General features: G+C 35.8%; 10 protein-coding genes and 4 long non-coding RNA genes across 18 annotated transcripts; 7 read left to right on the top strand and 7 right to left on the bottom strand.

Annotated features, from left to right (window-relative positions):
- The first annotated feature begins 14,847 nt into the window (after window positions 1–14,847).
- LOC149921177 (uncharacterized protein F54H12.2-like) lies at window positions 14,848–15,681 on the top strand. The gene has a single exon (XM_090162123.1). The coding sequence runs from the start codon at window positions 14,848–14,850 to the stop codon at window positions 15,679–15,681; it is 834 nt and encodes a 277-aa protein (XP_090018249.1).
- A 6,846-nt stretch (window positions 15,682–22,527) lies between these two features.
- LOC149921176 (uncharacterized) lies at window positions 22,528–24,858 on the top strand. Its single transcript, XM_090162122.1, has 8 exons — window positions 22,528–22,610; window positions 23,081–23,093; window positions 23,155–23,296; window positions 23,357–23,672; window positions 23,735–24,144; window positions 24,206–24,328; window positions 24,400–24,594; window positions 24,674–24,858. The coding sequence occupies exons 1-8, from the start codon at window positions 22,528–22,530 to the stop codon at window positions 24,856–24,858; spliced, it is 1,467 nt and encodes a 488-aa protein (XP_090018248.1).
- A 260-nt stretch (window positions 24,859–25,118) lies between these two features.
- Window positions 25,119–26,046, top strand: LOC149921175 (uncharacterized). Its single transcript, XM_090162121.1, has 3 exons — window positions 25,119–25,176; window positions 25,235–25,516; window positions 25,577–26,046. The coding sequence occupies exons 1-3, from the start codon at window positions 25,119–25,121 to the stop codon at window positions 26,044–26,046; spliced, it is 810 nt and encodes a 269-aa protein (XP_090018247.1).
- Window positions 26,047–26,754: 708 nt separating this feature from the next.
- LOC149921174 (uncharacterized protein F54H12.2-like) lies at window positions 26,755–27,885 on the bottom strand. Its single transcript, XM_090162120.1, has one exon. The coding sequence runs from the start codon at window positions 27,883–27,885 to the stop codon at window positions 26,755–26,757; it is 1,131 nt and encodes a 376-aa protein (XP_090018246.1).
- Window positions 27,886–51,035: 23,150 nt separating this feature from the next.
- Window positions 51,036–54,655, bottom strand: LOC149921173 (uncharacterized). The gene is made up of 3 exons (XR_016477335.1): window positions 54,479–54,655; window positions 53,287–53,417; window positions 51,036–51,167 (listed from the first exon to the last, which is right to left on the bottom strand). It is a non-coding gene; the product is annotated as an uncharacterized LOC149921173 (long non-coding RNA).
- A 243-nt stretch (window positions 54,656–54,898) lies between these two features.
- LOC149921172 (uncharacterized) lies at window positions 54,899–56,359 on the top strand. Its single transcript, XR_016477334.1, has 5 exons — window positions 54,899–55,468; window positions 55,588–55,774; window positions 55,867–56,045; window positions 56,109–56,263; window positions 56,342–56,359. It is a non-coding gene; the product is annotated as an uncharacterized LOC149921172 (long non-coding RNA).
- A 2,576-nt stretch (window positions 56,360–58,935) lies between these two features.
- Window positions 58,936–60,205, top strand: mRpL1 (mitochondrial ribosomal protein L1). Its single transcript, XM_090162995.1, has one exon. The coding sequence runs from the start codon at window positions 58,946–58,948 to the stop codon at window positions 60,146–60,148; it is 1,203 nt and encodes a 400-aa protein (XP_090019121.1). The 5' UTR covers window positions 58,936–58,945; the 3' UTR covers window positions 60,149–60,205.
- Window positions 60,206–70,386: 10,181 nt separating this feature from the next.
- Window positions 70,387–77,902, bottom strand: LOC149921170 (sn-1-specific diacylglycerol lipase ABHD11-like). Its single transcript, XM_090164169.1, has 3 exons — window positions 77,863–77,902; window positions 75,079–75,266; window positions 70,387–70,738 (listed from the first exon to the last, which is right to left on the bottom strand). Exons 2-3 carry the CDS (start codon window positions 75,255–75,257, stop codon window positions 70,594–70,596), a joined length of 324 nt encoding a protein of 107 aa, XP_090020295.1. The 5' UTR covers window positions 75,258–75,266; window positions 77,863–77,902; the 3' UTR covers window positions 70,387–70,593.
- A 2,068-nt stretch (window positions 77,903–79,970) lies between these two features.
- On the bottom strand, window positions 79,971–84,024 carry LOC149921169 (sn-1-specific diacylglycerol lipase ABHD11-like). Its single transcript, XM_090162119.1, has 3 exons — window positions 83,923–84,024; window positions 81,418–81,574; window positions 79,971–80,156 (listed from the first exon to the last, which is right to left on the bottom strand). Exons 1-3 carry the CDS (start codon window positions 83,964–83,966, stop codon window positions 79,971–79,973), a joined length of 387 nt encoding a protein of 128 aa, XP_090018245.1. The 5' UTR covers window positions 83,967–84,024.
- A 6,691-nt stretch (window positions 84,025–90,715) lies between these two features.
- On the bottom strand, window positions 90,716–91,348 carry LOC149921168 (uncharacterized). The gene is made up of 2 exons (XR_016477382.1): window positions 91,043–91,348; window positions 90,716–90,979 (listed from the first exon to the last, which is right to left on the bottom strand). It is a non-coding gene; the product is annotated as an uncharacterized LOC149921168 (long non-coding RNA).
- Window positions 91,349–131,567: 40,219 nt separating this feature from the next.
- On the top strand, window positions 131,568–277,774 carry Mef2 (myocyte enhancer factor 2). Of its 2 annotated transcripts, XM_090163857.1 has the most exons (11): window positions 131,568–131,672; window positions 172,138–172,230; window positions 218,126–218,218; window positions 266,551–266,785; window positions 267,724–267,927; window positions 270,220–270,384; window positions 270,460–270,595; window positions 270,747–270,940; window positions 271,557–271,656; window positions 271,827–271,953; window positions 274,356–277,774. In XM_090163857.1, the coding sequence occupies exons 4-11, from the start codon at window positions 266,732–266,734 to the stop codon at window positions 274,642–274,644; spliced, it is 1,269 nt and encodes a 422-aa protein (XP_090019983.1). In that variant the 5' UTR covers window positions 131,568–131,672; window positions 172,138–172,230; window positions 218,126–218,218; window positions 266,551–266,731; the 3' UTR covers window positions 274,645–277,774. The 2 variants fall into 2 exon arrangements, with proteins under 2 accessions (XP_090019983.1, XP_090019984.1); XM_090163858.1 differs by lacking the exons at window positions 131,568–131,672; window positions 172,138–172,230; window positions 218,126–218,218 and adding an exon at window positions 254,222–254,652.
- LOC149921167 (uncharacterized) lies at window positions 192,589–198,423 on the bottom strand. 3 transcript variants are annotated; one of them, XR_016477208.1, is made up of 3 exons: window positions 197,466–198,423; window positions 197,154–197,413; window positions 192,590–193,395 (listed from the first exon to the last, which is right to left on the bottom strand). It is a non-coding gene; the product is annotated as an uncharacterized LOC149921167 (long non-coding RNA). The 3 variants fall into 3 exon arrangements; XR_016477207.1 differs by having other exon boundaries at window positions 192,589–193,395; window positions 197,154–198,423; XR_016477209.1 differs by lacking the exon at window positions 192,590–193,395 and adding an exon at window positions 194,675–195,183 and having other exon boundaries at window positions 197,154–198,423.
- Window positions 277,775–277,897: 123 nt separating the features above from the next.
- Window positions 277,898–280,719, top strand: LOC149921165 (katanin p60 ATPase-containing subunit A-like 2). 2 transcript variants are annotated; one of them, XM_090162536.1, is made up of 15 exons: window positions 277,898–278,045; window positions 278,114–278,187; window positions 278,240–278,403; window positions 278,464–278,521; window positions 278,588–278,756; window positions 278,818–278,907; window positions 278,969–279,064; window positions 279,129–279,227; window positions 279,286–279,349; window positions 279,419–279,537; window positions 279,610–279,704; window positions 279,785–279,892; window positions 280,107–280,281; window positions 280,352–280,454; window positions 280,515–280,719. In XM_090162536.1, exons 1-15 carry the CDS (start codon window positions 278,001–278,003, stop codon window positions 280,649–280,651), a joined length of 1,596 nt encoding a protein of 531 aa, XP_090018662.1. In that variant the 5' UTR covers window positions 277,898–278,000; the 3' UTR covers window positions 280,652–280,719. The 2 variants fall into 2 exon arrangements, with proteins under 2 accessions (XP_090018662.1, XP_090018663.1); XM_090162537.1 differs by having other exon boundaries at window positions 278,034–278,045; window positions 278,114–278,239; window positions 278,323–278,403.
- Window positions 280,448–281,419, bottom strand: mRpS10 (mitochondrial ribosomal protein S10). Its single transcript, XM_090162538.1, has one exon. The coding sequence runs from the start codon at window positions 281,329–281,331 to the stop codon at window positions 280,816–280,818; it is 516 nt and encodes a 171-aa protein (XP_090018664.1). The 5' UTR covers window positions 281,332–281,419; the 3' UTR covers window positions 280,448–280,815.
- Between the last annotated feature and the right edge of the window lie 6,939 nt (window positions 281,420–288,358).

Raw genomic sequence — 288,358 nt, 5'->3', positions numbered from 1 at the left:
CGGGCCCCCGACGCCCCTTAAGTTTCTTTTCATTGAGAGCCACTGGCCCAAGCGGGGGGGATTAGGGGAAAAATTTTAAAATTAGGTAGGGAAAATAGGAAAATAAAAATTGGTTACGTTACTTACATAACATTTATTAACTTTAAAACAAGCAAGTATATTATAATATCACACATAATTATTTGTAACGCTAGATCCCGCTCTCGTATAGGGCGTACAAATCAATATGTTCCAGAAATTTCCGTAAAATGTTTAATAAATATTTTTTAATTAAATTGAGAGCCCCGGTGGCCCGCAACCCCCGTTCGAATGATTTATTTTAAGAGCCCACTGATTTTTATTAAGAGCCATTGGCCCCAAGACTCCCGCTAATTCCAAGTCTGGTCGAAACGTTTGCCGCGGAAGTTATCGAATTTTCGCAACGTGGCAGTTAAATTTTGCTTGGCACTCGTTTGAGTGTCACTTTCGCAGTTATTCTTCCGGAGTTTGGGTGCCTCATTTCGTAATAATTATTACGTTTATTGAAGTTAATTTACTTGATTTAAATGATTTAGTTAATAGTTATTCGTCAACATAATAAGTCAACACGTCCAAGCTAACAATGTAAGTAAACTAAAGTTTTCAATATAAGGCGTTAGGCGTCATAGCCCGGAGCTTAGCCGAGTTTGTTATACATTTTTCAGTTTATCTCGCGTTCTCGAGTTTCTCTCGAGTTTTCGTTCAGTTTCATTGAGAGAGACTGGCATCAAAAATCTACTCATCATCTACTGTTATAATCTTTTACGCTTAAACTCCTTGCAAAAACTACCTTCCTTCATAATACTCGGTGTGTATTTATTTACGGTACGGGGGCATATAAATCCAAAGTGCGTGTTAGACCAAAGATAATCTAGACTACGTAACCGGAGCTAATTTATAAGAAAGTAGAGGAACGGAATGGAATTGGAGCAAATTTCCGAAAAATCGTTGTAACGGAACGGGATCGGAGCAAAATTCCGAAAAATCGTTGTAACGGAACGGGATCGGAGCAAATTTCCGAAAAATCATTGTAACGGAACGGGATCGGAGAAAAATTCCGTAAAATCGTTGTAACGGAACGGGATCGGATCAAATTTCCGAACAATCGTTGTAACGGAACGGGATCGGAGCAATTTCCGAAAAATCGTTATAACGGAACGGGTTCGGAGCAAATTTCCGAAAAATCGTTGTAACGGAACGGGATCGGAGCAAATTTCCGAAAGATCGTTGTAACGGAACGGGATCGGAGCAAATTTCCGAAAAATCGTTGTAACGGAACGGGATCGAAGCAAATTCCGAAAAATCGTTGTAACGGAACGGGATCGGAGCAAAATTCCGAAAAATCGTTGTAACGGAACGGGATCGGAGCAAAATTCCGAAAAATCGTTGTAACGGAATGGGATCGGAGCAAATTTCCGAAAAATCGTTGTAACGGAACGGGATCGGAGCAAATTTCCGAAAAATCGTTGTACCGGAACGGGTTCGGAGCAAATTTCCGAAAAATCGTTGTAACGGAACGGGTTCGGAGCAAATTTCCGAAAAATCGTTGTAACGGAACGGGATCGGAGCAAATTTCCGAAAAATCGTTGTAACGGAACGGGATCGGAGCAAATTTCCGAAAAATCGTTGTAACGGAACGGGATCGGAGCAAATTTCCGAAAAATCGTTGTAACGGAACGGGATCGGAGCAAATTTCCGAAAAATCGTTGTAACGGAACGGGATCGGAGCAAATTTCCGAAAAATCGTTGTAACGGAACGGGATCGGAGCAAAATTCCGAAAAATCGTTGTAACGGAACGGGATCGGAGCAAATTTCCGAAAAATCGTTGTAACGGAACGGGATCGGAGCAAATTTCCGAAAAATCGTTGTAACGGAACGGGATCGGAGCAAATTTCCGAAAAATCGTTGTAACGGAACGGGTTCGGAGCAAATTTCCGAAAAATCGTTGTAACGGAACGGGATCGGAGCAAATTTCCGAAAAATCGTTGTAACGGAACGGGTTCGGAGCAAATTTCCGAAAAATCGTTGTAACGGAACGGGATCGGAGCAAATTTCCGAAAAATCGTTGTAACGGAACGGGATCGGAGCAAATTTCCGAAAAATCGTTGTAACGGAACGGGATCGGAGCAAATTTCCGAAAAATCGTTGTAACGGAACGGGATCAGAGCAAATTTCCGAAAAATCGTTGTAACGGAACGGGATCGGAGCAAATTTCCGAAAAATCGTTGTAACGGAACGGGATCGGAGCAAAATTCCGAAAAATCGTTGTAACGGAACGGGATCGGAGCAAAATTCCGAAAAATCGTTGTAACGGAACGGGATCGGAGCAAATTTCCGAAAAATCGTTGTAACGGAACGGGATCGGAGCAAATTTCCGAAAAATCGTTGTAACGGAACGGGATCGGAGCAAATTTCCGAAAAATCGTTGTAACGGAACGGGATCGGAGCAAATTTCCGAAAAATCGTTGTAACGGAACGGGATCGGAGCAAATTTCCGAAAAATCGTTGTAACGGAACGGGATCGGAGCAAATTTCCGAAAAATCGTTGTAACGGAACGGGATCGGAGCAAAATTCCGAAAAATCGTTGTAACGGAACGGGATCGGAGCAAAATTCCGAAAAATCGTTGTAACGGAACGGGATCGGAGCAAATTTCCGAAAAATCGTTGTAACGGAACGGGATCGGAGCAAATTTCCGAAAAATCGTTGTAACGGAACGGGATCGGAGCAAAATTCCGAAAAATCGTTGTAACGGAACGGGATCGGAGCAAAATTCCGAAAAATCGTTGTAACGGAACGGGATCGGAGCAAATTTCCGAAAAATCGTTGTAACGGAACGGGATCGGAGCAAATTTCCGAAAAATCGTTGTACCGGAACGGGATCGGAGCAAATTTCCGAAAAATCGTTGTAACGGAACGGGATCGGAGCAAATTTCGAAAAAAAAGTCGTATATTGAAGGCTTCGGATTCCGAAAATGGGGTAAATTTAAGCTTCGTTGTTCTCCAACGAGCTGGCTCGGACGGGGACGGTTTCAAGAAAAGGGGGAAGCGGTTCTTTTTCATTTATCTCTTGGCTGCTGATCAAAGACTATATAACGCTTCGCTTACTAGACAGGCGTGTTCTATGGCTCAACTTGCATACCGATTGTGGCTCCATCTCGACGCTGGCCCAAAATTTACCCTACCTTGAGCTGTGTTACTAGTGGCGCCTCTAGCCGCGGGTCCAAATAATACCCCAGCTTTTACAGTGCTACAGAGGTGTTAACAGGTTTTTCCTAGGAACACGCCTGTCTAGTGAGCGAAGCGTTATATTGCTGCTGATTGGGTCTCCCACTTTCCCAGACAGTGAGATCATAATCCCCCTTTTGCCCATCCCTCTTTCTACCGGCTCGTGTGAAACATAACTGCAACTGAAGCCTTTTTCTCTACGACTACGTTGCGTACATCAATGCGAAGTATCTCAAAAGGTACAAAGGCCGTTTAGCGAAAAGGGAGAATAAATTGGCGAGGTGCTTGCGGTAAAGTTTTAGTTTTACATTCAATTCAATAGAAATAATAATTGTTTCTGTAAATTTCTGTATTCAGGAAAATAAAATAATTTTTCCTAATTTTTCAAGACTATAGACTCGGTGCCTCCGATATTATTAGAGGCCGGCGCGCGCTTGATCGTGAGAGGGGTAAATTTTCAAGTCATAGTTCAAATATACCCCGAGATGTGGCGCTGCTTCTCGTAAAGTTTTGGGCTACCAGTTTGACGGCGTTTTAGCGCAATTTGGCGATTTTGCAGCGCAATTGGGCTTTCATCGTTATTCACCGGCGCAAATTTGAAAACAATGTTTTCACTAGCTACATTTTTGGTGATTAGCCATCTTTATAATGGTTATTTTATTACACCGATTGAAATCGTGCTTATTTTAAGCAGTAGGCATATTAATTCAAAAAACGTTTTGAGATTAAAAACTATCTATAGGAATTTATTTGACTGTACTACACTTTTTTAAAAATTGATTTTATCACGCTGGGAAAGCTCAGTTATAAAATTTGAAAAATTTTAGTTTTGAAGTTTTTACTGAAAATCTAGAAATATGTTGTAGCATTTAAAATATAGTCTTGAAACTTAGATTTAAAATATTGAATATTTAACATTTGTAAGGGTCATAATACTTTTCTTTAAACTTTTAGTGCTTTACGTGATAATGGCTTTTTACGAATTTTGTTTACATATTAAAGTAAACCGATAGGTTTACTGTTTATTCTTACCCTCGACTCCTGCCTTCCACTCCATCCCCGTTTAGCTGTTTATCCCGTACCCTATCGTGTAGCATTGCGCTATATTCGATCGCTACACTTCAAATTTGCAAAAACATCGCATTTCGACACTTTTGTATACAGTACGGTCTAGAGAACAAACTACTTATCGTAGGTGAAATCGGAAAACACCATTCGATTTCTGACATTTCAATCCTCAGACTTTGCTATATTTCAAGTCAATTCCAGTTAATTTTAGTTAGTAAATCATCGAATACAAATTCAGTTAATAATTTATAAGCTCTAAAAACAACCGGCTAGAGATAGAGCGAGCTTTTCGGGACGGGAGAAAGGGGAAGACGCGGGGGTGGAATACTTGTCTAAGAGGGAAAAAGGGCCGTGATTGGCCCTTTCGCTTTTAGCACGCCAGTCGCAGAGTTGCCATAAGTGATTATTTAGTTTTTAAATCTGATAGTGCAACGTTCAAGGTATTTATAATTATATTTATTTTCCAAAAATTACTTTGGTATGTTAAGCCTTGGTACAATTATTACATAATTAAAAAGGCTTCAGTAAAATTGCAAATAAATAAAATAGGAGTCGAGATGGAATTTTTTTTTTGATACCGTGATTTCCGTAAATTCTACCCTACATAGCGCTTATTTTTTAGAACTGACAAGGAAACGGTAAAGTAGGACTCTTGAATGAGCTTATATTGGTAGTTAGACTATAGTATATATATTATTTTAAATATTTTGAAAACGACTACCGCAAACTGCGTAAATTACTTGGTATACGTTTATGCTTAGACTATACTAAATATAAATTACTTGGTATACGTTTATGCTTAGACTATACTAAATATAAATTACGTGGTATACGTTTATGCTTAGACTATACTAAATATAAATTACTTGGTATACGTTTATGCTTAGACTATACTAAATATAAATTACTTGGTATACGTTTATGCTTAGACTATACTAAATATAAATTACTTGGTATACGTTTATGCTTAGACTATACTAAATATAAATTACTTGGTATACGTTTATGCTTAGACTATACTAAATATAAATTACTTGGTATACGTTTATGCTTAGACTATACTAAATATAAATTACTTGGTATACGTTTATGCTTAGACTATACTAAATATCATGTTAATCCAAATCTGAGATTAATAAAAACGAAGTTGAATTATGATTATTTCATTACGTAACTTCGAATTAATCAATTACTTAAACAAATAGTCGACATTAATATCAAAATTTTAGCACAATGAAAAAGGGACATATATTATACAAAAACAGTTCTCTGAACTGAAAAAAACCGTGTTTATTCTTGTAAATGTTACGGCTAAGAAGGGACAGATATTGAAAGTTCACATCTTGTAAATGTTACGGCTAAGAAGGGACAGATATTGAAAGTTCACAACAGCGTTTCAAGTTCTGTTTAATTTTCCCAAGTGACTTACGCTGGAATAGCCCTTTAAGGGTATTCCTAAGGGCTACTCCAGCGTTTAAGTTTATTTCCTACCGACTGAAATAATCCGGGACCGCAATGCGCATGCGTGTTAGCTGAAAATTCATCGGTGTTCCGTAAGTCACTTGGGAAAATTAAACAGAACTTGAAACGCTGTTGTGAACTTTCAATATCTGTCCCTTCTTAGCCGTAACATTTACAAGATGTGAACTTTCAATATCTGTCCCTTCTTAGCCGTAGCATGATTGTTCAATAGAGGTCTCAAATATTTTTCTAGCAATATTTTGGGAAGTTTCTCATTATTGCATTTACATTTTAAGGGGGTGCTAAAATAAGGAAGGATCACTTCCATGTAAGCTTGAAGTACCTTATTTCGGGGGAATAATTTAAGAGAGTATTCAACAAAATCTGTTACTAAAACTAAAATAGAAATTAATAGACGTGAAGGATATTTGAGACCTCCACGATCTTGTTCTCTAATGAGCGCATGTATTGGGGAGTTTGACAATGGTTGCACCAATTTCTCAAGGCAGTCCCAGCAATCGGTGTTTTCTTCGGTAATCTTTAAAATATGACCCACCAATCATAGCTACAGAAAGACTTTTAATTGATACACCAGTGTTATCTATATTAAAAGGGGAAAATATTAAAATTACCATTATTAACTTGTACACTAAAAAGTGAAGCGGGTATTTTAACTTTCTGGACACTTTGAATTTGCAAATGCGGACCCAGATCAGTATTATTATCATTCAAAACTGTGAATAAAATAATGAAAAGCTTAAATTTAAACTCCAAGGCCATATTATTACTAGTTTATATTTACATTCTAGGTTTGATTTAGACCCACTGCTGCAGTTTTATGAAGTAGATGCTTTGAAGATACCAATTCTGAGGGTGTGTTCCAGGCTCAAAACACATGAACGTACATTAATTTGGTCATTAAACCCTCCAGAGTGTCTCATGTGAAAGATTGTTTGTTCAATAGCATCACTAGAAAACTTTCTAGTAAAAACATAGTGAAATCCATTATTAAGCAAGTATTTGACTAGAGCCACCGTTGATTTTGTGGTCACATTTAACGCTTCAAACGTTTCATCTGTAAACCGTTCTTCTTTGATGGTGGCATTTACTTGGATGACTTCAATAAATGGTAAAAACTCATTAATCAGCCAGTCAAGCCTTTCATCGTTGATATTTACAAATGGAAGTTTGCTTGGGTTTCTTAAATGAATTCCGTACGTCTTATTGTGAACATCGTGGATTTCAAACCAAGCTCTGATCATCTCCATAAAATATATTGTGCCATCCAAGTCCTCTACTTCTTCTTTACTGCACATGTTAAGTCTTGAAATAGTTCTCAAGGCTGCAGTCACAGGTTCGGAAAATAGTTGTATAGCTCTCAAAACGTTCATTTTCTCAAAGCTTGTTGGAAATAAGTGCTTATGAGTTAAAAATCTTACTAGTTTGAAATCTGATTTTATAACAAGCCCAATGTAAACCAAATATCTAGCAAGAAATTGCGATCTCAAATTTTTGATTATGTGACTTTGGTCAAAGGCGATGGAAAGTTTGCGACTAGTGTCTGAAGGATGAAATACTTCGGGCAACAATTCCCCATTACCCAGGGTTGGCAGACTGGATTAAACAACCCTGGTTTAAGCCGGATTTAACCACCAAATAAAATCCATGGTTAAAACCACTTTTTTATAAAAAAAATTGAGAAATGAATTAGAAACATTGACAAAACTTAACCTTCACTTTTTGTCGCGAGTAATGAGAGCTAACATATAAGCAATTAGGGTATCTTAATATTAATTTTGCGCGTGAAAATACGCTGCCATGTTAGGGTATAAAAGCTATACCTCACAATGTAAAGGTACTGTCACGCGCAAAAACTTAATTTTGAAATCGGGCAATTTGAGCAATGAGGGCTTGATATAAGCAATTTGATCATTTTTTATTAATGGTTTTATCCGGTTTAAACCACCGGTTACAGCCGGATTTAACCATACTGGATTTTTCAATTTTTAAAAAAGCCGGTTTTTTGCCAACCCTGCCATTACCAAATTTGCTTATTTTGATTGGACAAGGGAGAAAGAGGCAACCTCTTTGAGCTTTCTTTTCCTTCTTTCAACTTTTTGATTTGGCTACCTTTAATAACATTATAGCCTGGTAGATATTCATTAGATAAGACTGGTACTGCATGGTTCAACAACGTCGTTCTCTTGGTTGAATTACTGAAGTCCGAGGTATCAAAGTGGTTACTACATATTAATGCTTCTCCTTTGTCATATCATCAGGAAAAATTGCTTTAATCCAAAGATTTTTTTCCCGCGTCTCTTGGAAACTTATGAAAACTAACATTCGCAGGGTTGGCAAAAAACCGGCTTTTTTACAAATTGAAAAATCCAGTATAGTTAAATCCGGTTGTATCCGGTGGTTTAAATCGGTTAAAACCATTAATAAAAAATGATCAAATTGCTTATATCAAGCCCTCATTGCTCAAATTGCCCGATTTCAAAATAAAGTTTTTGCGCGTGACAGTACCTTTACATTGTGAGGTATAGGAGACTTATTTACCCGCTTTTATACCCTAACATGGCAGCGTATTTTCACGCGCAAAATTAATATTAAGATACCCTAATTGCTTATATGTTAGCTCTCATTACTTGCGACAAAAAGTGAAAGTAGGGTCAGAATACCGATTCAAAAAGGTCCTGCCTCCGGGGGAAGGAAATGCAGAGCCAAAGGCAGGGGAGGCTGGGGGATGCAGGGAGGCAGGGGGAAGGAAATGCAGAGCCAAAGGCAGGGGAGGCTGGGGGATGCAGGGAGGCAGAGGGAAGGAAATGCAGAGCCAAAGGCATGGGAGGCTGGGGGATGCAGGGAGGCCGGGAGGCAGAGGGAAAGAAATGCAGAGCCAAAGGCAGGGGATGCAGAGAGGCAGGGAGGCAGGGGGAAGGAAATGCAGAGGCAAAGGCAGGGGAGGCTGGGGAAAGCGAAGAGGCAGGTTGATAAAATAGAGGTTTTGTATAGTGAAAATTATTATGACGTGTTAGTATATATAGACGGACACCAGGGTAAAAATTAATTAACACTCAACGGATCAACAAAATACGAAACTATCAAACGCAATGTAGGTATACGGCTTATTGAAGATATCCTCTAAATATTCTCTAATCACATTTCTTATACAAAAGGCCATGGCAAAAATGTCAGATGAATCGTCTTACACTGTAAAGAATAAAAAATCCATAGTTATAGATTTCGAATTCCTCGATGGGAAGATGGGTTCTGTGAAAATAGTAAAGGAACTATCTGCCACATCGGCTACGGCTTCCCCGCGAGTGGCTTCATGGGTGTTTCTACCTCCGTATGAAGAATTGGAAATTCCATTACGTAGTCGACAGCAAAACGGGTGGGTTATCCGACGTATTCACGGACTACCTTGGGACTATGGTTTCACACCATACAGCAAGTTAAATGACTGTATATCAATGGCAGTGCAAGGTTACGATCGTGTCTTTTGCAAAGGACTTGAAAAATGTTTATTTCTGTTGAAAATAATCAACCGTGAAGTCATTGATTTAAACAGTGTGGGGTGTCCAAAAGTGTCAGAACTGGGTGGCGAAGGGACAATGTTTTCTTGTTTATATGAACATAGAACTAATTGTGTAAATAAAAATTATTCATGTTCGTTAGAAAAATCTATACAGTTCTCTGAGTGGAAGTAGGGTCTTCGAGCCGGTCCCAGGGAGTATACAGTGGAAGGCCTCCACCCGTCCCACCCGTCCCACCCGTCCCGCCCGCACCGCCCGCGAGTACCGTGGTGGTGAACAGCCAAAGGTAGGGTGGTGCTGGTGGTGAATTGTAGAAGGCAGGGTGGCGCTGGTGGTGAATTAATAAAGTGACACCATCGAGCGGTGTGGGTGGTGAACTAGCAATGTTACATCTCCACCGTAATGTTATAGTATAAATATAGGTGGGATCTTGGTAAAAGAACATTCTACGGAACAAGTATCAACACGAAATCATCTATGTAAGTATATTAGTTTTTTTACTTAGTAAATATTTTGTGTATGTTCCTAACATATAAATTTTCATAGCATGTTTGCCCAAGTTTTGTTCGCCGTCTCGTCAGAGAAATTCATCGAGGTTACGTCTACACTAGATGTGCGTCTGGGACTCCGAGATAGTGCTACGGGAATCACCTTAGACGAAGCCGATTTTCATGAGTTATACCAAAAGAAGGATGAAATACTAGCTTTCTTCGAGAAGGATGACGCCCCAGGATCATCGTGCTTTTTCAGCGGTTCCGAGACGAAACGTGTTGAACTAAGAACGTATCAGAATCGAAAAATTTTGGATATCCGGGAGATGGTTCCGGGGTACGGTGAATTGTACGGCAAGTTTTTCCCAACCAAGAAGGGTTTCGCCATTGGTTACGCTCTCACCAAAGTGCTAATGGATATGTATAAAGACGTTGTAACATACCTAAATGAAGCAAATAGGATATATGACCTTTTAAAGGACACTATTTTGGAACAGTTGCGTGTTAATATCCGCCAGTGTTGCTACGGATGTACCGTGGACCATCCGTCACAGACTCAACACAACTGTCTAGAAGACTGGGATATGCGTGTTGAAATGAACTACGACACTGCGATAAGAAATCTTGACTACATTGAGATTTATAAAATTTTTACTTTAAAAACCTTTTTAAATGAAGAATTTTGTAAATGCATGGTCGCCAGAATAGTCTGTAACGCTAAACAACTTTTGTGAATAAAACTATTTGATTTGAGAAAAATGTGTCATTCTTTAAAATGGATTTCAGGTTGCAACATCCTTTTAACGGTCTGATCGCGGGTGCGACTCAGTCTGGGAAATCCTTTTTCGTGGCTAGTCTTATCAAATATAAAGATACGTGTATTTCACCCCCACCAGAGAGAATTATATGGTGCTATACGGAATATCAACCCAAACTGTTTAATTCGGTATTAGATGATACACCCACCGTTGAATTTCACGAAGGGTTATTAGACGTTAAAATTTTAGACCCAAATGTCAAGAATTTTGTTATTCTTGATGATTTACTTTGTGAAATATCAAATAACAAGGATGTCACGAATTTGTTTATAAGAGGTTCTCATCATAAAAACACGTCGGTTTTTGTACTTATGCAAAATTTGTATTATCCTGGGAAGGAAATTAGAACGTTGAATTTAAACGCGCACTATCTGATAATTTTCAAGACACCACGTGACAAATCGGCGATATTTCATTTGGCTAGACAGATTTCCCCAACTAACAGTAAACACGTCATCGACGCCTTTCATCAAGCAATCGCTAGAGACTTTGGGTATTTATGGGTGGATTTGAAACCAACTACGTCAGACGATCACAGACTACGAACCGGACTTATACCAGGAGAAGAGGCTGCCGTTTTTATCCCAAAATGAAGAGAATTCATAATCATAAGGGGTTTTTAAAATATCTGTCTAAGTGTAATTCGTGTCAAAGAAATGCCGCCATCAAATATGCTAATAACGACGCGATTAAAGCTATTGTGGAATGCTGTATAAATGTTCTGCGTGGCAATGTAAAACTGTCAGATGATCATAAGAAGCGATTGAAGCGACATTGTCATATTTTGCGGAAGATATCTAAACCCACTACAATCGCAAAACGGAAAAAGATTCTAATACAGAAGGGAGGTTTTTTACCGTTACTCTTAGCACCACTTCTTTCAATTGTGAGCAGTGCTGCAGGCGCGGCTATAAGTAGAGCTATCAAAAATGGCTAGGAAGATGATCTTAGTCCCCGAAGACGTTTATCGACGACTCAATTCGCAACCAAAACTTGACGAAAACTTGGATACGAAAACGGTTTTAAATAATCAAAATCTTAATCAATCACAAAAAGTAGAGTTGTACAACCATTTATTACAACTCAACAAAAGAACTAAGAAAGCGAAACTCGTTGAAGAACCGAAAAGAAAGAAAGACTGGTATTCGGAAATAGCTATCGCGATACCAGATTCACATCTAAAACCCGTCATTGCTTTGTACAAGTGGATTGAAAGAAACAGTAAAATTGAATGGTCCACCAGTGGTGAACTTATTTATAAAGGACGTCCTATAGTTAGATCTAATATCATGGATATTTTACACGAATCAGTTAAAGGATACAAAACCAAACCAAAACATGAAATTGTTGGATTAGATAACTTTTATAAATTGTTGGCCAAGGAAAATGTACCCAAATACTTGTAAAAAATAAATTCCCCTTTGAATCCCCTATTGAAAATGTACCTATTATTTCTAACGATTCACCAGAAAAGGTGTACGATGATTCAGATTATTTACCTCCAAGTCCCGAATCAATTTATGGCAATGGATTATTGAGTTGGATAAATTTGAAATAAAGAATATAATAATATATCAGGTTTCAGTTCTTTCATTCACGAATTATACCTCAACATGGAAGGTGGCACCGATCCTACTCCGTCTGGGTTGATAACCTCTTTATCGATATCATACTTGAAATCACCCAAAGTTATTACGGCGTTTTTGTTATTATTTATTATTATCGTTTTTGAACTATTTGATTTCGCGTACTGGTATCACGAACGGAAAATGAACTGTACGATGAATGGATAAGTTAGAAGAAATATACTTCAATGTAAAGGACGCCGGTAGTTACGGAGGCATTCGTGGTCTCTATCGGGCTGCCAGAGAGAGGGGAATTAAAGTTAACATAAACGACGTGAGAGAATTTTTAAAACGCCAAGATACGTACACGTTACACCGACCAGTGAGACACAATTTTCGAAGAAACAAGACGATAGTGTATGGGATAGACGAACAATGGCAACTTGATCTGGCAGACATGCAAGATATAAAAAATCACAATAGTGGATACCGATATATCTTATGTTGTATAGATGTATTTAGCAAATACGCATTCGCTGTGGCTACCAAGGATAAGAAAGGATCAACTATGGTAAAGTCATTCAAATCTATTTTAGAATCAGGTCGACAGCCGAAGGTTGTACAGACTGATCACGGTAACGAGTTTCTATGCAAAGAAGTTCAAGGTGAATTAAAACGTAGAGGAATCAAGTTTTTCGCAACGCACTCCGAAGTAAAATCTAGTATTATAGAACGATTCAATCGAACATTGAAGTCTCGAATGTACAGATATTTTACGGAGAAAGATACGCACAAATATATCGACGTTTTACCAGATTTATTGGAAGCTTATAATAACAACTACCACAAATCTATTAAATGCAAACCCGTTGAAGTGAAGAATGAAAATTCTAAACAAGTGTGGCAGAACCTATATGGGAAAGTTAATTTTTCACCCCCAGTCTCGTTCCCTTTTGAAATAGGTGACTTGGTTCGTATAAGCAAGAATAAAACTACGTTCGAAAAGGGTTACAAAGCCAATTATACCGAGGAAATATTCAAAGTAGCGCAGTGCATACCAAGAGACCCTCCGGTATATAAACTGGAGGATTTGAAAACTGAGCTCATTTCAGGAGTGTTCTACAAGGATGAAATACAGAAAATCGGGAAAGACCTTGATAACTGTTTGTTTAAAATAGATAAAGTTTTGAGAAAAAGAACTAAACCCGACGGAACGAAAGAACTTTTAGTACGTTGGCGTGGTTACAGTTCAGATTTTGACTCTTGGGTGCAAGAAATCGTAGTACTATGAGTTTCTATATAACGCTACCCTCGGACTCTTCTATACGTTATTTCAAAAACAACACTATAAGCAAGTTCAGGACGTATTTACCCGAACCCATTAAACTTGATGGAGCGTACGAAGTTGGTCTAGCCGAAATAAGTTATCCTAGAACGTGGAATAACGTTAATGAAGAATGTTTAGTTCGAATTTGGAATACTGTAGAAGATACTATAGACTCCTTGGAAGAACCTATAACTAAGAAGTCTAAAAAACAGTCAATCAAGAAGACGGAAAAGAACCCCGAAAATTTTGTGAAGAGAGATCTCAAAGATGAAATGCGTGATATAAGCATTCTTATACCTCCCGGATATTATGGCTCTACCGAAGAATTACTAGAGATTATGTCACTCGATGATGACGGACAAAAAATTAACTCAAGGGTCGAGTTTTATTACAATAAACCTAATCGGCGGGTGGTTATCGAAATTAAAGGAATGAATCAAGTTTACATACCACATGAAATCGCCATTATATTAGGATTCACGAGAATTCCAGGCAAAGATGTAACTGTAGTTACTTCAATGACAGCTCCTTTTAGTTGTGATATGGACGCTGGGTTACATTCTCTGTTCATATACTCCGATATCATACAAAGTCGATCGGTTGGAGATTCAGACGTTCCCTTATTACGTATTATAAGTATTCAAGGAAAAGACGGAGACACTGTTGAGAAGGAGTTTTCTAGACCTCATTATATGCCTATTGCGCATAACAATTTTCAAACCATTGAAATTAATATTATGAGTGAAATGGGTCAGCCTGTACATTTCGAAAGAGGAAAAGTTCACGTCACTCTACATTTTAGACCTCGAAGGACATGGACTTCTCTATAAAATCAGGTGTAAAAACTTTCTTCCGTTCATTTGTGGTTAACGTGTCAAAGGAGAAACATGTCTCCGCGTAATTTAGACCACGTTTCCGTAAACGATTATAATAACTATTATTTAAATCAAATTGGGCACGGATCAATTCCGGTATACCGTGGAGTAGCCGTGCAAAGAGGATATGGTCTTGGAAATATATTAGCCTCGGCATTTCGGTCAGCCATGCCTTTACTCAAAAAAGGTGCCACATTCCTTGGTCGAAAATTTTTAAATACCGGAGCAAAAATTGCTTCCGACGTCTCGAGTGGTGTGTCTATTAAAGACGCGTTAAAATCTCGGGGGAAAGAGGCGGGGAAAGAAACCTTAAGAAGAGCCGCCGAAGCAGTGAGTAAACTTAGTGGAAATGGACGTAAAAGGAAACGTAAAACGTCTCCCATCATCAGTTCAGTTCGAACCAGGAAGAAGAAAAGACGTTCTCTGCTTCAGTCTGATATATTCTCGTAATCATTGAACAATGTCGTTAGCCCACCCCAGTTCGCAGAACAGCATTAGCTCGGAACTTGATTTATTTCACGTACCTTATACTCAAACTGATATAATAGGAAGTCAATGGGTTGAATATATTCCAACATCGAACATAAATGAAAACCAAGCAATTATCTTTAATATCGCTGGAAACTCGGAGACTTACATTGATTTGAAAAATACTTTACTTCAAGTTCAAGTGAAAATTGTGAAAGCAGATGGAACTCTACCAAAACCCGATATTCACGACGCTGTATCTAAAACCACAACTCCTGCGGACAAAGTTGGCCCAGAAAATTTGTTTTTACACAGTCTCTTTGGCGAAGTTCACGTATCATTGGGTGACAGATCAGTTACGTCATGCCCTCAACAGTATCCTTACAAGAGTATGATTCAAACGCTCTTGACATATGGTGGGCCAGCCAAGGAAAGTTTCTTAACCGCGTCTCTATTCTATAAAGACAAAGCTGGGAAATTTGACGAGTTTTTCAATAACGACGGATTTACGAAACGCGCAAAATTTGCCCAAGAAGGTGTGATTGACATGATAGGAGTTGTACGAGCCGATATTTGTCAACAAAATCGATTTATTCCTAACCTGATAGACTTAAATTTCAAGTTTATCAAAAGCTCAAACGAGTTTTGTTTACACACAGACGGTGAAAAATGCAAAGTCATTTTCACACACGCATCAATGTTTGTCAGAAAAGTTAGATTGACGCCAGAGATTATGTTATCCCACGCTAAAACTTTGGAATTGGCAACAATGAAATATCCCATCACCACAAGGGAACAAAATATGCGTCAAAGACAACTTATATAATGGTCAAATACCGAGTAAGGTGGTGATCGGATTTGTGGACCAGAATGCGTATTTGGGAGACTACAAAATGTCACCTTTTAACTTTAAAAATTTTTCGTTAACTCAAATCGCCCTATACCTTGATGGTAGTAGTGTCCCGGCAAAACCATTAAACCCAAATTTCAAAGATAAGTTGTTTATGCGATCCTACGCTAATCTCTTTCTTCAAACTGGTCAATGGAATATTGATGAAGGAAATTTTATCGACCGTGATGAATTCGCCAATGGAAACGCACTATTCGTATTCGATTTAACTCCCGACCTCAATGGAAGTTCAACTGACTGTTTCAACCTGGTAAAGAACGGGAGCGTTCGTCTCGAATTAATATTCGGAGAATCATTGCCGTCAACAGTTAGCGTGATTTACTATTCCGAATATCAATCTTTGGTCGAGATCGACAAGAACAGAGCAGTTTTATATGATCAAAGTTCATAATGGACTCGCAACAACTTGAAATCATACTCAAGAATGACCCGTATACCAAATATTTGTTCAGAGGAGTCTTCCCTGCCGACAAACTTCCCAAGAATGTGAAAACGTATCCTTCACTTTACATCGTGAACACTGATACGTCCAATGGGGTAGGAGAACATTGGTGTTTGATATATCTCTCAAGGTCACTCAATTGTACATTCTTCGAGAGTTTCGGGAACAGCCCTGATTTGTTTAAATTTAACTATTTTATAGATAAAAACAGCTTAACTGTCACGTATAATTCTGTTCAATTGCAAGGAAATTCTAGTAAAGCTTGCGGTGGTTACTGTATATATTTTGCAATTAATTTGTGTCAGGGAATAAAAATGTTTAGTATATTGGAAAGATTTTCAAAAAACAAAAATGTTAATGATCGTATGATTGTAGAATTTATGTATAAGAAATACTCAATAAATTTGGTATAAAAATATTTTATTGTTTCGTTTTATAATGTCCGTGCGCGAGCGTTGATATACCATCGTCTAAAATATAACGTTTATCATCGCACGGGTTTAAACACAATTTGTTTTGTCGCACAGTCGTCACAATATGCTTATTACTCACTATGCGCTTCATCTCCGCGATAGTTAACTTACGGTTCAGAAGACACTCGCGATATTCCGCGTGACGGACGCGCTTCTGCACAACGCGTTTACACACACCCTTGCAAGTCTTTTTCTCGCCTTTAGATGACAATATAGAGTACATTTTGGGTCTAAGTCCGCAAAATTCTTCAATCGGTGTGCCGTCCATCTCATCCTTAAATTTGCCTAACCTCTTTTTGTTGGTTTCGTCGAACAGAGTGTGATTTTTGGGGTATCCAGAAAAATCATACATTTCCTTCTGTTGGGCGAAATCCTCGTATAAATCCGGTGTTTGGATTTCATACGTGAGGCTGTCTGTAAATTACAAATAATCATTAGAAATGAGCTATACTATATACAAGAGGGTATACGTACCAGTATCGGTGAAAAGAAGTTTGACCTTTTCTCCGTACTGCGGCTTTATGACGTCATAGTGAAATCTATACATTAAAAGTTTCGATAGATCCAAAATGGCGAAACCTGTATAGATGGGTCGGTTTAGAATAAGCTTTTTCTTGGCGGAATGAATTCCAACAAGGTCGTTTTGGAAGATGGTGAACTTTTCGAACGCGGGCGAGCTAGCTTTTTTAACAGCCTTTTCTGGCGTCGTAACCAATTTAAAATCCTTACGTAAACGTAAGTTTTCCATGGTTTTACCTGCAAAAAAAAAATAATATTAATTTTTAATTTTAATTTTTAATTTTAATTTTTAATTTTAATTTTTAATTTTAATTTTTAATATTAATTTTTAATTTTAATTTTTAATATTAATTTTTAATTTTAATTTTTAATTTTAATTTTTAATTACTTACCGAAGACAGCGTTGTTCATTAATTTGAAAAAGTCCTTTTCAAAATCATTGGCGGCCATCTTCCTTTTATCTGTATTAAAGTCAATATATGACTTTAACCAGGCACCTTGTTCGAATTTCATAATTCGGTGGATTTTCGTGATTTTTAGCCCTTTTTTCACGTAATACTTGAGATTGCGATAGTGTACAACGTATCGCTCTTTGTTGTTTAGGTTGGGCACCAGTTTCGGTAGACTCTCTTTAACAGGGATTTTCAGTTCAGTCATCTGGGTTTTGGAATACTCGGAAAGCATTTCCGGTTTAATTGACATGGACTCTGGAGCTAACGGGTAGCAGTTATGCTCGTCGTGTAATGCGTCCGGATATTCCAAATCCACTTCCAAAATAAATCCCTCAGAGGCGTCGTCGGGGCAGCTTAGAATTTCGCGTTGACAGTCAGGGGTGGGTTCAATCCACTCAAAACCTTTCATTGGTAACGCGTCGCACATGACAGTACCATACAAATTGTTACAATCTGTTTAAAATAACATCGTTAAAACTTTTTTTTTAAATAAATTTTTTTTAAATATTTTTTAAATATTTTTTTAAATATTTTTTAAAATATTTTTTTTAATAAATTTTTTAAAATATATATATATATTTTTTTTTTTATAAAATAAAAAAAAAACGTTATACAATTTTTAAAATATATATATATATATATATATATATATATATATATATATATATTTTAAAAATTGTATAATGTTTTTTATATATATATATATATATATTTAAATATATTTTTTAAATTTATTATAATATTTTTTTTTGTATAATTAAATTTATTAATAAAATTTTGTTCATTCTCACCGAGATAACAGATGTAACTATCTGGTTTGGAACGGTCGTGTGTTTCCAGGTACTTGTTATTACCCTGTGCGAGACGATGGCTGATCATTGAAACTCCACCTCGTATCCCTTTTTCTATGAAAAGATGCATGTCCTCATCCAGAAAAAGGTCAAGACGCACCTTAGTCATACATAGGGCCGCCTGCCACGCGAAACCCGGACCTGTGTACGAATGTGCGGGGTCTAGTCGGTAATACGTCATGCACATACGACGGAAACTTTGAAAGACGTCTGCCAGAAGTAATGTGTCAGACAAGACATAAATGTCGTGATACCGTCCTTTAAAAATAAAATTTTCAATTAAAGATTATACATATTTATTATTTTAATAGTGTTCATACCCAAATTTCCGATGTGGAAAGTTTTCCAGACGTTTTGCGCATGTACGTAGTCGGCTTCACTCAGAGGCTCATCGGTTAAATCGTTGAAGAAACACTCGATAGGTGGTAGTTGTGTTTCTTTAAAACGATCTTCCGAATCCATATATGAATACGGATAAACTCCTTTTCGCAGAAGTAAATTAACCTCTTCCGACGTGAAAACCGAGTTTAAGAGCGGAAACTTGTCAGCTCCACCTTTCGATAAATTTCCAACGAGGGTCTCGAGAGAAGCTGGCAAGAATCGGATGCTGTCAACAAACCGTAGTTTACCCAAGGTGAAAGAAATGTATGTTTCGCTGTTGGTAGCGATACAGTCTATATTCTTATTTTTGATCTTTGCAATTTGTTGCATAATGAGGTGGGCGTCATATCTACAAATGCTTTATATCATAAGTAAAAATACCTTTAAAAATATAGACAATTAATTTACCTGCTCAGATTATGAAGGAAAACCGGGATGAATTTTGGCGCCTTCATTTTCAAATTGCAGTTCTGACACGCACAGCCCCTATACGCTCCTGTATAATGGTCATGGTCACGTGTTTTAATTGAAGTTTTCGTGAATGTTTCTTCGCAGACGTAACAATGTGTTGCGGTTTGGTAGGATGTTTCTTCAGCTTCGGAAAGTTGCATAGGGATGTTTTCCTTCAACGCTTCCGATATAGCCGTAGACTCGTCCAAAAGCATATTCAAAAACTTCAACGCACCGTCTTGGCCCCTGTAGGTCTCGTGCTTTACGAGATTTCCTACATAGTAAATAAATATTAGATAAAGAATTAAAAGAATTTCAAGTGATCAAACGTACCAGTGGGATTGACAATTGCGTATGAAAATCCACACGTGACATGTACGGCTAGGGTCGTGGTCGATGACAATGTTGCGTCTGGCAAACATGTCGCTATTTTTGACATTATCGACTCGAAATCGGCGAAAATGGTGTAAGGAACCTATATGAAACAAATAAATAAATATTTCGAATTTAAAAGAAGTATTAAATTATTTACCATTTGACTCCAACCAAAATTTTTGAATTTTAAAATTGGTTCTTTGGTTGGCATCTCCACGCGTTGTGGTTGGTGAACATTACAGTCGCGCATATGAACTTTGATAATTTCCTCTGAATTGCTCCTTTTTAGACATCGGCGACAATAAAACGTCTTATGATCACGTTTGGTGAATCCACTGAACAAACGACTTAGGTGGCGGATCAAGACGTAATGTTTATTTTTACCGTTTGTCACCAAAAGTAAATCAATTTCCCTACACTCGGGTACACGTTTTTCACTTACATATCGCGGGAAATAACCCTTTTCGTATGCGAAAATGTTAATTGATAGGTTATTCACCTCTTCGAACTTTTTAAGTTTTTAAGCATCCAGTTCGAATGGGAATGTAATACCGCACAAATCAAGTTCGTTCTCGTAACGCTTATAATTATAAATACGGCTAGGGTGGTCTTGGGTTGGGTGTAGTTTAGCCAAGATTGACCACAAGAAACATTTATTGTCACTTGGGTCATCAGGGTTCACATTTACCGTAGCCCGTTTATTTTCAATCACGGGCGATAATTGAAAATATGTACCACCTACGAGAGGCAAATATTGTATAATGTTTATTTGTAAATACAAAATTTTATCTAAAACCCAACCACTTCCTAGTCCTTCGTAATTGTTCATGCTGTCGGCAATTTTGTCTCGACTTGAGTTTATTTGTTCGGGTATTACCTCGGGTGACAGCGTCGCGTGTGTAAATCCCCTGAAATACGGCATTGCCTCAACGTCCGTACCAGTGTTGCCAAGTTCACGGGTATATCGTATACCACTTGATACCTTTATTGGTACTCAGTTTGTTTTGAAGATATGTTTCTACCTTAGCAAGGTGTTCATTTATAAATAACACAGGACCAGTAACACCATCTGGTGCCGTTATCCTAGCCGAAAAAATTGCGTCACCAAGCGCGTTAACCTCCTCTATTTGAAATGGATGGATGGCTGGTAGCACGGCTGGTTGTTGACCAACTGGAAGGGTAACGGGTAAGTTAACGGGAGAGTTAGTGGATGGGTTAGCAGGTGGGTTAGTGGATGGGCTAGTGGGTGGGTTAGGAGTGTCGGCGGCTTGCTGGTCAACAACGGCTGAACCAACTGCGATTGGTTGTTGGTGTTGGGCTTGAATATTATCCCAATGCTCACCAAGCCACTCGTCATCCGCTTGAGACTCTAATAGATTGTTTAAGGGATCCGATTGTTGAATCACTTTGTCTTCTTGACCATTTATAGAAAAAAAAACTTTATGTAACAAATAATAAAATTTTCTTACCATTTTTAACTCGTTTACGATAAAAAGAGTCTGGTGATGAGACCCTTTTTACAGGCGAGTTTGGTGGTGGTAATTCATGTGGTGCGCCTGAACGAGTTAATGGTGGGCTGGCAACGATACGAGGTGTCAGATCGGACCGTAAAAACGTATCTAGCTTCGGGGGCGGCTCGAGCCGGGAAAACGTTTCGGATCTCGGGGACGGTTGAGTCCTCGAAGACGGTCCGGGTTGGAGAAACGTCATCGGCGGCGGTGGATGCGGAGAATTCGGTACCGTAACGGCGACCGCCCCGTGATTAAAATTACGTTGGTGACGTTTAAGGGCATCGCATCTCGAAAATGACTTATCACACACGGGACATTTTAACCTGGTATTACCATGAACTGATATCATATGACGGTTGATTTTGCCCTTTTGGGAGAAAACGGTTGAACAGATACTACACGAATACATCTTGAATATACCTTTTTCACCTCGTACCAGGACTTTTTATACCCTTTTTAGATTTGAAACTTCACCCTCACCCCGCCTTTGCGCGTTCACCACCAGTTCGCCACCAAGATTCTCATTGGTTAAAAATGACGTATACCTAAACGGTGTCCGAGAGGGCGGTGAATTCTATGTTTACCCCAAACACAATATTGAGCAATTTTTGAGGAGCATCTCTCTTTTTCCCTATTGGCTGAAAGTGACGTATTCCAAATTAAGGTGACCAGTTAGGATAATGGGTTTCTTCCAGACACTTTGGGACTCTCTATAGCTTTACACGTTCACCACCTCTGATGTCTTATCTTTACTCGTTCTCCACCCAACGAAAAGCGGGGACTGTCAATCAGGATTAAAACCCTTCTTTTCGGTAGGAATTCATTAATACAGAGAAAGGCTGCTACCTTCTATAAACCTTTCATTTTAGCGGGGTACAGTCTGTACGTTTTCTTATGCACCACTCTCTATAGCGTTACAAGTTCACCACCCAACGGAAGCGGGGTCTGTCAGTCAGGATTATAACCCTTCTTTTCGACGAGGGGGTAAAGGGATGAGCGTCAACCATTAATACACAAAAGGCTGCTGCCTTTACACGTTCACCACTCAACTGTAGCTTTGGCTGTTCACTGCCGACACCGCTCTGCCTTTGTACGTTCACCACCTAAGTATTGCGTCACTCTTTCGTTAAACATAACTTTGCTAGTTCACCACCTGTAACACCCCTGCCTTTGTACGTTCACCACCTAAGTATTACGTCACTCTTTCGTTAAACATAACTTTGCTAGTTCACCCTACCTTTGGCTGTTCACCACCACGGTACTCGCGGGCGGTGCGGGCGGGACGGCGGTGCGGGAGGAATTGGAGGAATGGGGGGAGCAGGAGGAATTGGAGGAATAGGAGGAATGGGAGGAATGGGAGGAATGGGAGGAATGGGTGGTGGCCCTTCACTGTACTGTTTTGGGACCGGCATGTTGACCCTACTAGTGGATATATAAAAATTTGTATTACGTAAATTCACAACTAGAAAATGTATAAAAAGCAAATTTAAAAATAAAAATGAACTTGAAACACTGTAAATTATTCTTTGAAAGAAGAAAGTTTAATAAAATCTAAAGTGGTATTTATTCTTGTATTATTCATGATTTTAGGGTAAAACCAAAGAGTGGAATTATTTGTCAAGTGTATTCTTGAGATAATCCATTTGAAAATCTTAAATATATGAGAGACAACTAGAGAGTCTTTTGATAGTCTATTTTTAATTAATCAATACGAAATATTTTCCCAAACATTAAGTATAAGAAGGGTGCGATTGATTTTTATGGTCACATTTGCTCTCGAAATGTTTCCCTGTTCAAATTGTTCGACTGTCTACACCCACAAAGAAAGCCTTGTCCGCCACATAAATACTAAAAATTTCAGTTGGCATCAAATGGTATATTTATATTTGTTTGAATTTAATCGTGAATGAAATAACATTTAAATTTTAAATATAGGTTCCGTATGTCATCATTGCGGACTTTGAGTCATTGCAATCTCATTTTTCTACATGTCTGCCAGATTCATCACTCTCTTCAACGACTACGTTAGCCTTACACGTAACGTGTGGGTTTTCGTACGCAATAATAGGAACGGACGGTGAGATCATATCAATTTTTTTTTACGTATAATATGTTACTTAATTATTTTTGTCTATAGGAAACCTTGTTAACCACATAACATATCGAGGGGTTGATGGAGCTTTAAAGTTTTTAAAGCTTCTTTTGAATGAAGCGGATGCTATTTCCGAAAAGCTTAAGAGTAACACCCCTATGGCTCTGACGGGTGCCGAGGAAGCCGCGTTCCACTCGGCCACTCATTGTTACGTATGCGAGGAGAAATTTACTGCCTTATCGATAAAAACTAGAGACCACGATCACTACACGGGTGCATACAGGGGTAGTGCTTGTCAAAGATGCAATCTCCAGTTAAAAGCCCCAAGCTTCATACCTGTTATACTACATAATCTTTCACGGTTAGTTTTTTTTTAGTTTATTAATATGCAAACGATATATTTATCATATTATTCACCCGTAGATACGACGCCCACCTCATTATGCAACAAATCGATAAAATTAAAAATAATAACATTGATTGTATTCCGACTAACAGTGAAACGTATATTTCATTCACCCTGGGAAAGTTACGATTTATCGATAGTCTACGATTTCTACCAGCATCGTTGGAAACGCTTGTTGGAAATTTAGCTAAAGGGGGTCCGGAAAAATTTACCATCATGAACTCGGTTTTTAAACCCGAAGAAATCGAGTTACTTTTAAGGAAGGGAGTGTACCCATATGACTATATGGACAGTGTAGAACGTTTTGATGAAACGCAGCTGCCACCTATTGGGTGTTTTTACAACTCTCTCAGTGAAGAACCTTTAAGCCAAGTTGATTACGATCACGCGCAACGCGTTTGGCAATTTTTCAATATTAGAAATCTCGGTAAGAGTTTATTATTAACTAGTTCAAGGATAAACTTTAATTTTATTTTCCTTTTTAAAAGGGGAATATCACGACTTATATGTCTTGTCAGACACGCTTCTTCTGGCCGATGTTTTCCAGAATTGTAGAAAAATTTGTATGAATTACTACCGACTAGACCCTGCTCACGCATACACCGGTCCAGGTAAAAATAAATTAGAAGTAATAATAATAATAAAAATACCAACTAGGCTAATACTCGAGTTACTACCAAAGGTTTTGCATGGCAAGCGGCCCTTTGTATGACCAAGGTACACCTGAATCTTCTTCTCGATGAAAACATGCACCTTTTTATCGAGAAGGGAATCCGTGGGGGAGTGTCCATGATTAGTCATCGTTTCGCCGAAGCAAACAATAAGTACCTAGAGACGTACGACCCGACCAAACCAGATAGTCATATCTGCTATCTCGGTAAGATATTTTTAAATAAAATAAAATAAATTAAGTTTAATTTTAATTTTAATGTTAATGTTAATGTTAATGTTAATAGACTGTAACAACCTCTATGGTGCCGTTATGTGCGATGTACTGCCAATGAAAGGGTTTAGATGGCTCGAACCAGGGGTAAATAGTCAAAACGAAATCCTGAACTGTCCAGACAATGACCCCGAAGGATTTATTGTCGAAGTCGATTTGACGTACCCTAGTGACCTACACGACGCTCATAACTGCTAGCCACTAGCACCAGAGTCAACTACCATAAAACCGAAGGAACTTTCGCGGTATTCAAAGGACCAAATGACGGAACTAAATATCCCAATTAAAGAAAGCCTGCCGAAACTAGTCCCAAACCTAAACAACAAAGAACGATACGTAGTACACTATCGTAATCTTAAGCGAAAGGGCTCAGAATCACAAAAATCCATCGAATTTTGACGTTTCAACAAGGCGCTTGGCTGAAACCATACATAGAATTTAATACAGAAAAAAGAAAGATGGCCACCAATGAGTTTGAAAAAGACTATTTCAAATTAATGAACAATGCAGTCTTTGGTAATTAAATTAATTAATTAAAATTAATTAATTAAAATTAAAATTTTTTTTTGTTTAGGAAAAACTATGGAAAACCTAAGAAATCGTATTGATTTCAAACTGGTTACGACAGCTGAAAAGGCTATCAAAAAAGCTAGTTCACCCACATTCCAAAAATTTACGTTGTTCCAAAATGATTTGGTTGGAATCCATTCAGTGAAAAAGAAGTTGGTTTTAAACCGACCCATATATACAGGATTCACCATTTTAGACCTCTCAAAATTGCTAATGTACGAATTCCATTACGATGTGATAAGGCGTCAGTATGGAGAAAAAGTTAAACTTTTATTCACTGATACTGGTTAGTATACCTTTATCCATATCCTATGTTTTTTTTTTCTAACGTGTTTCCACATTACAGACAGTCTGACATATCACATCGAAACACAGGATTTGTACAAGGACTTCGCTGAAAAGAGTGACAAATATGACTTTTCAGGGTACCCCAAAGAACACTTTTTGTATGATGAAACAAACAAAAAGAAACTAGGAAAGTTTAAAGATGAACTTGACGGAACTCCAATTCAAGAGTTTTGTGGGCTTCGGCCGAAAATGTATTCCATCTTATCGTCAAAGGGTGAAAAGAAAACTTGCAAAGGAATCTGCAAGCGCGTGGTGAAAAAACGCGTTCGGCATGCTGAATATCGCGACTGTCTATTAAACCGCAAAGTGACTGTTGCGGAAATGAAAAGAATCGTCAGCAACAAACACGTTGTTACGACAATACGCCAAAACAAACTCTGTCTCAACCCGTGCGACGATAAAAGATACATTTTAGACGATGGTGTTTCTACTTTTGCCCATGGTCACTATAAAATCAATGACAAATAAAATGTTTTACGACAAATTTATTGAATATTTTTTATACATAAATTCTTCAATCATACGATCATTTTTATTTCTGTTTACAGAAAATCTTTCCAATATTTCAAACATTTTTATTCCCCGACACATATTAATAGCAAAGTATATACAATATCCACCACAAGTCTTACTAGAATTTCCTTGCAATTGATAAGAATTGAACGTAACAGTTAAGCTGTTTCTTTCTATAAAATAGTTAAATTTGAACAAGTCCGGTGAATTTCCGAAGCTTTCGAAAAAGGTTGTATTGTGCTTCCTTGAAATGTATATTACACACCTAAATTAATTAGTTTAGTTAATTTACATTTATTTTAACATGATATTAACACGCACCAATGGACTCCTTCTCCTTTAGAAGTATCAGTGTTCACGATGAATAGAGACGGGAACGTTTTGGCAATGTTTGGTAATTTGTCCGCGGGATAGACCCCTCTGAACAGATATTTAGTGAAGGGATCATTCTTGAGTATTTTTTCGATTTGTCGAGAGTCCATTATGAACTATGCTCAAATACAACCGCCCTGTGTTTATCAATTTCAATCAAGGATTGGTATTCGGAGTAGTAAATGACGCTAACTGTTGTTGGTAATGATTCACCGAATATTAATTCGAGTCTAACGTTTCCGTTCTTTATAAGGTTGAAACATTCGGTGGTACTTCCGTTAAGATCCGGTGTTAAGTCAAATACGAAAAGAGCGTTTCCGTTGGCGAATTACCCTCGTCGATATTCCATTGTCCAGTTTGAAGAAAGAGGTTAACGTACGAACGCATGTACATGTTATCTTTGAAGTTTGGATTTAACGGCTTATAAGGTACGCTGCTTCCGTCGACATACAAGGCAATTTGATTTAGCGAGAAGTTTTTAAAGTTGAACGGCGACATCTTGTAATCACCCAAAAAGGCATTCTGGTCAGCAAGTCCAATAACCACTTTACTAGGTAGTTTCCCGCTAAATAAATTGTCTTTTACGCATATCTTGTTTCCTTGAGATATGGAAAATGAATTGCATTGCGTACGAGTAATTGGATATTTCATCGTGGCCAATTCCAAGGTTTTGGCATGCGATATCATAATTTCCGGCGTTAATTTAATCTTCCTAACGAACATTGATACGTGGGAGAATACCACTTTACATTTCATTCCATCCGTATGTAAACAAAATTCGTTGGAGCTTTTGATAAACTTGAAATTCACGTCGATCAGGTTAGGGATAAACCGTGATTGTTGACAGATATCAGCGCGTACAACGCCAATCATGTCGATAACCCCTTCTTGGGCAAATTTAGCTCGTTTCTTGAAACCATCGTTGTCAAAGAAATCGTCGAATTTTCCAGCTTGGTCTTTATAGAAAAGCGATGATGTTAGGAAACTCTCTTTAGCGGGACCACCAAACGTCAAGAGAGTTTGTATCATGCTTTTGTAGGGGTATTGTTGAGGACATGACGTAACCGATTTATCACCCAATGATACGTGAACCTCCCCGAAAAGACTGTTTAAAAATAGGTTTTCCGGTGCGACCTTATCCGCGGGTGTTGTTACCGCGTTGGCCGTAGTCGCGGCTTTAGGTAAAGTCCCATCGGGTTTTACTATCTTCACTTGAACTTGTAGTAGAGTATTCTTCAAATCAATGTACGTTTCCGAGTTACCAGCGATGGAGAATATAATCGCTTGATTTTCATTAACGTTCGATGTCGGGTTATATTCAACCCATTGACTTCCTATTATTCCAGTTTGCGTATAAGGTACGTGAAATAAATCAAGTTCCGAACTAATACTATTTTGAGAGTTGGGATGTGCGAGGGACATTATGAAAAAATATCGGAGCGCTGAGGGATCGAACTTCTCTTCTTCTTGGTTCGAACCGAACTGATGATGGGTGACGTTTTACGTCGTCTTTTACGTCCGTTTCCAGTTAGTTTAGTCACTTTTTCGGCTGCACTTCTCAAAGCTTCTTTCCCCGCCTCTGTACCTCTGGTTTTTAACGCTTCTCTAAGAGATACACCACTCGAGACATCTGATGCAATTTTAGCTCCGGCGTTTAAAAATTTTCGTCCTAGGAACGAAGCACCCCTTTTAAACATGGGCATGGCCGATCGAAATGCGGAAGCCAATATATTTCCAAATCCATAACCTGGTAATAATAATTATTAGGTAACAATTCAAAGATATATACCGTATTTCTCTGTATTACCTCTTTGTACGGAAATTCCTCTATACACAGGAATGGATCCGTGTCCAATTTGATTCAAGTAATAGTTTTGATAGTCGCTAACGGAAACACGGTCTAAACTATGTGGAGACATGTTGCGCCTTTGACACTCTCGTCGTAAATGAAGTGGGATTTGATCCTCCCACTATGTTTTATAGTGGAGTCCAAGTTCTTCGAGGTCTAAAGTGGAGTGTGACGTGCGCTTTTCCTCTTTCAAAATGTACCGGATGTCCCATTTCACTCATGATATTAATTTCAATAGTTTGGAAGTTGTTATTCGCGACAGGCATATAATGAGGTCTCGAAAACTCTTTTTCAACAGTATCTCCGTCTTTTCCATGAATACTTATAATTCTTAAAAGCGGAACATCCGAGTCTCCAACCGACCGGCTCTGTATTATATCCGAGTATATGAAGAGGGAATGTAATCCGGCATCCATATCACAGCTAAACGGAGCTGTCATTGAAGTAACCACTGTAATGTCCCTTCCCGGTGTTCTCGTAAAACCTAATATTATGGCAATTTCGTGCGGGATATAAAGTTGGTTTCCACCTTTCATTTCAACTACCACACGACGATTAGGTTTGTTATAATAAAGAACAACTCTAGAATCAAAATTTTGCCGGTCATCATCGATTGACATTATTTGGATTAAATCTTCCGCAGATCCATAGTATCCAGGAGGTATAATTATGTTAATATCATGATTGCTATCGCTCAAGTCTCTTTTATCAATGTTCTTTCCCCGTTCACTGATGGGTGTGGCGCGAGGAACAATTATAGAAATATCTCGCTCTTGATCTTTGTGATCTATCTTAACCAAGTTTTCGGGTTTTTCCTCATGTTTTTTGATTTTATCCGTAATTTTCGGCTTCTTTTTCTTGGGTCTAGGATCTGTCTCAGTTACAAATGTAGTGTCCCAAATTCGTACAATACATTCTTCTTTAATATTATTCCAAGTCCTTGGATAACTGATTTCAGCGAGGCCAACTTCATAAGCCCCATGAAGTTTTATAGGTTCCGGTAAATACGTTCGGAACTTGCTTATGGTATTGTTTTTGAAGTATCTCATAGATGAGTCCGACGGTAAAGTAATGTAGAAACTCATTATAAATCGATTTCTTGTACCCAAGAATCAAAGTCTGAACTGTATCCTTTCCAACGAACTAGTAGCTCTTTACTTCCGTTAGGTTTCGTTCTCTTTTTTAACACTTTTTCGATTTTAAATTTACAATTTTCAAGGTCCTTCCCGACTTTCTGTATTTCCTCTTTGTAGAACACACCCAAAATGGGCTCCGAGCTCAAATCCTCGAGTTTATATACCGGCGGGTCTCTCGGTATTTGCTGAACGACTTTGAATAACTCCTCGGTGTAGTTGGCTTTGTACCCCTTTTCAAAGGTTAATTTATTCTTACTCATTCGAACCAAGTCACCTATCTCAAAGGGGAATGAAACTGGGGGTGAAAAATTCACTTTCCCGTATAAATTATTCCATATTTCTTTAGAATTTTCGTTCGTGACTTCAGTGGGTTTGCATTTAATAGATCTGTGATAATTGTTGTTATATGAATCTAATAAATCTGGTAATACGTCGATATATCTATGCGTATCAGATTGTGTAAAATAGCGAAACATCCGTGATTTTAGAGAGCGGTTAAACCTTTCAATGATACTGCTTTTCACTTCCGAATGCGTCGCGAAAAACTTGATTCCACTTCGTTTCAATTCTCTTTGAAACTCTGTGCATAAAAACTCTTTCCCGTGATCTGTTTGTATAATCTTCGGCTTTCGACCAGATTCGAGAATAGATTTAAACGCCGTAACCATCGTTGGTCCTTTCTTGTCCTTGGTAGCCACAGCGAAAGCGTATTTGCTAAATAAGTCGATGCAACATAGTCATTGTGACGTTTTAAGTCCTGCAGGTCTGCCAGATCAAGCTGCCATTGTTCATCTTTTCCATAAACTATAGTCTTGTTCCTTTGGAAATTGCGTGTCACTGGTTTGTGAAGTGTATACGTATCTTGACGATTTAGAAATTCTTGAACGTCTTTTAAGGATACCTTAACTCCCTTTGCTCTGGCCGCCCGATAAAGTCCTCGTACACCTCCGAAACTTCCGGGGTCCTTTACATTGAAATATATTCCTTCCAGTTTATCCATTTCTCGTACAGTTCATATTTCGTTCCCGATACCAGTGCGCGAAATCAAATAGTTCAATAACGATAATAATAAATAATAAAAAAATGCCGTGATAACTTTGGGTGACTTCATATATGACACGGTTAATGTGGTTAACAACCCAGTGGGGGTAGGGTCGTTGCAACCTTCCATAGTGAAGTTTGAAACGTAAATGAAATAAAATGACTCGTGTTATTAGTTTTTATTCTTTATTTCAACGAAAGCCTACTCATTACCCCGCGTCCATCATTGATAGATTCGGGACTTGGTGGAAAATAATCTAATTGTTTGGGGTTCACATTTGGTGATTCATTTGGTATATCAGTATGGGTTACAGTGTCAATATTGTGTTCAAAAGGGAATTTATTTTTTATGAGAGACTTGGGAACATTTTCTTTGGTAAGCAATTCGTAAAAGAGATCTATACCGACAGCATTTTGTTTTGGTTTCTTTTTATAGTCTTTAACAGTATCATGTAAAATGTCCATAATATTAGAACCGACAACTGGACGTTCTTTATACATCAGTTCACCATTTGATGACCATTCAATCTTGCTATTATTTTGAATCCACTTATACAATGCGATGGCGGGTTTAAGATGCGAATTTGGTACAGCAATTGCTATTTCAGAATACCAGTCCTTTTTCGGTTGAATTGCAGTTTCATTCTTTTTAGTTCGTTTATTAATAGTACGTTGCAATAAGTGGTTATATAAATCCACTTTTTGAGAGGGATTAAGCTTCTGGTTATTCAAAACTGTGTAGGTATTCAAGTTCTCATCAACTTTTGTTGGCGAGTTCATCCGGCGGTAAACTTCTTCGGAGACCAAGATCATCTTTCTAGCCATTTTTATTGATCGCTCTACTAATAGCCGCGCCTGCGCCACTACTCACAATAGATAGAAGAGGCGCTAAGAGTAAAGGGAGAAATCCACCCTTTTGAATTAGAATCTTTTTTCGTTTTGCTAGGGTATTGGTTTTAGATAGCTTCCGTAAGCTTTGACGGTGTTTCTTCAGTCGTTTCTTCTGATCATCTGACAGTTTCACATTCCCACGTAGAACATTTATACAACATTCTACAATTGCCTTGATCGCGTCACCCTTAGCATATTTGATAGCCGCATTTCTCTGACACGAATTACACTTAGTCAGATACTTTAAAAACTCTTTATGGTTGTGAACTCTTTTCATTTTGGCACAAAAACCGCAGCTTCTTCCCCTGGTATAAGTCCGGTTCGTAGTCTGTGATCATCTGACGTGGTTGGTTTTAAATCCACCCATAAATACCCAAAATCTCTAGCGATAGCTTGATGGAAGGCATCAATGACGTATTTACTATTGGTGGGAGAAATCTGTCTAGCCAAATGAAATATCGCGGATTTGTCACGAGGTGATTTGAATATAATCAAATAATGCGCGTTTAAATTTAATGTCCTAATTTCTTTCCCAGGATAATACAAATTTTGCATGAGAATAAAGACAGACGTGTTTTTATGATGGGATCCGCGTATAAACAAATTCGTTATGTCCTTGTTATTTGATATTTCGCAAAGTAGATCGTCTAATATGACAAAGTTCTTGACGTTAGGGTCCAATATTTTCACGTCTATTAAACCTTCATGAAATTCAACTGTGGGAGTATGATCCAATACCGAATTAAATAGATTGTTTTGGTACTCGGTATAGCACCATATTATTCTATCTGGTGGGGGTGAAATACATATATCTTTATATTTGATGAGATTAGCCACCCAGTAACTTTTACCAGACTGCGTAGCGCCCGCGACTAAACCATTAAAAGGGTGTTGTAAGCTGAACTCCATTTTACAGAATGACACATTTTATTCAAATCACGGTGCATTTATATACAAATATTGTTTAGCGTTGCAAACGACGCGTGCAACTAAGCACTTACAAAATTCATCACTTAAAAATGTTTTTAATGTAAAAATTTTATAAATCTCGATATAATCTAAATTTCTTATCGCGGTATCATAGTTCATGTCAACACGCATTTCCCAGTCTGCCAGACAGTTGTGTTGGGTCTGCGAGGGATGGGCTACACTACATCCGTAACAACATTTACGTATACCATCGGTCAATTGTCCAATAATACCGTCTTTTATCAGAGTGTGTACCCGTCTCGCTTCATTAAGATACGTTTCAACGTCATCATGCAAATCCATCAGAGTTTTGGAGAGATTGTATCCAATGGCGATACCCTTTTTAGTGGGTAAGAGCTTTCCATACATCTCCCCATAGCCAGGTATCATTTCCCGGATGTCTAAAATCTTACAGTCCTGATACGTTCGCAGTTCAATACGTTGCGTCTCGGAGCCCGTGAAAAACCACGATGAACCTGGGGTGTCGTCTTTCTCGAAGAACGCTAAAATGTCGTGCCTCTTTCGGTATAGCTCGTGGAAGTTAGCTTCGGATAAAATAATCCCCGTAGTAACGTCTCTGTGACCCAGTCGTACATCTAGCTTCGGAGTAATTTCGACGAATTTCTCCGACGAAATAGCAAACAATAGATCGGCAGTCATTCTGTATAAGAAATGTGATTAGAGAATATTTAGAGGATATCTTCAATAAGCCGTATACCTACATTGCGTTTGATGGTTTCTTATTTTTACTTGTTGATCCGTTGAGTTTGAATTAATTTGTACCCTGGTGTCCGTCTATATATACTAACAGAATTCTACGTCATTAAAATTTTCACTATACAAAACCTCTATTTTATCAACCTGCCTCTTCGCTTTCCCCAGCCTCCCCTGCCTTTGCCTCTGCATTTCCTTCCCCCTGCCTCCCTGCATCCCCCAGCCTCCCCTGCCTTTGGCTCTGCATTTTTTTCCCTCTGCCTCCCGGCCTCCCTGCATCCCCCAGCCTCCCATGCCTTTGGCTCTGCATTTCCTTCCCTCTGCCTCCCTGCATCCCCCAGCCTCCCCTGCCTTTGGCTCTGCATTTCCTTCCCCCTGCCTCCCTGCATCCCCCAGCCTCCCCTGCCTTTGGCTCTGCATTTCCTTCCCCCGGAGGCAGGACCTTTTTGAATCGGTATTCTGACCCTACTAGTGAAGGTTAAGTTTTGTCAATGTTTCTAATTAATTTCTCAATTTTTTTTATAAAAAAAGTGGTTTTAACCATGGATTTTATTTGGTGGTTAAATCCGGCTTAAACCAGGGTGGTTTAATCCAGTCTGGCTGGCTCTTGCCAACCCTGAACATTCGTCCCTAATAATTGCTCCTTTTCTGTTTTTTTCCCTTTCCTTGAGCGATCAGTTTCAAAACAGTTGGGTTCTAAGCAAATAACCATATTTGTATTTATGTTATGAAGTGTCTTCCTTCCTAAAATTAATAATTATTATAATTTTAAATTAATCAGTAATATAAACCAAAGGCCTAATAAGTCTACAACTCTACGTCTCAGATTAGGCCTAACATAAAGTACAACTTTTATTAAATCTGCGACGTAAAATATAACATTTATATAATAATATCGGAGGCACCGCTAGACTCTTAAACGTGCCTTCCCAATCGACCGCCATTACCAGACCATACAGTCTACGGGGAGGGTGATGAAAAAACCGGTTTTGGGCGGATGAAATTTCTGCGGTAGAGGGCTGGCTCGTTGGTTGTCTGTACGATAATGGCGGCGCCCAGTAAACTTTTCTAAAAAGAGTGTATAATCACGTAGCCTCAACAGTTTTTGTATTAGTTTGCCTACCTTTGTCTACTAAGGGTGTATGGGTATGACCACTCGAATACACTGATGTGGAACTAATATTACGGCCTGGGCCGACTTGTTGAATATAAAGGCGTTGTTTTAACCAGTCTTAATTTCGGTAAATGTAAATTTTTATTTTTAATTTTCAGAATATTCGAAGACTACCAATATAAAGAACATACAACTAATCACTAGACATGCCATTTGCCGACAATGTCAAAGAATTGGGGTCATTTTTAGCAACAGCGATAAAAATAGGCGACGATGATAGAGTTCGATCGTTGTTGATTGTCGTAAATGGCACCGTGTGCAATGGCCAAACGCTCCTCTTTTACGCAGTTTCAAATAATCAATTGCAAATTTGCCAGACGCTTTTGCAAAAGGGCGCAAGCGTGAATGCTCCAAGACCGGATGACAGTGTGTCTCTTTTGATGATGGCGCTTGGAAATGGTAATCTAGAAATTGTGAAGCTCTTGTTGGCCAATGGTGTTAATGCCGATTTGCAAGGGATGGATGGTTGGACCCCGCTGATGTGGGCGTCTAAGGATGGCAACTTGGAGATTACGTCGGAGTTGGTCAAACACTCGGATGTGAATAAACGTTCCGAAACCGGAATGACGGCCTTGAAGGTGGCATCGGTTCACGGTCACGGAGAGATGGTGGCCTTGTTGTTACGGAATCAAGCGGACGTCAATGTAACTGATCAAACGGGATCCGCCCCCCCCCCTCTTCGCATCGGCCCTACTAGGTCACCTTGACGTGGTTCAACTACTACTGCGTAATGGAGCCCTGGTGAATTTAGCTATGAGTGATGGAGAAAATCCTCTCCACGTAGCGTTGCGGGAAGGACACGAAGATATTGTCAAGCTCTTGTTGGCCAATGGTGCTAATGCCGATGCACCCGCGAAGGACGGAGCGACTCCACTTTTAATAGCGTCTAGGAAAAACAACGTGAAAATGGCGTCGGAGATGCTTAAAAAAGCGGATGTGAATAAACCTTCCGAAAAAGGAATTACTCCCCTGATGGTCGCGTCGTGTCTCGGCCACAGAGAGATCGTGGCCTTGTTGCTAAGAAATAAAGCGGACGTCAATTTAACGGATGAAACAGGCAGCACCGCTCTTTTAGCATCCTCCATACAAGGTCACCTTGACGTGGCTCGGCTTCTGCTGAGTAACGGAGCTCTGGTCAATTTAGCCAGTATCGGAGGAGAAACTCCGCTTCATATAGCGTCGCTGAATGGCCGCGACAATATTGTGTCGCTTTTGCTGGAGAATAACGCCGAAGTAAATCTGGTCAATGCTGTTGGACATACTTCGCTTCATATCGCCTCGGCCGCTGGCCATCTTAAAATTTCGAAGATTCTCTTAGAAAACGGAGCTGATGTGAACTCCGCGAATATTTTTAAGGCTACGGCCCTTTACATAGCGGCCTGCGAGTGTTTCGTGGAGGTAGTAGCGGCCTCACTTTGCCACGGAGCGAATCCCAATTTGGTGGATGTCCAAGATTTCAGTCCCTTACATATAGCGACTCTAAAAGACAGAGCTGATATTGTGAAGATGTTGTTGCGAAAAGGTGCCAACGTGAACGCCTCAAATAACAAAGGCTTTACTTCGCTACATTACGCCTCGCAATGTGGACACCTCGAAATTGTAACGATTCTTTTGAATCACGGAGCTGAGGTGAATTCGGTGAACAACGAAAGGGCTACCGCGCTTTACTTGGCGACCTCGAATGGTTTTAAGGAAGTAGTGGACAAGCTTCTATTAAAAGAAGCCGATCCAAATTTGACCGATAAAGATAATAATAATTGTCCCCTACACGTAGCGATTGCCAGAAACCGAATTGATATCGTGGACATGTTATTACTATATTTTGCCGACGTTAACGCACTCGATTCGGAAGGACGCTCTCCTTTATTCCTGGCTTGTACAGGCGGATATAGGCTAATGGTTAGGCTACTGCTCGGTTATGGAGCCAATACGGAGGTGACCCATCAAGGCTTAAAGCCTTTGGATGTGGTGTGGTCTCTCGGACGCCGTGATATCGTAAATACAATCAATAAACACAAAAGTAAAGCGTACAACAGTTTCGGAAAATAAATCTCAGCCAAAGGAGCTAAGAGCGGCCGAATCAGAAGATGATTTGAAACCGGATAAAACCAAGTCAAAGAATGAAATGAAACCGGATAAAACCAAGTCAAAGGATGGAATTAAACCGGATAAAACCAAGTCAAAGGATGGGATTAAACCGGATAAAACCAAGTCAAAGGATGGAATTCAACCGGATAAAACCAAGTCAAAGGATGGAATTCAACCGGATAAAACCAAGTCAAAGGATGGAATTCAACCGGATAAAACCAAGTCAAAGGATGGAATTCAACCAGATAAAACCAAGTCAAAGGATGGAATTCAACCGGTTAAAACCAAGTCAAAGGATGGAATTCAACTGGATAAAACCAAGTCAAAGGATGGAATTAAACCGGATAAAACCAAGTCAAAGGATGGGATTAAACCGGATAAAACCAAGTCAAAGGATGGAATTCAACCGGATAAAACCAAGTCAAAGGATGGAATTCAACCGGATAAAACCAAGTCAAAGGATGGAATTCAACCGGATAAAACCAAGTCAAAGGATGGAATTCAACCAGATAAAACCAAGTCAAAGGATGGAATTCAACCGGTTAAAACCAAGTCAAAGGATGGAATTCAACTGGATAAAACCAAGTCAAAGGATGAAATTCAACCGGATAAAACCAAGTCAAAGGATGAAATTCAACCGGATAAAACCAAGTCAAAGGATGGAATTCAACCGGATAAAACCAAGTCAAAGGATGGAATGAAACCGGATAAAACCAAGTCAAAGGATGGAATTAAACCGGATAAAACCAAGTCAAAGAATGAAATGAAACCGGATAAAACCAAGGCAAAGGAAGGAATTAAACCGGATAAAACCAAGTCAAAGGATGGAATGCAACCGGATAAAACCAAGTCAAAGGATGGAATTCAACCGGATAAAACCAAGTCAAAGGATGGAATTCAACCGGATAAAACCAAGTCAAAGGATGGAATGAAACCGGATAAAACCAAGTCAAAGGATGGAATTAAACCGGATAAAACCAAGTCAAAGAATGAAATGAAACCGGATAAAACCAAGGCAAAGGAAGGAATTAAACCGGATAAAACCAAGTCAAAGGATGGAATGCAACAGGAAGGAACAATGTCGATGGATGAAATGAAACAGGGTAATACCGAGTCAAAGGATAGAATAAAACCAGAAGCAGCAGTGCCAATGGATGAAATGAAACAGGAAAGAGAAATGTTGATGGACGAAGTAAAACCGGATGAAACTAAGCTAGAGGATGAAATGAAACAAAAGGGGAACAAGTCAGATTGTGAATTGAAACCGGAATGTGGCGTGGTAGAGGATGAAATGGACCCGGATGGAAGCAAGTCAGAGAATGAAATGAAACCGGAAGGAAGAAAGTCAGAGAATGAAATGAAACTGGAAGGAAGAAAGTCAGAGAATGAAATGAAACCGGAAGGAAGAAAGTCAGAGAATGAAATGAAACCGGATAAAACCAAGTCAAAGGATGGAATTAAACCGGATAAAACCAAGTCAAAGGATAGAATTAAAGCGGATAAAACCAAGTCAAATAATGAAATGAAACCGGATAAAACCAAGTCAAAGGATGGAATTAAACCGGATAAAACCAAGTCAAAGGATGGAATTAAACCGGATAAAACCAAGTCAAAGGAAGGAATCAAACCGGATAAAACCAAGTCAAATAATGAAATGGAACCGGATAAAACCAAGTCAAAGAATGAAATGAAACCGGATAAAACCAAGTCAAAGGATGGAATGCAACAGGAAGGAACAATGTCGATGGATGAAATGAAACAGGGTAAAACCGAGTCAAAGGATAGATTAAAACCAGAAGCATCAGTGTCGATGGATGAAATGAAACAGGAAAGAGAAATGTTGATGGACGAAGTAAAACCGGATGAAACTAAGCTAGAGGATGAAATGAAACCAAAGGGGAACAAGTCGGAATGTGGCGTGGTAGAGGAAGAAATGGACCCGGATGGAAGCAAGTCAGAGAATGAAATGAAACCGGAAGGAAGCAAGTCAGAGAATGAAATGAAACCGGAAGGAAGCAAGTCAGAGAATGAAATGAAACCGGAGGAAGCAAGTCAGAGAATGAAATGAAACCGGAAGGAAGCAAGTCAGAGAATGAAATGAAACCGGAAGGAAGCAAATCAGAGAATGAATTGAAACCGGAAGGAAGAAAGTCAGAGAATGAAATTAAACTGGAAGGAAGCAAGTCAGAGAATGAAATGAAACCGGAAGGAAGAAAGTCAGAGAATGAAATGAAACTGGAAGGAAGAAAGTCAGAGAATGAAATGAAACCGGAAGGAAGAAAGTCAGAGAATGAAATGAAACCGGATAAAACCAAGTCAAAGGATGGAATTAAACCGGATAAAACCAAGTCAAAGGATGGAATTAAAGCGGATAAAACCAAGTCAAATAATGAAATGAAACCGGATAAAACCAAGTCAAAGGATGGAATTAAACCGGATAAAACCAAGTCAAAGGATGGAATTAAACCGGATAAAACCAAGTCAAAGGAAGGAATCAAACCGGATAAAACCAAGTCAAATAATGAAATGGAACCGGATAAAACCAAGTCAAAGGATGGAATTAAACCGGATAAAACCAAGTCAAAGGAAGGAATCAAACCGGATAAAACCAAGTCAAATAATGAAATGGAACCGGATAAAACCAAGTCAAAGAATGAAATGAAACCGGAAGGAAGCAAGTCAGAGAATGAAATGAAACCGGAAGGAAGCAAATCAGAGAATGAATTGAAACCGGAAGGAAGAAAGTCAGAGAATGAAATTAAACTGGAAGGAAGCAAGTCAGAGAATGAAATGAAACCGGAAGGAAGAAAGTCAGAGAATGAAATGAAACTGGAAGGAAGAAAGTCAGAGAATGAAATGAAACCGGAAGGAAGAAAGTCAGAGAATGAAATGAAACCGGATAAAACCAAGTCAAAGGATGGAATTAAACCGGATAAAACCAAGTCAAAGGATGGAATTAAAGCGGATAAAACCAAGTCAAATAATGAAATGAAACCGGATAAAACCAAGTCAAAGGATGGAATTAAACCGGATAAAACCAAGTCAAAGGATGGAATTAAACCGGATAAAACCAAGTCAAAGGAAGGAATCAAACCGGATAAAACCAAGTCAAATAATGAAATGGAACCGGATAAAACCAAGTCAAAGGATGGAATTAAACCGGATAAAACCAAGTCAAAGGAAGGAATCAAACCGGATAAAACCAAGTCAAATAATGAAATGGAACCGGATAAAACCAAGTCAAAGAATGAAATGAAACCGGATAAAACCAAGTCAAAGGATGGAATGCAACAGGAAGGAACAATGTCGATGGATGAAATGAAACAGGGTAATACCGAGTCAAAGGATATAATAAAACCAGAAGCGTCAGTGTCGATGGATGAAATGAAACAGGAAAGATAAATGTTGATGGACGAAGTAAAACCGGATGAAATGAAACCAAATGGGAACAAGTCGGAATGTGGCGTGGTAGAGGATGAAATGGACCCGGATGGAAGCAAGTCAGAGAATGAAATGAAACCGGAAGGAAGCAAGTCAGAGAATGAAATGAAACCGGAAGGAAGCAAGTCAGAGAATGAAATGAAACCGGAGGAAGCAATTCAGAGGATGAAATGAAACAGGAAGGAAGCAATTCAGAGGATGAAATGAAACAGGAAGGAAGCAAGTCAGAGAATGAAATGAAACCGGAAGGAAGCAAGTCAGAGAATGAATTGAAACCGGAAGGAAGAAAGTCAGAGAATGAAATGAAACTGGAAGGAAGAAAGTCAGAGAATGAAATGAAACCGGAAGGAAGCAAGTCAGAGAATGAAATGAAACCGGAAGGAAGCAAGTCAGAGAATGAAATGAAACCGGAAGGAAGCAAGTCAGAGAATGAAATGAAACAGGAAGGAAGCAATTCAGAGGATGAAATGAAACAGGAAGGAAGCAAGTCAGAGAATGAAATGAAACCGGAAGGAAGCAAGTCAGAGAATGAATTGAAACCGGAAGGAAGAAAGTCAGAGAATGAAATGACACTGGAAGGAAGAAAGTCAGAGAATGAAATGAAACCGGAAGGAAGCAAGTCAGAGAATGAAATGAAACTGGAAGGAAGCAAGTCAGAGAATGAAATGAAACCGGAAGGAAGAAAGTCAGAGAATGAAATGAAACTGGAAGGAAGAAAGTCAGAGAATGAAATGAAACCGGATAAAACCAAGTCAAAGGATGGAATTAAACCGGATAAAACCAAGTCAAAGGAAGGAATCAAACCGGATAAAACCAAGTCAAATAATGAAATGGAACCGGATAAAACCAAGTCAAAGAATGAAATGAAACCGGATAAAACCAAGTCAAAGGATGGAATGCAACAGGAAGGAACAATGTCGATGGATGAAATGAAACAGGGTAATACCGAGTCAAAGGATAGAATAAAACCAGAAGCATCAGTGTCGATGGATGAAATGAAACAGGAAAGATAAATGTTGATGGACGAAGTAAAACCGGATGAAAGTAAGCTAGAGGATGAAATGAAACCAAAGGGGAACAAGTCGGAATGTGGCGTGGTAGAGGATGAAATGGACCCGGATGGAAGCAAGTCAGAGAATGAAATGAAACCGGAAGGAAGCAAGTCAGAGAATGAAATGAAACCGGAAGGAAGCAAGTCAGAGAATGAAATGAAACCGGAGGAAGCAATTCAGAGGATGAAATGAAACAGGAAGGAAGCAATTCAGAGGATGAAATGAAACAGGAAGGAAGCAAGTCAGAGAATGAAATGAAACCGGAAGGAAGCAAGTCAGAGAATGAATTGAAACCGGAAGGAAGAAAGTCAGAGAATGAAATGAAACTGGAAGGAAGAAAGTCAGAGAATGAAATGAAACCGGAAGGAAGCAAGTCAGAGAATGAAATGAAACCGGAGGAAGCAATTCAGAGGATGAAATGAAACAGGAAGGAAGCAAGTCAGAGAATGAATTGAAACCAGAAGGAAGTAAGTCAGAGAATGAAATGAAACCGGAAGGAAGTAAGTCAGAGAATGAAATGAAACCGGAGGAAGCAATTCAGAGGATGAAATGAAACAGGAAGGAAGCAAGTCAGAGAATGAAATGAAACCGGAAGGAAGTAAGTCAGAGAATGAAATGAAACCGGAAGGAAGCAATTCAGAGGATGAAATGAAACCGGAGGAAGCAATTCAGAGGATGAAATGAAACAGGAAGGAAGCAAGTCAGAGAATGAAATGAAACCGGATGGAAGCAAGTCAGAGAATGAAATGAAACCGGAAGGAAGCAAGTCAGAGAATTAATTGAAACCGGAAGGAAGGAAGTCAGAGAATGAAATGAAACCGGAAGGAAGCAAGTCTGAGAATGAAATGAAACCGGAAGGAAGCAAGTCAGAGAATGAATTGAAACCGGAAGGAAGTAAGTCAGAGAATGAAATGAAACCGGAAGGAAGCAATTCAGAGGATGAAATGAAACAGGAAGGAAGCAAGTCAGAGAATGAATTGAAACCGGAAGGAAGTAAGTCAGAGAATGAAATGAAACCGGAAGGAAGTAAGTCAGAGAATGAAATGAAACAGGAAGGAAGCAAGTCAAAGAATGAAATGAAACCGGAAGGAAGCAAGTCAGAGAATGAAATGAAACCGGAAGGAAGCAAGTCAGAGAATGAATTGAAACCGGAAGAAAGTAAGTCAGAGAATGAAATGAAACCGGAAGGAAGCAAGTCAGAGGATGAAATGAAACCGGAAGGAAGCAAGTCAGAGGATGAAATGAATCCTAAAAACGTAAATTCAAAGGCTGCTTTAAATTCGAAAGAAGCAAAGTCAAAAGTGGAAGTGAAACTGCAAAGAGGAGGGGAGATGGTATCGGATGGCGCCACAGACTTGGAGATTCGTCTGGTATATGCCAGAAAGATGCAGCGAGATATGGCGTCTCTTCGAGATAAATTGGACCTTTGCGACAACAAAGAGGATCAGAGAGAATTATCTCAAAAGTTGGACGAATTGAGGAACGCATTTAGCCAAGAAACAGACGCAATCTTTTACGCGGGCATCAAAAAATGCAGGAATGCATCGACGCTCTTGGTATTTAGTTCCGTATTATTATATTATACCCTATTTCACGTTGTATAAAAAACTTTTGTATAACTATTTTGTATTTTTCAGAAGACAATAAATAACTGTAGACAACTTTAGTAGAGCATTAAATGATTTAACCAAATACGGCGAGGTTTAAACATTTGGACGAAATAGCAATTTCTATCAAATTATCATGCCAAATTGTAATTATCGTTGCTGAGGAAATTCAGGGTATTTGGAATTGCTCTCACTGGGCATTATTTTCAGAAACTGCAAGAGATAGAGTATTATTTCTAGTGTGGGATTGCTTGAAATCCTTAATTTCTGAAAAATTTGAAATAATTTCGGGTTTTTGTAAAAATATTTTTTCACCAGTAGGTGCTAGAAAAAACGATTCATGGGGAAAGTTGTAGAGTGCTGTCAAAAATGTACAAAGAAATTGGTTTCATTGGAAAAGAACACTTTCACGAAGAGCTGATGAAAAAACAAGCTGTTCATAGGAGCCAATAGCCTTCGCATTTTTGTACGTAAATGAAAGAAATGTCTGAAAGATTTAATTTAACATTTTATTCGAATAAACATAAGAAATTTACAAGTGAGGTTATATGACACCTCCGTTTGCCGCGATACATGTTTGGGCACGATGACGCATGTTTTGAAACGAGCGTCTGATCATATCAGGAGTGACAAGTTCGAAGGCTGCAAAGATTCGGTGACGCAAATCTTCGATGTTCTCAACGGGCGTCACATAAACTTGTGCTTTGATGAACCCCCACAAATAAAAGTCCATCGGAATTAGGTCCGGAGACCTCACAGGCCATCGAACGTGACCGTTCCTGCCAACCCAACGCTGAGGGAACTCGTTAAGATGCTCCACTACACCTCTAGGAACGTGGGGTGGTGCGCCGTCACGTTGGTACCACATCTGTCTGTAAGCTTCCAGCGGAATATCTTCTATTTCGTTCTGCAAAAGCGCCAAGTAGCTTTGTCCATTAAGACGAGCTGGGAGGAAAAATGTGCCAATAACTCGATCCCCGAGTAAACCCGCCCAAACATTCAGTCGGAGTTGTTGTTGATGATGGTGAGGAAAACCCCAGTGAGGATTTTCGTCACACCACATGCCACATTTGAGTGTTTTGGGGGTTGAAAGGCCCATCTCTCCGAAAGGAACACTCCTCGGTCACCAGCATTTGATTGGTGAAATTTGGGTTCTCATCAGACATAGTTATTAGCCAGTTGCAGAAATCAAATCCACGTTCCATATCTAATTCGTGCGGAGCTTGGTGGAGGGTCGCTCGATGGAAGTTGTGATTGTGAAGAGTGGTCCACACGTAGTTGGTCGATAATCCGAGAGCGTCGCTTGCACCTCCGACGCTTGCTCGAGGAACGGTGTCTTCCATGTTGATGTTTTGACGACCTAGCTGGTCCACGAAATCGGGATTGACATTTCCGTAAGTCTGAAAGTCACGAACAGCTACAAGAACGGTGTTGTGGCTTGGTCTTCTATCTGGATGTCGAACGGTGAACAATTCACTAACCCTATGCGCGTTACGATTGGCTTCACCATAAAATCACGCTGATCACGAGAATAATTTATTGCCATTTCGCAACTCTATCTCTTACAGTTTCTGAAAAAAAAATGCCCAGTCAAAGAAAATCAAAACACCCGGTATAAATTTACAACCTCATTAATACTTTTCAATAGCCCAATGATTATAATATATTGCATTTTTGGTTTCCGCTAAATAAAGTGATCTATGTGAAATATTATTCATTTGAGTTAGGTCAAATTTCTTATTAGCCACTATACGAAGTATACGAGCTTGATACCTTGAAAGGGCTTGTAAAAACCATAGTATTTTCATAAAAATATTTTGACACTTAAAAATTTAATTTCAAGTACCTCAAATACCATCATTAGTAATAACATCCGCTTCTACTTTAAAAGATCATGGTAGCCCTGTTTTAAAAGATTTTGCAACTAAGGACTAACGATTGGACAGATAACAGCTAATTTTTATACTTAAATTACCACGATGTTTTTTCCGCGCGAGCCCGAGTGCAAAGTCCGTAAGTTGCGAGATTATTTTTACTTGTGTTTGCTTTATTTAAAGGAAAAGTCCAGGTTGGGTAAAACTTGGTCTATTTGAAAGATCATGTTTAAATAAACTCAAAAATATCAGTCGTAAAATTGTATCTTTTTTTAATGACGAGAAATTAATTTTTAAACGAGCGAAATTACCCACCAAGCAAGCTGCCATTTTCTTTCACCTTCCCTCCTAGGCCAGTGCAATTAGAGTTTTATACGGGGAATTTTAGGTAAAAGTTGGATTTTGGCATATAAATAGAACTTACCATAAAAAAATATACTGAAAGTCCCAAGCTGAAGGACGCTTGCGTTCCAAGATGGCCGACGCGCGATTTACTATATTGCCTATAACTTCGGCTCTAATTGTTACAAGGATTCGTACTATATATCAATTAAAAGCTACAACCATGCACTATATTTCATAAGATATAATGTTATTAGCTATCTGTAGCCATGTCTTAAATTCCACGTTTTTAAATTGACCCACCCACTTTTCTTTTGACAATTTTGAATATTATTCAAAACCCACATACAAATATCATTCATTCGCACACAGCAGTGGGATTAAGAGTGGATGCTATAGCAACTCCAGCCGACACCGTACCTACGTAGGTAAAGAGTCAAACCCTTTGGAGAGAGCTCCTAAAGGGGATTTACGGGCACACAGCGTTCCACATAACCCTGCACAGCAGGCACCGGAGATCCCAGTGGGCTCCAAAAGGTCGGAAAACAGGACCACTGCGCCTCATACGGAGACCCGCCGCCCCACAGCAGGCTACCCAATCCGCCGAGGCGGCCAGTTTGCCTGGACCCTCTCCGTTCAGTATCCAGCCCAAACCTGGCCGAAGTCGGAGGTGGAGATAGGACCATTTGATCAGAGCTAACATCTCCAGGTGCACCACCACCCTTATGGGTTACAAGAGCCGGACCCCGACTCCCCGGTAAAGCCACCAGTTAACCCATTTAGGGCCAGACTATGGTGACAGGAATTTTTTTTTTTGCACTTCTCTAATTGCAGTAACCACAATAAGTTAGTCGGCGTTCTCTTGCTCCACCCCCCTTTCGATGGCCGTTAAATTTAAATGAGGTTCTGAGCGCCAGACGTCACTAGCGTGCCGGGAAGACGTCACGAAAATCTACCCATTTTAAAATTAATTCCCCTTAAAAATCGCAAAACCTTGGTAAAAGATACCCAGCTAGGTAACCAATAGTGAAAAAGGCGTCGAAAAAATCATTCGATAGTAATTTTGCAGCAAAAATTGTATTTTTAGCGACTTTCGCTGCCTAAATATAAGTGTAAATTAGCGTCCATATTGGAAAATGGTGACGACTCGAACTAGAACGCTAAAGACTTAACATAAATGTATAAATTTTTGCATTTATTTCGTCATTGTTATCTCTATTAGGATTAATTCGTTATTTAATTAATCAACCGGCTTTATTTATTCTGGTCTTGACCAGCTTGTTTTTGAAATTTCGAAAAATGATATTTCAAATATCTTTCCTCCTGTTAGTTGTATTTTCTTCCACAATATCTCGAATGAAAGATATGTACTAATTATATTTGTCAATGGACACAAATATTTTAATTTGTATGTGGGTTTTGTATAATATTCAAAATTGTCAAAAGAAAAGTGGGTGGGTCAATTTAAAATAACAGTTCGGTAAATAAAATATAGTGTATGATTGTAGCTTTCAATTGATGTATAGTACGAACCATTCCGACAATTAAAACCGAAGTTATAGGCAATAAAGTAAATCGCGCGTCGGCCATCTTGAATGGCCGCCATCTTGGAACGCAAGCGTCCTTCAGCTTGGGACTTTCAGTATATTGTTTCTAATGGTAAGTACTAGTTCTACTCCAAAATCCAGCTTTTATCTAAAATTCCCCGTATACGGCCCATTTTTATTTTATCTGTCCTGGCCTATCCGCAGACAGCAAGCGCGCGCAGGGCACAGAGTGCTGTGATAGCGCGAACAGCGCGTGATTAAGGTCCTAAAAAAATAATTATTGAACTAGCAGAAGTGTGCTAAATCCTACAATGATTTTATTAATGCCAATTTCCATTATTTCAAAGAATTGAGTTTAATCCATACTGTTAAACATGATCAGAAATTTTGTAAATAAGCAACTTTTACGAGGCGAATGCCAATTTTAAGTATTTTCCCCGATAGATGCAGCTGGGATGGTGCTTCTGAATTTGGAAAGAGCACAAGAGTAAAATATACGAGTATTAAGAAAACGGAAAGGTACGTTTACGGTTGAAGACACGGAATGGTACTAGCGAATGCCTACAATTGCTTCCAGTTAGCAATCATGTGTTTGTTAATGGTGAAACGATCGGAAAATGACCATAACTGATGTCATTAATAGGCTTGAGTATTAAGTGTCCTATAATGCATCTAATAACACTTTTTAAAAATCGACATAAATGTAAATTACTTAGAATTGAAGTTACAAATGAAAATTTCTGTTTTATTTAAAACGTTACAAAAATTGTTCCAAATGGCCACCGAGCCCTCTAATACTGGTACGAGGTCGTCGTACAAACGATTCTCGAACTCTTTCAAAGATTCCAACTGTATAGCGGATAGTTTCACTGCCATCAATTATTCGTTGTAGCTGGTCGTCAACGTCCAAAACTTCTGTCTTGTAATTTGTAAAGTAAGTCTTTTAGATAGCCCCAGTGGGAAATGTCGCCTGGGTTTAAATCGGGAGATCGTGCTGGCGTCGTAACTGGTCCACTACGACCTATCCACCTTAAAGGAAACGTCGCGTCGAAATGAGTCATTACGTCGCTGCTTAAACCACACGCGCCTTCTCGTTTCTAACTGCACGTCTTCAAGTAGCTCGGATAAATTATCTTGCAGAAATTGCTAGTATGCCTGACCATTTAACCTCGGCGAAAGGAAAGAACGGACCAACAAAAGGGCCACCAAACATTTAGGCTAGACTGCACTTGATGAGATCTAACACTGTCCCGTGAGTGTGTGTTGTTCCAGTTGAGTATACCGTCACGGGAAAAATTGGTTTCATCAGCTGTTAACATAATACTCGAGAACTGATAGTCACGACCTACTTGGTCAAAACAAAACTGAGAAAAGTCAACTCGCCTAGGATGGTCTGCGTCGTTCAGAGCTTGAACTTTTTGAAGGTGATACGGGTGAAATTGATGACCATTCGCCAAACTATAACGTGATTTACACCCAATGGTCTCCCAAGTCGCCGGTAATTGTTCCAGGATCGTTTTCGACCATGGTAAGAAGAATTATAGTTTAAATCCACTTTGGTAAAGTAATTTACTTAATTAAAAGGTAAGACGAATCATATCGAATAACATGTCTTCAGGGCCGGATTAACCAATAGGCCGAATAGGCCTGGGCCTAGGGCACCAAGCCTACAAGGGGCACCTAGAGGGTTCGAAAAAAAATAAAAGTACAAAACTTTAATAATTTGCTTTTCACAAAATATTTTCCGGAGTAATTTTAGTAAATGCGTCCACCCCTATGAACCAAAAACGTGTGATTGTCACATTCTCTGACGGACTGCCGGCTAGCCCCTGACGACATACTAAATCTGGCAGCAAAATTAATTTTCCTTCCGTTTCTCAATTATAAATTGAGGAAGCGTCTAGCTCGCTTCGCTCGCTATTGAAAGGGGGCACCAAAATTAACTTGGGCCTAGAGCCCCATAAAGTCTTAATACGGCCCTGCATGTTTTTATCAGAAACTAGTGGAATAATATTGGTGTAAACAAGTTGGTTAAGACCAAATTTACTTTATAGTTTTCTAAAATTTCTGACCAGTGTCGACTAAACTCGATTCTTTGAAATAATCAAACTTGCCTTTAATAAAATCATTTTAGGATTTAGCACACTTCTAAAACACTGAAACAAAGCATTTTAGAACGCAATGTTCATAGGATATTTTTGGCTGATTAGGACCCAAAGAACACGCAATAAAATCTATGACATACACCTCCGTAACACCCTGTATATTATTAAATCAAACTAACGCGCGTGAAAAGATTTGTACGTTTCAAAAATAAACCGAATTTCTTTTGCGTCGACCGAAGCTCGCCATCGCGCCATTTTTGCAGTTTGAAGGATTAAAATTAGGACAATGTTGAATCTAGTTGGCTTCAGTATGAATAAGCTAGTTTCAATAATAATGATGAAAAAATACGCGAAAAAGTAGATTAGTCCATAATAATAATATCTGACACATGCGCAGTTAGACGAAAAAGCAGACGAGGGTGGTACTTTAGCGTAATATCTCTGCGAAAACTTGGTCACTTATGACGTCAGATTATGCAAGTATCATCCTAATAGTTATTTTTATAACCGATAGGTGGCGGTGCGTATCCAGCAACCGAAAATATTTTGTCTTAAACCCGTTCTTCGCCTATGGCCAGAAATATCGTTGTTTATTTATCTACTTTCATTAAAGCAAGTGGCGGCTGCTGTCTAGTTGCATTCGCTCGCACTAGATGTCGTTAACGTATTAATAAAAAAAGGTTTAGTAGGCATCAAAATTTAGCCTAAAAGGTGTGGCAAATTGGGAGCTTCTCGCGTTGATTGGCTTTTCGGAATTACGTGATTAACTTATTAAAAGGAATATAACCTGCAAAGCAATCTTTATGGAAGACACCTTCAATTTTTCAAATTACCCTGTACAGTGGCGCCAAACATTTCTAAAGCCAAAGGCAAGAGCGGCCAGAGCTGCAAACGTTGGTGTTCCAACCTACGCATTGTAACCCGGCCACCTGAACTAATTAATGGCTTTAAAAGTCGCTTGATGACTTAGGCCTAAGGTGGTGCCTTTGGTATTAGCCTAGCTAATTATTATTATTATTATTATTATACCTGAGGTTATATTCCCTTTAAACACGTGGTTTCGGGAAGCCAATAGATGGCAATCAACTCGCCTTTCGCTTCGAGTCCACGGAAGGTGCTGCCACATAGAAACGCTTTTAGAAGCATTTTTGCTTAACTTTTTAAATTTTTTTTATTTAAATAATAAATTAGTAGTTTGATTGGGGACTTCATTTAGGGAATAGAGAGCCATATTCTTCAGTGAACCAAACCACAAAATTATTTGTGGCATTTATTTATTTCTTACAATACAGGGTGTGCACTAAAAAATGAACCAGGGCGAATATCTCAATATTTCCTAACAGAGCATATGACTTAGCTTTTTTATTTTGTTTTTGAATACAATAGGTTACCACAGCACATTGGGTAGTCAAATAATTTTGTTACATTAATTAATTTCGAAATGAGTAATAGATAATTTTTATTCGGATTATAGATATTTCACACATTTTAAAATAATTTGCTTAACGCAAATTAAAATCACATATTCTTAAGAAACAAAACCATAATTAAAAATTATATTAATCATAATTAAACTCCATAACCTTTCCACAATAATTAATTGTAACCCGGCCACCGGAATTAATGGCTTCAAAAGTCGCATGATGACTTATTCCTAAGGTGATGCCTTGGGTATTAGCCCACCTGATTATTATTATTATTTATTATAAATGAAAAAACAATAGTTAACAAGTTAACAATTGTACTGAGATCTTGTGTTCTGTACTTACACTGATAAGAACGTAAAGTACACTCTCCTCTAGTGTTTTAAATAATTTTTACCATTTTTAATTTAATATTCAATTATGTCAAATTAACTAATCATTTCATTGTTACAGAAAAAAGAATTGAGTAAAACCAGGGCCCCCACTCGAATCTTAAAAATTTTTATAGGAAAAATAGGATTATATTTCTAAAATTATAGGACTTTATAGGACTATTTTTACAAAATTATAGGATTTTATAGGACTATTTATGCTATTTTATTTACTAACTTTATGCATTTAAAAACAAAAACTATATTTAGAGAAATAAATCTTTGATTTTCACTTAAAAAATAGACACGATTAAACCATTTTATCACAAAAATATACTAGTAGCTAACCGTGTTAACAATAACAAAAGTATAGACTAGAATGACTTGGTATACGAATTTATCCTATAGCTAAATCTAGCAATTTAACTGCGTGGTTGGATTTGAAATGGGCAAAATATCAAAATTATAGGATTTTATAGGACTTTTGGGAGATTTTGCTATAAATAGGACATTTTTGAAAATATAGGATTTTATAGGAATTTTAGGACCTCTGGGAGCCCTGGTAAAACTAGAAAGCCCTTTTTATAAAACCCTTTCGCCTACAGGGTTGTAGGGCCTGATGTTTAGTTTACAAGATTTTTCTTTTCAGAATAATTATAATTTCTACAGGATAATTTATTATAAGCCAAGTTCAATTGATTAACGAAGGTTTGCATGCCAAGATCAATTGAGGAATCGGAAATATATGAAACTTTGTTCCGAGGTTCGTATTATTTCAGGTTCAGTTGAGATGTTGCTTAAAAATCACGCTATCTCAACTGAACCTGGCTGGACGTTTGAAATTTCGTCATGCCAGGTTCAGTTGAGATATCGGAATTTTTAACACTTCGTTGCGAAGGTTCCGGGTTGCGTCATGCCAGGTTCCGTGTTGTGTCATGCCAGGTTCTGTTGTGTCATGCCAGGTTCTATTGAATCATGTCAATTTTTGACACTTTTCTTGGCTAGTTGTATTTTGCGTCATGCCAGGTTCAGTTGAGACATCGGAATTTTTAAATAGGTTCTTTCTGTCTCAAAATCACCTGAGGGAAGAGTTTTAAAAATAATTATTATTCAAATGGCTTAGCCTAAACCTTCTATTTGCCAGTTTTAATTTTGATCACGCAACATTTTCTACCTTCATACTTTCCCATATGACAACTGTAACTCCAAATTTCATTCCCGAAATTGTAATTTCGCCATAGTCTTAGTTGATAGCTACGCCGCAAAATTTTCGTTTTGAAAACGAAAACATTTGAGAGAGTTGGCCGTTTTCGGTCTATCGAAATCTGGCAGCCTTGCCTGCCTTCCGGCCTGTATCTCCATACCGAAAATGGCCGACGATTACGCCGCCGAAAATATTTTACTTAACTGATCGGCGGCGTTTTTGACCGTTATTTTGAATTATCGACTAAGACTATGGGCCCAGTAAAATTATCGAAAAGCACGAAATTTGTAGTGAAATAAATGTTATGGAAATTTCTGAGGTAAACTTTATTGTGGATAAACGTGACAATTTTATTTTCGTTAGTCCATTGGAAGATTTCTTAGTCCATGAATCCAGTTTTACCCCGGGGAAGGTATACCTTACTCTGGATTGTGACTTCAGGGGAATTCTTTAGTAACTTTGACAACGGAAAATGAAGTAAAGTAAAACTTATGAAGATGTGTTTTATTTACTAGACAGCACTATGGCTGAATTCTTAAAGCAACTGTCGGCTCTATCATTGCCACCTGTATTATGAAAAGGCCCCTGTTATTAGAGATGGCCATGAATCTATCCGAATCTTCGATAATTACTTTCGTGGAGAGCGTGGCGCCATCTATTAATGGGAACGGAAGCTTAAATTCAAAATAGCGAAACAATAACGTTGTCAGAGCCGTTATCGAGTATTATATTTAGACCACTTTTACTCTACTTAGTGAACTTTAACCTACATTATATATCACATATAAAATATATTGTAAACAATAACTAATTGAAGTTATTGACAAATTTACAAACGACTCAATCATCGCGAAGCATACTTTTATGTCCCGCTTTTTAGGTCAAAATGTAGCTTCAGTATCTTGTTTTGATTTTGACGCTAGCGACATCTGTTGAAAAAAGAGCTACTTCACCTAGAGCCGACACTTGCTTTAAAATAAATGCCCAAAATTAAAGGAAATATAAACTCTTGTCTTTGGTGTGAAACACCAACGTTTGCAACTCTGACCGCTCTTGGATTTGGCTTTTAATATGTTTGGCACAACTGTGCAGGGAAATTTAAAAAATTGAAGGGGTCTTCCGTAAAGATTGCTTTGCAGGTTATATTCCCTTTAACAATAGATCCCAGTGTGTGTGTGTTTTTTTTTAATTTTGCCCCAAAGTATGTAAAATGAAGTGCTGAACACGATGCAATTTTTTGGCGGAAATAAATATTTAATTTTATTTAATTAAAAACTAATTAACACTTAACGCTACCAAATGTGACTTCAGATAACCAACAATCATAAACTAAAAATTGTAAGTATTGACGCCTAACGGTGCCGCATGTTCGCAACGCTCTCTTATATTACATCGTTGGGCCATCTGCAATCGAAACTAGTGACCACGTGTCCATACTTCCAAAGCTACCCATAAGCCTTAAAATACTAAAATTAATTTTAATAAATAATTATTATCATTATTAATAATACTTTTAGAGGTTAAGCCAGCACCAGAAAACGTGTAGGGGAAACTGGTAGAAGGTGCAGTCTGTATATACAAAGGTACGTCTACAACCCTACAAGTCCCCCCTACACGTTTTCGGCCAGTGGCTTAATCTCTTATAATATTCAGTTCCACCGTGTTATTCCACTACTATTATTTTTATATTACAGTATATGTAAAATATTAACGGGAGCTATTATTAGATTTGACCAAATAAATATGTATTTAGCCCATAGTATTGTCTAATAAATAAAATACATCTTCAGTAGTTCTACGTTACTTCATTTTATATTAGATTTAAGTTTTAAGGAACCAATGAGATACTGGACTGATTGATTTCAAGGGATTGGGATACAAAATTGTCTCAACTTAGTAATTCTTCCCAAGTTAAAATACACGCTTATAGAGTTCTCTTTACAAATTTTTATTGTACGATAACTTATTTCTGTATCTAAAAAAGTTGAAATCACCTTTCATGGCCATGACGTAACGAAGTCCACCTTAGTTTCTTCGACTATAGAAAATGTTCTGTCACTCTTCTGTTCTTCCCAGCAAAGTTTCTTCGAGAAAATATCTTAGGAATATCCTTGGTAATTTGGTCCTATTTGAAAACATACAATGTATCCGGTTTACAATAGCAAGTCATAAAAATTTACTTAAGTTTTGAAAATGGCGCCTAAAAGGGGATAGAAGTTAGATGTCGCTAGTTGCCTTTTCCTAATTTGAACAAAGCTAAGTTAATTTTTTTCTGATTTTAAAAATCTTAACTCGGTAAAATAAATTTCTTAAATTACGGAAAATACGTAAAAGTTTAGATTTTAGGTACTGTTCATAGTTTGAAATAGCACTCGGAGATGGCGACAGTGTTTCTATAAACGTTGGTTCGTATTCAAGGTTGCTGAAGACGCTAATACGGTTACTCGCTTCCGTCTAAGGCTCTGACTGACTATGATCAATCTTAATTTTATATTGATTGTTAAAATTTTAGTATTTTACAACCATAATGCAGAATAGCCGATTCATTTTTCCAGAGTCACATAGCGGTTGACACGAGAAGTTTTAACATTTTTGTTGGATTTCCACATGTAAAATTAAATGACACCTTTTTGCAGGGTTGTTTTTTAAATCGAAAAAAACTATTTATTTGATTTAAATTGGGTTTTTATTAATGCTAATTGGTATATCTTATTGATTTTGAAACATTTTGCCTTTTTTTGAAAATGGAATAATAATTTTAACTAACTTATTAACTTAATTTTTTTCGTTAACATGCAAATTTTTAATTATCTCAATTACTACTTGTCACGTAATTTGATCTGAATTGGCATGGCTAGAGATACTACTTTTTAAGATTCTCATAAATATATTGTGAATCATTAAAAAGGTCTATTTAAATGGGAAACCTTTCTTTACAGGATAATGGGACCAAAAGTACTTTGATTGTACGCCTCGAAAACATGCACGTAACCAAATTTGTAAATTAATTAGAATACATTTATCCACTATAAAATAATTGTAACCGTCAATTGCGCTATGTAGATTTCTCAAAAGTAATTAAATTCTTTGGCCCCGATTTTATCAAAAGGTTGACAAATTTTGTACAAATTTAATTAGCATGCACCTTGCTAAATTGTTATATAATATAAAATTAAATGTATTTACCTAATATCAATGTTATTGTTCTTCTTTGAAAATTAATACAATCGCTCGCTTTTGACGCGTAACGACCAACGGGAACACTGTAAAATTTCTGTTGAAGCAAACGCTTTTTGTCGTCAGCCTTCAGACGTCACTTCAAATACAAATACAAACTCAAAGTAAAACATGAGAGCCAATGGAAGATCGTTTCGTTATCAGCTGGACCTAAACCACTCAAGAGCGTTGCGTTAAAATGAAGTTTGGGAAGCGGATTTTACACTTTCATTGTTGTACGTGCTGTTTAATTTATCATTTTATCTATTAATTTCCTTTGAAATATCTAGAAAGTCCTCTTCATTTTAGAGAATCGAAACATATAGAATACCTAACAAATAGGCGGATGGAAATAATACTAGTCATTCATATTCCTAGATGCAAGTAGGATATTTAAAATGTCGAATAGTTTGGTAGAATATTTTTTAATGGCAAACGGGGTCAGCTAACTGATCGAGCACCATTTCAAATTACACTTAATTTGAGATATTCGGCTTTACGGTTTTAGTTTAACCAAGAATTGATCTATTCATTTATGTAAATAGATCAATTCTTGGTTTAACTTTTGCGATTTAGGAAATTGACGGCTTTTAAAATTCATTTTGCGCGTGGAAATACGTCTACATGTTATGGTCAAAAGAGCACGCAAAGAAGGCTGTGTGCCCAAGACTGTACAAAGAAAATATATAGATATATATATTTTCTTTGGACTGTATCTGTAGTGTCGCGCGCTAAAACGTCATTTCAAAATCCGTCAATTCCTAAATATGCCAAGGCTCAATAAGAGCCCTAACAGCTGACTGAACATTTCTAATGATACTAAACTAATCAGTGACGTAGCCGGGGGGGGGGGTTCAATTATTATTTTTTTTAATTGTGGGCCACCCCCTCAAACCAAACCATTGTAAAATTAGTTGTGCAGCATTAAATTGTTTTTAAAAACTCAAAACTGCCCAAAAGGTAAACATTACATTATATATTGTTCTTGAAACATTGAAAAGATTGAAATGTTTTACTCAGTCAGGTTTAACATTTTGCTGTATGTAAATTCTAAAGATAATTCCTTATTTCTGATTCAGAACCTGCTTCGGAACTAGAAGCTGTATGCCTGTCATTTTGATCACAATCAATTTATGAATGTCTACAAAAATAGAGAATTTATTCACAATGCAATATCAACACTTTTCCAGAGGACTTAAGAAAAAATTAAAAATTTAAGGTTACCATCTGAAAATAACAAATTTTTCACATTTTAAACTAGCCCAGGTAATTAAAATTCTGATTATTTTCATGTTATCAATGATTTCTTATATTTTACGATGCTATGAGAATAATTTGGATTTCCACACACTCCGTAGAAATTCAAAACATCTCTTGAGCTCACCACTGTAGAAACCCTAAAAGCGTATCATATTACTCAATTTTAAATGAATCAATTCTCACTTTGAAATTCCGGAGAAACATTTAAAAGCTCTTTCCAGCTCAACTCCAATTAAAATAAACTATTTGGGGAATTTCAAATGATACGATGCAAGAGGTAGTAAAACGTAATTATTGCCTTTAAATGTACTTTATAATCTTTTTCATTTAAAATTTTTAGACTCAAGTCTATTAATAATAGCAGTATAAAATTTCTACAGAAATAACCTTAATTCTCAATGAAGTTTACAACTAGAGCCATCAGTTTCTACGAGAGTTAATTTGGACAAATCTCCATTAAACTCATCCAATGAACTGATTACACATCATATAACTGTAATTAGTGCTATTATTACATATATTAATGTTTAAATGGAACTTATATACTTAAATTATTTTAAATTTTTCAAACAGCTTTATACGGCTCAACTTTTTTTTTTTTTATAATAATAATCAGCTAGGCTAATACCCAAGGCACCACCTTAGGCCTAAGTCATCAAGCGACATTTGAAGCCTTTAATTCAGGTGGCCGGGTTACAATGCGTAGGAGGGTGGTGGCAAGCCCTGCATGCCACGCGTACGAGCCAACAGCTCCCTACACTAACTATTACCGTTAACCTCAACAAGCCTTTTGCGCAGAAAATATCCGAAATTTAGAAAATTGGAACAAAAATATGAAGAATTACTTAAACAAGAATTATCTAATAGAAAACAAGGCTCTCACCAGGTCCCTAAACCACCTTAAAATCGAAATTTGGCCCCTTAATCACCCTATTTTTAGTAAATTTGGTGAAAAGTACCATTGGCTTATAATATTGAACGATAATTGTATTGATTCACGTTTATAGCTATAATTTACTACATTAGATGGCGCCACGAGCTCGGCTAAATTGAAATATTCCGGAAAATTCATAATATCAGTCTTGCTAAACGTACGATAATATCGAACACGTCGATAATTTTTGGGACGAAAGATATTTTCAATGGCGTACTATATAATACGAATTTTTAGGTAATTCCAGCTCACTCGAACGATAATGTATGATAAATCATGGATAAATTTAGTCAGTTTTCACGCATACGATACGATAATTTTTTCGCTCTGGTAGGATAATTTCAGTTTCAGGAACTGGCAACGCGTCCCGGTCATAAAGTTGAACTATATAATTTTGAAGATAAGTCATTTTTGTAATAAAATATTTTTACAAATAAAACTAAGTCAGTTTTAGAAATATCCTATTTTAAAACTAATTTTTGTAAAAATTAAAGTTAAAATAAAGATATCATTTTTTATTTTTATGGTCCCTATTTGGTTTCTATTTCTAGCCTGAAAATCGCCTATTTCCCTATTTTTGGATTATTGTTCTTAGTAGTAAAAATTAAACACCTAAGAAATGGTTTGTGGCTTTATCCACCCAGGTGTGGGGGGGGGCATTTTGCACCTCCACCAATAATGGATATGCGTAAAATTACTACAACAGCCATAATCTTCATTATGTAATATGTCTTCAAGATTACTGTAACCTTATTTGTGGTAACTAAGTACTAATTTTATTGTGATATTTAATTTGATGTCATCCTCAATTATAAATTTTCTGAGGGGTCGTATATTTGGGAAAATCCTGTATTAAATTACTTAAAAATCCAAAATCTAAAAATTTCCCTCCCATAGACTTTAAATGACAAATCCACAAAAAATCCTATTTTGGATCTAATTACTTGAATACTTTCTATACATAGCAAACTGAAATTAATTTTGATCTCATGACAATTGTTTTCATGTTGTAGTTATGATATATTTAAATTAAAAACTATAATGAAGTGAAAAATACTGATTTAAACTTCATTATTTTTATAAAATATTTCTGTTTATTTTATTGTTATTAATAATTTTTAAAATAAAATTATTGTTCAGGATACTTATACTTGTGAAGTGGGCTGAGATTAATGAAAACATATAATTCCTGGACCTTCTAGACCCCCACTGTCGCCTAATAGATTCTGTTTTTAAATCATTGATTACAGTTTTAATACTACTAAACACGAAATCAATGTAACTTCTTGAGTTGCTTATATTTCTTACTCACCTCTGGTTAGAAACTGTTGTTTTAAGCTTTACTCTCTTTTTTTGTTCCTTGTTGTTCAAGATTGTATGGTCAATCAGTCAAAAGTTAGGGAAGGTATAAGCATAATGTAACTTGAAAATAGTGCTTAGAAATTAAATAATATTTAAGAGTTTATAAATCTCGTTAATTGTCATACTTATTGTTATTATGTTATAAGTAACATAATAACTATAAGTATGACAGTTCAGGAGATTTACAACCAAAGTGATTTTCATAGTTATTGCGTAATCAAGATGTTTTCTCATCACAGAGCCCTCTAGTGTCTAAAATATGCGAGACTTCCGATAGACCGATATATCTGGTTTCCGATAGATAGGCGCAATATTAGGCTAAAATTATAAAAATTAAAAACGTTTTTCTCGGCGCCACGAGCTCATGTTTTTTTTTACCACGAGTTATTCGCACGCGGGCTTCAAAACAAAGCCCCTCGGGACTCCAGAACGTGCTCTCCGATATTAGGCTTAAGTTTTATTAAAAAGTAGTCATCCAAAACGGTAAGTCGCGAGAGCATTAGTCACCGCTTGAAGAGAGTATCAGTGCCGAAAAAAGGTTCGGTTAGAAAATTAGCATTAAAGCAATAGGAAGTGTCATACGTATTGTTATTATGTTACTTATGGTAATATGTACCTTCTCCCAACCCAACTTTGGCGTTCGTCGCGTGTTCCACTACACTCATTGCCTTAAAGTAAAACATAGCTGTTATTTTATTTTTTAGCCAAACATTTAATAAACTGTAATTTCTCGCTCATTCTGTCTTTGACCTTTATTCGAATTTCGCGGCTGGTTTATTCAAAAATAGTTTTATCGTCAGCCGCTTGAGGGGTGGATTTTAAGGTCGTAACGCCATCTTCCGCATTTTGTTTTCGTTATACATTTATTGTTAGTTATCAAAATGGCGGCCTCCTTAGCGATCTCACTACGAAAATGCTTAATTTTTTCAGATAAATCACGACATTTAACTCCTGTAATGTACATGCAAGATCGTTTTGCGTCTCGTAAAGGTAAGCGTGCGGTGGTAATGGCTAAACACAAAGAATTAAAAGCCCAAAAGCTTGAAGAAATGGCAAAAAAAGGTGGCGCCAAAGCTCCTGGCTTTATGAAAATAAGCAAATCTACTGTAAACAAGGAGCTGCTTTCGAGGAGACGAGATGTGAGCACCTGGCTGAGAAGTCCACCGGTGGATGACGTATGGTTCGACAAATTCTTCAAGAAACAAGGGATTGAGCTTGAAAAAGCTATTGAGTACCACCGAGAAAGTCATCATCCCACAATGTACAATAAACCTGATGCGTTGTTATATGCTACTATCGAACTAAACTTAAAAACCCAGAAAAAGACTAAATTCATTCCCAAATTTAGTGGTACGATATGTTATCCAAACCGTTTTGATTATGGAGAAGAGAAGAGAGTGTTCGCTATTTGTAAGACCTTCGAAGATCAAGAAAAAGCAATTGCAGCCGGAGCGGCTCAGGCTGGTGGAATGAAAATTATTAAAGGGTTTCAGTCCGGAGAAATTAACCTCTCTGATTTAGATCACATTGTAGCTCATCCAGACATCCTTATGGAGTTAGCTAGCATCAGAGGTATTTTGAAGAAATACTTCCCAAATAAACAAACCGGTAATTTTGGAACTGATATGGCATTCTTGGTGGACAAGTTTAAGAATGGAGTGGAATTCACTATGAATAAAGATTCCTTTGATGAAGCATTTGGATGGGTGGATACTGTAATTGGTCAGTTGAACATGCCTTCCGATAAGATTAAAGAAAACCTTGTTAATCTGTTGGAGATGATAGACACGTACGCTGCTCCTAAGGTCGAGAACCCTTTCATAAATGATGTAATATTATGGTCCCCACCTTCGCTTGAGAAGTTTTACACCCAGTTTTGGAAATTATTACCAAAGTACAACACAGAGAATGTAGTTAAAAATTACACTATTATTGGACCTAATAACTATTCGATTGAACTTGATAAATCTGAAATCAATATACGTGCAATTGAAAATTCTGTTGAAAATATTGATGATGCAGTAACGGATGAAAAACCATTAGAAAAACGAAAGGAGCCTGATTTTTTTAGATATATCCCATAGTGTGAAAATTATTAATTTATCGTAGAATTGTTTGTCAAAAATAAAATTTATATTAAAGTCAATTTTTTTATTTTACTTTAACAAAATAGGTTTTGATCAAGCTCAATAAAAAGGGCGTTTTACAGGTATCAAAGCTAGTTTATTTGAATTGACTGAAACAGTTATTTCAAAACTAATATCAACAGTTTTTGTGATACATTTTATAGGGGTCACAGATCCACCTTTTCAGAAAAACCTTTTTACTTTGATTGGCTTAGGCACGGCCAACTTCGATCAAGCGTACCGCCCTTTAGCGGCCCCCTCAATCGCCTGAATTTACCGTGTATATATTTTCCCACCAGGGTTTCGCCATGGTTTCGCTACGACTAAAATTTAACGTTAGTCAGATAGGAAAAATCCACAAAAACAATTCTTTTTAAATAAATTTTAAAAAACATTGAATTAAACCGAATGCAGGTTAATATTTAACTAATAGTATAATATTTTTTTAATTATTCTAATTTTTTAACGGTGTTTATAAATTATAAAAGAGTTAAACAAAAAACCAAGAACATCCTCTAGATGCTGCCAGCAACATAGTATTATTGTTTAATACTTGAAACACGTGTAAATAAATAAATAAATAAGACAAAAGTGAAAAGATTCACTGTAACTTCAGGGTAAATATATTATTTTAACATTTTTTATTAAATAATATTGAGTTAAAATATATTATAAGCATCTTTAATCTTCAATTATATTAGTTTTAAGATTCTTAAAACTAATTAGATTTACAGAAAATACTACCTAAGATCGGTTATAAACTCGTGAATTTGCTATATTATATATATATATATATATATATATATATACTATTAATAAAGATTTGTTATTATTTAAGATTTATAAATTTTAAGAGACATTATTTACGCGTCAAAACGCTCTAAACACCTCTACAGCCTTCAAAACTATGTATTCTAATATGGCGCCTTCGCGTAAAAAAACGCGTCTCTTTTTCTTCATTTAATATTTATAAGGTAATATTTTTTTTAATTATGAATTATACATAAATATATTGCGAAAAGATAGTTTAACTTACTATACCTTGTTTTTTTCTAATTAGGAAAGTGGAAATCCGAAGAAAATTTTTTTTCCGCGATTTCGCTTGTATTCCCCGCCTTTGGTGATAGTAGGTTTTTGGTCTTATGTAGTGCCCCTATCGGGATTATTCATACACGCAAATTAACATTAGATGCGAGGCGATTGACGGGGCCGCTAAAGCACGGTACGCGTGATCGAAGTTGGCCGTGGCTTAGGTTAATATATTCTCATATAATTGAAAAAATAAATTCGAAAACATTTCAAAAAATTTTACTTGGGTTGAAAAACATGCTAACTTTGAGTTTTTGAGAAAATCTTTTTTTAATCTTGGTCAGAAATACATGGAGTTCATTATTATTATATTTTATTTAAAGCGATAGATTACCTAAAAATTATAAATTTACCTAAAAATTATACATTTACCTAAAAATTATACATTTACCTAAAAATTATACATAAAATAGTTCATAACAGAGTTACGATGTTTATAAATTCGAGTAACGAGTTATTCTCGATATAAAGTAAAACTTTTTTATTAATATTTACATAAGCAAGAACGCATAGAGGTACCATGGACTAATTAGCATTGTTAATTAGTCCATCAGCAGTGGCGGCCCTCAGGGGGGAACTCTCTCCTCTGTTATGGTGCCTGGTGGTGGTGGTGGATGAGCTCACGCGGAGGCTGAATAGGGGGGATGTCGCGGTTTCGGTTACGCCGATGATATTGCCATCATTGCGACTGGAAACAGTTAAGGATGTAATGAGGAGGGCTCTGGCATCAGTCGAGTGCTGGTGCAAGGAGGTCAACCTCACAGTTAATCCTATCAAGACGGTCCTGGTCCCATTTACTCGTAAAAGGATCCAGGTTCAATGGTATTTCCTTATTTGGAACTAACCTAGTGGAAAGCACCGAGGTGAAATACCTCGGTGTCATCCTTGACAGCAAATTAACATGGAAACCACATTTTGATTATATTATCAAGAAGGGCAAAATGTTATTTTGGAGAATTAGGAGTACAGTCAGAAAATCCTGGGGCCTTAGTCACAGAGTTGTATACTGGCTGCATAGTGCATACTATGATTATCAGACCAATTCTGTCCTACGCATCTGTTGGGTGGCGTAAATAGCGCCCCTGCAGATCCCGCGTGTCGCTGGGGGGCCCCAGATAACTAAGAGCCCCCAAACGATTATGATTAAAATCGGGGCTATTTAAAAGGGCCTCGAGTTGTTTTTCGCAGGGGGGGGCGGAGTTCCTAATTACGCCACTGCAGCTGTGGTCTGGTGGCCAAGGGTCCCTTTAAAACCCGTGAAGTCTGAACTGTGTACCCTGCAAAGGTTAGCCTGTATTGGCATAACAGGAGCTATGAGAACCGCCCCAAGTGCTTCTCTAGAAGTTCTCCTGGACATTCTTCCGCTACATCTTTTTTGGAGGAAGCTGCTGCTTTTGGTGCCTATAGGCTTAACCAAAATGGGTGGTGGAAGGATAATTATGGTGTAAATAGCCACACCAAGTTCTACCATGAAAATGTTTTCTGACATCTCGGCTGCTAAATTACACTCTTAGAAAAAAGGGTTCTAAAAGGGTGTCTTTTAAAACCCAAGGGTTCTTTGTAGAACCGTTAGGGGGTATTTCTTGGGATAAATGGTTCTTTGTAGAACCGTTAGGGGGTATTTCTTGGGATAAATGGTTCTTTGTAGAACCGTTAGGGGGAATTTCTTGGGATAAATGGTTCTTTGTAGAACCGTTAGGGGGAATTTCTTGGGATAAATGGTTCTTTGTAGAACCGTTAGGGGGTATTTCTTGGGATAAATGGTTCTTTGTAGAACCGTTAGGGGGTATTTCTTGACAGAAACGGTTCTTCTTAGAACCTCGGGGCTACTCTTGGAACCATAGGGGTTTTCCTGGAACTTTAGGGTTCTGTATAAAACCAATTTTTTTTATGGAACCTTATGGATTTTGTCCGGAACGCAAATGGGTTCGCGTTGGAACCTATAGGGTTATCATGGAACCTTGGGGTTTCGACGTGAACACGAATAGGTTCTTCTTGGAACTTATAGGGGTTGTCCCGGGCTTTTTATTGAAGTCAAGAGTTTTAAATAGAACTCCAAAAGGTTCTTTAAAATATGGATTTTTTGAAAATTGCAATGGTTTTATTTTTGGTTGTTAGAGTATAATACGTTTCATGAATGGTTTATGCCAAAAGTGTGACAATCCCTGTACTCTCGTATGCTAAAGGTTTAATGAATGCTCGACTCGAGATCGACCACATAAAAGACTATTTATTGTCGCCTTTCTGGCTCTTTTTTTAGTCTATGGTATTATATCGTAGGTAAATGGCGATTGCATCTCCACAGAACGACGAAAAATCATAAAATACGCTAGCTTTGACCAGTGCTACTTACAGGTTAGTTCACCCGTTCCTCACTTCATGGCGTTAATTCTTTGTTTTAACTTCTTTCCCTCCCCAAGGCATACCTTCCCTTCTCCCCTCCCAACTTGTACTTCGCTCGTAACTTTCATTACGAAATAGGTCCGATTGACACACTTTTGGTAATTATGTCACTTTTGATTATATTAAAGGGCAACGCAAGTGACCATGCAGGGGGTAAATTATCTTATAGATAAAAAGAATGACTGCGCATGCGCTATCTGCCATAGCCTTTCCCTCTGTAAAAAAAAGCAGAACCATATTTGCCGAATTTATTTTGTATAAATGCGCCTCTCGTGGTTTTTACGCAAAATCCATGCATTCTTTTGTCGCGAAAATGGCCGAGGAAAGTGAAGTCTCCGTGCTTACCGACAAATCGGATCCTAAACTTCTACAAAATAAATGTAATAAAAAAAGATAAATATTCTGTCGGGGTATAATGATAGGGAAATTGTTAAGGGAGACGGGATATAGGAGTGTGTGTGGTGTTGAATTTTCTTAATCCAATGTGAGGCTAGCGGCAGAGATTTACCGCGTCCAAGGCCTAATGTTTCAACTTCCATTATTAAAAATATTCAATTCACAAATAATTTTATTCCAACACATTGTAAAATCGAAAATATCAAAGTCCAACTCTCGGAAACTAACCCAGTTCTTTTCTCCATAATTAATAAATTAAGCTAGCCTAAATTCCTGGGTTCGTTGATTGCGAGCTAACTCAGCGAAGAAAATCGAAAAATTCGCGAATGAGAGCGAAATTGCGCCACGTGGCTACACCAAGGAGAATAAGGCTTTCGCGCTGTATAAAATCATCCTTGGAAAACCTACTTACGGCTTGTTGAAGAAAATATAGTTCCCCCCCCCCCTGCATGACCACTTGCGTTGCCCTTTAAATACACTGTATACTACTTTAAAATATCTAATATATAAGTTCCTATAAAACGCCTGGCAATCTTTGTATGCTACTATAGTTACATTTACTCTGTTCACTTCGGTGAGTTCTGCTTACAGACGACAATGGCACACGATATGAGACGAATGTTCCGTGAAGCCGGAGTGTGGCGCACTCTCGTAATCCAAACCGTCTGGGAGGGAGATAATGAGAATGACCGCTAGAGGACGACCACCAATTACCCAACTGGTGGTTGTTATACTTCCGCCACCGGTATCCCTTCCTTATCCCCAAATATAACCCCGTTTGCGTGGCCCTGACATATATCTCGAACTTGATTAATTACATAGCGGTATAGTGGAATATTGCCATATCTACGCTAAAAACGTTTCTCTAGACACCGTGCTCTTCGCTCTTGACTAATGGATCTTTAACATGGAAATTTACAGTCACTGTGGAGCGATTTATTAACGTTAAATATAACTTTAAAAAGATTTTGGTAATAAATGAATGCGGAAAAGATTTAATTGACCGCACCTGACGATAAGATCTGCGCACGCTTAGGAGATACAGAGACCCCGGTAGGGCAAAGAGCGGTTGAAATGTCTTGCAGCTGACCGTTGTTTCCCTTTCGTTTCAAAACGAAATCCTTTTTTTTTACCTCTCCGAGGGGACTATGTCCTCTAAGAGGGGTATTACAATCACCGTGTCTGAGCGGGTGTGTGTGTTTGTCTGTCTGTCTGTCTGGGCTGCGACAGACAGACATTTTCGGAGCAAAGTGTAACCGCTGCGTAAACAGTTTCTTAGAATCAGGGAAAACGTTTTTCCAAAAACACTCTCTTTTTGTCATTGGGTGTATTATAATTTTCCTTTGCGACTTGTGATTGTACGTGAAGAATCTTCGACGTTTGGGACGGACCAAGTGCTGAGGGTTAGGGATAACGTCTCAACGTCCAAATGGCAGGGTTTCCACCAATTGTTTACGGTAATCGTCTTAGTATCAATTTGCGATCGCATCGGGCGGGATTCGAACCCGAGCCCTCCTGCATGACAGGCGAGTGTTCTACTACAGAACCACCGATACATGTTACACTTCACTGAAAGTTATAAGCTCAGCTTAAGCGGAAGAGTATATTAATTTTTTACCGTTTTAAAATTTAAAGGTCAAATCTTGTTTTAGCGCAGTCAGCAGATAAGATGGTTAAAGGGTAGAACCCGTGGTTGGTTCACCTAGTTAGTTTTTTGTAATTTCGTTTTTTCAGTCGTATATTTTTATCTATTGTGTGTTTAGCGTATTTAGTTTTTAAGCGTAATGCTTCATTTATGAAGAAAATTTCGAGCTGTAGTGGCTCACTCCTGTAATCCCAGGCGTCCGGGAGGCAGAGTTTGTGGATGACCGTGTGAGGACGACCACCAATCCCCTAACGGGTGGTCGGAATACTTCCGCCAAGGGTGTCCCCACGTATCCCCCCGTTGGCGTGGCCGTTACACATATCTCGCCCTGATTAATCAGTTATTGTGTGTGTGCTGGTGTCTAAGGCCTCGGGTCGACACCGATGTGTGTGTATCTCAAAAAAAAAAACATCGTGCCCTTACATTTATGTTGGTCTGGTTTAACTGGGTCGTCATTACGACGGATTAAGATGTTTAATGCAGTTCATCATTTGGGTTTGTTTGTTTTTATTTTTAAAGAGCCCTAACTATTCCGTCTACGGTCATTTATTGTACGTTGTAAGCCGTGTATTGCTAACGGTTCGTTTTTTTTTCGTTTTTCCTTTCACATAATTTTTTCAACTTTCAGTGTTTGGGTTTATTTATTCTTGATTTCGAAGTATTTGGATTAACTTGTTTCTTTGTTGAATATTCTTTTATATTTTTCTATTGGTTATTTTTGTTCTTGTTTAGTACGTCTAACTCGCTGTTGTAACTACTTAATTTATATTATTCTGAATAAATTAAACTCTGTTGTTTCGTCTCAATTATTTTAATTATATTTAAAATTTTTTACCGGGTGGGATTGAACCTGGATTATGTTTTTAGAAAATAACTCTGAATTGCGGAGATATCTTTAAGGGTCGTCTCGAGAATTTAATACCACTTGGGACAATTCTTCCGAGGAGACGTAAATTTGACTTGCCAACTTGTTTAATTTTTCTCGTGTCCAAATTCCCGTCTACGGTCTACCATTTTTGTTTCGCGGTTTTTGTGTACAGTTTGATCGGCTCAGCGGCGTTTAAAGTTGGTGAAAGAATTGAGGGGACGTAGAAGCATTTTCTTCTACGAGGTAAGTAATTTCCTTCAAATCAAAATTTTTTAAATCAACGACACTAGGGCTAAACAAGCAGAAACTATAGTTGGTCTTGAACTGATTTCAATACTGTGCGAAATAAAGTACCGTCGATTTTCAAACTTTTAATAGGGACTTGGTAAGTTGGCAGCACGACGTCACACCTTTTGCTATCTTGGATTAATAATAGAAGCTTCTATTATTAATCCAAGTTGCTATGGCCGCCATGCTTTTCTTGTTTTTTTCTTCAATTGAAAAAAGCATAGGTGACCTACGTCATGCTGACAAGTCCCTATTAGTAATTTATGCACAAATAGCCGCAACCAATTTTATTGAGTAATTTTTTAATTATCTTGTTAGTATAAGATTATACGTAATTAGGACGTTAAACGTACAATTTTTAAGTAGCCCATTTAAAATTTTGCTAAATAATTATGTAATAAAAAACACTCTCTTTATTTCGGAGGGAATTTGTGATCAATGATGGATGACTCAACATCATTGATAAAAAACTCTTAGTTCATACCAAACATCTGGCCTTTTTCTTTTAGGCTAAACCGAAGCACGTCACACCAACGCTATTGTTTCGGATGAAGAAATCTCAAATTTAAAAAAAGGAATTGCTTGTCTTTTTGCTTCGTATTTTGTCTTCCAGCTACAATACCCCAAAATATATTGTAAAATGTTGGAGTACTTCCAAAAGGTAATTTTTGGAATATACCCCAAAAAAATGTCAATTGCTGTCTGCAACGTTGTTGGCAAATTAGCTACATGAAAGAAAAATAAATACTATTATTTTCACTTACAAGAAATGTTTTTTCGTGATTTATCCTGCTAATTGGAATAAAACTCAAAGAAAGTAGGCTGACAAAGCTAAGGTATATAATTTAAAGCAAACCCAATACAATCTTGTAGGATTTGAAGTAGTATTCTTTGTGGTATAGGGTGCAACCGTACTTCTGAAGGTGCTAAATAGAACTATAGAGTGTTGAAATAAAATCCCTGGAAATGCTGGCTTTTAAAAATTAATACGTTGAGGTGGTACTTAGAACTGTGGAGGGCTTAGAAATTAATCTCACCTCTTAAGCGGAAAAGTTGAACCGTTACGGGTTTATGCATTAACCCCTAGAGGCGCTTGCTAGAACTGTATATGCTTATTAAAGGACCTATGGGGTGTTGGGTAGAACCGTGGTGTGTTTGAAGAAGAGCCCTTGGACGCGCTAGATAAAACCGTAACGGTTTAAGCTGGAACCCCCTTCGGCGCTAGATGGATGGTGATGGCGGTCAAATCGAACCCGAGGCGGCGTCAGGTAGAACCGTAGGGGTGTGAAGAGGGACCCCTGATGGTGCTTGATGAAACCATGAAGGGCTTAAAATTTAACCCCTGATGGTGTAAAGTGGAACCGTAAGCGGTTTAAGATGGAACCCCTTCGGCGCTAGATAGAACCGTGATGGCGGTCAAATCGAACCCGAGGCGGCGTCAGGTAGAACCCCTGACAGTGCTAAATAAAACCATAAGGGGGTTCGAAAAAAACCCTTGGTGATGCTAAATGGAACCTTTCAAATAGGTTCTAACTAGGCCAAAAAAGGGTTCGAAATAAGGGACATTTTTGGAAACCCTTTTTCCGACCTACATGGAGCCTTTTTTTCTTAGAGTGTACACTTACAATTCTGGTACAGGCGCGGGGATGTACTGCCTTAATTATAACTCTACCTTTTTACGAAAGCCTTGGGGGAATACGCTACTGTATTCCTACACGGATAGTCAGGCCGCTCTTAATGCTCTTAACCAGTATAGTATCATTTCTAAACTGGTTCTTAGCTGCTTAGATCTCCTTTCTGATCTTGGGACGTGCAATAAAGTTCAACTTTATTGGATACCCGGTCGTAACCCCTGTAGCACATGAAGTCGTTTTAGGGTCGATCAAATGCCGACCTAAAAACGTCCGAACGTTTTTCGACACTAAAACCGTAAATCCTTTTTTGGGACTATTTATGGTCGGTATGCCTACCATTATCCGACTTAAAATAGACCTTACATTTAATTATTGGATTCGTCATTAACTTTATGAAACAGGCCATATTTATTTAGGAAAAGGGGATATTTTAATTATTTTCTGACTATTTGATGATTTTCTGAGATAAATTTTTATTCACTTTTATTTTTTCTTCAAACTTATTTGTATTCGAAAAACGAGGCATCTAATAATTAGATCAGTTTTGGGTCGGAAATAAGCATTAATATAAAGTCAGCCCGAAGTCGTTTTGGAGTCGGTTCTTAGGTCTATTAAAAGGCGATATAGAGTCGACGGTTTGTAGTCGGTCGACGGTCAGCCGACCATTTTACCCTGGCTAGGACATTTCAACCCTAAATCCAAAGGTCAGCCGACCGTCGGCCGACTTTAGTGTTTAGTACCTTTTGCCGACGTCGGCCCGACTCCAATTTAATTGCTACAGGGGAATTAAAGGGCATCACGGGAACGAAAAGGCTAATGCCTTGGCCAGGGTGGGTGCAAGAGCTGTGTTTAGTGGACCTGAACCTGCTCTACCCATCCCCCGTGGCCTGGTACGCAGCCTGGTCTCCAAGTATGTGTCGGATCGTCAACTCAAGCTTTGGCTTGAGATGGATGGTCAAAGGCAGGCCAAGGAATTTATCGCCGGCAGAGAGCAAAATAGTTACTCTCGCTCACTAAGACAAATATAAGGTTGTTAACTGGGCTACTTACAGGACATTTCCAACTTAACAGACACTTAAATCTTATTGGAGTCAGTGATGACCCAATTTGTAGGACTTGTCTGGCTGAGGAAGAAACCGCCTATCACATTCTTTGTAGCTGTGACTTTTATGCGGCTCAAAGGTTTGAGCATCTCGGTATGTATCGGCTGGAGACGCGTGACTTCTTCAACATCCCGGCCAAACCGATTCTTAACTTTGTGTTGGAAATAGGACTTTTTACCTAAAGTCACAGGTCGGGGGTTGCGCAATGAACCTAAAATTATAAATTTATCGTAGAATTGTTTGTCAAAAATTAAATTTATATTAAAGTCAATTTTTTTATTTTACTTTAACAAAATAGGTTTTGATCAAGCTCGGTAAAAAGGGCGTTTTACTGGTATCAAAGATAGTTTATTTTAATTGACTGAAACAGTTCTTTCAAAAATAAAATCAAAAGGTTTCAGGTTACATTAGGGGTCACAGATCTACCATTTCTTTGATTGGTTTGAATTTTTCCTCATACAATTAAAAAAAAAAACACGAGAAAACATTTCATAAAATTTTACCTGAGTTATATAATTTTTTAAAGCATGGTCAGAAATCCAGGAACTCGGGCATGGTATACCTCAATTATTTTTATTTTATTTAAAGCGATTGATTCAAAATACATAAAACACTCCATAACAGAGTTACGATGTTTATAAATTCGAGTAACGAGTTATTCTCGACATAAAGTAAAACTTTTTTTTATTAATATTTACATAAGTCTGTAACTACATTCCATTAAAGTCAGTTATTCGAAATAATTACTGATAGTTTTGATCGACGTAGAATTGACGTCATACCCACGAAGATACACTCCCCTCTAGCGAGAAAATTCGAAACATAAACACAATTATCAAGGCACGATGAAGCAAAGAACACGTATTACACATTATGGCTTCAGTTTGAAGTCTGGTCATTTCGGAAATGGCTCGCAGTTAAAATTTAACAGGCGGACTACTCACATTCATGTAATTTGGAATAAGGATTGTAGATAGTTACTGCACTTCTTTGAAAAATGCCGTAATCAATTCGAGCATTTCTTTGGGTCTTTGAAGGTTGACGTGATGTCCACATTCACCCTCCAAGGTGACAATATCAATCGATGGGAAGATTTTGTACAGTTTTAGGTAGTCCGGAGGCCTGTTAGTTATATTATACTTTGTCAAGATATGAATCTGGGTAAATCCATTCATTATCGGTACACTCGGCAAGGCTTAGCGATATTAAATAAAGGAACAATAGATAGGTTCCGAAAGTCAGTTGGTGAAAACTTCCTCCCCCCTATCTTGTGAAGACTAACTTTTCCCAGCGTTGCCAGCCGTACAATAATTATCGTACAATGGTGCCCCCCCCCCCCGAAACAAAATCCTGGCTACGCCACTGACCATATGTAACATAATCATTCATAAGTATGCAATAAAAGCGTTCCCTTTAATGAAACCTTGTTCAACGGATATGACTAAATTACGAAAAATGCGTCATCAACTTTAGAGAAGGGAAACGGAAGTTAGTGGAGTGTATTTTGAAGACGCGCAAAATTCCTTGACAATCTATAGTTTAGCTCGTGCCACGCGATCTCCAGATTTCGTTTCCATGGTAGCCTTTTCAATAGAACAAGGATTATAAGAAATTGCCATTTTTGGATCCCCTTATTGCATGTTCCGTGTGAAACAATATCTCATTGAAATGTTTTGTATTGAAATATTATACAGATGTGATTATGATTTTACCGAAAGCCACGTAGCGGCCAACGCGTAAAGATAATAAATTGCAGGATTTTCGTCTGCTAGGAAAGGGCTTAATGTTTATAATAAACAATCGGCATGCGACAATCATTTTTCATCCCACTGAAATCACAGTCACACTTTGAAGAGCAAAAGAGTGGTGTTGGGAAATCCTAGGCTGGAACTACTCAAAATTCGCGAGCGAAGACTATCGCTACGCCACCTTTAGTTCGCCATTGAAACCTAGATAAGTTGCGGCTAAAGCAGACGCTTTTAGTTTTTCCAAAAGTAAATAGGGGGAGAAAGTCTATCACTGCCTTCAGATTTTACCTTCCGCCATGCTTAACACCCTTTTTAAAGAGCTAGTGATCACGTGATATTTATAACCAATAAGTATAGCGCATTACGCGCGAAGTAGTGCATTTGTGGTATTCCGGTCCGCGCTCAAGAGGAAAATTTTGAATTTTATTCCCTGGCAACCATGTCACCGCCTCGCGATTTCAAATAGTCTCTCTGTCAAATGCTGACCATTATTTCCTTCGATAACGGTTAATTTTAATTAATAATTACTATATCAATTGTCAGGGGCGTATTAACCATTAGGCAAAGTAGGCACGTGCCTAGGGCGCCATTTTTCTAGGGGCGCCAAAACTCTGATAAAGCCCCACGGTCCATGTACTTGACTTGCCCCTGCTCAAAATAACGCCGAAAAGGTTTGGGGAAACTAAAATATATTTATTTATCTATTAAAAACCGATACACCCCTCCTTAGCTGACCAATGCCAAGGGGCGCCAAATTTTTCTGTGCCTAAAGGCGCCGAAAGGGTTAATCCGCCCCTGTCAATTGTAAAATAAACAAAAACAGCTCGTAGCTATATCTATTATTTCAGGGAAACTTGCAAATTGTTAGGCCTTAACATCGTAGATATACCAATTAGTCCCAATCTCTGCTCCTAGATGGCGCCACGCTCTCCACGATTTAAGTGAGCGTTTTTCTAGTTACGGTTTATTTCTTTTCAAAAGTCGTGTTATTATTTTTAAAAAGTCGCATTTTAGTTTCTATCATATATCTACTTTATTTAGGAACTAAATTAACCAAATTATCGAAGCAAAAGTTTAATATTAACGTATTTTATAGAGAACTATTTTTCATCGTGGCGGAGTACAACCGATACCTTTGCGTCCCTGTAAAGAGGCGAGGGGGAAGTCATTTCCGAAGCCCAAAAATTTTACCCCTCAAATAAGACGTCGTGCGGTTGGACCCAAGTGCCAGATTTTCTCCCCTATTTACTTTTGGTTTTTCATCATCGTTTTTTCGTAAATTTGACTTCATAAATAATGATACTTGCATTTTAATATAATTTTTGCATAATTTTTGCTTTTATTTAATAAGTTTATTAAACGTTCTTATGACTTTTTAATTTGTCTGTAGCAGACGCTAGATCATAGGCGCTACCTTTCGGAGAAGCTAGCGCCGTTAATCCCCCTAGATTCGTTTCGGTCGCGAATAGTTCAAAGGGAGTCGACCGGCGTCGCTGGCGTGCTACCCTAAAAATATGGGCTTCAGTGTCACGGACTCACGGTGCAGTTTGAGCATATTCAGCCACTTAGTTTTCCCAACGCCACTTCAAACTGTTTTGCAGCATCACTCTTTACTAGTGAAAATCTTTCTTGATGTGCTACGATTTTCGGTAGTGTAATATAAAACTACACTTTTTGACGATTCTGTTGCAGACGACGCGACGTTTTAACTGGAAATTGTTCCAATGTTTAAAATTGCTAAACCATAGCAAATATAGAAGAGGAATGATATAATACGCGAAAAAGTAGATTAGTCCATAATTAAAAGGGATAATATAGCTAAATCCTAAACAAATTTGAAGAAATTAAAAAACTTACTACTAACTCAAGTAGTAAGTTTTTTAATTTCTTCAAATTTGTTTAGGATTTAGCTATATTATCCCTTTTAATTATGGACTAATCTACTTTTTCACGTATTTTATCATCCTTCTCACAGTCCATAGGTGGTCTCTTCTAACTTAACTTATCGTATATTCTATTCTCCACCCCACTCTCCCCTTTTCGGCTTTCCGTTGCTATATGCAACGCGTTTTGAAATTTTTAATGTTTAGGCTTAGTTTCTCTTTTAGATTTGACAGTCGCAAGCCAGATTTGCCGCACGGTACTGATGAGTTCCAAATAGAGCGAAACCGGTCTACCGTTGGAATTTCTGGCTATTTTATTTAATTTTAATTTAGTTTATTACTCGAAGATCTATTTGATCCGAGTTTCGCGTTTGCTCGAAGACCTATTGGTACGAGTTATTAGTAAGTTTTTAAATTTCTTCAAATTTGTTTAGGATTTAGCTATATTATCCCTTTTAATTATGGACTAATCTACTTTTTCGCGTATTTTATCATCCTTCTCACAGTCCATAGGTGGTTTCTTCTAACTTAACTTATAGACGAGGAATAGCAACTCTATTTTTGATAAGGTTCTAAAATGTATCTCCAGGTTCCAAAAGCTATTGGCCTGCTCGGGGATACATCCGGTTTATTCACGACCGAAAGGAGTCTAGGTGGCTAGCTTCTCCGAGGTAGCGCCTGTGATCTAGCGTCTGCTACAGACCAATTTAAAAGTCAAAATAATTTTTTTTTCTGAAATAAACTTTTGAAAATAGAAACAAACGATGCAAAAATTAAATTAAAATGCAAGTATCATTATTTATAGTAAAATTTACCAATAACGAGGAGGGAAAACTAATAGCGTCTGCCTTATCCGCTACCTATCTCGGTTTCAATGGCGAACCAAAGGGGGCGTAGCCATAGTTTTCGGTCGCGAATAAATTTCAATAGACAAGACTGAAATTCGTAATAAATTAAAGTTACCGAAAGTTAGTAGGCTATTCCTATTCTATATTTTCTCTGTCTAAAGCCGGGTTTTCATGGACGCTTGTAGCTTGAAAAAGAAAAGATTGAGATTTTTCCATTTTACGTTAAGCGTATACTTTATTTTATATTTCGCGCTCAAGCTGCAAGGAAAGCGGTTCACGTTTTCATGATGCAAGATATTTCTAGCGTGCCGTTTGAGCTGGTGGCTGCCGCGTTTATTTTTTGCCGAAATAAATACGGCGGTTCCGAATCGCAGACGTCTTTTGATTAAGAAAAAAATGTTATTACTTAAACTTTTAGTAATTATCAAAGCCAAAAACAATAAAAGAAGGTACAAAACAAACGATGGTGGGGGCACCCTATTTGCATAATTTTGCTCAACTCTATCCATGCAACATTTACTGCTTTTGTATTTCATTTTCGGTTCCAAATTATTCTCTTTTCTTTCTATTTAATTTTGTTGCTTTTTCGTTAATTTGGTTGTGTTATTGTTTCGAACAGCGTACAATAGTGTGATAAGCCTCGGTACTAACATACTACATACCCATTGGCTGGCTGAAGTCACATGGACCGACGTCACGCGCGAAATTTTCGCTTGGGCGTAAAAATACCTAGTTGGATTTGATCGGCGCTAGAAGCGTGTTCCAATCTATTTTCACAAGCGCACACTCCAAGCGCAAAATACACGTGTTCTTGAAAACAGAAGCGATCGCAGCGTGAGCACGAACTTTAAACTATTTCTAGCTCAAGCCACATTTTTTCAAGCTACAAGCGTCCATGAAAACCCGGCTTAAGGCTTGCCGCGTGTATCGATACTTGCTGGATTTATCGTGGTCTACTGGTCTGCTACAAAATATATACGCACTTAATATATTCGGAGTTGTCGACGTAGATGAACTTGGAGGGTCCCTGATAACCTTTGTCTATCGTGGGGTAGATGAAATGGTCGATTTCGAATCGGGCGTGAAGGTAGTCCAAATTTGCTAAACTTCGGAAGGTGCCGTCTTCGTTTTGGGCCAAATTCGAGATCAGGATTTGACGCATATACGGTTCCTATCAAATAAATGCATGGAAATATGTATCAAGAAAACCAGTTCAATGAACTCGATAGAATCTATTTATCAATTCGGGGTTTTTTTCGTTTGGTAAACGAGTCACACCTTATTAAGCCCAAGTATACTTTCCGTTGAATAATGAATTTCCGTTGCCTTTGGCTATGTTACGAAAATCTTGTAATATTTTCATAAACATGATTCATTCAACTGTTTTACAAACGGTTGGGCAGTTTATTGAAATTGTTCTCTTTACCTTCAACGTTTTTTATAATTATAAAAGAAATCGCAAATTATTGTTAAAACTGTATTTTATCGTTTGTTATAGGTTTTAATCGATGACAATTGAATATCAATAAAATCGTTATTAATAACGCTTTAATATCGGTAAAATTTTGATGTGGGTTCAAATATCTCGAACTATTTAATATCGGTAAAATTGTGGCTCAAATTTCGATAACGGTTTAAAATTGGAAATTATTTTAATTAGTACCAATATCGATGAGGGTTTAATTTTGGTTACAACGTCGATAACGGTTTAATATCTGTTTAATATTAGTTTAAATATCAATAACGGTTATATTGGTAAACAAAATAACGAAAACGTTTAAATTTTGGTAAAATCGGGTTATCGGCAGAAATATGGACATCTGTAAATATCGGTTATCTGTTATTGTAAAATCAGTTTAATATACGCCCCCACCTTTAAATAAATTGATCTAGATTTCACTTTTGTTTATGACATTCAATAAAACGTAAGAAAATTATAATAAATTTCAAAGATACATTTCCTCCTAAGAAATTCGGAACAAACAAAATAGAAATTTTTCCTCGTCTGAGCCCGTCTGGAACTGGTTTGACGTTTATTTCCACAAAAATAGTTAGTTCCAGATGGGCACCGTTCCTCTAAGCTATATGTTTGGGTGGTTTTTCAAGCGAAGATGAAGATATTTTTTCGGTGGTTGTCCTCGTTGATGATATCTAATAATTATGCCTAAATCAAGAATGCATTTATTTCTACTTGGGGTGAATGACAATGTTCAGACGATCGCCGTGTTGGGCATTTTCGTCAAAGAGCCGCTCAGCTGACTCACCGCTCGTATTCGCTAGCCTAATATCCGCTCACGCTCACGCATTTTTGAGCGGGAAAATAAGCGCTCCTCTGTTTCCGCTCTTTTTTAAGCGGGAAAATAAGCGCTCCTCTCTTTTCGCTCTTTTTTGAGCGGTTAAATATGCGCTCCTCTGTTTCCGCTCTTTTTTGAGCGGGAAAATAAGCGCTCCTCTCTTTTCGCTCTTTTTTGAGCGGTTAAATATGCGCTCCTCTGCTAACGCTCTTTTTTGAGCGGTTAAATATGCGCTCCTCTGCTAACGCTCTTTTTTGAGCGGTTAAATAAGCGCTCCTCTCTTTCCACTCCTTTTTGAGCGGTTAAATATGCGCTCCTCTCTGCTAACGCTCTTTTTTGAGCGGTTAAATATGCGCTCCTCTCTGTCCGCTCTTTTTTGAGCTGTAAAATAAGCGCTCCTCTGTTAACGCTCTTTTTTGAGCGGTTAAATAAGCGCTCCTCTCTTTCCACTCCTTTTTGAGCGGTTAAATATGCGCTCCTCTCTGTCCGCTCTTTTTTGAGCTGTAAAATAAGCGCTCCTCTCTTTCCGCTCTTTTTAGCGCTGAAATTGGCGCTCCTCTCATTTTCGTTTCGCGCTCTTTTAAAAAAATCTTTTTCCGCTCAATTTCGCTCATAATAACATAAGCGCTCACAATGAGAGGAGTGGTGCCCATCACTGGACGATCGGCGAGTAACACGGTCTAATTCATCTACGGCACGAGAGGGGGAAGGAAACACGTCGGATAACGTCAGAATTAGGGACCCAATGAGATACCGGGCGGATCTGATTTTCTACAGGGGGAAGGAGCTTACTGTTAGAGCGTGAGACGGATTAGGAGCAACGCTCAAATTCGTCTCCGCTCAAACTTACAAGGAGACATCCCGAAGTGTAACCCACCGATTTTGTTCAAACTCGGGGGATTAGTAGACCTTCGTGTATCATGAAAAATCCTAAAGGGAATTTATTCAATGGGCAACCGTTTTGCCATGGCAACGAAAAATGTTTTTGACAACAACAAATTTAAATTTTCCCATTGAAAATAACATGGGATTCTGACCGATTCCTAGCCCCCCCCCCCCCCCCCCTGTGAAACATTTTAACAAATTTCAAAAATTCAAAAATGCCAAATATATAAAAAGTAGATAAAAATTGGCAAAAAAAACATCAACTTTTGATCTATTTGAGGTCAAAATCCCATGTTATTTTCAATGGGAAAATTTAATATTTTGTGTTGTCAAAAACATTTTTCGTTGCCATGGCAAAACGGTTGCCCATTGAACAAATTCCCTTTAGGATTTTTCATGATACACGAAGGTCTACTAATCCCCCGAGTTTGAACAAAATCGGTGGGCTACACTTCGGGATGTCTCCTTGTTAGTCATTCTCTCGAAATAGAAATAAAAGTATTCTTGTCTAAACAGAATGAAGATTCTGAGAGGGTCCAGTTTGGCCGAAAATTTTGGGAACTGGGAAAGTTGAAAGGCGACGCTTACCACGTTGTGTGTTTGAAGCTCATCGTAGCAAATGTCTTTCGCACTGTCCAAGGAAATACCTTTTCTTAATCCACGCATTATATCTTTCATCGTATCGCAGAAGAATCTGCGATAAATGAAGAAAAATCATTAATTGTACGTTTTATGACATTTGACTAAAAGTAATATCAAGAATGTATTTATTTATATTTAGGAAGAATGATTATGTTGCGACAATCGCCGGGCACGTTGAACGCCTTTCCCCCGTCTCGCGCGGGGGGAAAGACAAAACGTCACCGGCGTTTGATTACCATCGCGTTAGGTGACGTAAATTTTAAGCAGCCAATGAAATACCGGGACTATTCGTTTTATTTTAAGCGGAGGAGCGTACTGGAGGACCAACGGGTGGATTGAGAGAAAGGCTAAAAACCGTCTCGACATAGACATTCTCCCTAGGGATAAATAAATACATTCTTTGTAATATAATAACAATAATAATGCCACTTTTGGTAGTATCGCGTTGTTACAATTCTTATCATTGTTCTGTGGTGTAGACAAGTGGTTTTCGTGTTTCCTTCCTCTTTGGGAGTATATTTTCCCAAAGCGTTACCCCTTCCCCTTAACGAATACCTGGCTAAACTGCTGCCACTTATTTCTATACCTATTTATAATGATTGATCATAGTTTCAGTTATGAAAAATATTATATTTAGATTAAGTTTAGTACCAAAGTTTATTTTTACTAAAATGTTTCATGAAAAATAAACAAAATAAAAAATCCAATTATTTTAAAATTGTACCTGACGATGTTGGGCATTGCAGCCGGTTCCGAAAACGGGCTAATGTCCAAACAGAGCAGTGATTTGACCATTGACGGCTAGGCATAAAAAAAGAAAAGTTGAAAGTGAAACAAAACTTCCGTATTTCAACGGAGTTTTATTTTAGGCCGGACAAAACCAGTTTATTGTATATTAGCCCGGGGTAAATCGCTGATTAAGATCCAGGAAGGATGATTGTAATTCTGTGGCCTAGAGGAAAACGTTCGTCTAACAAATTAAACGATTTTGTTCTGCATTTGGTGGTTCCGACACACTTCTTAGACAACGACAGGTGGGCCATCGTAAATACTAAATTTGAAGGAAATTGTCTGTTCGAGGAAAACAGTACTTACATTTCCTCATAACTGCCCTTTTTAAGAAGAAAGGTTAAATAGTTTTACAATTAAGCATAATTAAATCATTGAAACCGGTCGTTTATATAATATATACTTCCGGTCGGTAGGCACGTAGTGTAAATACCACTAGACCAAATTTTTAAAATAATTCGGTCACTTAGGATAATTGAGATCAAAGTTCACACTGTAGCAACGTTTCTGAGTTTGGGATCTCAAAACAAACTTCAATATTTTTGAGCATTAAAGGGAGTATAACTAAATATAAAAATGATTCACGAAAATAACTCGGATTTTGTAAATTTTGTTTAAAATGGAGCAAAAACAATTGTCTAATGCTTTTGTTGATACTAAATGGAGCTAATTTAAATATTTGCTTGGAAGGGTTTAAATATTCACTGATTTAGTACACAAAAACGGTCAATAATAATAAACTCAGTATTGAAATATCTGTAAAAATATTTTTGGTAGTTTTTAGTTAATTTAAAATTTATGCATTTCAGACTTTTGACGCCATCTTTAAAAACTTCAGGTGTTTAAAAATCGAACTCTAATGGCGTTACCCCTGTAAAACGACCCCTTCTCCCTTATGTAATTTTTATCGGTCTTTCAACCATCCATTGATTATCGGCCAACATAAATACGTTCTTGAACCTAATGTTATAGCTGTAGCACTGGTGGCGCCAAGAGTATTTGGAAAGATAGACCAAAAACGTGGAACCACAAATTTTTATTCGGCCCCTAAGAAGGATTTCTGGGCCCTCTAATCCTGAAGCTAGCAAAATATGGTGTTTCATCCTCAAAGTTTCTATTTCAAAGTTCCCCGTAATACATTTTTGAAAATCTTAAAAGTTATTACCCAACGGGTTTCGTTAAGGTTTAGCTTAATGGGGCCCCGGTCGAAGGAATGGGGCCCCCTGACCCTGCCACTGAGTTGTAGTGGTGTTGTTGGTAAGAAATTAAAGTCGTACCCTGGTAAAAGCGATGGTCATGGCGGTTCGTCCACCCATACTGTGCCCAAGCAAATGGAACTTGGCAATTCCTCGTTCCTCCAAGAAGTGGACGATGTCCGCTGTCATGTCGTAATAATCGCCATTCTCGCTGTGCGGACTCTCGCCGTGGTTACGAGGGTCCACCACGTACACCTGTTGAAGGATGAAAACGCCTGGTCACTCATTGAACACTGTCTAGCCATAATGGTATGTCTTTAACGAAACCTTGTTGAAGGGATAATAGTAATAATCAGCTAAGCTAATGCATAAGGAACCACACAGGCTTGATTCAACTAGTGACTTGTGGCCGAGTTAGATTTCGTAGGAGGTTGGTGGCAAGCCCTTCATGCCAAGTGAGCCAACACCTCCCTACACTTACTATTATAGTTAACTTCAGCAAGTGTTTATGGCGTAAACGGTAAATTAACCATCCACACCGGCGGCGCGCGGCGTTTGAAAAATTCAGCCCGGATTTAACACGTGGTAGCAGACACGACCAATCCTATTCTGGAAACAGATCAAATTCAAACGCCGGTGTGGCCCTTTAAGTCACTTACAACTAGGAGCAACAAACACAAGGAGAACGCAGCTAGCCTTTAAACACGCTAACGAAGGGTTGTGTACAAATTTCATTGAACGAGCGTCACGAGCCTTTACGATGAACGTTTTACGGGCGGGGGGGGGGAAGACAATTTCCGAAATTTCCCCTTTCGACGGCAGCAGGCGCTAAAGCGTCTAGCCAATGAAAAATGTACACAAGAAAATCCACGACTTTTGACGGGTTGCGTTCTCCTTGTGTGGGGTGTTGTGTTTGTTGCTCCTAGCTTTCAACTTTACAGATCGTAAACGGAAGTTATAGAAAGCGTATTTTTTAAACGTGCAGAATTCCTCGCGCGTTTCATGTTTTGACGTTCAGCTCGTGACTCCATAGTAACCTTTTCAATAGCACAAGGAATATCAGAATTTTTAATTTACAGTCGACTAATAGACGCTTAAATAAACCCTTCTCTGACTGTCTTGCCCCCTGTTGAAAAATGCTGCCAGATCAATGCATAGAAAATTATCGGCTTTGGCAGTATAAAGATATATCATAGACAAACCGGTTATATGTCCAGTCGCAACAGCGCAAACTCTATAATTGGCTATGAATTAACTTTTAGCCAATTTCAATAATGTAACGGTATTTTCAAATACCACTAGTGCAGCCAACTTCAAATAGTTTTGACACCCGCTTTTATTTTATCGCAATTGGCCAAGATAGTACTTTAGCGCGAGACTAATTTTAAGAACGCGCTGCATTATTCAGTGCAAAACATTGTGAACCGATAGATGGCGGTAATGTTATTGAAACTGGCAAATTGTACGTAGCAGTATACTTCTCTCGTAAGAGAATGTTATATACTTCTGGAGTTACCTCGAGAGACGTGACATTGGACAGTTCTTGCGCCACGTGTTTCCAGTTGTCCCGCCAACCGAAAACGCAAGGCACGACCACGATCGGACAAGCGTCGATTTTAGTAGTTTCCTTCGGTTGATAATGGGTATAAGCGCACGGCATACTCGGACGGTCCCTGAAAACCAATTACATAAATTCAGAAATTTGTATTTTGTTTGAAGTTTTATTTTTAATTATATTATTTCTATTGTATTTCATTTCATTACATTACATTTTATTTTTATCGTATTTCATTTCATATCATTTTATTTTTAATTATTTTATTTTTATCGTATTTCATTTCATATAATTTTATTTTTAATTATTTCATTTTTATCGTATTTCATTTCATATCATTTTATTTTTAATTATTTTATTTTTATCGTATTTCATTTCATATCATTTTATTTTTAATTATTTTATTTTTATCGTATTTCATTTCATATCATTTAATTTTTTATTATTTTATTTTTATCGTATTTCATTTCATATCATTTTATTTTTGATTATTTTATTTTTATCGTATTTCATTTCATGTCATTTTATTTTTAATTATTTTATTTTTATCGTATTTCATTTCATATCATTTTATTTTTAATTATTTTATTTTATTTCATTTAATTACTTCCTTATCACCGTGTCAATTGGCAAAATGTTCGATCGTTGGTTAGCTACACCGTAGCCTTAGTAGTAAATGTTAACCAATTTCATTAAAATTTTGAGAATAGCTACGCCCAAGACCTGTCTCCTAACCTAAATATAATGCTAATTATCGTTTGATTTTACGTAAAAACTAGAGAAATTCAAACCTTTAATATTCAAGTGCCAAAATAGGTTTCATACGAGTGCTTATAATTCTGAGTTTAATGCATCTATTTTCGAGTGTTCGACCATGTTTATTGGCAACTCCACCTGTACCACCAAAACGAAGCGAAATAATTTCTAGACCAAGAACGGATCAAAGCAACAGTGAAAAAACAAACATAACATTGCGGTAATGTGACGTGCTTTATCACTTATTTCTCAGGCCACGTTTATTATACATTTCAGGGTGCCCTCTGTTGACACTTCTATTTACAATTTTAAATATTAAATTTCTTTATATAGTTATATATTATGTTAAATAATTTAAATGTAAATTGTCTTTATAAAAATAATTATTAGATAATATATTTTAAATATTAAGATTATTTATTAATTTAATACTAAATTTTAAAATAATGTAAATTATATTACTCTTATAATGTTTAATTGTGTTTAATTGGAGCCATCGAGCGACTTTTAATGCCTTGAAACAGGTTTACAGCGCGTAGGAGGGTGGCGTTTAATTTTGTTTAGTAATGTTTCATTACGTGGCCTATGGCTCATAATGTTACCTCGGCTTCAGTATGTTTTTGTTTGTGGTCATTGTTATTCATAATATTAATAAATAATAAATCCTCTTTAGGGTATCAGGGAAACAGAGGCTAAAGTTACCGTTCTCTATTAACATGAATACATTCTTGGTATTACCTAGCAGGTCCATAATTTATAAAACTTTTTCTCCAGAATAATATTTCGTGTTTTTCCTTTTAAATTTTCATTTTCCGTTTGATGGAAAGATTACCTCTAAAAAAAGGGAAAATTGTAATTTTTTTTTTGCGAATATTTGTTCATCCGTGAATTATTTCGGTTTTTGCAGTATTAAAGGCTAGTTCCCACTTAGCGAAAAATGCTGTTTTCGCGAAGCGAATTGACGCATGCGAGTGAAATTTAGTGAAGCTCAAAGTTACGACGAAAATTAAATTTGTCGCTAAAGTCTTGAAAATTCGTCAAGTGGGAACTCGGCTTTAGAACGCTCTATTCAAATTTGAAATGGTTGTAATAATACTTAAAAAGAGCTTAAAATTGAATTAACTTCGCATTTAAGCTATAATCATTTTGTAATTTTAGAAATTTTAAGATTACAATTTGTAAATATTTTTTCTTCAAATTATTTTTAAATTTCGTTAATGCTTTAAATTTATTCATTTGTATGGAAAAAGTTTTATCGAATTGATTAATAATTGGCTATATAAGTTAATAGTTTCATTAAGTGAGCTAAAAGAATAAATATTTCTATAGTGAATGTTTTAAAAACTAATTTTTTTATTTATTCATTCTCGACAAATTTTGAACATCGATTTTAAAATCGACATCAATTTAAAATGTATTAATTTTATTAATATTTAAAACCCAGGTTTTAATTTCCATAGACTAAAAATATTATTTCGGCTAAGATAATACATTAAAATTTCTAAGTAATCGAAAGGTTCAAACCAATTTTATTTAAATCAATAAAATAATCAATTTTCTAATGGGTATACTAACGAAAGTTTAATTACGATATTGTATAAAAATATTTTAAATTTACGTTAACTCAAAATTAAAAATAAACATTTATTTGAAATTTATATATTTTCGGGGTCTCAAACGCCAAAACAAAATGAAATTAAAAAGACTTACCAAGAGTAATTTAACCGTTGACATTTCAGTCGGTTGTAGTTCATTTTTGTTTTGAAATGTATTTTATATTGACTGATATTTTAATTCGAGAGCCGGTGAATAACGTCTTTCACCGTCCGTATCTTAGATATCTGGAACTGACTTCATTTCGTACGTTTTGGAAAAAGTGGTCCCCTGTATTTGTCCCACCCCTCTAGCCGCGGTAATTCACCCCTCCTTTCTGTTCCGGACTGTTGGGGATAGTGTTAAGGTATGCGCTGAAGGAAACATTTTCGGATAAAAACGTGAAAAAAATTGAGAGCGACAACGTACCTAGGTCTTTCAAAGATACGGTTCGATTGCTTCAATTAAAAAAATGTTTACAGCCTCAGATGTCTGAGTTAGTTCTACTTGCAATGTATCAATCTTAATCTACGTGGTAGCTCGACTGGAAATGTCAAATTGTAATCTACGTGGTAATTTGACTGGAAATGTTACATGGTAATCTACGTGGTACCTCGACTGGAAATGTCAAATTGTAATCTACGTGGTAATTTGACTGGGAATGTCAAATGGTAATCTACGTGGTAGCTCGACTGGAAATGTTACATGGTAATCTACGTGGTACCTCGACTGGAAATATCAAATTGTATTCTACATGGTAATTTGACTGGGAATGTCAAATGGTGATCTACGTGGTAGCTCGACGTGAAATGTCAAATGGTAATCTACGTGGTATCTCGATTGGAAATGTTAAATGGTAATCTACGTGGTAGCTCGACTGGAAATGTCACATAGCAATCTACGTGGTAGCTCAACTTGAAGTGCCAAATGGTAATCTACATGGTAGCTCGACTTGTCAAATGGTAATCGACTGAAAATGTCAAATTGTAAACTAGTACGTTGTAATTTGACCGGGAATGTCAAATGGTAATATACGTGGTAGCTCGACTGGAAATGTCAAATGGTAATCTACGTGGTAGCTCGACTGGAAATGTCAAATTGTAATCTACGTTGTAATTTGACCGGGAATGTCAAATGGTAATATACGTGGTAGCTCGACTGGAAATGGCAAATTGTAATCTACGTGGTAATTTGACTGGGAATGTCAAATGGTAATCTACGTGGTAGCTTGACTCAAAGGTGGGAACTGTACAGATTACCTGCGCAGGTCTACAGATAACTGCAACCTGCGCAGGTCCGGTCAGATCAGATCACGATAGAAAATATTTTTTGCAGGTTGCAGGTTGGACAGGTGAAAAGAGTGGCAGATACAGGCTGGGTAGATCATATTATCGCAGATTTACAGGTTTACCTGCCAACCTGCCATATATAAACGAAAGGTCCGCTTTACCGCAACATTAAAGAACTAAGAAAATGAATATGCAATATGAATACTATGCTGTGACGAACTGGTGTCTGTCCTCGCTAAAATAACCGTGGGGAGAATGGAAATGTGTAGCTTCTCGGATTACGTTTTCCCTTACTCTCTTCACGCCAGCTCCAGTCTCCGGTCTCTAACTCTCTCCACGCGGCGGCGCGCCTCGACTTAAAATCAATTTTCGAAAACCGGTTTTGTTTTAGTTTCGTTTTTTACACTCTAGTCTCGTCACTCGTGGGCCTTAGCTGTAAAATACGTTTTATTTTGGAGACCAAGAATTACATTTCTACGGTGCCGGTGACGTAGGATGATTATTTTCTTTGTATGTTAAGACGTCAAGTGTTTAACAGACCAGTTATAGACTTTATTAGTATTTCTGCAGGTGATAATAATAATAATAATCAGCTAAGCTAATACCCAAGGCACCACCCTAGGCCTAAGTCATCATGCGACTTTTGAAGCCATTAATTCAGGTGGCCGGGTTACAATGCGTAGGAGGGTGGTGGCAAGCCCTGCATGCCACCCGAGCCAACAGCTCCCTACACTCACTATTACCGTTAACCTCAACAAGTTTTTGTGGAAGGGGAAACCGAAGATCTCGGGGGAAAACCCCTTAAACCAGCGGGGAGAGAACTTGCAAACTCTACGCAGAAGGAGTTGTTCCGAGTTTTCACCCAGTGCCACAAGGTGGGATCGAACCCGGCTCCTCTTGCTGCGAGGCGAAAGTGCTAACCACTCGGAGGTTACCTGTGCCGGTTGCAGGTTGGACAGGTGAAATAGCCTGCAGGTGCAGGTTGGGTTGATCATGGCTGGTTTTATAAAAAATTGCAGGTTGCAGTGGTACAGGTTAGAAACTTGGCAGGTGCAGGTTGTACAGGTCGTCGCAAATTGCTGCAGGTCCCACCTTTTTCTCGACTCGACTTGAAGTGCCAAATTGTAATCTACCGTCTACGTGGTAACTCGACTTGAAATGTCAAATGGTAATCTACGTGGTAGCTCGACTGGAAATGTCAAATTGTAATCTACGTGGTAGTTTGACTGGGAATATCAAATGGCAATCTACGTGGTAGCTCGACTGGAAATGTCAAATTGTAATCTACGCGGTAATTTGACTGGGAATGTCAAATGGCAATCTACGTGGTAGCTCGACCTGAAGTGCCAAATGGTAATCTAAGTGGTAACTTGAGTTGGAATGTCAAATGGTGATCTACGTGGTAACTCGACTGGAAATGTCAAATGGTATTCGACGTGGTAGCTCGAATGGAAATCTGCAATGGTAATCTACGTGGTAGCTCGACTTGAGTACAGTCTTTGTAAATGCTAAATTTGTAACTAGTGACGTAATCATATTATTGCAGTCAGGCCCAGGCGCGTATTAACGTTTTGGATTAAGGGGCGTACAGTTTGGCTGCTAAATTTGGCGTCCCCCTCATCGACAGGCTTATTGCGCCCCTACTAAAAGAATTTGGAGCCCTTTTCAAACCAATTTGGCACCCCTATAAAATTTCAAGGGGGGTACACTGTACCCCAGTACCCCGCCCCGTTCCTACGCCACTGGTCAGGCCTGTACAATAATCAGCCATCCTCTTTTAAAAATTGATCTATTCTTTACATACTCTGTCCGGCCAATAATTGCATCATAGATTCAACCAAGAATTATTTATACTTAAGGAGAATGACTAGCTGTGAACGTGCTCCTATTTTAAGGTTAGTATCATTGGCGAGCGAGTGATGTCACTAACGTCGAGTTTAGTCGAAATTGAAACAAGTTGAGCAAGCAAATTATTCCCTCAAAAGTAGGTGCCTCGACGTACCCCTTCCTTTGATTGGCTATTCTGCAATCACGTGTTTCAATCACGTCATCGTTGAATTTCAAATAAATGATAATACGTTTATGAAAGTCGATAATAGATGGAAGTACCTTCCCGGCGATCTTAGCAATCATAGCCATCTTCGTTATATAGACCCAATCAAAAATACAGAGGGCAACGATAGAGCTGACACTTGTTTTAAGCCAAGAATAGGATTTTATTTATTTACCCTTAAAAGGATTTGGGTGGCACTTTTATATCCTAATTTCGGAATAGAAGAGCGTGAAGGGGATTTGTGTGACACTAGTATGGCCAATTATTTCCGCTATTAATTCCAAAAAAACCATTGTTTGACACTTTTAACGAGGGTATAAAGTTTCATATTTTTGGCAGATCAACAAATTTACTAATTCCGCCACCAGGTTTAACAGTTGGCTAGTTACGTTTAAAACACGTTGTAGCGAGTGTTAGGAGATGATTTGTCGATTTAGTTTCTACTGTCTTTCAATTGGGCATAATCATAGCAGTTTCGTAAATAGGGCCCCCGCAGACAGACCCTAAATTCCCTTCGATATATGGGCCAGATAGCGGCTAAAACCTTCGAAAGAGTTTCGCGGGTGGGCGGAGATATTAATAACGACACTACTAACAGGGAAGGTGAAGCTTTAGTCGTTATTCACTCATGGCGCGTCAGTCGATAACGTAGTAGAAAATCGTGCTGCGTGCTTATAATCGTCCATTAATACACCTAGCAGCTGGATTAGAAATTACAATTTCCACTTCTTTCCAGATTGAAGTATCGACGGAAGCTTGACCTTATCTACTAGAGTTATACGCGCTTTTATCAACGGGATTGTTTTTATACTTGACCCAGCGAGCCAAATTTACATTCAGATGTCTGTGTCGTTGAGATCTCTTTTACTTACTGTCCTAGCCAATGCTTCCTAGTTAATCAAATAGGCCGATTGTATACTTAAGCTTTGGGCTAGTGGGCAATTCCAAAGACGCAGTCGCTCTAATGGCGTGGCTGGGCAGTCTTTTGGCAAAATGCCCGAACAACTAGGAATCAACAGGTGTAGGGTGACACCTAGGAAGCGGCGAGAAACGAACTAAGAGGAAAATGAAAGGGGGTCGACGGAGCCCGCTTCTCCCCGCCGCCCGTTGAGTCCGACTAACACCCTAGCGCCGCTGAAGAGGCCTTAGTCTGGGCGTCACCATAGCAACGGGACCTCTTCCCTACCTGGGCTAGGGCCCGGCCCGATCGATCGCGAGTCATCGGAGCTCGTTCTCTCTGGCAGATTGCGCGCACCTTTACCTCTCCCCTCTTCGGACCGTCCAATGAGGTGTCGACCCAACTCGTCTACTGGCAGGCTCCTTCGTTACCCTGTGCAACTCCTACGCCCAAGTCGAGCCTGGCTGCTCAAGGTCAGACGTTTTAATAACGGCTAACCTCGCCAATCGAAACGCTCTGTCTACGCTCCAGCCGGGTAAGTTAGTTACTTTGTTTATATAATTGCGAATCCCCAACCTCGTGTTGTTTAACCTTGTTTCTCCTTTTCCGGAATTTCATTTCAATTGTTTGTATATTTGTGGAGGAGAAGCGCGTACTGGGGATACATATTATCAGCGTTTTCTAATCTCTTTGAATATAAATTATTAATTTTTTTACATACTAATTAGGAGTTTTTCTCTACAGTTCCGAGGCCTTAATTTTTACGTTTTGAGTTGTAAACGTCAATGGAATTTTGAGATTGTACTTGCCGTGATCCGTTTCAATATGGGTCATAATTACCGAATTTATAAAATAGCCTTTTTTTAAACTTAAATTTTATTCAATATTATTACAGCTTTCATTTATAGCATGTTGGAGAAATTAAGAAACCGAAATATGAATTAATCAGCCTTTTTTATTTGATTTCTTAAGCCTAATATATCGTTAGGCTTAGAAAATATGCCCTGAAAAACCTGATACGTCGACTTATTCTTAAAGTTTTTCGCGTTATATATTTCATTGAAAGGTTGATATTTACATTTATTAATTAAGATTTATAATTAAATACAAAATCATGGCATCTTTAAGATCGCTCCATTATTAACCTTTTTCAGTTGCAATACACGCGCGCTAATGTACGTCGTGAAGAATAGTTTGGGCTAACTGGCACTAGTTTCGTTAAAAACACATCGAAGCAATGATTTTTCGATTGAAAACGAATTTGTTGAATTTTCGTCGTAGACTCGTAGTTAGTACGATGGAGGTTAGACAATAGCCAAGGAACATCCGCCGTTTTTCAACTAGATGGCTCTATTGCAACTGAAAAGGTTAATTTCACGCGTCGACGAATTGCAGTATTTGTTCCGGAGTTGGGAATTATACATCTATCCGGTATATGACACGTAATTATATCTGAAAATCGGTTTTTGGTCAGCATCTCCCATCAAATCCCAGTTTACTCAGAGAGAAAACTCTCCGGATTTTCCAAGTCCCACGTGCGTTTCCGATTGGGTACTGGGTGGGGATGGGGTAGGGGGGGAGGAAAGACCTTGAACCTTGCCTGTTTGACAAGGACTTGGAAGCGTTCAGGCTCATTCCAGGGTCTCCCTTGGGGATTTGATCCTTCGTACGTGCCGAGATATAGGAAATAAGATAAGCTTTTATACGAAAGAAAGAACGTTATTGCAGGACGCAACCAAAAAAATCCCCAACGAGATTCGTAATGACGTCACTCTTTCAAATTTTAACTTGTTTGTCTTTTGCGAATAGTTTTCACAAATTTACATAAACTACTTAGCGATTTAGTTGGCAGCTTTTTTTCTGCCCTAATCGGCATTTTGTAATATTAGGCACGTCAATTTTCGTCAATTTCTTAGGAAGAGTGTGGAATATCGAAGCTTGAGTTACTTCGGATTGAATTTAAACTTTGAATATATATCTTATGAGAAAAATATATCTTCAAACGTTGAATTTCATTAAGTTGTATTTAACGCTCGAAGATTAATTAGCAATTTAAGTTGAATGGCCTGCTTAGCAGACTAAAATCCAGCAGTTTATCAGAGAGTGTAAAGATTATGAGAGGCGTCTCTCTTTCAAAAAAGCGTACTAACTTTTTTTTCCCAAAAATGTCCACTACTACCGTAAGAGCGATGGCGCCACCAGTGGCGCCGTTCTCACAGCACGTGCGTTTCGATGTTAGGTTTAAAAGAGACGCAAAAACTTTCCAGATTTTTAATGCTAGTTTTACAAGGTTTTTAAATAATTTAGTAGGTCTGGGGTATATTCTTTTGTTTTAAATTGTAAAATATCGAAAACAAGAAATCCTTGTTTATCTTTTTTAAGTTTCCAAAGGAAAAAGACTGGTAAATTCGCATTTTCATTAGATAGGCTTATTGGCATATTAACTTAATATAAAGTTTAGTTCTATTTTGTGGCTGAAATATGTAAATAATGATGGGCGCGAATCATTTCATTGATGCCAGTTTCATGAATATTAGAACTAAAAATAGGCTCACACCATCCGCTGTGCCAACAATTTTCAACCTTAATGACTCTACACCATTGGAAATTTCAGAAAATGGTAATTTCAATTCAAGCCTTGCTACTCCTCTGGGAAGATCTAAAGGATAATTTTGGTTTTAAGTTTTTATTAAAGGACAGGATTAGCCAAGATTTTGTAGATAATTTTCTTGGATCTATAAGACAGAAAGGAGGCAACCGTGAGTCCGTGATCATCCCAATCCACAACAACTTCGAGCTGCATACAGGGCGGCCTCTGTGAATAATCTCTTGAAACCACCGGATTCTAATTTTGAAAATCTTGTAGTCTCGCAAAGCCAGGGACAATGTTCCGATGAAGACTTAGAATTTTGAAATTCTATTGGAAGTCCAAACCTGCTAAAACAAAATGTTCTTAGTTACATTTCAGGATATCTAATTCACCGCTGCTACTCAAACCTTCAATGCTCTTCTTGCATAAGTCAACTCAAAAAAGACAATCCAATTGTAGACCCAACAAATCTGCTCTTTTACTTTAAAGCTTTCAAAACAGCAAAGAATTCTTCTATCAGCTGCTCAGCAGCCTCATCGTACCAACTGATAGTTTCTTTAAATTTGTAACGGAGACAAATGAATTAAGTATTTCACACCAGTTTTAAGCTTTTATCGCACATGACAAATATTAAAGGACGTTTGGAGAGATTCATCATTCAAAGAATTGACAAGAAATATTTTAAAGCTAATGAAGATTCTCCATGTGCAACTGCATACCAAAACATGATATCTTTTTTCATAGAAATCTGCATACATAGTTCCCTTAAGAAACAAGATCTCAACCATGAATACATGAAAACCCAGAAAAGATTAGATAGGAAACTGTTAAAAATACAACATTAATCTCATTTTACCAACTTCAATGTTTCCTCGTATTTTTTAATTTATAACGCTCTGTTCTCGTTAAGCCTCGGCCATTTTATAAAATTTCCAATGAATTTCCTTGGTTAATCAAACAAATAATTCTTTTAGTATCAAAATATTATAAATAGTCCGCTTTCTTGTACTTACGTTTCTTTATTTTTCATGAAATTGAATTTTATTAATTTTAAATTAGCATAATTCAACTATGTTTAACAGCCATGACTGATGAAAAACTTTCCGGATGTTTACAAAATTAAAAAATTTTCCAGTAGCGACATCGTGTGTCGGATAGTATCGTAACCTCTCCTATGGGCGCGCGCTCTCAAAATCTTGTACGAAATTTTAACGTTACGGGAATAGGAAGAGACGCCTCTCATAATCTTTACACTCTCTGAGTTTATGATTGAGTAGGCGTATTGAAAGCGTATAATACATATGTTGCTGAATAAGTCATGTACGTTCGAAAGGCTCCAACCCTGATTTTTTCCTGACCAAAATTAGATAATTTTCCTCTTTATGTTTTAAGTTATCAAAAGTTAATTAACTTATTCATCGTATATTTTAAAACGACTCTTCAGGTTAGGTTTTACCTAATAATTTTTTTTATTACAACATTTAAAAATTACCAAAACGTTTAATAATCACAAAATTAATTAGTTATAGTCGAATAACCTACAAACACTCTCCAAGATAAATTCAAATTTCCCGAGCTTCAGGCCTTCTGGCAAATGACCCGTGGCAATAGGATCCTTGGTCTAACCACGTAAAATTTGAAAAATTACAGTGCATGTCTAATAGTTTAATTCACGAAGCCGAATTAACTGATTGGACGGTGATACGGCACTGGTAAATAGCCCATTAATTTTCTATATCGCCGTCGTTATCCCTGCTGTATCAATACTATAAGAGTATAAACGGTTTTCTAAGGCACGTGTGAGCTACGTGGAACAAGTTAGCATTGAAATTGTTTTCAATAGCTAGTTTTAAAAGCAGTATTGAAATGTTTTAGCTGTTCGTGTGACGAACCGTCGAGAAATTAGACTATAAAATATTTGCGTATTTCAATTTGCGGCTAACCACAAAAGATCATTACATTCATCCTTCCATTTAAACCAAATCAATTAGGTAGTATATATTCTTTGTGGACGCAATATTTTCCTTAATTCTGGGTTCGCTTTAAGCAAAAGTATTTAGTATTTATTTAGTTACCTGAGCGTGAACTAATCTAACCTAAATTACACAAAACATTGCGACAAATTCTCAAATAGTCAAAATAACGGTCAAAAACGCCGGTGATCAGTTTAGTTAAATAATTTCGGCGGCGTCATCGTCGGCCATTTTCGGTATGGAGATAAAGGCCGGAAGGCAGGCAAGTAGCCTTGGAAATAACGGTGGTCAGCTGGTCAAAGACCAGTTAATTAATTGCTCAGACCAGTTTATTTATTAAAAATTTGGGGGGTCACTGGTCACCGTGTCCAGTTTATTAATTCGAAATAATAACAAAAAAACAGAAGGTGACCAATTAAATAATTCCAAATAATAGGATGATCTATTAATTCAAGGTTTATATCAATTTTGATTTCCCTATTCACTGGATTTCTATGTACAGCGACTCCGCTTATGTCGATGTTTTATGTAGAGTCCCTTCGCTCGCATCCCTCGAACGAGTCGAACTGTCTAACCCCCCTCTGGCCTCAAACCCTCAATCCTCTAGTCTCGCTTTCCCCCGAGTACGGTAGGCTACCTGGCTACGCGGTAACGGACCGGGGACTCTGGAGTTACGGGGCCCAGAGAAAGAGAGATAATACGGTAAATTACGAAGGTCTTCTAGGCTATGGTAGTAGTCTTAGGTGAGATAGTACTATATTGTACTATTCTTGTGGTACTCATAAAATAAAGTTAACTATTTTGAATACGTGTAAAGTTAATCTTACCAACATAATCTAACTTCCAAACATGTAGTATAGCTTTTTTTAGGCCTATAAATGATATTAGAACATTTTATATAAGACCAGTTTAATAATTCATAAGCTAGGGGGTCACTGGTCATAAGGACCAGTTTTTTAAAAAAAACCTTATTTCCAAGGCTGCAGGCAAGGCTGCCAGATTTCGATAGACCGAAAACGGCCAACTCTCTCAAATGTTTTCGTTTTCAAAACGAAACTTTTGCGGCGTAGCTATCGACTAAGACTATAGCAGTTACGTTATGATAAATCAAATATACAATTATCTGTATTTACGCTCAGATATTATCAGACTAGTTGATATTGGTCCCAATGGAAATGGGCTATTTTAAACCCGAAACTAATTCGAATTCCTTGTAAGCCGTTAAACAAAATGTGAGCAGATTTCAGATCCCTCACAGTTATCGATTTTATAAGTTTCCCCTATTCAACCAGGAAAAGTCAGAGAATTTGAAAATGGAAATTTTGTGGCAACCCTGAATGAAATTACCAACCGTCCCTTCTCTCGCGAATTGCTGAATCAGTTTTATTGAAGCGCCTATTCCAAATTTTTACAAAGGCCTAAGAAATGAAAGTTCATTTTCCAATTTGAGAATGAAGCTTAGCTTCAAAATATTTGCGATGTAAAATGTATTAATGAGCGGTAGACACTTCAATCCGAAAAGCAACGTCCGGTCGGAGTTGTTAATATGGGAAATTTATGAAGGGACATTTATATATTCATCACGTTGCGTCATTGCCATTTTGAACCACTTTAGGCGACTTAACTAAGGCTTACGATTTTATAATATTCCCATTATGTAAAGATAAGACTCACGGCCGGCACTGAACCCTCCGCCATTCTCCTTTCAACTTTGTTGACCAATGCCCGTAACAGATTCAGGCAAAATGGGAGTCCCTAGGGAGGGCAGAATCAAAGAACGCCTCTAAAACAGCCGGAAATCCGCAGTTTACCGTGCACTATGTTTAAAGAATTCATAAGATATTCGAGTAGAGTTTGCTTTCCTAAAAGTGTTTTGATGGCAATTTACTTTTCGTGGTTTAACCCCCGCTGGGACATATAGAGAGCCCGGAGAAGGAAATTGTGATATCAAAGTCGACTGCCCCGCTGCCTGGCGTCCGAAATCGGTAGGCTGAGCGCGTCCCGGCAACCTTATATTAAAAATCCCGGAGATGCGGCACGCCGAAGGATGTTGAATCTCTTTCCAAGGATTTTTGCTCCGGCTCTTATTAGAGATTTTCCAATCGGCCTCGGCCTTTCTAATCCGATTCGCTGCCTCTCACTCCCCACTTAATTCCTCTCCCCATTTTTGTTCCTGGATGAAAAGGAGAACTAGCGCCCTCTTTATTGTTTTTCCTTCATAATGTCCTCCTTTTTCAATATTAAACAATTTTGCGAGGAGTAAATATTACTTATGAGGTACAATTTTTCTGTAGGCTTCGTGCGTAATTTAAATTTTGGGTCTGCTCGTTCTCAATTATCTCTGCGCAACAGCTGAAAGTTTGAACCGAAAAACGTTGAAATTTAAAAGTTGTCTACTATATTTGGCATATTTAGTTGACAGATATTAAGACAGATGGCGCTATATTTCCTAAGCTCGAAACCTACACGGTCACAAAATTCCCATGGTATTGTTAGAGCTTAAGCTGTCCATGCAAGCCTTGCTTAAAGTCCCCATAAACCTCCTTGACACCTTAAAAATTATCGACCAGATTATGAAGTTTACACATACGCCGCGAGCGAACTTGGCGCTGTGTGTAACTTAAAGGTGATGATGGCCAACTAATTTTTGCTGGTGGCCAAGGACGATTAAAAATGAAAATGGCTTCATAATGAAAAGTGAGTCTCACTTCGGCAGAAATTATGACAAAGTATTAAGAGGAACATTCAATTGATTATTATTATTTCTGAAGGTACTAATTTTGAAATGTGTTTATAAAACGCGTTGTCACTGGTATTTAGTAACCAACCAAAATATTTAAACTACTTGGTTGTCCGCAGTAGCTGAAGTATAGAGTTTTGTCTACAGTATTATGATAAATCACCAAAATTCACATTTCTACAGAAACTAAGGTAAATATTTAATATTTTAAATACATTCTAAACAAGGGTTTAGTAAAATCTGCCGACAAATATGTCATCAACACCGAAAGTTTCCAGTTTTGTCGAGTTTGTTGAATTTTAAATTCTTCATTTGTAAAAATAAAAACAGCATCAACACCGAGGGGTAAGATACTCTGCGAACTCGGTGTACACTGCCGTACCTTTGACAGTGCTAAATGGAACTCGCGAACTCTTGAAAATATGTACCTTTAACAGTGCTAAATGCACGAACTCGGTGTACAGATTATCTGAGACTGTCTTACCCCTCGATCAACACTGGCAGCCTTGTCTGAACAAATGTTTTCAACAATGGTACCAGATAAAATGGTCAAGGAAGGCTATTTAATCGATGGTAGAATAGGATGTCGTTATACTTATCTAACTTAAAGAGATTAGAAATTAAATCGAAAAATAGTCTGATAACACTCGCTACTTCTTAACATAGCACCAATCACCCCTAGCTTTCTTTAAACCTGCCTGCGTAAATGTGAAGTTCGTTGGTCCACCATAAATAGGAAAGTTTATAATCCCTTTAAAATTGGGATGGATGTTGATTGTGTTTTAGAATGAAAAGTCTGTAGGATAAATTATTCCTACTGTCGTATGCAAAATTCGGACTAGTGCGTCTTTCCCGTTCAAAGATTCTGCTAATCAGCTAAATATACAAATTTGAGCCGGAGTGCAGATTTGACTGAGTGTGAAAAGGAAATTTGAGATTAATCTGAGAATCTCCCACCCCTCCTGCTAGGAAACCCTACTTGGCTGAAAAAGGCTTTCCTAAATAACTGCCGGCATTGTTCATGATTCTAACAAGGAGGATAGGAAGGGAGGCGAAGTAGGAGGGATGAACGCGCCAGTATTCTTGTAAGAAGTTTAGCGCGCACTCGGCCGCAATCTTGCCGCCATTTTTCCGAAATTTTCCCACCGAGCGCGCGCTAAACTTCTTACAAGAATACTGGCGCGTTCATCCCTCCTACTTCGCCTCCCTTCCTATCCTCCTTGATTCTAAGATTATCTTAAAGGGGCTCCAAAGTTCGGTGGCAAAATGTGTGTAAAGTCAGTAAAGTGCGAAATTTACGGTTGACTCTGCCCGCTTCTGCCAAGGCCGAGTGAGGGGTGGGGGGGGGGGGGATGAAAAGCATGCTCAATTTTCTTTTCTTTTTTGCCACCGAACTTTGGAGCCCCTTTAAGTCCTATTTCAGATTGTCTCTCATAATTGGTGATCCTTTATGCTCTTTCCCGTTGAGCATTAAATAAAAACCCCGTCTGTAGATAGTTGGTAGATCCGTAGAATATTAACCCGAAAAACTTTTGAAAGACGGATAGAAACAATGTTTAAAAAAATCCCTATTTTATTGGATAAAGTTTTTTTCCCTTATCCTGTGGTTGGAAATCCTTAAGGAAGTGGGCGGGGAATTTAGTTCGCGTGTCTGAAGGTTCCTAACGCTCTCAATTCGTAGAAAAACAGCGAGAGAGTGAACGTTAGAGATCGCCAAGGCTTACACTTCTTTTCTTCTCCCGCCATAGTTTGCTCTACCACTTAAAGCGCTTTTACCTCCACCCCCGCAGCACTGCATATGTACATTTCGGAAATGGTGAGCTGCCCACCTAACCCGGCCACATAATAGATCACTAATACTTTTACGTTTTCGAAATATGCCCCCGCCTCATTGCATGGCTCCGCGAACTTGATCGACTACTAGCACGCTCACCAAACCCACTTCTTTTCCTAGAAATCACGGTGTGCTTTATTACATATGTAAAGATATTAGAATTTTATAGTAATTCCGTTCACGTGAAGACGTAAAAATGCAAATTGAGATTTAAGGATAAAGCGTTGTCTTAATTTTATTGGCTTATTACTACAAACACTCGGTAATTTCCTAGACTGACGACGTGAGTGAAAAACGCCTGTAAGTGCTACCATACATTTATAATTAGGTTCCCTATCAGGCTACCATAAATGTATAATGATATTTGCCATACGCTTATAATTAAATTTTCCTCTAAGTGTTACCGTACTTCTAGTTAATAATTAGTTTCATTGTAGGTGTTATTATAAATTCATAATTATTTTTACATTTTTATTATTTTTCTTTCCTATCTCCTGTATGTTTAATGATTACTGGGCGCTATTTTTTAGAATAACCATACAATTTTAGCGAACTTCAGACAAAGTCCTTAGCTTTACCTCGTCGCCATAGTGAGAGTGTGCCAAAAGCCGAGCCAAGGCGTGGGATCGGCGCGTCACAGCGTTGCCAGGTCCCAAAACTTAAATTATAGTATCGAAACCCAAAAATTATCGAATTTTCTCGAAAATTATAGTACACAACTACGGCAACTTTGATTACTCGCTATAGCGTGGTAGCATTTGATCATAGTTAGCTGTGACTCACATATTTATTTCGCCGGAACTTCCAAGTTTCACAGCCTAAGAAGGTAGAAACCAAACACTCCCAAGAAGTATAATATTTCCATTCTTAGCCTACTAGGAGTAATATCACAGACTGGAAACTGCGTTCTTAAGTTAACAGAGATAAACTTTCTAATATTTCTTGATTTATCGCGCAAATATCAGAAATATATAGTAAAATTATCGCAAAAAGCGTACTTTATAGTACGCGATTGAAATTATAGTACCAAAAGTAAATAGGGGGAGAAAGTCTATCACTGCCTTCAGATTTTACCTTCCGCCATGCTTGACACCCTTTTTAAAGAGCTAGTGATATTTCTAACCAATAAGGATAGCACAGTACGCGCGAAGCAGTGCATTTGTGGTATTCCGGTCCGCGCTCAAGATGAAAATTTTGAATTTTATTCCCTGGCAGCCATGTCACCGCCTCGCGATTTCAAATAGTCTCTCTGTCAAATGATGACCATTATTTCCTTCGATAACGGTTGATTTTAATTAATAATTACTATATCAATTGTAAAATAAAATAAAACCAGCTCGTAGCTATATCTATTATTTCAGTTAAACTTGCAAATTGTTAGGCCTTAACATCGTAGATATACCAATTAGTACCGATTTCTGCTCTTAGATGGCGCCACGCTCTCCACCATTTAAGTGAGCGTTTTTCTAGTTACGGTTTATATCTTTTCAAAAGTCGTGTTATTATTTTTAAAAAGTCGCATTTTAGTTTCTATCATATATCTACTTTATTTAGGAACTAATTTAACCAAATTATCGAAAGCAAAAGTTTAATATTCACGTATTTTATAGAGAACTATTTTTCATCGTGGCGGAGTACAACCGATACCTTTGTGTCCCTGTAAAGAGGCTAGGGGGAAGTCATTCCCGAAGCCCAAAAATTTTACCCCTCAAATAAGACGTCGTGCGGTTGGACCCAAGTGCCAGACTTTCTCCCCCTATTTACTTTTGATAGTACGTGGAAAATCGAAAGGTAATATTGTCGAAATGTACTATAATTATAGTATGTTTGGCAACGCTGGCGCGTCATAATTTGTTTGTATGTTGCGTATTTTCTTCACTAGGAGGCACTAAATCCTGTTTGGTAGGACGTTAATTTTTGGTGACACCACACAGCTATATAAAGAATCTTTCTTCCATGTTTCTACTAACACACTTTCCCCTAATTCAGTTAAAAATTAAATATAATTTATAGTTATGGAGATATTACAATTTAAAAAATGTCGTATCTTGGTTACGATATTATTAATCCAGAAAAATGTTTAGAATTAATTTAGTAACTTCAAGTTACGATATTATTGATCTAAGCAACTGAGTTTAAAAAATAGTAACTTCAAGTTACGATATTATTAATTATGAGGAATAAAAACGACTTCGTTATATTTGCATATTTAATAAAAATATTAAATATTAATATGCAAATATAACGAAGTCGTTTTTATTCCTCATAATCATCAACGCATATTGCACTTGCAACATCTTAAGCCCAGATATTATTAATCTAAACAACTGGGTTGAAAAATGTAGTAACTAGATTTTAGTTTTCTAACTCATTGCAACTTGTTTTTCGTATATATTATACTCTAAAATAGTTTCTATTTTATACTTCTCTAAAATACCTGACTTAGTATAAGGTTCTAAAACTTTAGGCGAAATTACGAACTCAATACGGGAAGCGCGTACACTGATTAGGGTTAGAAATCATCCCCTTTGACCTCCCCCACCCAAAGAGAAGCATAATTCGCGACCGAAACGAGTCTAGGTGACGTAACGGCGCTAGCTTCTCCGAGGTAGTTACTTGGCAGTAAAAAGTTTTGTAAATATAACAATTTTCAATATTTTAGAAAAAATACCATCTGGTAGAGCTAATGCGTTTACTATTTTATAGCTTTAAATAATGTTTTTTGGAAAATAGTCGATTTTAAACATAAGTTATTTTTTGGTACTTCGCGGTCTGTAATTGATAAGTTTAAACAAATTAACACTTCGACTAATTCAGAAACTGCCAAGTGATGACATTTTAGAATTTAGAATCATCTATTACACCGTATAACATTTTATAATTATTATTTTAATTTTTTTTTAAATTAATGAATAATTTTTAGAAAATAGTTTATGTTTTTTAAGAGAGATGGCGTTACGGTCTGCATTTCTTTCAATTCGTTTGACTTCTAAGCGGGAAATTTGATATTTTTTCCAAGGGATTGAAATCATTGAATATCAATTTCAAAAGGGTTTTTATGTTTTGAGGGGCTGATCAATATCCGTAATCGGTGTACAAGCTAGTATCTTTAACTGTACTGAAGTCATTTTAGATTTAGCATTACTAAATGCTGTACCCAGCTTACACATTTTAGTAAGTGCTATATTAGCGCCCCTCGTTACGTTTCTTTTTTGCAAATTTTGAATAAAAGAATCTATATTGCAAATAATAATTTTCAATTTTAGTTAAGTAAAATGGGAGCCGCGAATGGGCCGACGGGAAATATTGAAGGTTACTAATGAACCGGTTCAAATTTCGACTACATTTTAATTACATTACCCCTAATTATTTAGGAAGCCATGAAGAAGCGGCCATACTTAATAAAGCGGGTATAGGCGCTCGAACGTGATCGGAATGGCTGATGACCATTTAGTAAAGCGAATGATAACGCTTAGAGCGCCACCCTTTGGTCAGTTGCGGAAAGAGCTTCGCTTATTCATTTCCGAAAAGCGCTCTCCCATCCTTGAACTTTAGCAGTTTCCCCGGCTAGTAACTCGATTTCTAGCGCGCGTTCCAATACGGCCAAATCCTCTTTCGCCCCTTCTCCTCCCTGGCCTTCCGCGCATTATCCGAGTACGGACGCGTTCTCTCGCTAGGTGGCGTTAGTGCCTCGGCTGAGAGCCACTATTTAGCAAGCTCAAAGAATCCTAATTGAAATTAGTGATTCCGAAGGCGAGTTCGCTTAAATGCGCAGGGACTCCGCTGGCCCGTCCGGCTTCGGCGCCTTTCTACGTTTTTGTATATTTCCTGACAAGGCCTAACGGGATCCCTGTCAAACGAATGAAATGTCGAAACTTCATTACATCTAGTTCGCTCCGTGCTCGCCATAAAATATAGATGGCGCTGTATAATTTTTCCTCGCAATTCTCGAAACCGTCGCTCTGAAACAAAACAAGCGTTTACACTCAAATTTCACTCTTTTTAACACACGAAACCGTAAAACGTGATACCATTAAATTAATTTTATTATTTTAAACGTTTTTTTCGAAGAATGCCATATTAAAACAATTTGGGTTCCAAATCGAATTCGTGGAATTTTTATGTGTCGTAGAACTCATGAACTTTTTCCTTGTTGTAATGTAGGCCTACTACTATCGTCCTTGATTGCTGCTAGCCTGTTAAACAGTACTAGTTGAGCGATTTCAAGGATAAAAACGGGTTTTTTTTGTGGTAAACTGATAAAATGTTAGTGAAAAAGGCCTAGCGAGCAATCAAAAGTAGATTAAAGGGAATCTTTCAATAGGCTTCGTTATCATCCTACCGTATCGCGACGTTAATTGACTATCTCTGCCTTTACCCCCTCAGTCAACGTAGTTGTAAATCAAGAAGCTACGCCTTCGAGCTAGAACAACACCCTCTTTATGACCTTTTAATTTTCTTAAATCGTATTCCTAATTATGGTATATTGGGCTTACCGCAGACCAAGAAAAGATTCTACCCGGTTTTACTAGTATTTCTTGTGGGGAGAAATCTTTTGAAAGTGCGAAAATATTTAAGGAGAATGAGGGGTAATTTCGACCCTTCCGTAAATTTTTATGGTCGTACCCCTTGGGGGCTAGACCCCACGCCCTCAACTAATTTCCGTCTACGCTACTCTAGGAAACATTTATTTAAATCAGAGCTTAAAAACGATTTGGTTTCAAATGATACTTTTTTTTTTCATCTAAGTTATACAATGATCTACCTTGTCTAGCTGGGCGGTCGAATGGTTGTTTTAGGGTGTAGAGGTACTTTCCTCTTATGCTTTGATCTTACGCAATTCTAGTCTTTACGTAATTCAGAATCATTTAGCTTAGTCTTTGCACTATTTCATCTGCAATTGTTCCAGTGTCTTTATAAGTAATGGAATTTGTTGTGGTACTTAAATCATAATTAACTTTCAATTAATATACGTACGCTGCTATATGAAATATTTTAAAACATTAACTATAATGCAGTTAAAATCGTAAACGAATGGATTTTTATGGAATAATTAACCTAATTCTAGTCAGCAAGAGTTACTGTACATAGTTATTATTCTTTTAATATTTCCAATTCGTAGTTTTGGTTCCCGATTGATAGGCGGCGCTGGGGTAGTGTTTATCCAAGCTGAATTCTAAATTCGAATTCAAAACTGCAAACTAACCAAGGCTTAATAGCGAGGTCCAAGTATTCGCCATCTCGTATATCGGGCTGGCATATCATGGCCGAAGCGAGAGTGGGAGACACGTTCCATATTCACCGACAACGTGATTTGCGTGTGTCATCGGATTCTCGCGAATGGACACGGCATCCCTAATACGCGGCTCTCTTTGGCTTGATTAAAATTGCTTGCGCTCTGCTCTCTCCGACATAGCGTTGCAACTCGGAAAACCGGATCAGGGGGATATAAAAACTCCAATCCTTCTTGGTTTGATGATAACGAGCCTCCCATTGGTCCATATCTCGACTGAGAACGTTCGCCCTATCATCGCTTTCGTCTGTTCGAAATATAAGCTCATTTAATCATAATTTATGACCGCCGCCATGTTCTTTTGCTTTACGTAGAGTCTCTGGCGACAGGGTGCACGTTTCTCTTTCCAGGCTCGTAACGATTCTCGCCATCAAATCAAATAGATCGATTCCATACTGATCTTAAACGTGATAACTTTAAACAACGATAATAATTAAAAAAGACCTACAAATGGGAATACAACCAAGTTTTATTTACCTTTTAACAAAATTGCATTCATTACCTAAAAATATCGGATTATAACATTAGCCTCTTGTACTATTCTCGCAAACTTCCTAAATCCTAACGTAAATTTATCTGTTTTTTAAACACGAAAGGCATACATAGATGGCGATCGTCTATGCGAAAGGGTGCCACGAAGAATCGAACGCAAACGAACTTTCGCTACATTGTATGCCAGGACTCTTGGTACCTGAATTCATTCTTGCTAATATTAAACTTTAGCACATTTTACTTAAAAAGAGAATAGTGCACCCTGTCGTTGTTATTGAACAGTAACGGCAGCATGCCCTGGAAATAAGGGGGTTGCACCGTTAGGGGAATTGCAATTTCTGGGTAAACACGTGTTTAGCACGTTAGATAGCTAGGTGGAATCACCACGCGAGGATAAAAAAAAGCTTTCAGTAACGCCCCCTATTATTTTATTCCGTCGACGAATTTCGCTAAATTTATGAAAGGGGGCGCTTCGAGCTTCCCAAACGTCTGATTATAAATGGTCACCGTTTCGTACTTTGTGGAAGGCTCGTTCTCCGAATTTGCATTTACTCTAATTGCTCGAGTCGTAACCATAGTAGCCGGGACGTGGCAACGATAAACAATAACATTTTCTTTTTTCACTATTTTTATTATTATTCGAAACTGTAGTCTCGCTTCGTTTTAAGTGGTACGGCGATGCGGTCAGTTTTGGGAGTGTCCGGTTTTCCTTTCGCCACTTAGTCGCAGTTCATAATTTGAAGTGGGCATTGCATTATTAATTTCTATAGACTTTATTTCGCGTCAAATAGTGGCCGCCGCCATAACTACTCACCATTGCAAGATGGTATTTATTTATATTAACATTTATTTAAGGACAATAACTATTTTGAGACAATTTTAGCGTTGTACCCAATCGCCTTCCCGCTCTAACAGCTAGAATCAACAAACACAGCACCCCACACACGGAGAACGTTTATTTTCTTGCGTACAATTTTCATTGGTTAGACGCTTTAGCGCCTGCTGCCGTCGGAAGGGGAAAATTCGGAAAATGTCTCCCCCCGCCCGTAAAACGTTCAGCGTAAAGTTTCGCCTAATGAAATTTGTACACAGTTAGCGTGTTTAAAAGCTAGCTGCGTTCTCCTTGTGTTTGTTCACTTTGTTGCTCTTAGCTAACATTGGCTCCCTAACACTGACGTCTTCTGACGGTATTCATTCTCCAAAAGTAGAAATAAGTAAGACCTAATTACCAAAAGTGTGTTAATGTAATAGATTTTCAAATGAATGTTACACTAGATGTAAAAGTTCGGAGGAGAGGAGGAAGGGTATTCATTTAGTGTCGCCTGGCGGGAGATTCGAGAACTAAGGAAGCACTCGGGAAAGCTTGTTGATTTTTTGCCACTCGACGGAAACGCTACCGCCATCTATCTTCGTTCTAATTCAAAACACGAAAGATCAAACCAGAAATCGTCCATCCTTACCTAGCCTTCTATGTGGTCTATCTCGATAGCGGCATTCAGTATAGCGCCATTGGAAAGTATAGGAATTTGCACAGTTTTGGTAATTATGTCACTTTGGATTTTTGATAGTAGCATATGTAACATAATTACTCATAAGTATGCCACTAGTGACTAGCTCTATTTCTTCACTAACGGTTTGTTTCACAGATATTGCGTCATCCGTACCCTACGTAATATTTGACGTAATATTTGATGTCATATTTGACGTCATCGAATCTCAAATGCCGTCGCCCAATTAGCTCTACGTATGATAAACCGACGGCCATTATTTTAGTAAACAAAAGGGTTTGAACAACCAAGGCTTAGGAGCTAAAATGAACAACAATATAGTGTCAAGTTCTGTTAATGTAATTAATTTGCAAATTAATGAAGTTCTCGGAGACTCACGTTCTAAAATAAATTTGCATTGTCAAATAAAAGAAGCAGGTTTATTGGAAAAAATAGTTGAAATCAGTGGCGCCGATCGCTTTTTAACCCAATGGGGGCCGAAGCTCACTAATCAACTTGGAATGAGGCTGCTGGCAACACTTTCTTGCTACGGATGCTTAAAAGTAAATGGACTTTAACATCGGAGGTTTTACCAATGGGGGCAGAGCCCCCATTGATTTTTCCCAATGGGGGCTTCGGCCCCTCCGCCCCCATGGGATCGGCGCCACTGGTTGAAATTCAGGTTGAGCTTTTCTGGTGCATCTACAAGGTTGGAGTCTTTCAGTCTTTGCAGATTCTTTTGAGTCTAGTCCTAACTCTTCTAGGCTTGATTTGGGGTTTAATAACGCTGGTGGAATATCCCACTTTGACGACTTGTTCCATTTTCGGAAAGCGATCATTTTCCCAAACCTTTTATTTTTCTAAACTACTCATTATTTAACTTCATCCGCACAAACCGAGCGAGTTTATAAATTTCAATAAAGCTACATTGGGCCAAAGATAATTTAAACTCGTACCCTAGATTCGAAATCACTCTCTCGCGCGTTGCCGATAGTGTTTACCCACTTCCCGCCAGAAATCAGAAAAAATTCGCTCCATGTTTGCGCCTTACCGCAACCACATCCAACTTCGATCACGCGCTGCCGCGCTATATAGGCAGCGCGTGATCGAAGTTGGCCGTGCCGCAACCAATGGAGCCCGATTTTTCTGAGGTCACGTGCCGGAAAAGGGTAAACGCTTCGTAACAAAACCGTCAATGGGAAAGCTCTCAGTATTCGAATCTAGGGTACGAGTTTAAATTATCTTTGATTGGGCTCACTAAAATTCCGACGCAAAAAATTCCTTCTCAATTTAGAGGTTTTCCATTGGCTGAAATATATATGTTACTAGCCAATAGTGTGACTCCCAAAATTACTAGGATGAATAAAAAGGTTAAAATCTAACGTAGTCCACCTTTTTACTGGTTCGTGGTGAAACAAACCGTTAGTGAAGACTTTTGAATGGAATAAAGGTACAGTGGCATACTTATGGGTAATTATGTTAGATATGATAGTAGTGATTTCTGATTGTGAGTTTGTAAATATTATCCGGTATTCCTGCATAATCATACCGCCATCTGTGTAATCTGCTCCGCGCCTTTGGCATTCGTTAACTTTACCGGGTCCAATAGTTTTGTTTTTGGTTTGTTTATTTATCTTCTTATCGCTGTTTGTATATACTTTAAATTTGTTGTCTAATTCTGTATGATGCACATGGTGTGAAGGCCTCCGCTGCCACATACACCAATAAAGTATTTCTTATTTTTGAAAAAAAAAATTGTTGAGCGATTTCAATATTTAATTGTTATACAATGGTTCTTTTAAAATCAACTCCGATAAAAATTAAGAAATAAATGTCAAGATAAAGTAAAGAAATCTACAACGATTATTTGTACACATAAAACATTTTAATTATTAAAATTCAAGAATTAAAACTGTTTTATGGTGTACAAATAGTCGTTGTAGATTTCTTTAGTTTATCTATTATAATACACTATTATTACACTAGTAATAAAGGTCGAAAGTTTCGCCGATTAGTTCAGGAAAATATTCCGGCGGGGCCAATTTTCGCCTGTTTTAGCTAGGAATATGAAACTCGGTTTACTTGAATCCTCCTAAAATTTAAGGGTTCCCGATATTTTAACACGGTAGGCGTGACCTAACCACTGAGGTACGCCAGCCGCTTTGAAGTACCTCAAGAATTATCAATACGAGAGGATTAGTCGGGGCATGGACCAAGAATCTAAGGTGACTCACTGTTTAGGCTTGAAAAAGCACGCGTTAATACAAGAATTGGAAAATCACCGCTAATTTTAGTTCAATGTGGACAAACTTTGCTTCGTTGAAGCACTGCCTTCTATAGTACTAGGCCTAGAAGTAAGAAAAAAAAGGGGGTGGCGGTAACGATTTTGAAATATCCGATAGAGGTCGCTTTTTTGGGTAGGGAAAGTGCGGGAAATTCAAACGTACGCGAAAAATTAAAATATTAATAGCGAAAATACACTTTATAATGTCAACATTCAATTTATAGGACTTTAATTTATCTTAACAAATAATGAAATATATTTAGTAAAAAAAAAATTATTTAAAAATAACCTTGGATCTTCTACACGTTTTTTAATCCATTAAAAAAAATACAATGTAATATCACATTTTGACATGTTTGCGTGAAATTGGTTTAGTGTTCAATTTCTTTACCCGTTGTTTTAAATCAGTTAGATCTTTGGCATAGTTATCTAATAAAGGTCTAACAAATTTAGTTAGAAGGATTTCAGATAATTTTTTGTAATTGCCACAGTTGCACTTTAAGGATTTTGTAAAATAAGGCTGAATTATGTATAAGAAGATCTTTAATGATCCATGTTTGTAAACGTATGGCATGGCTTCTCTTACAAAGTCCGAAATCTTAAAAACGTTTGTTATGACTAAGGCTTATGTATAAAACTTTCTTTAAATGATTATTGGTAATTATTGAATCGGAGAAAAATTATATTTATGTATCATTTATAAGCTTGAAATGGGTTTCAATATATCACTAACCAAAATCATATGTATTAAGTTTAAAATAATAAAAGGATAAATACCTGACTTTTTTAGGCATTTAATGTTTTGAAGCCACCAGTGATAGGAGACTGCTGATTGGCCGCAGCCGTTTAACCTTTTTTACCCCAAACCAAAAAAAAAAAAACAAAAGAGCGACATCTAGCGCGAAAATCATGTCAGTTTGAAAATCGACGTAGCTACGATTTCTAGGCCTAGTATTATAGAAGGCAGTGGTTGAAGTCGATTTCCTCGGTAGTTTCGTCGAGAAGCTGGAGCGTTCACGTTCAATTTTTTACAAAATGGCGCCGTAAGATTTAGACCTTTTATTTTGAAAATTGGGCCTTTAAAAGTTTTAGTAATGGTAATTAACCATTGTGTTAAGTAAAAATAACCAGTAAAACGCATATGGCTGATGTTTTTTAATCAAATTCACTGGAGTCCATTTCATTTCTAAACTTAAAGCAAGTGTCGGCTCTATCGTTGCCCTCTGTATTTTTGATTGGGTCTATGTAACGAAGATGGCTATGATTGCTTAGATCGCCGGGAAGGTGCTTCCATCTATTATCGACTTTCAAAAACGTATTATCATTTATTTGAAAGTCAACGATGACGTGATTGAAACACGTGATTGCAGAAAAGCCAATCCAAGCTAAGTTGACTGCGCACGTGATTACGCAAAGCCAATCAAAGGAAGGGGTACGTCGAGGCACCTACTTTTGAGGGAATAATTTGCTTGCTCAACTTGTTTCAATTTTGACTAAACTCGACGATAGTGACATCTCTCGCTCGCCAATGATACTAACCCTAAAATAGGAGCCGACACTAGCTTTAAAAAATTTAATGAACTAAGCCTAACGTAATTTTCTCGCACGTACTGTCTCCTAAAATTCTCGCAATGATAGTTGAACAGAATTCTTGAGGCGCTTCAAAGCGACTGATGTACCTTAGTAAGCCTTTTGATTTGGGCCACGCCTATGGCGTCAAAATATCGGCAACAGCAAGAACGCATAGAGGTACTAAGAACTATGAAAGACTTAAATTTTGGCACCATGGCTTAAGCCTAACTTGGGCCTTGGTGTAATGGATTTTTACATAGAAAGAGAACCGTCGACTAGTTACTGTGCTTAGACTGCTTCTGAACAGTGTTGCCAATGTTTGAAAGTTGAAATTCCCATTGCTGGGTAGTAAATTTCCCACAAATTCCCACACCCCTATTTAGCCCCACCCTCAACGAAAACTCGACGGAAAACATGCCATAATTTTCAAAAATTTTGAAAAATTAACTTTTTAAAATTAAATTTTATTGAAATTAAAATGTTTAAACATTTTGGTTGTTAGGCCTATGCATTGCTTGATTGAAGTATTAGGAGGCACCTCCTTTATATTATTTATAAAAACCAAGATTCACGAAAATACACAGCTCTAGATAATTTCGGGCTTTCTGTTGATAGTCAAATTAAAAAAACAAGGGATAAATACCCGCAGACATGAAAATTCCCACAAAATCAACGTTTTTGAAAACCATTACCTTTTTCCCACAGAGCCAAAATGGACCCCAAAAATTCCCACAAAATCAACGTTTTTGAAAAAAATTACATTTTTCCCACAGAGCCAAAATGGACCCCAAAAATTCCCACAAAATCAACGTTTTTGAAAAAAATTACCTTTTTCCCACAGAGCCAAAATGGACCCCAAAAATTCCCGCAATATGGGAAATTTCCCACGATATGGCAACACTGCTTCTGAAAGTATAACCAAAGAATATATACGCTTTATATACTTTGGTATAACAACAAGACAGCATGGGCGTTAAGGTTCATAGTTCTTAGTAAAGTTAGTACCTCTATGCGCTCTTGGCAACAGTGAATCCCCTTAAATTATTGGTTATTGGTCGGGGCTTAAAGGGAATATAACGTCGGGTATTTGGTGTGGAACACCAACGCTTGCAGCTCTGGCCGCTCTTGCCTTCGGCTTTAAAAATGTTTGGCACCACTGTACAGGGACATTTGAAAAATTGAAGGGGTCTTCCGTAAAGATTGCTTTGCAGGTTATATTCCCTTTAAGCGACAGTACGTGCGATAAAATTACGATAGGCTTAGTTCATTAAATGTTTTACTAACAAAACTACCAGGTTACGGTGTTACCGGCGTGTTTTGTTTAAAGTGTCGGCCCACGATTTAAAATTTCTTCAGAAAAAAACATTTCACCGTATTTAAACTTTCGTTATCTGTAATATTTTATATTTAGATTTAAAAAATAATTTTTTTAATTCATCAGTAGTACGATTTCTACGTAATTGTATTTAGATATAATGTTGAGTAATTTAATAAACTATATTGCACATTGTTTTTCCAGAATAGTGCATTTCAGTTCCTAGATTAGCTATTAGAAGAATAGCTGGAATCGAGGGCGGGATGTCTGGCAGATAACGTAACATTACAGGAAATTAACTAATCAGATTTCATTTCAGGGAGTATATTTAAAATAAAATTGTGATAGTAAGTTACGTTGTACTCCCCAAGTTTGTAAAGTGAGTTTTTAAAATTAAAATTTGCAAAATATATTTCTTTAATTTCGTAAAATCAAAAACTAAATCAAAAAATATTGTTTCAGATTAAATAAATTTACATTAAATGAACAATATACTTTTTTTATATAGCACTGCGTATTTACATTCAAACTGTATTAATTTAATTTAAAGAAATTTAATTAGGATTAAAAGAGAAACATTTTTAAAAACACCTATCATTGTTTTTAATTTGTTTTAATTAAACAAAAAAAACGTTCTGTCATATTTTACTCTAAGTAAAATTGGGTTTGAATCAAAACTAATTTTTAACTTGAACACTGCTTAAAACTGTTTTAAATGCTTTAAATATTTCGTTAAAAACTTGACCAACACTTATAAGGATGTTTGTTAATGTTAAATTCCGATCACTTTAGTGGTCTCAGGTAACATTGATTTCGAGTATAGAGACTGTGCTGAACCACTACCTACGTAATTAATCAAGGCCCGTGCATGCTCGAAAAAAACCACTTTTATCTGGTCTTTCGAATTTGCCGCAAATTCCCGCTAGGTGCGTATGTACGTCGAATCGACTGCTTAGGCCTTGTCTATAGCATAGGCCATGGTGATTAATCTAAAATCTAATTGCGCATCAACACTGATATTTTTTATGATTGTCATACTTATTGTTATTACGTTACTTATGGTACAAGTCTAAACGGAATTCTAATTAAAAAAAAGAATAAAATTTGTGTTTCTGAGCAACAAAAGTACAATTTCTAGCCGTAAATTCATTAAAGCGCAAGTAATAAACAATAACAACTACTAAACGTTATTTTTTAATTACCGTAATGCGGAGGTGTAAAAACGATTTCGGAATTGGGTGCTTTAAGGTCAGTTGAACCGAGAAAGGGACCCGCGAGACCGCTCCCTAATTGTCGAATTAAATTAATTATTGCGCATAGACACACGGACCGAAGCGGATTTAGGGTGACTAAGTTAATTTTTTGTTCTTTGCGCCAATGATGTAATTGAAACGTATCAAATGAGACATCAATGTGTGAGTCCACGGCGGAGCGTGGGAGCTGGAAAGCTTTTGCCTTCGGGGTGTTCCAGAATGTATAGGGGCCGATTTTGAGATGTTCTCCCGGTTAATTGTGGACATGACATCATGTAGTCTCCATCGAGTTCATAATACTACATTTTCTTTGGCTTAAACGTTTCGCGTCGTACGAGACCTGACTTGGTAATTCTATTAGAGAGAGGGGTTCCTTGGTCGTCCTGGTTCCGGAGCCCTCGTGTCAAATCCCTTACATTTATCGGCAGGTTAATCATTTCTATACGGATTTTTTCTTTTTCGTAATAGGCCACTTCAATAATACTGACTCCAGGACTTCTACAACCATAAATAATACATTCTTAGTGTTAAATTTAATTTTCTGCCGATTCTACTTTAGAAAAACTGCCATAGATGGCGCCAAAATAAATACTAAAGTACCGTACGCCTTTTCTGTAATACGGTTTGCGCAATTCAGATACCTTCGCGCCATCTACTATCAGAAACGATAAGTGATTAGTGTCGAATTAATTAGTCGATTTTACGAAACTTAATTAGTATACATGTATATTTTAGTAAAACAGTCATAGATGGCGCGGTAATAATTACTGAAAGTGAAAGGACGTATTAGAAGTTAATTCTCTGTGTATTGTCTACCCGGAAACCGTGGGCTGATTACTGCCCGTAAACTGTGTACACGTTTGGACTGTGCCAGTTAGAGTTAGCACTGCCATGCCTGTTATAAGTGTATAGATTTTTAGAAAGCCAATTCCAAATAATGTAGTTGTTCGATCCTTTGGCTTTTTGGTCGGTTCAAAACTTAAAACTGATCAATAATGAAGTAAAAAATAACCCCAAACGAAAAAACTTAACTCTTTCTGTAATTTGATGAACTACGCTAGCTTTTAGTTTTGAATATATTTGGCATTTGTATAAAATAATTTTTCTAATTTTTGTGATAATTTTTACTTTAATATTTTTTATTGTTATATATAATAGAAAGGTAAATCTACCTCTCGAAAACGTGAACGGGAAACTTGTAGCTGAGTGTAGACCTAGCTTTATTATGTGTAATCTACACTCCTGCAAAGTTTATTTATTTATAATATTGATTAAAACCATTTAATAGTATTTATTTATAACATTTATTTATTATTAATATTTACAATATATATTTATAATATTTATAATATATATTTATAATATATATTTATAATATTTATAATATATATTTATAATATTTATAATATATATTTATAATATTTATAATATATATTTATAATATATATTTATAATATTTATATATTTATAAAATATATTTATAATATTTATATATTTATAAAATATATTTATAATATTTATATATTTATAAAATATATTTATAATATTTATATATTTATAAAATATATTTATAATATTTATTTATAATATATATTTATAATATATAATTATAATATATATTTATAAAATATTTATAATATATATTTATAATATTTATATATTTATAAAATATTTATAATATATATTTATAATATTTATATATTTATAAAATATATTTATAATATTTATTTATAATATATATTTATAATATTTATAATATATATTTATAATATTTATTTTTAATATATATTTAATATTTATATATTTATAATATTTATATATTTATAATATTTATATATTTATAATATTTATATATTTATAATATTTATATATTTATAATATTTATATATTTATAATATTTATATATTTATAATATTTATATATTTATAATATTTATATATTTATAATTATATATTTATAATATTTATATATTTATAATATTTATATATTTATAATATTTATATATTTATAATATTTATATATTTATAATATTTATATATTTATAATATTTATATATTTATAATATTTATATATTTATAATATTTATATATTTATAATATTTATATATTTATAATATTTATATATTTATAATATTTATATATTTATAATATTTATATATTTATAATATTTATATATTTATAATATTTATATATTTATAATATTTATAATATTTATAATATTTATAATATTTATAATATTTATAATATTTATAATATTTATAATATTTATAATATTTATATATTTATAATATTTATATATTTATAAAATATATTTATAATATTTATATATTTATAAAATATATTTATAATATTTATATATTTATAAAATATATTTATAATATTTATTTATAATATATATTTATAATATATATTTATAATATATATTTATAATATATAATTATAATATATATTTATAATATATATTTATAATATATAATTATAATATATATTTATAAAATATATTTATAATATATATTTATAATATTTATATATTTATAAAATATATTTATAATATTTATTTATAATATATATTTATAATATTTATTTATAATATATATTTATAATATTTATATATTTATAATATTTATATATTTATAATATTTATAATATATATTTATAATATTTATTTTTAATATATATTTAATATTTATATATTTATAATATTTATATATTTATAATATTTATATATTTATAATATTTATATATTTATAATATTTATATATTTATAATATTTATATATTTATAATATTTATATATTTATAATATTTATATATTTATAATATTTATATATTTATAATATTTATATATTTATAATATTTATATATTTATAATATTTATATATTTATAATATTTATATATTTATAATATTTATATATTTATAATATTTATATATTTATAATATTTATATATTTATAATATTTATATATTTATAATATTTATATATTTATAATATTTATATATTTATAATATTTATATATTTATAATATTTATATATTTATAATATTTATATATTTATAATATTTATATATTTATAATATTTATATATTTATAATATTTATATATTTATAATATTTATATATTTATAATATTTATATATTTATAATATTTATATATTTATAATATTTATATATTTATAATATTTATATATTTATAATATTTATATATTTATAATATTTATAATATTTATAATATTTATAATATTTATATATTTATAATATTTATTTATAAAAATATTTCATCAAAATCGATGTCAAACATTTCGGCGTCCGAGTCGCTGATAAGCAAGCTTCACACGAATAAGTAATTTTGAAATTTCAATCACGAAAGTGATCACGCGATGCGTTGCGTATGTTAACTGTTACAATTAATTGAGTGATCTCTCAATGTTTACTGTTACAATTAATTGAGTGATCTCTCAATGTTTACTGTTACAATTAATTGAGTGATCTCTCAATGTTTACTGTTACAATTAATTGAGTGATCTCTCAATGTTTACTGTTACAATTAATTGGGTGATCTCTCAATGTTTACTGTTACAATTAATTGAGTGATCTCTCAATGTTTACTGTTACAATTAATTGAGTGATCTCTCAATGTTTACTGTTACAATTAATTGAGTGATCTCTCAATGTTTACTGTTACAATTAATTGAGTGATCTCTGAATGTTTACTGTTACAATTAATTGAGTGATCTCTCAATGTTTACTGTTACAATTAATTGAGTGATCTCTCAATGTTTACTGTTACAATTAATTGAGTGATCTCTCAATGTTTACTGTTACAATTAATTGAGTGATCTCTCAATGTTTACTGTTACAATTAATTGAGTGATCTCTCAATGTTTACTGTTACAATTAATTGAGTGATCTCTCAATGTTTACTGTTACAATTAATTGGGTGATCTCTGAATGTTTACTGTTACAATTAATTGAGTGATCTCTCAATGTTTACTGTTACAATTAATTGAGTGATCTCTCAATGTTTACTGTTACAATTAATTGAGTGATCTCTCAATGTTTACTGTTACAATTAATTGAGTGATCTCTGAATGTTTACTGTTACAATTAATTGAGTGATCTCTCAATGTTTACTGTTACAATTAATTGAGTGATCTCTCAATGTTTACTGTTACAATTAATTGAGTGATCTCTGAATGTTTACTGTTACAATTAATTGAGTGATCTCTCAATGTTTACTGTTACAATTAATTGAGTGATCTCTCAATGTTTACTGTTACAATTAATTGAGTGATCTCTCAATGTTTACTGTTACAATTAATTGAGTGATCTCTCAATGTTTACTGTTACAATTAATTGAGTGATCTCTCAATGTTTACTGTTACAATTAATTGAGTGATCTCTCAATGTTTACTGTTACAATTAATTGGGTGATCTCTCAATGTTTACTGTTACAATTAATTGAGTGATCTCTCAATGTTTACTGTTACAATTAATTGAGTGATCTCTCAATGTTTACTGTTACAATTAATTGAGTGATCTCTCAATGTTTACTGTTACAATTAATTGAGTGATCTCTCAATGTTTACTGTTACAATTAATTGAGTGATCTCTCAATGTTTACTGTTACAATTAATTGAGTGATCTCTGAATGTTTACTGTTACAATTAATTGAGTGATCTCTCAATGTTTACTGTTACAATTAATTGAGTGATCTCTCAATGTTTACTGTTACAATTAATTGAGTGATCTCTGAATGTTTACTGTTACAATTAATTGAGTGATCTCTCAATGTTTACTGTTACAATTAATTGAGTGATCTCTCAATGTTTACTGTTACAATTAATTGAGTGATCTCTGAATGTTTACTGTTACAATTAATTGAGTGATCTCTCAATGTTTACTGTTACAATTAATTGAGTGATCTCTCAATGTTTACTGTTACAATTAATTGGGTGATCTCTCAATGTTTACTGTTACAATTAATTGAGTGATCTCTCAATGTTTACTGTTACAATTAATTGAGTGATCTCTGAATGTTTACTGTTACAATTAATTGAGTGATCTCTCAATGTTTACTGTTACAATTAATTGAGTGATCTCTCAATGTTTACTGTTACAATTAATTGAGTGATCTCTGAATGTTTACTGTTACAATTAATTGAGTGATCTCTGAATGTTTACTGTTACAATTAATTGAGTGATCTCTCAATGTTTACTGTTACAATTAATTGAGTGATCTCTCAATGTTTACTGTTACAATTAATTGAGTGATCTCTCAATGTTTACTGTTACAATTAATTGAGTGATCTCTCAATGTTTACTGTTACAATTAATTGAGTGATCTCTCAATGTTTACTGTTACAATTAATTGGGTGATCTCTCAATGTTTACTGTTACAATTAATTGAGTGATCTCTCAATGTTTACTGTTACAATTAATTGAGTGATCTCTCAATGTTTACTGTTACAATTAATTGAGTGATCTCTCAATGTTTACTGTTACAATTAATTGAGTGATCTCTGAATGTTTACTGTTACAATTAATTGAGTGATCTCTCAATGTTTACTGTTACAATTAATTGAGTGATCTCTCAATGTTTACTGTTACAATTAATTGAGTGATCTCTCAATGTTTACTGTTACAATTAATTGAGTGATCTCTGAATGTTTACTGTTACAATTAATTGAGTGATCTCTCAATGTTTACTGTTACAATTAATTGAGTGATCTCTCAATGTTTACTGTTACAATTAATTGGGTGATCTCTCAATGTTTACTGTTACAATTAATTGAGTGATCTCTCAATGTTTACTGTTACAATTAATTGAGTGATCTCTGAATGTTTACTGTTACAATTAATTGAGTGATCTCTCAATGTTTACTGTTACAATTAATTGAGTGATCTCTCAATGTTTACTGTTACAATTAATTGGGTGATCTCTCAATGTTTACTGTTACAATTAATTGAGTGATCTCTCAATGTTTACTGTTACAATTAATTGAGTGATCTCTGAATGTTTACTGTTACAATTAATTGAGTGATCTCTCAATGTTTACTGTTACAATTAATTGAGTGATCTCTCAATGTTTACTGTTACAATTAATTGGGTGATCTCTCAATGTTTACTGTTACAATTAATTGAGTGATCTCTCAATGTTTACTGTTACAATTAATTGAGTGATCTCTCAATGTTTACTGTTACAATTAATTGGGTGATCTCTCAATGTTTACTGTTACAATTAATTGAGTGATCTCTCAATGTTTACTGTTACAATTAATTGAGTGATCTCTCAATGTTTACTGTTACAATTAATTGAGTGATCTCTCAATGTTTACTGTTACAATTAATTGGGTGATCTCTCAATGTTTACTGTTACAATTAATTGAGTGATCTCTCAATGTTTACTGTTACAATTAATTGAGTGATCTCTCAATGTTTACTGTTACAATTAATTGAGTGATCTCTCAATGTTTACTGTTACAATTAATTGGGTGATCTCTCAATGTTTACTGTTACAATTAATTGAGTGATCTCTCAATGTTTACTGTTACAATTAATTGAGTGATCTCTCAATGTTTACTGTTACAATTAATTGAGTGATCTCTCAATGTTTACTGTTACAATTAATTGAGTGATCTCTGAATGTTTACTGTTACAATTAATTGAGTGATCTCTCAATGTTTACTGTTACAATTAATTGAGTGATCTCTCAATGTTTACTGTTACAATTAATTGAGTGATCTCTGAATGTTTACTGTTACAATTAATTGAGTGATCTCTCAATGTTTACTGTTACAATTAATTGAGTGATCTCTCAATGTTTACTGTTACAATTAATTGAGTGATCTCTGAATGTTTACTGTTACAATTAATTGAGTGATCTCTCAATGTTTACTGTTACAATTAATTGAGTGATCTCTCAATGTTTACTGTTACAATTAATTGGGTGATCTCTCAATGTTTACTGTTACAATTAATTGAGTGATCTCTCAATGTTTACTGTTACAATTAATTGAGTGATCTCTGAATGTTTACTGTTACAATTAATTGAGTGATCTCTCAATGTTTACTGTTACAATTAATTGAGTGATCTCTCAATGTTTACTGTTACAATTAATTGGGTGATCTCTCAATGTTTACTGTTACAATTAATTGAGTGATCTCTCAATGTTTACTGTTACAATTAATTGAGTGATCTCTGAATGTTTACTGTTACAATTAATTGAGTGATCTCTCAATGTTTACTGTTACAATTAATTGAGTGATCTCTCAATGTTTACTGTTACAATTAATTGGGTGATCTCTCAATGTTTACTGTTACAATTAATTGAGTGATCTCTCAATGTTTACTGTTACAATTAATTGAGTGATCTCTCAATGTTTACTGTTACAATTAATTGGGTGATCTCTCAATGTTTACTGTTACAATTAATTGAGTGATCTCTCAATGTTTACTGTTACAATTAATTGAGTGATCTCTCAATGTTTACTGTTACAATTAATTGAGTGATCTCTCAATGTTTACTGTTACAATTAATTGAGTGATCTCTGAATGTTTACTGTTACAATTAATTGAGTGATCTCTCAATGTTTACTGTTACAATTAATTGAGTGATCTCTCAATGTTTACTGTTACAATTAATTGAGTGATCTCTGAATGTTTACTGTTACAATTAATTGAGTGATCTCTCAATGTTTACTGTTACAATTAATTGAGTGATCTCTCAATGTTTACTGTTACAATTAATTGGGTGATCTCTCAATGTTTACTGTTACAATTAATTGAGTGATCTCTCAATGTTTACTGTTACAATTAATTGAGTGATCTCTGAATGTTTACTGTTACAATTAATTGAGTGATCTCTGAATGTTTACTGTTACAATTAATTGAGTGATCTCTCAATGTTTACTGTTACAATTAATTGAGTGATCTCTCAATGTTTACTGTTACAATTAATTGGGTGATCTCTCAATGTTTACTGTTACAATTAATTGAGTGATCTCTCAATGTTTACTGTTACAATTAATTGAGTGATCTCTGAATGTTTACTGTTACAATTAATTGAGTGATCTCTCAATGTTTACTGTTACAATTAATTGAGTGATCTCTCAATGTTTACTGTTACAATTAATTGGGTGATCTCTCAATGTTTACTGTTACAATTAATTGAGTGATCTCTCAATGTTTACTGTTACAATTAATTGAGTGATCTCTCAATGTTTACTGTTACAATTAATTGAGTGATCTCTGAATGTTTACTGTTACAATTAATTGAGTGATCTCTGATCTCTCAATGTTTAGTGTTACAATTAATTTAGTGATCTCTCAATGTTTACTGTTACAATTAATTGAGTGATCTCTCAATGCTTACTGTTACAATTAATTGAGTGATCTCTCAATGTTCTGAATTCAATCTCGAAATTATTCAATTACTTGAATTTGCTGTCTCAAACTCACTGAAACACTTTAATTTGTTGCGCCAACTCTTTGGAATTTGTTGTCGAACACTCATTGAATCACTTGAATGTGAGCTTCTAATTCATTGAAGGTGATCTTACAATGAACTGAATATGTTCCTGAAATTATCGTATCATTTAAATTAGTAGTCGCAAACCCATTGCATCACTTGAATTGATTGTCGCAAACTTATTGCATCACTTGAATTAATTGTCGCAAACTTATAGCAATACTTGAATTGATTGTCGCAAAATTATTGCATCACTTGAATTGATTGTTGCAAACTCATTTCATCAATTGAACTGATTGTAGCAAGCTTATTTCATCACTTGAAATGATTGTCGCAAAATTATTGCAATACATGAATTGATTGTCGCAAACTTATTTGCATCATTTGAATTGGTTGTCGTAATCCAGTGTATCACGTGAATTTGTTGACGCAACTTATTGCATCACTTGAATTGATTGTCGCAAACTCATTGCATCACTTGAATTGATTGTCGCAAACTCATTGCATCATTTGAATTGATTGTCGCAAACTTATAGCAATACTTGAATTGATTGTCGCAAAATTATTGCATCACTTGAATTGATTGTAGCAAACTTATTTCATCACTTGAATTGATTGTCGCAAAATTATTGCAATACATGAATTGATTTTTTTATTTTATTTTATTGATGCTTTATATAATATTACAATTATGGACAAACTTATTGCAATACTTGAATTGATTGTTGCAAACTTATTGCAATACTTGAATTGATTGTCGCAAACTCATTGCATCATTTGAATTGATTGTCGCAAACTTATAGCAATACTTGAATTGATTGTCGCAAAATTATTGCATCACTTGAATTGATTGTAGCAAACTTATTTCATCACTTGAATTGATTGTCGCAAAATTATTGCAATACATGAATTGATTTTTTTATTTTATTTTATTGATGCTTTATATAATATTACAATTATGGACAAACTTATTGCAATACTTGAATTGATTGTTGCAAACTTATGGCAATACTTGAATTGAATGTCGCAAACGTATTGCAATACTTGAATTGATTGTCGCAAACTCATTTGCATCATTTGAATTGGTTGTCGTCATCCTGTGTATCACGTGAATTTGTTGACGCAACTTATTGCATCACTTCAATTGATTGTCGCAAAATTATTGCATCACTTGAATTGATTGTAGCAAACTTATTTCATCACTTGAATTGATTGTCGCAAAATTATTGCAATACATGAATTGATTTTTTTATTTTATTTTATTGATGCTTTATATAATATTACAATTATGGACAAACTTATTGCAATACTTGAATTGATTGTTGCAAACTTATTGCAATACTTGAATTGAATGTCGCAAACGTATTGCAATACTTGAATTGATTGTCGCAAACTCATTTGCATCATTTGAATTGGTTGTCGTCATCCTGTGTATCACGTGAATTTGTTGACGCAACTTATTGCATCACTTCAATTGATTGTCGCAAACTTATTGCATAACTTGAATTGATTGTCGCAAACTTATAGCAATACTTGAATTGATTGTCGCAAAATTATTGCAATACATGAATTGATTGTCGCAAACGTATTGCAATACTTGAATTGATTGTCGCAAACTCATTTGCATCATTTGAATTGGTTTTTTTTCGTAATCCAGTGTATCACGTGAATTTGTTGACGCAACTTATTGCATCACTTGAATTTATTGTCGAAAAATCACTAAATCATTCAAATGCAATCCTGAATTTTTTGACTAAAATGAATTCAAAATTCGTGGAAATTGACTATTCATTTTTGCAGCGTACCCGATGTTAAATATAATATATTTCCGCTCAGTGCAATTTAATGAGCTATTCTGTTAGCTAAAACCCTTTGTGACGTGTGAGCGCGTGGGTTTATCGAAAGTGGCCTTAAGCCCCATTTTCATGCTCGCTGGTAGCGGGTAAAAATCGTCAAAATCCGCTTCAGCTATACACTTATTCACTTTCCGCGTCGATCTGTTACAAACAGATATTTTAGCTTTATTTTCACGCTTGCGAGTGGCAGAAGCGAATTTTGACGATTTTTATCCGCTACCAGCGAGCATGAAAATGGGGCTTTAGAGTAAGGCTCAAAGCTGACTTTTCCCATTTGAAAACACCGCTAGCGAAGACGTCACAATATTTAATAAAGGTCTATTTTGGTCAAACCGTTTAATATAGATTTTGGCGAGCTAAATATGTCCTTTTGGATGGGACTTTTTTCAAATGAAATATTCAGGCAGGTGAAGAGACGAAATATTCAGGAAGGTGAGCGGCGGCGAAGAGACTTTGAAAGCGTTTTATGCTTCCCGGAATTTCGCAGGTACGCGGCGAGCGCGCCAAACTAGATTTTCCGATGGTAAACAAAATATTGGAAAGTTTAAATGTCAGCTAGCTTGACTAGCGCGGTCGCGGACGTCACGCGTCTTCTCGGCCAATCAGAAGCCACTCGGGACTACGTCATCGGGATCCATACTCAATTACGTGGTAAGCGTTTCTATTTACAGAATTTGTGCAAGGGACGATTTCTTCGCAAATTTAATTATTCTTTTATTACGGAAGTTTGATAGTTAATTTAAATATATTTAATTTTAATAACATACAATATTTTAATATTACAATTTGCATAGTTAATAAATGACATTATCTTGTAATTAATTTATATTAAATATTATTATAAATAAAATTTATATTTTAAAATTGTATAGTTAATAAATCTTGTTAATAATTTCTATTAATAAATTAAACAAAAAATTAGTTTTAAAATTTTCATAGTTAATAAACGACACTACATTGTAATTAATTTCTATGGAATATCATTATACAAAATATTAATATTTGCATAATTAATAAATGACACTATCTAGAAATTGCAATTTTGCATAATTAATAAATGCAGTTATTTTGAAATTGCAAATTTGCATAGATAATAAATGATAGTATCTGGAAATTGCAAATTTGCATAGTTAATAAACGACAGTATCTGGAAATTACAAATTTGCAAAGTTAATAAACTACATTACCCTGTAATTAATTTCAATGGAATATCTTTTTATAAAATATTAATATTTAAAATTGGCATACTTCCAAAAACATGTAAATCGACTTAGGCCCTTTTGCTCAAATATTGTTTTGCAAAAAACAATTTAACTTTCATTGGCACCAAAATTATTTTAATTAGTGCCAATATATTTTAAAATGTGTGTGTTTTTATTTCTTGTACTTTTTGCACTTTAAATAGCTGATGCTAACAGATACTACACTTTGATCTTAGCCAAACGATGAGCAACCACGTTAGGAAATATAAAACCATTTATTTTAAACGAAGTCACCTATTTTGTACAAAACAAACTCTCTTGCTACCCAAAAAATGTTTCAAGTTTTTCAAAAACTATGTTGAAAAACTAAATTTATACGAAACGGATTGGATAAATGTAACTTAAGTTCTCACGTCAGGACAATGAAATAACTATATTTATGTATCCAAATATTTAACATATTTAACCTGTGTAATTAAGGTTTTACCGTAAATGAAGGTAATAATATGTTGGGTAATTTCCCCTTATAAAGTTCTTAACACTTAACTTTATAAACGCCTTAGTAATTCTACACATTTTCTATATTATCTTATTAGGACATATGCAAATCAGTAGGGTGGCCATGTTGGATCTATAGCAAAAAAAACCAACCTTCGATAACGTCACGTGAAGAACCTGAAATTATACACTCAAGTTTCAACTCTTCCGCCTAGCGGCTAAATTACAAAGGGTCCTTCAAGAATTCCGCGCTTTTAAACAATTAATCAAAAGCGTTGCAAAGACGCGCCTTTTCCGAATTAAGTTTTATGAGTTGGCCAGACCTCCCCAATTTTTTCCTTCTATCTAGAACGTCAAAAAAAAAGAGTTGACCCGTGATGATACGGCGAGGGGTGCAGCCGGCGAACCCCGCGCGCTCTTGGGTGGAGCCTCGCTCCCCCATTAATGGGGTGTCGGCTGCCAAATTCTAATGGATTATTGGGTCCGTAATGCCGGTATTAACATGAGCCCTTCGATCGGATGTCGTAGCGGATTTAATCTCGAAACCCACGCTCGCCCCCTCTGCTGGTGGCCTCCGTGACCGTGCCCAGGTATACTCATTCCACCGCGCCAACCAAATTAGTTCGACTATCCAATTAACGTTCACATTGACTAAATAGTTTCGTTAGTTCTGTCATGGACCAAGATACACTTACTTGGTCCGTGGTTCTGTCTATCTGATGATGAAACCACCTATGGACTGTGCGAAGGATGATAAAATACGCGAAAAAGTACATTAATCCATAATTAAAAGGGATAATATAGCTAAACCCTAAACAAATTTGAAGAAATTAAGAAACTTACTAATAACTCTTCAAATTTGTTTAGGGTTTAGCTATATTATCCCTTTTAATTATGGACTAATCTACCTTTTTGCGTATTTTATCATCTATCTGATGATGAGTCCACGAGTTAAAAAATAAATACATTTCAATAGGCCTTTCAATAAATTTTCTACGACTGCCCAACTTGTTCTTGAAAATGTGCAGTCAAACCTATGGACGAATACATCAGCTCTCTTTAGTGGGAGAGCTGGGAAAGCATTGTAGAAGTGAAAAAAAAAAAAAAACGTAAACAAGAGGGCCACGTTATTTTATTGAAAGGTCTATTTACAAACTTAAAAATATTCTGAAATTATGTTTAAATTTCTCTAAAATACTGAAATGTAATAAAAGCCAAGTTCAAATTCCCTGATTATTCCCTGTTTTCCCTGAACATTCTAAGGGATTTTCCCTGACTTTTTAATTCCAAAATATTTATTTTATATTTTATATTTTACTTTGGTCAGAAGCAAATAAATTTAAATGGACTTATATTTCCGTTAAAAATTATTGCAATGTTGAAAAAATAGCCAAACTTTCAAGTAAAAAATTGATAATCATTGAATACGTCATAGATCTAAAAAAAAATTACCTTTAAAAAGTGTCATGTTAAAATTGATCTCCCGGATTTTTCCCTGAATTTTTACAAATTCTTAAAATTCCCTGACTTTTCCCTGTTTTCCCTGACGTGTGGAAAAACTGTTAAAATTTCAAACATTTTTGGTTGCCATGTCAAAACTAAAGCCGTCAAAACCCTTTTCCTTTTGAGAAATTTCAAGTTACATAGAGGTCTACTTATCCCCCGAATTTAAAGGGAATATAACCTCAGGTATTTGGTGTGGAACACCAACGTTTGCAGCTCTGGTCGCTCTTGCCTTTGGCTTTAAAAAATTTTGGCGCCACTGTAGAGGGAAACTTGAAAAATTGAAGGGGTCTTCCATAAAGATTGCCTTGCAGGTTATATTCCCTTTAAACAAAATCGGTGAAAATCACCTCGGGTCATCTCCTTGTAAGTGGTGTACCTGTACCCGCGACAAACGAGACTACAACGTGAACCAATAATTGTTTTTAACAAAAAGACTATACTCAATTTTGTCCAACTTTCACTAGTGATACTGGACAATTTATAGGAGCTAGGGAAAATTTACAGTAGACAATTTAACAACATGTTTAAATTTGAAATAAATCCGTAGAACAAGCGCAATATACAGGGTGTTTTTTTTGCTCGAAAAAGTGTAAGTGCTTGCCGGGAAGTAACCCCGGAAATGATTCAAGCCGCCTTCGACAATATGATTGTTCGCGCCCAAGCCTGCATCGCAGCCGAAGGTGGTATTTTCGAAACGTACTTATAAATTTTGTTTGTAAGTAGATAAATAAAATGTCTCTTTGTTTTTTCAAAAAATTCGCATTTTTCATCCTACGAAATTAATTCGTGTAATACCTTCTTCGCCATTGTCTCCTCGATTTTTCAGCTGTGTTTATTGCATTAAACATCAGATTAACCAATTTCTGACTTTCATAAAGTTTTACTACTCTCCCAATGGAATTAAAAAAAAGTTATTTTAGCTTGCCCAACTTGTCACTTTTTCTAGTCGTATTTTGTCAGTGAAAATGACGTCTATTTTTTTCGCGCCAATGCTATTTGTACGTTTTCGGTGACTCTCTACAATTTTCTTATTGACAATTTTCTTATAGCACCTAGCGGTTAAAATTAAAATTTTCAAAAAACGTGAAAATATTTTTCGATTTAGATGCAATTTTGGTTGAAAGTGTCCCCCGGTACGTATAATGTACAGTACAAATTTCAACTTTCTAGAAAACACTAGAATCACTTTTTCGAGTAAAAAACACCCTGTATAATAAGCATCTTCATCGTACCAAAGTGTAGTATGTTTTCGTATCAACCAAATTGATGACTTCGTGAAAAAAACTATTATTATTATTATTATTATTGAGATTATTATTTTTAAAATAACTATTATTAATATTATTACTATTGTTAACCGAACAGCTCATTTTTTAAACTTTTAACTTAAAAAAATTAATACTTAACGTAAGTAAAACATTTGTGCTATTTCTGTAATAATATAAAAAAAATAATATAACAAACTTAACCTCTGTATAAATTTAAAAAAGTAACCAAAATGTTTTTATACAGAATAAACAAAGTTTGAATTGAAAAAAAAAGAATGTCGTCTAAGATCAAAGTATAGTATTCGAATCAGCGGTTAAGCCAATTCCTCCATTTAATAGTCACTAGGCGGAATATGCGTATCGCAGATTCAACGAAACCAACGATAGAGTTTATCTCTTTGTCATATTGAAAATGTCCCGATGTAAGTCCTAACGCAGACATTAAGTAGTGGAAATCTCCAAGAATGAAGTACTCGTGACCCCGAACCGCATCGCGCCATTAGCAGCCGTAGGACGCGGGGGTGGAGGGATCTACAAATTGATGATTGGACACAAGTTAATTGCGCGATTTAGTTTTATCTGTCTATGGCGACAATTTGGGTAAATATTTTCGGAATTTGTTTTAGATATGTAGGCCTATAAGTTGGCTCTTCGTCGCGATACCGGCTTTATCTTATCAGCTTCGTAATGACGTAGAGAACAGGCCTTCTTTTCCCGCAACTCCTTGTTTTGATGATGAGCTTGCGCTTTGAGGTCATGAAACCTCGGATCAGGCGTATCTGCCTATACCAGAAGTTAATAAGCTTACTCTCTTACGATAGAAGTGTTTCATATTTTGCCAATTTTCTTCGCGATAAATGCAAGTAACAGTAGTGCTCGGAATTTTTTATTCATTATCCACAAATTTTCCGATTTATTTAAAGGGGAACGGTCAAGCTTTAACCAGTTAGATAGCCCTATAGCCCATTAAAAACTAAATTTATGGCGAAAACCGCATCAAAAAATATTGAGTGGTTAATTTTTAATAAAATAAAGAAATTTCGGGAAATTGAAAAGCGCGCGTCCGCCGCGACACCTGGTGAGAAGTCGGTGAGGCAGAAAAACAACGTAAAAGCGCGCGCTGCAGCTGAAGACGCGAAAAATTGGTTTTGCACGCGCGGCGCGTTCCAGTTATAAGAGACCTAAGCCTAAATTGCGTGATTTTAAAAGTTAATATAGTTCGCAAATCGCTCATACGGGGTTAGGGGCGCTGGCGGCAGCCCCTAAGATGGCGGCGAAAATTCAAACCCAAACACCCGGCGTTATTTTTCGTTTCAACTTTTTGGGCCAAAAGCTATTTTTTCCAAGACAAAAAAAGGTACGTGTTAGTATATTGAACGTCTTGTTAATCTTTTGATACGGAAATAAGGCCATATTTGGAAAAGCTTGGCCGTTCCCCTTTAAAAAACGTTTTTAAAAAGAATATAATTTTAACTTATTTAATTATGTTTTTTTACGCTAACAAGCATTTATTTGAATAAAAGTGGTATTTATTTAAATAATTGTTTGTTTTATTTAAATAATAGGCTTATTCACTTTCGATTATTTAAGCATTTTACAATTATTATTCAACTATTGGTTATTTAAATAAATATTATTTAAATATCGCCGAGCTTATTTTATTCATGGATAAAAATTAATCGAATGCCGAACACTAAGTAACAGTGTTGTAAGTCGGAAAATTTTCCGTATTTTTCCGAAAAAAAATAAAAAAGTTTTCATTCCATTATTAGTCTAATATATTGTTTGCAAATTTAAAAAAAGCGGAATTTTCGACTATTTTGTCGAATCTAAAAGTAAAACTAAACCCCTAGAGTCTAGACTAGTTTAAACTGATTAACAATGTAACACTATTAATTTTTGGTAGTATGTTTACTGATATTAGACATTTTATATCGATAAAAACAATAAAAACCTTTAAAAAGTAATTTATGTTTCAATTTTTTATTTTCCGATTTGCGGAAAAAAGTTTAAATAAATACATTATTATGGATTATAGTGATTTACTAAAATATCAAATCCGGAAAATAGAGTTTATAAATAAGTAAATAACACCTGAACAGTTTAATTTTACGTTTAACATTCTTAGTCGGTACGTTCCGATGCAGGTTACACCTAATAATAATAATAATAATCAGCTAGGCTAATAACCAAGGCGACTTTTAAAGCTTTTAATTCAGGTGGCCGGGTTACAGTGCGTAGGAGGGTGGTGGCAAGCCCTGCAAGCCACGCGAGCCAACAGCTCCCTACACTAACTATTTCCGTTAACCTCAACAAGTTTTTATGGAAGGGGAAACCGAACACCTCGGGGGAAAAGCCCTTAAACCAGTGGGGAGAGAACTTGCAAACTCAACGCGGAAGGAGTGGTTCCGAGTTTTCATCCAGTGCCACAAGTTGGGATCGAACCCGGCTCCTCTTGCTGCGAGGTGAAAGTGCTAACCACCCGTGATTTGGCGGGAAATAGGCCCATTGTAGACATCTCCGACCAAATAAAAATGTTCATTTTCATTGCCTAATTGGGTACTTCTTTGGTAAGAGGCATGTGATATACTTCTGGTATACGTATCTTTGTCGTCGTAAATTACACGCAGAGTATTAATTTTATTGTTGCCAATGGAAGCTAAAGTGATACGCGCTTGATAAGAAATGGAAACTTGTAGAAATTCCCAGTTTTTTCAAGACAACTTAAAACGTGGAAATTTCTCAAGAATTATCTACGAAGTTATTTGGATTTTGAAATATTGCTCCTGATAATGACCAGGATAATTGACAACTTAAAATTAATTGTTTTTCGCATATTCCGGTGGTTGGGTCTTTTAATTTAAAGGTTCACCAAAATTTGGGACTCGGGTATACCTTCCCGAAGTGATTTAAACTTGGAACTTGCCTTGTAGTTATAAGGTCAGTGGAGTAGCTAGGGTGCGCAGTGGGTAAAACATAACCTGACGACGTCAATGTTTTAATAACAGAATTAAATATTAAGTTAATGCTCATTTTGTGATTCCGATTTCAATCAAATTAAGTATTGTAGAAATATTGAACCAGCTTATCAAAAATGTTTTGACGGATATTTTAGGGCTACAACCGGACACACGAAAAAGAGAAAAGTGGTTAGACTCAAGACATTGGCACCCCCAAAAATAATTTGAGCGCCCCCGAGTTTTGGCGGCTGTGTACAGGCCTGAATTATGTTCTTATTTCCAATCAGCGTACATAAAAATTAAAAAACCAACTAAAATGCTCAGTTGTAAGCAAACAGCAAGAACAGATTGAAAAGAATATACTTTATATGAGACCAGTTGCTCAAAATATAATATTTTCGTAGTTTGGTTTGAGTAGTGTTCGGAATTGTGTATTCATTATCCACAAATTTTCCGATTTAATTAAAAAACGTTGGTAAAAAGAATACCATTTTAACTTATTTAATTATGTTTTTTACGCAATCAAGCATTTATTTGTATAAAAGTGGTATTTATTTAAATAATTGTTTGTTTTATTTAAATAATAGGCTTATTAACTTTCGATTATTTAAACATTTTACAATTTTTATACAACTATTGGTTATTTAAATAAATATTATTTAAATATCGCCGAGCTTATTTTATTCATGGATAAAAATTAATCGAATGCCGAGCACTAGGTTTGAGTTTGTAGCCCTCTTATTCGACCCTTCTATAACTCAAGCCTGGCCCTGCCTATGGCTGCAGGGCCAGGGGCGTTCGCTTTGGAGGCCATGGACTAATGCTGTTTGGGGCCTACCAAAATAACCCAAGTTTGGGTGTATCAGATGAATTTTTTACGGAAAATGGTAAATTAATTTTTTTTTAAATTGTTTTTATTTTTATTTTTTTCATATTCTTTGACCGCGAAGGGGGCCTTTGATTGAAATGGGCCCTGGGCTGCAGCCCATAAAAGCCATGGCCACTGGGGGTTAACAAAATGTGGACAAACATCAAGTATTTCTTGGTGCCTGAAGACGTCAGTGGACAAATTAGTGGCTACGACGTCATAACAAGCTGATAAATGTTCCGATATCGACCTCTTTTTGGTCATCCCACTGCCATTAAGTTACGGAGTAAAACGTATTTTACCGTACGACTCCTTACGTTTTCTCCATGGGACGCGCTTGTGAATCGTTTAAACGGATGATTGGTAAAATATTAAAATCGGGAATAGATAATTGGACTACTTAAATAAGAGTAACCTTGAAAATATAAGCGAGAAAAATTAATAAAAATGTAATCTATCCTTATGGCAAAGTTGATATAATTATATCCCTTAGATTTATTAATATTCGTTATTCTTCAAACGAAAGTTCAAATGGGAAATTAACGTAGCTTTTAACTTTCTCGCGTTTCTTGGGCGGTTAATAGTTAAACAAACGCAAAAAAAGATTCAACATGTGTGGAAGACGTTCATCTCAATTAACACCAATTGGAATTTACACTAATTACGAGGGTATAATAGCTGGGTGTCAGAGTTATAGACTATGGATCTTTTTTGTTTAAAATCGTGACAAGGTACTTTGGCGAGTACCATAGACATCCGAAAAATGTAATTCAGGTTTCTTTTTTGCTGTTTGTTTCCAAAGAAACACACGAAATATTTCGTAATTCTCTTTCGTAAAACTATAATTACTTTTTCATTTTGGAGTGCGCGTATTTTGGGTAGTAGAATTTCGACTCGCTACCCAATAATTAAATTTTAATAAAAAAAAAGTTCATATTTCAATGTTAAATAATTTTCAATTTCATTAATGCTGAAATGATTGACATTTTGAATTCCAAATCATATTTACCTCAATTTTAAATATATTTATAAAACCAATAATTAAATTATAATGGAAATGTCATTTTCAAGAAAATTAAATTTGTACATCAAGGTGAAATATTTTTTGAATATCTTTAAGTATATAAATTTCATTTCAGGGTTCCACTTAATTTTTTCTTTTTCAATTTTAAACAATAATTAAATAAAAATATCATTTTAGGAATAGAGTTGCAGCACTCCGTAGCTTTGGCCATGGCCGCCATTTTGGTCGCAAATTTTTTATCTATAGGAAAGAGCATGGGTGACGTACTAGAGCGTCACAGTGCCATTACTCTAGTCTCTATATCTTCGATGATAAATGATTTCCAAAATTCTTCAACGTTAAATACTTTAGCAATTTTCCACCCGTGGCAGTGTTTGCTAGACAAATACTAGTGTACGGGCGAAAATAAATGAAAAATTTTCGGTCAGTATAAATTGGTAATCGGCTCTCCAAAATTCTGCTTGAGAAATACAAGCGCTGTTATTTATTGAAATTATTGACTGAGTTGATCAGCTGTGTAGAGGCGGCGGAACGAGCGCGCGGTTTCCTAGGAGCCAGTGACGCAGCACTGCCGCGCGCGCCTTGCCAGTTAGCTTTAGTTTTGCCTCCGACCAGCATTCTTGGGAGAGCGTGAGGGGGAAGGGAACGAATTACGCCTCCCCCCGGGATACCGTTTCCCGAGGCGCGTCGCGGAATGGCCGGGGTGGTTTGACGTCACCGAGTGACGCGCGAGGAACTAGCAGCCTTAGCGGGATTGCCTTTCGCAAGTTTCGCTTCAACACCGAACCATTTCGACGTTAGTTCATCAAAAATGCGTCTAAAAAATTATTGAACAATTTTGTAATATATTTAGAACACATTTTCTATAATTTTCAATAAGGATGAATAAAATGTCTACTAATTACGGTACTTATTTTCATTCCGGGACTGGGGGGTGGGGGTGTTTGGATCGAGGGACCGGTTTACGGCGACGCGGAATCTCCCGCTTCCGCCGCAGCGCGCGCAGCTTTCGCTAGTATCTCTCTCTCCCTCTAGGCGAACTGCGCTCGGGAACTACTTTCAATAGTTCGGTTCTATCGCTGGTTGCCCTACTCCTTGTCCAAATTCCAAAAATAGCACCAGCGTCACAACGAGCGTTGCCGAAGGTAGGTGCTCGATTTCTATATTTAAACTCGGATAAACTAAAAATAGCGAACCCCCGTTCGTTCGACGAACTTTTTGCTTTCCTCGGCGCGCGGCACCCGGCTCTTGTACTCCGCGTAACGGGTTATTTGGTTCCCTTTTTACGGGGAAACCAAGCTAAATAATATTATTATATTCTTTGTGGAAACTTAGTGTGGATGATTTGAGAGCTTATCGAGGATTCGGGGGAGGCAGCGCGGAAGCCTCGGCCCGGCGCTAGACGCGTTTTTGTCGCAGTACCGTGTGCGAGCTTTTACAAGTCCGAGTCTTAAGCGTCATATTTTTAGTGCCATTTTTGATGTGGGGAGTCTTTTAATTGATTCCTCGGATCCTCTGCGGGGGAACAAACTAATAATCGTAATGTGCTTAATGTTCACTGAATCCTCGCTTTGTTACGTAATTTTTGTCGCGTGATATAATTGGTTTTTATTCGGGAGTTTATTTTAATTTAATGGTGCGTCTTATCTTAAATACCGTAGTAATTAAAATACACGATGTAAATATTTGGTTTTCATCAGTCGTATCGTATCGAACCACACTTTTAATCTGTCGTGATTTCTATGAGTATTATCGCTGAAGTATTATTATTAGTCTGTTTAGGAAATAATCCTGTTTTGTACGCTTCTAAGTGCATCTTCTGAATTTGCAATTACTTCCCCGCCTTGTTTCGAATTTCTATATGATATTATACGCGTAATTCTGTATGGAGCATTTTATAGATTTAAAATTAAATAAAAATCCTAATGATTTTAGAAGTTAATACACTTTTAAAAATATCCCATTTTCGTTCGTTTATGATTTATATTTAATAATATGAATAATTTTACGTTTATTACATGACCGATTTGGGTTAAATCCAGAATTTCATTGATCAAAGTGTAGTGGTAACGCAGCTGTTTTAGCACTTAGTAACTGTAAAAAATGTTTTTGGAGGCCCTAGTCGTAATGATACAATATGGGGTCCAAGGAGGAATGTTTCATAAGTGTACCTCTGACAGTGTTTGGCAGGTGAAACTAGAGATGGCATCGCGATGGGGCCCCATGGGTAGCGACACTTTGCCGCGTAACGTAATGTTTGTCTGCGAGCTAGACATCTATCGGGCCTACCATCCCTAATCGTCCCATGGCGTTGGAACCCTTTTCCGCGGTACTTGCAACGCCGAAATCGGGGTCGCGTAGGGATGGACAGACCGGGACAAAAGAAGACCTTGGCCCGGCGATACCATTCTTCCCGGCCGATAACGGGGTGGTAAAGATAGTTCCCTTAGGGGTCGTCCGCGGATGGGGGCCAAGGCTCCAGATTTGTGCCGTGTTTAGTCTAATTAAGCCGATAGTGGGACCCCAAGCCGCGGGTAACGTTACCTCAACGTCTATAAATACCGTAACAGCAGCCTATCCGCGCACTAACAAGTTAAACAGGTCCCGACGAGTCACGCAAGACGGGGGGGGGGTATCGTGTAATGTTTACCCCCATCCATCCATCCACGGTCCCCATTCTTAAATTCCCCCTCTCTGGTAAAAAGGGGGCTCGTTCTGTTTTGGCGCGTCCATCGCAACCCCCTTACCACATGGCTCGACTAGCCAAGAAATATTTTACAACGCCAAAAAAAGGTTTTAAGCAGGAAGGGTGCCCATTTACAAAAAAATAGACCCCTTATTCGAGGAGGGGGGACTACGCAGGTAGACAGAACGACCGAATTTTCCCTCGCCTCTGAGAGGCAAAAAAATAGTTTTCCGAAGCTTGTTGGCCTTGCCCCTGAACAAGTAAGGAGCCTTGAAAATTGTAAAAAAGGCTGCCCCCATCTCGGATGCCCCCCAGTCACTCTCCACCTCCTGGTATTATTGTACCAACTCCGATTATAAAAGGACTCCCTTTCAGTTTATTTTTAGCGTCTGTATTTTTTCGGGCCGTAACCCCTCCTGGCGGTGGGATTTGCCTCTAAAGGGGGTATCTGGGAAGAACTAGTGAAAGGGACTCTGGCGAGGTTCTCGTCTGATGTATTGGATCTTTACTGTACTCTACTTTTGGAGAGTGAAAAAAGTAGTTTTTTAAAATGCTTTTATGGTTTAGTGGTAAGCAAGGTGTGGGGACCTTCCATCCAGGCCCGGATTACCCAATGGGCCGACTAGGCCTGGGCCTAGGGCACTAAGACTACAAGGGGCACCACAATGTTTCGAAAAAATTAAAAGTACAAAAATTTTATCATTCGCTTTTCTCAAATATTTGTTTTTGTCGGAGTAATTTTAGTAATTTCCTATCACTTCCTAAAATTTGTCAATAGAACTATAAATTCCTAGCTAAACAGACCACATATTTTCACAAAGACAACATAGCGCTACTTCAGTAGGACTTGCAATTTTATTTATTCTTTGGTTTTAAAATTTTGGCTTACGCTCATTCCTATATGATTTGTATTTTCTGAAGTCGATTTTCAAAATATAGCTAAGGTAGCCTACGTGTGGATAGTATATTTCAAAATATAGTAAGTCCTTAACTTAACCAGGTTTGTATAAAACTATAACCGTTAAATGAGTAGGATTTTGATCAAAAATCCACTATTTATCCAGACAACTAGGTTGGCAGGTTTGCCAGATAATCCTTTCTTGAGCCTCCCTGGTTCATGAAAAATCGGGCTAACCTTCTGCCTCTCTAAACGCAAAAGTGAATAACCACAAAAGTAGTATTTTATAGAATGGTCTTATTTTCCTGTATTTTCCTTTGCTTTCAATATAGTTTTATAAATCGATAGAAGGTGCCTAAAAACAGCCAGCCTTTTACTAAAGCACTAATTTAATTGGCTTTTGCGGCTGGCTGCGGTTTTTAAATGAAATACATTTATCTAGTCACAAAGTCTAGGATGTTTTCATATTAAATTTAATATTTTTATTGAACCAAAGTTGCTTTAAAAACATTTGATTTATCTTTATTAAAATTATTCCTATAAGTTCCCTATAAATTCACTTGAACGTTCCTATAATTTCCAGGGCCCCCAGAGGTCCTATAACTCCTATAAAATCCTATATTTTCAAAAATGTCCATTAACATCCTATTATTTTAGAAAAATCTCCCAAATGTCCTATAAAATCCTATAATTTTGATATTTTGCCCATTTCAAATCCAACCACTCAGTTAAATTGCTAGATTTAGTCATTCTAGTCGATACTTTTGATATTGTTAACATGGTTAGCAACTAGTATATTTTTGTGATAAAATTGTTAAATAGTTTCTATTTTTAAGTGAAAATCAAAGATTTATTTATCTAAATATAGATTTTGTTTTTAAATGCATAAAGTTAGTAAATTAAATTGCATATATATATATATATATATATATATATAATTGAAGATTTGAGGGGGGGCCCTGAATTTCCTATAATTACCTAAAAATTACTAGTATCATTTCTTATTAAATGAGTATACATTCCTATTTTTCTTATAAAAAATTGAATAGCAACGACGTATGCCTGCCACGCTACGAGCAATAATAAGAATTAACTTAACGTAGTAATTATCCCAAAGTATAATAAATTCAACTTGGATTTACTATTAAGGGGTATGTGTTGCGAGTTTTGCGTTGTGAGTTTTTAGTGGCCACCTTATGTATTGCGTTGCGAATTTTTCGTAGTTGGGATGCGTAGGTGTAACGTACGTGTCTCTGCATTCGGGCTGTCTACATTAATTGCCAGTGTCCCAACCTATAATAAAGAAAATGCTTTTCCAAATAGCTTATACTTCGTGCTCAAATTTAAAATATTTTATTTAAAAATAAAATTGGAGGCCTAAATAAAAAATTATTGAATTTTTGTTTACATTATTTTGTACGATTGTCAAACAAATTCTAAGGTAATTCAGTTATTAAATAAATAAAATAGGAATTTAGAATATTTTATTCAAAGTAAAAATGCAAGTCGCTAATATAAAAATACATTTTTGTTTTTATGCATAATTTTGTACCAATGTCGAAAGCTTTATTATTTAATAAGAAAGTTATAATTTTATTTAAAAAGATTTAAGTCTTATTACATTAACTTTGGAACATAAAATGTTAATTATAAACCGATTTTTAATATCAATTCACATTATCGGTTATTATTATTTTTTATTGATCCAATTCATCGTTAGTCAATACATTTTTAATTTTATTGAAAACAAATATATTGCTTAGATTTGGTTTACGTCATCGATAAAATATTTCTTCATCGAATAATTCTTTAATTTAAATCCAGAAAGCGGTTTTATATACAAAAAGGTTTACTACAATCCAAAATAAATATTTCCCTTATCGAAAAATTTGAATAGGTAAATCGTAAATTCGGTTTTATTTAATTTGATATCAAAATATATATTTCCTTTATCGAATATTTCGAATTACTTAATCGTGAAAGTGGTTTATATATTCAAAAACATTAACTACATTCGAAACAAAATTTTCCTTAACCAATAGTACGAATACTTAAATGAACAAAGTGATTTTATATACAGAAACGTTTACCTACAATTAAAATAAATATTTCAAGGTTTTATTCCCGTTTGTATTTAAGTATTTACAAACAGAAAAACGTAGGCTTAAATATACGAAAAAACCTTCCCTACGGAATAGAAACCGTAAGTACAAATTTTCCTGTTGGTTTGTCCCCCGGACGGAGAAAGCTAGCGAGAGTTGGGGGCAAGACGCGCGTAATACTCTCTTTATGGCTGGCCTTTTTTCTAATGGTTTATAAGGAAATTTTGGAAGAGTGCAGTGGGTCACCTGTACCAAACGTTCTACGTCTCACGACGCCAGTGGGATAGGACCTGCCTTAGTAGCCCACTCCAAAAGAACGAATTTGTGAAAGTGTATTTCGCTTCCTTAGTGCCAAAATGCAGCAACTCGGTTTTTCCTAAAATGAAATGGGCCGATTTTAAATTACTTCAACCGTTTTATTTGCAAAGAAAATAACGTCATATTTTTTATATTATTTATGCGGTATATACATGTAGATTATTCCGTGCACACGTAGCATGTTTTATATGTGCACGTAGCATGTTTTCTCTGCACGTGGGAATGTTAAATATGTACACGTCGAATTTATTCTGTGCACAAGTAGATAGTTTTAGTAGAATGTATTTTATGTACATTTGAAGACGTTTTAATCGTACAGTTGAAGGCATTTTAGACGTGCAGTTGAAGGCATTTTAGACGTGCAGTTGAAGGCATTGTAGACGTGCAGTTGAAGGCATTGTAGACGTGCAGTTGAAGGCATTGTAGACGTGCAGTTGAAGGCATTTTTGACGTGCAGTTGAAGGCATTTTAGACGTGCAGTTGAAGGCATTTTAGACGTGCAGTTGAAGGCATTTTAGACGTGCAGTTGAAGGCATTTTAGACGTGCAGTTGAAGGCATTTTAGACGTGCAGTTGAAGGCATTTTAGACGTGCAGTTGAAGGCATTTTAGACGTGCAGTTGAAGGCATTTTAGACGTGCAGTTGAAGGCATTTTACGTGTACATTAGAAGGCATTTTACGTGTGCATTAGAAGGCATTTTACGTGTGCATTAGAAGGCATTTTACGTGTACATTAGAAGGCATTTTACGTGTACATTAGAAGGCATTTTACGTGTACATTAGAAGGCATTTTACGTGTACATTAGAAGGCATTTTACGTGTACATTAGAAGGCATTTTACGTGTACATTAGAAGGCATTTTACGTGTACATTAGAAGGCATTTTACGTGTACATTAGAAGGCATTTTACGTGTACATTAGAAGGCATTTTACGTGTACATTAGAAGGCATTTTACGTGTACATTAGAAGGCATTTTACGTGTACATTAGAAGGCATTTTACGTGTACATTAGAAGGCATTTTACGTGTACATTAGAAGGCATTTTACGTGTACATTAGAAGGCATTTTACGTGTACATTAGAAGGCATTTTACGTGTACATTAGAAGGCATTTTACGTGTACATTAGAAGGCATTTTACGTGTACATTAGAAGGCATTTTGCGTGTACATTAGAAGGCATTTTGCGTGTACATTAGAAGGCATTTTGCGTGTACATTAGAAGGCATTTTGCGTGTACATTTGAAGGCATTTTGCGTGTACATTTGAAGGCATTTTGCGTGTACATTTGAAGGCATTTTGCGTGTACATTTGAAGGCATTTTGCGTGTACATTTGAAGGCATTTTGCGTGTACATTTGAAGGCATTTTGCGTGTACATTTGAAGGCATTTTGCGTGTACATTTGAAGGCATTTTGCGTGTACATTTGAAGGCATTTTGCGTGTACATTTGAAGGCATTTTGCGTGTACATTTGAAGGCATTTTGCGTGTACATTTGAAGGCATTTTGCGTGTACATTTGAAGGCATTTTGCGTGTACATTTGAAGGCATTTTGCGTGTACATTTGAAGGCATTTTGCGTGTACATTTGAAGGCATTTTGCGTGTACATTTGAAGGCATTTTGCGTGTACATTTGAAGGCATTTTGCGTGTACATTTGAAGGCATTTTGCGTGTACATTTGAAGGCATTTTGCGTGTACATTTGAAGGCATTTTGCGTGTACATTTGAAGGCATTTTGCGTGTACATTTGAAGGCATTTTGCGTGTACATTTGAAGGCATTTTGCGTGTACATTTGAAGGCATTTTGCGTGTACATTTGAAGGCATTTTGCGTGTACATTTGAAGGCATTTTGCGTGTACATTTGAAGGCATTTTGCGTGTACATTTGAAGGCATTTTGCGTGTACATTTGAAGGCATTTTGCGTGTACATTTGAAGGCATTTTGCGTGTACATTTGAAGGCATTTTGCGTGTACATTTGAAGGCATTTTGCGTGTACATTTGAAGGCATTTTGCGTGTACATTTGAAGGCATTTTGCGTGTACATTTGAAGGCATTTTGCGTGTACATTTGAAGGCATTTTATGCGTGTACATTTGAAGGCATTTTATGCGTGTACATTTGAAGGCATTTTATGCGTGTACATTTGAAGGCATTTTATGCGTGTACATTTGAAGGCATTTTATGCGTGTACATTTGAAGGCATTTTATGCGTGTACATTTGAAGGCATTTTATGCGTGTACATTTGAAGGCATTTTATGCGTGTACATTTGAAGGCATTTTATGCGTGTACATTTGAAGGCATTTTATGCGTGTACATTTGAAGGCATTTTATGCGTGTACATTTGAAGGCATTTTATGCGTGTACATTTGAAGGCATTTTATGCGTGTACATTTGAAGGCATTTTATGCGTGTACATTTGAAGGCATTTTATGCGTGTACATTTGAAGGCATTTTATGCGTGTACATTTGAAGGCATTTTATGCGTGTACATTTGAAGGCATTTTATGCGTGTACATTTGAAGGCATTTTATGCGTGTACATTTGAAGGCATTTTATGCGTGTACATTTGAAGGCATTTTATGCGTGTACATTTGAAGGCATTTTATGCGTGTACATTTGAAGGCATTTTATGCGTGTACATTTGAAGGCATTTTATACGTGTACATTTGAAGGCATTTTATACGTGTACATTTGAAGGCATTTTATACGTGTACATTTGAAGGCATTTTATACGTGTACATTTGAAGGCATTTTATACGTGTACATTTGAAGGCATTTTATACGTGTACATTTGAAGGCATTTTATACGTGTACATTTGAAGGCATTTTATACGTGTACATTTGAAGGCATTTTATACGTGTACATTTGAAGGCATTTTATACGTGTACATTTGAAGGCATTTTATACGTGTACATTTGAAGGCATTTTATACGTGTACATTTGAAGGCATTTTATACGTGTACATTTGAAGGCATTTTATACGTGTACATTTGAAGGCATTTTATACGTGTACATTTGAAGGCATTTTATACGTGTACATTTGAAGGCATTTTATACGTGTACATTTGAAGGCATTTTATACGTGTACATTTGAAGGCATTTTATACGTGTACATTTGAAGGCATTTTATACGTGTACATTTGAAGGCATTTTATACGTGTACATTTGAAGGCATTTTATACGTGTACATTTGAAGGCATTTTATACGTGTACATTTGAAGGCATTTTATACGTGTACATTTGAAGGCATTTTATACGTGTACATTTGAAGGCATTTTATACGTGTACATTTGAAGGCATTTTATACGTGTACATTTGAAGGCATTTTATACGTGTACATTTGAAGGCATTTTGTCTTATATGTACACATTAAATGTATTCTATCGGTTTTAAAATGAAATCTTAATTTAATTTAATGTGCTCAGATTCAATATTAGATTTAAATAACTTTTTTAAGTTACGTTTATTTACATCACGTTTTTTTAAATTATTTTTAGTTAAAGCAATGCTTTTTAAATTACGTTTATTTAAATCGGTGTTTTTAAATTACCTTTATTTAAATCGGTGTTTTTAAATTACGTTTATTTAAATTAGTGTTTTTAAATTACGATTATTTAAATTAGTGTTTTTAAATTACGATTATTTAAATCAATGTTTTAAATTACGTTTATTTAAATCAATGTTTTTAAATTACTTTTATTTAAATCAATGTTTTAAATTACTTTTATTTAAATCAATGTTTTAAATTACTTTTATTTAAATCAATGTTTTAAATTACATTTATTTAAATCAATGTTTTTAAATTACGTTTATTTAAATCAATTTAAAAAATAAAAGATTTGTTTAAAAAAGTACATTATTTAAATCAATGATTTAAAAAGTTACATTATTTAAATCAATGATTTAAAAAGTTACATTATTTAAATCAATGATTTAAAAAGTTATATTATTTAAATCAATGATTTAAAAAGTTACATTATTTAAATCAATGATTTAAAAAGTTACATTATTTAAATCAATGATTTAAAAAGTTACATTATTTAAATCAATGATTTAAAAAGTTACATTATTTAAATCAATGATTTAAAAAGTTACATTATTTAAATCAATGATTTAAAAAGTTACATTATTTAAATCAATGATTTAAAAAGTTACATTATTTAAATCAATGATTTAAAAAGTTACATTATTTAAATCAATGATTTAAAAAGTTACATTATTTAAATCAATGATTTAAAAAGTTACATTATTTAAATTCATTTAAATCGGCCAACTATGTAAGTAAGTAACTATGTTTCTTCAAAGCGAGATACGATGTATTAACAGCGAGGTGTAGCTATTTTCGCTGGGGCACTGAGCCACGTATCACCGTGAATCGAAGTATAGTCCTCTTTCTACCTTGGAGAAAATGAAATCTCTACATAGAAAAAATTCTACCTGCCCCGTACGCAATCATGATATAAATATTCTTCGCTTTGTCGCTGCTACGTCCAATGCCTTTGTCATCGGACTTTAGATTTTTTTAGTCAGGACGACAAAAAAATCACATATTTACCCCCCTCGATATTTTATAAATTATCTCTCACATTACGTAAGGATTTTTCCCATGGATATTCCCTTAATAATGGTTTCACAATTTCACGAAAAATTAAAAATATTTATAACAATATTTTAATAAATGTTTTTTAGAGTTGTTAATTTTCCGGAAAAATTAAATGCAGGAAAATTTCCGAAAACTTTTCCGCAAATCGGAAAAATAAGAAATTTAAACTTATATTACAATTTAAAGGTTTTAATTCGAAAAAATTAGGCTAAAATGCCACGAAATTTAAATTGGTGAATAATATTTATTTTTTCTGAAAAATATTGAAAATTTTCCGGAAATAAGGCCTCGGTAATTTTCCGACTTACAACTCTAAAATTTTTTAAATGAAATTTGTTAAGTTTCATTTTACCGAACCCGTGAACTGCAGAAGACGCACTCGTTGTGTAATTGTTTTGGAAATTTTAATTTAAAATATTATAGTCAAAATTGTTTTGCCTTCTAAATCAGACTTGTCAAAACTTTAGTCTCATAAATTATTATAATTATTTCCTTACATAGATTTGATTTTTAAATCACAAGTTGAAAAATTAGATTTTGTTGAAGCGTCAATTTGATTTGCAAAGTAATAATGTGTCTCGGCCGCCTTGTTTCTTATATTTAACAAAATATAATAATTCGTACGAAAATGAGTATATTTCTCCGGAGCGCAGTTTTGTCGCTATAAAAGGGATGGTGGTGAACATTTTTACCATATGCTTTTTTTTTCTGTGAAAAACTTCCGGAGAGATACAAAAACGTAAAGAAATCCATGGCCATTTTTTGTCAAGTTTCTGAGGTTAAAGATCCTCAAAATGCGGCTGGAGAAAACGTCAAAGGTATCCGCTTTATCCAACTCGTTTTTAAAGCCTTACACGTATAAAGCGGAAAATCGTAAGGCTTAGAAAAGGTGCTTAAAAAGCCCGATATCATCGACGTATTACTAGGCGTATCGCGCCATCTTGAAGGCCCGTACATTTCGCCTTCCCCAAAAGACCCCAATAAAATATGACTTTCATATTTTTGTCCTATTGTTAAAGATATTTTCCGTCTTAGCCTTTTCCGTACGGATAATTTTCCAAATCTAATGAAGATGGATAGTCCTCGAACATTTGCAGCCAAGTCTTTGTCCAGCCGTTGAGATTCGCGCCATTGAATCGGACCAACCTTTTATCATATTTCCACGTTTGCGACAATTGCCGAAACTTTGAGTCACTTTCAGATGGCCCGCTTGTTTGCGAATTTAAAATCTTACGTTCTATTACGCGCTCGTTACGTTTTGCTATTTACATCTCGCGCATTGTGAAGTTTCCGTATTTCGCTTAAAATAGACATTAAATGTTTTAAAAGCCGTGCGGAGTAATTTGTACATTTATAGCGCTTTGTTTAGACCATTCCTCCGGGTTTTGATAATATTGCCATTACTACTCTCGTACAGCGTACCTTTTGAATATTTTTGTCGTAGGTACGCCAGGTTTGAGAAACGTTACACCTTTATTAGCTACAATTGTGGTTTTGGATTTTAATTATTTCTACGTATTATTATCTTGTTAGTAATAGGAGAAGGCAATCCAACACGGTGAAAGTTTAACTTGAAATTCGGTAAGTCTTTGAAAACATTGGCCATTAGTTGGACTTTCTCGTCGTAAATAGAGCGTTTATGAGAGGTTTGAATAACCTTATTTTACATTCAACTTGGCAACTTAACACGTTATTAGGTAGGTTTTGGAGGTTTGGCTTAACTTGTCTAAAGTAGCGTAAAGTGTATAACGCCATCTAGTTTTAAAATAATTAATAATGAAGTTTCATAACCGACAATTACTTTCAAGTTCCCTAAACCACCCTAAAATGAGGATGTATTCACTAAATGCAGTAAATTCAGGCAAAATCTTTTAAAAATATTTTGGTATTTCTATTCAAAAGCAGTTCGCTAATTGGTAAACGCTGAATCGTTACATTAGTTTCAACTTACAATGTTAGTACGCAAGTAAGTTTTAGAAATAATTAAAAACTAAATACATTTTTGAGCCTCGTTAATTAAAAATAATTTAAGATTTTGGGATAATTTCGGTAGAATTTTTAATCAATGTTTCCAATTTTGAATCATTTATTTCCAATTTGTTTCCAATTTGGTTAGAATTTTTAATCAATGTTTCCAATTTTGAATCATTTATTTCCAATTTGGTTCCAATTTTAAATAATTTGTTTCTAATTTTGAATCATGTTTCCAATTTTGAATCATGTTTCCAATTTTGAATCATGTTTCCAATTTTGAATCATGTTTCCAATTTTGAATCATGTTTCCAATTTTGAATCATGTTTCCAATTTTGATCAGGTTTCCAATTTTGAATCATGTTTCCAATTTTGAATCAGGTTTCCAATTTTGAATCAGGTTTCCAATTTTGAATCAGGTTTCCAATTTTGAATCAGGTTTCCAATTTTGAATCAGGTTTCCAATTTTGAATCAGGTTTCCAATTTTGAATCAGGTTTCCAATTTTGAATCAGGTTTCCAATTTTGAATCATGTTTTTAATTTTGAATCATGTTTCCAATTTGGTTACAATTTTAAATCATTTGTTTCTAATTTTGAATCATGTTTCCAATTTGGTTCCAATTTTGAATCATGTTTCCAATTTGGTTCCAATTTTGAATTTTGTTTCCAATTTGGTTCCAATTTCGAATCATTTGCTTCCAATTTGGTTCCAATTTCGAATCATTTGTTTCCAATTTGGTTCCAATTTCGAATCATTTTTTTAAATTTTGAATCATTTGTTTCCATTTGGTTCCTATTTAGATTTTTTTTAATTTTGTTACAAATTGGTTCTTATTTGGAACCTTTTTCTCATTTTGTTCCAATTTGGTTACAATTTTGAAACATTTGTGCTCATTTTGTTCCAATTTGGTTACGATTTTGAATCATTTGTGCTCATTTTTTCCATTTGGTTATAAATTAGAAGCAATTTTTTCCATTTGGTTATAAATTAGAATCAATTGTTTCCATTAGGTTATATTTTCAATCAATTGTTCCCATTTTGTTTAAACAGGGTTGCCACGGTACCTGGAATTCCTGGAAAAGGCAGGGAATTTGGATATAGGTCTAAAAATCGGGGAAAACACAGGGAATTTTAAAAATTAGTCTAAAAATCAGGGAAAAGTCAGGGAATTTTAAAAATTAGTCTAAAAATCAGGGAAAAGTCAGGGAATTTCAAAAATTAGTCTAAAAATCAGGTAAATGTCAGGGAATTTAATTGTGGTAGCAAATAGGAAACTTTTACCAAGATATAGGTTGAAAATTCAAAATCTTAGCACAAAATAAGTCATTGAAAATCTCCGGAGATGGTCAGGGAAAACCTGGAAAAGTCAGGGAATTTGATTATGAAATAAATGTGGCAACCCTGTTAAATTTTTAATCGTAAAAAAGGTAAAGCCATCCCTCGAAAACGTGAATGTAGAACTTTGTCGGAGTGTAGACTTAGTTCTTTTCTATACAATCATCGCTACTACAAGTTCCCCCATTTCGATTATTAGTCCCAATTTGATTCCCGATTGGAAACCGCGGTCCTCATTTGATTCCCGATTGGAATCCGCGGTCTTCATTTGATTCCCGATTGGAAACCGCGGTCCTCATTTGATTCCCGATTGGAATCCGCGGTCTTCATTTGATTCCCGATTGGAAACCGCGGTCTTCATTTGATTCCCGATTGGAAACCGCGGTCCTCATTTGATTCCAGTTTTGAAACCGAGGTCCTCATTTGATTCCCGATTGGAAACCGCGGTCCTCATTTGATTCCCGATTGGAAACCGCGGTCTTCATTTGATTCCCGATTGGAAACCGCGGTCTTCATTTGATTCCCGATTGGAATCCGCGGTCTTCATTTGATTCCCGATTGGAAACCGCGGTCCTCATTTGATTCCCGATTGGAAACCGCGGTCCTCATTTGATTCCCGATTGGAATCCGCGGTCTTCATTTGATTCCCGATTGGAAACCGCGGTCCTCATTTGATTCCAGTTTTGAAACCGAGGTCCTCATTTGATTCCCGATTGGAAACCGCGGTCCTCATTTGATTCCCGATTGGAAACCGCGGTCTTCATTTGATTCCCGATTGGAAACCGCGGTCTTCATTTGATTCCCGATTGGAAACCGCGGTCTTCATTTGATTCCCGATTGGAAACCGCGGTCTTCATTTGATTCCCGATTGGAAACCGCGGTCTTCATTTGATTCCCGTTTTAAAAGCGCAGTCCTCATTTGATTCCCGATTGGAATCCGCGGTCTTCATTGGATTCCCGATTGGAAACCGCGGTCCTCATTTGATTCCCGATTGGAAACCGCGGTCTTCATTTGATTCCCGATTGGAAACCGCGGTCCTCATTTGATTCCCGATTGGAAACCGCGGTCCTCATTTGATTCCCGATTGGAAACCGCGGTCCTCATTTGATTCCCGATTGGAAACCGCGGTCCTCATTTGATTCCCGATTGGAAACCGCGGTCCTCATTTGATTCCCGATTGGAAACCGCGGTCCTCATTTGATTCCCGATTGGAAACCGCGGTCCTCATTTGATTCCCGATTGGAAACCGCGGTCCTCATTTGATTCCCGATTGGAATCCGCGGTCTTCATTTGATTCCCGATTGGAAACCGCGGTCTTCATTTGATTCCCGATTGGAAACCGCGGTCCTCATTTGATTCCCGATTGGAAACCGCGGTCCTCATTTGATTCCCGATTGGAAACCGCGGTCCTCATTTGATTCCCGATTGGAAACCGCGGTCCTCATTTGATTCCCGATTGGAATCCGCGGTCTTCATTTGATTCCCGATTGGAAACCGCGGTCTTCATTTGATTCCCGATTGGAAACCGCGGTCTTCATTTGATTCCCGATTGGAAACCGCGGTCCTCATTTGATTCCCGATTGGAAACCGCGGTCCTCATTCGATTCCCGATTGGAAACCGTGGTCCTCATTTGATTCCCGATTGGAAACCGCGGTCCTCATTTGATTCCCGATTGGAAACCGCGGTCCTCATTTGATTCCCGATTGGAAACCGCGGTCCTCATTTGATTCCCGATTGGAAACCGCGGTCCTCATTTGATTCCCGATTGGAAACCGCGGTCCTCATTTGATTCCCGATTGGAAACCGCGGTCCTCATTTGATTCCCGATTGGAAACCGCGGTCCTCATTTGATTCCCGATTGGAAACCGCGGTCCTCATTTGATTCCCGATTGGAAACCGCGGTCCTCATTTGATTCCCGATTGGAAACCGCGGTCCTCATTTGATTCCCGATTGGAAACCGCGGTCCTCATTTGATTCCCGATTGGAATCCGCGGTCTTCATTTGATTCCCGATTGGAAACCGCGGTCTTCATTTGATTCCCGATTGGAAACCGCGGTCTTCATTTGATTCCCGATTGGAAACCGCGGTCTTCATTTGATTCCCGATTGGAAACCGCGGTCCTCAGTTGATTCCCGATTGGAAACCGCGGTCCTCAGTTGATTCCCGATTGGAAACCGCGGTCCTCATTTGATTCCCGATTGGAAACCGCGGTCCTCATTTGATTCCCGATTGGAAACCGCGGTCCTCATTTGATTCCCGATTGGAAACCGCGGTCCTCATTTGATTCCCGATTGGAAACCGCGGTCCTCATTTGATTCCCGATTGGAAACCGCGGTCCTCATTTGATTCCCGATTGGAAACCGCGGTCCTCATTTGATTCCCGATTGGAAACCGCGGTCCTCATTTGATTCCCGATTGGAAACCGCGGTCCTCATTTGATTCCCGATTGGAAACCGCGGTCTTCATTTGATTCCCGATTGGAATCCGCGGTCTTCATTTGATTCCCGATTGGAAACCGCGGTCCTTATTTGATTCCCGATTGGAAACCACGGTCCTCATTTGATTCCGGTTTTGAAACCACGGTCCTCATTTGATTCATATTTTGAAAACTTCGTTTCGTATTTTTCCCCAATTTTTGTAATTATAGAACTAGCGAGTTAATTAAGAACTAACAATTGAATTGTATCAAAACTGCTAGTCCGAATGTTTGAGGGAAATATTCGCGACGTTTCTGAGAATCTAAAAATAGGATTGATACGATTTGAGCTTCTTCTATCCAGCAACCGTTTCAGTTTGGAATCGTCGACCGAAATATCTTATCTCTAAGTTCAGTTTGTTTGGGAAATACACTGATTTAATCTAGATGGAAATAGAGAAAAAAGCCTATTTTTCTACAATTATTTCCAAGCAAGAATGTCATTCTTTATCTCTAATTGTGGGCTTTTTTAAACTAAAATTTCGAACCTCGGAAAAACTCCTTCCGCGTTGAGTTTGCAAGTTCTCTCCCCACTGGTTGAAGAGGTTTCCCCCCCAGCTCTTCGGTTTCCCCTTCCATAAAAACTTGTTGAGGTTAACGGTAATAGTGAGTGTAATTAGCGGTTGGCTCGCGTGGCATGAAGGGCTTGCCACCACCCTATTACGCGTTATAACCCGGCCACCTGAATTAATTAGGCCTAAGGTGGTGCTTAGGGTATTAGCCTAGCTGATTATTATTGATTATTACTTTCTTCACACGCAGCGCCAAGTTCGCTCGCGGCGTACGTGTGAACTTCGTAATGCGACCAATAATTGTTTTAGTTGTCAACTAGGTTTACAGGACCTTTAAAGAGACTTAATAAAATCTGTTTAATTTCGGCTCAATCGCGGTTAAATTTAACTGGCATAAAAATAATCGTCTAATATCAAATAACAAATTGTATCTCCGGGAAAGCGGGTTAGAAATTTCTATTAAAAACTATTTACCGGGGAAAGGAGTGTGTCGTCACCCAATTAAGCTCCGCCCACGCCATCTATCGGGCGAATAAAAGCGGATTTATTGGGTCCGTGGGGGTGCCGGCTGCCTAATAAACGGTCTCCTATCACGTTGATAACCCACGAAATCCGCGTTCACGTGCTGCGCCGCGGCGTATCGGTTTGTATTACATTCTCAGCGGGAACCCCCTCTCTTATTAAAAGGCTATTTGCGGCGCATCAATCGGAGGCTCCCGTTTCGCCGGTAGGTGGCTCTATCAACCGATACTCTTTATACCTTGAGGTTTCCTTGAGAGACGTCGCTACGCTCTGGTTTCAATGTGCACCAGTTTCACGTTTCGGCCCTTTCGCGAATTAGAATGGCGACATTTCGCCAGACTCTCCTCGTTTTGACTTTTTATGCCAACCTACCTCTACTACAATAGTCGCCAATAATAGATGTTTTATTTCGAAAATCCGGTTCCCTGGATCATGGGCAATTTAGAGACAAAATGGCCTAACTAGAAGGTTCCTTCTTTTAACACGGGTAAAACCCATTTGGAAAAGACGAGGACGGGGTTGCCATGCGCCGTACCTGCAAATCCTGCGAAACTTAGAACAAGCGACAAAATTCTGTGAAACGTCCGGGAATTTCAAAATGGTTTTAAGTCAGGGAAACGCCAAGGAATTTTAAGAACGAGTAAAACCGTCAGGGTAAAGTCAGGGAATTTTAGGAACGAGGAAAAAAGTCAGGGGAATTTAGGAACAAGCAAAAAGTCTGGGAAATTTTGGAACAAGGAAAATAGTCAGGGAATTTTAAGAACGAGGAAAAAAGCCAGGGAAATTTTGGAACAAGCAAAAAAGTCTGGGAATTTTAGGAACCAGGAAATAAGTCTGGGAAATTTTGGAACAAGGAAAAAAGTCAGGGAATTTTAAGAACAAGCAAAAAAGTCGTGGAATTTTAGGAACAAGGAAAATAGTCAGGGAATTTTAGGAACCAGGAAATAAGTCAGGGAAATTTAGGAACAAGCAAAAAGTCTGGGAATTTTAGGAACCAGGAAATAAGTCAGGGAAATTTTGGAACAAGGAAAAAGTCAGGGAAATTTTGGAACAAGGAAAAAGTCAGGGAATTTTAAAAACGAGGAAATAAGTCATGGGAATTTTGGAACAAGGAAAAAAGTCGTGGAATTTTAGGAACAATGAAATAAGTCGGGGAATTTTAGGAACCAGGAAATAAGTCGGGGAATTTTAGGAACAATGAAATAAGTCGGGGAATTTTAGGAACCAGGAAATAAGTCAGGGAAATTTTGGAACAAGCAAAAAAGTCTGGGAATTTTAGGAACCAGGAAATAAGTCTGGGAAATTTTGGAACAAGGAAAAAAGTCAGGGAATTTTAAGAACAAGCAAAAAAGTCGTGGAATTTTAGGAACAACGAAAATAGTCAGGGAATTTTAGGAACCAGGAAATAAGTCAGGGAAATTTAGGAACAAGCAAAAAGTCTGGGAATTTTAGGAACCAGGAAATAAGTCAGGGAAATTTTGGAACAAGGAAAAAGTCAGGGAAATTTTGGAACAAGGAAAAAGTCAGGGAATTTTAAAAACGAGGAAATAAGTCATGGGAATTTTGGAACAAGGAAAAAAGTCAGGGAATTTAAAGAACAAGCAAAAAAGTCGTGGAATTTTAGGAACAATGAAATAAGTCGGGGAATTTTAGGAACCAGGAAATAAGTCGGGGAATTTTAGGAACAATGAAATAAGTCAGGGAATTTTAGGAACCAGGAAATAAGTCGGAAATTTAGGAACAAGCAAAAAGTCTGGGAATTTTAGGAACCAGGAAATAAGTCAGGGAAATTTTGGAACAAGGAAAAAGTCAGGGAAATTTTGGAACAAGGAAAAAGTCAGGGAATTTTAAAAACGAGGAAATAAGTCATGGGAATTTTGGAACAAGGAAAAAAGTCAGGGAATTTAAAGAACAAGCAAAAAAGTCGTGGAATTTTAGGAACAATGAAATAAGTCGGGGAATTTTAGGAACCAGGAAATAAGTCGGGGAATTTTAGGAACAATGAAATAAGTCGGGGAATTTTAGGAACCAGGAAATAAGTCAGGGAAATTTAGGAACAAGCAAAAAAGTCTGGGAATTTTAGGAACCAGGAAATGAGTCTGGGAATTTTAGGAACCAGGAAGTAAGTCAGGGAAATTTAGGAACAAGCAAAAAAGTCAGGGAATTTTAGGAACGAGGAAAAAAGTCAGGGAAATTTAGGAACAAGCAAAAAGTCAGGGAATTTTAGGAACCAGGAAATAAGTCGGAAATTTAGGAACAAGCAAAAAGTCTGGGAATTTTAGGAACCAGGAAATAAGTCAGGGAAATTTTGGAACAAGGAAAAAGTCAGGGAAATTTTGGAACAAGGAAAAAGTCAGGGAATTTTAAAAACGAGGAAATAAGTCATGGGAATTTTGGAACAAGGAAAAAAGTCAGGGAATTTAAAGAACAAGCAAAAAAGTCGTGGAATTTTAGGAACAATGAAATAAGTCGGGGAATTTTAGGAACCAGGAAATAAGTCGGGAAATTTAGGAACAAGCAAAAAAGTCTGGGAATTTTAGGAACGAGAAAATAAGTCAGGGAAATTTAGGAACGAGAAAATAAGTCAGGGAAATTTAGGAACAAGGAAAAAGTCTGGTTTAGAACAAGGAAAAAGTAAAATTTAAGAATACGGAAAAAAGTCGGGGAATTTTTAGAACAAGTTAAAAAGTCGGGAAATTCAGTTTTCTTTCGATTGGTACTAACGTTTTTATTATTTATATTTTTTCGGTTGTTATCTGCGAATAGCGTAAAATGCTCTATATGCTTTTTCCTAACCATATTTATTTGGTAAAGTCTAAATTGGTCAGACAAAATTATATTAGACAGCCAGGGAAAATCAGTGGCAACCCTGGAGAATTCAAGAGCGCATGTATTTATTCCTAGGAAGAGTGCGTGGACTAGATTTCCCCCGCCACGAAAGGGGGGGGGGGACTACGTCACTGGCGCGTGCGTCAGTTTTAGGGAACCAATGAGATACCAGACCGATTTAAGTTCCTTTCAAGCTTACTGTTAGAACGTCTTAAACGCAACCTTTACTGTATGTTTTATTCTAAAAATCCGGTTTTGTTGGCTGGACAATTTAAGAGCCAAGATGTCCTAACTAGAAGCTACGTTATTTTAACACAGGCATATTATATTCTATAAACAGGGTGACCATACTTCCTTTATTTTATAATATTTCCAGGGTTGCCACACGTCAGGGAAATCAGGGAAAAGTCAGGGAATTTAAAAATGGGCATAAAAAGTCAGGGAAATGTCAGGGAATTTAAAAATGGGCATAAAAAGTCTGGGAAATGTCTGGGAATTTAAAAATGGGCATAAAAAGTCAGGGAAATGTCAGGGAATTTTAAGATTTGGTAAAAATTCAGGGAGTTCAATTTTATCTGGGCACTTTTTGAAGGTAATTTAACTCTAGATCTATGACAAATTCCACGATTATCATTTATTTCCTTGAATGTTTGACTAATTTTTTCAACATTGCAATAACCTTTTTACTGAAATATAAGTCCATCTAAATTTATTAACTTCTGATAAAAGTAAAATATAAAAGAAACATTTTGGCCTTAATAAGTCACGGAAAATCTCTTAAAATGGTCAGGTAAAACAGGGAATAGTCAGGGAATTTGAATCTGAAAATTTTGTGGCAACCCTGATTTCCTATTTTTCGATTGTCTTCCTATAACATCCTAAAATGGAACAATATTCCTATTTTTTGTTTTTCGTACTTCACGCTTTGCTTCCAATATAGTTTTAAAGTTCGATAGAAGGTGCTCCAAAAGAACCAGCCTTTTACTAAAGCACTAATTTAATTGGATTTTACGGCTGGATGCTGTTTTAAAATGAAAAAGTAATATTACCTTAATACATACAGGGTGTTTCAAAGGGTTATGCAAAAATTTAAAGGAGTTTTTATGGGGTGAGTTGGGAAGTACGCCTGTTTTTTCCCCATTTTCCTACGATGAGTTAAAAGAGCGCCAGAGAGATTCAAAGTGTGGCCTACTAGCCCCTGGAAGTAGGCCGCAGCAAGCCCAAAATCAAGCAGCGGGGAAATGCGTACATTAAGGTTTGGGTTCGTGTGATATTTAAAAAACAAATCAAAGTAACCAGCGTAAAAAAGTAAACTTAAACAGTATTTAAAGTCCGTGCTGCTTGGATTTGCGCGTGTTGCAGCCTACTTCCAGGGGCTAGTAGGACACACTTTGAAGCTCTCTGGCGCTCTTTTAACTCATCGTAGGAAAATGCGAAAAAACAGGTATACTTGTCTTCTCAACTCACCCCCTACAACCAGTGGCGGCGCCAGGAATTTTCGTGAGGGTAGGCAAACCAAAAAAATGGGCCCCCGACCCGGGACCCCCCTTTTCTCAACGAAATGCTTCAATAAAATAAAGTAGTGATGTACAAGACCAACAAAAAGTTCTAACAACAGTAAAACGAGTCCAAATATCACATAACTGGTTTTATTTACTAGGAGATACCTCAAAAGGCTCTAAATACATTATCGACAATTGTTTCATTGTTATTTATAAATAATTTTATCTCTTGAGACATATTTTAAGACCCTTTCTAGATCAATTTGGGACCCCTTATAGGATGATTTTGGGGCCCCTCAAAATTTTAAGGTAGGCAGTGGCCTACCTGGCCTACCCCCTAGCTCCGCCACTGCCTACAACTACTTAATTTTTTTAGCAAAACCTTTTGAAACACCCTGTATATCTAGTCACAAAGTGTAGGATGTTTTCATATTAAATTTAATATTATTATTGAACCAAAGCTGTTTTAAAATCATTTCATTTATCTTCAATAAAATGATGCCTATAATTTCCTATAAATTCACTTGAACGTTCCTGAAATTTCCTATATTTACCATAACATTACTAGTATCATTTCCTGTAAAATGACTCTAAATTGCTTATTTTTCCCGTGTTCACCCTGTATAAACAATTAGCAGCCTGAAATCGTCTGCTCACATGGATTTAAAAGTAATTAAACGTGGTGGCCAAAATCCCCTTCAGTATTTTGTGGTGCCATCTGTGGTAGTTTTTATAAAGCAGATATTTAAGATTATTAGAGAAGGAAGATAAATAATTGCAATTATTGCATGCAACATATTTATCTTTTCTGGTAGTAGATATCAGTTATAACAATTCAAAATTTCTGTTCCTTTTAACTAAGATTAGGATTTGTAATATTTGCAGATTTCCAATTTCTTCAGACCGGTTTGCCAAAGACTATAGCTAAATTATATGATATAATTATTTAAAAATTGAATAAAAACAACGATATTAAAAGTACACAAGATTATTTATTTAATTAAAAATTTATATATATATAATATATTTATATTATTTTATTTAAATAAATAAATGATCTTGTGTACTTTTAAATATCGTTGTTTTTATTCAATTTTTAAAAAATTGTCCTGCAGAAGTAGCTAGTATAATTTAAACTATATAATATAAGTATTAATCCTGCTAATGTAGGGCACATGAACCTTCCCAGGGTCCCGCTGATTTTACAAAATACGTTTGGGAAGAAAAAATTGGGGAAGTCACTAAATGCCACTTGTTTAGATAAAAAGCTACAAATATTGGAAAAAAGTGTTAAACAACAAATTATTACATTAAAAACGCGTAAATAAGGTAAATATACTAACGAAATGTGGAACAAATAAAAGAAAGTACCTTAAATAGAAAAACTGAAAGATTTGAGATCATTTGTCAAAGATTCTAGTAAAAATAAATTTAGTAAAATCTAAAAAAAAATAGCAAAAAATAAATACCTACTTTAGGTCAATCTATTTTCTAGTTAAAAATCTGCCAACTCTGCTAATATATTTCAGGGTGACCAGACTTCCTATATTTCCTATATTTTCCTATATTTTTAATGCCTTCCTATAATTTCATTTATTCTTACCTATTTTCCTATATTTTCCTATAATTTCACGGTCTTTTGAAAATGAAAGAACTTTTTGTACGTGTCATCATCTACTGTAAATACTGCCATTTTCGAACAAAATCTCGAAATATACGTGCTTTGTAAATCCGCTAAGTGATCCAATAATGCAAGAAAGCAGTGTACAAAACATTATCAATATTCTAGATGATTCGAGTCAAAGTATACCGATATGCAATAATTACCTTATTATTTTTTACATATTTTTCTTAGCCTATTTAGTTTCCTATAATTCGCCTATTTTATATTTAGCCTATTTAGATTCCTATATTTTCCTATAATTCGCCTATTTTATATTTAGCCTATATAGATTCCTATATTTCCTATAATTCGCCTATTTAGTTTCCTGTATTTTCCTATAATTCGCCCCTAAAATTCCTATTTTTCCTATAAAATTTTCAAAGCTTTTCCCTGGTCACCCTGATATTTGAATAAAAACAAATATTTACAAGTAAAGGTATTATTAGTCATGTCGGTATTTACCACTATTTGCCACCTGTCATACACAGAAGAGTTTCTAAACTATTACGTCTAGAATTTATAGTTCATAAATAAGTATATAAATCACGTAATATATTTCGATAGATAAATAAATAATTTAAAAAATTAGTACCAAAACAATTCCAATACAAAGCAAACTAAAATATGAAAAGATGAATGAAATTTAATTAAGAATTCATTTAATTTTATATTATCGAACTATTAGAAGCCATGTATTCATCAAATTGACTGGAAAAGAGACCATAATTGTTTGAAAATCGATAAATGTTATAAAATAATACATTTCTCGTAGGAGTATTTTCATCCGAGGTGCCCAAATGGGCGATTTCGACTTTTCAAAATGTTCATCTCCAAAAAATTACTAAAATCTTGTACTAAAAAATTAGATAATTTTGGACCTTGTGGTGGTGATTTGCCCTTCAAAATGGCCATCTTTTAAACGGAAACCCAAGTCGCAAATACATATTTTCGCCGAGCGAATGATATTATTGAACATTCGTGTACTGAACATCTTGGTAGTAGCGTGTTTTCGGTGGACAAAGGGTTCTGGGATGCGTGAATGAATTGTGGTTCGCGAGGAGGAAGAATGGAATATGGAAAAGTCGCGGTTATGGGTCGTTTGACCAAACCTCGGGGGTCAATAGGTCAGCCGAAGTGAATATTATTGGCGACGTTTGGCGAGCTATTCAAAGTCGTAAATATCGAAGCCGTTTTGTGGTCTCGACTTCCGTTTGCGATACAATGCGAACCTCTTGATATTATGCCGGAATACTTAGTCTAAGAGTGCCGTAATTGTTGACTTTGAATTGATGTCTAGCGTGGTACCAATGAAGAAGAGACTCTTGGAATATAGAATAAACATGTATTTGCTTTCAACCTTATTTTTCGTTAAATATAAATCGATTCGGTGCAAGTTATTTTCGAAAAATATTCGATGATTTTCTGTGCTTTCTCTGCGATTTCGGTTTATTCCTAGCTATTCGATTGTGATTTCCATTGATACAGCGATATTTTCCATTGAGTTATCACTTGATTTCGGTAATTTTTATGGATTTCCATTGATTTATCGCGTTTTCTGTGATTGCCATTGATTTATCGCTGATATTTTGTGATTTCCAAGAATTTATCGCAATTTTCTGTGATTTCCAAGAATTTATCGCAATTTTCTGTGATTTCCAAGAATTTATCGCAATTTTTTGTGATTGCCCAGAATTTATCACAATTTTTTGTGATTGCCAAGAATTTATCACAATTTTTTGTGATTGCCAAGAATTTATCACAATTTTTTGTGATTGCCAAGAATTTATCACAATTTTCTGTGATTTCCAAGAATTTATCGCAATTTTCTGTGATTTCCAAGAATTTATCGCAATTTTCTGTGATTTCCAAGAATTTATCGCAATTTTCTGTGATTTCCAAGAATTTATCGCAATTTTTTGTGATTGCCCAGAATTTATCACAATTTTTTGTGATTGCCAAGAATTTATCACAATTTTTTGTGATTGCCAAGAATTTATCGCAATTTTTTGTGATTGCCAAGAATTTATCACAATTTTCTGTGATTTCCAAGAATTTATCGCAATTTTCTGTGATTGCCAAGAATTTATCGCAATTTTCTGTGATTTCCAAGAATTTATCGCAATTTTCTGTGATTTCCAAGAATTTATCGCAATTTTCTGTGATTTCCAAGAATTTATCGCAATTTATATCTATAACTCGCTACTTTCTGTAATTTTTATAAATTTCCATTGGTGTATTACTATTTTTTTTTGTGCTTTTGATTAGGTTTTACATCTAAAAAGAAATTAATGACTATTAAACCGAAATTTCAACCGAATTGTTCTTAAAATAATTTCTAATTTAAAACTACACAATACATTACAAAACCGCAAAATGCTGTTCAGTAACAATTCAAATTGAAAGAGAATCAAAATAATAAATATAATTTAATTTTAATTTAGACTGTATTAAATTTTAATTTCCATAATGCATAGAAGTTTAATATCCCTCAAATAGTTAGAAAAGAAAGCCAATAATTTTATATAATTATATATTATATGTATTAGCCTAGCTTATTATTATTATTATTAAAAGTCAGGGAATTTGAAAATGTTTCCAAAAGGTCAGGGAAAAGTCAGGGAATTTGAAAATGTTTCCAAAAGGTCAGGGAAAAGTCAGGGAATTTGAAAATGTTTCCAAAAGGTCAGGGAAAAGTCAGGGAATTTGAAAATGTTTCCAAAAGGTCAGGGAAAAGTCAGGGAATTTGAAAATGTTTCCAAAAGGTCAGGGAAAAGTCAGGGAATTTGAAAATGTTTCCAAAAGGTCAGGGAAAAGTCAGGGAATTTGAAAATGTTTCCAAAAGGTCAGGGAAAAGTCAGGGAATTTGAAAATGTTTCCAAAAGGTCAGGGAAAAGTCAGGGAATTTGAAAATGTTTCCAAAAGGTCAGGGAAAAGTCAGGGAATTTGAAAATGATTCCCCATGGTCAGTGAATAGTCAGGGAAATTTAAAATGGTCCAAAATAGTAAGGGAATTTTAAAATGACCCCAAAACAAATCCGGCAAATAAATTTAAAAAAACAAATACACAATTAAAATTTTTCAAGATTTTACCTCAAAACATAAATTTATTCTACAAAAATGGTCAGGGAAATTTGGCAATTTTGTCAGGGAAAACCTGGAAATGTCAGGGAATTGAATTCCGGAAATTTTGTACGAACCCTGTATTATTATATATATAATAAAATGTAAAAATCGATTTATTTGATTTTTTAATTAAATGAGGAATTTGTAAAATTGAACTTTGGCTACGAGTGCAGTAGTTCTGCCAGTTTTATCCGCCATTATCGTATACCATTATCTGGCACTCGTGCACGCAAACCTAAATTAACAATAATTAAGAGACCCAATTTAATTCTATTACGACGCTGTTTGTATTGTCTTTTAAACTCTTAAAATGGAAGCGGCGTTCGAGACCACTTTTCCAAATTAACGTCTTTAAAGGGGTGGTGGTACTTAAGTTTAAATTGAGATGATAAAATATAGGTTTCCCAAAACGGAAGTGAAAGAGCTTTTGGCGGAAAGACTCTCGGAAATCGGCCACTCGCCGCAGCGCATTCGAAAAGCGTCATTAGAAAGCTCCGTGCCCCGGCATATATAAGACCGCCTCCATTTTGACCCAGTGTCCGATTTCTTCAATCACTTAAGCAGTTTCATTCCCATCATGTCCCCTGTTGCCAACCAGAGCCTGTGTTTCCTCCGTTACGTTCCTGACTGCTCAATTATTCGTTTTGGGCTTCATGGCCCGTGAAATTTAGTTGGATGACTGAGTCGTGGGTTGCAGCTAGGAGTAACAAACACAGCTAGCGTTTAAACACGCTAACGCAGTGTTGTGTACAAATTTTATTGGACGAGCCTTTACGCTGAACGTCTAACCAATGAAAAATGTACGCGAGAAAATGCACGACTTTTGACGGGTTGCGTTCTCCTTGTGTGGGCAGTGCTGTTGCTCCTAGGACGTTTGAAATATTTTTGGTTTTCTTGGTCCAATGTGTATAGTGTGTGATGACATCTGGCCAACCGATATTGTATTTGATTTACAGATTTGATATAATCGGTTTTACAGATATTTGATTTAAAGATGGTTACCGGTATTTGATTTGATATAAAAATGATTACCAGTATTCGATTTGACTTAAAGATGTTTCACCGATATTTGATTTGATAAAAAAATGGTAACCAGTATTCGATTTGACTTAAAGATGTTTCACCGATATTTGATTTGATATAAAAATTTAACCGAAAAGACACTTTCTGATATTTACCGATATTTGATTTGATATTAAGTTTTTACTGATATTTGATTTCACATAAAGATTTTACCGAAATTAAATTGTCACTGAAATTTTATATGAAAATCTTACGAATTTTAAATTGGTACCGATATTTGACTTGATATGAAGATTTTACCCATATTAATTTCATACCGAAGTTTGATATAAAAAATTTAACGAAGATACCAATATTTTATTTGATAGAAGTATTTTACCGTTATTAAATTCATACAGCTATTTCAATCGATATCAGTTTTTCGATATTAAACCAGCACTGATATTTCAAACGGTGCGATATCTGTACCGATACATAACCTTTAAAGTTGATTTTCTAGATATCGATTATCTGTCGCCAAAGTCTCAAAATGTAGGTTTTAATAGTGACTTTCCTTTTTAACTATTATTGACTAGGTGGTTTCTTATCGCCTGTTCTCGGATTAAAAGTGTACTCTTTTAACCCTAAAACGTTTTATTCGCCTGTTCCGGGGATGAGAATTACTCCGGCCCATAAACTATTCGCTTGTTCCGGATTATTAGGGATACTCTTTTTACTACTGAAAAGGAGGTGTAAAGGAGTAAATCGGATTTTGTCGTCTGCTAGATAGAATTTATCCGCTAAAATGGCTACAGTCAGCTATTTTGGAATAACCTTTTTACTCCGACCAGGCCCGTAGCCAGGATTTTTCAGTTGAGGGGGCCCAGCAAATTCCTAAGGAGAGAGTTTGTGGCGTCCGGTTCAAAATGTGTATATATCGCCCTAATATATGTCATAACTAAAGTAAAATAGGAACAAATATTCCTAAATATTGAAATTGAAATGATTTAAACATGATAAATTTAGTGGATTTAGAAGCATTTACATCGGCTTCTCGCAATCTTTTCCGGTATTAATCGGGGCACAACGTTATTGTAAGGGGGCACAGGAACATTTTGAGGGGGCACGATGGGGCACTAACAGATATTTTCTGACTGGGCACAAATTATTTCTGAGGGAGCCAGGCCCCCTTAGGCCCCCTCGCTGGCTACGGGCCTGACTCTGGCTTAAACTATTCGCCACCACAGAATCGGAGTAAAATGACGTCATAGCCTTACTCTTCTTACCCTACACCGAAATCCCGGAACAAGCGAAAATAAACCACCTATCGTTAGAGCGTGAGGTGGATCAAAATCGCCTCATTCTCGCGAAAATAAACCACCTATCGCCTCATTCTCTTTAGCCTCAAATAGACACATTCTGGGCAATGATAACATTTTGGCTTGTAATTTTCGATCTTCAAAAATTTGTGGTTAATTTTGGAATCAAATTTGATCCAGCATTTTGAAGAGGGAATATAAGATATTTTTTCCGATGGCGGGAAGTGTCCCCCGGACGTACTTGACATGACGGATAGTCGGTGACATCCTTAGTGCGATTCTTCGATCTCTTTCTCATTCTTGGCGTATAATTCGATACCCGACATCCTCCGTATTCCGAGGACGATCCCTTTGTAATTGGATATTTCTTCTTCGCCATTCTCTTCCTTCCGGTGCTCATCTAAAAATAGTCCCGGCAAATTAAATTCACTATTAACTTGTTTAGATCGAGTTAGTTTTTAATTGATTAATGCCAGGGGTTTAAAATAGTCGAAAAAATCGTTTTATTTTGGTTTATATATTTTTGGACTTTTTAAAAAGTCCAAAAATATATAAGCTTGTTTTCCACTAGCGCGCGTCATAATGTTATTTTCTTTACGCGCGTAAAAACGTTTGAACGTTTCAAAGCTGAGAAACGCGTCGTTGCGCGCGCCAGTGGAAAACAAGCATTAGACTTTTTAAAAAGTCCAAAAATATATAAGCTTGTTTTCCACTAGCGCGCGTCATAATGTTATTTTCTTTACGCGCGTAAAAACGTTTGAACGTTTCAAAGCTGAGAAACGCGTCGTTGCGCGCGCCAGTGGAAAACAAGCATTAGAATCAATTTATTTTATTTAAATCTTATTTTATTGATTTAATTTTAGTAGGGATGCACCGATGTATCGGCCTATTTTTATAATATCGGTATCGGCCGATATCGGCTTAAGCGAAGAGATTTAAATTATAAAATTTTAATATTTTTAAAAATTAATACATTGATTTATATCGCCTTTTATTCTTCTCTGCAATTTATTAAAATGTACAATAGGTCCGGTAGAAAATAGTTACTAATAAAGGTTTACCTTTAAAAATGGATGCAAATTATCGATACATTTGCTAAGGAAAAATATACGTAAAATGTTTAAAAAAATATCAATTAAAACTAATAAAATGGAAAAAATCGATTTAAATTAAATACAGTTTTTCAGTTTAATTACCCCTCAAAAAGAAATTACTAGAAATTTTAAGCTCGCTGTTCTACAAATTAATTTTCAATTTGTAGACCATAATGGTTTTTATCGTAGAAAGGATTTAAATAGAATTTCTATTAAAATTTATTAAGTTTACTAGTGGAAAAATTACTATTGTATTTAGCACGACATTGAAAATTTTAATATTGTAATGCATGTTCAAAATACTTGATGTATTATAATAACTTACAGTAAATTATAAGGAATAATATTTTGCTACAACCGAAAGCTACCGGGTACTGCAAGAAATTAACAAAATATATTTAATATATCATAAGTGGTAATACCACTTACGAATATATGTATATTAAAAATAAACTTTGGAAATTAACTAATAATTAGTTTATTTCCAAAGTTTCCTTTTAACTATTCACTACTTCATGGTTGCTTTATTAGCCGAAATTCCCAAATCCGATTAACTTATTTTGAACTCGCCAAATGGTAATGAAAGTCAGAAGCAATTTTATATTCCTTCGATGTTAGTGAAATGTTTTCAGGCAGTTTGGCGGATATTATAAAAAAATTACCTTAGCTAAGATACCTTTTTTAAAGATGCCAAAAATTATTAGAAATACCATTACTATGATACCTCCGGGTAAAATAAATTAGAAAGGAATTTTTTAGCTAAGTGTACCATAAGGACGTATTTATAAGGATGGTTGTTGCAAAGATTAATTTATTTTAATTGAGCGTTTAAAAAATATCAAATATGCGGTTCAAACATTTCAAAAAACATAGAAATCAACACGAAAATCAAGCTTTAAAATCTCATCACGCTTTCAAATCTGAAATAACGATTTCAAAATCTCTAAATATCGCGGTTTAATGTCTCTTAATATCTCGCGGTTTAATGTCTCTAAATATCTCGCGGTTTAATGTCTCTAAATATCTCGCGGTTAAATGTCTCTAAAGATCTCGCGGTTTAATGTCTCTAAATATCGCAGTTTAATGTCTCAAAATATCGCGGTTTAATGTCTCAAAATAACTTAATTTAAGAAATCTTGCTTTAATATCTCAAAATCTCTTTATTTAACAAAATTTCCTAAAATATCTCAAAATCACTTTATTTAAAAAATTTGCTTTAATATCTCAAAATCACTTTATTTAAAAAAAAATTGCTTTAATATCTCAAAATCACTTAATTTTCGAAATCACATTGAGATACAAAATCCCGTAAAATCTGTGGAATTTAGGTTTCAGCAATCAGGAAAATATCCATAATCCTGTACACGAGTGTCCGAGCATCGGAGAAGTTAGTGGTCAGCATTAAGTCAGGGCCCGGCTAGTTAATGGTGCATCTTCATTTACAACTAGGCTGCTGTAGCCGCCTACTTATACTTAGTATAAAGACGATTTTCAGCGCTACTCTGATTCCCTGTCGCTCTCTAACAGTAAGCTCCTCCCCTCTAAAACAAAATACAATCAGTATCTCTTTTGGTTGTGGAAGCGCAAACTAGACCATAATGCTCACGTATCGTTACAACATTACATAAAAACTTGCTGGGGTTAAGGATAATAGTTACAATGCGTAGGAGGGTTATGGCCAGCCCTTCATACCACGCGAGCCAACAGCTCCCTACACTCACTATTACCGTTAACCTCGACAAGTTTTTATGGAAGGGGAAACCGAAGAGCTCGGGGGTAAACCCCTTAAACCATCGGGTAGGGAACTTGCAAACTCAACGCGGAAGGCTTTGAAAGTCGCTCGATGACTTGGGCCTAAGGTGGTGCCTTGGGTATTAGCCTAGCTGACATACTCATCCTCCCTAACTATAAATAAATACATAATTGGTAGTAAATAATTCGATGGTGTATCAACAAAATTCACGCCTTCACTGCTAGTTGCGCTGCTGAATAACTTTAAGGATGAAAAGTCTGTAGTAGCACTTATTCAGGGTTCGTACATGACCTGGATAACCTGGTTAGGGAAAAAAAGTCAGGGAATTTAAAAATGTTTCCAAAAGGTCAGTGAAAATTTGGGGAATTTGAAAATGTTTACAAAAGGTCAGGGAATTTGAAAATTATTCTAAAATTAACATCAGGGAAAAGTCAAGGAATTTGAAAATATCAGTCAAATAAATTTTTTAAAGATGTATTAAAAATACATAATAAATATTTTTAAAGATTTTACCTCAAACCATTCATTTATTCTACAAAAATGGTCGGGGAAAATTTGGCAAATTGGTCAGGGAAAACCTGGAAAAGTCAGGGAATTTAATTCCGGAAATTTGGTAGGAACCCTGCTATTCCTACTGCGTTATGCAAAATTCAGACGCATGTGCCTTTCTTCCGGTCTTAATGGTAGATTCTGTTACAGATTAAGTTAAGTGCGAAATTTGGATTTGAAATTAAATTGTTGCCCCCCCCCCACCATGTTTACCACACCCCCAGCCCCAAATTTTCAAAACGCTATACTCCCTTTAAACTGCTTCGATTTAGTGTAAATAGAACTTCATCGTATCTTTTTTTTTAACAGTGTACGTTTACTTCGAAAAGGATCCTATCGTAGAAACGCCTGCAAATTAAAATTATAATCAAAATTGGCCAAAAACTACCTTTATGTTAATCGTGACTATGCTATTTTTCTTGGATTTTGTTTCAAATTGCAGGTTAACTGGAAATTCAACCAATGGTTTATTATGTAAAATTTCCCTTGTCCGGGGGAGGGGGGCAGTCTTTTAAAAATTCATAGAACCCCCCCCCCCCCGGAGTCAAATTAAAGTTACTACTAGGATGTAGATACTAACACCCCCCCCCTTTCTACACGAAGTTATAAAAATGGGTTTTTAGTTTACTATAATAGGCTTAACAAATAGGCCTAACGAGTTTTTAAATAAACGCTATCGGAAAATTCCTCTGCCAAGAAGTTATTCTAGAGTGACGCAATTCATGACATCACTCCGTGATATCATCAACATCACCCGCACACCCACAGTCTGAAAAAAAACGTGTCTGTAATTTTAGAAACGTCTATATTTATTACGGTTGTAAAATCAGTACCGAAACAATCTAATAGATGTCGCCGCGGGGCAACTAACGAAATTAACTTAAGCCTTTTCTTAAAATGAAAGGAGGAAATAAACGGATATTAAAATGTTGGTATAAAATTAATTGTAGAAAATGGTGGTATATTCTCTACATCTACGCAGAGCTGATATGTCAGTAATGAAATGATTAGGAGACGCGAGTCCCAAATCTTGCCAAGGCCACAACGACTTGTTTTCCCTCCCAAGTCCGGGTAGAGAGAGGAAAACGCGCGCTCGGGAGCTGGCGCCCTCCAGCGGTAAAGCGTACGAACCAGTTTGATTTTTTTGCGTCGTTCGGTGTTTAGGCCATTGCTGGGAAATGCCGCCCGATGAGGCAGGCTGTGAAATACTGGAAATTAATATAACTCGGAAGCGGTACTACCGGTGATATGGAGTCATTTTTGGTCGCCGTCCAAATTGGCTTTTTTTCCCAACGTTGCGCGCTTTACTGCCGTCGTCATGTGTACGATTTTGAGATAATTACCGTAGACTATTGAGTAACTAGTAATCATATTTAGGGTTATTGGAATGTAAATTATTTCTTAGTTCTTACCGAGTGTAACAGGGCTCCCAGAGTTCCTATAATTCCTCTAAATTCCTATAATTTCAATATGCTCCTATAATTTCCTATTTTCTCAAAATTGTTCCTATAAATTCCTATTTTTTCGAAATTTTATAGTTTTTCTATAGCTCTATCCAGAAACTGCTATAATTTTAAAAATGTATTAGAAAACAGCCTTAACGTTTGGGAAAAATTTGCCTTCTAAATAGAGCTTAGCTCTGTCTTAGGTCCGGTGTTCCCGAAAACATCAAAGGTTGGGCTTCCAGAGCTCCTATAAATTCCTATAATTTCAATATACTCCTAACCTTGCCTTAACCTAAACGGATGCTAACCTAGCGTTAACCAAACCTAACGTAACTTTAACCTGAACCTAACGTAACTTTAACCTGGACCTAACGTAACTTTAACCTGAACCTAACGTAACTTTAACCTGAACCTAACGTAACTTTAACCTGAACCTAACGTAACTTTAACCTGAACCTAACGTAACTTTAACCTGAACCTAACGTAACTTTAACCTGAACCTAACGTAACTTTAACCTGAACCTAACGTAACTTTAACCTGAACCTAACGTAACTTTAACCTGAACCTAACGTAACTTTAACCTGAACCTAACGTAACTTTAACCTGAACCTAACGTAACTTTAACCTGAACCTAACGTAACTTTAACCGGAACCTAACGTAACTTTAACCGGAACCTAACGTAACTTTAACCGGAACCTAACGTAACTTTAACCTGAACCTAACGTAACTTTAACCTGAACCTAACGTAACTTTAACCTGAACCTAACGTAACTTTAACCGGAACCTAACGTAACTTTAACCGGAACCTAACGTAACTTTAACCGGAACCTAACGTAACGTTAACCGGAACCTAACGTAACGTTAACCGGAACCTAACGTAACGTTAACCGGAACCTAACGTAACGTTAACCTGAACCTAACGTAACGTTAACCTGAACCTAACGTTACTTTAACCTGAACCTAACGTTACTTTAACGTGAACCTAACGTAACTTTAACGTGAACCTAACTTAACTTTAACGTGAACCTAATGTAACTTTAACCTATCTAACGTAATAGGGACCTAACCTAACGTCCCCTTAACCTAACCTCACCTTAACCTAACCTATTCTTACCTCAGTTACTATTTTAAAGAGTTTTTTCGAAATACCAAATATGAACTAAATTAGGATACGTTTGGTTATTATGTCACTTTTGCCACAATGTAATTGCCCAAACCACTACCCAAAATGGCTTCCAGACGGAAAGGTTTTGGGCAGTACTCAGTGGCGGCTTAAGAAGGCTTGGTCCCCGGGGCGGCGGCGGCAGTGTTTTGTGACACCCCAGGACCGTGCAGAAGTTTTCACGTCCGTCTTCTTCAAGTTTAATCGGACCGCCCCCCTCGCCCCCCCCCCACCCCTTACGCCGCCACTGGCAGTACTCACAGTTTAACAGCTACCCAAACACCGAAGAGTAAACACTTAAACCCTGGGAAATTTAAGTGCAGAGTGCGGGTCAACTTTATACAACACTTCTTTGGGAACTATTCACGGTGGACTGATTTAAATCAACTTGATTTAAATTGATTTTGTTCCAAAAAATCATTGAATTAAATCATTTTTTATGTAGTATTTTTGAAAAAGAATATATAGATTAAGTCTTTAGAAAATTAAAACATTTGTTTTAGGTAAAATTATGATACTAAATTATATTAATCCTTGAAATTTTAATTGAAATCAAAATATTCGATTTAAGTTAAAAAAATCTAAACATTGCCAGCCCTGAAACTATTGACGTCTTCCCATGTTTAAACTCCGCCCCTTCTTGAACCCCGACACATTTGTCATATATCATGATTGAAACAATGTTTCACATCACGTTGGAGAGGAATTAAGGTTAAAACATCTCAACAAAAGACTTTTTTATTTTCTTACGAAATCTCGCGCCATCTCTGAAAAGATGAGATCTTGAAGTTGGCTAAGTGATGCTAATGCTATCACTTTCGGTTTTTCCTGCACATCTGGCGAATTTTTTACGCCACCGAAAAAAAAGCGGAAAAGCATTGGCGAGATCTCACTGTCGTTCATTCTTACTTGGATCTATCTCTCTTTTATGTCATCAAATTACAAAATCTACCGTGTCGAAGAAAAAAATGTCTCGAAAATTTTAATCTTCCACTTCTTTGTTGTTTTGTTTGAAGGAAATTTAATGTTCCATATTTATGCGTGGATCATCTAATTTCCTATTTTTGGCTTCACGAATTTATTTATATTCATAGATAATTACTATGTTGAGGGTATCCTCGGGCACCATCGTCTGGGCTCCACTCCCTTCCCCCCTTTCGTGCCGCCCTCCTTTCGGGGGAAATACTTTCTCCATAACTCAAAATGCAAAATGCAAAGTAGTTTCTCCATAACTCAAAATGCCAAATGCAAAGTACTTTCTCTATAACTCAAAATGCGAAATGCAAAATGCAAAGTACTTTCTCCATAACTCAAAATGCCAAATGTAAATTGCAAAATACTTCTTCCATAACTCAAAATGCCAAATGTAAATTGCAAAATACTTCTTCCATAACTCAAAATGCAAAATACTTTCTCCATAACTCAAAATGCAAAATACTTTCTCCATAGCTCAAATGCAAAATACTTTCTCCATAGCTCAAATGCAAAATACTTTCTCCATAGCTCAAATGCAAAATACTTTCTCCATAGCTCAAATGCAAAATACTTTCTCCATAGCTCAAATGCAAAATACTTTCTCCATAGCTCAAATGCAAAATACTTTCTCCATAGCTCAAATGCAAAATACTTTCTCCATAGCTCAAATGCAAAATACTTTCTCCATAGCTCAAATGCAAAATACTTTCTCCATAGCTCAAATGCAAAATACTTTCTCCATAGCTCAAATGCAAAATACTTTCTCCATAGCTCAAATGCAAAATACTTTCTCCATAGCTCAAATGCAAAATACTTTCTCCATAGCTCAAATGCAAAATACTTTCTCCATAGCTCAAATGCAAAATACTTTCTCCATAGCTCAAATGCAAAATACTTTCTCCATAGCTCAAATGCAAAATACTTTCTCCATAGCTCAAATGCAAAATGCAAAATACTTTCTCCACAGCTCAAATGCAAAATGCAAAATAATTTCTCCATAGCTCAAATGCAAAATGCAAAATAATTTCTCCGTAGCTCAAATGCAAAAGGGCTTCAAAAGTCGCATGATGACTTAGGCCTAAGGTGGTGCCTTGGTATTAGCCTAGCTGATTATTATTATTTATTATTATTATTATTAATGCAAAATACTTTATCCATAGCTCAAATGCAAAATGAAAAATACTTTCTCCATAGCTCAAATGCAAAATGAAAAATACTTTCTCCATAGCTCAAATGCAAAATGAAAAATACTTTCTCCATAGCTCAAAATGCAAAATGCAAAATACTTTCTCCATAGCTCAAATACAAAATGAAAAATACTTTCTCCATAGCTCAAATGCAAAATGAAAAATACTTTCTCCATAGCTCAAATGCAAAATGAAAAATACTTTCTCCATAGCTCAAATTCAAAATGAAAAATACTTTCTCCATAGCTCAAATGCAAAATGAAAAATACTTTCTCCATAGCTCAAATGCAAAATGAAAAATACTTTCTCCATAGCTCAAAATGCAAAATGCAAAATAATTTCTCCATAGCTCAAAATGCGAAATGCAAAATACTTTCTCCATAACTCAAAATGCAAAATACAAAATGTAAAATGTTTTTTGCAGCTCAAAATAAAAATACAAAATGCATTTTGAAAATAGTTTGCTCTGTTTACTTTAAATAAAGCGGTGGCACTGTAATTGGGAGTAAATTGCAGACGAACTTTCTCTACAAGAGCAGCGATGATGGTACCAGAGTAAAAACATTTTGAAACGGTTTTTCTACACATCAAACCCACAAAATGCCAAATAGTTTCCTATAAACTCAAAATGCAAAATACTTTTTCTAACTAAAATGCATTTTGAACAACCCTGCTCAGTATGCTGTTATAAAATATTTAGTTCGTGATATTTGAAAATAAATTGTTTCACTTGGTACTTTTATCTATGAAAACATAAATTACCCGGAATTTTAGCAAAATGGTCTGGTTATCTGGGAATATTCCAAGTTTTATTTTGCATATATTGGTCTGATTTCATGTCCTAGTCTAATATATCCTGAATAAATTTCGAACTTGATACAATAGTATAATAATATTAATAACAATACATTAACCCGGGTTTATGGATTCGCCGAATAATCAGAGTTGTAGATATCCGCGTTCACCGTATAAATTAACGACTAAATATTTCCCATTTAGTTCGAAGATCGTCTTTAAGAGGTCGCCACTATCTCCATCCCCCGGTTTCTTGTTCAATATAGCAAAGGGGGAAATTCTCCCAATGGGAATATTTTTTTACCCATTAAGTTAATCTAATTTGTGTAGCTGCGGTATAAAAATATCAAATGTCTTTAAAAAGAACGCACTCGCGGTGCGAAACGCGGTAACTCGCATTTTTGTTAAATTTAAATAAAACCTCAGAATTCACTAAAGTTAACAAAAGGTATTTTAAATTAAGTTAAAATTAAATAACATAAGTTAAATTTAAATTATACGTGGCTCTTATGATCCTAATTATTTAAATTAAGTTCATTGAAGTTAAAACTAATATAAAATGTAAAATTACTGTAATTTCAATTTAAAATAAATGTTTATAGAAATTGACATCCACTATCAAAATAGTATCATTTCTTGATACCTAAGTTTGGTATTCTGCGCGTTTATAGAAAAATATTGCGATTTAATCTAATGTAAATTAATATATGACCATATTTGTTCGAAGGAAATAACTTAAAAAAATTATGTTCTTAGCCTACATAGCAAATTATTTCAACTTTAAGTTAAATTAAATTAATTTTTTTTAAATTAAAATTAACATTTAATCATTTTCAAAATCTATAAAAGAAGTTGAAATTGGAAAATTTCTTTATTTAAAGCAATTGGGAACATAATACAACGTGTTTTACCAAAGCAATAATACAACTGTTATTTCGTAAAAAAGGCAATATTGTTTTGCGAGTTACTTTACTCTGTAAGTGAAACTGGGAAGATTGGAAATAAAATCGTCCAATAAAATGAATAAATATAATAATTCTTAGAATCGTATTGCTAGACAATTTAAGGCAGGTACACCCTTGGGAAAGACGTACACCTATACGTAGAAATTAAAAAAAAAGAGATACGATTTTGCATATTTAAAGACAGTAAAACGCGGTTTGGACTTCAATTTCTCGCGTTAGCCATGGGCTGCTTATTCCAGTTTAAGAAACGAAACGTTAATAGAGTCTGAACACGTTTTTGGGTACGATAGCCCTAAGAACGAGCGACTCTATACACGTGGGCCAGAGGAATGCATCCATTCGCGCCAAATGATTCCAGAAAATCTTCGGTAATTAATGAAGTTTTTAAGTTTCTGCGGAATCTTTGATAAACCAGTCTTCGAGATTTACCATCAAAGGGTTAATGTCCACCGAAATTTGAAGACTTTTAATTCTTCGTCGGGTTTCAGTACGTTTTTTCTCGCGCTTTATGAGTCGCCATCGTTGATATTGCTTTGTTAAATATGTTCCGAGTGTCTAATATATCTTCGACTTGAGAAGTAAATGTTAATCGCTTGAAACGAGTAACTTATGTCGAATACGTTTCAAAGGCAAAGTATAATTTTATTTTTATTAAAATAATTAATTATACGAGTGTAATTTTAATATTTCACATCGTCACTGCGGAGCAATATAGGACGTTAAATTTGGCTGTTGATTTTTATGTTTAAAAAAAATTCAATTATTTGATTGAAATCGGATTTTAATTGATTTTTTTAAAGTTTTATGCCTTTTTTGTTCTAGACAAAATGATTGATAATGTGAGTTCAGCGGTAACGCAAACTTAGTTTTAAATTAATCCGAATTAAATTTAATTACTAATAAAAAACTAAATATGATTTAGTTTGCTCGGAATGGCGAGGGAGCTTACGTTTGTACATTTTCGTGAATACATTGGAGTGTGATTTGAATTAATGATTATTTTTAAAAGAATAACTTGATTTAAATCAGACAACCGAGGGGTCGGACATTTACCAAAATCCCGTACTCTTTGTCTAAAATCGCAAAATCTTTAAACTCTTTCTATGGTAAATTAACATTGAAATCCCAAAATCAATCAAAAAGTAATGATAAAATCGCAAAAATACGAAATCCCACGAAAGTGTCCGACACCTCGCAGACAACCCTGATTTTAGATAATTGAAAACTGACTTTAGCCGGCTAAGGTATATATTTTTTATTATCATAGCCTAGGTAGATACGTATATAGTAAGATATGTATTATAGGATTCTGAGAGGGATATATATATATATATATATATATATATATATGCATATGCATGCTATCAAATTTATAAAATGTTTCTAAAATAGCTTAGTCAGTATCTCGGATTGTTGGTTGATAAAATATAATGTGTTTAGTCGGGTGTAACCGTTTAAGGTTAAGTTTTAGTGACAATTTAAGCGGGTATTGGTATCGGTATTAAGGCTTAGCCAAAATTATATTTGATAATATTGTCACGTTAGATTGATTATTTAGCCTCTCGCTACATAATCGTTTCGACCATGATCCATTTTTAACCCTTTTTATATTGAAAAATCTCTCGTTTTCGAAGTTTTTTATTATATTGATGTGCGTACGTATTTTAAGAGCTTTTATATATGATTTAAATATTTCGAAATATGCCTTTGTAAGAAGTAACTATTCTTGGAATATAATCTTTGATATTTCATGGCTAGTTGCGAATAATAATACCTTAAAGATTTTGTTTACTTTGTAAATTTGATATTAAATTATCGTTGCTTAGAATAGACTTAGTTTATTTTAGGTTTTGGACGTGGGGCAATTTTTACAAATATTTAACTTGTTTTGCTATAGAGTCCAGTGTTGTGCTATTACACAAAGAATAGCTTTGTATATCTCAAATTTTTAAACTAGTTTTTTAGCTTTCCATGTGATTCTAGTGCACAAATTTTACATAAATTTTAATTTAAAATTTTAGTGCGCTTCTAGTGCACAAATGTTAGACTTATTTTATTGAATAATTTTAAAACTGGTTTACTTTTAGCTTTTAATCGCGGAAATATTTAGTCTATTTTAATTTTGGTTATTTTACAAAATGATTAGCTTCCTTTATTTTTGGCTTTTAGCCTGTGCTATTACCCAAATATTTTACATTTTAGTGCTCAATTCAGTGCTATTACCAAAATTTTTTACATTTTAGTGCTCAATTCGGTGCTATTGTCCAAATATTTAACATTTTAGTGCTCAATGCGGTGCTATTGTCCAATTATTTAACATTTTAGTGCTCAATGCGGTGCTATAGTCCAAATATTTAACATTTTAGTGCTCAATGCGGTGCTATAGTCCAAATATTTAACATTTTAGTGCTCAATGCGGTGCTATAGTCCAAATATTTAACATTTTAGTGCTCAATGCGGTGCTATTGTCCACATATTTAACATTTTAGTGCTCAATGCGGTGCTATTGTCCAAATGTTTAACATTTTAGTGCCCAATGCGTTTCTATTGTCCATATCCTTCACATATTGTGTTAAGTGTGGTAGTATTGCTCAAATGCTTAAACAAATATTTTAGTGTTAAGTGCAGTGCTGTTGCAGAAATGTTTAAAATATTTCAAGTGTTCAATGCTTAACATACATTTCAGTGTTCAGTGCTGTGCTATTGCCTAAATAGTTGACAAATTTTCGTGCTCAGTGCGGTGCTATTGCCCAAATGTTCAACTTATATTTTAGTGTTCTGTGCAAATAAAATGTCTTAATACTTTATCTTTAGTGTGATCTCGGCTCGTGACGAAATTTCGGATGTGGACTTATTCGTCGAACCTGAAGTGTTCAACTTTGACCTCTCACTGACCTTCTTAAGCTGGTGAGTCCCCGTTTCATTTCTTATTCAATGATTTCGCGAAATACTCGAAACGTTCGTCCGATGACTAGCACTATAGTTTAGCGTTTGAGCTTTGGTTCCGAAACGTCAATCAGTCAGGTTGACAGATCCATTTTTCTGTTGGCCGCCGCCACTGATTGAAATCGTGAAATGTTTTCAGTTGAATCAAGACTGCGTCTGTTGAACCGCGCTCGTGAGATTCGAGTTGAGAAGCGTTTATTCAATCGCTTGATGAAAATTGATGGTGTCTAGGGTTTACTACCATTTTTTCACGAAAAACCACTAATTGGAATGCTTAGAAATTAAATAATATATTTATCGATTTGTAGATATACGATATCTTGGAATCATACGCGTAAAATACACAATTTATCGATTCGTAGCAGTAAGATAGTTTGGACTAGTACCAGTTATCAATTTATATCACAATTTGAATTGTTAGGTGGTGAATTTCTATAGAAATAAAATTACAATTTATCAATTTACATCACAATTTGAATTATTAGATGTGTCTAAGACAATTTAGAATATAATTAAATTCCCATTTATCAATTTGTAGATAAGATTTATATAGACATAAAATTAATTTCAATTGTTTGATAACTTATAAAAATTAGAAATAAAATTAACATTTGTAACCATATTTTGCTTAGAATATTAGAAATTAAATTGAAATTTTTATCTATTATAATTTTAAATGTTAGATGTGAAATTCTCATTACTAAAATCCTTTTTTTAAGATATAAGCTAACGTGGAATATTAGAATGGAGGGAAGTTGAAAAATCAGAAATTTTTAAAAATTCTGAAAAAATCATGCAATTTCGAAATAAGGGGTCAGGAAAAAATCACAGAATTTTAGAAATTCGTAAAAAGTTTGAGAATTTAAATTTATCTTGGATAGTTGTTGTAATGCCAACGTTGTAATCTGAAGAGTAACTTTCATACTAAACTATAAGAAAATTCATCTGATAAAAGTAAAAAAGTTTGAATCTGAAAATATTGAGGCAACCTTGAATATACTCCGTTCAACGTCTATTATTAACTTCAAAATATGGAAAACTGTCCTAGATGGCTCTACAATAAATACAGAAGTAGCGCATTATTGCAAATATGGTTAAAGGAAAAGTCCAGGTTGGGTAAAACTTGGGTCTATTTGAAAGATCATGTTTAAATATACTCAAAAATATCAGTCGTAAAATTGTATCTTTTGTTAATGACGAGAAATAAATTTTTAAACGAGCCAAATTTACCCGCCAAGTGATCTGCCATTTTGTTTCGCGGTGACGTTTTAGGACTTTAATCACGCGCTGTTCGCGCTATAACAGGCTTTAACAGCGCTCTGTTTCCCGCGTGCGGTATGCGGAGGGAAGGCGAAAGAAAATGGCAGCTCGCTTGGCGGGTAAATTTGGCTCGTTTAAAAATTAATTTCTCGTTATTAAAAAAATGATACAATTTTACGACTGATATTTTTGAGTATATTTAAACATGATCTTTCAAATAGACCCAAGTTTTACCCAACCTGGACTTTTCCTTTAAGAAATACACTTTTAGCGAAAGATTATCTGGTATTGAGATCGTGGTTGAATTGGCATTTTAACCTCTTTTTAGCACCTCAAAATAAGGGCTTCAAACTTCGGCGTTAGAATAACAGCGATGAAATTAACCGGTATCTGGTATATTTTCCGAATGGTGAAAAGTACGCGTCGGGTCCTTGTCTTTGATGAGATCTGGAGCTAAATCGTTTATGCAAAATCGCCTTCCAAGGTCCCCCAGCACGCGGCGCATCTAGAGTGGCGCGCGCTCGCACAAATATCCAGGCTAATGGACATTTTAACCCGATCGTTTCATGCGCGAGAAAAGATTTATCGGTATCACGGAACTTTATTTTTAGCCTGCGCCCCATCAACCTTTATTCCGTACGAAAGGAATACGTTTATCGCTGTTGTTGTAGGTTCTAGTAGCCGAGCTGTGAGAATGTAGTGTTGTTAATTTTGCGGAAAAATAAAAAATTTAAAAATAAAATACTTTTTAAGGGTAAACATACTACAAAACATTAATAGTGTTACATTGTTAATCAGTTTAACCTAGTCTGGAGGTTTAGTTTTACTTGAAGAATCGAAAACATACGCGAAAAGGCCGCTTTATTTAAATTTGCAAACAATATATTAGACTAATCTTGTAATGAAAACTTTATTTAATTTTATTCGGAAACATACGGACAATTTTCCGACTTACAACACTATTAGAATGTAAGAATGTATTTATTTATTTATTATAATAATTATTATAATAATAATAATAATCAGCTAGGCTAATACCCAAGGCACCACCCTAGGCCCAAGTCATCTAGCGACTTTTAATGTTTATTATAATTAATTCAGGTGGCCGGATTACAATGCGTAGGACGGTGGTGGCCAGCCCTTCCTGCCACGTGAGCCAACAGCTCCCTACACTCACTATTAACCCGAACAAGGTTTTATGGAAGGGGAAACCGAAGAACTCGGGGTAATGACTAACAAGGAGACGACCCGAGGTGATAATCACCGATTTTGTTCAAAGTCGGGTATAATGTACACCTCTATGTAACTTGAAAAACCTGCAAGGGAAAAGTTGCGACGGTCTTTCGTTTTGCCATGGCAACCGAAAACGTTTTTGACAACATGATTTGGAATTATTTCCATTGAAAATAACATGGGAATCTGAAGGATTTTAAGGGTCCCCCAATTGACCAAATTGTATTTAAACTTTGAAAAAAATATAATTTTTAAAATCAATTAAAATTTTTTTTTTACGGTTTTGAAATTTCCAAAATTTTCAATTTTTAAAAGGTTTCACAGGGGGCACCCTTAAAATCCTTCAGATTCCCATGTTATATTCAACGGAAATAATTCCAAATCATGTTGTCAAAAACGTTTTCGGTTGCCATGTCAAAACAAAAGCCCGTCGCAATTTTTACCTTGCAGGTTTTTTAAGGTTATCAAAACGGTTCAGTATTTGATTGGTTCCCTAAAACTGACCATCTTTCGATGCGATTGAAAACGTTTTATCTTCTGGGGGAAAACTAGTTCTTGGTACAGATTTATTCCACTTAATGTGCTTTACTGGCTATGTTAAACGCTTATAACGTTTTGAAATATTGTGGCTTCAAATTTGTTATGGCTACGGGTAGAAGATTCTAATCTAATTATGCATTAAAACATTCATTGAAATATTTAATTTTCCGAATGGAGGTACTGTTAAACGAATACAATTTGAAATTTTATATTTAAAAAAGTGCATCTAAAATGTTGCATTTAATATTTAACTAAAACCCTTGTGATATTCGAGACCGAAAACTATCGCTACGCCCCCTTTGGTTCGCCATGGAAACCTAGATAGATAGCGGTTAAAGCAGACGATATTAGCTTTTCTTTATAAATAATGATAATTTCATTTTAATATAATAATTTTTGCATCGTTTGCTTATATTTTGATAGGTTTATTTAAAGGGGAACGGTCAAGCTTTAACCAGTTAGATAGCCCTATAGCCCATTAAAAACTAAAATTTATGGCGAAAACCGCATCAAAAAATATTGAGTGGTTAATTTTTAATAAAATAAAGACATTTCGGGAAATCTAAAAGAGGCGTGTCCGCCGCGACACCTGGTGAGAAGTCGGTGAGGCAGAAAAACCGCGTAAAAGCGCGCGCTGCTGAAGACGCAAAAAAATTGTTTTGCACGTGCGGCGCCTTCCAGTTATAAGATACATAAGCCTAAATTGCGCGATTTTAAAAGTTAGGATAGTTCGCAAATCGCTCATACGGGTTAGGGGCGCTGGCGGCAGCCCCTAAGATGGCGGCGAAAATTCCAACCCAAACACCCGGCGTTATTTTTCGTTTCAACATTTCGGGCCAAAAGCTATTTTTTCAAGACAAAAAAAGGTACAAGTTAGTATATTGAACGTCTTGTTAATCTTTTGATACGGAAATAAGGCCATATTTGGAAAAGCTTGGCCGTTCCCAGTGGCGTAACTAGGAACTCCGCCCCCCGCGAAAAACGACTCGGGGGCCCTTTTAAATAGCACTGATTTTAATCATAAACGTTTGGGCCCCCCCCCGCGCTTCGGGGGCGCTATTTACGCCACTGCCCGTTCCCCTTTAAAAAAAAAAACTTTTTATGCCTTTAATAACAGACGCTATATCATAGGCTCGTTTCGGTCGCTAATACGTTGGTTCTGAAAAAATTACATAATGTGAAAACAATTGTACACAAATAAAAAGGTGATCCATCACAGTTAAGTAGCGCCATCTGCTTAAATACTTTTTAATTAAGTTTGTAGGTAATTTTGAATGAGCAGACAGCTTTCAGACATTCGATTTACACACATTTCGCACGTGGACGTGTTGTACTTCAAATTTCAAAATTTTTATCGACTCAAGCGCGTGATCTCTATTTTCAATAGCTGTAGCTAGTGACGTAGAAAAAACAATTTACACGTGATCTCCTTTATTTTTATTTTCGACTTTCCGTTGCTATATGCAACGCGTTTTGAAATTTTTAATGTTTAGGCTTAGTTTCTCCTTTAGATTTGACAGTCGCCAGCCAGATTTCCCGCACGGTACTGATGAGTTCCAAATAGAACGAAACCGGTCTACCGTTGGAATTTCTGGCTATTTTATTTAATTTTAATTTAGTTTATTACTCGAAGATCTATTTGATCCGAGTTTCGCGTTTTTTGCTCGAAGACGTATTGGTACGAGTTATTAGTAAGTTTTTTTAATTTCTTCAAATTTGTTTAGGATTTAGCTATATTATCCCTTTTAATTATGGACTAATCTACTTTTTCGCGTATTTTATCATCTTTATTTTGTAGAAACACCTACTGAATGTAAATAAGTAAAATAAAATATTCAATATTCCTTCATTGGCCACTATTTGCCATATTTTCCCCGGACCCTGGACTAAAAAAAAACGTTTTAGCACCACTGCACACGAAGACTACTGTCCCTTTAAACTGTTTTTCGTGATTGTGTCTCCCCCGGGGACGAGCTTGTTAATTCTTCTTTTATTTTTTACGTAGGCAGGGGGCAGATAACGTATAAAATCTATCAAGGAAGTGTTTTCGGTGGCGCGGCCGAAGGTAGTTCGGATGTAACAGCACGGCAGAAAAGAAGCGAACTAGGAGAAAAAAGCGTAGATTTGAATTTTGATGAGGCCTCAGTCGAGTGTGCATGGCGGCCCTTGTCAGTGCTCGAGCGCCCTCTCTCGGGGCGTGTCCCGAACATGCCCGGACTCGCTCAATTCGGGGGTGGGCGACTGTCCCCCCCCCGCGCCGCCCGCCGCTCCGAAGAACAAAAAAAAACCAAGTCCGGTTTGATTTGTTTTTAATACGTCCTTCGTGTGGCGACTTCATCGATTGAGTGGCTGCCAAAGGGTCAAGAAGTGACCTTCACGGACGCCCTGATGTCCACTCCAACCCCTTTTTTACTGGCGGACACTCATTGATTTTTATTTCTATATCGTGTCCTCCACTCTGACTTGGTATCGGCCACTAAGTTGATATATTGTTCTTCAGTTTTCCTAATTTTATTGCGCGACTGTTCCGGTTAGTGCTTCGTATTAAGGTCTTTTCACACGAGCCTATATTTATGATCAAGTTTGTTGCTGAACAATTTTTAACTCGAGTTCTCAAAACGCATTTTCGTTCATATGCTCCGCGATACGTTTTTCGGATTTTTAGGATTTGGTTCGGATTTTTAGGATTTGGTTAGAATTTTGAAGATTTGGTTAGAATTTTGAAGATTTGGTTAGAATTTTGAAGATTTGGTTCGAATTTTGAAGATTTGGTTCGAATTTTGAAGATTTGGTTCGAATTTTGAAGATTTTGTTCGAATTTTGAAGATTTGGTTCGAATTTTGAAGATTTGGTTCGAATTTTGAAGATTTGGTTCGAATTTTGAAGATTTGGTTCGAATTTTGAAGATTTGGTTCGAATTTTGAAGATTTGGTTCGAATTTTGAAGATTTGGTTCGAATTTTGAAGATTTGGTTCGAATTTTGAAGATTTGATTCGAATTTTGAAGATTTGATTCGATTTTTTAGGATTTGATTCGATTTTTTAGGATTTGGTTCGAATTTTTAGGATTTGGTTCGAATTTTTAGGATTTGGTTCGAATTTTTAGGATTTGGTTCGAATTTTTAGGATTTGGTTCGAATTTTTAGGATTTGGTTCGAATTTTTAGGATTTGGTTCGAATTTTGAAGATTTGGTTCGAATTTTGAAGATTTTATTCGAATTTTTAGGATTTGATTCGAATTTTTAGGATTTGGTTCGAATTTTTAGAATTTGATTAGAATTTTTAGAATTTGATTCGAATAGTTCTTTTTATAAAATAACCTTGGCCATCTTGTTGAAATGTTGCCTCCCCGCTTCAGCTGTGGATCCGTTTTCTCTCCCACTAAAGAGCTTATGAACTCATTCTTAGGCATTGGCTGAACTATTCCAGGGCAACATTTCAACAAGTTGGGCAAGCGTAAAGACATTTTATAAAATCAACTATTCTTAGGATTTTATTAGAATTTTTAGGATTTGATTCGAATTTTTATGATTTTTAGACTCTTTTCAAAAAACGTTTGGACTCATTTCCAATATTTATGGCTCATTTCAAAGCTAGCTTTGACACATTTCGAAATTTTTTGGGCATATTTGAAAAACGTTTGGGCTCATTTACAATGTGTTTTGGCTTTTTTCAAAAGGTTTGGACTCATTTCCAATATTTGTGGCTCATTTCAAAGATTTGTCGTTCATTCCAAAGAATTTGGGCACATTACAAAGATTTTTGGCTCATTTTCAAGATGTTTATGCACATTTCAAAGATTTTTGGCTCATTTTCAAGATGATTATGCACATTTTAAAGATTTTTGGCTCATTTCATAAACGTTTGGGCTAATGTCCAATGTGTTTAAAGTAATTTCGAAGCTTTTTGGCACATTTCAAAGAAATTTCGGATTTGGTGGTTTTCCCGTTCTTTTTACCCCCTGTATTTGGTGATCCTTTTCCGAATTTGGTGATATTTTATATAATTTTTGCCGGATTTTGGAATTTGTATATAAAATTGCCGGAGACAGATCCAAAATTGAATAGCTTGTCTTAATCTAATAGCTTTAATAAGTTGGCTGAATATAATAGATTGTAGACCATTGGACCGAAATCCCATTCGTCCGAATGTACCATTCAACCGAATTTCAATATACCGTTAGTGATACATATTTATATATTGTAGGTTACGTGACGATAGTATATCTACTTTGGACTAAACTATGTCTTAAATATTTATTATTTCGTACCGACGTATATTTTTAGACCTTTTTCCCTTGAAATTTGATATTTTCCGGGTTTAATTTTGGAAAAAAACCTTGATAAGACCCGACGTGAAATAGTTGCCTACCATATCTAACCTAACCTAACCCAACCCAACCCAACCCAACCCAACCTGAACTAACCTAACCTAACCTAACCTAACCTAACCCAACCTGAACTAACCTAACCTAACCTAAGCTAACCCAACCTGAACTAACCTACCCGAAGTGAAAACGAACCAGATTTAAATTTCCCATTCAACTGAATCCCGCCATGTTGGGCTATAACCGAAAATTCTTTTCGGTTCAATGGGATTCGGTCAAACGGGATTCGGTCCAATAGTATACAACCAATATAATACCGAATAGTTTCACTATTTATTCGCAATAAAATTTCCCCCATTTAGGCTGAATGCTTCGTCTTTTAATTTTTGAAATTTCGAAATGGTGACCTCCAGTTGCTGTAAAATGAGACGCGATATTTACCAATATTGCCGTAGCTTCGATCTCTACAAAATAAATTTACCAAGTTTTTCCATTTAATCCCGCATAAATTATAAAATTTGAAAAGAAGATACAACTCGATTTCGCAAAAAGACCTTTTTATTCGAACTGTTGACGCGTTCCTTTTCAACATTTCGCGGTTTGGTCACGCTGATCATAAACCCTGATTGGATTCGCCTGCCAATTACGAGTACATCGAAGAAAATAACACCCATATATTCCCAAAACGAGAGTCAATACTTCGAGACGACCAAGTGGGGGGTGGGCACGTTTGAGGGCCGGTGATGGGCACGCTCCACTCATTTTGGAGCGTTTGGAGTTGGAAGTAGCGGAAAATTTTAAAAAAATTGTGAAGATAAGAACTAATTATTTTAGTTTTAATTAAGGATGCACCGATATATCGGCTTTTTTTTCTAATATCGGTATCGGCCTATATCGGCTTGATGACTTCGGCCTAAGGTATTAGCCTAGCTGATTATTATTATTATTATATTGGCCGATACCGGTATTAGGAAAAGGTTTTCAGAAAAACATTTAACAATAAGAAAATTCTTGATTAACTAATGATAATATTTTATTTGATTTGCCGCGCCACGTACGCCAGATTTCAAAAGCTGGATCATACCTTTTTTTAGACAGGAGGTTACGAGTGTAAACAAATAAATAACTACGACATTCGATTTGTGAAATTGTGATAGAAAATATGTATCGCGTAAAGTGAAAAGAAACATATTCGGATATCCTCTTGGAAACTTTTTTCATGAAAAATTAGAATAAAATGGTATGACAGTGCACTGAACCGTCTTTTACAATGATTTTATCATATACACTACTATACTGTTATGATATAACTTTGTTAATATCTCCCGATATTATCGGCCACGAATAGCCGATATATCAGTTATACCCATATCGGTGCAGCCCTAGTTTTAATTGAGCGAGATGATCGAGAATGTAAAAAGTATATAGGTTAGATGAGCAGAGGGAGTGCTAGTGTCTCTTTGGTTTGATGAGCGCTTCACTTAGTAATAAATTGAGCAAGAACAAGGTGAGCTAATATTTGTTTGATTTTTTTTCGGAATTTTTAAATAAATATGGTAGTTCGACAATGTATTTTGTTGCTGAAAATAGGTAATACAGTCAAATTAGTTTTAAGTTTTTTAATGAACTGTCATTAGTTTTGTTTGTTCGGTGAGCTGTTTGATGTGAATCTATTAATTTTTATTTAGCTGAGCGCGAAAGAGCTTTATTAATTCGAAATTGAGCGAATAACAGAACACGCGCTTTCTCTAGAAAACTGAGCGAAATAAGAGATGAGCTATCAGTAAACACGTTTTATCTGAGAGTATTATCTGATAACCGCTCTTGAGAAGACCGTAAGAGACAAATATCAGGTTAACATAAGCGGATTGTGAACTGTGAATTTATTTCGAGAAAAAGCCCATCACCGGAGATAAGTTATGGGCTGTTAGTAGTCACGTTTGAGCCGAGTATGTATGAGACATACCTTATTTGAGAACCGCTCTTGAGCAGATCGTGAGAGTAAAATGTCAGGTTCTGAAAACTGGAAGAGATGTTTTATCAGTATACACGTTTGATCTGAATATCTATGAAGTAAACATTATAGGAGAACCACACCGGTAATGAGTCAGGTTAATACGGTCGGCTTGTGAGAATGGACTTCGAGAAAATGCCCAGCCCCGTTGAGTACCTATAACTACAAACTTTCAACCCGAATACGTATTAGACAAAGACATTATCTAAGAACTACTCACGAGAAGAGCGCGAGAGCTGTTTGCGAGGTGAGAATGTACTCCGAAGAAATGCCCATAGTGGTTGGGGACCTATAACTTTAATGAAGCGGCGGCACTCGATTTCCGCGAGGTGACCCCAAAACTCGTCTCTTCTCCGCTTCGAGCAGACGTCAATTTTTTCTTCCTCCCGTTAACTCTTCCGCTTCAAGGTAAAGAGAGGGAAATATTTGGGGAAAGAGTGTGTACGCCCGTAATTAAAGAAGGACCTCAACGAAAGAGAGAATACCCGGTTGAGGGGGTGGGCGCCGACACGAACCGAGTCCACGCCTCGAAGTCTCCCACTTCTAATAAATGGCGCTGAGCTGCAATCGGCTGAACGGAGAATGCGAGGCCAGCACCCGGTTCGCGTCGTGACTCCCTAGAATCAAGCCACGCCCCTCCACCTTTCCGCGCGCAATCTTTCCCGGGGAAGGGGGGAAGACACTCCGGTGCAATCAAGCGCTTTTTCTCCGTGTGGGCGGAGAATATCATCCGGAGATCATGAAGATAGAGGCTGTAGTTTGGGCTACGCATTATCGGTTGACGTCTAAACATTCTTGGCGTGAGTTGTGTGGCGGAGTGCAGTCAAGAAGGGGGCAACCCCAAAAAAGAGGTTGGCGAGGAACCTCATCGGAAATTTCCGTTAATTACGGGGTTTGCCGGCAGAGGGAGGGCAAAAATGAAGTTTCTCCCAAGATTGACACTCACGATTTAGACCGAGATGAAAAACCAAGAGAAGTTCCAGTTTGGAAAAGGCGGTTTTTTGGGTGAAGGCGGAAAGAACGTAATCTCCATTTCGAAGTTAATTTAATAAGGATTGTCGCCATCTTCAGAATTTCTAACGATTTAAATTGATATTTTGAAAATTAAGTCTTTAGTTTACTCTACGAAATTTGCGGTGCATCACCTATTTATTCCATCAGCAGGGTTCGTACACGCCCTGAAAACCTGGAAAAGTCAGGGAATTTTTAAATGTTTCCAAAATGTGAGGGAAAAGTCAGGGAATTTGAAAATGTTTCCAAAATGTCAGGGAAAATTCAGGGAATTTGAAAATGTTTCCAAAATGTCAGAGAAAAGTCAGGCAATTTGAAAATGTTTCCAGAAGGTCAGGGAAAAGTCAAGGAATTTGAAAATGCTTCCAAAAAGTAAGGGGATATTAAAATGACCCCAAAAAAATCAGGCAAATAAATTTTTGATTTTTTTTAGTATCAAACCCCTAATTGTAGTATCTAACAGCGAAGAGTAGTCTCTAACAGCGAAGAGTAGTCTCTAACAGCGAAGAGTAGTCTCTAACAGCGAAGAGTAGTCTCTAACAGCGAAGAGTAGTCTCTAACAGCGAAGAGTAGTCTCTAACAGCGAAGAGTAGTCTCTAACAGCGAAGAGTAGTCTCTAACAGCGAAGAGTAGTCTCTAACAGCGAAGAGTAGTCTCTAACAGCGAAGAGTAGTCTCTAACAGCGAAGAGTAGTCTCTAACAGCGAAGAGTAGTCTCTAACAGCGAAGAGTAGTCTCTAACAGCGAAGAGTAGTCTCTAACAGCGAAGAGTAGTCTCTAACAGCGAAGAGTAGTCTCTAACAGCGAAGAGTAGTCTCTAACAGCGAAGAGTAGTCTCTAACAGCGAAGAGTAGTCTCTAACAGCGAAGAGTAGTCTCTAACAGCGAAGAGTAGTCTCTAACAGCGAAGAGTAGTCTCTAACAGCGAAGAGTAGTCTCTAACAGCGAAGAGTAGTCTCTAACAGCGAAGAGTAGTCTCTAACAGCGAAGAGTAGTCTCTAACAGCGAAGAGTAGTCTCTAACAGCGAAGAGTAGTCTCTAACAGCGAAGAGTAGTCTCTAACAGCGAAGAGTAGTCTCTAACAGCGAAGAGTAGTCTCTAACAGCGAAGAGTAGTCTCTAACAGCGAAGAGTAGTCTCTAACAGCGAAGAGTAGTCTCTAACAGCGAAGAGTAGTCTCTAACAGCGAAGAGTAGTCTCTAACAGCGAAGAGTAGTCTCTAACAGCGAAGAGTAGTCTCTAACAGCGAAGAGTAGTCTCTAACAGCGAAGAGTAGTCTCTAACAGCGAAGAGTAGTCTCTAACAGCGAAGAGTAGTCTCTAACAGCGAAGAGTAGTCTCTAACAGCGAAGAGTAGTCTCTAACAGCGAAGAGTAGTCTCTAACAGCGAAGAGTAGTCTCTAACAGCGAAGAGTAGTCTCTAACAGCGAAGAGTAGTCTCTAACAGCGAAGAGTAGTCTCTAACAGCGAAGAGTAGTCTCTAACAGCGAAGAGTAGTCTCTAACAGCGAAGAGTAGTCTCTAACAGCGAAGAGTAGTCTCTAACAGCGAAGAGTAGTCTCTAACAGCGAAGAGTAGTCTCTAACAGCGAAGAGTAGTCTCTAACAGCGAAGAGTAGTCTCTAACAGCGAAGAGTAGTCTCTAACAGCGAAGAGTAGTCTCTAACAGCGAAGAGTAGTCTCTAACAGCGAAGAGTAGTCTCTAACAGCGAAGAGTAGTCTCTAACAGCGAAGAGTAGTCTCTAACAGCGAAGAGTAGTCTCTAACAGCGAAGAGTAGTCTCTAACAGCGAAGAGTAGTCTCTAACAGCGAAGAGTAGTCTCTAACAGCGAAGAGTAGTCTCTAACAGCGAAGAGTAGTCTCTAACAGCGAAGAGTAGTCTCTAACAGCGAAGAGTAGTCTCTAACAGCGAAGAGTAGTCTCTAACAGCGAAGAGTAGTCTCTAACAGCGAAGAGTAGTCTCTAACAGCGAAGAGTAGTCTCTAACAGCGAAGAGTAGTCTCTAACAGCGAAGAGTAGTCTCTAACAGCGAAGAGTAGTCTCTAACAGCGAAGAGTAGTCTCTAACAGCGAAGAGTAGTCTCTAACAGCGAAGAGTAGTCTCTAACAGCGAAGAGTAGTCTCTAACAGCGAAGAGTAGTCTCTAACAGCGAAGAGTAGTCTCTAACAGCGAAGAGTAGTCTCTAACAGCGAAGAGTAGTCTCTAACAGCGAAGAGTAGTCTCTAACAGCGAAGAGTAGTCTCTAACAGCGAAGAGTAGTCTCTAACAGCGAAGAGTAGTCTCTAACAGCGAAGAGTAGTCTCTAACAGCGAAGAGTAGTCTCTAACAGCGAAGAGTAGTCTCTAACAGCGAAGAGTAGTCTCTAACAGCGAAGAGTAGTCTCTAACAGCGAAGAGTAGTCTCTAACAGCGAAGAGTAGTCTCTAACAGCGAAGAGTAGTCTCTAACAGCGAAGAGTAGTCTCTAACAGCGAAGAGTAGTCTCTAACAGCGAAGAGTAGTCTCTAACAGCGAAGAGTAGTCTCTAACAGCGAAGAGTAGTCTCTAACAGCGAAGAGTAGTCTCTAACAGCGAAGAGTAGTCTCTAACAGCGAAGAGTAGTCTCTAACAGCGAAGAGTAGTCTCTAACAGCGAAGAGTAGTCTCTAACAGCGAAGAGTAGTCTCTAACAGCGAAGAGTAGTCTCTAACAGCGAAGAGTAGTCTCTAACAGCGAAGAGTAGTCTCTAACAGCGAAGAGTAGTCTCTAACAGCGAAGAGTAGTCTCTAACACCTAATTTGTAGTAATTTACAGCGAAGAGTAGTCTCTAACAGCGAAGAGTAGTCTCTAACACCTAATTTGTAGTAATTTACAGCGAAGAGTAGTCTCTAACAGCGAAGAGTAGTCTCTAACACCTAATTTGTAGTAATTTACAGCGAAGAGTAGTCTCTAACACCTAATTTGTAGTAATTTACAGCGAAGAGTAGTCTCTAACACCTAATTTGTAGTAATTTACAGCGAAGAGTAGTCTCTAACACCTAATTTGTAGTAATTTACAGCGAAGAGTAGTCTCTAACACCTAATTTGTAGTAATTTACAGCGAAGAGTAGTCTCTAACACCTAATTTGTAGTAATTTACAGCGAAGAGTAGTCTCTAACACCTAATTTGTAGTAATTTACAGCGAAGAGTAGTCTCTAACACCTAATTTGTAGTAATTTACAGCGAAGAGTAGTCTCTAACACCTAATTTGTAGTAATTTACAGCGAAGAGTAGTCTCTAACACCTAATTTGTAGTAATTTACAGCGAAGAGTAGTCTCTAACACCTAATTTGTAGTAATTTACAGCGAAGAGTAGTCTCTAACACCTAATTTGTAGTAATTTACAGCGAAGAGTAGTCTCTAACACCTAATTTGTAGTAATTTACAGCGAAGAGTAGTCTCTAACACCTAATTTGTAGTAATTTACAGCGAAGAGTAGTCTCTAACACCTAATTTGTAGTAATTTACAGCGAAGAGTAGTCTCTAACACCTAATTTGTAGTAATTTACAGCGAAGAGTAGTCTCTAACACCTAATTTGTAGTAATTTACAGCGAAGAGTAGTCTCTAACACCTAATTTGTAGTAATTTACAGCGAAGAGTAGTCTCTAACACCTAATTTGTAGTAATTTACAGCGAAGAGTAGTATCTTTCGATCCTTGTAAGAAAGTCTATTGCTGAATTTACGAGACTAAACATTGTTAACGGTAAGTTCAGCACTGACAAGTTAGTGTGGACATAAGCCTGCATAGCACCGTGGAAGACTAAACGTTCCTGTGGGTAACATTACGTGGTTAACCTCATTGTTACCATAGCGTCTATCGTCACGCCCAACGTTATATCTACCCGCACACGGTCAAGATTACCTTTGAACCCTTTTGAAACGAAACCGCTTATTTACGTTTTCACTTCGCTAACTAATGATCCCGTTACCAAGTATTAACTAAACCGCCGTTGTAGGTTTTTGGGGTGCAGAAAGGACCACGTGGGCCAGTTTAATATTCCGAGCTCGAAAGCGGGGCTGCTACACGTTTGCTTCGGCGCTTAGATGTGTCGATACAAACTTGAACGGAAATTGTTTTTAAGATTCCGGAATTAAGTAAATATGTAGCTGTAACCTCTGTTTCCATAGAGCCGGCTATTGTACCGGAGTGTCTACCCCCCGCCCTTGCCGACCAGGAGGGGTAAAGGTTACGCAAAGATAGGCGAGGGGCGGGGATTATCTGCCGGAAATCACGAGGCAAACAGGCCGTATACATTCTTGAGGCGCTCCGAGCCCTAACACGAGGTGCTTATTAGTAAGCCTTGGTTGCCATACCCAGTCTCAGCCCCTCGCTCCAGTAATTGCCTTTAATTGAGCATGCATCCATTACTTGATAAGCCCGCGTAATCGCGAACCCGATCGGCTGATTAAAAATATGGTTGCGGAGCTGCACGCGCGTCGAAGCGAACCGTTTAATTTCTTTCCTTTAACGCGTATTTAGTCGCTTCCGCCAAATTCGGTGCCATTTTGGTGCGAGCTGGTACTTGTAATTGGCGACAACCGTTTTATTTATGGACACCCCAGAAAAATCTACTCGACTGAACTACACTTTTTAGAATTTCATTTTATCGGCTGTTTGATGAACTATGTTTTATTTAAAAGAGATCTTTTTCTTCAGATTTTCACAGCGAGCCTTTTTCCATTGATACTTTGATACTTTAATTAACAAATTGATAAATTAACTTTAATCTGTATGTAGCTTGGAGAACATCGTAATGTTGTAACCCACTGGTAGCTAGGAAAAAAAACCTAATTTTCGTGCATACTCTAAGATTTCTAAGATGATTTAAAGATTTCTAAGATGATTTAAACATTTCTAAGATTATTTAAAGATTTCTAAGATGATTTAAACATTTCTAAGATGATTTAAACATTTCTAAGATGATTTAAAGATTTCTAAGATGATTTAAACATTTCTAAGATGATTTAAACATTTCTAAGATGATTTAAAGGTTTCTAAGATGATTTAAAGGTTTCTAAGATGATTTAAAGGTTTCTAAGATGATTTAAAGGTTTCTAAGATGATTTAAAGGTTTCTAAGATGATTTAAAGGTTTCTAAGATGATTTAAAGATTTCTAAGATGATTTAAAGATTTCTAAGATGATTTAAAGATTTCTAAGATGATTTAAAGATTTCTAAGATGATTTAAAGATTTCTAAGATGATTTAAAGATTTCTAAGATGATTTAAAGATTTCTAAGATGATTTAAAGATTTCTAAGATTTTTTGCTATCTTCCTTCTTGTGATTGCTTGGTTTAGTCACTGAGAATGAGTAAATTAATCATTAACCTAGCTTTAGATTGAAAAACAATTTTAAATAATATTTAGACTAATAAATTTATACCATACTATTTTTTATCTTTTGTTTAGTCAGATGAAAATCGTTTGTTTATTCAGATGAAATGACAAAATTTATCCAACTATCATATTAACCTAGCTTTAGATCGGAACTGCCTCTTAATATCATAACTATACTGATAGTGTATACCTCTCCCCATCTGCTATCTTCATATTTTTGATCGCTTTGTTTAGTCACCCAGGATGACGAAATTAAGCGAACAACAATATGATTTGAGAACATCTGAATCTAAATAATAGCTACCATCTTCGTGTTTTTAGTTTTGAGATAAATGACCAACTTAAACGTACAAATACATTAAATAATATGATAACTAAACGGTCGTTTATTCGCGTAAGAACCTAATTAAAACGGTACCGAAAGGTACCATCCCAAAACCACGTAAAATGTAAATGCCGTTGCCTTCCAAACTTATTAACCCGGTACACTTGAAATATTCCCATTAACCTCAATCCCAGTGGTTTCATCCTTGACCAACTTGTTGCGCGTTTTGTTGTTTCGACGCTCGCGCGTTAATTTAAAATAATCGTGACCACACCATCTTCGTACAATAATTTTCCCCGGTAAGGCGTTGATTTTGAAAAACGAGTACCGAAATCTGTGGCGCGTTTTAGTTTTTGAAGCGGGACTCACTGAGAATAATTACGACGTTGAGAAGGAAATAACATCCTTTTGCAAAGAATCGAGCTTTCTTAGTTTTGTTGCGCTCCTAAGCCTTTGTTTCGAGTCGATTTCCTTTTCGATATCACTCACGCGTTTTGAAAAGTTAGAATTGATCCTTTTTCGCGATAAGCCACCAAACGAAACTCATCCTCGAGAGATCTCAATCATGTTTGACCTTCCGCGTACCTTCTTTTATTTGGCCTTAATGGAAAATTACCATAAGTTTATAATTACGTTTATCATAAGTGTGACAGTTATCCCTATCTTTCGAGGTGTTAAATATTCGAATGTGCTCTGATATTTTTTCATTAGCATTAATGTAATTTTTAAAATTGTGAAAATTTTACCTAGTATCATAAGTTTATAGTTACGTTTTTCATAAGTGTGACAGTTACCCCTATCTTTCGCGGTGTTAAATATTCGAATGTGCTCTGATATTTTTTCATTCGCATTAATGTAATTTATAAAATTGTTAAAATTTTACCTAGTATCATAAGTTTATAGTTACGTTTTTCATAAGTGTGACAGTTACCCCTATCTTTCGCGGTGTTAAATATTCGAATGTGCTCTGATATTTTTTCATTAGCATTAATGTAATTTTTAAAATTGTGAAAATTTTACCTAGTATCATAAGTTTATAGTTACGTTTTTCATAAGTGTGACAGTTACCCCTATCTTTCGCGGTGTTAAATATTCGAATGTGCTCTGATATTTTTTCATTCGCATTAATGTAATTTATAAAATTGTTAAAATTTTACCTAGTATCATAAGTTTATAGTTACGTTTTTCATAAGTGTGACAGTTACCCCTATCTTTCGCGCTGTTAAATATTCGAATGTGCTCTGATATTTTTTCATTAGCATTAATGTAATTTTTAAAATTGTGAAAATTTTACGAAGTATCATAAGTTTATAATTACATTGCGCGTTAGTGTCAGTCCCGTACGTTGAATTTTTTTAATTTATTTTAAATTTTCTTTTCTAAAATCTTTTTATTAAGAAATCCATATACGTCGGATCAAAAGTTCAACTATCTTTCCAGTGTTAAATTTTTTAAATAAATAATATATCAATAGAATTATTAATTTTTCAAAAACGAATACATTCAATAAAATAAAATAAAAAATATTAGTTAAAAGAAAATTAAATTATAAATATTTATAAATAACCAGCAGAAGACTCCTGTATATATGGTATTTAAAGGATGAAAACACTACTTTAGTGACACAGTAAAATATGTCAATTTGGTAAAAACAAATTAAAAATACTACATTTAGTACAGCAACAACTAGTCTGATATTTCAGAATATAATCTGATATCGACAAAATCGATACATCAACACACATAACGATAAAAACGTTTTTAAAATTCGGGCGTATAGGAACATCCCACTTATGAAATGTAATTATTAACTTATGAAATTACGTGCCGGTTTTTAAAGAATTCAACCATATTCTTTATCTAATGCACTAGTTTTTTCGGTAAGTAATTTGAATACATTTTGCTGACCAAATGTTTAAATAAATGTGTCAGGGTTATTCCTTCGTGTAGAAAACATTGGTATTTAGGGTCAACTTTGTTGGAAATTAAAGACAATTCCCTTATCTGGAACTGTTTGCTTATGGTATTTTTTAAATAACGAGTTATGTACCACGCACTCGATCTCTCGTGATAAAATTATACATTAATTAAAAAAAACAGCACAAGCTTAAGGTCTAATTTGATAATCATTGTTAACTATTATCATAATTATATAAGAGCCCGTAGATTCCATCCTGCTAATTTTATTCGCTTGATTTTTCAAATTACCTCAAAAGTTTGAAGAAATTAAAATAGTTGATATTTTACCCATAGCTATTTTCTTTTTCCGAAAAAGTGATAGTTTTAATCAATAATGTAATAATGAAGATGGTTCTTACTTTTAATTAATTTATTTTTCGGTTATCAACTTTATTTTGAAGATTATTTTGGCAACCGTTTTCTCTTATTGTATAGTTAATTTTATACTTCCCCCCCCCCCCTAATTTTACCTATATTTAATGATAAATTTTCTATAATTCCTTTAAAGGATTTTAAAATATTCTGTAATCACCCTAGTATCTGGAAAACTTGAAAAAGTCTAGGAATTTGTAAATGGGTCTAAAAGTTAGGGAAACGTCAAGGGATTGTAAGAACTAGTAAAACAGCTAGGAGAAAGTAAATTAATTTAATTTGGGTTGCAAATGGAAAACCTCTACTAAAATAAGTTACATATTTCCAAATATTGGCTTAAGGGGGGAAGAATACAGTAAAAGCCTCTTTTTCGTTCAAGCTGAACGTTTGTTTTAACAATTACATAATTGAATTACATTTTTATTATTAGGCTGAACCTTCCTCTAGTGTTTAAAATAATTTTGATAATTCTAATATTAATAGTTAACGAGATATAAGGTCCTAACTAAAGGGTAGTTTGGGTGCTTGCTAAACTTGTTTAGCTCCGGGGGTCCGAATTAAAACGTAATAATTAAATTACTTTGAAATTTAAAATTGTAAAAATTATTTTAGGCACTAAACAAGAGGCTGTTCTACACTTAAATATTAATTTTATAAATTAAAATACCAAATTAAAAACGTTCAGCTTGAAATAGCGCGAAAGTAGACAATGGCCACTGTAGTCTTCCCCCTTTTATCCAGGTGCAAAGCCTTTTACATTTCAAAACGATTTTTTTAGTTTTTAACTAGATACAAAAGTAAGTAACTTATGTTATATAGCAGTGGTTCCCTATGACTAACAAAATTATACCGTAACTAATGGTTTTTTAATTTAAGGGTATAACCTTTATTTTTTTCAAACTTATTCGATTTTTTTAAATCTAGCATTCACCGATTGAACGAATATTTGTAAACATTCTTGACGAAAAAAATGTAATCCCTTTTTTTAGCTTAAATTTACACATAGACCAATCTGACCAATACGGTAAAGGACATAATATGATAAATAGATTCACGTTCAGGTAGATAACGTTTTTCGGCTCGATGCGTATGGCCTTTAAAATGTTCTTTTTTGCAACGTTATAGGCGAGGGTGTAGGCAGGTAGGGTAGTTGGAAATTATCAGAAGCGCTTGGTTGAATTTTCTACTATAGCGGGCTCCTCCCCTCAAAAACCCGTGTACCAAATGGCCCGCTAATACGGCGCTCTTTTAAATCCATTGTATTGCAAAATATCGAAGGTTTAGCCAGTTAAGATTTCCCCACGCTTCGAAATCATTGTTATTTTTTCGGTAACTACCACAGTTATTCGAGTTGGCTATAAAAAGTATCTCTGGAAAAATGTTTCGACCTTGACCCGAAAATGATAGTGATTCACCGGTGGAAATTGGTTCGATTTTATAGTCACTACCGTCACAACGGTGTCTGTAGGGATTTGCGACTCTAGCGACATTTGTCGCGCGTCTAACAGTTGACGTTTCAATCCGCCCAACGGACTGATTTCAAATTATTTATCTATCGGTAAAAATTACTCATCGTCAATAGGTAAGCGTTTATTTAATTTATTATAGTTCTAATGGAAGTATAGCCCGATTTCCCATCTTCACTGATAGCACTGTAGAAGGCACTACAGTTTTTACGAATCGAAAATTGGATTAAAATTCAAACAATTTATCAACTAGTGTCATAGAGATAAAGTCGAATAAATCAAAAAAATTGAACCAGATGTTTTTTTACGGAAGGTTTTCAAAATTTATTCGAACGAATCGAGTAGCGATATTAAGCACGGTGTAATTAATTCGTTTCTTGAAAATAATTATAGCCTAAATTAAGCATAAGTAACATAATAGTCAGAAGTATGACTCTTCCTACAGGGCATACTTACGTTACTTATGATAAAGGTAATAATGACATTCAATTCTTCAATTCAATTTAATGTAGTGTTAAATAGATTCAGTATAAGTTATTGCGCCCGATTTTCCATTAAAATAACAATTCGAATAAAATGACAGTTGAAGAAAAAATACAATGCTTTGTAATTAAGAACAACAAAAATAGAGATGAACTAATTATACAATTAATAACTTACAAAAAAATAAAAAAACACACCAACCACTGAACAGTAAATTAATTTCGCGACTTATAAGAAGAATGTTTTAGTTGATTTTTAAATTATAAATATCTGGTAATGTTTGAAGAGAATATACTCTGAGAAGTTAAATAGTTTTTTAGATTTTCTACAAAAGGGAATAATTTAAACAAAATTCATAGCGAGTAACGGAGATAATAGGATTTAAAAAAGTTAAGCCAAGTTAATTAATTAATTCCTTTAAAAATAACAAATAGGAAATTAAAATCAAAAACTAGATGAACCGCACGATTCAACTTTTAAGAAAAAATTACTTCGCATGCGCTACTTTTACATTGCTTTTTTTACGGCTATAAAAGGGAGCTTAAGCCCGCGCTAGTAAACGACTATAAGAAAGCGTAGGAGTGTAGACGTTGCTATATTGCCCATTGGTTAGACGTAATAGCCGTACTCTCTGCCGTAACTTTACAGGTTCCTAATCTCGCAAAGTCCACATGTTCAGTACCAGTACCACGCTGCTGTTTTTGCAGTGACACTTGTAAAATTAGTTTTTGGAGCACTTTTTTTTGTTTGCTTGATTTTATCCAGACGTCATAACTGATGCGAGTTTCTTAAAAAAAAAAATTTCAAATTTTGGTAATACATCAATTGATAGCAAATTTCTTTGCTGTATACTTTATGGTAGACTATAACGTATTTTTTGAAAAACTTAAAACATTTGTGTAGCTAAATATTTTCGTATAAGATATATCACTTTTTTCATCTTTTATCTAAGATCAAAGAGTAGCATTTTAATGCATTAACAAAATGGAGAACTTTGTAAGACACTTTATTTTTGTCCAAGATTGAAGTGTAGTATTTTTGGCGTCGGTTGTTAAAGGTGGGTTGGCGGAGTGGTTAGCGTTTTGGGAAACAAGGTTCGATCCCAGCTTGTGGCATTGGGTTAAAACTCGGAACAACTCCTTCCTCGTAGAGTTTGCAAGTTCCCCCGAGCTCTTCGGTTTCCCCTTCCATGAAAACTTGTTGAGGTTAACGATAATAGTTAGTGTAGGGGGCTGTTGGCTCACGTGGCTTGAAGGGCTTGCCACCACCCTCCTACGCATTGTAACCCGGCCACCTGAATTAATGGCCTTAAAAGTCGCTGGATGACTTGGGCCTAAGGTGGTGCCTTGCGTATTAGCCTAGCTGATTATTATTATTATAATATTTATATTTAGGCAAGTCCACCATTAAAATTGGATCGATCTGTATAATAGTTGTATCGCAGGTTCAACTAAATCCTAGTTAATTAGTTATAAGCTATGAAATCCCTGGTCCTGGATGAAACCAGTCTTAACGTTCTCTTATTCACTAATGAACTGAAAACTAACACTATTTTAAGCCTTAGCGAAATGTTTGATAGTTATAGAAAAATAAACTAAGCAAAAGAAATTGTAAAAAACAATTTTATTCGCTTGATATTATAATTAATTTTATAATAATAATCAGCTAGGCTAAAATTTTATCAACATAATTACTATTTAATTTAACTAACATTTGATAATTATTTTGATAGTTTTTCGATGTTCAGAAATAAGATCGATAAATGTATCGATGTTTATAAAAATTAAAATAGTTTCAAAAAATCTAATATAGAATATCACCGTATTTCTTAAAGACCTAGTAAAGAAATCCTACATTTTAATAAAATCCGATTTTCGATGATTGAAAATCGATAAATATATCCGAGATTTCTTGTTGTAATAACCGAATTTCTTAAAGACTTAGTAAAGAAATCGTATATGTTGATAAAATCTGAAATGAGTAGTTTATAGATTTTCACTGTTTAAAAAAATTATAAAATCGATGAACATATCGTTGATAATAAAATAAAATACAAAATTTCTTGATAAAATATCCCCGGATTTCCTAAATAAATTGTACATAATAATATCCAAACTATGTAGTTTTTATGAAGTTTTGTGTACGTAATCGATAAATATATCGATGTTTATTAATAACAAATTGTTTCCAAACGATAATAAAAAATATTCCCCCATTTCTCGGTAGAATATGCCCGAAATCGTACCTAATAAAATTCGAAATAAATCTTTTTCGCGAGGCAAGGGGGAGTGGAGTTCGAGGGTATACGTTTTCGTATAATTTTTTTCGGGGGCGATACGAAGGCAGGAAAAAGACTTTTGCAGAATCTGTATCCTCGAGAGTGGTATGGTCCTTGTTTACTGCAACATTTCGCCTTTTTTGAAGAGAAGGAAAGGCCTTCCTAAAAAGCCAAGTTTTGTTCCATTCGCTTTCTCCCATCATACGTATTTTGCTTTTAAGGTTCTTCAATCCTTCACGTTTAACATCAGTGACGGGAAAAAAAATTCCACCGGGTTTTCTCGCAAGGTTTAGGTTTCTATAGTTAAGGTATCATGAGGAAATAACGGCCCCCGTTACCTAGAAACTCTACCTTATTTATACCTTTCTTCCGACGTTACTTAATGGGGAATTCTCAGTATTTCAAGGGCATTTTAGTTTTCCCGGAAACGGTCTCCGGAGCAGGGTTGGTTGATAATTATCGATAATTATCCGACGAAAAAATCATGATAATTATCAAATTAAAAATTAAATTAAGTGGGCGACACATGTTGAGCTGGATTTTATAGTACGAGTTTAATTTAAAAGCAATACTTACAGGTGGTAAGCAGTATATACAGCAGTATTTATATTTACAACTATCCAATTTTAAGTGGTTTCCTATGTAATTAGTCTCATTTCAGAGTGAGTCACAAGAGTTCAAAGTGTTATTTTTATTTATAGGGAGAAACAAAATATCGTTTTACTCCACAAAAAAATTTTACGACTCACATAGGAAAATATCGTACATAAATGCGGTTAAAAAGGTGCCGACTAGTTATTTTTGAAAAAAATCGTATAATTATCGTCTAAATCTGATAATTATCGTCTAAATCTGATAATTATCGTCTAAATCTGATAATTATCGTCTAAATCTGATAATTATCGTCTTAATCGGATAATTATCGTCTAAATCTGATAATTATCGTCTTAATCGGATAATTATCGTCTTAATCGGATAATTATCGTCTCAATCGGATAATTATCGTCTCAATCGGATAATTATCGTCTCAATCGGATAATTATCGTCTCAATCGGATAATTATCGTCTCAATCGGATAATTATCGTCTCAATCGGATAATTATCGTCTCAATCGGATAATTATCGTCTCAATCGGATAATTATCGTCTCAATCGGATAATTATCGTCTCAATCGGATAATTATCGTCTTAATCGGATAATTACCGTCTTAATCGGATAATTATCGTCTTAATCGGATAATTATCGTCTTAATCGGATAATTATCGTCTTAATCGGATAATTATCGTCTTAATCGGATAATTAACGTCTTAATCGGATAATTATCGTCTTAATCGGATAATTATCGTCTCAATCGGATAATTATCGTCTCAATCGGATAATTATCGTCTCAATCGGATAATTATCGTCTCAATCGGATAATTATCGTCTCAATCGGATAATTATCGTCTCAATCGGATAATTATCGTCTCAATCGGATAATTATCGTCTCAATTGGATAATTACCGTCTTAATCGGATAATTACCGTCTTAATCGGATAATTATCGTCTTAATCGGATAATTATCGTCTTAATCGGATAATTATCGTCTTAATCGGATAATTATCGTCTTAATCGGATAATTATCGTCTTAATCGGATAATTATCGTCTTAATCGGATAATTAACGTCTTAATCGGATAATTATCGTCTCAATCGGATAATTATCGTCTCAATCGGATAATTATCGTCTCAATCGGATAATTATCGTCTCAATCGGATAATTATCGTCTCAATCGGATAATTATCGTCTCAATCGGATAATTATCGTCTCAATCGGATAATTATCGTCTCAATCGGATAATTATCGTCTCAATCGGATAATTATCGTCTCAATCGGATAATTATCGTCTCAATTGGATAATTATCGTCTTAATCGGATAATTACCGTCTTAATCGGATAATTATCGTCTTAATCGGATAATTATCGTCTTAATCGGATAATTATCGTCTTAATCGGATAATTATCGTCTTAATCGGATAATTAACGTCTTAATCGGATAATTATCGTCAAATTGAATTGCTTTATTTTGTCAACCCTGCTCTTAGTTGGCATTTTTATCGTTAAAAATTGAATTTTTAAATTAGTTGTTATGTGGCTCTTTATATAAACATCTGCGTAATAAGGCCATATTGTTTGACAAATATCCGCTCATTTATTTTGAAATTGAAAGAATTTGTTAAATTAGTTGTATTTCAAAACCTTCTGTTGAGATGCAATACGCTATTTACCTGTCTGTTCGGGAATGCTAATTTCGATGGGATGGCTACGAAGGAAATCGTCCGTGGTGTAGTTACAGTCATCCTCGGGATTATTTTGGTCCATTTATATATTCAGTAAGCTATCTCACAAATTTAATTATATCAGGTTTAATATTAGTTTGAAATTTAGATGAATTTGTCACTATTCTAAGTTGGATTTTCGTCACATCGTTACGTGTTCACCAAAGCTTCTGCGATGAGTGTACTTCTGTCTTGTTTTCACCACATTTCTGCGTTGATTGGAAGGTCACATTTTCGGATTTGGGTATTCACCACATTTACCTGGTTGGGCATTTGCCTCGTTTTCCTGGTTGGGCATTTGCCTCGTTTTCCTGGTTGGGCATTTGCCTCGTTTTCCTGGTTGGGCATTTGCCTCGTTTTCCTGGTTGGGCATTTGCCTCGTTTTCCTGGTTGGGCATTTGCCTCGTTTTCCTGGTTGGGCATTTGCCTCGTTTTCCTGGTTGGGTATTTGCCTCGTTTTCGTTGCTGGTGTACACCACCTTTTCTCGTTAGATTTACATAAAAAGATTCACGTCCTGTATATACTAAATATAGGTATCTTTGGTTATCGCCCTCTAAATTCTACTGATTCAAAGTATCCGAAATTCAAAGCAGACACACTTGGCGGACGTATCCGTGATGGCATTATATACAATCCAAGGAATGGAAACAACTGATTTTCCTGTTACTTATAATTCAAGGAGTACTTTAGTGGAACAAATTGATATTCCTGTTACTTATAATCCAAGGAGTACTTGAGTGGAACAAACTGGTAATCCTGCTACTTATAATCGAGGGGTAAGACACTCTGCCAACTCGGTGTACACTGCCGTACCTTTGACAGTGCTAAATGGAACTCTCGAACTCTTGAAAATATGTACCTTTAACAGTGCTAAATGCACGAACTCGGTGTACAGATTATCTGAGACTGTCTTACCCCTCGCTTATAATCCAAGGAGTACTTGAGTGGAACAAACGTATTGCTGCTGTGTACACCAAGGAGTACTTGAGTGGAACAAACTTATTGCTGCTGTGTACTCCAAGGAGTACTTCATTGGAAAAATCTGGTATTCTTGCTATATGATCCATAGATCACATAGAGCAAACTGGGATTTCTGCAATAATATCCAAACAGTATATGAAAGTAACAAAACTGGTATTCTTGCTATATGATTCAAGGAGCACTTGAAAGGAACAAAACTGGTATTCTTGCTATATGATCTAAGGATCACTTGAAAGGAACGAAACTGGAGTTCTTGCTATATAATCCAAGGAGCACTTGAAAGGAACGAAACTGGAGTTCTTGCTATATAATCCAAGGAGCACTTGAAAGGAACAAAACTGGTGTTCTTGCTATATGATCCAAGGATCACTTGAAATGAACAAAACTGGTATTCTTGCTATATGATCCAAGGATCACTTGAAAGGAACAAAACTGGTGTTCTTGCTATATGATCCAAGGATCACTTGAAAGGAACAAAACTGGTATTCTTGCTATATGATCCAAGGATCACTTGAAAGGAACAAAACTGGTGTTCTTGCTATATGATCCAAGGAGCACGAATGGAACAAAACTGGTTATTTTGCTATATGATCCAAGGAGTACCTGAGTGAAACAAACTGGGATTCTCGTAATATAATCCATGGAGCACTTGATAGAGCAAACTATATAATCCGAGGGTTCCAATGAAGCGAACTGATTCCTAATGAAAATTTCAAGAGTAATACTTGGTAATGTTCCGTTGAAACCGCGGGACGCTCGCGTCTCTCGTCTGAAATGCGACTAAAATTTGTTCGCAAGTCTTTCGCTGGCGGCTCTCGGGGAGAAAAAGTATTTGTGGCAATGTTTAGATTTGCTGTTAATTTTGGATGGTTTCGTTTTTGGACCGCTAATTCCCGCTAGCCAGTAACTCTTGTGGGTTTTTTGGTCGGTGCCATCCCCCTTGGTCCCTTTATAGACCAAGCCAGCTCGCTCCCAAGATAGACGGATCCTCGGAGACGATGATCCGAGGTTGCCGGGATGCTAAAACCGGCCACGAGCATCTCGCTGCCGCTCTGAAAGTTATTTATACGCCACAGCTTCTTACGACTCTCCGGGATTCCGCGCCTTAATTTTAGCCCTTACCAGATTTTGCTACCCATTGCGCGTCGCCTACTTTAAACTAATATCTGCCATTTTTTGGCATAAGTGATTTTGTTACTTTTGCTCGTAGTAGCCTCCCATCTTTTTAATGGAAATGTGTAGAATATTCAGTTTATCCATCAGAAAATATGCACGTTCCCTTTGCTTACCAAAAATAATCCCGAGCTACGTATCCGTACTTAAAGAAACGAAACTTTTAAAAACTAACTGTAAATCCATGTGTCCACTTGGTCTAAAAACCTAGCCTAGATTAAATTTCAAACCCAATACTAACCTAACTTTAAATATAAACTCAATACTAACCTAACTTTACATATAAACTCAATACTAACCTAACTTTACATATAAACTCAATACTAACCTAACTTTAAATATAAACTCAATACTAACCTAACTTTAAATATAAACTCAATACTAACCTAACTTTAAATATAAACTCAATACTAACCTAACTTTAAATATAAACTCAATACTAACCTAACTTTAAATATAAACTCAATACTAACCTAACTTTAAATATAAACTCAATACTAACCTAACTTTAAATATAAACTCAATACTAACCTAACTTTAAATATAAACTCAATACTAACCTAACTTTAAATATAAACTCAATACTAACCTAACTTTAAATATAAACTCAATACTAACCTAACTTTAAATATAAACCCAATACTAACCTAACTTTAAATATAAACCCAATACTAACCTAACTTTAAATATAAACTCAATACTAACCTAACTTTAAATATAAACTCAATACTAACCTAACTTTAAATATAAACTCAATACTAACCTAACTTTAAATATAAACTCAATACTAACCTAACTTTAAATATAAACTCAATACTAACCTAACTTTAAATATAAACTCAATACTAACCTAACTTTAAATATAAACTCAATACTAACCTAACTTTAAATATAAACCCTAGCCTAACCTAACTTTAAATATAACCCTAGCCTAACCTAACTGTACATATAAACCCTAGCCTAATCTAACTGTACATATAAACCCTAGCCTAACCTAACTGTACATATAAACCCTAGCCTAACCTAACTGTACATATAAACCCTAGCCTAACCTAACTGTACATATAAACCCTAGCCTAACCTAACTTTAAATATAAACCCAATACTAACCTAACTTTAAATATAAACCCTAGCCTAACCTAACTGTACATATAAACCCTAGCCTAACCTAACTTTAAATATAAACCCTAGCCTAACCTAACTTTAAATATAAACCCTAGCCCAACCTAACTTTAAATATAAACCCTAGCCTAGCGTAACCTAAATTTAAAAATATACCCAACTCTCAACAAAACCAATCATACCCAACTCTCAACTACAGAACCTGGCCTAACGTAACTTTAAATATTAAACCGAACCTCACTTGACTTACGAAACCAGATCTTCATAACCTATGGCCTTCAAAGCCTAACCTCACTGGACTTACGAAACCAGATCTTCATAACTTATGGCCTTCAAAGCCTAACCTCACTTGACTTACGAAACCAGATCTTCATAACCTATGGCCTTCAAAGTCTAACCTCACTTGACTTACGAAACTAGATCTTCATAACTTATGGCCTTCAAAGCCTAACCTCACTTGACTTAACCTACAAGACCTAGAAAACATAACCTAACCTTACTTGGTTAGGTTTTCTAGGTCAAATCAAATCAAGTCAGGTTAGGTTACATTTTCTGGGTCAAATCTAACCCGACTTGACTTGACCTTGAAAACCTAACTTAACAAAACTCAACCAATTGTGATCGACGAAACATTTGTTTTAGTCAGTGTTTCCTGGTTAAGGAAAACTTCTTCTATATCGTCAGCGTTCGTTTTAACTATAGAATGCTAATTAACTTACTAGAATTAATTATTTTAGTCTTAGTGAATGTGCAGAATGTCATTTATGGGGAGAGCACTCGATCTCTCTTTTTGCAGTAAAAGTCAAATTGAAGAATATGTACAACGTCAAAATACGAACAGGTGCAATATAATAGTGAACGGCAGTACAGTTACTTTGGCGATGCGCGCTCGTTGCGACAGAGCAGTGCCGTACGTGTTTCAAAGTGGGTGAAATTCTCATCTACGCTGAGCGACAGTCCCGATTCTACCAACTATAAATTTCAATATTTACAGTTTTTCACGTTTTCTACGTGTCAATATTTTTTCAACGCTTGTAATAATATTTTCAACTATTGGTCACCGATTTAATATAGCGAGGTAAAGTTTTGAAATTTTTATATCGTAAGCGAACATTAAGTGCAACATTATGTCGTTTTTTAAAATTACTTTATTTTATGACGAGCGCTAAAAATACTTTATATTATGTATTTATGACGAGCGCTAAAAATACTTTATATTATGTATTTATGACGAGCGCTAAAAATACTTTATATTATTATGAATTTATGACGAGTGCTAAAAATACATTATATTATGACGAGCGCTAAAAATACATATTATGACGAGTGCTAAAAATACATTATATTATGACGAGTGCTAAAAATACATTATATTATGACGAGTGCTAAAAATACATTATATTATGACGAGTGCTAAAAATACATTATATTATGACGAGTGCTAAAAATACATTATATTATGACGAGTGCTAAAAATACATTATATTATGACGAGTGCTAAAAATACATTATATTATGACGAGTGCTAAAAATACATTATATTATGACGAGTGCTAAAAATACATTATATTATGACGAGTGCTAAAAATACGTTATATTATGACGAGTGCTAAAAATACAATATTATGACGAGTGCTAAAAATACGTTATATTATGACGAGTGCTAAAAATACGTTATATTATGACGAGTGCTAAAATACGTTATATTATGACGAGTGCTAAAAATACGTTATATTATGACGAGTGCTAAAAATACATTATATTATGACGAGTGCTAAAAATACGTTATATTATGACGAGTGCTAAAAATACATTATATTATGACGAGTGCTAAAAATACATTATATTATGACGAGTGCTAAAAATACATTATATTATGACGAGCGCTAAAAATACATTATATTATGACGAGCGCTAAAAATACATAATATTATGACGAGTGCTAAAAATACATAATATTATGACGAGTGCTAAAAATACATAATATTATGACGAGTGCTAAAAATACATTATATTATGACGAGTGCTAAAAATACATTATATTATGACGAGTGCTAAAAATACATTATATTATGACGAGTGCTAAAAATACATTATATTATGACGAGTGCTAAAAATACATTATATTATGACGAGTGCTAAAAATACATTATATTATGACGAGTGCTAAAAATACATTATATTATGACGAGTGCTAAAAATACATTATATTATGACGAGTGCTAAAAATACATTATATTATGACGAGTGCTATAAATACATTATATTATGACGAGTGCTAAAAATACATTATATTATGACGAGTGCTAAAAATACGTTATATTATGACGAGTGCTAAAAATACAATATTATGACGAGTGCTAAAAATACGTTATATTATGACGAGTGCTAAAAATACGTTATATTATGACGAGTGCTAAAATACGTTATATTATGACGAGTGCTAAAAATACATTATATTATGACGAGTGCTAAAAATACGTTATATTATGACGAGTGCTAAAAATACATTATATTATGACGAGTGCTAAAAATACATTATATTATGACGAGTGCTAAAAATACATTATATTATGACGAGCGCTAAAAATACATTATATTATGACGAGCGCTAAAAATACATAATATTATGACGAGTGCTAAAAATACATAATATTATGACGAGTGCTAAAAATACATAATATTATGACGAGTGCTAAAAATACATTATATTATGACGAGTGCTAAAAATACGTTATATTATGACGAGTGCTAAAAATACATTATATTATGACGAGTGCTAAAAATACATTATATTATGACGAGTGCTAAAAATACATTATATTATGACGAGCGCTAAAAATACATTATATTATGACGAGCGCTAAAAATACATAATATTATGACGAGTGCTAAAAATACATAATATTATGACGAGTGCTAAAAATACATAATATTATGACGAGTGCTAAAAATACATAATATTATGACGAGTGCTAAAAATACATTATATTATGACGAGTGCTAAAAATACATTATATTATGACGAGTGCTAAAAATACATTATATTATGACGAGTGCTAAAAATACATTATATTATGACGAGTGCTAAAAATACATTATATTATGACGAGTGCTAAAAATACATTATATTATGACGAGTGCTAAAAATACATTATATTATGACGAGTGCTAAAAATACATTATATTATGACGAGTGCTATAAATACATTATATTATGACGAGTGCTAAAAATACATTATATTATGACGAGTGCTAAAAATACGTTATATTATGACGAGTGCTAAAAATACAATATTATGACGAGTGCTAAAAATACGTTATATTATGACGAGTGCTAAAAATACGTTATATTATGACGAGTGCTAAAATACGTTATATTATGACGAGTGCTAAAAATACATTATATTATGACGAGTGCTAAAAATACGTTATATTATGACGAGTGCTAAAAATACATTATATTATGACGAGTGCTAAAAATACATTATATTATGACGAGTGCTAAAAATACATTATATTATGACGAGTGCTAAAAATACATTATATTATGACGAGTGCTAAAAATACATTATATTATGACGAGTGCTAAAAATACATTATATTATGACGAGTGCTAAAAATACATTATATTATGACGAGTGCTAAAAATACATTATATTATGACGAGTGCTAAAAATACATTATATCATGACGAGTGCTAAAAATACATATTATGACGAGTGCCAAAAATACGTTATATTATGACGAGTGCTAAAATACGTTATATTATGACGAGTGCTAAAAATACGTTATATTATGACGAGTGCTAAAAATACGTCATATTATGACGAGTGCTAAAAATACATCATATTATGACGGGCGCTAAAAATACACTATTATAACGAGCGCTAAAAATACATTATATTATGACGGGCGCTAACAATAAATTTAATTTATGACGGGCGCTAACAATAAATTTAATTTATGACGGGCGCTAACAATAAATTTAATTTATGACGGGCGCTAACAATAAATTTAATTTAGGACGGGCGCTAACAATAAATTTAATTTAGGACGGGCGCTAACAATAAATTTAATTTATGACGGGCCAAGAAGATAGTAATTTTTCCATTTTATTGATTTTCACCTTAAAAGCATCATATTTTTTTAAATTAAGAGCGACGTTAGTTAGATATCATATTTTTAGTTAGTACTGATCATTTCTGAACTGAGTTTTCAGTTGCATTAAGAAATTTTAATTTTAAGTGAGTTTTCTGGCCAATTCGCGGGACCTCACAACCTGCGTACGCACTATTGTCATATTTCGTGCCAATTGATACAGGCGCCATCTAACTCGTTTCGCTACCTTATTTCGAAAACCAGGTAACTCGAAAAATTCGCTTTGTTTAAAAATTGATTCGAAGTAACGTGTTTGCGTTTCGCTACCTTATTAAGTTAATGTACAAGATGCTTGGATTATTTTTAAATTTAATATTTTAAATATAGATAATACATCGGAGGGGACTGTGTGTACTTAAATGGCCGTGACATCTGGTTATCTATTTCTGTATTTCGCCCTCTAACGTTTTAATCTATTTTCGAATAACGTTAATAAGGGTTAATCTGTTTTCGAATAACGTTAATAACGGTTTAATCTATTTTCGAATAACGTTAATAACGGTTTCATTTTCGAATAACGTTAATAACGGTTTCATTTTCGAATAACGTTAATAACGGTTTCATTTTCGAATAACGTTAATAACGGTTTCATTTTCGAATAACGTTAATAACGGTTTCATTTTCGAATAACGTTAATAACGGTTTCATTTTCGAATAACGTTAATAACGTTTTAATCTATTTTCGAATAACGTTAATAACGTTTTAATCTATTTTCGAATAACGTTAATAACGTTTTAATCTATTTTCGAATAACGTTTTGAGCCATTTTCGATTGTGTGTAATTACTTTTGTCGCATTTATAACAAGACCAATTGGTTTCGTAAGTTACATTTAGTAGAGTGTTTTTCAATGGGAAAAATATTTTAATTTTTACATCGTGTTTTATAAATGGTTATTTAACATCCAGGTCCTAGTCTAGTATATTTATCCAACTGAATAATTTTGTACAATGGTACAATATTCTTAATAGCAACGTTACATTCATCCAGATGTTTCAGGGTTGACGTTAACCCTTAAATCAAGAGTTAATTTAATCAACCAAATGCAGATTTTATTTTAGTGAGCCCCCCCGCAGCTCCCCCTGATGAATTTGTTGATACAGTAGGCCAGCAGTGAGGGTGCGGTAAGGGACCAGCTGAACTTCTTGTCTCGAAGACAGCACCCCAATCTCTAAACAGGCCGCCGAATAGAAAGCAGAACGGAAAAAAATTGCGGAGGCCTCAATGTTTGAGATCGGATGCGGCTTAGGCCATCCTTAAGCGTGGCTGTTGCTGGCTATTTATAGACTCCTGGTCTCTGAGTCGGCATCATTCGTATCTGCAAAGGAAAGGAGAGACTGTGGTGTAATGTTTAGCGCCAAGAATTTTTGGCCGCTGATATAAACTCTTAACGAAATACAAATTTCTATGGAAAATAACGGCTTGAACCTTCTCGAATTATTTAGAGGAAAGATAAGATACAAACGCGAACCTCCATTGTTTTCTTCGGAAATCGGCGCCTTTTTGAAGTTTTTCTTGTAAAATAGGCCTAAACGCTTAAAAAAAACAAGGTGGCCAGGCTAAAATGTTTCTTTTGAAATATATATTTTTCCTATAAATGTGTATACTCGTTCAGAGATTTCACTTTTAAGGGGAAGACTACAGTGGCCATTGTCTACTTTCGCGCTATTTCAAGCTGAACCGTTTTATTTTTGTGTTTTAACTTATAAAATTAATATTTACGTGTAGAACAGCCTCTTGTTTAGTGACTAAAATAATTTTGACAATTTAAAATTTTTAAGTAATTAAGTTATTACGTTTTAATTCGGACCCCGGAGCTAAACAAGTTGGGCAAGGGCCCAAACTACCCTTTAGTTATAGCCTTATATCTCGTTAACTATTAATATTAGAATTATCAAAATTATTTTAAGCACTAGAGGAAGGTTCAGCCTATTAATAAAAATATAATTCGATTGTGTAATTGTTAAAACTAAAACGTTCAGCTTGAACGCAAAAGAGGTTTTTACTATAGTCTTCCCCCTTAAAGGGAGTAGACACTAAATATTAAAATCCTTTGCTGATACGCCCTATGACTGGTTTTTAATTGTAATTAGCGTCAATCATTACTAGCTTCTGTTAATCCTGCTGGCATGGAAAATTGAGTGATCCACCAGATATAATTTTACTTTCTTAAATTGTTAGTCTTTAATTCGCCAAGGAAAACCGTTTTCGGGCTAACGATAATTTTTACTCGTTAATTTCTAAGGATGGGGTTATTAGATTTTTAATTTAACCTAAACTAAACTTAAAATTACGAATACTGTAGATTTTAATAATAAAATAATAAATAAAAGATAATAGTAAACTAATAATTTATTCATATTATATGATTTAAATCTGTGATTTAATACAAAGAAAGTTATTTAAATCATACTAATTAAAATTAAACGACAACACTTAACGATTAGTGTAGGATAGCTGCGCAACTATTCCCCATCCGTCCAGCCATAACCTATGACCTAGAAGTTTGAATTTCAAGTGGGAAAAATTTCCACGAGCGGCTTTATTTAACGCCCAAACAAGCGATATCGGTGACCTTTCGAACCGGCGTAAAAATGGGTAGGAATTAAAAAAAAAATAGTGGCAGACATAAAGCCGCGGCGGCACTTGCATGTTGAATAATTGGTCTGGAATGAGGGATTCTCGCAGGCGGGAGACGCGTTACGCTCCGCATCAACTGGGAACGTGTATTTCCATAAATGAGGACTAAAGGTGCCCTTTCTTTTAACGAGCGTCTAGCGGACGACGCGATAGTGTGGCTCGTGGCGGACGCGTGCCGCTGTAATCGAATACCCCGCCCCCTATTGGCGAATCAGAGAAGCTTCTTGTTTTCTCTTTTCGCGTCCTTTCTTCCCTCGGTTTCCTTCGAGCCGCGTCAGCCCAGATGCTAGCTAGCGGTAGACGGGCCAAGGCTTAGCCGAATCTTAACGTCAAACCGGAAATACGAAGAAGTTTGCGCTGATACTGGGTAAGCTCGGGTAGCTGGTTAGGCTTTACATTTGGTTGGACCGCGAAGACCCTTGGAGCCCTCGCTCGGAGCTCATTTTGTAAGATTTTTTGAGGCTTTTGCGTAAGGATGATTTCAGCGTCTGGATGCGGGCCAACCAGCTGGGATTTTGCGTCTTTTTCCCCCGCTTCATCCGCCGTCTACTCTCTTTCCCTGAAACATGTTGGGCAACGCGCTAAAACTCTAATATAAGATCGATTAAATCCATTACTTTTTAAAGTTATTAGGAGTTCTAAAAGTTTGAACGTCTGGGGAACGTAGACGTTAACAACTTGACGAAGAAAAATTCATTAAAAGCGGTAAAGCGGGCTTTTATTGCTCAGAACGGTTCAGATTGAATTTAAACACAGTTTACTAATTGTTGGTAAACCAGGGAACGTGACGAAAACCAAAACGTGTTTGGACAGTATTAAGAATTGCTTTAAGTGAGCATTTTCTGAACTAAAATTTGTACAATTTTACCATTTCATGAATCTGCCATGATTTTATTCAAGTGGGAAAATGTAATATTCAGTATTTTGATTTAAACAAGTATTATATGAAATTTGACGTATACTCTTTGCCAAGGGACTACCACTTCGTAAAAAATTACTGTAGAAACAGTGTAGATTTCTGTTTTATAAAATTTGTAGTATTTCCTAAATTTTTGGATTTTCCAGTAATTTTAATATTTTCTCTGGAGTTTTGGATTTTCCAGTATTTTTAATATTTCCTCTGAATGTTTGGATATTCCAGTATTTAATATTTCCTCTGGAATTTTGGATTTTCGAAAATTTTTAATATTTCCTCTAGATTTTGGGATTTTCCAGTGTTTTCAATATTTACTCCGAATTTTTGGATTTTTCCGAAGTTTTTAATATTTCCTCTGGATTTTCGGATTTTCCAGTATTTTTAATATTTACTCTGGATTTTTGGATTTTCCAGTATTTTTAATATTTCCTTTGGATTTTTTTTGGGATTTTCCAAATATTTTTAATATTTCCTCTGGAGTTTTTAGGATTTTCCAGTATTTTTAATATATCCTCTGAATTTTTGGATTTTCCAGTATTTTTAATATTTCCCCTGGATTTTTTTTGGGATTTTCCAAATATTTTTAATATTTCCCCTGGATTTTTTTGGATTTTCCAGTATTTTTAATATTGTCTCTGGATTTGCCGAAATTTTCAATCTTCTCGACAAAATATGGTGTTATCTTCAATTTAAAAACTATTCGATTCCATAGTGTGACCCCTTCGAAAATGATCAGTTGACTCTCGACGTTGTCGTTCGAACCATAACTACTTGCCAAACCTCTTTAATGAACATCCGTCGAAAGGGGCGGTAGGGATCAAAGCATGGCTCCGAAAAGGAACAATCTTTTTAGACAGAACACTTAAAAATACGCCATTGAAGCCGGAGAGAGTATAATCGTTAATTACAATGCAATGGCTTTTGCATTTTGGCAAACACAAATCAGCCCCCTTTTTTTGGCATATTTTCGACCCCACTTGTTAATTATTTGCAAACGCAACAAATTCCGATTTGATGATTGCAGCAGTCGGGAAAATATCAAACACTTTCTACTCCCTTTAAATTTATCGACTTAAATCTTATTTAAAAAGAAGCACCTTTAAATTTTTAATTTTTAAAAACGTTCACGACAACTCCTCAAGAATCATGGCGCCTTCATCCACCTAAACATTTGGATTTTGGCTGCATTTCAAAAACGTAGACATTACGCGGTATTTCTAACATTTCACTGTGTACAATAGCCGTACACGGATGTGTGTATTATTTTTTGTTAAAAACCCAGCCTATTAAGGTTTGTTCCCTTCATGAAAAAAGAAAACTGAATATTTTGTAAATTCATGAGATAACTAGTATACCGTCATCTTTAATTACTATCCCATCACGAAAAACGCGGGTAGCCCATCTTAATAACTTCTTACCTGTATAGGTTATAAATCATTTTTTCACCAGGTTACCTCCTTCCAACTAAATATTATTCCTAAACTTGGTTAACACCCCCATTATTCAACATTCTCACTCGCCATACCTGTTTTTAAGGTTTTTTACTTCGTCCGTACCCTTCAAGTACTTCAGTAGTAGCTATTCGTTCTTATTTGCCGCCGGTTTTAAACTAACAATGCCATACCAAAAATTGTCTATTTTTATTAACCATTAATTTAAACAAGATTTTATTCATACAAAGCATGTATTTAGCACCTATGCCAGGGCTCCCACCAGGTCAATAAAATACCGAAAAGCCCTTATTTTTCTTTAGTTCCCTAATCTACCCTAAAATCAGGGTTTGGTCCCTAAAGTACCCTATTTTCGTGTAATCCAGAGAAACCATCGTAGGCTTAAAATATTTTTATACATCTGCTCAAGGACTGTTTACAAAATAGTCAAATCTGAGGATTAACGATAAAATAGTTCGAACATAGTACATACGGTAGCGCCACAAGCTTGGTAACATGAAAAAATTGTAGGACTGAAAGAAAATATAAATTCTTAGTCAGTTTTGGAATTAAGTTCCAATAAGTTAGTTTCACATTCGTCCCCAATTTTGAAAGATTTGGTCCTTATTTTAAACTACTTCTATTGCAAAAAGTACCACTAGTTTTCTCAATATGCTTCCCCCATTAAAACACCATCAATTTAGCCTGGTATTTCATTGGTTCCTTTCAGTTAGGAACAACAAACACAGCACCCCACACGAGGAGAACGCAACCGATCAAAAATTGTGCATTTTCTTGCGTACATTTTTTATTAGCTAGACGTTTTAGCGCCTGCTGCCGTCGGAAGGGGAAATTCGGAAGTGGTCTTGCCCCCGCCCGTAAAACTTTCAGCGTTAAGGCTCGTCCAATGGAATTTGTACACAACACTGCGTTAGCGTGTTTAAAGGCTAGCTGCGTTCTCCTTGTGTTTGTGGCTCCTAGCTTGCAGCTTAGACCGTGATGCCCTGAGAGAAATAGATTTGACTCCATTCCGTTTCTTAGCATGATAAGGTCACAGCCGCTCATTGCTTTTACTATTCCTAGTATTAGTTACGAGTTCCTATCGTTTGTAATGTAATTCTCCCTAAGGATAAATAAATACAATATTATGACTTAAACGCTCGTAAGAGGATTTATAGCTTGGCGAACTTGTTTTTCCCGAAACAATTATAGAAGTATCTCCCGTGCGCGGATAAGAGGGATTACGTATGGTTGGAAGTGGGCCAGTGCCTTAATTATTCACCAGGGAGCGCTGCGGACGGAATTAACCGCTATAATTTGACTATTATGATAATGCCCTCTACGTAATGGTCGCTTCCGATTTTTGCCCCCCCCCCCCTTTCCTTTGTTGACCCCCTTTTATCATCATCTTCTCTTCGCTATCTTTTGTGCCTGGCGCTCTCAGCCGGAAGACGCGGATAAGGAGAGGAAACCTTGAGCCGCGATTCTCAATTAGCTCCTTTCGATACGCGTTCTGCTTTTTATCGTACAAATGACACTTTGCCGGGTTGTGTCACGAGATTTGTCACTTTAAAACGTAAGGCGTGGCAGACGACATTTTGACAATTTGAGGAAGAAACGTTTTATTATATACAAGTGGAAATTGGTTTATTGATTTTATTTTCATTTGTGTTATTTATCAATTCCGATTTTATTTTATTTTATTTCACTTGATTTCTTTGATTTTACTTATTTTTTAATTGATTTTTGACTTTTTAATAATTTTACGCCTCTTTTTTTTGGCAAATGGTTTTAAACTTTTCGTGCATCGTTAACCACTTTGGATACATTGTGTTGTGGGGTTTCTAAATTGATTATATTTTTATCTAATAATCCCGGGCCTCAAGAAACCCTATTACTCGACATAACAGGGCCCATGGAATTAGTACCGCAGGGCCCCCAGAGACCCTATAAAATCCTACATTTTCCAAAATGTCCTGTAACATCCTATATCTTTAGTAAAGTACCCAAAAAGTCCTATAAAATCCTATAATTTTGATATTTGGCCCATTTCAAAGACCGCCACTCACTTGTCAGTTAAATTGCTAGATTTAGCTATAGGATGATTTCCTATACCAAGTCACTCTAGTCTATACTTTTGTTATTGTTAACATGGTTAGCTACTAGTATATTTTGGTGGTAAAATGGTTAAATAGTTTCTATTTTGAAGTGAAAATCAAAGATTTATTTCACGAAATATAGATTTTGTTTTTAAATGCATAAAGTTAGTAAATAAAATAGCATAAATAGTCCTATAAAATCCTATAATTTTGATATTTGGCCCATTTCAAAGACCGCCACTCACTTGTCAGTTAAATTGCTAGATTTAGCTATAGGATGATTTCCTATACCAAGTCACTCTAGTCTATACTTTTGTTATTGTTAACATGGTTAGGTTTTAGTATATATTGGTGGTAAAATGGTTAAATAGTTTCTATTTTGAAGTGAAAATCAAAGATTTATTTCACGAAATATAGATTTTGTTTTTAAATGCATAAAGTTAGTAAATGAAATAGCATATATAGTCCTATAAAATCCTATAATTTTTAAAATTAGTCCTATAAAGTGCTATATTTTTAAAATATAATCCTATTTTTGTTATATTGAAGATTTGAGTGGGGCCCTGTTGTATCGGCTCTCTCTCCAACTGAGTCCCCCAGTTAAAATTAACGGGGCCCGTGCAGCCCGTAAGGCCCGCTATTGGTATTGGAGGTTAACGGTAATAGTTAGTGTAGGGAGCTGTTGGCCCGCGTGATACGCAGGGCTTGCCACCACCCTCCTACGCATTGTAACCCTGTCGCTAGATGACTTGGGTCTAAGGTGGTGCTGATTATTATTTTTGCTATTACTTGTTGATCGAATAATTTTATTATTTATTTAACAATAATATATTTAAGTGTTCATGGTATTTCTGTATTCAGTTTCAAATAGGCGCAAATGAATATTTTATCTATAGGAAAAAACATGTTTGACATCCTGTGACGTCAAAATGGCTCCTATTTTCAACACGATCGTTTTTCGTTCCTTATCTGAGGGTAATTATGGACCCCGAAATAGTTCCGACGCCGGTTTTATATGCTAATTAAGTCGCCGAAGGTTTGAGCGTGTGCTCCACTGACGTCACGCGTTGAAAAAGAGCCGCTCCTAGTTGAGCTCTTCCCCGCGTGGCACGCAACAAGTACCAGCCAGCCCGAAACCTTTTCTTAGTTGACCTTGAGAGAGAAGGAGTGAAAAAGGGGGAAACCAATTTTTATTTCCGAAGCGTCTAGATTAACAATCAAGTCTATTACCGGGTTCGTTTAATTTATCTCATTTTTGAACGTAAAAACGAAGCGTATTACCGGGAATCCCGCGTTAAAGGCGCCGCTGCCCCGCTCCTGTAAAGACGTCTTCCCCCCTCCGAGTAGACATGGAAGCTATTTCGGGAAACACTGACGTCAATGATACGTCGGAGGGGAGCTTCTACTCGCAGAGTCGGTCGTTTTCAGAGGGATATAATTGGGGATCCATCTTTCGCTGACGTATACCTTGAATGCCCTCCCCCCTATCTGATTCGCCCCCCTCCTTTCTATGTTATCCCCCCGCTAAATCGTTTGGATGTTTGGGATTATGGGAACCGATTTATCGACGTTATTTACGGTTACTTGAGTTTGAACATGAAGAGTATAGAGGGTCTTTCAAAAGGTTATGCACGAATTTGAAGGAGTTGTAGGCCCGGTGAGTTGAGAAGTACGCCTGTTTTTCCCCCATTTTCCTACGATGAGTTGAAAGAGCGCTAGAGAGCTTCAAAGTGTGGATTACTAGCCCCTGGAAGTAGGCTGCAACCAGCGCCAAACCAAGCAGCGGGGAAATGCGAACATGAAGGTTTGGGTTCGTGTGATAGCTAAAAACGTCCTAGTTTTTAAATATGCTTATTTCCAACACTGTTCACCGATTATTTCTATCGGTTATTATCTTTATTTTGAATGTTAAATCCGCTTTAAACAAATAGTTTTATATTTTATTCCTTTTTCCCTCCCAATTTTCTACCTATATTTCACTGATAAATTTCCTGTAATTCTTTTAAAGGCTTTTAAAATATTCTGTGGTCACCCTGGTAAAATCATAAGTTAATAATTACGTTTCAGTGGGTCAGTTTAAATTTTACTGGGAGCCATTTTGCAAAATAACTAAATATTTTTGGTGGACCTGAATCATTATTTAAATTAAGTATTATTATTTCTTTCAAAATATAAAAATTTTGATTAAGGGCCAAGTCATGAGTGACTTGATTTAAATCCTGTAATGTATGTCAATGGATGATTAAAAAATAACAACAAATAGATTCTAAAACAACTCCAAAAAACAAAGCTTATCTTAGCGTACTAAAATATTAAATAGTAATTAAATTAATTTAAAATTGTTTTTGATTTTAGATTTTATAAGCCATAGAAACGATTTCATCAATGTTAAAAAATATTTTGAGAGCCATATTCAAAATGTTCACATATTTTTGGTACACAAGGTTGGCTGATATAAATTACGATTTAAACCCAATTTTAATTTTAACATAAATTTTCTTTTGAAAAAAAATTATAATTTAGGGTATCAAAAATATAAATATTTTGTTCTTTAAGAGCCACGGAATCATTTGCAAATTTTGAGCAAAATTTCCCGGAGACAAGCGCCCATATCTAGTGAAATTTGAACGATTTTTATGACCCTTTAAATGATAATTTAAAATTAAAGTTTATCAAAGCTATCGTTCAAGGGAATAACCGAAACCAAAAACATCAATAAAAACCCAGCTCATTAGTTGGTCTGTTTTATCGTCGAAATCTCTAATTAGCGATTGTTAGGTTTATAAAATTTCACCGTCGAATTATAATGAGTTTCCCATCTGTGTTTCCTCCAAACTCCGCTTGCTCGCGGGTTCTATGGCTGATCGAGATTTCCAACTTCTTTGTGCTGGATAGTTGGCTATCGGATCTGAGGAGCATCAACCGTTGGAACTTTACGCTAAAATATAGTATGTCCAAAAAATGAAACGGTTCGCTTCAATAAAATTAGATTTTTGAAAAAGATTCAACTTTTCTCTTGAAATTAACCTATTTTCACAAATTGTTTATGCGTAAATGTGGCAACTCGGGAAATTTTAATGTTACAATATTTTTCAAATCAAATCAAAAAGATGGTACTTTGGGAAAATTTGTAGTTAACATATTTTGTAAAAAATCTCATTTCTACACCCAAAATCAGTTTATTGGGAAAATGAGTAGTTACCAAATCTTGCAAATCAAGTTGTCTACGCGCAAATATGGTAACTCGACAAATTTACAAATTTCCTTATTTTGCCAAGCAAATGATCTTTGCACAAATATGGTTATTCGGAAATTGACGAAATTATCTTATTTTGGCAAGCAATTTTTTCATACATTTTTTATGCACAAATACGTTAACTCGAGAATATTTTGCAAATCAAATATTAAAAAAAAAAGATGGTAACTTGGGAAAGTAGTACTTACCATATTTGGTAAATAAAAATGTCTAAGAACAAAAATTAGTAGTTGCCATATTTTTCAAATCAAGTTTCCATGGCACTATATAAACAGTAATTTGCAGGTCCTGGCTCTCGGAAATACTACTTGTTGGCGATTTCCCAATAGGGAAAACCTGTAGGATTGTTTTCTACAACCTGCACGCCGCTAAAAGTTTCCCGTTCACGTTATCGAGGGGTACCTTAACGTGTCTATACAATATTTCGCATTGATTATTTTAACATAATAATTTAAATTTTTTCATTATTTCCGAGTTACCATATTTTGTAACTACGCTTTTGGATTCATCATCCGCAAAGAAAACAATAGCTTAAGACTGATGCCGAAAATACCTGTCCTTCGTCCGTGACCCATTTTTGGGCGCCGGGATGTTGACTCTTAGTCAGGTGTAGGGAACCCAAAATTGTTCGGACGAATTTGGGCTATTAAAAAAGCCATAAGCCGCTCTGTGATATTCCGTTCTGGGTCTTTGGAAGGGGTTCGCGTATACCCGGTTTGCAATGTTTCGCGTCGGGGCCACTAACCCATATAGAGGACGCTCTTTTGTTTTGACTCGCCACCATCGACGAAATTTCTTTTCAAACGAAAACGGTTTAGTTTCCCTTCTCAGCTGGAATTCTCGGGGTTTTCCTGGACGCGGTAATGACTTACCCGTTGCCTTCATTAGATAATCAGTGATAATCAGTCCGGACTGCAAGTTGTTTAGAATATTACGATTTTATTGAAACTTTGCGAGATTCGAGTTGGTTACAGCGTTCGTGGATAAGTCGGGGATTTACAAATGAGGGAAAAAGTCGGGGATTTTATCAGTGAACAAACTTTGCGAATAATATTCCCACTATAGTTGGCGAAAAAAATTAGGTCTTATGCCTGGCACGATCTCAGTATACTGTTATAAAATATAATTAAGTTTGTGATATTTAAAATAAATTGTTTCACTTTCTACTTTTACCTATTTAAACATTGGGAATATTGCCACAAATTGGGATAACTTGGAATAAGTCAGGGATTTGAAATGCTAAAATTACTCACGAGCCCCAGGGTCAAAAGATATGATTTGAAAACAAATTCGTTTCATATTTTATTTGACGAAGGATAATTTATTTTGTCGAAAATCATCTAGATAATCATTTTTGTCCAAAATGGTCAAAGAAATAATTTATCTAGTCTAACATCGTTGAAGAATTAATTTATCTAGTCTAAAATCGTTGAAGAATTAATTTATCTGCCCTAAAATCGTCGAAGAAATAATTTATCTGCCCTAAAATCGTCGAAGAATTGATTTATCTGCCCTAAAATCGTTGAAGAAATAATTTATCTAGTCTAACATCGTTGAAGAATTAATTTATCAGGTCTAAAATCGTTGAAGAATTAATTTATCAGGTCTAAAATCGTTGAAGAATTAATTTATCAGGTCTAAAATCGTTGAAGAATTAATTTATCAGGTCTAAAATCGTCGAAGAAATAATTTTTGTTTAAAATCGTTGAAGAAATTTATTTTATCTAGAATTAATCGAATAAAAATTGAATATCGCTTTGTCTAAAATATTCTACTAAATAATTTATTTTGACTACCAAATAATAATTTGACATAAAGTCGTCTAATTCATAGAAATAATTTAAAGAATTCCTGTAGTTAAATTCAAACGTTTTTTCGATTGTTCGATCTTGAAACTACCGCGTAAGGAATTTGTTAATCGCCAAATCGTCTGAATAAAATAAGGACTTTTAAAGACGAGGGTATTTTGCAGGGATGACCCCGAACGGAAAATTGTAAATAAGGCAGGCGCGGAGAGACGCTAACTTTGGAAGGTGCCGTTAGATGGGTCATTGGTTCCTCCCGAAAATCTCCGTCGTCCGTATGTGGGTCAGCGTTTATAGCCCGGAGCCATCGCGAAAGTTTCGATTGCTATTAAAGAATACGGATTTCGTTTTATTTACTCTTGTTTATCTGACGTCGCCAGAATGCGGAAGAATTTCTCGATTTATTGGCGTCATGTTACAATCCGATTACGCCGCGATATGCCTACATCGGAATAATTATAATAATCGAAACACCCGTATGTACTCATTCTCACACAATTAAATAAAAATCCCAAAAAGCGAGTAATTTCGGAGTTTGAAATTGTCCAGAATAATTTCAATTAGAAACCTATTTAAGTCCATATCGTCTCATATATTTATTTTAATTAACTGTCCAGAAAACAATTTTATTCTAAAAAACTAACAGCCTAATATCGTCTTAAGGAATAATTTATGATTTAATATCTAAACTTTGTTTAGAATCGACAGTAATATATTATAATAAAAAAGTTATTTAAAATATAAATTTGGTGGCGAATAGTCCTAAATAGTCCAGAAAACAATTTTTTGTACAAAATTCGTCTCGGGAATAAATTATCTAAAATTTAAGATTAGTTTAATATCGTCTTTAATTGTTCAAAAATAATGTGGGTCTAAAAATCTAAATCAAATATAGTTTGAAATCGTCTATTGTATATTTTAAATAATTTACGTTTTAATTGTGTAATATATTGAAATTTTAGAATCGCCCATAATTGTCTAAATTATGCCCAACACGTTTAAGGAATAATTATTCAATAATGGTCTAATTCGCCCTTGAGAAAACCCGAATAATTTGACTAGTAGGTCAAATTGCAGTTTTTCATTTCGAGTTTGCAATGAATTCGTAATCCTTTAAGTTATTTATTTAGGAATAATTTTAATCTAAAATTATTTTTGGATAAAATTTAGTCATCAAAGAATATGACATTCAAACGGTTGACGAAATATGGCATTCAAACCAGGGTATTAATTTTAGTCCCCTTTAATTTATTATGACAACTTTCTTGAACAAAGAACTGTTTATTAAGTTATTAGAATCGTCAATAATCAATGTTTTCCGTTTATTTTGGCAATAGATATATCTTCTTTGATCTCGAGGGCCGATTTTGTTTGTTTCGGAAAAGACAACTCTGATTTCAGGGACTCTCTTCCAGCAAATCTTCTGAAAGGTAAATTTTATTTTTATTATCAGGTTTGGAGGCTTCTGTTTAATAGAATTTGCATATTTATAAACTACATACTGTGTTGAAATGGTGAATTAAGCTTATGATTAGTTTAGTATGATTGAAGTTCGAAACGTTTAAATAATTTTACGTAAATGGTTTGATAATTTTGCGAACGTTTTCGCATTTGGATAATATTGCTAACATTTTGAGTCGGTCATTTTTGGGAAATGTTTCGCATTCGGATACATTTTTCAAACTTCGTATTCGGATCATATTTTCGAACTATTTGGCGATCGGATCATATTTTCGAACTATTTGGCGATCGGATCATATTTTCGAACTATTGGGCGATCGGATCATATTTTCGAACTATTGGGCGATCGGATCATATTTTCGAACTATTTGGCGATCGGATCATATTTTCGAACTATTTGGCGATCGGATCATATTTTCGAACTATTTGGCGATCGGATCATATTTTCGAACTATTTGGCGATCGGATCATATTTTCGAACTATTTGGCGATCGGATCATATTTTCGAACTATTTGGCGATCGGATCATATTTTCGAACTATTTGGCGATCGGATCATATTTTCGAACTATTTGGCGATCGGATCATATTTTCGAACTATTTGGCGATCGGATCATATTTTCGAACTATTTGGCGATCGGATCATATTTTCGAACTATTTGGCGATCGGATCATATTTTCGAACTATTTGGCGATCGGATCATATTTTCGAACTATTTGGCGATCGGATCATATTTTCGAACTATTTGGCGATCGGATCATATTTTCGAACTTTTTGGCGTTCATTTAAAATTTTCGAACATTTGGAAATCTTATAAACATTTGGAAATCTTATAAACATTTGGAAATCTTATAAACATTTGGAAATCTTATAAACATTTGGAAATCTTATAAACATTTGGAAATCTTATAAACATTTGGAAATCTTATAAACATTTGGAAATCTTATAAACATTTGGAAATCTTATAAACATTTGGAAATCTTATAAACATTTGGAAATCTTATAAACATTTTCGAGCTTAGCTTTTATCGCATTTGAATATATTTTTTGAAATTAATGAAAATTTTAGAGCTTTATCTCATTCGCATTGAGATACATGTTTTGATATCTCAAATTGCCGCTGTCAATATCAGGTTGTAAAAACTACCCCGTAATTAAATTTAGATTATAACATATAAATTCGAGCATTCGTTAGAAACGATTTTTTATACATCGATTAGAAAGATTAAGTAACTTAATTTGCGTAAAAATAATTAGAAAATCATTAAGAAACGTGTATCGTTGATCGCCTGTTTGGGGGGAGGGGTCGACAGTCGCCTTCGCGGTTTCAGAAGTAGGAAATAAATGAAATTGAGATCACCGAAAACCTCGAGCCATTTGCGAAGCGACGATTATTTTTTCCAATGAAAATGATTCACTCGCCGGTGTTCGGATATTTCGACATTTTATTCGCCAACAAATTAAACCAAAGGTCAACAATCTCTTCTCAAGTCTTTCGTATGTCCGACATCTCGCCTCAATAAGGAATGCTGATTCTTCCGAAAATTTTAATTGCTTCAAATTATCGATATTTCGGTCGGAAAGCGTTCTTATCGATATTTCGGTCGGAAAGCGTTGTTTTCGATATTTCGGTCGGAAAGCGGTGTTTTCGATATTTCGGTCGGAAAGCGGTGTTTTCGATATTTCGGTCGGAAAGCGGTGTTTTCGATATTTCGGTCGGAAAGCGGTGTTTTCGATATTTCGGTCGGAAAGCGTCCTTTTCGATATTTCGGTCGGAAAGCGGTGTTTTCGATATTTCGGTCGGAAAGCGTCCTTTTCGATATTTCGGTCGGAAAGCGTCCTTTTCGATATTTCGGTCGGAAAGCGTCCTTTTCGATATTTCGGTCGGAAAGCGTCCTTTTCGATATTTCGGTCGGAAAGCGTCCTTTTCGATATTTCGGTCGGAAAGCGTCCTTTTCGATATTTCGGTCGGAAAGCGTCCTTTTCGATATTCGGTCGGAAAGCGTCCTTTTCGATATTCGGTCGGAAAGCGTCCTTTTCGATATTCGGTCGGAAAGCGTCCTTTTCGATATTCGGTCGGAAAGCGTCCTTTTCGATATTCGGTCGGAAAGCGTCCTTTTCGATATTTCGGTCGGAAAGCGTCCTTTTCGATATTTCGGTCGGAAAGCGTCCTTTTCGATATTTCGGTCGGAAAGCGTCCTTTTCGATATTTCGGTCGGAAAGCGTCCTTTTCGATATTTCGGTCGGAAAGCGTCCTTTTCGATATTTCGGTCGGAAAGCGTCCTTTTCGATATTTCGGTCGGAAAGCGTCCTTTTCGATATTTCGGTCGGAAAGCGTCCTTTTCGATATTTCGGTGGGAAAGCGTCCTTTTCGATATTTCGGTCGGAAAGCGTCCTTTTCGATATTTCGGTCGGAAAGCGTCCTTTTCGATATTTCGGTGGGAAAGCGTCCTTTTCGATATTTCGGTGGGAAAGCGTCCTTTTCGATATTTCGGTGGGAAAGCGTCCTTTTCGATATTTCGGTGGGAAAGCGTCCTTTTCGATATTTCGGTGGGAAAGCGTTCTTTTCGATATTTCGGTGGGAAAGCGTTCTTTTCGATATTTCGGTGGGAAAGCGTCCTTTTCGATATTTCGGTGGGAAAGCGTCCTTTTCGATATTTCGGTGGGAAAGCGTCCTTTTCGATATTTCGGTGGGAAAGCGTCCTTTTCGATATTTCGGTGGGAAAGCGTCCTTTTCGATATTTCGGTGGGAAAGCGTCCTTTTCGATATTTCGGTGGGAAAGCGTCCTTTTCGATATTTCGGTGGGAAAGCGTCCTTTTCGATATTTCGGTGGGAAAGCGTCCTTTTCGATATTTCGGTGGGAAAGCGTCCTTTTCGATATTTCGGTGGGAAAGCGTCCTTTTCGATATTTCGGTGGGAAAGCGTCCTTTTCGATATTTCGGTGGGAAAGCGTCCTTTTCGATATTTCGGTGGGAAAGCGTCCTTTTCGATATTTCGGTCGGAAAGCGTCCTTTTCGATATTTCGGTCGGAAAGCGTCCTTTTCGATATTTCGGTCGGAAAGCGTCCTTTTCGATATTTCGGTGGGAAAGCGTCCTTTTCGATATTTCGGTGGGAAAGCGTCCTTTTCGATATTTCGGTGGGAAAGCGTCCTTTTCGATATTTCGGTGGGAAAGCGTCCTTTTCGATATTTCGGTGGGAAAGCGTCCTTTTCGATATTTCGGTCGGAAAGCGTCCTTTTCGATATTTCGGTGGGAAAGCGTCCTTTTCGATATTTCGGTGGGAAAGCGTCCTTTTCGATATTTCGGTCGGAAAGCGTCCTTTTCGATATTTCGGTCGGAAAGCCGTTGTTAGTGGAAAACGGGATTTTGATATTTTGGTCGGAAACATTATGAAATATTTGAGTCGAACACCGCCCTTTGATAATTAGTCGGAAAACGTCATTGTAAATTTTACACTGAAAGATCCGTATGATATTTAGGACAAAATATGAAATATTATCGATAAATCATCCGAATTTATGCTAAAACCGCTATAATCATAATCAACGGCAAAGCCAGTATTTCCGAAACACCTTTATTTTATACAAATTTAACGAATAATAACAATCTTGAATAAAATTTCCTAAATTTCAAGGATTCGACCCAAACTATTGATGTCCCATCGTTTAAATATTTCTTCACTTTGGAAACCTATTTTAGCGAAAAGTCACGTCTCGCTCCTTTATGTGGGGAAAATGTTACTAACGCTTCAGTCCCCGTTTATAAGCATGTTAGCCGGTCAGAGAAGGTCGACCGCCAATCAATGAGAAAAAACGAACGTTTTTGCGTAAAATATTTTCAGTTATTATCATTTCTTCCAAACCGTATTTCACGGCGTTTTTTCATTTTCTCAAAATAAAGAACCGTAAATATGAAATACTAAATATTCCCCCCCCCCCCCTAACATTATCGGAGGGTACTTTCTGTAGTTATGGGGACAGTTCGCACTATCAGGTTCGTACACGACGTGGAAAAGTCAGGGGAAAATGTGTCCGAAAGGTCAGGGAATTTGAAAATGTTTCAGAAAGGTCATGGAATTTGAAAATGGTCCAAAAGGTCCTGAAGGGAAAAGTCAGGTAATTTTAAAATGGTCCAAAAGGTCCTGAAGGGAAAAGTCAGGTAATTTTAAAATGGTCCAAAAGGTCCTGAAGGGAAAAGTCAGGTAATTTTAAAATGGTCCAAAAGGTCCTGAAGGGAAAAGTCAGGTAATTTTAAAATGGTTAAAAAAAAGTAAGGGAATAGTCAGGGAATTTGAAAATGGTCCAAAAAAGTAAGGGAATAGTCAGGGAATTTGAAAATGGTCCAAAAAAGTAAGGGAATAGTCAGGGAATTTTAAAAATGTTCCAAAAATTAAGGGAATAGTCAGGGAATTTTAAAATATTTCCAAATGGTCAGGGAATAGTCAGGAAATTTTAAAATATTTCCAAATGGTCAGGGAATAGTCAGGGAATTTTAAAATGGTCCAAAAAAGTCAGGGAATAGTCGGGGAATTTGAAAATATTTCCAAATGGTCAGGGAATAGTCGGGGAATTTGAAAATATTTCCAAATGGTCAGGGAATAGTCAGGAAATTTTAAAATGGTCCAAAAAAGTCAGGGAATTTTAAAACGACCCCAAAAAATTCAGGCAAATAAATTTTTGGAAGATGTATTAAAAGTATATAATCAATATTTTTCAAGATTTTTCCTCAAAACATTCATTTATTCTACAAAAATGGTCAGGGAAAATTTGGCAATTTGGTCAGTGGAAACTTGAAAATGTCAGGGAATTTAGTTCCGGAAATTCTGTACGAACCCTGACTATTAACTTTTCTGGTTTTTAACATAATACGACTGTGATAGAATTCATCGCTACAAGAGAAACTTCAGGAGAAAATGTAAGGAGTCAATTTTAACTCGTCGTGCAGCCAGCGGGAGATTGTGGGGCTGAAAATAAAAGGGGGTTGTCACCGGCTGATGATGTCAATGTGTCAGATACTCATGCTTGTCGTCATCAGTTTGCTTCACGCGCGTTAATGACCCACTGTCGACCCCCTTTATTGTCAACCCCGCTGCCATCACTGATGCGCTATAAAATTGTTTTACCGCGTTTTCGCCTAGAGTTTAAACTGGCGCCATCTACTATAAATAAAAGCTTTAAAATCGAACCTCTAATGGCTTCGCTCTAAATGTGTGTATCCTGTAAGCAATTTGTGAATTGGTTTATTAAAAATAACGTTTCTCAACGAGTTGAACGACACCCTACATAACAAAAATAATAATTTAGAAATCTCGAAATCAGTGTCACCTAAATGTCACTTTTTTAGAATAAAGTCCATGTCAGTGGCATTAAGTGACAAATAGTGACTTATAATCAGTAAATGCATTCAAATGATGTAAATAATATCTTTCAGATATGTAGCATCACTTACATGTGAGATAAATGTTTTAAAACACCTTAAAGATATATAGCAGATGAATTCAAACTAAAGAAAAATCGTTGAAAAATAGCCAAAAGAAATAACTAGATTGGGCTATAATTGAGTTATTAGCCCAAAACCTGGCAACTAATCCAGTATATTTGTCGAAAATAGCACAAATATTTTTTTTATCTGGTATGTTTTTTTATTTTTATTAAAATTAATTATTTGGCACTATTTGGCATATTAGCCAGTAAAAGTATTATTAACCAGGTCGGTATTTACCACTATTGGCACATTATTGGACACCTGACATTTACCACTTCGGAACACTGCTTGAAATTAGTTTCAAAATCATGAAATCTTGGCAAAAATTGGACACAATCTTGTAATCAGCATTAACAAAAATTGTCACAGAAATCGTGCCATAAAATCGCGAAAATCTTTTTCGGATTTCTGAAATCACTTAAAGGCCGACTACATAGTTATTCGGTTTACTCTGTCTTTCACTGGAAGCTGGCTCGCTGCAAGATAAATATGCTAGGGAGAAACTGAGTAAACCGAATAAATATGTAGTCGGCCTTTAAGGATTTAAAATCCCGCACACAAAATCTGTGATTCAAGTGCGAACGAAATTGTAAACTTTGCCCAAATTTCATTCGATTCTAAATCTTTCTTAATTTTTTTAACCCATTTCGAAGTCCCATCCATGGTTAAAAAGTGAACTTTTTAAACGCGGAATAATTTCCGAGTCAAAGAGCTTTATGGGTTAAGAAGAGAAAACTTCGATTGATTGGCTTGTTTTGCGAAATGCGCCGTCGACCTTCTGCGCCCCACCGACTTAATTGTAACCTATTCAAGAAAATGCATTCCGCGTTTCCCGTTTGAGTTTCTCCCGGCCGTCCGCCCACGCCATGTGTCATTTCGAAGGCGAAACCCGCTCTTCCGCGGGATCCCGAGCCAATAATCAGCCTGCCAAAACATTCCCCCGATGTTAAAACAAGAGGGTCATGTTGTAGGTCAAATTGAAGTTTTTCTTTGGAAAACTTTCCGCAGGTTTCATTTTCTTTAGATTCCCACTCAACAAATTTTAAGATTTTGATATTTTTTTACCAATTTTCGTCGTGAAACCCGATTTTGTTTTGAGCAATTTCCATTGTGAAACCCGAATTATGTTTTGAGCAATTTCCATTGTTAAACCCGTTTTTGTTTTGATCAATTTTCCATTGTGAAACCCGATTTTGTTTTGAGCAATTTCCATTGTGAAACCCGATTTTGTTTTGAGCAATTTCCATTGTGAAACCCGATTTTGTTTTGAGCAATTTCCATTGTGAAACCCGATTTTGTTTTGAGCAATTTCCATTGTGAAACCCGTTTTTGTTTTGAGCAATTTCCATTGTGAAACCCGATTTATGTTTTGAGCAATTTCCATTGTTAAACCCGTTTTTGTTTTGAGCAATTTCCATTGTTAAACCCGTTTTTGTTTTGAGCAATTTTCCATTGTGAAACCCGATTTTGTTTTGAGCAATTTCCATTGTGAAACCCGATTTTTTTTGAGCAATTTCCATTGTGAAACCCGATTTTGTTTTGAGCAATTTCCATTGTGAAACCCGATTTTGTTTTGAGCAATTTCCATTGTGAAACCCGTTTTTGTTTTGAGCAATTTCCATTGTGAAACCCGATTTATTTTTTGAACAATTTCCATTGTGGAACCCGAATTATGTTTTGAACAATTTCCATTGTGAAACCCGATTTATGTTTTGAGCAATTTTCATTCAGAGACCCGATATATAAATAGACCAAATTTCACTTTGAAACCTAATGTATATTTTTAATTTTTACAAAAAAATCTTCGAATCTAGTTATATAGCCGATTTAAAAATTAAATTATTAAAATAAATATTTTAATAATTTAATTTTGAAATCGGCTATATATTTTAATCAAATTTAATATTGAAACCCGTTATATATTTTGACCAAATTTAATCTTAAAACCTACTATAAATATAAATTTGAAACTTGCTATATATTTTGACCAAATTTAATCTTAAAACCTGCTATAAATATAAATTTGAAACTTGCTATATATTTTGACCAAATTTTATTTTGAAATTAACCTCTCAATTAAACCGTCGAATTGAGTAATTCCACGAAGCCAATAAGCGAATCTCGATCCTGTTGAGTTTTGAACCTAAAAAATGTCTTTTGAAGCGCGCCGGGCTACAATCCAATCGGTTTCATTTATCTCCTTGGCGGCGCGTTCCGTTTGCGGCGAAGGTGGGAGGGCGGTTGGGGAGAGAGCGATTCCAAATCCCATTGTTCGGGTCTCCCCTTTGCGGCCGCAAAGCGATTCAAAAGAACGAAATCGTATTTACAAAAAGGAATAAGTTGACAAAGCCTAAAAGAATCGTACGCTGCCTGCTGATTCTTTGTTTCTTTAGATTGATACTTTATGCCCATTCTAGGATTTCGAGGTAGAAACAGGGTCGCCCAGGGCCGTGCAGAGGGAGGGGCCAAATCCGCGGGACCCGGTGGGGTGCCATTCAACTGCTCACCAACCCCCCATAGGGAGCTAACAGTTCTACGCCACACGACGTCACCCATGCTATTTCCTATTGAAAAAAAATCTACCCAACATGGCGGCCACAACCAAAGCTACGGAGTGTTAGTTCCCTATGGGAAATTTCCCTTAGAAGGCTCGCGATGACATTATTTGGGCCCTAAACAGAGGCGTAGTGAGGGTGGGGGGCATTGACCCCGGGCGACGATGGCCAAGGAACGCCAAAGGGGGCGCCCAAAGTATTAAATGTAAAATGGATTTGTTGCGTTATATATCAAACTCATTTTTCTTGATATTTTAAAAATACACTATTTTTAAATAAAAACAATTGTGGTTTTTCAGATACCAGTCTATGTAAGTATTATTTTATAGTTAGGAAACCAGGTATATAAATTAAATTTTTTAATATTTTCCTAAAACTTACCTCTGACATCTGATCTAAACATATATAAAAACATTTTAATAAATTAAGGAATTAATCATTCCTTTAAAATATAGAATTTTTGGTAATAAATTATATAACGCTATAAGCGTAAAACGACTACCGTATCTTTTCACGGGAATAAGTTCCACCTTCGCCAGATGTCACTACGCGTAAAAAGGGGAACGGGAAAACAAGAACGGCGTCGCAAATAACGGTATATTTCCAATCATTTTTTGACGCGCGCGAAATGGGACAAATAGCTTTATTTCTCCATTGACGGATAAAAACTTTTTTTTTAAAGTAACAATAGATGGAGGCGCTTCCGCTTTCGAGCCTTTCGGCGCGTGCCGAGTTCGATCTCGCGCGAGCCACGTGCTCGTCTTAGCAAAGGCCTAACAGCTGCGTGCAGCCCTCGCATTTTGTTTACCAATAGTCGCGTACACCCCGTTGTTGGTTCGGAGTTGTGACCCCATAACTCGATATCCTACAGCTGCTTGCTTCGCTCTTAGTATGCGACCTTAGGGTGGACCCAGCGGATCTCTTACTGCAGAGGTTCGAATTTGGTCCGATAACGGGGGTGTTTATTAGTGGTTATTCATCGCGTTTTTTTCTAGGTCAGATCTAGTTAGCGGTTGTTTATTCTTCACTTGTTTCGTCTGTGCTTTTTTTACGGTTGGGTTGGAATCGGGACAGCCGGTTTTAGTTTGAATTTACAACCGAAAGGTGGCGCTGTTTTAGGTAAATATTGAATTTGGAAGTAGTTTCCTTAAAATAAATATTTTTCGCCCAATTTTTGTGAGATTTTTGTTAAAGTTTCTGAACATTATAAACCCCCACTTACTCGAAATTCTGGGCTAGCAAATAAGAAATCATAATTAAAGGGAATATAACCTCCAACAATAAACCATTTTAGCGATTATTGACGAAAATGGAGGATCAAATTTTATTCGAAGACTGTATTAAAATTGGGCAGATCGAAATTTGACTTCCAATGACAATCATTCATATGTAGCACATTTTTAGAATGTATGAAATTCAACTTTATTCCAATTTGATCAAGAAATCAAGATTATTTCAAACTGAATGTCTTGATTAAAATTTTATACAAATTCGGTCATTTCAATTTAGGTCGGAGGGCTGGAAAAATTCTACAATATGATTGGTCGGATCACGAGGTACGGAAGGGGAGGAGCTGTGAGCACGTGTTAGTTAACTAGCTTAACTAAAGAATGTACCTCCACGTGAATAAATAACCGTTAGCTTTGCGTAACGAAGCCGACAAAACTATCGCCATGGTTACTAACAGATATCCCTTGAACCGAGTTGATTTTCACCGATTTAGTTCAAATTCGGGGCATAAGTAGACCTTTATGTAACTTGAAATATTTCGAAAGGGAAAGGTTTCACGGGTTTTAGTTTTGCCATGGCCACCAAAAAGGTTTTTGATAACTTAAAAACCAACTTTTCAATATGGAAATTAACATGGAGAAATCGCAGATTTAATGGTTGAAAACTTTTTAATATTAAAAAATAAATTATATTAAAAAAATTGTACATTGGGTAAATTCAGGTTAATTTGGGTAAATGCGTGTAAATTTGTTAAAAAATAAGCAAATTGAGTAAATACAAATAAATTTGGGTTATATTATTTAAAATGGGTAAAAATGGGTACATTTCGGTAAATATTAGTAAAATGTGTAAATTAGGTAAATGCAAGTAAATTGTCAAAATTTTACCCAATGTACAGTTTTTGAAACATAATTTATTTTTTTAATATTTAAAAATCAGCGATTTCTCCATGTTAAATTACATAGGGAAAAGTAGATTTTAAGTAATCGAAAACATTTTTGGTTGCCATGGCAAAACTAAAGCGCGTCTAAACTTGAACTTTTGGGAAATTTCAAGTTACATATAGGTCTACTTATCCCTCGAATTTAAACAAAATCGGTGAAAATCAACTCCGGTCGTCTCCTTGCGAGTCCAGCGTTACCATGGTGATGGAAGGGGAACATACTAAAACCCAACGCTAGTTAGTTAATAAAATAATGTTTTTATTTATAGTTAGGGATAATAACTGTTACGGATGACGTCAGTTTTAGGGACCCAATGAGATTCCGGGCTGATATTATTTTGTTAACGGGGGGAGGAGCTTACTCAATGAGCATAGGGTGTTATGGGAGTCATATTATAAATATTTATTCTTGTTTAATCCACACGGTAAAGATGAAAGTATGAAATTCATCAATAGCAAACGATGGTAAAACCGGTATGATGAGGTTTGAATCATAAAGCCGAATAAACCTTTCTGTACGTTCCACTTTTCATAAATATAAAAACGCACCACCAGAGGTCAGTGTGGGTAATATTATCATTTCTTAGTTAGAACGCTTTTCCTCACCCACATTTCGTAAATATGTCCAATTTCGTTTTGTTACACTTTCACTGTTCGTATATTCCTGTAGGAAGTAACCTTTAACAGACTTTCGTTTTTTAACGGCAGCCTTTCCCAGCGCTTCGCGAGTCCTACGAAACCGTAAATTAAATTGGAAAGGAAGAGAGGAAAAAAGCGATCTACTGGCCTGAATCGGTTTCCCCCAAAATGAAAACAAGTTTTGTGAAATGTATTTTTCTTCCTTATTAGAATCGTTTATCTCCAGCGTGGAATGGCGAATTCAAACGTATCCCCCCCCCTCCCCTCCCCCAACAGCTTCTTAAACCGTTCAGAAAGTTTTATTACGAAGCATACCGAAACGATATTATTTTAGATAATTAACCGACATATAGAAAACTTCGATACATATCCGTATTTCGTAATTGTTGCTACGCTTCTTAATTGTGTTGGGGAAATGTTTCTCGTCTATATCGTTTAAAAACTGATTACTGTGCCGTCATGGGTCCTACGATACTTTCACCTTGAATACGACGTATTCCAAATTATCGTGGCTAATTTATTTTATTTGATGAAAAGTATTTTCTGCCGTGTAGGTCTAACTTGGTGATTTTTAAAAATATATACTAGTTAGAGGTCATTACCCTTAATTTAAAAATTTATGTAATTATGGGAATAGCGGTAGGTTAATAATTTTTCAAATAAACACGTTTCAAAATTGTTAAAATTTGACAGCTCAGTTTGTAACACGAACACTTCCTATTCATAATTCTGAACATTAAATGTTTTATTTAAAATTCGTAGTAGGTCATATTTGAATATATAGATTTCTTATTCAAAATTCCTAATCATTTTCCAATCACAAAGATAATTAAAAAATGATGTAACGTTTTGAGATTGTCACCGTTATACAACTGGAAATCAAAATATTCGCGGCGAACAAAACGTCTTTAAGTAACGTGTCAGGTCGAGCGAAATACCGTCAGTTAAATAAACAATGAGACTAAAAATAAAGTCAAAAATGTTCATAATTCAATCAGGTTATCGTTGTTCGCGCGCAATTAAGCAAAATCCTTTTGTAGATAGACGAGCTTTGTTGAGAGGATTACTTTTAATTAAGTCTTTGTTTCTGTAGTCTGTAGCGCTCTGTATGTTTTCGTACAATCTCTCGCTTTTGAACCCTGGGGTAATTTTCGCCGTCGCTGGTAACGCAGTCATCTTTAAGCAAAACACGCCATCCACGTAGTTATAAGTCAATGACAGGGAAGCTGCGGATGAAAAAATCTCGGTAATTCATTACACGTTTTTATCCGCCGCGTTTCATAGCCCAGTGAGCATTTAGGACTGTAGCCAAGACAGTTACGAGAGAAAGCTAACTGAGAAAGTCGAGCTATAGGTCGAATTAGGGGAAGCCCCTGGCGGAGAAGGTACAAATTTCACTACCTTGTTTTTTAGTATTCGGAATGCTTACTAGATGAAAATCTTCGCGTTGGAAGTCGGAGACCTCGAAATTTGTTTCGTCTTAAAAGTTTAATGACCTTATTTGGGGGAGATTTTTATAGGTACCCGCGTGTTGGTGGGATGGGAAAACCCGCCGCGTTTCGGCCCTTGAAATTTTTTCTTTCCTTTTATGTAGGTCATCGTGTTAGTGTTTTTAATATTTATGAGACGAAATATTTCTTTCATACCAGTTAGCGATAAAAAAGATCTAGATTTCCAAGAAAACCGTTTTCCATTTATCCATTGGTCTATTTTGTCTCTCTTATTAGGCTTAAACACAAATAAATACATTCTTTGTAATAGTGTGTATTCACGAGGCGGGGCTTAGTCCCAATTTCGAATTTCCCGCGTAAAGACCAAACCGCCATCTCGGATCGGAACGGTTTTAAAAAACGTCGGGCGGCCATATTGTCTGTGATATCTCCTAGTCGCTAATCGTGGTGCTATTAATGTTAAAATGAATTTAAATAACGAGGAGGATAAATTTTGTGCTGGATATGCCGAAGGCATTTCTGGGAGTGATAAAATTAGGTATATGCGAAAAATATTTCTATTACCACAACCTTGTATTGCACATTTAGACATTTTCACCAGTTATCTGCCAAGGCTTAGAAACACAGCTAAACTTCCAAAATTGTGTTAGACAAAATGGCCACCGGCACAACTAACAATAAAAAAATTCGGTTGTTCATCGTCATCATGCGTCATTCGTATAAGGCGTGGCTTAGACTAATACATCACAAGAATACACACTATAGTATATTCCGGCTTCGTCGTATTTTGGATAAATATATCTGAAAATCGGTTGGGGGATAATGTTTGTGTCATACTTACAATATTAAGTTCCTTTTGGTAGTAGTAGAGTAGGGTTTACCTTTTTTCTTCGTTGGCAAGATAAGATTGAAAGGGCGCCTATTTCTCGTTGGAGATCGTCAATTCAAGTGGTTAGTGGCTGGTACACTGCGAGGATTGGATGTGGGTTTAGCGGTACCGTGATGCGACCGTGTCGAAGTGATTGCCAGAGTCTGTTGCGTATCTTGACCCCCCCCCTCCCTTCTACGTTCATTCGAACAGGGTTGCCAGATTGGATTCTGTACGTTATATTCCAGCCAAATTGTTACTAAAACCCGCACAACTTAGCGTCAATTAAAATATATAGTTTTTTAATTAATAGTTGTTTACAGCCAAAAAAAAGCTACATAAAATTTCTTTTTTACCCTTTTTTTAAAACGTTTTATCCGGAAATTTTTTAAAACCAAACACCTGTTTAGTATTAAAATATTTTATTGCAAAATGAACGCGTTAAATCTTTTTAAGATTTTGGCTAAGAAATTAAATCTTTTTAAGATTTTGGCTAAGAAATTAAATCTTTTTAAGATTTTGGCTAAGAAATTAAATCTTTTAAGATTTTGGCTAAGAAATTAAATCTTTTAAGATTTTGGCTAAGAAAATAAATATTTATATTTTTGCCTAAGAAAATAAATATTTATATTTTTGCCTAAGAAAATAAATATTTATATTTTTGCCTAAGAAAATAAATATTTATATTTTTGCCTAAGAAAATAAATATTTATATTTTTGCCTAAGAAAATAAATATTTATATTTTTGCCTAAGAAAATAAAAATATTTATATTTTTGCCTAAGAAAATAAAAATATTTATATTTTTGCCTAAGAAAATAAAAATATTTATATTTTTGCCTAAGAAAATAAAAATATTTATATTTTTGCCTAAGAAAATAAAAATATTTATATTTTTGCCTAAGAAAATAAAAATATTTATATTTTTGCCTAAGAAAATAAAAATATTTATATTTTTGCCTAAGAAAATAAAAATATTTATATTTTTGCCTAAGAAAATAAAAATATTTATATTTTTGCCTAAGAAAATAAAAATATTTATATTTTTGCCTAAGAAAATAAAAATATTTATATTTTTGCCTAAGAAAATAAAAATATTTATATTTTTGCCTAAGAAAATAAAAATATTTATATTTTTGCCTAAGAAAATAAAAATATTTATATTTTTGCCTAAGAAAATAAAAATATTTATATTTTTGCCTAAGAAAATAAAAATATTTATATTTTTGCCTAAGAAAATAAAAATATTTATATTTTTGCCTAAGAAAATAAAAATATTTATATTTTTGCCTAAGAAAATAAAAATATTTATATTTTTGCCTAAGAAAATAAAAATATTTATATTTTTGCCTAAGAAAATAAAAATATTTATATTTTTGCCTAAGAAAATAAAAATATTTATATTTTTGCCTAAGAAAATAAAAATATTTATATTTTTGCCTAAGAAAATAAAAATATTTATATTTTTGCCTAAGAAAATAAAAATATTTATATTTTTGCCTAAGAAAATAAAAATATTTATATTTTTGCCTAAGAAAATAAAAATATTTATATTTTTGGCTAAGAAAATAAAAATATTTATATTTTTGGCTAAGAAAATAAAAATATTTATATTTTTGGCTAAGAAAATAAAAATATTTATATTTTTGGCTAAGAAAATAAAAATATTTATATTTTTGGCTAAGAAAATAAAAATATTTATATTTTTGGCTAAGAAAATAAAAATATTTATATTTTTGGCTAAGAAAATAAATATTTATATTTTTGGCTAAGAAAATAAATATTTATATTTTTGGCTAAGAAAATAAATATTTATAATTTTCGGTTTACAAACAAGCTTTAAGTTTATATTTGTGGTCAACAGAAATATATTTGTAACTTGTTTATTTATTTGTGCCTACCAAACAAATATTTAAGGTAAAATTTCTATTTGATATCAAAGTGAAGGTAAAAATTTAATACCTGTCTACTTTTGTCGGGAAAGGCTCGATCGGGCAACCCTGTTCGTTGAAGAGGAACATCTTTTGGCATCTTTCCGAGTATCATCCGGCCGTCTAATAGGCTGTTCGCGACGGAGGACACCCTAACTAGCTAACGTTGTTATAGCCTTTCCCTCTCGCTTTTTGTTCGCGCGGCTAAAAGACTCGGTAATGGGTTTCGCTTTCGCTTTTATCCCGGCTTGACGTTGGAGTTCCGTCTTTCGCTGGAAACGGCGTAGAAGTAGCGGCCGCATCAGCGAAGAGGCCGGAGAGGAGAGCAATCAAGATGCTCTCTGCCTGGCGTCATTTTCCTCTTCCTCTGCCTCTCCCTGTTTCTAAGACGATTTCGACATTTTTTGCGACGTGTGATGAAATTATCTCGCCAATAACGTTCATTCATTATTACCATTTTGGATTTAGTTATATTGGCATTTACTACGCTAACGTGTAGTTTACGGAAAATTTGGGGATTCATTTATTGGATATTTGGGAGTTCAGTTTAAGGGGATATTTGGGAGTTCAGTTTAAGGGGATATTTGGGAGTTCAGTTTAAGGGGATATTTGGGAGTTCAGTTTAAGGGGATATTTGGGAGTTCAGTTTAAGGGGATATTTGGGAGTTCAGTTTAAGGGGATATTTGGGAGTTCAGTTTAAGGGGATATTTGGGAGTTCAGTTTAAGGGGATATTTGGGAGTTCAGTTTAAGGGGATATTTGGGAGTTCAGTTTAAGGGGATATTTGGGAGTTCAGTTTAAGGGGATATTTGGGAGTTCAGTTTAAGGGGATATTTGGGAGTTCAGTTTAAGGGGATATTTGGGAGTTCAGTTTAAGGGGATATTTGGGAGTTCAGTTTAAGGGGATATTTGGGAGTTCAGTTTAAGGGGATATTTGGGAGTTCAGTTTAAGGGGATATTTGGGAGTTCAGTTTAAGGGGATATTTGGGAGTTCAGTTTAAGGGGATATTTGGGAGTTCAGTTTAAGGGGATATTTGGGAGTTCAGTTTAAGGGGATATTTGGGAGTTCAGTTTAAGGGGATATTTGGGAGTTCAGTTTAAGGGGATATTTGGGAGTTCAGTTTAAGGGGATATTTGGGAGTTCAGTTTAAGGGGATATTTGGGAGTTGAGTTTAAGGGGATATTTGGGAGTTCAGTTTAAGGGGATATTTGGGAGTTCAGTTTAAAGGGATATTTAGAATTTTGTTTAAAGGGATATTTAGAATTTTGTTTAAAGGGATATTTAGAATTTTGTTTAAAGGGATATTTAGAATTTTGTTTAAAGGGATATTTAGAATTTTGTTTAAAGGGATATTTAGAATTTTGTTTAAAGGGATATTTAGTATTTTGTTTAAAGGGATATTTAGTATTTTGTTTAAAGGGATATTTAGTATTTTGTTTAAAGGGATATTTAGTATTTTGTTTAAAGGGATATTTAGTATTTTGTTTAAAGGGATATTTAGTATTTTGTTTAAAGGGATATTTAGTATTTCGTTTATCGAGATATTTAGCTTAACGAGATATTTTAGTATTTAGTTTAAAGGATCTTTATGTTTGACTTAGCTTTTGGGGTACCTAGAATTTAGCTATTAGTATATTTGAGATTTAGTTTAAAGGGATATTTGGGGTCAATTTAAAGGATCTTTATGTTTGACTTAGCTTTTGGGTACCTAGAATTTAGCTATTAGTATATTTGAGATTTATTTTTAAGGATATTTGAGATTTAGTTTTAAGGATATTTGAGATTTAGTTTTAAGGATATTTGAGATTTAGTTTTAAGGATATTTGAGATTTAGTTTTAGGGATATTTGAGATTTAGTTTTAGGGATATTTGAGATTTTGTTTTAGGGATATTTGAGATTTTGTTTTAGGGATATTTGAGATTTTGTTTTAGGGATATTTGAGATTTTGTTTTAGGGATATTTGAGATTTTGTTTTAGGGATATTTGAGATTTTGTTTTAGGGATATTTGAGATTTTGTTTTAGGGATATTTGAGATTTTGTTTTAGGGATATTTGAGATTTTGTTTTAGGGATATTTGAGATTTTGTTTTAGGGATATTTGAGATTTTGTTTTAGGGATATTTGAGATTTTGTTTTATGGATATTTGAGATTTTGTTTTTTGGAATTATATGTAGTAAATTGTTTTTCGATGAAACTCTGTACGTTTTGAAAATAATTGCTCACGTGGCCTGAGATTTTAAATTTGGTTAATAAGGCTCGATAAGAAACGCGGCGCTGTATGTTGCAAATATCTATAGTTTAAAATAAGATTAGATTCGCGGAGTTTCCTGGCGGGAAGTAAAATTTTCGCGACGTCTAAAGAACGAATGCCGAATCAAAGGTCCAACTTATTACAATTAACTAACATTGTAAATTGTTTCCGTTGCGATGAAATGAAAAAACTTCAAACCGTTCCCCACATAATTATACTTTTTCCGTTATGCCATTATAAACCTGTGCCTTTTTAAACTGCCCGCTTTATAAACCCGATAAGATTTGGCTCCGTTTTTTACTACGTCCAATATTATTTGGCGTAAACCATGCTCTATATAAAGGCGACTACCGCGTATTGCAACCCTCAGGAATTCACAAACGCTACTAGGAATTGTTGTATCTTTGAAACGCGAGAATAAGTGTGGGTAATAAATGGGTATAACGTATAATTCACTCCTATTAGAAATTGTGAATGTCGGCTATTGTTTAGAAGGCCGAATATTTTAGTACAGATACCAAAACATGTAAAATATAAATAATTTTTATTAAAAACTGAAATTCCATATTCAGATAATTTAACGATTAAGTATAACAAATGATTAAATATATATTTCCTATTTAACATCTTTATTTAAATAAGTAATAAATAATTAACAAAATATCTATATATTAATAAATTTGTTTCTTGATAAAACAAAAATAGGTGATTATTGCTAAATAAATTTATAAAATAGGTTCCATATTATAATCATTGTACAAAGAAAATTTTATTCTATCTCGCTCGGGAAATGCAGTTGTCATGGAAATAAATATATACAAAAAATTAAATTCGCAGTTTTTATAATTAGCTTTTCATTTGACATAGAACACGGATCGACCAATTCGATTAATTATTAGTTTTAATCAAATTAAATTCCAGCAGTTTAATGAACTAAGTGGTTCTGTGTTAACTGTAAATGCTAATTAACGGCTAATTATTGCTCCGTCCACTTATAAATGAATTTAGTCGTAACCGAACTGGTTTCGTCGTGTTTTTTTGGCGAACCTCCGTGGTACCTTTCTAGGAGGCCAGTAGGTCTAAAATATAATTATCCTGATAAGCCGTAAAAACGCGAAGGTCATTATCTAGTTTGGAAGATCTCCAAGTCTGTCGCAAGAGGCGCAACCTCCCAACGGCATCATCCTTTTCTGATCCTCTTTTTCGGCGTAGAGCAACAGATGATGCGGTTGCCGTGGAAACGGGCGACGGATGACGCGCGCCGTCCGGAGAAATTGTCTTTTCCCCGCTGGAGATAAATCTGGATTATCTTTTTGGCGTTCTCCCTTTTTCGAACATGTCTTCTGGGGCGCTTTTTATCCGCGATAGAGTGAACGCTGCTCTATCGCGAGACGATATCCGCTCGCAGGTGTATTCGGGCTTCAGAAAGAAATCTTTTTACGGAGGATCTTTATTCTTTTAACGTTAAGTTCGCTTCGTTTGTTCGGGAGACGATTTTGAGATATACAGACCCAACGCTGAGGCCAGCCGCTTTTGTTGCGACGTTGTCATTTTGATTTTCGCTTCCTTGGAGCCAGTTTATTAATAATTGCTTGAATCAGTTTATTTAGTCACTTATCCCGGGAACCAGTTTAATAATTGCTTGGATCTGTTTATTTAGTCACTTATCCCGGAAACCAGTTAAATAATTGCTTTTATCTGTTTATTTAGTCACTTATCCCGGGAACCAGTTCAATCATTGCTTGGATCTGTTTATTTAGTCACTTATCCCGGGAACAAGTTTAATAATTGTTTGGATCTGTTTATTTAGTCACTTATCCCGGAAACCAGTTTAATAATTGCTTGGATCTGTTTATTTAGTCACTTATCCCGGAAACCAGTTCAATAATTGCTTGGATCTCTTTATTTAGTCACTGATCACTGAAGCCCGTTTAATAATTGCTGGGACCAGTTTATTTGTTATTTATTAAGTTACTGAGCCTTGGAACCAGTTTAATAATTGCTTGGGGCGATGTTTCTTTAATTAGTCACTGAGCCCTTGAACCAGTTTAATAATTGTTTGGGGTAATTTTTCTTTAATTAGTCACTGAGCCCTTGAACCAGTTTCATAATTCCTTGGGTCAGTTTAATAATTGCTAATTGGATCAGTTTAATAATTGCTAATTGAATCAGTTTAATAATTGCTAATTGAATCAGTTTAATAATTGCTAATTGAATCAGTTTAATAATTGCTAATTGAATCAGTTTAATAATTGCTAATTTAATCAGTTTAATAATTGCTAATTGAATCAGTTTAATAATTGCTAATTGAATCAGTTTAATAATTGCTAATTGAATCAGTTTAATAATTGCTAATTGAATCAGTTTAATAATTTCTATTTGGATCAGTTTAATAATTGCTAATTGGATCAGTTTAATAATTGCTAATTGGATCAGTTTAATAATTGCTAATTGGATCAGTTTAATAATTGCTAATTGGATCAGTTTAATAATTGCTAATTGGATCAGTTTAATAATTGCTAATTGGATCAGTTTAATAATTGCTAATTGGATCAGTTTAATAATTGCTAATTGGATCAGTTTAATAATTGCTAATTGGATCAGTTTAATAATTGCTAATTGGATCAGTTTAATAATTGCTAATTGGATCAGTTTAATAATTGCTAATTGGATCAGTTAAATAATTGCTAATTGGATCAGTGTATTTCTTATTTATTAAGTCACTGAGCCCTGGAACCAGTTTGATAATTGCTTGGACCAGTTTATTTAGTACGATTTAGTATCCGATTCCTGGAACCAGTTTAAGGTTTCCTTGGGTCCGTTTAATAATGGCTTGAACCAGTTTATTTATTTAGTTCCTGATCCCGGGAACCGTCAAATTTTTGTTTTGGATCAATATAAAAGTCGCTCGATGACTTAGGCCGAAGGTGGTGCCTTGGGTATTAGCCTAGCTGATTATTATTCTATATTTACTCAGACATTTATACATGGATCCAGTTTAATTGGCGTGACCAGTTAACGTATTTAGTAACTGATACCTGGAACCAGTTAAATAATTGCTTGGACCATTTATGAAGTATCGTAGTAATTACCTGGAGCACTTTATGAAGTCTCTTGGACCACGTTTTCTCTCTAAAAATTAAATTAAAACGCTAGGCCCGAGGGGCAGGTCACTTCCTTGATTAACGACGCACCCCTACAAAGATTAAATCCAATTTAACCGTGATTATTTTCCTTAAATTCGATTTAATCACGATTATGATGATTAAATCACTTTAAATCATGTTTAGAATGATTAAATTGGATTTAAATGATTAAATCCTGAATAAAAAGATTAGATCATGATTAGAATAATTAAATCACGTTTAAATTCTGATTAGATTGATTAAATCGTGATTAGATTGATTAAATCGTGATTAGATTGATTAAATCGTGATTAGATTTTATAATCTCGATTAATTTTTTTAATCTTGATCACCCTGATTAAATCATTTTACTATGATTAAGACGCACCCAAGATGGAAGTGACCTGCCCCTCGGCTAGGCCATATACTAAAGAAAACTAAAAAGCGGCTAAACCAAAAGATTTCAATTTAAAGTACTTCGGATCCACGAACTCCGTTATCGCAATACAAAATCAGTCGCGAAAATTATGAATTTATTAAAAAAAAGGAAATTTTTGGCATCCTAATTACATCCCTTAATTCGAACAAGTAAGTTTATTATTTACGTCATAATACACCTATCAGTCTCCACCAAGGAAAAAGTGAATATTCTGACGGTTGAAACAGCGGCGGGCGAGATGGGAAATCTTTAATTACGGCGCACGTGAAAGAAAGAGAAAAAAAATGGGAAATCGCGAGAGCATGACACGAGTCGTTTCACGCGGAACAACTGCGCGTGCAGGATTTGCGGGGAATGAAAGAAGGAGGGGGAGTGGGGGGGTTCTCCGTCGACGCTGCTGTCAGGCCGGGTTGTGTCAGAGCGCGGCTTGTCTCGCGGGCGTCGCGTCTAGTCAAGTTGGGAGCGCGAGAGAACGTCGGAGAGGCCTCGCGAAGAGGAAGATGGAGACGCCGAGACCTCTTCTCCGTGCTCCGCATCCACGCAGCTTCCGCGCGTCCCCGGGCCAAGGCATCCAGTCACAGGGACCGTTTCCTTTTTTGGCAACGGCCCGGCTGTCCGCGTGCTTGAAACCCAAGATGAGGGGTGTGAGACGAGCGAAGCGGGGATGGTTTGGGACTCTCGGAGGCTGGGACGCGTACGAGTCGGAATTCCAGGGGGGTCCGCGTTTGGCCCGTCGCTGAGGTTCGCTCTCCGTGGGGCCTTCCTCTTTCGGGGGACCTCGCGGGGTAGGCTGAGGAAACCGACGGTTTTACGCGAGTGGGGGGGGGGGGGAAAGAGGCACGTGCGTTTCGTAAGTTGTTGGCACGCGCATCAAGTTTAAAACTCCCCCATCCCTCTCCCCCTGGGTCGCGAAATCAGCTTTGCTTACGTCTACAAACGCCTCTACTTCGCTACCGACTTTAACACTTTCAACACTCGACTGGGAACGAGTCGTATCAAAGTATCCCCGTAGTAGTGTTGAAGTACGCTACGCTTTGTTGCCCAAAGACTGCGCGCTTTGATTTCCGTAGCGCGAGTTCTACTATCTTTTGCAAACGCTGGCATTCTAGAAGAATTCCGCTCTCTCTCTCGCCTTCGAACATTTCGCATCCTTCTCGCGTCTGCCCATCCTCCCTATAAGACATTTCTCTCTCTGGTTTTTGGCATCTGGGATGAGACCATTTTAGACTCCGTCACTGAGAGTTGAGACTTCCATTGCCAAAGGAAAGATAGAGAGAGGTAAGCGATAATTTTACCCCCCCCCCCCTCGACCGTACCACACCACCCCCTTTTTTATTTAAATTAAATATAAATTGCTATTTTTCTTAAACCGTGATTAAATAGACCAAAGACATCGCGAAGAATTACAAAATTAAACGTTTATTAAAATCAAATTTATACATATTTCTCAAAGGAGTATATACTAAGTTACGTACTTAGGTAAGAAATGCAATCCGCGAAGCTATCTTGTTATTTCTGAAGCCAACAAATTTATCGGGTTAATAAAACTTAAACTTAAAACTTAATCAGCTATGCTAATACCCAAGGCACCACCTTAGGCCTAAGTCATCAAGCGACTTTTGAAGCCTTTAATTCAGGTGGCCGGGTTACAATGCGTAGGAGTACTTAAGTAATCTCTGATACGGTTAACACGAGGACAAAGTTAGATTACTTTCTTTATGGCTACACTAACCTGATCGGCAATTAAGGTTGATAATCCTATAAGACGGGTCCAACTTGAAGTTAGGTGAAAACTAAAAGAGTTTGCTGTCGGACGAAGGTAGGGTGGCTACTATTTTACCGAAGATCCGGCTGCTACTACGTGGCTCAAGCGACGGTTGATGCAATTTGACTTTCTCTGGGCGGCGCGTTTGGTATCCTATCTAGCCGAGAAAACGCGGATTTTTGTCTTCCGGAGGCTCGAATTTATTTGCGGAAAGCGACGAAGAATAGTATCTTTGGCCCGCTGACTCTCGACTTTTTTTGGACGTTTAAAGTTAGCTTTTTCCGGGCGACTTTCCACCCAAAGAACCCAAAAATAATCGGCCCTCTTCGGCGGAGAGGTGTAGCTGAACCTGCGACGGGGACCAAAATATATTCAGGCTGTTTGTCTCCCATCATATGTTTATATTAGACAGAGCTTGAGCCACGGCTTTGGAAGTAAAAAATAGTCGCTATAGCACGTGCTTTTGCTATTTTCAAACGGTTTCAGACTTTTTATAAATCGCGGAGAGTTTTAAAATAGGCTTTAAGTATCTAAATTTAACGGCAACTGTGTATTTGTTTCCGTTTTTGATTTCCCTCTCGTCATCGTTCGTATAGCCAAAATCACGCTGTTTATCAACATTGAACTTGGAACTAGTTTCAACACGTGGTTAAGCGTTATGTAACCGTAACTACAACCTCATTTATTTGACTTGGTGGCGTAATACCGTCTAAACCAATAAAATAATTTAATCGTGGGACTTCAATTTTTAACGTTTTGCGTTTTAATTTTTTTTCTCGGTATTAGAAGTGTTATTTTGTAAAAAATGCTTTAAATCTTCACACTTATTTTAAAAATAATCTCGAAAAACGAAATTATTGGAAGCCGATATTCAAATAGTTTGACAGGTTCGTACACGTCCTGGAAAACCTGGAAAAGTCGGGGAATTTGAAAATGTTTCCAAAAGGTCAGGGAAAAGTCGGGGAATTTGAAAATGATTCCACATGGTCAGGGAATTTTAAAATAGTCCAAAAACGTAAGGGAATTTTAAAATGGTCCAAAAAAATCCGACAAATAAATTTGTGAAAGATGTATTAAAAATATAGAATCAATTTTTTTCAAGAATTTACCTCAAAACATTAACTTATTCTACAAAAATTGTCAGGGAAATTTTGCAATTTGGTCAGGGAAAACCTGTAAATGTCAGGGAATTTAATTCCGGAAATTTTGTACGAACCCTGTTTGAACTTAGCCACATAGTTTTGTAGGTTTATGTTTTATACACTGTCAAGAAAAATACTAAATTGAAAATGTGCGAAAATTATTAGACTTGAATATTTGTAGCTAAGCGTCGGTCACGAAAACGTGGATAACAAAAACGTTTGTGTGACTTACGCATTGTGGAAATGATTTACAATTATTAATTTGTAATCGACCATAAGTCGTAAACAAACTGACTAAAATCCTGATAAATTGTCAGTCGCGGCAATACTCGTAACACGTATCTGCAAATAAACACTGACGTAACCCCTCCAAGACAAACCAAATAAGTCAGTATTGACACTCGATATAAGCAGGGCACGTAAGCTTGAGCAAATAGCGTTCGTCCTCCCCAGTCGCGGACCTCTGTTTACTATTCCAAATTGAACATTACAGCTACGTCCTTTTCGTTACGATAAATTCCCAATCTTAATAACCGTGAACCAGCGTGAAAATCGTCTGAAGTTACGCGTAAAATATTCTTTTAAATATATATTAAGTACGTACAACTAAAACGTGTACGGTTAACTACTATACTGTGCCCAATTCCTCGACATAACCTTAAGTATAAAAGTATAGGACATTCGATATTGTATCCACGAACAAGGTTGGACATAAGGCACTAGTCATGGAATTTAATTACTAAAATAAATGATCTGACTTCTAAAATCAATCGAAATCCGGGGGCTCACTAGTCAATTTGACTAGTGAACAATTTACCTAAATATTCATAAATAATGGTGAATATGGCGTATCATAAATTCATCTTCATCAATCCCATTTTATTTAAAATAAATTCACAACATTCTTGTGGAAAATCAGAGTCCAGAGAGTCCACTGCACCTCATACTAGTTCTGATTCAGAATCTCTATATCAAATTAACGAGTTATTCGATGATATTATCCATGAAAATATTTTAAACTAGTCAAAGACTACGTCGTGAAAAAATTGTGATCGGCCAAAGTCATGTAACGCAAGTGATACTAAACTTCTATTTTAATTCTGACGGGTAAAGCAAAACGTTGGCTGTCCTTGTTTTTATACCCCTATTTGTCAATGACTACTAAAATAAATTAAGATAGGAGGCTCCCTAGTCAGGCTGACGACTAAAAAAATATCCTTATGTCCAATCCTGTCCCCGAATTTCAGCGGGTTTTTTTTTCTCGATGTAATCCTCTGTTCCTACCGCAGTATCATGTAAAATTCAGTCGCGTGCGCCTTTTCAGCTCACGTTCCTCTCAGCTTATTGGAAGATGATGCGTTCCTAGAAAGATCACGCTAAACACCTCACTGTGTAAACTGAGGTAAAACTCCTACCGTGGTATATCAATATGCAGATTTGGCTGCGTGTGAAATAGTGATTTTTAATGAAATTATTCTCCCAATTTTCAAAACATTTTAAACAGCGATAAACGGGCTAAAATCTTCGCGTTCTCTATAGATATGTTATTATAACATTCTGTCGAAACCTATTTATTTAATTGTAAGACGGGAGCTCGAAAAAATAAGCGTTAAAGGTCGTGAAAATAACGGTGGGTATAATCTGATGACGATTCAGCTGAGAAGAGCTTTTCCTCTTTAACCCCTTTCCATTAGCTTTTATTTCCTTCAAATGACAATTCTTTCCAAGCTCACCCTTATCTCGTTCTTTTGATTACCTTTACTCTTATCCCGCTCGCGGTCTGATGCCACGAAAAATTTCGAGAGCGACAGTGAAAACATGGGAGGAAAGTTGAATGACTTTCGCGTAGCGTCATTTGGGTGCTGTTTTCCCAAAAACTGGGGTTGTTGGTTGTACGTGCGTATGGGGGTTTTTTAACTTTAATGTCCGTGTTCGGTTGTCTGAAGGGGGAAATATGGAAGCTTGTTTGTTAGCCCTGAAGGCGATTTATTAAATGTATTGGAAAATGATGTTACGTCACCGATAAAATTAAGACACTAGTCTGTGTCTTTTAGACCTTACATGTCGTACCGACTTTTTATACGTCTGAGAATTTCCAGTCGACTCCTGTAAAATAATTATTATTTTATACCAACTCCAGTAAAATAATTAGATTTTTATATCGACTCCAGTAAAAGAATTAGAATGTTATACCAAATCCAGTAAAAGAATTACAATGTTATACCGACTGCAGTAAAAGAATTACAATGTTATACCGACTCCAGTAAAAGAATTACAATGTTATACCGACTCCAGTAAAAGAATTACAATGTTATACCGACTCCAGTAAAAGAAATAGAATGTTATACCGACTCCAGTAAAAGAAATAGAATGTTATACCGACTCCAGTAAAATAATTATAATTTTATAGCGACTCTTTTATAAAAATTGAGATGTTATAACGACTTTCTTATATGCCTTCAGTAAATAAAACTATAAGCAGGGAAATCTTTTCTCTAATAATGCAGGCGCATTTGTTAGCCCAAAAGCAATGCTATAATACGTTTCTCCGCAAATTAAATGTAATATTACAATTCAAGGTGCTGAAATATACTATTCAGGAAGCTTGCAGGCTTTGGTAAAAGGTGAATTTCCTATCTTCGTAACCCTTCTGATTACCGAATAATGGACGGACGAAATGTTCGAGTAAAGTGGGATACACGAAGATACAAAACTAAGTGTAGACTTTACTCAACAATAATAACGATTAATCAGCGGTTATATTTTACAATGTGAATCCTAGAATTTAAATTGTCCAATGTACAGGGTTCGTACGGAACCTGGATAACCTGGATAATTCAGGGATTTCCAGTTTTATGAAAAAAGTCAGGGATAAGTCAGGGTGTTTTATTAGTAAAAAAACTTGGCATCACAGAGGAAAATGATGTAATTTATCTTGGGCGCTCATAGCTGGCACCTTTTCCCAAGAGACGCTCTCAGTATGTTGTTATTAAATATAATCAAGTTTGGGATATTTAAAAAAATATTGTTTCACTTTGTACCTATGAAAACATGAAATGATTAAAATTAGCAGGAATATTACCAAAAAGGTCAGGGATATTGCCAAAAATTAATCAGGGAACCCTGACTGTAGATAACTCGGTAAAATTACTATAAAATCTGTCATAGTTGCTACTCTAGTTCTAAAACTATCAGGCAAATACCTCGAGTGATGCATCATCGCAGTGCCGTATTTCCGCCTAGGCCAACCTAGGTCGTGACCCAGGGGCCCATCCTTGGAAGGGGCCCTCGAGTGACCGTAATTACTGTATTCGAAGGCATAAATCTATAATATCAATCGTAATTTATATTGGAGAAATTCCTAGGTAGAAGATTTTGTTTTCAAATTAGCAAAATTTCTGCCTGGCAGTTTACGGACGCAGCCTTAAAGGCCGACTACATAAATCTTCGGTTTACTCTGTCTTTCACTGGAAGTAGGCTTACTGCAATACACTTGTGCCATGCTGTCAGCCTACTTCCAGTGAAACACAGAGTAAACCGAAGATTTATGTAGTCGGCCTTTAAATCGCAATGTTGCATAATTAGGGCATATTTAGTCGACGATTGTTAAGAGCTTTTATTAAGTAATATAACCGTAGAGCTCAGACTTCTACGCTGAATCAGGGAAATTCAGGCACATCCTAGTTCCAGGGATAAGAGTAAACGCAGCGCGTGAAAAAGGGGCCCAGACTCCTTATCTGCCTATGGGCCCAGGATCTCTTGTAAGTACGGCCTGCATCATCGATAACTGTTTAATATCGATCATCAGGATTGTGATTTTTCTTTAACGTCATTCAATCAATAGAGAAAAAAGGGAATTTGTTGCGGAACATAAACCGTAGGCCCAGTGATCTTTTATTAATCGTTGGAGGAAGCTGTTTACTTTTAAATGTCAACAGAGACTCTTTCCCTTCCAAACCCGTACAGTCTCTTCTCGGAGAAAATTTGCCATGTAATGAAACTTCGCGTACGAGGAGTTAGAAAGTAGCGGTTTGACTGTTTGAACGGTCTAGGCCTTGGTCTTCTTTGTAACGTAATTGTGGGTGAACATTTCGACGCTCCCAGGGCAAATATTCGGAACCGAAAATTGATCCGTGTCACGATACCCGCTTTTAACCTTCGATCGGTTTGTGTTAGAACATTGCGTTTCTTCGAGTTAAATTAATGTCACGCGCGGGGAAACGATTAGTTTGTACTATGGCTACTGAAAATTAATTAAAATTTCAGTCTCATTTTTCTAAGTTTCACACAGAAAATTAAATTATAAATATTTTAAGGGTAAATTTTTAATTAAGTTTAATCATAAGTAACATAATAATAAGTATGACATTTCCTATTGTTTTAACCCTACTTCTCTTACTGAACCTTATTTTGGTACTGACGCTCTCCTCCGGCTTAGATTTGCATGCTTTCGGCATATTTACATATGGTTTGGCTCTGTATTGATAACCAAAGTATCAATGCGCTTAGCTCAGAAAATCAGTTCTGTGATAACCTTCGCTAATTGACATATTTATTTTTTAATGTAACTTATGGTTTAACAGAAATTTGTTCGTTTTTAGGTAATTCAGTTAATTTAGGTACTCTTTCTACTTCATTACAATTTGAGGGTGGATAAATATTGGATTCACGACTAATTTCAATATTAACGGTAATTAGTTAAAATGCGACACTTCAATTTTATTAGATCATTAATTTAGTTTTAATGGATTCGTAAAATAAAGGTTTTTTTAGTTTACGCAATTTATTTTTATTCAATTATTTAGATTTTATAAATCTTAAAATAACTAACGGTGGGCATTTCGTAAGGTTAAGACGCGTACAAAACACGACCCACAGAAAATACTGAAATGACGGATATTAGTTTTTAGTGAAATTTAGTTATCAGTCCGAAGTTCTAAGAGCTTCCGAAACAAATATCTTAGATTTTTTTTAAAGAAACAGAACGTAAAGCCGGTAGCGCCGCTTTTTTATATTAGTTTCCAACTTCTTCCACATCCGCTGCGTCTTGTCAAAAAGTCATTTTCAAGACGGTCTTTGACATAATAATGAACGACTGATCCGCGAACCCCCACAAACCCCTCAAAGTCTCCCTCTTTCCCCTTCAAACTTACGGCGAGTCGCTCTTGGAAGGGCGCCCAACGGCAAATCAGCTCCCTCCCACCCGCCCCCGTCGTAACCCGGGCCATCTCTCTCGCATCTTGTCGGGCGGCGCTGACGTCACGCCACCCACACCCCGGTCGCGTGGATAAACAAATGTGCCAAGGGAAATCGTAAAGGGGGTTGACATTCAACCGCCCCCGTTGCCGCACGAGCGTCGCCCGCAGCTTTTCCTTTTAGACTAAAGGGTGCCTGTGGATCGCGACTTCAGCCCCAGTTTCTCGCCCTAAAATACAAAAGAAATATTGTCAGGCGTTGATCGTTCTAAAGTCGTAAAAATTCAGGCACCCCCTACCGTCCAGTCGAGGAGATAAAAGACTGTAGCTATCCCCTGTTTACGACGATGTTCGAAGTTTATATAAGACGGTAGAGGACGACACGTGGCCTCTTATCCGTTATACGATACCTGTAAACAGGAATGGCGGACGCTTTCCACCCGCCAAAGAATTGCTCGATAGAAAAAACTAGCGGCAACCGGAAACGGAGCCAAAGTCTTAAAACCGCGCCAGAAAACGCTCAGCTGTTTCGTTTCCTCCCCCTTTCCTCTTCTCTGTAGGCCTTTTTGCGTCTCTTCGTTTCGCGTCTCTCTGATTTTGATGCGACGCTCGAGGTTGGCTGATTTCCGTTCGACCGCGGTTTATGGTGACTGGGTGCTTGTGGCGTGATTTTCCTTTCCTCCCGCGCTTTTCCGCTATCGACTCTTTTTATTCTCTGGGCCGCGGAGGTTTTGACCTCTTTGACCCCTTCTCCCCCGATTATTGTTCGCGCGAATTTCAATGAACGTTGACAGTTTGTAGCGTACACCCCGTTTGGCGTGCTGGTCTAGTAGTAATCCGGTACCGTTGGGCTTCCTCTATTCGGGAAGTTTGTTTGCGTTTTTATACCGTGTTTTCCCTCGTTTTCCCCAATGGGAGTTGGTGATTTTTTTAAGCGTTGATTTTCAAGATTTTATAGTATAAAGAATTTTTGTTTTCAATAATTTTTAGTATAAAGAATTTTTGTTTTCAATAATTTTTAGTATAAAGAATTTTTGTTTTCAATAATTTTTAGTATAAAGAATTTTTGTTTTCAATAATTTTTAGTATAAAGAATTTTTGTTTTCAATAATTTTTAGTATAAAGAATTTTGGTTTTCAATAATTTTTAGTATAAAGAATTTTTGTTTTCAATAATTTTTAGTATAAAGAATTTTTGTTTTCATTAATTTTTAGTATAAAGAATTTTTGTTTTCATTAATTTTTAGTATAAAGAATTTTTGTTTTCAATAATTTTTAGTATAAAGAATTTTTGTTTTCAATAATTTTTAGTATAAAGAATTTTTGTTTTCAATAATTTTTAGTATAAAGAATTTTTGTTTTCAATAATTTTTAGTATAAAGAATTTTTGTTTTCAATAATTTTTAGTATAAAGAATTTTTGTTTTCAATAATTTTTAGTATAAGGAACTTTGGGAAAAAAAACTAAATTTTTTTTGGTGAAAGCAAATTTCTTTACTTTGATAATTTATGGACGTCACTGAAAATACTACAAAAAATCCATTGACAAGGCCAATCTCCGTTTGAATACGCTTGAACTTATTAAATTAATACAGGATCACTGATTTCCCCTAGCAACTTACTACCATCCTCAAATAATGCGTCACAACGTTTAAACAAACTGGAGACATATATTAATCAGCTAGGCTAATACCCAAGGCACCACCTTAGGCCTAAGTCATCAAGCGACTTTTAAAGCCATAAATTCAGATGGCCGGGTTACAATGCGTAGGAGGGTGGTGGTGGCAAGCCCTTCATGCCACGCGAGCCAACAGCTCCCTACACTTAACTATTACCGTTAACCTCAACAAGTTTTTATCGTGAGCAGAGTTAAACGTCCTTGTCGTTAAATAATCCAAGGTATACGCCACAAAATGGTCTAAGTTGACCATTTTATTGTTTATTAATAAAAAAAATATCACTGTCATGTACCTTATCACTCAAGCTCTCATCAATAATGTATTTATTTATGCTCAGGGAGAATGAATATGTCGAGACTATCGACGGACACGTTGAGACCCTAACCCCGACACGCTAAGGAGGGGGGGGGGTCTTATTTTTTGCGTCCTCGCAGCAGCGTTAATCGCGTCAAAAACGTAATTTTTAAGAACCAATGAGATTGCAGTATTATTTGATTTTATTAAAGCGGAGGAGCATACCGGGGCCCCAACGGGTGGAATTGGAGAAACGCTAAAAATAATCTCGACATATTCATTCTCCCTGAGTATAAATAAATACATTCTTGCTCTCATCAAGAATCATGGGATTAATTTGCATAAAAATTGGTAACCTGTTCCTCATCAAAGAAAGTATTAAAATTCGTCTGCTAACACGAGCTACGACTCGGACTAACGTAACTGATACCCGCTCGCTTTAAATATGGTTCGAAAAAGATTGAAATTAACGTTTTGATATTTCATTTTTGAGAGTGATAGTCAGGGTTGGACATCAGGATATTTTTTCTAGTAGTCAGCCTGACTAGTGAGCCTCCTATCTTCATTTATTTTAATAGTCACTGACTAGTGGGGGTAAAAATGGGGGTATAAAAACAAGGACAGCCAACATTTTGCTTTACCTGCTAGAATTAAAATAGGAGTTTATTATCACTTCAATTACATGACTTTGACCGATCACATTTTTTTAAATTAAAATGGGAATGATGAATTTAGTCAAATTGACTAGTGAGCCCCCAGATTTTGATCAATTTTAGTAGTCAAATGTCGTTACTAGTGCCTTATGTTGGCACCACCCTCCTACGAATTGTAACCCGCCACCTGAATTTAAGGCATTGAAAGTCCGTAGGTGACTTGGGCCTAGGTTTGTGCCTTGGGTATTAGCCTAGGTGATTATTAGTATTATAACATCTATCATTAATTTGAGATCAGAACTTGTAATGGGTGCAGTGGATTTTCTACAAGCTCGACAAGAATGTTGTGAATTTGTTTAAATAAAATGGGATTGATCAATGATGAATTTATGATACGCCATATTCGCCATTATTTATGAATATTTATATAAAATTTTCACTAGTCAAATTGACTAGTGAGCCCCCAGATTTCGATTGATTTTGAAAGTCACAGCATTTATGTTAGTAGTCTTAATGTCGTGACTAGTGCCTTATGTCCAACCCTGGTGATAAGTAAGAACGCACGTGAAAGTTGCAGAGCGTAATGAGAAAGGTTAAAATGTAAAATTAACAGAAGAGGGTATGGAACGGACTCCGGGAGGGAACAATGACCCGAAGGACGTTTTGGTAATTTTTAAAAAGATGGCAGTCTTGCGAAGCGAACTGCGCTATCTACACGCACCGAGAAAAAAACGATCAACTTTCACGATTGACGCGTTAACCGAAGGCCTAAAAATCGTCTGCACCCGCGTGTCTTAGAATACGCGCGTGACGCGGGGCTAAAAGCGACCGTTGCGCCAACGCGTTTCTTTGACCGGGTTCGCCCTCGATGTAACCAACGACTCATAAAAAGATCACAAACCAAAACATTTCTCGTGCGAGCTCGGAATATGTCGCGCACCGCTAGAATTAGACAAAACAAGACGAAATCCACCCTCCCCCGCGCTTGTTGAAGATCGCTCTGACTAGCTCTTCAGCGAGGTTGCCAGGTCCCGAAAATCAAATTATAGTGCCAAGGCCAGAAAATTATCGATTTCCCAAAAATATCGTACGCCCGGAAATATGTGGTCAATCTCAATTTAAGTCGGAATATTGTTGGTAAACTTGCTCGAAGGTTATATTTATGATAAATCAAAAAGTTGAATGAAGCTTAAATCACACCAAAACAAAACTAATATTAATCGTTTCAATTTTAACCGGTTATTTACTAAAATCAAAAATTATCGTAACACCCAAAAATTGTCGACGATAACTATCGTGCGTCTGGCAACGCAGCCTGACTACCTCTTCAGTCTATTTTTCCCGATAGGTAAGACAGTCTCAGATAATTTGTACACCGAGTTCGTGCATTTAGCACTGTTAAAGGTACGGCAGTGTACACCGAGTTCGTGCATTTAGCACTGTTAAAGGTACATATTTTCAAGAGTTCGCGAGTTCCATTTAGCACTGTTAAAGGTACGGCAGTGTACACCGAGTTCGTGCATTTAGCACTGTTAAAGTTACATATTTTCAAGAGTTCGCGAGTTCCATTTAGCACTGTTAAAGGTACGGCAGTGTACACAGAGTTCGTGCATTTAGCACTGTTAAAGGTACATATTTTCAAGAGTTTGCGAGTTCCATTTAGCACTGTTAAAGGTACGGCAGTGTACACCGAGTTCGTGCATTTAGCACTGTTAAAGTTACATATTTTCAAGAGTTCGCGAGTTCCATTTAGCACTGTTAAAGGTACGGCAGTGTCTTACCCCTCGATTTTCCCCGCTATTTGCCAAACGTTTTATTGAGATAGAAATCGAAACGCGGATCCGCATTGTCCCAAAAGGGATTTGGAACATTTTAACCTTTGCGTAATTCGACCGAGCGAAGAATGAGAATTGCGTCAGAAAGGCGTTTCTTCCGAGATTTACACCGATTAAATAATGATTTGTGTTTAACATGGGTTATCGTTCGCGATAGTTATATTTACAGATAAGCCACCGTTTGCTAAACAAGTCTATGTATACATACGGATAATTCTGTTCGGGAAGTAAAATACACACAAACCGAAGATTACGCAGAAATCGCGCTATATTTATATAACTCAACAAAAATGTAAAATTTGTCACCTACAGTACGCAATTTTATGATTAGTCATTGCGATAAAAAAAGTGATTAAAATCAATTTTGAAACATTTAATTCACTTTGACGAAATTGACGATGTAATCCGAGAAATTGCGCAAAGGCGTAAACTGTGTAATATTTTACCTGCCTACTATCTGTTTTGGAAATAAAGAATGTTCTACTGGTCAGTTTATTAATTGATTGGAACAGTTTGTATAAAAACTATGATTTGATCTAGGTACCAGATTAATAAAAAAAATTTGCTTGATCAAATGTTTCTTGGTCTAGGGACCAGTTTATTAGGTCGAAATTTTCACAAGACTTGGTGGATTCGCTGGTCACAAATTCAGATTTGAAATAACAGTGGTATCGATGACCAGTTTTGAAAAACTAATTTCCTAGACAAGACTTGGTGTATTCACTGGTCACAAACCAGATTTGAAATACCAGTGGTCACGATTGGTTACAAATTCAGATTTGAAATACCAGTTGTCACGATTGGTTACAAAACCAGATTTGAAATAGCAGTGGTAACGATTGGTCACAAAACCAGATTTAAAATACCAGTGGTCTCGATGACCAGTTTTGAAAAGCTTATTTCCTAGACTTCTGCTATGTTACGTAATTAAGAACTACTATTTAATATTTAATCAATGCAGTTAATCGATCGATCGATCGATGACTTGTCTACGACGAATAGACAAACGGATATTTCTTACACTTTGGGCGCCTGGTGTTTGTCCGGTCACCCATTGAAGGACGAACGTATAAAATATTCGGAATCTGGTACTTTTTCCCAGTTTAGTAGATTCGGTGAAGCGTCCTTCCGCGTGGTTAGACTATACTAAGCCGCGCGGCTTCTTTCGGGAGGTTTTTTTCGAGTACATTATTCCGCGGTGACGTCGTTCTGGTCGGAGAATTTTTCAAAGCTTTCTGCCGGAACAAAGCACTTGCCGTGATCAAGACCTGGAAGCCAGAATAGCCCTTAAAACGCCTTCTCTTCAAAAACGTAGATTGATCTGAAACGTAAAAAAGATTCAACGGCGCTTCCGAAAATGCTTTCCCTTGCCCAACCTTTTATAGAGGGCTTCTTTTATTATCAAGGCGTGTACGTTGTTCGAAGGACAATGATCTTTGTAAAAGGTCTCAGCTTCTCCCGTTTCGTCTGCTATTTACGAGATAGGCCTATTTAAGACTTAAGTATTCGCAACCGGAACTATACGTTGTTCTCCAACATTACACGGTAGGGGAGACGTATTCGTGCTCTTTATTAAGTCAACTGTAATTATAGTTTTTCTTTTCTCAAGACGGTGACTTTTAAAGTACCCCCATATCTTTATGAATGTTTTAAAAGCGTAATTGTTGAAGGTTTTTCTGATTGAGGCGTTTCCTCAGTTTTACCCATCCAAGTGTTAAATCCGTGAAATTAATCGTGTAACATTTTATTTGCTGGAAACATTCAAAAAGCCCCGAAAAAATAAATAATTTATAGAATTTGAATGTTTTGTTACATTTCGCCCTTGTAATATCGCGTTCTTAGCGGGCGAAGTTTTAGACAGGGCTGCCATACTCGTAGAAATCGTAACGTCGAAGATGCGACGTCCTCGATTTAACAGCGACCGCACAATCAATAATAACAAGGACGGATTTAGGTTAACTAGTGAAACCAAACGCCACCGAATTGCGCTTTATTAAAAAAAAATTAAACGCGAAACCTAGTCCATCCCGGTAATGAGGCAAAGACCCCCTCCAATCAAGAGAAATTATACAATTAACCCTTTTAGCCCCGGAAACAATCGCGGCCGAAACAGCGCGTTTTCTCTCCCTCATATCTCGCGCGAGCATTCAGGGTTGGAAAAGCGAGCGAAATTATTTTTTAAAAGCTTTCGATATTATTCCCTCGCGCGGCCCGCTCTTTTCTCCATAAAGGCACACGACGTCACTTTGCGTTTTGGCTACGTACGAAATCCCAGCGCGCGCAAAAAAATCTCCCTTTCATTCCTCCGTCGCTCGCTAATCCCAGTTTCTAATCTGGACTCTGCCATTGGCCCATTTACGCGTTGCGTCACGTCACTTGGTCACCGCCTCCCAGGACGGACCGCGACCGGAGCGCCGCGCGTCGGCGACTGCGCGAAGCGACTCGTCTGGAGACGAAGCCAGCTAGCCGAGTTTCCACAAAACCTAGCAGAAAGTGCAAGCGCGTTGTTGGGGAGGACCACCGATTTCGCCTCCGTTCGTATATGCCGTTCGCCTTGGAGAGGAGTCTCGTCTTCTGGCGTTTGCCAAAATAGCTGTATACCGTGTTGTCGGACCGAGGCTGTTTTCCTCTCGCTGGATTAACGGTCACCTGGTTGGCCTTCTCCTTTGAACTTCAATGGCGGGCAGTCTATTTATATCGTGAAATCCCCAAATCGAATATTTTTAAAACCGGGAGCGGGAAATAAGACGCGTTATTTATATAAACAGTATTTAAAGAAAAAAACGGTTTGACAATCAGTTCCGTTTATTATTGTGTGTTTTTTGGATTTTACGAATTTTGTTAAGAGATAATTTTGCGACGTTTCTCCAAAACCCGGATGGGTCACGCCGTTTGACCCTGCGGGTAAAGCAAACGAAAAGGGTAAGCGTTATTTATTTATTAATTCAATCGGTAAATATTTAATAATCACGTGTTTAGCGTTCGACTATTTTAGCGAAACGCGTGATCCGTCCGTCTTCGATTGTACGCTGTACTCCGTACCCTCGTAAATACATTAGATAGTTCGTGGAACCCAACTTATTCATTATTATCATTGATTTTGCGTTTTGATAGCGCGTTTCCAGTACCTTGTTTTCGATACTCGAAAGATCAGAAGCGAGGGGAAAAAACTCGCTCGAAGGCTCGCTCTTATCTCCGTAGCCATGAGATTTGGCCTATCTCTGGCTCCAGCCACGAGCAAGGCCTTTTTGATAAATCCCGTAATGAATGTTCTTTTGCTGGCGATCTTTTTTCTTAGCTCGATTTAATGAAAATTGACTTTGTTGTCCAAAACCGAAAGTAAATTAGCGTTATTTTCGCTCCTTCGTAAATGGTTTTGAGAATAACAATGTTTTAGTATCACGCGACGGAATTGCCCAACCCTTTTAAAAGCATGCTAGCGTTGTTCTCTTCGCGTTTACACGGCTCATATCTTAGTCGATAGCTTAAATCGTAATGGCCAGTTCGCGAAATATTTAAATGGGTTTTCGCATTATAGACATGTTTCGTAGTTTTGTTTAGGGATACATTCTAAGAACTCAAAGGTTTTTAAATTGAGGATCTAGGATAAATGTCAGTTTCCAGTGAAATGCTTTTAACTCTTTGAGTCATGTAGTTTTCTCGAAATTAGAAATACGGTAGCTCAGGTTAGGTGCATTATAAATTTCCAATTTCATAGTTATACAATGGTATTGGGTCAACTAATTTACCAACTTTATCGGTATTATCATCTAACTAACAACTCATTAGTATCAGCATTTTTTTAACTTTTTATATTATCGTAAACTACCTTAACTAATCATTATTAATCTGCAAGATAAATTATAGGGTATTTAGTCTAACTAACGCCTACTTTCCCAACTGTAAGTCCGTCCCCAATTTTCCAAAACGAAAAATATGTCAATATTATTAAAATATTAAAAATATTAAAGACATTTTACATTATTCCGCAAATGTCGCCGAAGATTTGTAAAGTTAAAATTTATTATACAGAATTGGGCAACTCGGTGGGTTTTTTTTTCAGTTATGGGATTAAAACTATCAAAAATGTTAGATGTTAGTAGCCCTTTTTCCGAATCGACCCATATCGTGTCGTGAGTCGTCCGCCCAGACCTGTTCCATCAAAAAAGATGAAAGACTCGGTATAGAAAAATAGCCCAAGCAGAATGTAGTGTATGTAAGGACTATTGGGAAACTGGAAAAAGTAGTTGCCTCTTTCTTTGCGAGGTTCAACGGTATTTTCTTTTTGTTATTTACCCACAAAGAAGGCCCTCTTTTTCTCTACCTAAAACGGGATCGCCGTAAAAGTTTCTTCTCTTTATTTTTTTATTTTATTGTAAAAATTTTCAACCTATATATTTTTTGTCTCGAGAAGCAAAATGCTTTCGCCACTCTGTCTATCTCTAAGACTATATCTCCGTCGTGTACCGAGGAATCCACGTCAACATTGGCCTCAATTTTTTAACGTCTAGTCTTGTCCACCCATTACAGAAACATTTTTTCTCTTTCGCGAGTCCCGATAATATTTTTTTAGCATCACAAAAAAATTGACCGTATATTGACCTTGTCCTGATTTAGCGGAATTGTATGTTTAAAATATATTTAATTGTAGTTAGGCGACTTATTTTGTATTTGTAGGGTTGGTGTAAAGTGTGTACGCTATCAACTCTAAATTTTAGGTATCTAGTTTGAAAATGGTAATTAGTGCAATTATGAATTTAGGATGTTTAAGTTGGGCCTTAGTACGTAAGGTATATTGAGCTGCCTGTGCAAATATTTGGTCGCTACATAGAGTATAATTAGACGCGGAATTTAAAAAAATACGTTATGTTAAAATTCAGCGATAAAATATTTCGGTTATAAAAAAAACATTCATTAAGACACTACAAGGACAACTACTTTTAAGTTTCCCCAATTACTAGACTATCATTCATAATTTAGAAGCCTGTATTTGGTCGTTTTTTAAATTAGGAATATAGAATTATAATAATAATAACGCAATTTAAAATTGAGATCTAATGGAATTATGTAAAAACATTAAAAAAATTGGTTATGTATTTCCTCGTCTATCCTGGCAAGAACTTTGAGCGACTAAATAAGCGACGCACCCACTTTATCATTAATATGGGCAATTTTACGGAAAATACGTGGTAGCACTCTCGATTTTTAATAAAGTTTCCGTCTCATCGTAAAACTCGGTTGCCCTTTCGATGCCGAAGAGGCGAAGAAACCCTGAGGGGAAAAAGTTATGAAAAATGTTTCGTAAAAAAATGGAGAGTTACTTTAGGCTGGTGGCCTAGGCCTAATATAATGCTCATCTCTATAGCGAAAGACGGAAAAATTTGCCCGAGTTCTTTTTGAGGAAAGCTTTTGAAGTCTAAGAACGCCTCGGGGACTCTAGCCGCTGTAACCTGATTTTTTTCCCTTTTCACTTAAATTACCCGCCATTTTATAAGGAATCCACCATTCTTCGACGCCTACCGCTACGCGCCGTTATATTCGTGCCGTTGTTGTCCCTTCCCCCGCGGAGAGGCGCCGTACACTTTGCCTTTTAATATTGATAATAAGTTAGGCCTTGGTAATTTCTTTCGTACGTTAGAAATCTACGTGTTTACTCGCGCTGTTTTCTCTCTCCGTACCCGATAATAAAGGGATCCCTGAGGCGGTAAAGAAGTGCAGTCAACCCGTCACTCCAGGGAAGTGTTTTTTACGAAAATCATTTACGAAGAAAGTTACGGCGGTTGGGTGCAGCGGCTATAATAGAAATTGCGAGAGACAGACCACGCTACAGGCGCTCCCGTTGTTTTCTTACAATGAATATGGGAAATAATGAGACAACGCTTTTATTTTCATTTTGCGTCTTTGTACCACGCGCGGTTAATATTTTCATTATTACGATGACGAAATTGGTTCAGTCTAAAGATGTCCAATATAGTACGGTTTATCTTAGAAATTAGGGCCAATTTAGAATTTCAGATAGCAAGGTTTCCGTTGTCAACTTGGAGCACCCATGTTTTCTGAGCCTGTTTTTCTCACTCTAAATAAAAAATCTATAGTAACCTTAAAAAATCTTAATTTTCAATAAGTATTTTCAACGCAGTTTAGATTTAGCACAATTTTATTTTATATTATTATTCTAAGTTTTTTTAAAAAAGAAACCTTAACAAAATACATTGTCGCGACTAATTTTCGACTTGACCTATTTGCGTTACATTTCCATACCATAGATTCTAAATAGCAAAGATAATGTTAATAACATCTACAAAACTATTAATTAATCATTATTCGGGATAGAAATGCTCTCGAATCGTTAAAAATACCATTAACATGACTTGTAGGTCAGAGAAAAGATCGTCAAAGCGTGACACGAATCGGATTATTAACGACGGACTGTGTCAATGACCTTGAATTAGACATGATTCGTTTGGCTCAATTAAACCTGGTCTACCCATATGCTCATTAATATTAATTGATGTTTCCTAAGAGCGCGGCCACACATTTTGACTGACCATCGTTATTACAGTTAGAAACGAAAGCACCCCAATTAACGGGACGCGCGGAGAGAAAAGTTGGTGACTGGGTTTGTGTGGCTCGCGTTCGGTGGATCTTTTCCCCCCAAATCTTAATTTGTCTTATTATTGGGAAAGCCGGTTTGAATCTCTTCCTCGCTGGGCCAAGTGCGTCGTCTAGTTTTTACCTTCTAAGAAGACGCTCGTTCGCGAGTCGGACTTTGGGGGTGCAACGAACTTTGATAATAATTTCTCTCGCTCTCTTTTTTCGCTGCTGGTGAAATTAGGTGAATCGCCCGCGGGGGCTTTAGCGTTAAATCGAGATTGAAACCCCACTCCCTCTCTTCGTACATTGCGTCATGCTAAGTAAAACTACCCGAAACAAGTAGCGGCAAAAAGATTCCGTGTTTTGTTTACTACTGTTTTTATTTTTTTATTTAATGTGTTTGGTGGTGGGGTGGTGCGTTTATAAGTTTCCTTAGATGTATGTTTTTGTCATAGTTCCACGCCTATCGCTGGTGAAGGAAATATTTTGAGTCTGTTCGCCCGCTAGATTTCGATTTGGAGAAATAGCGCTGCCAGGCAACTAAATTATCAGCCGGTCAAAAAAATATAGATTAATTTCTTTGCAATACAAATCTACAATGGCCAACTTTGGTTTTCCCGTCAAGGTAGGAAATTAATATTTTGAAGGGTAGTATCGACTAGGACTTTTATAAAAATATACTGTATAGCTATCCTTTCTAAAAAAATATTTTTTAAAATTAATAATAAGCTTTTATGACGTTTTATTTAAATTATTTAAACGTGATTAAAATTCCATGGTCGTCTTCAAACGTTTTTTTTTAATTTCAAAATATTTATTTAATTAACATATTCATTTTAGCCAAAACCTGAATTGAATTTAAATGGAACAATTATTAGATATATTTCAATTATTTACCAATTTCATGTTTTTAAATTTCATTTAATTTCAAATCCAAAAACACTTTCGTTGAAAGTAGCATCCGATTATCACTTAAAATGTTTAAAACCAATATTAAAATCACGGTTCAAGACCACTGTTAAACCAATAAAATCTGTTAAAAATTCCATGACAGAATACAAGTTAAACTGGATAGTACGTTTTCTCGCTTATATTTTGAAAAGTAGGTCTGTAGGTATTCTCCGAAATGATGGGGAGTGTGGGGGGGGGGGATAAATGAGAATACTAGCACTGCTGCCCTGATGGGGAAGAAATAGCTCTATATGTAGGAAGGAATTGAGGGAGGGGGGATAATATTATCTTAGATTGTACGGGGGGGGGGCGTGAAAAGGCTATTTGGCTCAAAAATCATTTCCTCGTTTTGTATTTTTCTCTCCTCGAAACGAAAGTCCGTCTTTATCCCAAAGGTGGTTCACCCCGATTTAGGATTTTTCTTTTCGCTTTCTTCGTTAGATTTTTTCATTAGAGGTCCTACTTTCTTCCCACAGGGCCGATTTTTTATATGCCTAGCCTGATAATTAAAGGTAAGAGTAACGTCCTCGCACCCCCTGGTGGCCCCTCCCCCCCGGTGTCTTATCTAATTGGGAAATTTTGTCCCCCAAATTTATTTCACCCTGGGTTTTACCGTTATCGAGGCATTGACATCTTGCCGAAATTAAGAAACGTTTTTTTTTAATAAAAACGGTGACTTTGTTACTGGCACAAGCAGGGTTTCTTATATTCCATTTTTTTAGCTACTATGGGCAGAGAAGATAAATTTGTTAGTCCACTATAGTTCGTAGAGGATTTCCTATTGTAGGACGGGTTCATATTCCTCCGAGAATAAATTTTAGGACGGGTTCATATTCCTCATAGAAATAATTTTAGGACTGGTTCATATTCCTCTGAAAATTAATTTTAGGACGGGTTCAAATTCTTTAGAGAATTAATTTTAGGACGGGTTCACATTCTTTAGAGAATTAATTTTAGGACGGGTTCACATTCTTTAGAGAATTAATTTTAGGACGGGTTCACATTCTTTAGAGAATTAATTTTAGGACGGGTTCACATTCTTTAGAGAATTAATTTTAGGACGGGTTCACATTCTTTAGAGAATTAATTTTAGGACGGGTTCACATTCTTTAGAGAATTAATTTTAGGACTGGTTCACATTCTTCAGGGAATGAATTTTAGGACGGGTTCATATTCCTCAGGGAATGAATTTTAGGACGGGTTCACATTCTTCAGAGTAATAATTTTAGGGCGGGTTCATATTCCTCAGGAAATGAATTTTAGGACGGGTTCACATTCTTCAGAGTAATAATTTTAGGACGGGTTTAGTGTTATTCCGTTTGTGAATCCTAGAGGGGTTTGTTGTTCTTCCGTGTGTGAATCTTAGAGGGGTTTGTTGTTCTTCCGTGTGTGAATCCTAGAGGTATTTAGTGTTCTTCACGGAATTAATCCTACTGAGCTTAGGTTTTAGTATTATCCAACGCGTTTTAGAGGGTTTAGTATATTCTTCAGTATGTAAATCCTAGTGTATTGTATTCATCAGTGTATGCCTTTTAGAAGGTTTAGTATGCATCAGTGTGTGAATCTGTTATACCACATGAAAGTTTGGTATTTCAGTTTTTCATTCCAATACACGTTTATTGTTTTCTGTTCTGTGAGATTGTGTCGGGTTTTGGGATAGAGAGGGTTTCACTTCTGAAAATTCGAGCGAAAGGTGATACTAACTTGAGATTAGGTACTTTTTTCGGCAAGTTCACAAGTGTTAAGGAACAAATTTAAAAAATTTAAGAGGGCGTTTAAAATTGACTGGTATCAAGGAAAAATACTTCCTAACTTTCAAAATCAAACGCGAACATCAGAATAGTGTTGCCTCTTTATATCACGTTGTTTATATATCCATCCGTATCAGCCATGATAAATTTAATACCATAAAAAAACGAAACAATGGAATAGCCCGTATATTGCCATTTACTGGTTTCGGAACTCGTAACCCGTTAAAACTGAAACGAATCTGGGATAAACGTTTTTTTGGGTATCCCTTCGCTGTCTCACTCGGCATATCCGCATTGCATCGTGCCAGTGCAATATATTATAATGCCCCGCGTTATATCTACATCCGAAATCTAGCTCGAATACGGGATACGAACTGGAGAGAGAGGCGAAAGAGAAACGGAAGCCGGACACGTATTTCGCGCCCTCTAGTGCCTCCATCTTGAGAACAGCTGACCAGAACCCCCAGCGGCTCTTCGCTTCAAAATGAGTTTCAACAGCCATTTAGGGATATCTCAAAAGATATACCGGGAGTATAGTGACCTCTTCCGCGGGACGGGACGCGCGAAAACCCTCCGCCCTTATACGTATAGAGCTAGTTAAGCCTCGCCACCTCTCCGCTTCGTCCGTTCGCTCGGATAATATATTCAATTCGAGGAAGTACTTCCTGGCCTTGCCCTTGGCGCCCCATTTAATGCATCTTTTAGAATAAAATCCCCCTCGCGTAAGAGAGGGCTAAAAATCTTATATACTCTTCTTATCAAACGTAGACAACGAAGGCAGTTTAACGGCTAACGCCCTCCCGTTTCAAATATCCACTTTAAAAGAGGTGTTTTCGATCGCGGATCGCCCGTATTTTTAAACAGGTTAAATACTTTTAATGCCTTCAGTGATTTAAATCGACGGTTTTATTAGTCATTGACTCTAACATGACGTTGTAGTAAAACGACGTTGTATTCGGTACGCGACGCTGTAAGTTAGCCAACAGTTGTACGCTGTAAGCCGTAAGTTAGCCAACAGTTGTACGCTGTAAGCCGTAAGTTAGCCAACAGTTGTACGCTGTAAGCCGTAAGTTAGCCAACAGTTGTACGCTGTAAGCCGTAAGTTAGCCAACAGTTGTACGCTGTAAGCCGTAAGTTAGCCAACAGTTGTACGCTGTAAGCCGTAAGTTAGCCAACAGTTGTACGCTGTAAGCCGTAAGTTAGCCAACAGTTGTACGCTGTAAGCCGTAAGTTAGCCAACAGTTGTACGCTGTAAGCCGTAAGTTAGCCAACAGTTGTACGCTGTAAGCCGTAAGTTAGCCAACAGTTGTACGCGACGCTGTAAGCTAACTGTTGACCCGCTCCGTTGATTCTGTACGAAAGATCAATTTTGGATTGTTAAGCTCTCAAAAATCAAAGATATTATCGGTTCAAATAACGTAACGAACCATGTTTAATAACTGTTTTCAATCGATGACTTGGTACTTAACGGGACTAAATTTTAAGTAGGCAGTCGTTGACTCGGTACGTGAAATTAAATTCGGTTTCCTCGACGAAGTAGGCCTAGTCGAATTGGTTACTGTTACGGTATTTCGCCCTTTGGCGTTGTGTATTTTCCTCCATTTTTCCTGCCGGAGAAAGTGTACCGTCTTCCTCGCAGATTAGCGGCTTGTTCGCTTCGACCTGCTCAAGCGTGCTCGCCCGATAACTAGGGACATTTATTTCGACGCTCGCGAGGGACATTGGCCTTTAAGATTTTTCAGTCGCTACTGATTGCGAATTTCGTATTCAAGTTGGGGAAGTTACTCTATCTCTATCTATCAGCGCGAGTTGCGGGGGAGGTCATACGAGCGCTGCAGCTTCGAAACAAATTGTCACGGTTGGCTTGTCGGCCGTGCATTCTATGGCGAACCTTTTTTATAAAAAATAAATTTGAATTAGCCAAATGGGGGAGTTTGAACTCCCCTCGGTGTATAAGTTTGTACGACTTAGAAACTTTAATTAACGCGACTTCTAACTATAGCTATCCCCTTTTTACCCGACTAATTTGCTCATTTCGATTACCATTTTCTTACGCGTATCACTCCATCTAGCGGTATTTTAAGAAAATGGAATAGGCGAGTTTATAAAGTAAATTTGGTCCTAACCAAGCTGCTAAAATGGGAAAACAAAATCCCGTGACTACCATATCACAGCCAACTTCGATTCGGTAACTCGTGTTCGTAGTTGGCCGTGCGACGGTAAAGGATACTGCAGACAGCTAATAAACTTCCACCTTTCTATTACGAGTTGTTTTAAATAATAATAATTAGATAATTTAGATGCATAGATTAGAATTTAAACCGCCATTAGTAAAATAAAATGAATAGTAGTTCGTATTTCTTAGGATAGATGGCGCTGCAGCTCTGACCAAAGTCACGTGACTACCATCTTTGCCTATTGCTGCAACAAACCAGTAACTTGGATGAAACGATGGACTTAATAAATTTGTGATTTTAAAAACGTTGAAAAGTCTCTTTTCAATCTTTAGAAAATAATTTTTCCCGATGGACTAAAATATTTACGGGGCGTCATTCACGACGCGTATTCTAAATCCGTTTTTGCGTCCGCTGGTTCCCCCTATCTCAAGGAAGTATTTTCCAAAGATCCGAAACAATGTTATAGATTTATGGTTTTATATTTCGGTAAAATGTGACGCGTATGAATGATCTAAATTATGAAAGCCGCAACTTCGACCTCCAACCAAACTGGCCTGGGTCAGATTTATAACGCGCCAGACACGATCGAACGGCGTTAACCGGTAGTAAGTATTCGCCTGATGTATCGTTTTAAACGTTTTTAAATAGAATACTAATCGCCGAAGCGAGACGGTGCTTGGAAAATAACAAACCCGCTACTAGCGGCGTATATTACGAACTTTTTAATTTATAGCACCAGCTAGTTTCCCCACCTCTAATAGAAAATTTAGCGCTAGAACAAGCTAATAATAACAATAAAAGCAAGCCCATAGTTTATCTTGGATGGACTAAAACAAAATGGTGCCATCTCTCTGGTTTTCGTATACAGCTTTAAAATTCTACGCTGCTGGTCTAAAACCCTTTAATTGCCATGGAACAGTTTATATTTGGCTTTGACCAGTTCGTTACTCGCTTTGGGCCAGTTTATTCAAAATCTTTAATTCACCGGTCCAGAAAGAGAAAGATAAAATTGATAATTGTAGGTTTCAAAGCTTACTGGTCCAGTTGAAAACTCATTTCTAAGCCTTTGTTCGAATAACAAACCACAAAACGCGAAATACAAAACGTTTTATCAGTCATGACGAAAAGTGGAATCGACTAGGATCGCAATGACACGCAACGTCTTGTTAATTCGTCCTAACGGGGGTGGAAACTTCTAAATAGAGAAAGGGGAATTCCATATCATCATCCGTGACCTCTAAAATTAAAACATCAGACCTTGTTATAACGTTACGCTCGTATTAATAATCGGACTACGCCTCTCATTTTATGCCGCCACAACGGGAGCTGCCGTTTAGCATCCCCCGACGCAATATTTTACGCCTACAATACTAAGCCTCTGTACGTTTCCTGAAACGCGAATATCTCTCTTCCTAGTTCCGATACAAAAACGAGTTAATCACGATTGCATTAATTAAAAACGTTACGGTGTTTAAAAAAACAAGCCGTTAATTGTATAATATTGACGAATGCACGTTTATAAATGGAAGCTTATTATCAACTTAAAATAAATGTTACTAATTCACTTGATTATTCAAAATACATTTTGGAAGAAAAAATACTTCGGGGTGAGAAACTTTGTTCTGGCGGATTGATACACGCGGTATATTTGAGCCGTGATGCGGTTTCATTTTCATTGATCTAGACGGATACTTCTTTCGTGATACATTTACTTTAAACTTCTGGTGTTACTTATGCCACGATGGAAATGACGTCAACTCGTTATCTAATTTATAGAAACACTTATTGGCTCTAGTAACCATGTCACAGATTATTTAATGAGATTTCGACATTGACGCAAAAAACTTATTTTTATATTTCTTCATTGCGGTGGTAAAAATTTAAAATTGGCGTTGAAATCAATATAAGAGCTTTTCACACTTTTTCTTAATTATATTATTTATGTTATCATAAGAAACATAATAACAATAAGTATGACAATTATCGATATTTACATAGTTATTGCGTAATCAAAATGTTTTCTCAGCACAGAGCCCTCTAGTGTCTAAACTCTAAAATATGCGAAACTTCCGCTAGGCCGAAATATCTAGGCTTAGTTTTTTTATCAAAAAGTAGTCATCCAAAACGGTAAGTCGCGAGTCCAAGTCACAGCTTGAAGAGAGTATCAGTGCCGAAAAAAGGTTCGGTTAGAAAATTAGCATTAAAGCAATAGGAAGTGTCATACTTATTGTTATTATGTTACTTATGATGTTATTAATATAAATTTATAAAACCGCATCTTTTCAATTTTGGTTAGTGTTGAACCATCTCCCAAAATTCGTAATCTTTAATGGCATATTCCATTGGCGTCAAGAAATTCCATATAGCTAATAAATATATATATAAACTATTTCTTTATTTCCTTACATCTTGTATTGGATGAGTAAATCTATCTTCGAACATATTTTCACTTTTAGGTATAATTTTTTCGATTCGGTTGAATAAAATTGGAGGTGCATTCCGAATTTAGATGAATATCATAATTCAAAGTTTTTTTCGCAAATATCGAATTCTTGGCGATTTTTCGCCTTTCCGTCCTACCGAAGAGCTATAATCGAGTTTTATTGAATTTTCTTTCATTCAAAGGAAGTCAACATTTTTAAATCATTGCTACTAAACAAATCCATTGATACCTTCCGTGCAAATTTCACTCTGGTATTGTAGCTTCTATGTGCAGTTTGCAGTGATTTGTTTAGCCTAGGAAACTCTTGAAAGCTATCTTAGGGTCCACTTTCCCTACGACATAATTTTCAACTAAATGTCTAGTTATTTTTGTTTAGTAGTACTAAATACAACCATATGTAACATGATTATTCGTAAGTATGCCTCTGTACAATATTTCCATAGAAACAATTTCAATGAGACGTTGTTTCATACAATAAGCGGACGCAAAAATTCTTATCATCATTGCGCTATTGAAAAGGTTACCATGGAAACGAAATCACAAAGCACGAGCTAAACTGTAGATTTTCAAAGCTAGAAACACGCGAGAAATTCAAAATCCGCTTAACCAGTAAAGCTGATGACGCGTTTTTTGTCACGGAGTTGGAAGTGACACAGGTTTCCTTACCGAAAATACTTTTAAGAAATACTTATGAGTGATTATGTTACGTATGATATAACTTTAGACATATGGTCTGCGCCATCTACTATCCGAAAAGAGAACTGCTTAGAATGTAATTTCAGTTTCTCTCGCTTTCGAAAAACTGTCGTAATAATTAATGAAGTAGAGTATTACTGCCAGATATTTGTACTTTGAAACAGCGTTTCAGCCTAGTTATTAATAAAGATTTATTTTGTCATTTCAGATTTCGGTTATTAAGCCAAGAAATTTCTCCAATGAGAAACGTCGGATGAATTAATACCTAAAAATCTGTTTTCCTAACGTACAAAGTCGATTTTGGACTGAAATCGTTTTTGGTTGTTTTCGTGTTAAAAAAGGCGAACAACTGACCACCGTCCAAGACAACCGCAACCTTGGCTGTTATCATGGGTCGAAAGAAAATTCAAATTTCTCGCATCACCGATGAACGGAACCGACAGGTAACCCCATCTATCCTTTCTAAAATGCATTACAAACGTGCCGACGGATTAAATTAATCTAGAAGCGATGTTTAAAATCAACTAATTAACTAATTCTTTACTGATTTCGGTCATCGTAAAATGAAAAAAGACTGCGAAATTAAAAAAACAATTCGTACAAGGTGGTTCGCGAATAGGGATCCGTGGGTATATTAGTGAAATCTCCAGTAACCTTGTTCCGTGGGTAGTTAAGAAGGATAAAGCTCTCACGTGCTAGCTTTTGAGATACACCAGGATACACGAAGAGGCAAAAAGTAGTTGGATGATACTACCGCAATGGTCAAAATAAAAAGTCCATAGAATTACATTCGATACTTACAATTTCGTCGTCATGTACCTTAATATCTCCAAAAATAGCAGCGAGCCATTCTGAATGCTGATAATTACCAACTTAACAAATCGACACAGAGTTAAGACAACTTATTAAATTATTTATTTTATCGCAATTGGCCAGACTAATTTTAGGAACGCGTTGCAATATTCAGTGCAAATTTTTGAAACCGATAGATGGCGGTAATATTATTGAAACTTGTAAATTAAGACTAATTTGGCAAAATACGTACGAGTATACAAAGATAGACATTTGCGGTACACCCGGGCACACGAAGAAACAAATATTTTATTTCGACAATATTCAACCCATACATAACGCCTGTTTTAGTATTGTTCAAACGACGTTTGTAATTCTTCGTGTGCGCTAAGTTAGCGAAAGGTGTTGTTAAAACGCCTTGAGCGCTTTGCTTAACCTATCTTAAAAATTGAATTGTCTGAACACAGTTAAATCAGCTCGTTGTACTCAAGTTTTTAATACCATTAAAGTTAAATCTCTAAATTATTTTTTTATTTATAGAACCATAAACTAATTTGTTAATGTTTTATTTTTTTATTAATTAAACTAGGTAACGTTTACGAAGCGAAAATTCGGTTTGATGAAGAAAGCGTACGAACTAAGCGTCCTATGCGACTGTGAAATCGCGCTGATCATTTTCAACAGTACCAACAAATTGTTCCAATACGCCAGTACTGATATGGACAAGGTTCTTTTGAAATACACCGAGTATAACGAACCTCATGAAAGCAGAACTAATAGTGATATCGTCGAGGTATACTTAAAATTTCTTTTCTGTTTGTTATTTTTCATTGTGCAAACACATTAAGTATTTTTTCGCTCCCATGTGGCTAGCTATGCTCTCTCTGTCCTTTTTTTAGGGCACTTAAAAAAAAACGGTAATTTTGATAGAGAGCGCGAGGGAGGCTTATGACCCCGAAGCGATCGTCTGCTGCAGAAAAACCAGCCTAAAACATCTAGTGACCCACATTTTCGCCAAGTTGAGTGAACTTGAAAATAAAATGTATGTTTAAATATAGCGAAAAATTCTCACTCTTTTTTTTACTGCCCCCTCGCGGGTCAACATATCTCAGATACTTATGGAATAGTCAAAAACAATCCCCTCACACCAAGGCACCAACGCGTATCAAGCCATTGTCTGTTTTCTAAATCTTAAAAAAAAATATATATATAAATCTTGATTATAGAAAATGCGACCTGTATATATGAGAATAACGTGTTTTTTAAAAGCTATCGAAGAAAAGATACCACAGCAAATCGTGTTTTAATAAATGAACTGAGCGTATACTATCAGGCTCACTCTTCATTTTGAGAATTTATTTTTTACATTTCGGACGTGTATGCCAGTTAGGGTAATTCCCTGATAGAGAAGAGATTTTTCTTCGCTTGTCTTTGACCTTTCAAGTATAGAACCGAAAATGTGGGTCAAGAAAACGGCAAAGCAGCAACTTTCATGTTGATAATAATGACGGGTTTAAAATTTCGAATTTATCGTTCTCTCACAAACTGGTTTTGAGAATCTCTTTTTTTTTTCAAGAGAAGCCCGCTCGATTTTATTTTTTTTTTATATTCTTTTCTTTAGTACACCCACTATTAAAAGATGAGAACTAGAAATATAAAGGCGACTACTCCCCCGTCGTATCCTATATTTACGAATCCATCGGGAATTCCTTGCTTAGTGAACCACGAAGACACACGGGCGTGTTTATATTTAGACTTTTTTGGTTATTCTTAAAATTCGCAATGATTGCGCGGAGTTAAATAATCGAAGTGAATTAATAAAAACGTTCCATTTTTTGTCTGCCTTTTAAGGATTTGATCCATGAACCTTACCTACAGCGTCGCTATGTTTCTAAAATGTTGAGGCTAGTTTTAACAAATGCCATTTTTCTTGGCTTGCATACTGTCTCAATTTGCTTAATATCGGAATGTTGAAAATTCTTATATAATTCTGATGCCGAATATTTGTATATTATTAATTTTAAAATTGTTGGATTTTATGAAAAATGTTGTTAAAGGATATATAATCTTCAACGCGTTCTTTATGGAAGACCCCAACAATTTTAGAGATTACCTCCGCAACAAACGAACTAAAGCAGAGCTAAAATCTCAAAAGCCCAAGGAAAGATCGGCCAATATTAGAGCTTTTGGGGGACGACTAGAAATACCATTGGTTATATTAGTTTTAATAGATTTTCGGATGAAATATTACCTAGAACATATCTTGTTTAACTCTTTATATTGATACATATAAGTCCTTTCTATGCTTTTATTTAAAAATTTAACACAAAATTGCAAACGAAATACGGCTTCTAAAACATGGCGTTTCTTATTGGGAAGTAGCACTTTAAAGGCCTAGGTTTTCTTCTGCCTGTCCCCCTTTAAAGTAGGCCAACATGTTCAGCGGTTGGCCTACCACCAGGGTATTTGTGCTCCACTAAGTTAATTTAAAGGGGGACAGGCAGAAAAAAACCTAGGCCTTTAAAGGTAGACAATATAGAATAATGGCACTTTAACGTCCTAGTACGTCACCCATGATGCTCTTTCTTTCCTGAAGATAAAAAATTTGCGACCAAAATGGCGGCCATGACTACGGAGTACGGACTCCTACTACTCTTTTTTTTTTAATTACAACTTGTGGGCCTATTTAACAAATATTAGCTCCAGTTAAAGGGCTGCGCAGGCGTTTAAAACACATTATTGAAAATAAAGTAGCTCCTCCCCTATCTTGCCTCGTGATAACTATTCAGCCAATCTCCTGCAGAGGTTATTCCAAGCTTATTTTGAGGAACTTGGCAGCATGACGTAGTTAATATGTAACCCATGCTTTTTCCAATTGGAAAAAAAGCATACCAGCATGGCGGCCACAGCTAAAAGTACGTCGTGACCTCATGCTACCAAGTCCATATTAGGAAAATTCAAATGCGGCCATTTTAAGTTCTTAATTATAAGTAAAATTATGAGCGTAAAATATTTATTGTGCACTTTTCTAATTGCAACTTTTGCTATGTACTAATTGAGTTTTAATTGTGCAATTTATTTTTAGGCATTAAGTAAAAAAGAACACAAAGGTTCTTCAAATGGTTGTGACAGTCCTGAACCTGATGGAGATTACTCCTTAACCCCGCGGTCGGAGGCCAAGTACAGTAAAATTAATGAAGAGTTTGAGATGATGATGCAGAGAAATGTTCAGCAATTAAACGGAAGCCGGGTACGACACTTACTCAAATCGACTAATGTCTGTGAGGAATTCTATAACTCAAGTTGCGACTCTTTCCCTCTACAGGGCCCATCGTTAAACCAAGGGTTAGGCCCGATGTCCGTTCAAGTTAACGCTCCTTATGGCGTACAAGATGTTAATTTAATGCAACCTTCACCTCAAATGACCCATACCAGCGTCAGTCCTCGACCTAGTTCTTCTGGTAAGTTACAAGCCTCTTTCTCACTCGTTGAATAATTCCTTTATAACTTGTTTCATATTTTTTTACTTCAAAAAACTAAATTTAAGACAATTCAAACTGGTTTTGCAGTATTCCAATTGTGAAAGACTGATGGAATAATTTGTCTTTTCAGGCTTATTAGATATCAACGGCCCAACTTCAAATGGTTATCATCGCTCCAGTTCTCCATCGTCCCTTCCTGGTAGCAGTTCTCCTGGTTTGAGCCACAAGCAACATATGAACAAACCAGGCAATTCACCTCCTGGTAACCACCGTGGTAGTCTCAGGGTGCTTATACCCAGCTCGCATCCTGCTACATCCTCGCTTGTAAGTCTCCATATCTCATAAACAATTGGGATAATATTTTTTCAGTTCGCATTTAGTCTTGTTAATTTCTGTAAAGAGCTCTTTTTTAGTCCTTAACCCAAAAATCTGTTCACCCCATTGGTTGTGACTTGATCCTCCTTCCAATTTTCAATGTTTACTAGTTTTCGACTAGTGAACATGACTTAACATTAATTTTCAAACTAATTAGATTCAATTCAGTGACTATTACCATAAGTCTATAATATTGTTCCATGAGTTTGTCGCTTAGAGGAATATTTTACTGAGAGCTAGTAACGGAGTGACGTCATCACAAAAAGAAAATTCCCTCTAGCGAGGCGCTGTCTGTCTTGTGAATAGCTCTCTGTAAAACTTTTGCTTGTGAAAAATAGGAAGTGTCACACTTAAGTCACAATATTATACACTTATGCTAAAACCTTATGTACAGTCCTTGTAACAATGGCCAGCGATTTCTACTTTGTACTCTGTAAGGATTTCCTAGCAGGCAATGTTAACATACTACTGAATAGAGTTGCCAAACTGACTGAATTTAAATTGAAATTTGAGTATTTTGGTAATTGTAATAGTAAAAGTAATATTTTTCCTTTTTGAAATATAGAACTCAAGATCAGTTGGAAGCACATTAAACACACCCGTTTCTGTTGGCACTCCCGGTATCACTCCCATGTATCCGTCCACTCTAGCCACAACATTTCCTGGTTAGTAAATTTATGGTTTATCATTTGCGTATAAAATTCTTAATCTATGTTAGGTATTGCGTCTTAACAAACTAGTAACTGCGTTGACGCTGTCGCGATAGATATTATACCAGAGTTACCACTATTTAGTTCTGGGGATTAGTAGCGGCATTGAGCTCTTGTATTTCTAGGTGATTTTCAACTGGGTGCTGATGTTGGTCTGTCTAGCTTCAATTCTCCTGGTTTAATACATAACTGGTCCACTCAAAGCCCACTGGTTGCAGCCGTACCCACCACGGCCAGTATCGGCCATGGAAGGTGAGACACGTACGCGTCACTCATTCATAAACAAATAACCACTCGCCTCGAGTTGAGCCTGTAGCAAACTATTCCGTTCTATTCCCTATACGCGTAGTAAATGGTAGTTCTCGTGCATGTGGTCCTTATATGATTTTTTGTGATAGTGTTAAATATGTGAAAGCCTCTATTATGTTGCATGGTATCCTTATTTAAGTTCTATAGCATGCAATTAACGAATAATAAGTTTGTAGTAGAACTGACAGTGAAAGTTGCAAGATCATTAGTAATTAGTTAGTAATAATTTCCTTAAGATTACCTATTGTCATCCATAATATATATATGGTAATTATAAAAGAATTTTATTGACTGCATTTGTTAGAATTTAAAAGTCTGGTATTTTATTGCTAAAATGTAATTAAAATCTTATTGGTTACATCAACTAACATATTTTAAGGGTGGGAAATTTTTTGGCTATTTGGTGCAAACATTTAAAAGATGGAAATCTTATTAGCTACAGTAATCCTTATTGTTTGATTGGACATTTCAATATGTATTTGTTAATTGCTAATTTTTCATTCATTATACCATCAATTTTTCAACTTTCACTGTCTTTTTATTTAAGATATGTTAGATAACATTTGCAGTAAAATAATACCAAAAACATTTTTCGAAGTGGATATAGCTGAACCATTTGCGGGCTTTGAGTAGAAATCTGGTTCTGTTTTACTACGATAAATTGTGATAGTAGTTTGAATCGTATTAGGTGAATTTTGTAAGTATAGTTACTAAAAAAAAGAGAATGGTCCACTAGTTTCATGAATGGTAGTGTATTTTTGTTTAGAATGAACTAACATTTTGTTGAGTAGCGTTTTTAGTGTGTTTAACCCATTATTTTTTGTGTAGAGTTCTTTCAAATTGTTTTAACAGTTTTTTAATGCAATACCAGACAGATACTGATAAATTTTATACTTTAAACAAGGTGTTATAGTAGAATATCCAATGCAACTATAAAGCCGAGCGAGCCAGTGGTTTTTAGAAAATGAGATACTCCCTTTATATTTTTAAATGAGAAAAAGGTATTAAAGGCCATTTTTTATTATCAAAATTGCGGTATTTTAAATTCCTTTGACTGATAACTTGATCAGTATTTTAAACTTAAAATCACTTCTAATTATAAGCAGGGTGACCATTCTTCCTTTATTTTATAATTTTTCCTATATTTCAATGCTTTCCTTTATTTTCCTATAATTTAACCATTTTTCCTATATTTTCCTATAATTAGATATTATTTTGTATTTCGTGCGGTTTTTACGAATTTCAGATGTACTTAATGCCTTTGATAAAATGTAAACTGCTTCTCTAAAGAACTGCACTGAACGGAAATAAGAATATCGTAGTCTGCTTAAATAGAGTTTCTTTTATATTAACACAAATTTAAATTTCCTATATGTTACTATATTATCAAAGATAATACTCCTATATGTTCCTGTTTTTTTTTAAAGAAAATACTCCTATATTCTCCTATAAATCGACTGTTGAATTTCCTATATTCCTATAAATTTTTTGGGGTTTTTTCAGTGGTCACCCTGTATAAGTTAAATGGGTGTGAAAATTGAAAATCTTAATCAAAGAGTTAAAAGAAGTTAATGATTTTAAAAATGACCTAAAGAATTACATTAAAAAGAAAGCAAAAATGATATGTATTCTATACCAAGGAGAATAAGGTTTCCGCGAAGTATAAAATCCCCCTTGGAAAACCAACTTATGACTTAAAATCAAGCGCCCCCTTACATGGCCACTTGCGTTGCCCTTTAAGGTAAACTGGTCTCCTATGTAAATCAGTTTAAAACACTGATAGGAATATCCGTAAATAAGTTTTTATTCTTATTGATGTCAGCTATCATATACACTGATTTTTTTTGTTTTGTGGTAAATTTCGCTCGCTCGGCCAGTAAATGGATATAATTGTTTAATGTATAAATTTTATACTTCGTAATTCTGTAACAATTTCTCTGCATTTAAGTTAATGGAAATACTAAAAAATTGTCTAGTTCTGTTATAATGTATCGGAGGGGGAGTATCATGAGAATTTTCTTAACTGCAGGGTTGACTGATTTACGTCAAATGGTTTATATTTAAAAATCATTCGAATTTAGTTGCCTATTTATTATAATTTAATGTATTTATGAAAATGTACAAAATAATTTCATTTGCAATGTTAATTCATAGCAAACTAAGTTACAAGTAGTAGTAGTTTATATTACCACTGCACCCAAATTATTAATCAATTTGTCAAAAAAGTTACTCGTAGCTGCTCAGAATTTATCTCCACCTCTGAATATATTATCAACTTATTGTAAATTTTCATAATAATGATATCCTAGTTTATTATCTAAATATTTGTAACTTTTTATTTCCAGCCCGAATACCCCAGCCGGGTCAGGACTCCCCCACCTATCCATTAACAGCGGTACACCACCTCCCGCCTCATCTCCTCTGTCAGTCAAAATAAAGAGTGAGCCCATTTCTCCACCTCGCGATTCCATCTCCTTACATCGGCCATCTTCCGTCAGTAGCAGCCATCTCTCACCTGGTCAACCCCTCACCCCGGTTTCTTCGTCGCCTGACCCATCAAATGGTAGTTCGGACTATGACACCCAATCCAGTAAGAAGAGGCCGCGTTTGACTGCGGATGGCTGGGCCACATAGTGAATGCTAGTTTATCGTTTTTAAAAACACTTATAAATGTGGTCAAAAATATTTTGTGAGGAGTTTTGGGAAGGATTTTGACATACGGTTGATTTCCTTATATTATGTCGACGTAAAAACATGTTAAACCACTCTTTAGCGAGAGTGCCATTTGATAAAGTCGCAGTGTGGTGAAATTGTGGCTACGTGAAAAATAAAGAAACAAACCTCCTTATCCATAAATATAATGACAATACCAAATAAACGGTGATAAAACAAGCTTTCGTTTCGCAGATATATCAGTCCAATGTTGAAATAACAAAAATTGTTCTTTAATGTTTATAGAGAAAAATACTTAAAACACTGTTCAAAAAAGTTGTATTTAAAACGGAGCCCTATCCGGAGTGACACATTAATATAATCTTTAAAAAAAAACCTTTCGTTTTTTGCGACACTTAGCTGCCTCATGAAAAAAAAAAGAAAATTAAATCCCAAATAGTGCCTGCAAATTAAATTTCAAAGAATATTGAATAATTGGACAGTTTAAAAAAAAAATATTTTTGGAAGAGTGGCTGTCTGTAGTAAAAGGCCGCATGGACCATAAAAGACAATTTTAGAGGGGTGCATTATATATAAATATATATAAATATAAATATATTAACAAAATGGAAAGTATTGAATGAAAATATTTCCATTTTTTATTGTTTTTATTATTGAGTTATTTTGATTAAGTGAAAAGTTTTTTTTGCACAAGGGGCTTCCTTGATATTTCAGTTGGTTTGAAGCACAAAATATAAACTTAAATGAACTAAACAGCGACTGAAACGCGCTGAGTAGTATAATAAAATTTTTTCCCTCGTAAAAAAACTTGTTCCTCGAAATAGAGTAAAATATATTACGCAAAATAGTAAATTTTAAAATATTGTTAGGTAAGTAAAGGAAAAATTTAAGAAGTTTATAGAAGAGCTTCTCAGGAATTTTTTTTGTAAATGAGAAAAAGTTTGATATACTTTAAATATAGGAATTGGGACTTAAAATACACTCGTTGGCATAATTTTAGTCGATTTACTTTTACTCTTTTTCCCAATGCCACTGTTGCCACTAGTTTGTTTCGTGGTTGTGGCTTAACAGATTGTGATATCGTTCATTTTAACAAAAAATATCGCGATACAAAAAAAGTACATTGGTTGAAACCTAGTTAATCGACACACTATATGGGTATAGCGAAAATGAAAAATTGATCGGAAATAAAACAAAAAGTGCACCAGTTTTTCCCTCCTTATAAAAAAAACCACACGTAAAGCTGCAGTCCAAGAGTTGAAAATTAACCAAACCCTTATATCTAAATATTCACCTAAAGGGGATGGTTTTGGGATTTGTCCCTGAAAATGACATTAGTATTACACGCGTTTAAAATATATTCAAAGTATAAAAAATATAAATTAAAATAGAAAAAATGCAGCCCATCCCCGATATACATTGCCTGTCGGAAGTTAGTGAGAATATAAAATATAGTTGCGTTTAGAATGAATTTTATACCAAAGCTTGTTACACAACCATAAGTTATAGAAGAAGAAAACCACTGAAAGAAATTGTTGAAATACTGAACATTTTTCTAAACATAAATATAAATAGAATCGGATGATCCCGACGATTGGGGTCCGTTTAATTTAACAGACATATAGTATTAGAATCAGATTATTTTCTCTATAGTAAAACATTCCCTGTTTAAACAGAAAATTGCACATAATATGAACATAGTTTGTACTTCCCTATCCTCTGAGAAAAAAAACTAATTAAACGTACCGGTTACTGTTTATGAAAATGATTAATAAAAGTATGATGAAAAACAGGGTACAAGAAGTTGTTTTAAGGAAATTTTTTTCATCAACTTAAAAAGAAGTTTCAATTTTGTTTTTAGATTTAATAAACGTCGAAAAATAATATAATCTAATTTACATTTACTTTACTTTTAAAATGGCTGGAACAATATGATTATAAAAAGAATAAAAAATGAATTTTGATATTTTAATTCGCTAAACGGTATATAGTGTTTTTTAAAGTGTGTAATTTTGAGTGAAAAGATTTTTTGTTGAAAGTATAGAGTTTCTGGTATATAATTATTCGCTTTCCCAAACAAAAAGGAAAGAAATTTGACTATTTTTTACTGTTTCAACCATTTTTTTGTGACTGATAGTGCAATAGAATCGTGTGCTTCAGTGTTTTTCATTTTTTTCAGTTTGTTTCATAGTTTCCATTCCATCGTGAGAAAATAAATCCTCAGCCTTTTTTAATGCTGTTACTTACGTATTACAAATTTAGTACTGTGGAAAAAATTTAATTTAAAAACTGTCTCCCTCTTTTATGTTTCCCTTTACTAGCAGATTTAAATTCGCAGCATTTGTATGGATGTCAGTATAAATTTATATTTTTAAGCATACTGAACGTTTTTCAGTATATTGGTAGTTCCTGAATTCAGTGTTCTGACATAGTAAACGTCACTTTAACAATATAACATTATCAGACATACCAAGGAAAAAATTGGTGTTAAATGTGTATAAATTGTGATTTATTTTAATTCTTTAAAACACTTTTTTTTTGCTTTGTACAAAATTGCACCAATGACTTCAAAGCTGTATATAGAAGTTTTTGTTCCATAACTTTTTATGTACATAATCGTAGGACGCAGGGCTCTGAAAATTGAGTTTGAAAATTGCTTGGCTTCTTGGATAAGAGTGCCATAAAAAATTGACTGCCATTTACTAAAAATGGTCTTTATATAGTGTTGAATATATATAAATATATATCAGTAAATAATAGCGTGCCAAAAATTTTCATCGCCACAATTAAAACTATTATAAGTAGCGAACATATGTTTTAAAGCAATAACCAGCTATGATTGAGGTAAACCACTAAAAGTTAATATATATTAATATCTTTGTTATTATGAAATATAAACTTAAACTGACATCCATATGAAAATACTCAAAATTATATTGAAACAAACTATGAGGAGAAATGTTAACTATGATACCCCAACTCAAACCTTTTTTTTTTCAAAATGTGCTTACCAGCTTGTCTGTTGGGGGAAAAAATCGTCCAGCGGAGTTGTATTATTTTTATCTGCCCCAAAATAAAAAAATAGATGTTATTAATGACTTTTTTATTTTACAAAATTTAATTCCACATTTTTATTCCAACAAATCAATAATATAGTGTTTCGCAAGCTTGATATTGATTTTTCAGCATTCTCAGAAAAGAGTCTTAATGGAGGCAGGAGACAGGTCTAAGGGAGCTGTTGATCATTGTAGCAAATTATTGGAATATGTCTTAATTCCAATTTAAAATAACTCAACTTATTGGTAGAGTAGAAATAGATGGAGATCTTGCAATCACTACAGTATTCGAAAGTCATGGAAAAGGTTTGTAAATACTTTTTTCATATATAATTTGAATTTTAAATATATAGGCTACTTTTAATTGCTTTTAGAAAGAAGAGCAGAGGACTACAATTAGGAAAAGGAACTTGATAGTTTTAATTAATAAATATTTGAAGGATGAAGGGTAATGAGAATGACATTCAAACCTATTTATCAAGCTAACACATTTTTCAAAGGTACTCGCAAACTATAGAAGCGCTAAAAACTGAAGTGTCGTTTAAAATGGATCAGTATTATGTTTGTGATAATATACATTTAGAACTCATTCTTCAAGAATACGAAACGTTTCAATATGTTAAATTTAGGCAATATCCCCATATAGTCAAGAAAAACAGCTCAGGTATGTGGAAGTTACATTTTGCCTGATTATATGTATTTTTAATATTTAAAAACATTCCAGAGCCAAATAATATTAATCTTAATTTAAACAATAACCGAAGGCCAGTAGGGAAGCCAAGGTAAAATTAAAATAGTTTTTTATTGGTATAAATAAATCAGCCCAATGTATTTTAATTTTTAATAAGACCACCTGTGAGAAATCCCAGTGTAGGATCATATTTTTCAAGTTCACCAATTCGACAATCTTCACCTGGAAGATTAAATATATCATCTAGAAGTTCTAATAGAAATATAACTCCCAGTGACGATACATCTGAACAAGAAGGTCGCCCTAAACCTAAATTGCATGACAAGGTATTAGAGATGAAAATAATAACTATAATTGATCAAATTGTGACATCAGTTGTCTTTTTAGTGTGAAAGCCAAAACAGCTCAGTTACTTATTCAGATTTGTCCGTTGAAGGTACTCCATTTTCGAAATACTGTCAATTATCAAGTGAAAAGGTTATTAGACAAATATTTCAAAGATAGTGATAAAATTTTCTATTAGATTTTTTAATCTTAGGTTCCACAGTCACCTTTCAGAAAGGACAAACCAAATAACCAAAATTCTTTAAATTTTAATTTAGAATCTAAAAATTTAGCAGATATAATTTCTAAAGTAATATTTATTTAATTTGTACAAAATGTATCGTAATAAGTTAATATATTTTTAATTCTTATAGGACATCTTTTTGGAAAATCCCAACGTAAAGTGGGATACCATTATCGGATTAGACACTGCCAAACGTCTTATTAAAGAGTCTGTAGTTTATCCAATTAAGGTAAATTAAAAACATAAAGAAAACTGGAAATGTTTGATACTTTCTTAATTTTTTATAGCATCCCCGTCTATTTACTGGTCTTTTATCACCATGGAAAGGCCTCCTGCTTTTTGGTCCACCAGGTGTTAATGATCTGAAGATATGGAATTATTCTTTATATTATGCTAATAAGTTTTTCCGCTAAATTTAAGGAAATGGCAAGACTCTGTTGGCCAAAGCTGTTGCGACCGAATGCAATACAACATTTTTCAACATATCTGCATCTTCTATTGTGAGTAAATGGAGGGGTGACTCGGAGAAACTTATTAGGGTAGGAATTTTCTTTTTAAAATTAAATTTGTTGTATGATTTCTTTATTAAACTTTGTTTTAACTTATTAAAGGTTTTATTTGAAATGGCTCGGTTTCAAGCTCCATCGACAATCTTTTTGGATGAACTTGACGCCCTAATGTGTAAACGAGACTCATCTGGAAGCGGGTCTAGTGTCTATTTCAAAATTATTTATTTAATGTGTAACAAAGAGTTCATTACTAAGTATAAATAATACCGTAAAATAGAGAACACGAAGCGAGCCGTCGCATGAAAACTGAGCTTTTGGTTCAAATGGATGGACTTAGTACTTCAAATGAATTAGTTTTTGTGCTAGCTGCGTCTAACATGCCTTGGTAAATAAGAATTTTTTTTTTAAAAAAGCCCAAAACCATTTCCAGAATACATCCCCAAAAATCATGAAATATTTCAAAATACCTAGGTTTCCAGATATGAAAACTGAAATATAAAAATACATTCTTATAATGTCTTGAGGTGTTTGAAATCTTTCTCAAAAGGTTTAAAAAGTTTGAAGACTAAATTTACTGTTGAATATGTTTTATATAACAGGGATTTAGACATGGCAGTGTTAAGACGACTTGAAAAAAGAATTTTAGTGCCACTACCAAATACTAACGCCCGCAAGGATATGATAGAGCATTTGCTTCCTTTCAAATCTGATACTTTACAAGAGGAAGACATTTCAGTTCCTGTTGCTGATTTGGATTACCAATACCTAGCTGAAGTTTGTTATTAATTTTATTTTCTCATTATTCATTCCGCATCATAATTTTTCCAATATATTAACTAACTAGTTAACCGAAAGGTTTTCGGGAGCTGATATTAAGTTAGTTTGCAAAGAAGCTGCGATGGACTCCCTTAGGGCAGTTTTTAAAATATTGGATGATGAGTTAGAAGGTAACTATATTTTTTATATTTTACATTAAACAGAATATAATTAAAAAATTTGTATTGTAGATGAAGATAGAATAAAAAAGCTACTGAAACCAATCACTACAGACAATGTAGTTAACGCCATTAATCGAACTAAGCCTTCAGCTCAAAGTATGGGTGAGATGTACACTAAATGGCAGAGTGATTATGGCTCCATGTAACTTATTAAATATTACAAAAAGATCTTCCAAAAATTTGCAAACTAATCTACAACAATGAAATTTACAAATAGTCTTAACTTCTACTTGTAAGCTAAATAAATAGACTTGTGTGAAATTTAGTTTTATTTCTACTAATGCAATTAATTTATCCCTACAACATAACTTTAATTTGAAACATCATCAGGTTTTGTTGTGATACTTTCGGGAAACGTTTCACAAGTAAATTTTTTAACTTTTAATGCAACTCCTTCAGGAAGATTTCTTTCGATGTACTCTAAGTAAGTATCAGCAGTTGATCCTGTGAGATATTTCAGCTGGATCACTTTAAGGTAAGTTCTCATTTCATATTGTACCATGTGTTTTTTGTGTACGTGTACCGATTTGAGTAGAGTATATCGCTCAAGAAGTTTCCGTGGTTCCCAGCTTTTTTCAAAATGTATTCCCAGGTTTTTCGCGGCTCTAACCACAAAATATTCATAGCTTTTCAGAACAGCCGAATCATGGCCCCGGCATTCCACTTCGATTTGTCTATATAGAATGTCATTTTCCACTTGGGCTTCAACAGAGTCACTTGCTGGTTTCCCTTCTGCTGCTTTAACATTTGTTAAACAAATGAACTTTATAGATTCGTTAAAAGGACGGAAAACATTAAGCAAATTTCTGCTTAATAAAGGAAACATTTAGAGATCTCAAACTGTTCACTGAAATACACAGTCGGACCTTAGTGAGACAATCGTTGCGCGATCGGCGTTCGTCCTCCTGGCGCATTCAGAATTTCGGAAAACAAAAAACATCACAATTACTAAAGTGCACAGTATTTTGGCAACTCTAATACAAACTATGGTATTTGAACAAATACGAGGTTTCTAGCGCCATCTACTTTTAAATTATATCTATAATGATAAATATTTTAATTCGGACTATGCTGAAGATGACGCTATAGAGCATTAGGGGGTTTCTCACTTATAACGGCGCGCGACACACCGTCGGTGGCACTTTCCAATTAACATGTGATACCATAGAGTATTCTCTATGGTGATATTATTATTATTATAGCACTTTTTAGGAAGTAAGTTAACGAAAGTTTATTGGAATTGACATGAAAACTGGGAGGCATTTTCTTTATTGAAATCTAGTTAAAATGAAGCTGATGTATAGCCCCATCTACTCCCACGATAAATTGCACTAGAGAATGGACGCTTCAATAAAAGATACTCGGTTTTTATTCCCCTCGATAAAATACGCGAAAAAGTAGATTAGTCCATAATTAAAAGGGATAATATATCTAAATCCTAAACAAATTTGAAGAAATTAAAAAACTTAGTTTTTATGTAGTTTATTACTCGAAGATCTATTTGATCCGAGATTCGCTCGAAGACCTATCGGTACGAGTTTTTAGTAAGTTTTTTAATTTCTTCAAATTTGTTTAGGATTTAGATATATTATCCCTTTTAATTATGGACTAATCTACTTTTTCGCGTATTTTATCATCCTTCTCACAGTCCATAGGTGGTCTCTTCTAACTTAACTTATCGTATATACTACTCTCCACCACACTCCCCCCTTTTCGGCTTTCCGTTGCTATGCAACGCGTTTTGAAATTTTTAATGTTTAGGCTTAGTTTCTCTTTTCGATATAACAGTCGCCAGCCAGATTTCCCGCACGGTACTGATGAGTTCCAAATAGAACGAAACCGGTCTACCGTTGGAATTTCTGGCTATTTTATTTAGTTTTTATGTAGTTTATTACTCGAAGATCTATTTGATCCGAGATTCGCTCGAAGACCTATCGGTACGAGTTTTTAGTAAGTTTTTAATTTCTTCAAATTTGTTTAGGATTTAGATATATTATCCCTTTTAATTATGGACTAATCTACTTTTTCGCGTATTTTATCATCCTTCTCACAGTCCATAGGTGGTCTCTTCTAACTTAACTTATCGTATATACTACTCTCCACCACACTCCCCCCTTTTCGGCTTTCCGTTGCTATGCAACGCGTTTTGAAATTTTTAATGTTTAGGCTTAGTTTCTCTTTTCGATATAACAGTCGCCAGCCAGATTTCCCGCACGGTACTGATGAGTTCCAAATAGAACGAAACCGGTCTACCGTTGGAATTTCTGGCTATTTTATTTAGTTTTTATGTAGTTTATTACTCGAAGATCTATTTGATCCGAGATTCGCTCGAAGACCTATCGGTACGAGTTTTTAGTAAGTTTTTAATTTCTTCAAATTTGTTTAGGATTTAGATATATTATCCCTTTTAATTATGGACTAATCTACTTTTTCGCGTATTTTATCATCCTTCTCACAGTCCATAGGTGGTCTCTTCTAACTTAACTTATCGTATATACTACTCTCCACCACACTCCCCCCTTTTCGGCTTTCCGTTGCTATGCAACGCGTTTTGAAATTTTTAATGTTTAGGCTTAGTTTCTCTTTTCGATATAACAGTCGCCAGCCAGATTTCCCGCACGGTACTGATGAGTTCCAAATAGAACGAAACCGGTCTACCGTTGGAATTTCTGGCTATTTTATTTAGTTTTTATGTAGTTTATTACTCGAAGATCTATTTGATCCGAGATTCGCTCGAAGACCTATCGGTAAGAGTTTTTAGTAAGTTTTTTAATTTCTTCAAATTTGTTTAGGATTTAGATATATTATCCCTTTTAATTATGGACTAATCTACTTTTTCGCGTATTTTATCATCCTTCTCACAGTCCATAGGTGGTCTCTTCTAACTTAACTTATCGTATATACTACTCTCCACCACACTCCCCCCTTTTCGGCTTTCCGTTGCTATGCAACGCGTTTTGAAATTTTTAATGTTTAGGCTTAGTTTCTCTTTTCGATATAACAGTCGCCAGCCAGATTTCCCGCACGGTACTAATGAGTTCCAAATAGAACGAAACCGGTCTACCGTTGGACTTTCTGGCTATTTTATTTAGTTTTTATGTAGTTTATTACTCGAAGATCTATTTGATCCGAGATTCGCTCGAAGACCTATCGGTACGAGTTTTTAGTAAGTTTTTTAATTTCTTCAAATTTGTTTAGGATTTAGATATATTATCCCTTTTAATTATGGACTAATCTACTTTTTCGCGTATTTTATCATCCTTCTCACAGTCCATAGGTGGTCTCTTCTAACTTAACTTATCGTATATACTACTCTCCACCACACTCCCCCCTTTTCGGCTTTCCGTTGCTATGCAACGCGTTTTGAAATTTTTAATGTTTAGGCTTAGTTTCTCTTTTCGATATAACAGTCGCCAGCCAGATTTCCCGCACGGTACTAATGAGTTCCAAATAGAACGAAACCGGTCTACCGTTGGACTTTCTGGCTATTTTATTTAGTTTTTATGTAGTTTATTACTCGAAGATCTATTTGATCCGAGATTCGCTCGAAGACCTATCGGTACGAGTTTTTAGTAAGTTTTTTAATTTCTTCAAATTTGTTTAGGATTTAGATATATTATCCCTTTTAATTATGGACTAATCTACTTTTTCGCGTATTTTATCATCCTTCTCACAGTCCATAGGTGGTCTCTTCTAACTTAACTTTTATTCCCCTCTCCAAATTCATCTGGGAAGGAACTATAATTTCCGGTCGGTCGGTTAAACGGTTAGAATGGCTAGCCAAAAAGTCATATTTAGCCAATTTGAGACGCGTTTTTGCCCTCATGAGAATTTTGCGTCAGATAAGAAATGCGTCGACTAATGTTAATTTTCGATAATATATTTTAAGGTAAAATATATAATATTACTAAAACTAAGTATAAGAAGATAATATTATTATTATTATCATCCTCTTATGGTATAAATAATTAAAATTATACGGAATATTTTTATATTACCGGGCAATTTTAAGGCTTCTCATGGAGGCAGAGTTAATTAATTTCGTATAAAATTATCTTTCGGAAAAAGATGAAAACTAATTTCAAGTGTTTCCTTTTAACCAGGTAACTTTAAGGCTTAGCAAAAAACCGATGTTACGTTCGAGAAAAGTTTCCAGCTTTCTAATATTTCAACAAGCACCATATAAATAGTAACTTATGAGTCCTGGCTGTCGGAAATATTACTTCTTGGCAATTTCTGGGAAGATGTTTTATTTAAGCACCTATAATTGTAGGTACTATATTCCGTATGTAAACGCTGAATGTAATTCTGTGATTTTAGCGCGCGCTCTAAAAATTACGTGAAAAATCGTGAGCGCGCGCGCGTTTTGAAATTATGTTAAGACAGGAATCATTATTTTCAATATCACGTGTTATTTTATCCACTAAAATGTAAATTAAGCCCAAGGTTCGTAAAAAAGGGAACTATAAGGTTACCTCGATCGTATGGTTTTTTATCAAAATATTACGGGTTTTGCGTTGCTATGAAAAATCGTGACGTCACCCAGATGATATCGTATTGAAAATCAACAGAGGCTCATATGGATGACGTCTTGGATTAATAATAAAAGCTAACGCTTACTGGATATTTCACACGTACCTTCGTCTGTTCGTCAACGCATTCACGCCTCATGGGCGTCTCTCAAACTTTGGAGAAGACGGTGGGTTAGCGAGGAGGGGAGGGGACAATTTAGTGGGACAATCTTCGCGGCGCGTGCGCGATATTTCAAAAATAAGTTAAATAACGGTAGTTTGAAATTTGAATTCTGTTTTCGGTTTCGTGTGGAATCATTGTAAGCTATTTATAGTTAAGTCATTATTAATTATTAATTAAACGGTATGTGGCACTTACTTAAAAACTAAAAACAATAATAATTTCTATGCAAGAGAGAATAACCTTGGGTAATAATCAACCACGTGGAGAAACACGTGCGCCCTCCTTAAAAAGCTTGTCCCACCAAAACGCGAAAAATCGACAGATGGCGCTGAAAGCAATCCCAAAGTTTGGTGGACGCGGAAAACCGAGAGTGAAATATCCAGTAAGCGTTAGCTTTTATTATTAATCCAAGATGACGTCATCAATTTTAACTCGTACAGATATTTTTTCAAACATCTTCTTGATCGAGACCCCCTTGACTTAAAGGGGCTCCAAAGTTCGGTGGCAAAAAAAAAAGAAAATTGAGCATGCTTTTCATTCCCCCCAACCCCTCACTCGGCCTTGGCAGAGGCGGGCAGAGTCAACCGTAAATTTCGCACTTTACTGACTCTACACACATTTTGCCACTGAACTTTTGAGCCCCTTTAAGCCTAACAATGGGTAACATCAGTACGGTGCTTAGCTGTTTTCTCAGAGAAACGGTAGGTGGCCCGTGAAATTTTAAAGGATGCTTTCAACTATGATTCCATAAGGAAATCGTCTCCAACATGGCCAATATAGCGGTCTGATAACTTTGGTTCATTTACTTCTGATAGAATTGAATAGATCTTGCGCTAGTAGTATCCATTGAGTTGAGAATAATAAAGAGCCCCGGACCAGATTTTCTCCATAGGCTTTAAGCTTACCATTAGTGGCAACGGTACTGAAAATTAAGGAACTTTATCAAAGTACGCCTGGCGCCTTCTGTTGACAATATTAAACATCCTTTCACAGAGCATTAATGTCTCCTTGACTTGCATGCGCATGCCGTCTGGCGTGAGACGAGAATGCATTTTTACAATGCATTATCGTAATGGTAAGCTTAAAGCCTATGGAGAAAATACGGACTGGGGCTCTATATTATTCTCAACTCAATGGTAGTATCAACCTTTTTATATTTTGTGCCTGGACGATTCACGAACATGGTTGGTCATAAGGCATTAATCACGGCATATGCCTACTAAAATAAATGCTCTGACTACTAAAATAAATGCTCTGACTACTAAAATAAATGCTCTGACTACTAAAATAAATGCTCTGACTACTAAAATTAATCGAAATCTGGGGGCTCACAAGCCAATTGGACTAGTGAAAAATTTACTTAAATATTCATAAAAAATGTCGAATCATAAATTCATCATTCATCAATCCCATTTTATTTAAAAAAAATTGTGATTAGCCAAAGTCATGTAACTCAAGTGATAATAAACTCCTATTTCAATTCTGACGGGTAAAGCCGAATTTTGGCTGTCCTTCTGGTTTTTATACCACCATTTTTACCCCCACTAGTCATAAGACTATAGTATTTATATACCCCGTGCACCGTCTTAGCATTACAGGGGTTTGGCGTCATTTGTCCCGGCCGAGCCACCGACCTGAATACGAAGTTAGGAATCACTTCCTTAAAAATATACACTATGAAGTATACACCCGTATAGGCTTCGAGCTTAGAAAAGATAGCGCCATCTAATTTAATACCTGTCAACTAAATGTATGAAAAAACAGCAGACGACTTTTGAATATGAATGTTCTTTAACTGAAACTTTCAGCCTTTCGAGATAATTTTGAATGCAGCGCTGATACTGGGTTACTTTTTTAAGTTAAAGTTACTTTTTTGGAAATCTTTTACTAAAACTTAATATTTGTCTAATTTTTTTACTAAAAGTTTCTATTATGAAATTTATTACGTTATCTCTACGAAAAACTATTTTACCATATTTAATTTTAGTACTGCCCATAGAAATCAGAAACGCCCTCTTTTAACAATATCCTTTATCCGTTACGAAGGTAGGCTTTTTTAGTTACAAAACTAGCGGGAGAGGCCGCCACCGACGGATGCGCAGGCTTGGAAATAAGTGGTGGTCACTGGGTCCAAAGATAATATAACTACGTACCCTAGATTCGAAATCTCGGCGTTTCTCGATAGCCCGTTTTCTCGTGAGGCACTTACTGAGTTCGCACCGGAACCAGGCTTGGAAATAAGCGGTGTTTCTTTTATTTGACAATGCAAATTTATTTTAGAACGTGAGTCTCCGAGAACTTCATTAATTTACAAATTAATTACATTAACAGAACTTGACACTATTTTGTAGTTCATTTTAGCTCCTAAGCCTTGGTTGTTCAATCCGGTTTGTTTAAAGGATTTTATTGGAGCCATAGAAATCTCATAGGTAACTAGAATGCTGCCGCCTACGGCCGAGCTTGACGCCAGTTCGCCTTGAACCTTCAGCCAATGAGAGGCCGTAGAGTGGTTCCGCCAAGGAGCTGACATAGCATACTCTATCATTTCTGAAATTATTTTAAAATTTATATAAAGTTTTCTAACATTTTTGAACATTTTTTAACAATTTTGGATTTTTGTTTAGATACATTACAAAACATATGATGTACAGGTGGTAATTGCGGGTTGTATCCCTCAAGGTTTAAGTGTGTGCATTCCGCTTCTTTACTTGCCAACGGCCGAGGATAGAGGATACCATCTGCGGGTGCCAGGTCTGGTTGGGTTCCAGGTCAAGTCCCAATATATGTTTTATGTCAGTGTCTGTGTGCGCAACCTTCCACTCAGAGCTATCTTCAGTTGAAGTCGCGGGGCATTCTAATAATATGTGGCGGATGTTTTCCTGTGTTGCCCCACACAGGCGGTAGTGTGGGGGAAAAGCAAACAGTTGGGACTGTCTATAACTGGTAAGCGGTGCCCCCGTTCTAGCCTGGAATAGCAAACCACTGTACCAAGTCCCTTTATAGAACTCTTTTGTGTGGGGTTTGGTTTTACTTGCGTACACTTGGAGACTTTGTTTTTATCTAACAGCAGCATGCCAATTAGAGGTAGCCTTATCATTCGCTTCAGTTGTCACAACTTGTTTCCATTCCTTATATGTCGTGGTCTGTGTTTAGTTAGC

The sequence above is a fragment of the Leiobunum rupestre genome, chromosome 11 (assembly GCF_980474605.1).
Source record: "Leiobunum rupestre chromosome 11, qqLeiRupe1.1.hap1, whole genome shotgun sequence".
Taxonomy (NCBI): Eukaryota; Metazoa; Arthropoda; class Arachnida; order Opiliones; family Sclerosomatidae; genus Leiobunum; species Leiobunum rupestre.
The sequence above is the reverse complement of the archived record's forward strand: the minus strand, read 5'-3'. Positions and strand labels throughout refer to the sequence as shown.

Coding starts and splice junctions, on each gene's coding strand:
- LOC149921177 (XM_090162123.1), top strand. CDS start 14,848: ATGTCGTTAGCCCACCCCAGTTCGCAGAACAGCATTAGCTCGGAACTT.
- LOC149921176 (XM_090162122.1), top strand. CDS start 22,528: ATGGGGGGAGCAGGAGGAATTGGAGGAATAGGAGGAATGGGAGGAATG. Junction 24,145..24,205: donor TTTCAATATTAGAAATCTCG/GTAAGAGTTTAT, acceptor CCTTTTTAAAAG/GGGAATATCACGACTTATAT. Junction 24,329..24,399: donor TCACGCATACACCGGTCCAG/GTAAAAATAAAT, acceptor TTACTACCAAAG/GTTTTGCATGGCAAGCGGCC.
- LOC149921175 (XM_090162121.1), top strand. CDS start 25,119: ATGGCCACCAATGAGTTTGAAAAAGACTATTTCAAATTAATGAACAAT. Junction 25,177..25,234: donor AATGAACAATGCAGTCTTTG/GTAATTAAATTA, acceptor TTTTTTGTTTAG/GAAAAACTATGGAAAACCTA. Junction 25,517..25,576: donor ACTTTTATTCACTGATACTG/GTTAGTATACCT, acceptor TCCACATTACAG/ACAGTCTGACATATCACATC.
- LOC149921174 (XM_090162120.1), bottom strand. CDS start 27,885: ATGTCCCTCGCACATCCCAACTCTCAAAATAGTATTAGTTCGGAACTT.
- mRpL1 (XM_090162995.1), top strand. CDS start 58,946: ATGGCGGCCTCCTTAGCGATCTCACTACGAAAATGCTTAATTTTTTCA.
- LOC149921170 (XM_090164169.1), bottom strand. CDS start 75,257: ATGCGTCAAATCCTGATCTCGAATTTGGCCCAAAACGAAGACGGCACC. Junction 70,739..75,078: donor GACAACTCCGAATATATTAA/GTGCGTATATAT, acceptor TATAACTAACAG/GCCTCCGGACTACCTAAAAC.
- LOC149921169 (XM_090162119.1), bottom strand. CDS start 83,966: ATGAACTACAACCGACTGAAATGTCAACGGTTAAATTACTCTTG. Junction 81,575..83,922: donor CAACGGTTAAATTACTCTTG/GTAAGTCTTTTT, acceptor ATTGGTTTTCAG/GGACCGTCCGAGTATGCCGT. Junction 80,157..81,417: donor CCAATGTCACGTCTCTCGAG/GTAACTCCAGAA, acceptor ATCCTTCAACAG/GTGTACGTGGTGGACCCTCG.
- Mef2 (XM_090163857.1), top strand. CDS start 266,732: ATGGGTCGAAAGAAAATTCAAATTTCTCGCATCACCGATGAACGGAAC. Junction 271,657..271,826: donor TCTAGCCACAACATTTCCTG/GTTAGTAAATTT, acceptor TTGTATTTCTAG/GTGATTTTCAACTGGGTGCT. Junction 271,954..274,355: donor GCCAGTATCGGCCATGGAAG/GTGAGACACGTA, acceptor TTTTATTTCCAG/CCCGAATACCCCAGCCGGGT.
- LOC149921165 (XM_090162536.1), top strand. CDS start 278,001: ATGGAGATCTTGCAATCACTACAGTATTCGAAAGTCATGGAAAAG. Junction 278,522..278,587: donor AGGCCAGTAGGGAAGCCAAG/GTAAAATTAAAA, acceptor ATTTTTAATAAG/ACCACCTGTGAGAAATCCCA. Junction 279,538..279,609: donor ACTCGGAGAAACTTATTAGG/GTAGGAATTTTC, acceptor AACTTATTAAAG/GTTTTATTTGAAATGGCTCG.
- mRpS10 (XM_090162538.1), bottom strand. CDS start 281,331: ATGTTTCCTTTATTAAGCAGAAATTTGCTTAATGTTTTCCGTCCTTTT.